At 40.0% G+C, this 288358-nt stretch overlaps 4 protein-coding genes across 14 annotated transcripts; 2 read left to right on the plus strand and 2 right to left on the minus strand.

Annotated features, from left to right (window-relative positions):
- Positions 1-14543: 14543 nt before the first annotated feature.
- Positions 14544-18110, plus strand: LOC148878610 (uncharacterized). Its single transcript, XM_088957349.1, has 2 exons — positions 14544-15378; positions 17800-18110. Exons 1-2 carry the CDS (start codon positions 14940-14942, stop codon positions 18051-18053), a joined length of 693 nt encoding a protein of 230 aa, XP_088813475.1. The 5' UTR covers positions 14544-14939; the 3' UTR covers positions 18054-18110.
- Positions 18111-18671: 561 nt separating this feature from the next.
- Positions 18672-216741, minus strand: LOC148878611 (putative triglyceride lipase). Of its 10 annotated transcripts, XM_088957255.1 has the most exons (22): positions 216038-216741; positions 215879-215937; positions 214106-214187; positions 210631-210698; positions 206132-206201; positions 196074-196155; positions 174129-174193; positions 152441-153487; positions 152219-152281; positions 152090-152136; positions 137799-137844; positions 137595-137674; positions 129830-129943; positions 128816-128897; positions 104372-104497; positions 96377-96457; positions 37794-37919; positions 20804-20999; positions 20528-20697; positions 20292-20387; positions 19971-20106; positions 18672-19045 (listed from the first exon to the last, which is right to left on the minus strand). In XM_088957255.1, exons 1-18 carry the CDS (start codon positions 216362-216364, stop codon positions 20808-20810), a joined length of 2757 nt encoding a protein of 918 aa, XP_088813381.1. In that variant the 5' UTR covers positions 216365-216741; the 3' UTR covers positions 18672-19045; positions 19971-20106; positions 20292-20387; positions 20528-20697; positions 20804-20807. The 10 variants fall into 10 exon arrangements, with proteins under 10 accessions (XP_088813381.1, XP_088813416.1, XP_088813399.1 ...); XM_088957290.1 differs by lacking the exons at positions 174129-174193; positions 196074-196155; XM_088957273.1 differs by lacking the exons at positions 20528-20697; positions 20804-20999.
- Positions 216742-223796: 7055 nt separating this feature from the next.
- LOC148878612 (receptor-like serine/threonine-protein kinase ALE2) lies at positions 223797-243453 on the minus strand. 2 transcript variants are annotated; one of them, XM_088957372.1, is made up of 9 exons: positions 242870-243453; positions 232072-232164; positions 231889-231987; positions 231661-231780; positions 231179-231547; positions 226440-226703; positions 225242-225631; positions 224916-225156; positions 223797-224766 (listed from the first exon to the last, which is right to left on the minus strand). In XM_088957372.1, exons 1-9 carry the CDS (start codon positions 242925-242927, stop codon positions 224052-224054), a joined length of 2349 nt encoding a protein of 782 aa, XP_088813498.1. In that variant the 5' UTR covers positions 242928-243453; the 3' UTR covers positions 223797-224051. The 2 variants fall into 2 exon arrangements, with proteins under 2 accessions (XP_088813498.1, XP_088813487.1); XM_088957361.1 differs by having other exon boundaries at positions 231667-231780; positions 242870-243406.
- Positions 243454-281982: 38529 nt separating this feature from the next.
- On the plus strand, positions 281983-285925 carry LOC148878613 (large ribosomal subunit protein uL18-like). Its single transcript, XM_088957386.1, has 9 exons — positions 281983-282215; positions 282828-282900; positions 282989-283080; positions 283453-283579; positions 283678-283757; positions 283839-283955; positions 284770-284904; positions 285061-285227; positions 285407-285925. The coding sequence occupies exons 1-9, from the start codon at positions 282213-282215 to the stop codon at positions 285513-285515; spliced, it is 903 nt and encodes a 300-aa protein (XP_088813512.1). The 5' UTR covers positions 281983-282212; the 3' UTR covers positions 285516-285925.
- The last annotated feature ends 2433 nt before the right edge of the window (positions 285926-288358 follow it).

A 288358-nucleotide genomic window follows, 5' to 3' on the forward strand; every position in this document is an offset into this window, starting at 1 on the left:
TCAATGGAGTTCTTTTTCTTTTTTTGAACGGTGCATCATTGGACCAGTGTCACTGAGGTAAGATGGAAACATGCCTAACCAGTTCTTTCATGTAAGTTGTTTCCTCCTTCCACTTTAGACCAATCTTCAATTCATACTTATCTTTGTAAGCCTTCCATGCCTATCCAATAGGTGAAGTTAGGCTGCTTAACTAGGTACAGATATTTTCTTCACCAGCACAGATCTTGCCTCCGGAAAATTTTCAAACACTTCAATTTCCTTTTGGTACCTGGTACTTGGTTAGAAGGGGGGGAATCAGTGTGCATTCAGGCCCCATTGGTCATTTCTCACAGGCCTTACTACACATGTTGAAATTTAAATCTATATTTGGAGATGCCTCATGGCAATTGGTATCAATTCTATTTAAAACTCCAATTAAGAAAATACATGTTTCGAAGCCAAAATGTTTACAAATTTGTTAATGTTTCACCATGATTTAATCAGAAAAACTTGTCAATCAAATAAGTCCTAAATAAAAAAATTAATTACTTACAAACATTTTCTACCTTTCTTTGGCTATAATCATCACTTTTCTGAGGCAAAAAATAGAGGGTTAATTTTTTCTATGAAAATTTAATTTTTTTACCATATTTTTGCTTTATTTTGAAAGTTGTGAAGATTTTTATGCCCCAAATTTTACTTCAGAATGGAGGAATGGCCACCTTTTAGTTTTATTAGTAAAACGTGGAAAACACTTAAAAAAGAGGAAACATAAATAATTTACCCCTGAGAGAATCTAAGAACATGTTTGAGAGTGCTTAAGTTAAAAATAAGTGCTTAAAAACAAGTGTTTTCGTAAAAGTACTTTCATACAAGTGCTTTTGCAAAAATGTTTTCCTAAAAGTGTTTTTATAAAAGTGCTTTTGTAAAAATACTTTCTTAAAAGTACTTTTATAAAAGTGCTTCCATAAAAGTATTTTTATAAAATTCAACTAGGGATAATTTTGGAAGAAAAAAATTGAATAAGTGCTTATTGTATAAGCACTTAAAAAAAGTTGGAAATTTGGATTTAAAAAATAAGCCCTTATTTTTAAAACAAGCACTTATTTCTGGCTTATTTCTCAAATACCAATAAGTTCTTAATGTCCCAAATTTTTAAGCACTCCCAAACATGGCCTAAATACAAAATTAAGAATTACAAAAATACCTCAATAGATGTGATCTACTTATTTTTGAGCCAAAATCAAGTTAAATTTGTATTAGTCCCTTGTAAGTATTTTTTTCTTTTCATTCTTTGACTATTCTTTGGGTCCACATTTTTTAATAAAAATGGAATATATCATTTATTTATTTATTTTTTTTGCAATATCACATTTTGCTAACAATGCCCGGAAATTGGCTGCCTCATCTTTATTGGTTTGCTAAGTACATTATTAATAAATATGTACAAGTTCTATGGTATAAAAACATATTTTTGGATATGCTTCGCACACTAACAAGAACTATACAATGGTTTTGAGGTGTAAGATTTACATCTCAAATGTGCAAGGTTTACAGTCTCTAGTGCTTTAATGGTACTACTGCTACTGCAAAACATGTTTCCGGCCTACAGATTAATGGCTCATAAATAATATACAATTTACAAATTTAATTAAATGGATGCATAATACCTAAAAAAGTGCTCATAATTTAACAATGATATGACATTAAATAGAACAAAATGGAAAAATAGGATTCGTGCACCGGGCTTCATATATATAATTGGAACAAACATTAGATGATAATACCTAGCAAAAGATATAAATCTGCAAATTAATATATTGAAATGATAACATGACTCATCAGAAACTCTAGACCCCTGTACATATTAATTTCCTCACTTTGATGATATCCACCCATTGAATGAATCCTACCCAGGATATCAACTGGTCTAAAGCTTAGCTTGGATGGATGATTCAAACTTGGTTATCCATTTTTCCTCTATTAATTTAAATGGTTAAAAATTGATGTACTAAAAAATGCAGAAGAACATTATTCCAAGTATGATTCTCAGTGAAGCTTCGCTTGAAGAGTGATTTTGGTTTTTCTTTCTTTTTTGGATATACAATCTCTTCCAAAGGATCTATACTGGAATCATTTCTAGCATAGAAACATGGAAGTTTCTTCAACTTCCCAAAACTCCAAACCCCAGCCCCCTCCCCCTTCAATGTTGATGATGAAGGTGGGATTCGACCGTAGGTCTTCGCTACGACCACAGACTTTAGCTGGAACATGAAAGTAGTGAGCGTGAAGTTATGTTTGGTTTGAAAGAAAATAAGAGAGAAACACAAAGTTGAGGGAAAATTGTTAAAGACTTTTACAATTTTTTGTTAATAACTTCCCCTCAACTTTCTCAAGTGATTTAACTAATGGTTTATTACTTAGTCTAGATAAAATAATTAAATGATGTATAATCACCCAAATTACAGCTTCAGCTATTAAGGAGCTTACAATCTTCTAACTTTGCTAAAAAAGACAAAGCAATAAGTCATTCGGTTCAGACATTTGAACCGTTATCAAACAGCGCCTTACTCCACTTCTGAACTAGGGTGTTTGATATTGGTTGAATTGATCACTCAATCAAATTGTTTATTGGTTTGTCTTTCATTGAATAAGTAATTAAGTAGAGTAGGAACTGATCCTTCATGGCTGAATCATGTCGGATTAATAACTACTTTCACCCCTAAATATTAAACTATATAACTATCCCATCCAGTCAAAGACGAACCAAGTAGATAATTAAGTGCTCCAGCCAAACTTCTGCAGAGCCTATGCTCTTAACATATTGGGCCATTTTATGAGCTGAAATATTAAACGAGCTGTATATTAACAAAACAAAATTAAATTGTTACACACACACAAACGCACTCTGCAATCAACGACTTAACAATAGAAAGAAGAAGCATGCAGAGATTGCTGCCATGGAAGATTAATTTATTTAAAGCTTGGACCACAACTGAGAGTCCGAGATGCAGATGATGAGCAAATGGTTCCACCCAGGTTGAACAACCCAATTTTTACAAACTACCCAAAAGGCATTCCCAAGGAACTGTTGTCTTCAAGTGGAAACTAAAACCGTGTTTGGATGTGTAGACTACCAAATTTATTCGCTCCGTGAAGGAATGGGTTACGAGCTCACGTGAATCCCTGCAACCTTTGGGACCTTTCCCACCTTCGATGTTCCTTCCTCTTCCCCTCCTCTCCTGTCAACAACTGACGAAGTACCCTCTACTCTGTACCTCAGCCATGGGCGGGGGCCGGCCGGCCTCTGCCAACAAATGAAGCCAACTTGAATGAATGGCAGAGGCCTAGCTAGGATAAGGTTGCTCTTAGCTCTAACTGCTTTGGACCTTTAATTTGACTAGCTCTCATTAATTATAAGAGTCCAGTTAGTGTTTTAATTCCACCACAGCATTTTGTTATTAAGGTCTAAGGCTTAGTTTGTTTGTAATGCAATTGCATTTGCTTTGGCTCAGTTTGGAAAGAGTACAAATTCAGATATGTAGAGTGCAAAATCTTGTATTTTGTATTATTTTCTATGTATTTGTATTATTTCCAAATCGAACCTTTGGTGCAAAATAAGTACGGAAGTGCAAATTAATTGAATGCATATTCTGATTTATTTTTGTTTGTTTATATTGCAAATGAAGTAAAATAAAACTCAAAGCAAAGCAAAACAAAACTGAAAGGGCAAGCAAATCAGAATTTACACTTCTCTAATTTGTACTCTCATTCATGACAAATTTGTACTAATGTAAATGAAATTGCAACGGAAACAAATGGAGCCTAAGTAATACAATGGAACAGTAATCACATCTTTTTTTTCTTAATTTATATATATATATATATTGTGTAAGAAATTATGAACATATTTAGAGTTCAAAATTTATTCTGTTAATATGGTTTTTCTTTACTAGATTACCCATTAGAATAGGCCTTTTTGGTTGTTATTTCCAAGGTAGGATTCACATGAAATAGCCATTCAGAAACCTACATGGAATAATAGGCATCATTAATTTGAGATTATTAGGTACTCAAGAATAATGAAACCATTATCTTTGTTTTTTTTTTTTTGCTAAACTTAATATATAGTTCAATGCATGGATGATCAACATCAACTTACTTTAGGAGTGTCTCTAGTTTTTTTCTTTAATTTAAAATAGATTAAAATGTTCTAATGAAATAAAACTATTTATTCTTTGATTTAAAATAGTGAAACTTCTTAAATATTGATTAAAAAGAAGACCCTTTAAAAGAAAGTAGAATTTGGAATAAGGTTTGCAAGTTGAACTAAATATGATTTGAAATACTTCACAAAGGAAGGGGTTGGGGTTGGATTCTGGTTGAGGGAAGGAAGCCTGTCAGGGGTTCTTTGCAACTTTGGCAGATAACTTGGTTTCTGTATCTTTTTACAGATTAAGGAAATTCTCTTGTTCCTGCTCATTTTTTTTTTTTTTTTACCTTTTTCAAAATTTCTCCATCTATTATCCTGCTCAACAATAAGTCAAATCCTCGCATGACTTGCACAGTTCATGGGTTGTTTTTAGTGGCAAGGTTTTGAGTACACTTTGGTCGGTGTCCCCAACCCTAGTACAGTTCTTTTCTATAGAGCTATCAGCTATAGGTGATGCTGACTAACAGCAGTTTCATAGTAACACCAAAAAGTATGGCAATAAGAGGGCCCATGGTGCAAATCAAAACACTTCTCAAGCCAGTACTAGTGATATCAGTAAGAGTTTGGCAGTACTATTACTTTATACTTGGCTTAACTTGAGCAAGCAATGCTTCTCCAACTCATAGTTCATCTCTTCTACTGCATTTTGTCTGTTTAGGTTAATGGTTTTTGGTTCTTGAATGAATAATCTAGATATTTTGTGGTTCCATGCAAGCTGGAAAGATTCTTCAGGCTCATTCAATATAATTCTTCTATATTGACAATTCTTAGGAACTTTTCATATGACTGTATGGGCATGGCATGCATGTGATTGCGACTGGATAGAAAGACCCCATTTTCTTGCATTTTGGTAGTGATTATTGCTTATATTCGTTAGGGTGTATAGTTAATGTAAGATGGGAGAGAGGTATTTTTTGTACTTATGAGTATATTTATACAAGGTTCAAAATATCGCAATGTATCAATGTATATTAATTGTATGATTTATATATGAATTTTGAATCCATCAAAATGCTATTACAGGGATCTAGGGGTGTAAAAGTAAAAGGGTATATAGTGATTTTATCATGACATTAGCATTATTGTTGACTTCACCATCTACTACGTGCCATCATCATTAGACCTGTTTATGGGCCGGGCCGGGCCGGGCCGGGCCGGGCTCAGGTTGGGCTTTTACTCATATGGAAATACGCTAGGCCCGACCAATGGGCCTATAACTTGGGCCCGAGCCCGGCCTTGGTAAAAATCCCGAAGCCCGACCTAATAAAAAAAATTACAATTTTCCCTATTCAAATTAGAATTAAAAATTTAAATGTTTTTTTTCCTATTTAAATGAACAATGGGCCTACAAGATGGTTTTTTTTCCTTTTCTTTTATGTTTTAAAACACAATTTTACATTCTTAAATCAAAAAATTTATTCAAATGGACATAATCAAATAATTCATTTTAAGTCTAATTTTAGGTTGGACCGGGCCGGGCTCGAGCCGGACTATTTTGATAAAACTCGAGCCCAACTCGAATTTATTACGGACCGGGCTTTTTAAACCCATGGGCCTATAAACATGTTTAAACCCATCTGGGGGCCGAATCAGGCCTGACCGATCCATCGGACCACCCGGCCCATGAACATGTCTAATCATCATTGCAGCAATGAGGTGAATTCGGATTGGCGGGCTGTGGAACCAATTGTAATGCTCTCCCATGTCAGTGAAAAAGTACATAGGTTCACGGTGAAAAATTAAATGATTGTGGGTCCATATATTTTATTATTAATATGAAAAGATATCATCGATTCCACAGCTTGCTGATAGCTATTGTATTCAGCTAACCCTTAATTACCTCTTGAATTGCCATTTGTCTAAAAGAAGATTGATACCCACCATTTCATGGGGTTCCACTTTAAACAATTCTCAGTCAGAAAATAACAGTCAAATTATTAAATACTTGAATTCTATTTGGTGGTGGATGAGCTAAAAGAGGGTTCTAGTTCACAAATTAGATGACTCAAAGCGCTATGATCTTCTTTTTATTTTTGGACATCTTATATATCTTTCAACTTGGACCTAATTGATGATGGTCCAGATCCTCTCTCTATACATGGTTTACACCGTGATTGAGGAGTGGGAGGGAGTGCATGCAATTGGGATGATAGTTGTGATCTGCTGCACTTATTCCTACACTTGCACTAATTAAGCAATCAGTGTGTGATCGTCTATCGTCTAGTCCAGGTCTCTTGCATTTAATGCTACACACTAACCATTGAAAATTTATCAAAATTCATGGGATGGTTTTGGTTGATCAAAATCTCAAAGGTATTAACTATTTCATTTGTTACTCTACACATTAGTAAGGCATTAAGTATAGAAGATCTGGACTGATAATGGTGTTCCACACCTTAGTACAAGGCATTATGTATAGAAGATCTGGACTTGTAGTGATGTTTCATCTGTGGGTTGTGGAACCAATGATAACACTCCACAACAGTCATAAGATCGAATGATGTGAACCCATGTTTAGCGGGATCCTTCAACACACTGATTGTAAGTGCAGTAAGTAGTGCAGCAGACCTAGACTCCCTCGTTGTAGCATAACTCTTGTATATTCTGCCTCTTAACTTATTTATTCATCTGTGGGATGCTGCAAAGGATTGTTATTTCTGTTAGAATTGGAAGATATTGCCCTGGATAGAACTGCATGGAAGTTTATTTTTTGTGTGCTGAAATCCGTTTTTATTCTTTTTATTTTCTTCATGTGCGATGAAATCTAAGATCTGTCAAGTAGTTGAGTGCTATAACATGGTCGGCAAAAAGGAATCTTCTTACAAAGAGAATTTTTTGCAAGAACTGTTAAATACAGGCGCGTTTTATTTTGTCAACAAGCTTCTTCTCATGAAAGAAAATTCTACCTTATAAAAGGAGTTCATTATAATGGGTACTATTTATAAGTTTTAAGACAAAATATATGATGTAAAAGAGATATGATATGGAAAGAGTTTTGACCAATCAAAATTCATCTATTAATTTTAATAAATAATATTTTATTCATCACCACGTTTTAGATTCCAGTTTATTGGTTAATTGTTTTTTGAATATCATATCTTTTCCATATGACAGTAGAACCCAAGTTTTAGAAAGAAATTTGCTTTTGGTGGTGTTCATCGGGTTTGAAAAAGGAAAAGAAGAATAGATGCACGAGATGAGATTGATGCCCCACCGCACCTTCCAACCGTGTATTGGGAATATCTCCTCATGAATAATAGGGGAGACGTTATCAATGCACGCTAAGATGTGCATGTAGAGCGCCGATATAATTTCTAGAGGCATGGTTTAGAATTAGGTTTCAGGATTGTAAACCATAGAGAATCTTTTTTTAATTGGGTGGTCGCGAAAAGTGCTACCACATATGGTTGCAAATTGCAATAGATGTGATCTCCCACCAACCTTAGAGAGTTCACATCTGTTGCAATCATGGTCACATGACTCACAACACTCTCTTGCAACCTCTCAATGAAACTTAAAAACGAGACCGGATGGGCTCTCCACAGAGTACACCCAACATGTGCCCCACAATTCCTCCTCGTTTGGGAACATCTCCCTGTGACAAGCACGGGAGGGAGATGTTCCCAATACAGACAGGATGGGCTATGGGGCACGCTCTGTGGGAAGAGGCTGGATTTCTGCTAGCTCCCAGTCTTGTGGTGAGATGAATGTTTATAGATCATGTTAGAAGCAAGGTTTTAAAAATTAATCCAGAACTAGAATTGTTCTAATCACTGGTTTTTGGATTGATGGTTTGACCATTTAGTTCAAATGGACAGTCGTTTTAATAAAAAAATAATAATTAAAATAAAAGGCCAAAAACCATTAGATGAATCAACAGTTAGACTGATCGGATCAGTGGGTTGCTGACTAATTCAACGGTTTTGGGCCAAAGACTGGGTTTGGGGTAAAACAGAACCAGTTGCCTGAACGGTTTCCAGGCCAAACAGTTTGACCATCCAGGTCAACAATAGTTTGAAAACATTGGTTGAAAGGATGTTGGGATAGTTTTTCTTGAAAGCAAATCCCCCAATTGTTCATGTTTCATTGGGACAAGGGAGCAATGTGATTGTACGTGGTTGAGGTAGATGTGTTCTCTACCCTAGACGAATGACATGGTGGACCCAAAACATTCATCACTTAGGGGGTGTTCTTTTTTTGGATTTGGAGGGGGGAAAGTTGGTCAATGGGATTTTAGTGTTTCCATTGACCAAGAATCCCGTGTTCTTTTTTCAGCTTTATGTGGGGATTAGGGAAAGTTTATTTTCCCGGAGAAAAGTGATACCCATTTCCTAGGTGGGTAAATAACTTTCCCACATAGAAGGAAAGTTGCTAACACTTGAATGGGATAAAAATTTCCCTTTAATAATGGATTTCTATGGCTAAAATGGTCATTGCCTTATTTACCTGAGAAATAAAAGAACATGGGTAAATGCACTTAACCGAACTTTTTATAGAAAATTATTCAACAAATGGACATATTAATTATTAACACATGGCAAACTTTTGGGACTGATATTTGCCACCTAGAGGGCAACAAAACAAGTATGTGGTGCTTTTTTGGGGTCCTGATTAATAAGTTGTCACGAGTTAGACTTTTGGGTGTTAATACCATTCAAGGATGTTCTTCAATGTGAATTAATTGTTTTTTTTTTTTTCATTTGTGTTCCGAAAATAAATTAAAACTATATGGTTTGAAAAGAATTCCTTTTTAAAACAAAAATGTGGAAAACATGTTCTTGATTGTTTCTAAAACTGAAACGAATAACATGTTATTGAATTTATGGTTTGAAAAATATATTTTTATTTAAATTACATACATAATATATCTCATCATTTTTCAAAAATACAAAACACAGTTTAAGAACACGTTTTTGTTTTTTGTTTTTTTTTTTTTAATGTGGCAATTCAAAACAAATAAAAAGCTAAAAGAACTAAATGACCCAACTAGCAGGTTCCAATTTTAATTTATTTTATGTAATTTTTAAAACATTCTATTAATGTCTCTAGCTCAAAAGCTAAGGGGCTGCTTGCTAATATATATGATTTTATTTTTTTAATGAAAAAGAATTGCCACTGTGCCACATCAACAAAAACAAAATCATACATGGTGAACACCTCCTAAATGGCTAAAAATTGTTCATTATGCTAAAGTTATAATAAAAGAAATTGCTTTGCATGTGTCTTATGAGAAGAGAATCTGGACCCACCAACTCATCTAGTTAGTTATCTAGGCACTAGGATATTGATCTTCACCCAAAAAGAACATGATCATGTGATCTCTTACCGTCTTATTTGTGCACAATTTTATAACCCCTTTCTTTAGTTTTACTACAGCCATTTCTCCTCCATTTACCATACATCAATAAATGGTTGTGACCACTAAAATTGTGTTTGGTTTGAAGAAAAAGGTAGAAATAAACCTGTACAAATTTTGTATGATTTTCTTTACCTTTCTCAACCTTTTCATTCCAACCAAACACAGCTTAATTGGAACTTGGTTATGGCTTAACCAAGCATTTATATAATGGCAAATAAAAATGTTACTAACCATTTATTGATGTGTCCTGATGCCTCCTAAAAGGAGACATAATAAATCACGGGGCCTAATGTAATACTTTTTTATGTCTTGTTCACATTACCAATAGTTACCAGAATATTATATTTATTTGGACATTCCGGTGATCAACAAATTGATTCACCTCTCAACAGATTTTCAGTTGAGGAATGCTGGTCTTATACGTCCATGGAGTCTGTAACCCGTACAACACCTCCTAAATCAGGCGACTGCCCTATCTAATACAATAATACTAGGGGTGCAACTTGGGTGTATTCAAGTTGGAAAATTGTTAAAATTTCAATGGACCCAACTCAAAAACCAATACAGTATAAATTCTTCGAATCGGGTACCCGATTTGTGCCTTTATACAATACCAAGGATTCTCATGCTCTTCTACTGCCCACATGACGCTAACGGTTGCATATTTCAAACATGTATGTTGTCATGATGGGGTCCAATGTGAGACGTGGGCTGTAGCATCTTCTGCGTATTTAGGAGGGGTCATTCGGGCCACACACTCTCTGGGAGTATAAGATAGGCTTTCTTTCTCTCTCTCTCTCTCTATATATATATATGATTTTAGAGAAAATAAGAGAGGAACAGAAAATTGAGGGTAAGTTATTTAAAAATTTCCCTCAATTTAGTTTATAATTTTTTAGGGTTCAACTATGATACCAAAAAAATATAATATCGGAAAAAGAACCTGTAATCAATCAACCGGTATCATAATAATGTTAACTAATTAGGTTTTATTTATCAAAATTCACCCAATGAATTTGATTGGTGAAAGCACTTCTGGTATCTTCCGGCAGCATAGATTTTCCCATCATAATGCAGTCTCAGTATTCCAGTTTCAATTAACTGCCTATAAATTCACAATTGGGCCATGGTCAATCATGTTAGACAGTTTTGTATGCCCTTAGCTTCAATCAGAATGATGTACTTTATGAGTTTATTGTAAATGAATAAAAGTGCATATTTGATTCATGTTCCCTTGGTATGCTTCTGTGTAATGCCCTTAAACTGGACACTTAATGAGACTTGTGTTAGTTTAAATGTTCACAACCAGTGGGTCGGTCTGGGGAGACCTATCCTGACAAGGCTGACACTGTGGTGCCACCAAGTCGGTTGGGGTGGCTTGTCTTAGCTGCCAGGGTGAGACCCTAGGCACATACAGTGTAGGATTAATTGAATCTTTGAACTGGACCAGATTTCCAGTATTGCCCTGGACCTTGGAGATTGATGGGCAAAACTAGAAAGTTACACCCGACCCCTAGACTCGATTATGATACTGCACTAGGTGTTGGATCGGGCTGTCTTTGATGTACCAATTAGTGAGATCCTTAGCGGGGGTCAAAACCTGGGTATGTTGGGACAATCCGAGAATTCATCTGAGTGGGTGATCATAGTGACAGGATCAGCCCCTTTGTCGGACAAAGGTAATGATCGGGGATGCACTCTCACTGATGGAAACCAAGACTATTGGCAGCCGATTTCAATCGTTGAGATTTGTTTTGCAAAATATATTTTATATGAGATATAAAAGTATATATATTATGGTTTCTAAAATGTTTGCAAAATGTTTTAATTCATGGGATCCATATAAGTAGAGAGTGCAACACTGTTCCTTACAGTCGAGGGAGATGTCTTCTCTTGTCGGGCAGTGCATGATTATTATGGGTTGAGATGTTAAGTGTAAGACCATTGAGGATAATACTTAATGGGCTAATCTTGCATCTGCCCACAGTCCCTGGGTGTTACAAGGTGGCTTGGCCCATGGACCATTTAGGATAAGTGTTGGGCCCATAGAGCCCATTTGATGGGTTTCAGGGGGTGCACTGTCCATAACAGTGTATTCGGCCAGGCTTTATGACAAAGGCTGGGCTGAACCCATGTGGCTGATGTGTAGATCAATGCTTGGGTCCCATGCCATACAAGGAAGCCCAACTGAGCAGCAGTAAGGAAAGTTAAGTGAGTACATAAGCTTAATGGGCCTAAAGCTCATTTCGAACTAGGCTATTTAATTAGTTAATTATGGGGCGAATTTTGAGATGGATCAACAGATAGGATAGGGTCTTAACCCTATCCACTCAGAGAGTCTAGATCTGAATATGACTCAGATCTAGAAACCTCCTAATGAGATTAGGAGAAAGCTGATCTAATCTGCAGATAAGATAAGGGTTTATCCATATCACCTAAAGAGAGGTCTGATCCAAATATGATTTGGATCAACAACTCCTAATTGGATAAGGAGTTGATCTTTTAGGATTACAAAAGAAGGAGGGGGCAGTAGCCTTTAGGGAGATATTCACATTCTCTTCAGAGCTGAAATCACAGAAGAAAGATTTCTGCAATCCCTGCAAAGATCTTTCTTGCCGCCTCCTTTTTGTAGCCGTCAGACATCCAGTTCGATCTCCAGTTGTGGGAGAAGTCAAGATTCGATCTTGACATCAGTTCTTTGAGAAAGAATTGATAGGAAGCTGTGCTCACGTGCCATTCTGCTGTTTCTTGCGAAGGACATAATTCTTGGAGAAGAATACTGTTGATTCTGCTCCATCTTGCACTACGCCATCTTCAGTGGGAGCAGTCTTTGGATCATTCCTTGGGCGTGAACACATTCGTTGGGAGATACTATTTCTCCGTATTAGGTATAATCCTCTCCTACTCCTTTTGGTTCAGATCTAGTTCAGCTTATGGTTCAAGATTGATCATTGAAAATATGATTTTCTAAATAGGGAATGCGATTCTCAGTTAAAGGGAGAGAAAAATTTTTGAAATTCACCCCTTTATTCTGCAAGATTTGGACATTCATACGATGGATCTCTCATCCCTTCAAACCATATATCTAAAAATATCTAATTTTGATAAATTTAGGTATCAATGAAACATACAATTAAATGATTAATGCCAATCAAGTGAGATCATTAATTACAGTTTGAAATGGAGTATATCTGCTCTTTCATTGTCTCAACCCAACGCAGCTTCTCAACACCCTGATGAGGTTGGCTACGTTAATCATCAAGAGCCATGCATTCTATCAAATATAAGTTCATATTCTGGTTTTTCAGTTTATATGAGGACAATTACAAAATTTTAACATGTAATAAGGAAATTGATTAAAACAATGGATCGTTCCTAATAGCCAAATTAAAAAAACCCTAATTAATAATGTAGGAACCCTGACACCATTTACCAATCCTCATTTCTTTATTTTGAGGTTCGGGAGAGGATCCACCCAAGTGTTATGACATCAATATAATAGTGCTTCACCCATATAGTAGTTGGCTAGCTAGTTGGTAGGCTAAAAGGCTACAAAATTTGCAGCTCGACAAAGAAATACACCCATCGAGGGTTCACCTTATAACTCCTATGATGATAAGGGTATCCCTATTGTAGCACTGCTCTTCTGTTTCTCCATATCTCAGGAGCTAGAACTGAATATTTGGCATGGTACCAAGGGATACTTGAGAATATCTAGCTTTGTAGATGTGGCCAGACTAGGAAAGCGTAACCCACCCATAATTCTCCCTGTCCTATGTTCAAAAGATTCGGGTCCAGCCTCTTGGATAGAGCCTAACCAAAATGTGGATAGATTGGTTAAATAAGGGAATCCTTGATCTGGCTAACCTCTTAGATGGGGCCCAACCCAATTCCCCTATCATGTGACAGGATGTCCTCCGGCCCAAACATAATCTAGTGCCTATAGTTGCATGATTCATGGGCCCTCATATGGTCATGCCCCTTTGTTCCAAGTTCTGGGCTCCATGGATGAACGGCCCAGACTCCTCTCCCTATCTCTTGAGCATCTTAGGATGCAACCAACACCTCTAAATTATTGCAAAACAAAAAAGAATGCAAACAACAAATGCACATCATTCCCCACAGTTGATCATCATGAAATAAGAGAATTATCAAATGGGTCCTAAATTGGTGTAAAATATGCACTCCTTTCCTTCCTGTGCAAAAAAATATTGCAGTCCAAACAATAACTAGATGTCCTTTTCGTGTTAGGAATCCAATGCAATCCACTGAGAGCTACACATGTGAGGCATAACAGAATATACAGGCCACAGGAGCCTATTTAGGGAGTACTGTTCAGCCGGGTCGAGTTGTTTTCCGGTCTGTTCGAAAATGCCAAACTCAGTTTAACTCGTTTGATAAACAGTACGTACTGGTGACAACAGTAAAAAAATGGCCTGTTTGGTAAGTTTTACAAGGACCATTAAATGAAGTGTGTCGATCGAGTTGGAAAAGTACACAATTTTACACGATAGTTTCAACCAGGTTGAGTCTTAGCTTGTACTGGATTTTGTCAGTGGGATGAATAAGATGACGCTTCTAGAGTTTCTACTCATCGTTTCCTGCTTCACAATAATGTAGTGTCATTCTCATCCACGTAATATTAATAATTTAATATATATATATATATATATATATTATTAACTTTTTTTTTTTTCACATAAACACAAAGGAAAATGATTGATTTCCAAATTACACGTAAAATTGCCATGGAAAATGAATATTTTAATTCCAAAAAGTGAGTAGTAATTGGAGGAAAATGGCATTTCCTTCTAATTTAATTTCCATAAGTCATTTTTCTAAACAAGTTGCACCTTGCGACATGCACTTGTATATTTCCGATCAGTCAAATGGGTTTTCCAAGTTAAGCTAAATACCGGAAAAATGATGAATTTTCTTATAAAATATCGTCATATATATATATATATCTTCCAAGGAAATTATTTGTTTTCCATCATTTTACTAACATATGTATTATAATTTGTATTTTAAGTATGTATATAGCTTGCAAATTAAACCATGTCTAAATCTTTTTATATAACTTTAGGCAGCTCTCTTCACGGGCTTGGTTGAAACTGCCTTTAATGATTAAGTCTAGCTCTCAGCAGTAGTAGTACTAGGCCTAAAGAGTGATGAAAATGTAGAAAAATTGGACAAGTATATATATCCATTGATGAAGGTGTAGGTGTAGGAGTTTCTTCGGGGAATAATCTGTGTCTTCAAATCCAGAATGAACCAGCAGTCATGATCATCGCCACCACAGAATCTGAGTATCTTACTCCATGCTCATCTGGTCATTATTATCATCACTAGACTAGAGTGAGCTAGTAAAGAGAAAGAAGAGCTGAGATGGGTTGCATTGCAAGCAAGAGCAACTGTGACTCGTGTGAGATCGATCTGGAGGATTTCAGAGAGAAGATAACACTGCTTCAGGAGGAGATCGACGAGGCAAGGTGCAAGAGAGATAAGGAGAGCAGGACGTACCAGCAGCAAGCGAAGGTGTTCTTGTTCAGGGAAGCGGAGTGGAAGCGGGAGAGGAGGAAGCTGAGAGAGGAGGTGAAGAGGTTGAGAAAGAAGCTGGAGGAGAAGGAAATGATAATTCGAGGGATGAAAGATGAGATGGTAGTTGGGAGAAGCGACAAAGAGTGGGAAATGCTGGGAACCAGTATTTTGGTCGAGCACATGATGGAGGAACAGGCTCGTCGTGACGAGGCCATCGAAAAATGGAAGAGTCTCTACTTAGCTATCAAGACTGAACTTGATGACCTCATTCACAGGACATATCAAGGTGCCATCTCTCTCTCTCTCTCTCTCTCTCTCTCTCTCTCTCTCTAAATGCACATACACAGAGAGAGAGAGACACTGAATTTGCTGATCTGCAACTTCAAGGAATTTTCTGTTTAGGCTCCTGGTTAACTTGCCATCCGATTCATACCCCCTCTAGCTAACTCGGTTTTCATTTAATAGCTTCGCCGATTCAGAAGGCTCAGTTGGCAACTCATTTCTTTGATTATCCACGTAACTGATTCTAAGGTAGTAGCAACTAGCAGTCAACCCATTGAACTAGCTGAGTTGCTTGACTCGCCTTAGATCTCAGGGAATTAAGTTTAATTTTCATTTCTAGAACACTACTCATAGACAGTTGCTCAAGAACATTCAAGTATAGAACAAAAATTCAGTGTAAATCCAACTCCTATTAGTTTCAAATAAGGATGGTTGTTAACCCATCAATTCATGGGAGGGTAATGTGAGATTTCTTAGGTTTAAAACTAAGTAAAATGATCTGAATCATCTGGTCTATTGGTTTTCTTTCTCTTTATACTTTCAGTTGCAATATTCCAAGAGATGTCTGTGAACCCAACTCACTTTTTCTTTTTTTTTTTTTTTGTGGGGCGGGGGCGAAGACGACCGGAAGAGGGAAGACCCACAATTAGGAATTTAGAAGGACGCTAATGCTAATCATACAAGTAGGGTTATAGACCTACTCTCGCCATTGCTTTTATACGTGTCCATTGCTAAAGGTATTTGTGTCTTTTCACATGGAGGTGTACGTGGTTTAACAATTACACCACCTTACATGGACACAATGTACATCTCTAGCTTTAGATCGAGGGTGAGATAAGCAATCCTCATATGAGAAATAGAATCCATGGGCTAGACTCCTGGTTTTAATGGTAAGTTAGCATCCCCTTCTTCTTCTCTCTTTCACACACACACACAAAATCCGTTAAGAGGATGAGTCAGAATTTTTTTTATGGGTTAACATGATTTCTGTCTGACACACACATTAAAGCAAAGGCAGATTACATTTCTTTGCTAGGCATTGAATTGCAAGCCTACAAAATTATAGTTCATTAGAAGATTTTGAAGCCACATGATGTGAATGGATCCCTAGCTGATGAAGGTGTCAGTTAAATAACCAAAAAGACCCTTGTGTTTTGATATTATTAATTTATTATAATGAGGCTCATTGCTTAAGCGTCCATCTCTATTTGATGGGCATTAAGATGTTGTTTTAGACCATTAAAATCAAACCTTTCTCCAGCATTTTCAGAAACAACTCCAGCCATATCTCGTTGGTGACTGCAATCAGAATCGAAATGCCAATGATAACATAATATTGAAGCTACTTCCTTGTGGGTTCTCATTAGATGAGTTGGATGGAGAAGAATATAATAATTTAGGAGCAAGTTCTTTGGGCTCCCTTCTTTTTCATAATTGAGACAGACCCCATTATGAAAAGATGGAAGATGCTTGCTTACGCTCATAAAAAATGATTATAGGAGACTGTTTTGTCTTTCCCTAAGAGTACTCCGTCCTTGTAATATGGGGTGGCCCCCCTTTGCTGAAAAGAAGGGCTGATGATCAAATCCCTTAAACCCTTCTGGGAACCCTATATTTAAATATAGGGATCTTTGGATCTTCCTTGTGTCGATGTTTGCACCATTGCAAAAGTGATAGTAGGTCTGATTTGGTAACAGACTAAGAGATGGTCCATGCGTAAAATGTGCTCAGACATGTTATAGATGGTTCATAATGACTAAAATGCCCTTTTTAATATTACAAAAACTCTAAAAAGCAAAAAAGCAGAATTGCTATTTTAAGATATAAGATCTCTAAAATGAGATTTTCTGCTTTTCAGATGCCAGATTTGCCATTCACCCAAGTGATTAAGCATTTCTTGTAAAGGACAAGTCGGAAATGTGGATTCCATTTACTAATTTAATAAGGCAGTCATGGGCCTACAACCCATTAGATCAACAACCCATGTTGTCGGTCACATTTTTCTTTTTAGTTTGGTCCCCTACAACTTGCAGCCCATTATAATAATATTTCACTTGCAGCCAAGGCTGCTAATCAAATCATTGGTCTGATATGGGAGAACATGGATCAACTTTGGTCCCTCAATACTTATTACTGTACGGATCCACAGTAAATAAACTTCAGATTTGCCCAAATAATTGCTCTCAAAATTACTCTACATAATCATGAGTGTGTGGATTTGTGGTCCTTACAGTGTTGGTTCAACAGATCATACAGAGCAATAGAAATCCTGTTAACATTCTGTCTTATTTGTTGTTGACTTGACCCAATTCACATGCGTAAACTGAAATCTGGTAACCTATATGGCCTGTAAGTTTATTGGTTTAAAAGATGTTTGGCAATGGGTACAAAGTATCAGATCATTGACATGTGCTTATCTTTGTAGGAGAGAGTTTGTGCTCAGGAGCAGAGGCAAACATGATGGAAGAGCTGAAGAGGGAATTGAAAGCCAAGGAAGAAGTAGTCGAAGTCTTAAAGGCTCAAGTGGCTGCAATGGAGGAGGAGAGAATCAAGAAGGAAAGGGAAGTTGACATACTAAGGCAGAGCCTAAGAATCATGAGCAACACCAAAAAGCTGAGCAGCAACGCAAAGAAGGCCATCCATATGACATCCCGGCTCCCTCAAAGCTTGCACTTGTAACATAAATGGATGAATGCATCATCATAATATATATTTAATTCCATGTGTCTAGCAAAACCAAGAGCAGTTTTGAATTGAGAAGATTTCAAACATAAAAAGAATGCATATGGTGAATCAAGAAAGATAAATAGCATACTGAGGTATAATTTCATAAAACTTTAACTAAGTAAACCAAATTCTAAGTGAATCTCTATTGCCTTCTCTACAGACATATTATGTCTCAAAGAGTCTACATTCCAAAACAAGGCTGTTATTCTTACATACCAAAGAGTAATTAGTCACCCTTTCTTGCCATGCAATTACCTCGTAATTTAGAACTATACTTAGATACTCCCTTTCTCATGTTTGCATTTGATCTCCTCAATTATTAAATTACCATCATTAAGATTTTACATTTAAGTTTGTCATTTCTCCTGCATCCTTGAATTTGGTAAACCATTTGAGAAACTGCTATGGGCTTGAGTATTGCTTTTAAAATAGACTTGAATTAGTGAACTGTTCTCCAATCAGCTCAACTCCTCCCCGGAAACACAGACAGAAGGAATGTAACAAACGTAGCAAGAATAACGATTACAACAGCAACAACAAAAACAAGTCAATGACTACAACAACTACAAATTTGGTGGTGAATGTTCTCAAAAAATAACCTACATATTACAAGAATTGGATAAATTTTGGTTTCAACATATTATACATGTATGGTTGGCATCATTTAAACTTTAAAGTACAAGATGCCTGTTTATTAAATTTAAACAGTGATCTGGGTATTTGTAAAGCTATGGAAACTAGGAATTCTGTACATTTGTCAACCACAGACTGTACACCATCTTGAGATTAAGCACACCGTTACCAGAGAACTGCCTACTTCAATGTATCTTCAACTGCAAGTGATGAGCAACAACTGTACAATATTCACCAGGTCACCCAACTGATGAGCTATCTGCTTTTGCAGAATTTGGGCTGTTAACACTCTGATAGTTTGATCTAACATTCTGAAGAAAATGAATAAGCCAATGTTACTTGAATTTGGTATCAAGCAGTAAGATCTGACACAAGATTTTGTACATGCTGACATAGTTCCATGCAGAAACACAGCAAACTATTTATGGTCAGACATCAAACATAGCATATTAGCAAACTCATCTATTAATCAATTAATATTCACCCAATAGACCAATGCCAACTTAGCATAAGTTAATTTCTATCCATATTAATTTTGTTTGTACTGTAATTACCTCTACTAATTTCAGCAGTTTGAGTTCAGGGAAGAACATTGCACTTTTTATGGAGAATGCCTCACAGCATTTTGTACTTTGTAGCCACTATTGAGATAAAAAACCATGGATTGGTGGTACAACTTATACAAGGACAAATAAGTGGCTGCAGTTAGGAGATTGATATAATACTAGGTTTCAAACACCTTATCAAAATATTGTCTCAGTTCATAGGCACTACGACTCCCATAGCAGAGCCCTATCTTATAAACCCCAAGTGCCAATCCAATGGTTTTCGCTCCAGGAAAGCTTACATTTGCCTCACAAGGAGGAAAACATCAAGGTCCTTTCCACAAACCCCTAACTGCACTTAGCTCATCCCCCTTTCTTATACAACCACCCTTGACTTGGAGCACCCTTCAAGTAGCGTAGAACCCTAACTATACCTTCACAATGACTTGTCCTTGGGCTTTAGATAAACTAACTTAGTAATCCCATACTGAAGGAATTGTCTAGCCTCATGATGGTGAAATAGATGAGTTTTCCCACTATTCTTATATGTCTCCTAGGAGGGCTAGGAGCATCTAGGAGCTCCCCTTCACTATTAAACAACTTGGCATCTGGATCAATAGGAGTATCCATTAGTTTTGCTCCTAGTAATCTTGTTTTTTTCTTTTCTTTTTCTAACAAATCAATAACATACCTTCTCTGTGAGAGAGAGATTCCCCACTTTGACCTTTCTATCTCAGTACCCAAAAAATACCTCGAGTGCCCTGAGTTTTTGGTCTGAAACTGCTACAAGAACTGTTTCAACTCCATGATTCCTTGTATATCACTACCTGTAATAATAGTACCATCAACATACATGCTAGGATAATCTTACCAGAAAATGTATCTCTACTAAAAATAGAGTGTCGATACTACACTATTGCAGTCCAAACTACTGTGCCACACTGCTAAACTGATCAAATCAACCTCGAAACAATTGTTTCTGCGCATACATTGCTTTTTTTAACTTACATACCTTCCCTACCTCCCCCTGAGCAACATGCCCAAGAGGTTGCTCCATATACGCTTTCTCTTGAAGATCACCATGGAGGAAAGAATTCTTCACATCCAACTGAAAACAATGGCCAATCAGTGGGTAGCCAAAGAAATAATAACATGCACAAACCCCATTTAGAAATTGGAGAGAAAATATCAATCTAATCAGCACCATGTGTCTAGATATTTCTTTTGCCCACCAATTGTAACTTATACCTCTCCTGCCATTAGGCTGATGTTTAATGGTATAAATCCACCGACAACCTACTACCTTCTTCCTAGGAGAGAGAGGAGTGAGATCCCAAGTATGATTAGACTCAAGAGCATAAAATTCTTTATCCATTGCCTTCTTTTAGTCTTGTGAGACAAGGGCTTCCTGAACAGACCTGGGAACAGGTATAGATGAAAGAAGAGACAAATTTCTGATATACAGGATGCAAATGATCAAAGACACATAACAAGAAATAGGAAGGATGGTACAAGTGTGTTTACCTTTCTAAAGGGCAATAAGCAAGTCCAGATCAGGCAGATCTGCTGACAGTGAAACCAATGATGGCTCAGCAGAAGTTGGAGCTGGAGTAAAGACTCCCCATAGTCCGACTCCCCATAGTCTTTTGGCGTACACTTTGTAAAGTGTGAACTGGTAGTCAAGTAAACACCTTAAAGGTGGGAGCCGATAATGAAACCTCTACAATAGGAAGAGGGAGAGAAAGTGAAGATGAGAGAGACTCAACTACAGAGAAAAAAGGCATATTCTCAAAGTAAAAAACATTAGAAAGAACAAAAGATAGGCAGAAAGTAGGTCAATGGCATTTGTAACCTTTCTGGGTTTGATAATATCCCAGAAACATACACTTGAGAGCACGAGGTTTAAGTTTATCCAACCTAGGACCATGTCTATGAAAGAAAACCATATCCAAAAACACAAGAGTGAAGAGGAAATGGAGGTATGAAGGAAAAAAGAAGAGAATGAAAACTTACCACCAAGGACTAATGAGGGCATAAAATTTATTAGGAAACAAGATGTAGGAGCATCACTCCAATAAATTTTAGGAACTGACATTTGAATTAAGAGAACCCGAGCTATATCAAGTAAACGTCTATTCTTCCATTCAGCTACATCATTTTGTTGTGGTGTATGCAAACAAAAGATTTATGGATAGCATCACTCCAATAAATTTTAGGAACTAACATTTGAATTAAGAGAACCCGAGGTATGTCATGTAAATGTTTATTCTTTCATTCAGCTACACCATTTTGTTGTGGTGCATGCGAACAAAAAGATTTATGGATAATGCCATGAGAATCAAAAAATAACTTGAAGGGTCCTTGAAGGTATTTCTTTGCATTATCATGAAACATTTTAATGGAAACACCAAATTGATTTTGAATTTTAGCATAGAAAGAGAGAAAAATAGCAAACAATTCTGGATGTGCTTTCATTAAATAAAACCAAGTTATTCTTTGTTGACAGTTGTTGTGTGTATTGTTTGGTACCAAGGGTACTGTTGTAATTTCTCTCTTGTTTATATTGTATGACTGGGTCAGTATAAATAATAACTCTTACACTTGCCTCCAGTATTCTAGAGGGTTTTCAGTCCACTCGACTCTCCTCTCTTCTCTCTTCTCCTCTCCTCTCTTCTCTTGCTCTTGCTCAACATGGTATCAGAGCAAGTCGTCCAGGCCTGAAGGGTGGTGCCAAGCAAACCTGCTGTTCAATGTTGTGCAGATGGTCTCTCCATCTCCCAAAGCTGCATCTCTCGAAATGCTAAGCTGTTGCATCCAGTTCGACCCAGAAGTTACAGTGTCTTTTCATCTTCCAACCCAGAAGTTGTACCTCTTGTCTACTTGACTGTAGAGAGGCTATTGTTTGAGGTTCGTAGAGGGAGTTCTGGCTTACAGAGAGGCTATCATCTGAAACTAAAAGAGGTACTGGTCTTTTTTTTTTTCTGTTCGGCTGCCCTACTGATTGTCTGTTCAGCCGATTGAGGACTGTTGATTGACTGTATTTCTTGACAAGAGTAAATGCATTCAGCTGTTTGCTTTTGGTATTATGGACTGTTGATGCCCTGAAGCTGATATTGTATTAATCTCATTGAATGACTGTTCGACTACCCTGTTGATCTCATTGACTGGTTGGCTATCAGGCCTACTGGTTAGGTCATTCAGACCTAGTTATGTACTGCAACTACAGTGTTCAGATTTTTTTTTGTTCTCAGTGAAACCGTAGGTCAGAAGGACCTGTTCTAGTACTGCAACAGCAGTGTTCTGTTTTTGCTCCCAGTGAAATCCGAGGTCAGAAGGACTGTTTCTGCAATAACCTTGTACGGCAGTACTTATTTGGTTGCTGTTTAGTTTTATTCTGATATCATGGGCAGTGAGGATTCAGCCACATCTAGAGTTTCCTCAATGCTGAATGGAATGGGTGGGGGTGACCTATCATTTCCTATGGCTGTTGTCCCTCTTGATGGTTTAAATTACCTAGAGTGGTCAAGAGGGATCAAATTATACATCACTGCAAGGGGGAAGATAGGCTATATAAATGGGAGGATAAAAGAACCATCCTCTTGGAGTGCTGAATATGATAGATGGAATTAGGAGAACAGTATTGTTATGTCTTGGCTCTTGGTTTCCATGCAACCTCAAATAAGGAAGAATTTCATGTGGGCTGAAATGCAAATGAAATTTGGGAACAAGCAAAGTCTATATATTCAGAATTGCGACACTATGCCAAAATTTATCAACTGCAGGCAGCATCATCTACTTGTAGACAGGGGGAGAGATGTTTATCAGTTTATTACTCTGACTTGACCTCTGTCTGGAAGGAGTTGGATCACTACCAGAGTGTGGATTGGAAGTGTGATGAGGATGCCAAAAAGTACAAGCAACTTGTCTCCCAGCAAAGGGTGTTTGCATTCTTACATGGTTTGAATCCTATGTATGCATCTATCAGGGTTCAGATTCTCAGCTCTAAGGATCTCCCATCTGTTCAAGAAGTCTATGCTCTTGTACAGTCTGAAGAAAGCAGAAGAAATTTGATGAACAGCCCTGGTGGGGATGCTATTGTGTTGGTTGCAAAAGGGGGTGTCTCTACTGGTGTGGGATCTTCCTCCAGGAAAGGAAATCTCCAGAAAAAAACAGAAGATAAAGAAAAGTTGTGGTGCACTCATTGCCAGAAACCCTGACACACCAAAGATACCTATTGGGATCTTCATGGGAAACCAAAATGGGCTCAAGATCTGACTAAGAAGCAATATTCAGAGGTAAATAAGAGGTCCGGACAGCAAGGTACAAAGAAACATCACATGGCTAACATGGCTAGTCGGGAGAATCAACCCCCCATTTCTACTGTGACTCAGACACATCTCACTGGACTTGACCCGAGGGAGGATATTATGAAATCCTTCCGTGACCATTTAGAGCTCTATGGTAGAGCAATTCATCAGATGGATGCTCCTCCATCAACCTCTTTTGCATCTACATCAGGTAACCCTGCCACTGCTTTCCATGTTGCTTCTCACACCCCTGACTCTCCATGGATCATTGATTCTGGAGCGTCTAAACACATGACTGGTACGTCCTCTTATTTTCAAACCTATCACCCTCTTTCTGGAAGAGATAAGGTGAGACTAGTCGATGGATCGTACACTTCCATAGCTGGTCAAGGAACTCTCTCTCTTCCTCTTGGTCATACTCTTTCTGATGCCTTCCCATTAATTTGTTCTCTGTTAGTAGTGTTACTAATTCCTTGAATTGCTTAGTGACTTTTTTCCCTTCTCATTGTGTGATTTAGGATCTGGCCTCGGGGAGGACAATTGGTAGGGGATGTATGGCTGATGGACTTTATATGTTGGAGAATAAGGCTGGTCTATATGCTACAGAGTCTCTGAGTCAGTCCTCTAAGAAAAAAGTCTATTTATGGCATTGTCGTCTTGGTCATTTGTCTTTTGAGTCTTTGAAAGTTGTATTCCCAGAACTGTTTAAGTCAATGTCTGTTTCTGATTTTTCTTGTCAAACGTGTCAGTTAAGTAATTATTGTAGAACTCATTTTCTTCAAAGAAATAGTAAATCTGAATCTCCGTTTCACATTGTTCATTCTAATGTATGGGGCCCTGTTACTTTACCATCTGAGAGTGGCTACAAGTATTTCATTACCCTCATTGATGATTATTCTAGATATACTTGGATATACCCGATGCGAACCAGGGAAGAAGTACCAAAAATCATTCAAGATTTCCAGCGGATGGTCTTCACTTAATTTCAAACTGAAATCCAACTTTTTCAATCTGACAATGCAAAAGAATTTTTGCATAGTGACCTCACGGAGTTTTTTGCTTCGCGTGGTTCCCTTCACCGTAGCTCTTGTGCCCACACACCACAACAAAATGGTGTGGCCGAACGGAAGAACACCGACATCTCCTTGAAGTGGCTCGGGGTTTTCAATTAGATATGAATGTTCCCAAACGGTTTTGGCTTGAAGCTGCTCTTTGTTCCACTTACCTTATAAGCCGTATGCCCTCTCGTCAGTTAGCCCCACATCAACTTCTCTTTCCTAAGGCTCCTCTTCTTTCTATTCCTCCTCGTGTCTTTGGTTGCCGATGTTTTGTCCAAAATCTGTCTCCCACCCATGGGAAATTGGATTTTCATGCTATCCCTTGCATATTTCTTGGTTACTCCTTCACTCAAAAGGGATACCGTTGTTTTGATCCTGTTTCTCGTAAATTCTATGTCTCCATGGATGTTTCTTTCTTTGAAGATGAACCTTTCTATCCTGTTTCTCCTCAGGGGGAGTGTAGGCATGAGGAGAAATTGGTTCAGCTTCCCTCTCTCCCTGACCCTCCACCTTTTCGTGTTTTTTCTCGTCGTCGCAAAGGCCAACCAAATTCAAGAGCTGTAGAGAATTCGGAAGCTATACCTCCTGTGTCCATGAATGTTTCTTTCTTTGAAGATGAACCTTTCTATCCTGTTTCTCCTCAGGGGGAGTGTAGGCATGAGGAGAAATTGGTTCAGCTTCCCTCTCTCCCTGACCCTCCACCTTTTCGTGTTTTTTCTCGTCGTCGCAAAGGCCAACCAAATTCAAGAGTTGTAGAGAATCCGGAAGCTATACCTCCTGTGCCACCAGACTCCTCGGGGGAGGATCATACTCACTCAGGTATTTTGGCTCCCAATGATGTCCTTGAATCTTTTGAAAATGATTCCTCTACTGCTAATGATCTTGACCGTCCTATTGCTCACAGGAAGGGTGTTAGATTGTGCACCACTAAACATCCCATTTCCAACTTTGTCTCCTATGAGAACATTTCATCCTCATTCCGTGCCTTTTAGTTCCTGAATGGACAAATGCCATGAGGGAAGAAATTAATGCCCTTCACAAAAATGACACATGGGAACTTGTTAATCTTCCTAAGGGAATGGTTCCAGTTGGATGTAAATGGGTGTTCACAGTCAAGCATAAGGCTGATGGAATAGTGGAAAGGTATAAAGCTCGCTTACTGGCAAAGGGATTTACATAAGTGTATGGAGCTGATTATGCAGAAACTTTTGCCCCCGTTGCCAAGATGAATTCCATTAGAGTCCTTTTCTCTCTTGCGGCTAATCTGGATTAGGTTTTACACCAGCTGGACATCAAGAATGCATTCTTGAATGGTGACCTTGAAGAGGAAGTGTACATGATTCAACCTCCTGGTTTTCTAGCCCAAGGCAATGAACAGAAAGTGTGCAAGTTGAAGAAGTCCTTATACGGGCTGAAACAATCACCAAGAGCTTGGTTTATCAGATTCCATGTGGCAGTTCAGCAGAAAGGATACAGGCAATGTCAATCAGATCACACACTGTTTGTGAAAAAAGGAGAAGGTAAAATTGCTGCTCTAATTGTATATGTGGATGACATAATTGTTACTGGTGATTGGGAGCATGAAATTCAGAAATTGAAACTTTTTCTTGCCACTCAGTTTGAAGTGAAGGATCTAGGACCTGCCAGATACTTCATTGGAAGTGAAGTTGCACGATCAAAGAAGGGTATCTTCATTTCTCAAAGGAAATATGTCCTAGATTTACTTCAGGACATTGGGAAGATGGGGGTGAAGCCAGTGGACTCTCCTATTGACCCCGACCATAAATTAGGTGACAGTCGTGGTGAACCTATCAAGGATGTGAAACAGTTTAAGAGGCTTGTGGGGAGATTGTTATACCTTTCTATGACTCGCCCAGACATTGCATATGCTGTTGGTGTCCTCAGTCAGTTCATGCATGCTCCTAGGTCCTCTCATCTTGAAGCAGCAGAGAGAATCCTCCGATATCTAAAGAAGTATCCGGGTACTGGCTTGTTATTTCAAAAGCACGGACATTTGAAAGTTGAAGTTTATACAGATGCAGATTGGGCTGGATCCCAAAGTGACAGAAAGTCTACCAGTGGCTACTGCACCTTTATAGGAGAGAACCTTGTTACATGGAGGAGTAAAAAGCAAAATGTGGTGGCTAGATCCAGTGCTGAAGCTGAATATCGTGCTATGGCCCATGGGGTTGCTGAAGGTATGTGGATAAAGAATTTGTTGGGTGAATTGGGTTTCCCAGTGGCCAAACCTATAACTCTATTCTGTGATAACAAAGTAGTTATAAGCATTGCTGCCAATCCGGTGCTTCATGATAGAACAAAACACATCAAAGTTGACAAGCATTTTATCAGAGAGAAAGTTATCACAGGCGAAGTGTGTACTCCCTATGTCACTTCTGAGAACCAGCTTGCAGACATCTTTACAAAGGGTTTAAACCTTTCTAGACATCATGATCTTTGTGACAAGTTGGGCATGATTGATGTCTATGCTCCAACTTGAGGGGGAGTGTTGACAGTTGTCGTCTGTATTGTTTAGTACCAAGGGTACTGTTGTAATTTCTCTCTTGTTTATATTGTATGACTGGGCCAGTATAATATTTATATGTTATGCTAATTACATGAAAGGACACATCTGCCCTTGGTGTTTACATCATAACACATAACAATATAAAACTGAAAATAACAACTAGAATAACAGAATAACAGATTGACCATCAGCTATGACTAGATACATTCTACCCTACGGATAGAGTGGGACCACAGATGTGGGGCCCACATCTCTACACTCCCCCTCAAGTTGGGAGTAAATGTTCATCATTCCCAACTTGGATAGATCCGCTTCTAGCTTCTTTCTTGATACGGCTTTAGTGAGGATATCTACTAGTTGCATACTGGATGTGATGTAAGGGAGGCATGCTTCTTGAGATGAGACCCTCTCTCGTACAAAATGGCGGTCAACTTCAATGTGTTTGGTCCTGTCATGCTGCACTGGATTATGTGCTATATTAATAGCTGCTTGATTATCACAATACAGCATCAGGGGCTTCTCATACTCTATACCCAACTCCTCAAGTAGAGATCTCAGCCATAGGATTTCAGCCACTCCATTAGCCATCGACCTGTATTCTGCTTCAGCACTGGATCGTTAGACAACACTTTGTTTCTTACTTCTCCAAGAGACAAGATTACCTCCCAAAAGAGCACAATATCCGGAGGTAGACCTTTTGTCATCAACACTCCCAGCCCAGTTGGCATCCGTATAGACCTCCACCTTCATGTGGTTATTGTTCTTGAACAGCATGCCCCTACCCGGGCATCTCTTCAAGTATGCTAATATTCTTTCTACCGCAAGAAGATGTGTGGTTCGAGGAGAATGCATGTACTGGCTGACAACACTAACAACATAAGTAATATCTGGCCGAGTGAGGCAGAGATATAAAAGCTTCCCTACTAATCACTGGAACATAACCTTGTCTTCAAGAGGCTCCCCACTCTCTGCACTAATCCTGTGGTTCTGTTCAATGGGTGTATCCGCAGACTTGACACCTAACTTTCCAGTTTCTGCCAGCATATCTAGGACATACTTCCTCTGCGAGATAAAGATCCCCTGTTTGGATCTAGCAACCTCAATACCCAAGAAATACCGAAGTGCACCAAGATCTTTTACCTCAAACTATTGATGAAGGAGCTGTTTGAGGGACTCAATTTCATGGCTGTCATTTCCTGTCACCACAATATCATTAACATATACTGCGAGTAGTGTCAGAGAGGACTCCATCGTCTTGATGAATAGTGTGATCCGGCTGGGCCTGCACATAACCGAACTTCCCAAGGGCTAGTCTGAATCTATCGAACCAAACTCTAGGTGACTGTTTCAAACCATACAATGCCTTATTGAGCCGACAGACCTTCTTACCTGTCTCTGTATCATAGAAACCAGGAAGCAACTGCATGTAAACCTCTTCCTGTAGGTCTTCATTCAAAAAAGCATTTTTAACGTCCATTTGGTACAAAGGCCAATTGTGGCTTGCTGCAAGAGATAATAGAACTTGAATGGTGGTCATCTTGGCTACCAGGGCAAATGTCTCCAAGTAATCTATACCATAAGTCTGGGTGAACCCTTTTGCAACTAGCCAAGCTTTGTACCTCCTCAATGGAGCCATCCACATTGTGCTTCACAGTAAATACCCATCTGCATCCAACTGGTTTCTTTCCTTTGGACAAATCAACTAGCTCCCAGGTATTATTTTTCAACAGGGCATCCATTTCAACTTGCATTGCACCTCTCCACTCCGGGACAGATAGGGCTTCTTGCACTGTTCTTGGAATAGGGACATTAGCAATGGAAGTAAGGTAGGATCTGTAGGAGGGAGATAGGCGATCATAGGATAAAAATTGGGAAATGCAACGGGCTGTAGATGTGGTGCAATGCCATTTTCCTTTACGGATGACAATGGGAAGGTCAAGGTCATCTGCAGGGGGTGAAGTGGGAACAATGGAAGATGTCTCTATGGGCCCTGGGACTGTAATACCTGGACTTGGAGCCGCATAAGAGATTGGAGCTGGCCTGGACTGCTGATGACTGGGATCAACCTGCCTGCACCGGCTATGATAGACCCTCAACTCCTGATCCCTCTAACCACCCTCACCATTGCAACTCTCATCACCCAATGGAATAAGGTAAAGGAACTGCCCCACTCACTGCTCTCCCCCTGAAGGCAAGGACTCAAACCCCCACTCTCACTGCTCTCCCCCTGAGGAAAAGGACTTAAACCCCTACTCTCACTACTCTCCCCCTGAGGAGAAACCCGAGGATAATAGGGTGTCTCCTCAAAGAAAGTGATATCCATGGAAACAAATCTTTTCCCTGAGACAAGATCATAGCAGCAATAACCCTTTTGAGTTTGTGCATAACCAAGGAAAATGCATTTGGAGGCTTTTGGTTCAAACTTGGAGTGATGGGGTCCGAGAAGCTGAACAAAACAGGTACAACCAAATGTTTTAAGGGGAACCATGAACAACTCCTCATCTGGGTATAGAAGGGAAAAAGGAGATGACATATCAAGAACCTGGGAAGGAATCCGATTAATAAGATATACCGCCGGTGAGGATAGCATCACCCCAAAAGCGAATAGGGACATTGAAGGTAAACATAATACTTCTAGCCACCTCCAAGATGTGCCTATTCTTCCTTCCGGCAACCCCATTCTGCTGAGGTGTATGAAGGCAAGTGCTCTGGTGAATAACCCCATGATTAAGAAAGTAAGATGCCAATGACTTAGCAAAGTATTCCTTTGCATTATTAGATCTAAGAACTTTGATCTTGGCATCAAACTGGGTTAGGATCATTTGGTGAAAGTTTTGGGTCAGGGCGAGAACCTCATCTCGTGAACACATAAGATAAACCCAAGAAAACTGGGTATGGTCATCAACAAATAACAGAAAATATCTGTACCCACCCATGGAAGGAATGTGATATGGCCCCCAAACATCCGTATGCACAAGATCAAAAGGACGATTGCTCCTTTTATTGCTCAATGAGTAAGAGTGTCTACAATGTTTAGCAAACTCACAACTTTCACATTGCAACTAGGACAACTCAACAGACTCAAACAAATTAGGAAACAGACTCTTTAAGGACCAAAAAGATAAATGACCCAATCGGTTATGCCAAAGCATAACCGAACTCACACTCTAGGAAACAAGTGACTTCTTATCCACTGACTCTTTTCGACGAAAACTCTCCCCGAGCAGATAGATCCCATTCGTCTCATGGCCAGTCCCAATCACTTCGTCTTCAGGTCCTGAAAAACACACCGGTCAGGGAAGGTTACTGAGCAGTTCATGTGTTTGGTAATACTACTGACTGAAAGAAGGTTAGTATCAAGCTTAGGGACATGTAAGACAGAAGACAAGGAGATGGTATCCGATACCTTGATGTCACCCTTGCCAGAAATGGGGACAAGAGAGCCATCAGCAATAGATACTTTATCCCCACCAGAAGATAAATGATAAGTGGTAAACAATGAAGGCAAGCTAGTCATACGGTCAGATGCACCTGAATCTATTACCCAACAGGGTTCAGTGGTACCTGGAGCTGAGGCATGGTAGGCTAAGGCTCGAGTACCTGAATGTGCGAAAGCAAATGTGGCAGGGGCTAATGGTGACTACGGTGGCTGAGCTGAGTTCCCAACTTCCCCTTCCAGCTGTATAAGAGCAGCCCAAACTACGGCTAAGGTCTCTAAGAATGTGCCTCTTGTGCCAGACGAGGATGCTGAATTAGTATTCACTGCCACATGAACGTTACCCTTCTTGCTATTTAACATTGCCGGGACTAAATGATGATGTAGCTTCCAACATGTTTCTTTTGTGTGTTTGGGTTTCTTACAATGCCCACATACCACATAAGTGCTGTTCCCAAAACTGCCTCCGGCCTGATTTTTAAACTCCATTTCGGTCAAGAACCAATAGTCTCAAAATTAGGGTCACTACAACTAAAGAACAGTACTTGGAGTATCAATCACAACCAAAAAATCAGTATAGAACCAATCTATATTCACGGTATATGTGCATGAAACAGGTATAACTGATGATCTGTAACCAACTAGCAACACAACAACAGCAAGCCGTACAGTTCTCACCCCTTAAGAGAGTTCGAAAACCCCAAAAGAATCTGAAGATCAGCTTAGAAGCAGGTCTGATATGCTTGGGAGAGTTAGGGTTTTTAATCAGTCCCAAAAGAAAATATTTCAGTTGCATATTCCAATCAGTACCGTATAGATAGACTTGCAGTAGGGTTAATATGAAACCCAAAAAGCTGGTCAATGCTGAAAGAAAAACAAACTTTGAGGACAGCTCCAGGTAAACTGCAAGGTTCAGCCTGACATTAGGGCTTGCCGCAAGCTTATTAGGGTTTGCCACAAGGTCACTTTCAGACCCTAAAGCAGTTCGGCCCAACAGTAGGATTTGCAGATCACTTTCAGACCCTGAAACAATTCGGCCCAGCAGTAGGGTTTGCTGTAAAACCTAGAGAATAGAAGGGAGAAAACCCTAGAATGGTTCGGCCGCCCTTTCAAGATAGATCCAACCTATCTTCTCTGATAGTATTTCTCTTAGAGAATTGATAACTTACAAGGTAAAAATGTTCGCTGCCTTCCAAGGTTACCCGAACCCTAGTTTGTTAGACAGTTTTGTATGCCCTTAGCTTCAATCAGAATGATGTACTTTATGAGTTTATTGTAAATGAATAAAAGTGCATATTTGATTCATGTTCCCTTGGTATGCTTCTGTGTAATGCCCTTAAACTGGACACTTAATGAGACTTGTGTTAGTTTAAATGTTCACAACCAGTGGGTCGGTCTGGGGAGACCTATCCTGACAAGGCTGACACTGTGGTGCCACCAAGTCGGTTGGGGTGGCCTGTCTTAGCTGCCAGGGTGAGACCCTAGGCACATACAGTGTAGGATTAATTGAATCTTTGAACTGGACCAGATTTCCAGTATTGCCCTGGACCTTGGAGATTGATGGGCAAAACTAGAAAGTTACACCCGACCCCTAGACTCGATTATGATACTGCACTAGGTGTTGGATCGGGCTGTCTTTGATGTACCAATTAGTGAGATCCTTAGCGGGGGTCAAAACCTGGGTATGTTGGGACAATCCGAGAATTCATCTGAGTGGGTGATCATAGTGACAGGATCAGCCCCTTTGTCGGACAAAGGTAATGATCGGGGATGCACTCTCACTGTTGGAAACCAAGACTGCCGGCAGCCGATTTCAACCGTTGAGATTTGTTTTGCAAAGTATATTTTATATGAGATATAAAAGTATATATATTATGGTTTTTAAAATGTTTGCAAAAGGTTTTAATTCCCAGGATCCATATAAGTGGATTGTGCAACACTGTTCCTTGCAGCCGAGGGAGAGGTCCTCTCTTGTCGGGCAGTGTATGATCATTAAGGGCAGAGAGGTTAAGTGTAAGACCATTGAGGATAATACCTGATGGGCTAATCTTGCATCTGCCCACAGTCCCTGGGTGTTACAAGGTGGCTTGGCCTAGGGACCACTTAGGGTAAGTGTTGGGCCCATAGAGCCCATTCGATGGGTTTCAGGGGGTGCACTGTCTTTAACAGTGTATTCGACCAGGCCTTGTAACAAAGGTTGGTTCGAACCCATGTGGCTGATGTGTAGATCAATGCTTGGGTCCCACGCCATACAAGGAAGCCCAACTGGGCAACGGTTAGGAAGGTTAAGTGAGCACATAAGCTTAATGGGCCTAAAGCCCATTTCGAACTGGGCTATTTATTTAGTTAATTAAAAGGGCGAATTCTGAGATGGATTAGCAGATAGGATAGGGTCTTAATCCTATCCACTCAGAGAGTCCAGATCTGAATGTGATTCAGATCTAGAAACCTCCTAATGGGATTAGGAGAAAGCTAATCTAATCTGCAGATAAGATAAGGGTTTATCCTTATCACTAGAAGAGAAGGCTGATCCAAATATGATTTGGATAAGCAGCTCCTAATGGGATTAGGAGCTGATCTTTTAAGTTAACAAAAAGAAGGAGGGGGCGGCAGCCTTTAGGAGACATACATCAGATCCTCTTTAGTGCTGAAATCAAGAAGAGAGAATTCTGCACCCTGCGAGTACTCTCTTGCTGCCTCCCTGTTCTTAACGCCCTGTTTGCCAGTTCGATCTCCAGTTGTGGGAGAAGTCAAGATTGGATCTTGACATCAGTTCTTTGAGAAAGGATTGAAAGGAAGCTGTGCTCATGTACCTTTCTACTGATTCTTGCGAAGGACATAGTTCTTGGGGAAGAACACTGCTGATTCTGCTCCATTCTGCACTGCGCCATCTTCAGTGGGAGCAGTCTTTGGATCCTTCCTTGGGCGTGAACACCTTCGTTGGGAGTTATTACTTCTCCGTATCAGGTATAATTCTCCCTATTCCTTTTGGTTCAGATCTGGTTCAGTTTAAGGTTCAAGAATGGTCCTTGAAAATGTGATTTTCTAAATAGGGAATGTGATTCCCAGTTGAAGGGAGAGAAAAACTTTTGAAATTCGCCCCTTATTCCGCAATCTTTGGGCGTCCATAGGATGGATCTCTCATCCCTTCAGTGGTATCAGAGCCATGGTTCAAATTTTGAACCATTCTGTTTCAGATCTGAACCTGCGCAATTAGGGAGAAGGCGTTCTACCCAATTTGCGCAGATATGGGTTTTGGGAAATTTGTTCCCAAAACAAATGGGCAAATAATCTGAAATTAATTTTAAATAAATCTGATTATTATTTAGAATTGTTCTTTATGATTTTCTTGATTTATGGGCTATTCGTACAAGAGGAGATCGAATTCTTGGTTTGCGCAGGGAACCTGCGATTTTGCAGTTCTTGAATTTATTTTTGGTCTGTAAATAATTTTTTTTTATTTTCTAGACTCTATGTATTGGTATTCGATCTGATGTAATTATTAATAGAAATAGGATTTCTATTTATTTTTATTTTGGATCGAAGATGGCGGCGCAGCAAAGGAGATTTCGCAGATGGGAGAAACGCTATCTGCGATTTGTAGTTTGTCAAACTGCATTCTGTGATCTAACCTCTGTTTTGCAGGATGGATTGTGCGAACAACCCTGATTGATTGATTCTTGTTTTTCTTTTATCAGTATTTAATTTCAGATTATTTTCTTGAATTAAGGATTTAATTAAAAATCAAACCCTAGACCCATTCGAACCACGATTGGTTCAAACTGTTTGGACCAATTCTAGGGTTTAATCAAGGCTGAAAGTTAGCCCTAATTTCCCACTAATGGGCCTAAAGATTGATATTTAATTAAATGGTTAATTCGGCCCAGCCTGTAAAGGCCTAGTTTTAAATAGTTAAAACTGCAAAAGCCCATTTTAAAGGATAAAGCTATATGGGCCGAACTGGGTAACCCTAATTCAGACCATACACCTAGATAATATTAATGGTTAATATTATGGAATTTTAACGGGCTTCCAACAGGCCTTACAGATAATTAATTGATTGGATCAATTTATCCCTGCATGAGATGTATGGATGTGTGATGTGCTCCGTACATGGGCCATAAGTACTTGGCCCATGCTCATTCGATAGTGGCTCTTGCGCACACCATGACTGAATGCACATCATTGCCATGGTGTCCCTTTTGGTCATTGGATGACTTCCCTCAATGGTGGGCCCCACACCTCATCAAGAGGTCACGTGCGGAACCCTAGCCGATTTAAGGCCCACCGAAATCTGGCTTTATGAAAGTCAGTGGGAGCCACTTTGGTTTGACCTAAATCAAACTAGGGCGTAATTTTGTTTCCTCCAGCTAATATGAGTGCATGTGATAGGGAGATTCATATGATGAACTCTCTAAAAGCCTTCCATCATTAGCATGAGGATGGGTCCTTCAGTAATGAGGAAACGCACCAGAAAATGGGCTATCCATTTGTTGTTAGGCTTGTCTGAGTGTTTCATAAGATGATAGGGGCGTCATAGACCGATGTGGAAGGGGCTTCACCAGAAAATGGAAACTCTCTCACGGTACCTTGGCGTTCACGAATATGATGGGTAAGCACTCACTGGACAGAAAGGTTTACCTGAAAATGGCTCTGAACCTTGTCTGACAGAGGCCAAAGGGAAAACTCATATGATGAGTGGATATGATCCTTCACAGAAAGGTGGTGGGGTTATGCAGCTGAAACAGTTGGCTCCATGCACCCTATGTGATTTCCCACATTTCCAGAGACAATCCGTAGTCTCTGTCACTGAGAAGGGAGGGAAATCTCAGAGACGAATAAATGGAAATGGATCGTAGATTAAAATCCATATCTATGAAATGAACATGAATCAAATTAGGTTGTGGACTGATGTTTGCTCTTTTATCAGAAAATGGAAAACGGATCTTTTGCAAAACTACTTGATGACAACAAGTTGAAGGGCCCAAACTATGCTGACTGGTACAGGAACCTTATGCTGGTCCTAGCTTCTGAAAAGCTGGACAAAGTGGCAAAGAATCCTGCCCCGGAGCGTCCGGGTGATAGGGCTTCTGAGGCCCAAAGGAGAGACTATCAAGAATGGGAGGAGAAAAACTCCCTTGCCCGGTGTTACATCATTGCCTCCTTGGACAACCCGATACAGAGGCAGTTCGATCAGATCGAACTTGCCAAAGACATATTGGACAGTCTCAGGACAATGTATTTAGAGCAGAATCGTTCTACTCGACAAAATGTCTTGAAACAGTTCATGACCGCACAAATGTCCAAGGGTCAACAAGTTCACGACCATTGTCTTCGGATAATGGGATACATCAACGAACTGGAGGCTCTTGGATCCGGGCTAGACCTTGCAACCCAGATAGATGCTATCCTTAACTCTTTGCCTCCTTCCTCTAATCCGTTCATCATGAACTATAACATGAACAAGCTGAATGTCAGCTTGCAAGAGCTCAGCAATATGTTGCAAAGAGCTGAAGAACTGATTAGAAAGGATGAGCCTGTAGCCATACTTGTTGAAGTTGGCAAGACATGCAAGAGAAAGAGGAAGGCAAAGAAGCCTCAGAAGAAAGCCACTAAGAGCAAGAAGCAGAAGAAAGACAAAGCATCAGATGCCTGTCACTTCTGCAAGAAGACCGGCCACTGGAAAAGGAATTGTCCTGCCTACCTGGAATCCAAGGAAGGTAACTTCGAAACTTGTGTTATAGAAACCAATTTGTTGGTAGCTTCTGCGTCCTGGTGTATTGACTCCGGGGCTTCAACTCATGCGTGTAACTCACTGCAGGGGTTCAAGGTAAGCAGAAGGCTGAGTGAAGGAGAAGTCATACTCTACTTGGGGACTACTGCAACTGTTGTAGTCGCGGCCATAGGAACCGTGGAGTTAATTTTTAGAGAAAGAACAATTGTACTGAAAGACTGTCTTTACGTGCAAAATTTAAGGAGAAATTTAATTTCTTTCTCAAAACTGTGTGCAGATGGTAATTCTGTCTTCTTTAGTAATATGATTATTATTAAAAGAAACAACAGATTCATCGCATACGGGGAACTGGAGAACGGTCTCTATGTTCTACATCCTTTTCTAGAAACTAACATAACCGAAACTACGTCGGATGGAATCCCCAAGAAGAGAGTCCGTGATACAGTTAATCCCACGTGTCTGTGGCATTACCGACTTGGCCACATTGGTGTTGACCGAATCACAAGGTTGGTAAAGGATGGTCCTTTGGATTTTCTAACTGTAGAAGATCTTCCCACTTGTGAGCCTTGCCTACAAGGCAAGATGACGAAACGGCTCTAAACAGATTAATTTAATGAAGATAACAGTCTAACAACTCAGGTTTCTGTAATAACAAGAGAGAAGAAGAGAAGGGAGTGGAGAAGAAACTAGGGCGGAAAGCAGAAGAGGTTGAACTATATTCTGATCTCAACTGCCACCCAGTTTATTAGAAAAATAATAAAATCTAAAATTACATTCACGACCTTACTTAAATAATAAAAGAAATAAAAGGAGAATGACAAGCATACCTCTGCTGACCAATAATATAATGAATATATATAATTTCTAACACACTATGTTTTTTGGAAATTCATGAACCATAGTAGTCAATGGTTACACTTATTATTATCTCAAATTTGGTTAAATATAGGGCCAGTGATTGGTGCAATTCTAAAATCTCAGGCTGACAAGTGCAAGGATGTTGGTTATAGTCTGAGCAGCCACTTTGTGCAAGAGAATGCCAAAGGTTAGGTCTTTATCTGGTCTACCCCTCCCAAGATGCTGGATAGCTAAGACCATCATTAGGTAATTGCCCATGTTTCCATTTGTAAAATTTTAAGTGCACAAGCACTGCACATATATAAATGTCAAATTGATCATTATTTTATTGGGCCATGCCCGCATTTCTAGATTTTAGGGACTTTCTGTGTCCATTCCATGTCAGTGCCAAAGCATGACATTTGTGTCTGCATCCACAGATCATGGATGAAAGGAAAAATGATATGAGTTTAAACAAAAAAAAAAAAAGACCTTAAGGTCTCTTATTTTTGTAAGCAGCAATTGTTACACCTAAGAGATACTGAATAAGTAGATAAAGTTACCCCTAAACTATAAATATCAATGAGATGTCTCGGATGAAATGTCAAATAATACCTCTAGCAATGTGATGTAATAAAAATCCTCCATATGCTGCATAAGTGCACTCCCATCCCTGATTGAACGGAAAATATTTATCTCTGTTTGCAATATCTTTTCAATAAGTTCCTTCTCTCCTTTCATCTGTATAAATGATAAATGAAATTGACATCAGGGATCAGAAAGGATCATCTGGCATTCTTCCATTGCTCCAATTACCTCCAGCAGCACATGAATCCTCATAAGTAGAGAAGAATGTAATGAGAAGCATCGAGTGTGAAAAAAAAAAAAATCACAGCTACTTTTGCAGAAAGAACATGGAAAAGTAAGACCACAAAGAGAAGATAATGTGGTAGACCTAGAAGGGTTCCCATGCCTTAAATCATCCTTTCCATATTGCAAGTTTCATAACAATAAAACCTTTTCTATGTGTTCAGAATGGTTAGATGATTTCTTGTTCATTCATTCATTGTTCTCCATTAGTTTATTTATAGATAGGGGTACTTATGTCTGTTTACTGTTATTACTGAAGTGAGGGTAGATTACATCTGTCCCTCCCCAGACCCCACATTGGCAGAACCCTCATGCACTGGGCTGCCCTTTTAAGGGCAGATTAGTCAGTCAATTATTATTTACTTAAAGGGGTAATTCTGTAATCTTATCTAATTTTAATAGATAATATAAAAGAGGCCTAACCGATCGGGAGCATCACTTTCTCTCAAGTTTGGCAGGCTCTTGTTTCTCCTCTACAACATCTGGTCCTCTCTTCTATCTTCTGTCCATCTAATACTTGTTCTTAGAAGTTACATGGTATCGTATCCAGGATTGATCTGGTCAGCACTCTTGGACCATATCTTTATTCTTCTCCTCCTCCTTTCTGTTTTTTTTTTTTCTCTGCTTGGATGAGATCAAGAAAAAAAACTGTAGACCTGATTGTTGCTTCCCTATTTCTTCTGCTTGGACTATTCATATTTACTTTTTTTTTTCTTTGCTTGGTCTATTCATATTTAATTTTTACCAGAAATCATAGCACTCACCAAAGATAAAATTGTCCGGAACTATGAACCACAATCTCCATCATCTTCCTGTTAAAATGGTTCTCGAAAATTCTGGCACTATTCATATTTAATTTTTACACCCTCCAAACCTCATTGTTTTCATGCATTGGACTGCTTCATTGGATAAATGCCTTACAAAAGATAACTTGGGCAAAAGGAGATCTAGAATTGCTATACTTAGGCTGTACCTTCTGTAGATTTCCTATTGAATCTAATGATCACCTCTTTAATCATTGCCAAGTGGCATTGAAAAATCGGAGCATTTCTTTGAGCAGCTTGAATGTGTACTGGTGCTTCCCAAAATCAGTAGTGGAGGTTCTTTGTGGGTGGCAACTAAAAGGTCTAAATCACAGGGGTAGACTAATATGGAGAGCAATTCCTGCTGTGATCATTTGGAGAATTTGGTAGGAAATCTCCAGGAAAACTGTAGCTAGAATATACTCCTGATTTGTTAGAAGCAATCTGTTTAACAATGTTTCTCACCCTAACATGTTGACAAATAAGGTGTCAGTGAGCTGAAGGCTGCTTTGTGCTATAGGCCATGAAAACACCAGCCCCAAAAAAGTATACAGTGAGAGACTGTATTTCATCAGTCAGCCTCAAAGAGGGGTAAAAAATAAGATTTCCTTGGAAGCAACCTTCTCCCAAATAGTGTTATGTCAACCTCAATGTATTTGATCTTGTTGTGCTGAAAATGATCATAAGCTATACAAGTTGCAGCTTTTTTGTCACCATACAGGTTTATAGAACTTGTAATAGGACACCCAAACTCCTGTAAAAGTGTTTTTAGATACATCAATTCACAAGTACCAAAATAATTGCGTGATCTCCTTAGAAACAAACCTGTTAGAAAGATAAGAAAATAAAAGATAAAAGGTATAAACCCTGTTCAGTCAGAGAAAGCAAGGAAGATAGAGAGGGAAGAGAAGAGAAAGAAGGGTTTCCATCAGGGAGAGTTCAAATCTTTAATTTTTTGAAGATAAAAGAAAAGAATTTATTGAAACAAAAAGAAGATACGAGGTGATAATCAATCACCCAAAAAGAAAGGCCAACCCAAACAGAACCCCGATAAGACAAAAACAAACCCAAATCAACCAAATTCAGAACCAAACTAAAATAAAAACCAACTAATGAAAGCCCCTTACCCAATAACAATACAATACAAGAAAAAAAAAAAAGACAAGAAACCAGAAAATGAAACCAGCCTGATGCCCAACAAATACCCAAGCAAGACATCATAGTTTTCAAGGAGCCAAGGCGAGGGTAGGCGACAGGGGGGCGCCTTGTCGCCTAGTCGCCTAGGCACCCGCCTAGGCGACGCATAGGCGATGGATTTTTTTTAAGTAAAACCATATATCCTAGGGTAGTTCCCTAGGTTCCATAACCATCTTTGCTTAATAATTATTCATAATTTTCATAAAAGAAGTATAAATTTCATGTTTAAGTCTAGAAAATCAACATTTTATGAGAAGAAAAAGAACGAAGCAAAAAAAATTCAAAAAATATAGGGGCAGAACCCCTACGTTTGTTATAGGAAAGAAGAAAATAAAAGGTGGAAGAAGAAGAAGAAGATGCGGAAGAAGAAAATGTGTTGATTAGACAAAATTTTAAGTTCTTCCCTTGCTTATTGGTTCAGGTTTTGAAAATTTTAAGAGTTCAATCAAGGATCAAAATTTTGATAAGATATGCCCTGTATCGGGTGTGTTGTATTGTATCTTTGGGGTCTTGATACACCTGTTTACAGGTATTTTAGGGGACCATTTTTTTAAACTATATATATATATATTTAAAAATGAAATTGAAAACCAAAGAAATTGTTAGTGGTGTTAGTGAAGGGGTTGAAGGGATGAGAGATCCATCTCATTGACGCCCAAAGATTGCGGAATAAGGGGGCAAATTTCAAAAATTTTTCTCTCCCTTCAACTGGGAATCATATTCCCTATTTAGAAAATCATATTTTCAATGATCATTCTTGAACCTTAAACTGAACCAGATCTGAACCAAAAAGAATAGGAGAGAATTATACCTGATACGGAGAAGTAATATCTCCCAACGAAGGTGTTCACGCCCAATGAAGGATCCAAAGACTGCTCCCACTGAAGATGGCGCAGTGCAGGATGGAGCAGAATCAGTAGTGTTCTTCCCCAAGAACTCTGTCCTTCGCAAGAATCAGTAGAATGGTACGTGAGCACAGCTTCCTTTCAATCATTTCTCAAAGAACTAATGTCAGATCCAATCTTGACTTCTCCCACAACTGGAGATCGAATTGGCAAACAGGGCGGCAAGAACAGGGAGGCGGCAAGAGAGTACTCGCAGGGTGCAGAATTCTCTCTTCTTGATTTCAGCACTAAAGAGGATCTGATGTATGTCTCCTAAAGGCTGCCGCCCCCTCCTTCTTTTTGTTAACTTAAAAGATCAGCTCCTAATCCCATTAGGAGCTGCTTATCCAAATCATATTTGGATCAGCCTTCTCTTCTAGTGATAAGGATAAACCCTTATCTTATCTGCAGATTAGATTAGCTTTCTCCTAATCCCATTAGGAGGTTTCTAGATCTGAATCACATTCAGATCTGGACTCTCTGAGTGGATAGGATTAAAACCCTATCCTATCTGCTAATCCATCTCAGAATTCGCCCCTTTAATTAACTAAATAAATAGCCCAGTTCGAAATGGGCTTTAGGCCCATTAAGCTTATGTGCTCACATAACCTTCCTAACTGCTGCCCAGTTGGGCTTCCTTGTATGGCGTGGGACCCAAGCATTGATCTACACATCAGCCACATGGGTTCGGCCTAGCCTTTGTTACAAGGCCTGGTCGTACACTGCCCGACAAGAGAGGACCTCTCCCTCGGCTGCAAGGAACAGTGTTGCACTCTCTACTTATATGGATCCCGGGAATTAAAACCTTTTTGCAAACATTTTAGAAACCATAATATATATACTTTTATATCTCATATAAAATATACTTTGCAAAACAAATCTCAACGGTTGAAATCGGCTGCCGGCAGTCTTGGTTTCCAATAGTGAGAGTGCATCCCCGATCATTACCTTTGTCCAACAAAGGGGCTGATCCTGTCACTATGATCACCCACTCAGATGAATTCTCGGATTGTCCCAACATACCCAGGTTTTGACCCCCGCTAAGGATCTCACTGATTGGTATATCAAAGACAGCCCAATCCGACACCTAGTGCAGTATCATAATCGAGTCTAGGGGTCGGGTGTAACTTTCCAGTTTTGCCCATCAATCTCCAAGGTCCAGGGCAATACTGGAAATCTGGTCCAGTTCAAAGATTCAATTAATCCCACACTGTATGTGCCTACGGTCTCACCCCGGTAGCTGAGACAAGCTACCCCAACCGACTTGGTAGCACTACAGTGTCAGCCTTGTCAGGATAAGTCTCCCCAGACCGACCCACTGGCTGTGAACATTCTAAACTAACACGAGTCTCAATAAGTGTCCAGTTTAAGGGTATTACACAGAAACATACCAAGGGAACATGAATCAAATATGCACTTTTATTCATTTACAATAAACTCATAAAGTACATCATTTTTTATTGAAGCTAAGGGCATACAAAACTGTCTAACAGCTCCCACTTGCACTTAGGTCCAATCAGGTACTAGCTGGAGTCCCATGCTTTCCACGTGTTTCTCAAACACTTTCTGTGATAGTGGCTTTGTCAACGGGTCTGCTACATTTTCTGCTGACGCTACCTTCTGAATCAGGACGTCCCCTCTACCAACAATCTCCTGCAGTACGTAGTACTTCCTCTCGATGTGCTTCGACTTCGAGTGGGATCGTGGCTCCTTAGCTTGAGCAATGGCTCCATTGTTGTCACACAACAATGGGATGGGTGATGTGTCGGACGGAACTACTCCCAACTCATGAATCAACTTCTTCATCCATACAGCTTCTTTGGCAGCCTCACTTGCGGCAATGTACTTGGCCTCGGTCGTGGAGTCTGTAGTGGACCCCTGTTTGCTGCTTTTCCAGCAAACAGCACACGATCCTATCGTGAAAACATATCCAGATGTAGACTTTCTATCATCTGGGTTTGACTGGAAATCGGCATCTGTATACCCTTAGATCTGTAGTGAGCTACCGTCGAATACTAGACAAAACTCTTTTGTCCTTCGAAGGTACTTAAGTATGTTTTTCACAGCAGTCCAATGCTCCTGCCCTGGGTTGGCCTAAAATCTACTTACTACACTCACTGCCTGAGCTATGTCAGGACGAGTGCACAGCATGGCATACATGATGCTCCCTACGGCAGAGGCATAGGGAACGTCTTTCATGCCATCAATCTCCTCAGAAGTCTTTGGAGACATCTTCTTGGAGAGAGTGACTCCGTGCCTGAAAGGAACATTTCCTTTCTTGGAGTTTTCAATGCTGTATCTTTTGACTATTTTGTCAATATAAGCAGATTGGGATAATCCTATTATCCGCTTCGATCTATCTCTATAGAGTCGAAGACCTAGTATATAGGAGGCTTCTCCAAGATCTTTCATTGAGAATTGTTGTGATAGCCATACTTTCACCATAGTTAACATACCTACATCATTCCCAATGAGTAGAATGTCATCTACATACAGAACCAAGAAGGTAACCTTATCTCCACTGTACTTCCTGTAGACACAGGGTTCATCTGGATTCTGCTCGAAGTCAAACGATTTGACGGCAAAGTCAAAACGGATGTTCCAACTTCTAGAAGTTTGCTTAAGTCCATAAATGGATCTATTAAGTTTACAAACCATGTTTTCCTGACCTGCAGCAATGAAGCCTTGCGGCTGCTGCATATAGATATCTTCAGTAAGATCTCCATTCAGGAATGCAGTTTTGACATCCATTTGCCAAATCTCATAATCATGGTATGCTGCTACAGCTAGCAGGATCCTAATGGATTTAAGCATGGCCACAGGCGAAAAGGTTTCCTCATAATCGATGCCTTCTTTCTGAGTGTACCCTTTCGCCACCAGACGAGCCTTGAAAGTCTCAACCTTACCATCGGGGCCCTTCTTCCTCTTGTAAATCCATTTGCAACTGATTGCTTTTACCCCAGAGGGCGGATCTACTAGAGTCCAGACTCCATTTGTCTCCATCGAGTCCATCTCTGCTCTCATGGCCTCCACCCACTTCTGGGAATCTATGTCCAACATAGCTTCCGTGTAAGTCACGGGATCCTCCTCACTAGTCAAGGTTTATACCAGGTAACTATCCTGGTCATTACCATAACGGACTGGTGGCCTGGATACCCGAGTGGATCTTCTAGGTTGGTCACTACTTGGAACTTGTGGGACATCTCCCACTGCTCCTGAGCTCTCCTCATCAAGAACAACTTCCTGACGATGGGTGACCAGGATATAGTCAGTTTCCAAGAATTGCGCATTACGACTGCAGAACACTTTCTGCTCACTTGGGTCATAGAATAGGTAACTTACAGAGCCTTTTGGGTAGCCTACAAATAGGCAACGGCTGGTCTTGGATTCCAACTTGTTTGCACTCGTTCTTTTAACATGTGCTGGACAACCCCAAATCTTCAAGCGTCTGACACTTGGTTTTTTTCCGGCCCAAAGTTCATATGGAGTATTCGGAACCGATTTGGTTGGAACCCGATTCAGCACATAAATTGCAGTCTCTAATGCGTAACCCCAAAAGGATGTGGGTAACTCTGAGTGTATGAGAAGCGACCGGACCATATCCAATAAGGTCCTATTCCTCCTCTCCGAAACACCGTTAAGTTGTGGTGGAGCAGGAGGAGCTAATTGTGGTACTATCCCATTGTCCTTTAAGTAGTCCCTGAATTCGTCAGAGAGATACTCGCCACCTCGATCTGATCGAAGGGCCTTAATTTCTCTCCCTAACTGTTTCTCGACCTCTTGTCTAAACTCTTTGAACTTTTCAAAGGATTCAAACTTGTGTCTCATTAGGTACACATAACCGTATCGTGAAAAATCATCTGTGAAGGTGATGAAATACACGTGTTGATTTCGTGTCCTAACACTCAGGGGACCACATACATCAGTATTTATTAGGTCAAGTGTGCCTGTACATCTTTCAGGCTTATCGTTAAATGGCCGTTTCGTCATCTTGCCTTGTAGGCAAGGCTCACAAGTGGGAAGATCTTTTACAGTTAGAAAATCCAAAGGACCATCCTTTACCAACCTTGTGATTCGGTCAACACCGATGTGGCCAAGTCGATAATGCCAAAGACACGTGAGATTAATTGTATCATGGGCTCTCTTCTTGGGGATTTCAGCCGACGTAGTTTCGGTTATGTTAGTTTCTAGAGAATGATGTAGAACATAGAGACCGTTCTCCAGTTCCCCGTATGCGATGAATCTGTTGTTTCTTTTAATAATAATCGTATTACTAAAGAAGACAGAATAACCATCTGCACACAGTTTTGAGAAAGAAATCAAATTTCTCCTTAAATTTTGCACGTAAAGACAGTCTTTCAGTACAATTGTTCATTCTTTAAAAATTAACTCCACGGTTCCTATGGCCGCGGCTGCAACAGTTGCAGTAGTCCCCAAGTAGAGTGTGACTTCTCCTTCACTCAGCCTTCTGCTTACCTTGAACCCCTGCAGTGAGTTACAAGCATGAGTTGAAGCCCCGGAGTCAATACACCAGGACGCAAAAGCTACCAACAAATTGGTTTCTATAACACAAGTTTCGAAGTTACCTTTCTTGGATTCCAGGTAGGCAGGACAGTTCCTTTTCCAGTGGCCGGTCTTCTTGCAGAAGTGACAGGCATCCGATGCTTTGTCTTTCTTTTGCTTCTTGCTCTTAGTGGCTTTCTTCTGAGGCTTCTTTGCCTTCCTCCTTCTCTTGCCTGTCTTGACAGTTTCAACAAGCATGGCTACAGGCTCATCCTTTCTAATCAATTATTCAGCTCTTTGCAACATATTGCTGAGCTCTTGCAAGCTGACATTCAGCTTGTTCACGTTGTAATTCATGATGAACGTATTAAAGGAAGGAGGCAAAGAGTTAAAGATATCATCTATCTGGGTTGCAAGGTCCAACCCGGATCCAAGAGCCTCTAGTTCGTTGATGTATCCCATCAGCCGAAGACAATGATCGTGAACTTGTTGACCCTTGGACATTTGTGCGGTGATGAACTGTTTCAAGACCTTTTGTCGAGTAGAACGATTCTGCTCTTCATACATTGTCCTGAGACTGTCCAATATGTCTTTGGCAAGTTCGATCTGATCGAACTGCCTCTGTATCGGGTTGTCCAAGGAGGCAATGATGTAACACCGGGCAAGGGAGTTTTTCTCCTCCCATTCTTGATAGTCTCTCCTTCGGGCCTCAGAAGCCCTATCACCCGGACGCTCCGGGGCAGGATTCTTTGCCACTTTGTCCAGCTTTTCAAAAGCTAGGACCAGCATAAGGTTCCTGTACCAGTTAGTATAGTTTGGGCCCTTCAACTTGTTGTCATCAAGCAGTTTTGCAAAAGATCCGTTTGCCATTTTCTGATAAAAGAGCAAACATCAGTCCACAACCTAATTTGATTCATGTTCATTTCATAGATATGGATTTTAATCTACGATCCATTTCCATTTATTCGTCTCTGAGATTTCCCTCCTTTCTTAGTGACGGAGACTACGAGTTGTCTCTGGAAATGTGGGAAATCACATAGGGTGCATGGAGCCAACTGTTTCAGCTACATAACCCCACCACCTTTCCGTGAAGGATCATATCCACTCATCATATGAGTTTTCCCTTTGGCCTCTGTTAGACAAGGTTCAGAACCGTTTTCAGGTAAACCTTTCTGTCCAGTGAGTGCTTACCCATCATATTCGTGAATGCCAAGGTACCGTGAGAGAGTTCCCATTTTCTGGTGAAGCCCCTCCCACATCGGTCTATGACGCCCCTATCATCTTATGAAACACTTAGACAAGCCCAACAACAAATGGATAGCCCATTTTCTGGTGCGTTTCCTCATTACTGAAGGACCCATCCTCATGCTAATGATGGAAGGCCTTTAGAGAGTTCATCATATGAATCTCCCTATCACATGCACTCATATTAGCTGGAGGGAACAAAATTACGCCCTAGTTTGATTTAGGTCAAACCAAAGTGGCTCCCACTGACTTTCATAAAGCCAGATTTCGGTGGGCCTTAAATCGGCTAGGGTTCCGCACGTGACCTCTTGATGAGGTGTGGGGCCCACCACTGAGGGAAGTCATCCAATGACCAAAAGGGACACCATGGCAATGATGTGCATTCAGCCATGGTGTGCGCAAGAGTCACTGTCGAATGAGCATGGGCCAAGTACTTATGGCCCATGTACGCAGCACATCACACATCCATAAGGCCCGTTGGAAGCCCATTAAAATTCCATAATATTAACCATTAATATTATCTAGGTATATGGTCTGAATTAGGGTTACCCAGTTCGGCCCATATAGCTTTATCCTTTAAAATGGGTTTTTGCAGTTTTAACTATTTAAAACTGGGCCTTTACAGGTTGGGTCGAATTAACCATTTAATTAAATATCAATCCTTAGGCCCATTAGTGGGAAATTAGGGCTGACTTTCAGCCTTGATTAAACCCTAGAATTGGTCCAAACAGTTTGAACCAATCTTGGTTCGAATGGGTCTACGGTTTGATTTTTAATTAAATCCTTAATTCAAGAAAATAATCTGAAATTAAATACTGATAAAAGGAAAAACAAGAATCAGTCAATCAGGGCTGTTCGCACAATCCATCCTGCAAAACAGAGGTTAGATCACAGAATGCAGTTTCACAAACTCCAAATCGCAGATTGCGTTTCTCCCATCTACGAAATCTCCCTTTCTGCGAAATCTCCTTTTCTACGCCACCATCTTCGAACCAAAATAAAAATATATAAAATCCTATTTCTATTATTAATTACATCAGATCGAATACCTATACATTGAGTCTAGAAAATAAAAAAAATTATTTACAGACCCAAAAATAATTCAAGAACTGCAAAATCGTAGGTTCCCTGCGCAAACCAAGAATTCGATCTCCTCTTGTACGAATAGCCCATAAGTCAAAAAAATTATAAAAAACAATTCTAAATAATAATCAGATTTATTTAACTAATTTTAGATTATTTGCCCATCTGTTTTGGGAACAAATTTCCCAAAAACCAGATCTGCGCAAATTGGGTAGAACGCCTTCTCCCTAATTGCACAGGTTCAGATCTGAAACAGAATGGTTCAAGATTTGAACCTGGCTCTGATACCACTGAAGGGATGAGAGATCCATCTCATGGACGCCCAAAGATTGCGAAATAAGGGGGCGAATTTCAAAAATTTTTCTCTCCCTTCAACTGGGAATCATATTCCCTATTTAGAAAATCATATTTTCAATGATCATTCTTGAAACTTAAACTAAACCAGATCTGAACCAAAAAGAATAGGAGAGAATTATACCTGATACGGAGAAGTAATATCTCCCAACGAAGGTGTTCACGCCCAAGGAAGGATCCAAAGACTGCTCCCACTGAAGATGGCATAGTGCAGGATGGAGCAGAATCAGTAGTGTTCTTCCCCAAGAACTCTGTCCTTCGCAAGAATTAGTAGAATGGTACGTGAGCACAGCTTCCTTTCAATCCTTTCTCAAAGAACTGATGTCAAGATCCAATCTTGACTTCTCACACAACTGGAGATTGAACTGGCAAACAGGGCGGCAAGAACAGAGTGGCGGCAAGAGAGTATTCACAGGGTGCAGAAAACTCTCTTCTTGATTTCAGCACTAAAGAGGATCTGATGTGTGTCTCTCAAAGGCTGCCGCCCCCTCCTTTTGTTAACTTAAAAGATCAGCTCCTAATCCCATTAGGAGGTGCTTATCCAAATCATATTTGGATCAGCCTTCTCTTCTAGTGATAAGGATAAATCCTTATCTTATCTGCAGATTAGATTAGCTTTCTCCTAATCCCATTAGGAGGTTTCTAGATCTGAATCACATTCAGATCTGGACTCTCTGAGTGGATAGGATTAAAACCCTATCCTATCTGCTAATCCATCTCAGAATTCGCCCCTTTAATTAACTAAATAAATAGCCCAGTTCGAAATGGGCTTTAGGCCCATTAAGCTTATGTGCTCACATAACCTTCCTAACTGCTGCCCAGTTGGGCTTCTTTGTATGGCATGGGACCGAAGCATTGATCTACACATCAGCCACATGGGTTCGGCCTAGCCTTTGTTACAAGGCTTGGTCGAATACACTGTTAAAGACAGTGCACCCCCTGAAACCCATCGAATGGTCTCTATGGGCCCAACACTTACCCTAAGTGGTCCTTGGGCCAAGCCACCTTGTAACACCCAGGGACTGTGGGCAGATGCAAGATTAGCCCATCAGGTATTATCCTCAATGGTCTTACACTTAACCTCTCAGCCCTTAATGATCATACACTGCCCAATAAGAGAGGACCTCTCCCTCGGCTGCAAGGAACAGTGTTGCACTCTCTACTTATATGGATCCCGGGAATTAAAACCTTTTTGCAAACATTTTAGAAACCATAATATATATATACTTTTATATCTCATATAAAATATACTTTGCAAAACAAATCTCAACGGTTGAAATCGGCTGCTGGCAGTCTTGGTTTCCAACAGTGAGAGTGCATCCCCGATCATTACCAGAGCAAGGTTCAACAAATTAGACTTGCTAGAATTCTGTCTTTTGCGCATTCGAATTAGGGTTTCTCTTAGGTTTCTCAGCTGTGACTTGGAGACTGGGAAAAGGGCTGAAAAGGAGTGATCGCCCTCTTCCCTAGGAGGTTCCTATGCCTCCGATTGTGTCGTTGGTGATTGGTTGTTGTGGTTTCTAAGCCCTAGTTAGGGCTGGTACATGTGGTGCAGTGGTGTCTCAGCCCTTCGTGTGGTTGGCCTTCAGGCGATGAGGTAAAGTGTTTTTTTTATGCATATTTTCTGTTATGGAATACATGAGAGGTGTAGTACAGTTCGCATGATGGGTTTCGATTGCAGTGTGCTAGGGTTTATGCTAGGGTTTATTCTGGTTTGTGTGTGATTCAAAGGGCAATAGTGTGGATTAGGGTTTGTGATGTTACAAGTGTGGTTTTCAGCACTTGATATCGCTGAAATCAGGTTGTAGACTTCGGTGAGTAGGGGCTGTGGTGTTACAGTTTTTCAGCATTTAATACTGTTAAAATTAGTGTGCAGATTTCGGTGATTAGTGTTTGTGGTGTTGCAGTTCTCAGCATTTATTACTGTTGAAATCAGTGTGCAGATTTCGGTGAAGTGTCTGTGTATAGTGTGCAGTGTGTAGTGCTCATAATTCAGTGCTCAAATTTCAGTGATAAGGGAGTTCGGCAATGGCAGATAACAGTGATAGTAAACCTAGTGTCATGATCTCTACTGACTACCTGAATGTCCAAATGACCTCCATTAAACTGAATGGAGAGAATTATGTTCCTTGGGCCAAGTCTGTAGAGGTTTTTCTGAAGGCAAAGAAGAAAGTGAAGCATATAAGAGAGGAGAAACCCCCCACTAATTCTCAAGAGTATGAAGACTGGGAACAGGAAGATGCACAGATCATTACATGGTTGTGGAACAGTATGGAACCCAAAATCAGTGTGAACTTCATGTTTCTTGACACAGCCAAAGACGTGTGGGATCATGCTAAGAAACTGTATTCAGGTCAGGATAATACCACTAGGGTATATCAACTGTATCAGGAATACTTCAATCTGCAACAGGGAAGTTAGAGCCTTGAGGAGTACTATGCCAGTGTGAGGAATATCCGTAATGAGTTAAATGTCTATCATCCTCTCACTTCTGATGTCAAAGTTCAACAGCAACAGCGAGAGCAGCTTGATGTGACACGGTTTCTGGTGGGGCTGAAGTCTGAGTATGAACCAGTACAAGCTCAAATACTAGGGGGATCTGCTCTTCCATCTTTAGAGGAGGTGTTTGCTCGTCTTCGAAGGGCTTCCATTGGATCTATGGATTCTAATGTCTTCGATAAATCAGCATTTGTAGTGTCGAGAGGTCGAGGTGTTAGAAGTGGGGCTTGAGGAGCCTAGCCTGGCAGAAGTGGTAGTGGTGGATCTACACATACCCATGGTGGTGGTCGTACTGGAGGCAGAGATTTAGGGGGAGCTCGTGGTAGAGGACGTGGCTCGGGTTCACGGAAGTGTACTCATTGTGGATTGGATGGACATACCATTAACTACTGCTACGACTTACATGGTCCTCCCTCGACGTGGGCCAACCATGCCATGACTAGTGACACCAGTTTCAGCTCTAGATAGGAGAACCGGTCAGCTGACCCATTGCCTTCTACTCCCTCAGATGGCCCAAGCAAGGAGATGGTGAGTGTTCCTCGGGATGAGTATGAGAGGTTTGTTCAATCCAAGTCACAGCAGAACACAACTTCCTTTGCACACTCAGGTATGGCTTGTTTGGCATCCACACCCAACCCCTAGATTATTGATTCTGGAGCCTCCGATCACATGACGGGAACTCCATATGTGTTTTCATCTCTCACTCATTGCTCAACATCACAATCTGTTACCCTTGCTAATGGCTCCACATCATCTATCTGTGGTGTTGGTAATGTTGACCTAGACCTTGTATCCCTATCCTCTGTTTTATATGTACCTAAGTTTCCATTTAATCTTATGTCTATTAGTAAGCTGACCAAGTCCCTTAAGTGCTCCATCACATTTTACCCTTCTATGTGTGTTTTTCAGGATCTCAAGACGGGGATGAAGATTGGTGGAGGGCATGAAGCCGATGGACTGTATTATCTTGATGGTGGTGGACGAACGTCGATGACCCTTTAGTCATCCATTTCTCCTCTCCAGTGGCATTGTAGATTTGGTCACCTTTTGTTGAAAGCGTTGCAGTCCTTAGTCCTTTCATTGAGTCAACTTTCTGTTTTAGATTGTGAGTCGTGTCAATTTGGGAAATGCCATCGTGTTCCCTTTCGTTCTAGGGTCGATAATCATGTGTCGAGTCTTTTTTCTTTAATTCATTCAGATGTTTGGGGTCCTTATCAAGTGATGTCATATAATGGATACCGATATTTTGTTATTTTTGTTGATGACTGTTCAAGAATGATGTTGCTCTATTTAATGAAAGAAAGAAGTGAATTATTTGCCATCTTCCAGAAATTTTATGCTGAGATCCCAATCAATTTGGCGTTCACATCAAAATTTTCCGTTCTGATAATGGACGTGAATACTTGTCTTCATCTTTTCAAGAATACTTGGACCAACATGGCATTATACACCAAACTTCATGTACTTACACTCCGCAACAAAATGGGGTGGTTGAGAGAAAGAACCGTCATCTTGTAGAAACGGCACGCTCCCTCATGCACCACATGAATGTTCCCAAAACCTTTTGGAGCGATGCAATGCTCACCTCTTGTTTCTTAATTAATCGGATGCCCACGTCTATCCTTGATGGTCGTTCTCCTTTTAGTGTCTTATTCCTCAACATGTCTCCGTTTCCGCTTCCTCCTCGAGTATTTGGGTGTGTCTGCTTCGTTCATAATCTGGGTCTCGGGACTAACAAGTTAGATGCACGTTCCCTGAAATGTATCTTCCTTGGCTATTCCCGAACTCAGAAAGGGTACAAGTGTTATAATCCCAATTCTTGTCGTTCCTTGGTATGTGCTGATGTTACATTCTTCGAGTCTACTCCGTTCTTCGTCGAGTCCGGTGCTGCTGCTTCCTCCTCATCACCACCTCCTCTTCCTCTTCCTGTGGCTGATCCACCTCCTCTGGTTCCAGTCATGCCTACGTCCTTGCCTCCGATGCCACCTTCGGTTGACCGTCCACCCATCCGTCACGTGTACACACATTGCCCGCATGTACCGACTACAACTCCTCCAGCTTCATCACCGTCGACAGATCTAGCTCCAGCTCCGACACCAGCCTCCGACCTAGATCTCCCTATTGCCTTTCGGAAAGGTAAACATACTTGCACCCTTCACCCTATTTCCATTTTTGTTTCACTTACCCACCTCTCCGCCTCCCATTGCCAGTTCATCTCTTTGTTATCCTCCGTGGTTGTTCCTAAGGATGTCCAAGAAGTCCTTACCTCTCCAGAGTGGTGTCGTGCTATGGAAGAAGAGCTCTCTGCTCTGCATCATAATCACACTTGGGATCTCACCGCTCTTCCTCCTAGGAAGCAGGCTGTCGGTTGTAAGTGGGTGTATAGTGTTAAGTACTTGCCAGATGGTCATGTTGAGCGCCTGAAGGCGCGACTGGTTGCCAAAGGGTACTCCCAAACCTATGGCATTGACTACATAGAGACATTCTCCCCGGTTGCTAAGATAGGGTCAGTTCGTGTCGTCATCTCTCTTGCAGCTATGTATGATTGGCCTCTCCATCAGCTAGATATCAAAAATGCCTTTTTGCATAGTGATTTGCTCGAGGAGGTCTACATGGAGCAACCACCAGGGTTTGTTGCTCAGAGGGAGGATGGTAAGGTATGCAGACTTAAGAAGGCTATTTATGGACTTGAACAGTCCCCTCGAGCATGGTTTGGTAGGTTCAGTGAGGTGGTCAAGAAGTTTGGTATGAAACAGTGCCAAGCTGTCTTCAGTTTTGACTCTTCAACAAGCAAAATAATATTGGTGGTGTATGTGGATGATATCGTTGTGACTGGGAATGACAAAATGGGCATTGATAGATTGAAGGCATTCCTACAGGAACACTTTCAGACAAAGGACCTTGGCAAGTTGAAATACTTTTTGGGCATAGAGGTAGCAAGATCTAAGCATGGCATTAATTTGTGTCAGAGGAAATATGTGTTCGATTTATTGGAAGAAACAGGGTTGTTGGGTACTAAACCGGCTGAGACACCTATGGAAACAAATACGAGGCTGAGCAGTGATATAGGTGAAGTATTTGAAGACCCTGACAGATATCGATGACTTGTAGGCAAACTAAACTATCTAACCATTACTCGACCAGATATTTCATTTGCGGTTAGTGTGGTGAGTCAGTTCATGCAGAAACCTTTGGTCCCACATTGGAATGCAATGCTAAGGATTGTGAGGTATCTGAAAGGAGCTCCTGGTCGTGGTTTGCTGTACAGGAGTGGTGGAAAACTGGTAGTAGAAGGATACACTGATGCTGATTAGGCAGGTTCTATGTCTGACAGACGATCCACCACAGGCTATTGCACCTTTTTGGGGGGTAACCTGGAAATGTGGAAAAGTAAGAAGCAAACAGTTGTGGCAAGAAGCAGTGCAGAAGCAGAATATAGGGTCATGGCACATACTGCTTGTGAATTAGTGTGGATGAGGAACCTTCTACAGGAGATAGGATATGACATCAGTACTCCAATGAAGCTCTATTGTGACAATCAGGCAGTAGTTCATATCTCTTCCAATCCAGTGTTTCATGAAAGAACCAAGCACATCGAAGTTGACTGTCATTTTGTGAGAGAGAAGGTGCTGAATGGGGTGATAGAAATTGCATATGTTAGTACGGGAAACCAGTGGGCAAACTTGTTTACAAAAGGTTTGAATCGGGGGAGAGTGGACTACATATGTAACAAGCTGGGATTATATGATATATACTCACCAGCTTGAGGGGGAGTGTTAGTGGTGTTAGCGAAGGGGTATTTCGGTCTTTGTACTTGTTGAGAAGGTTGATGTGTATTGTTATGTTAGTTCGAGTGCTTCTTACTTAAAGAAGGGCACTTAAGTCTTTTCCATTTAGTTAATAATATAATAACAGGTTTGGCCGAATCTAGGGAGATTAATCTTTCTCTAATTCGAACCAGCCTTTCTCTCTTTCCTCATCTTTCTTCTCCTACTTTACTTTACTTTACAGTCAACGAACAAGACAGAATTCTAGGGCAGGTCAAACTTTAACAGAAATAAAAAAAAGGGGGAGTATCGTTACAAGTACTAATACATCTCTACCGATACATACAGGTGTATCGATACTTTGAACCATGGGTTCAATACAACAGTTAGCAATGCTTGCATTGATTAAACCCTAACAAATAAGAAAATAATAAAAAGAAATTAGTGTATAAACACATAAAATGAATATTCTAGTTCAATAATGTCTATTTTATAATTATAATGTCAAAAAAATAAAAAACATAAAAGTATTTTATAAGTGTAGAGGAGATGGGCCGAATTCATGTTATGTTATGTTTCTCTCTGTTATGGGCCTTATTCTGGGCCCATACTCTGTAATGTTTTGTTTTTTGTATTTTCCTGCCCACTCAAGGGCCTCTCTGTAATTTGTCAAAGATTAGCTTCTTAATAAGATGTTTAGAGTGTTAGAGGGAGGTTATGTTCGAACCTCTTACTTTCTAACACTCATTGCTGCCAGCTCTCTCTTCTCTTCCTCTCTTGTTTATTTATTTTCTGGTTTGCATCTAATCTCAAACAGTTCCATACATCAAGTGGACTGTTTTTCAACTTGGTATCAGAGCGGGCCATTGCTTGGCGTGTCCCTCATGTGGTTCTAGTTCAGCCAACTGCATGAGGAGGTTCTAGGGCTGAAAGTTTACAGTCATCCGCCTGGTTCTTGGAGGTCATTGGAGGGTGCCCAAGTTTCTATACACTTGGAAGGGTTCGGTGACCAGGAAGAATCAGAGAGCAAGGTGTTCGGCCTAATTTGAAATCAGAGAAAAAGATTTTGAAGTTATCTCAGAGAACAAAGTGTTCGGCCTGGTTTGAAGTTCAAACTAGAGACTCTCTTACCATAAGTTTTTTCTCAGCCCTTTGCTGGGTTATTTTGTTCTTTGGGAGGACTGTTAAAGCATTCAAAGCCCACCTCCATTCAGCCCACTGTTGCTGGACTGATTCTACTCAGAAATTTCTGGGTTATTTTGGAAGTGTTGTTCGGCTGATTATTGGACTGCCAAGCTACTGAAACTGATCTAAACTAAGTGGTACTAGTCTCATCTTCATCCCAGCCTTTTCTTGGACCTATACTGAACACTTTGAAGTGATTTCTTCTAGTTAACAGTAGGCTGTTAACTACTGCACACTGAGTGTTTGACAAAAGGTCTCTTAAGGACTGTGGCTGTTTTTCTTTCTCTTTGGGACAACGGTTGTTGGGAACCTGAAATACCTTGTGATTGGAGGTTTGCTGAGTGTCCTTTGAAGAATGAAACAGTATAGAAAGAGCTACCACTGAGCTGGACTGTCACAGTTATCAAGATTGAACTGATTCTGTGAGCTGGTTGTTGTTGCCTATTCAACTCAAACTAAGCTCATCAAGACACCCAGTACTTTGGGAAACCTATTAAAATCCTAATTGGAGTCTTTACATGATGGATTTCTCAAACCTTGAAAACAAGAATGCTGCTGAATATGGACAGATTTTGGGAACCCCAGTCGATTCTATGTTGGCTGTAACTACAGTTAAACTTGATGGGACCAGCTACTTGGCTTGGTCAAAATCAGTGAAAATCCATATTTGTAGCAGAGGAAAATGGGGTTTTATTTCTGGGAGCAAGAAAGCTCCTTCAGAGAATGATCCATCTTATGAGAGATGGGTGCAAGAAAACTACACAGGGATTGGGTGGCTTGTGAACTCAATGCAGCCACAGATTAGTTAGCATTATATGTGGATGAACTCGGCTAAAGAAATCTGGGATAGTGTTGTGGAAACTTACTCCCAGAAGTTGAATGTTGCCAGAGCCTACAAACTGAGAAGTGATGTGAAGAATCTAAGGCAGGGGGAGAAGTCACTTGCAACATACTTCTCAGCCCTAAAATCTCTATGGCAAGAGATTGATTTGATAGAAGCTGTGACATGGGATACCTCTAAGGATGCTGAAACATACAGGAAATTGGTTGAAAGGAATAGGGTCTTTGGGTTCTTGACAAGGCTGAGTTCTGAATATGACATTACAAAGCAAAACATCTTGTCCAAGGAAGATGTTTCATTGTCTCAAGCATATGCTTTGGTCAACAGTGAAGAAAGTAGGAGGCAAGTGTAGGTTCAAGGAGTCAGTATCAATGATCATTTTGCAAATATGGGAATTAAACCCAAAGGGGTTACAGGAGCTCCTAGTGGCACAGGAAAGGAGGTGGTGTGTGAATATTGTAAGAAGCCGAAACACACCAAGGACAAGTGCTGGAAATTGCATCCCAGTCTTGTCCCTATCCGATTCAAGAAAAAGAATGATAGTAGAAAGACAAGAAGTGCACATGCAGCCACAAGTACAGATACAGAGGTTGAGTCTGCCAATGCACAATTGGCAGCCATGAAAGCTGAATATGAGAAGTTTGGAAAGATGATCAGCCAGCTTGAAGGTGTAACTTCATCATCCAATCCTTCTGAAAGTCCAACCACCACCGCATTTGCTCACTCAGGTATAAGGGCTTTTGCTAACCATGCATCCACCTCAGGTAATCCCAAGACCCCTTGGATCATAGACTCAGGTGCTTCTGATCACATGACCAATCTTTCCACTTTGTTTGTTTCATATGATTTGCTTCCTAGTCGTAACAAAATCACCTTAGCTGATGGTTCTCTTGCCCCTAATTCTGGCAAGGGAACTGTCAAGCCTACAGACTCCTTACTCTTATCTTCCACTCTTCATGTACCTAAATTAAATACCAACTTATTATCTGTAAGTAGCTTGACCAAGTCATTGAATTGTTGTGTAACATTTTTCCCTTCTCACTATGTGTTTCAGGACCTAAAGTCTCAGAAGGTGATTGGGAGTGGCCATGAAGCGAATGGAATATACTTGTTCGACACCCCTAGCCAATGCTTTGATCATCCCAAGAATGTTGCTTTTGGTTCTACTTCTTCGGAGTCTGTCAGTCAAATTATGTTGAGTCATTGTCGGTTGGGTCATTTACCTTTTTTTGCTTTAAGTCATTTGCTTCCCAAACTGTTTAAGGGAGTCAGTGTGTCCAGTCTCAATTGTGAGTTATGTCAGTTGTCAAAGCATTGTAGAAACAGTTACCCTGTGAGCAATAAAAGATCTTCTTTTCCTTTCCATATTGTACACTCTGATGTGTGGGGGCCTTACCACTTATCCTCTATGGGGGGTTAGAGATATTTTATCATGTTTATTGATGACTTTTCTAGATTCACTTGGATATACTTAATGAAACCCCGAGATGAAGTCCTGAGACTTGTGAGGCAATTTCATGAGCTTGTTTTAACTCAATTTGATACCAAAATTAAGGTTTTCAGATCAGACAATGCAAAAGAGTATTTTGAGAAGGGTTTATCCTTGTATCTCTCTGACATGGGGGTTATTCACCAAAGCTCCTGTGTTAGAACCCCTGAACAAAATGGAGTTGCTGAGAGGAAAAATAGACATATTGTTGAAGTTGCAAGGAGCCTTTTGTTTGCCTAACATGTTCCCACAAGATTTTGGGGTGATGCTGTACTTACTGCTAACTATCTCATAAACTGTATGCCATCCAGGGTTTTAGGGTTTAAATCCCCCTTCAGTCTTCTTCATCCAGACAAGGATCTCTTCCCAACTCCTCTTCGTGTGTTTGGTTGTACTTGTTATGTTCACATTCCAAGTGTGCAGAGACATAAGTTTGAACCAAAAGCCCACAAATGCATCTTCCTTGGTTACTCCCCCACACAAAAGGGTTATTGTTGTTTTAATCCAAAGACTGGCACCCAACATGTCTCTATGGATGTTACCTTTGATGAACTTTTTCCTTTTTATGGTTCCTCTTAGGAAGGACATTGTCAATAGGGGGGGAGTCTATCACAAGTTTTTGCTCTTCCTCTTCCTATCCCAGTTGAGTCTCTTGACAAGCCTGTATCCTCACCAAATGATTCAAAGGAGGATCAACCACTTCATTCCTCTTGTCCTAGTGCCCCTATTTCTTTACCTCCTCGTCCTACCCATAATCCCAAAGTGTATCAAAGTCAGAGATCCAAGAATGAGCAAGTAGTTTCCCTTACAATAGATGAGGCTCATACATTCCCAATCACAGATGAGATAACAGGTACTGCTTCAGCTCCCTTGGAATCATCATTCCCAGATCTTGATGTCCCCATTGTTGTTAGGAAAAGAAAGCGGAAGTGTACTACACACTACATTTCCAAACACCTTTCTTATGACCTACTTTCTCCATACTGTGTCTACCTCTCTTCTAACCCCATTCCTAGGTCTGTATTAGAAGCTCTTGGGATTCCAGAATGGAGAGATGCCATGCAGACTGAAATGGATGCTCTACATGAAAATGGTACTTGGGAGGTAGTGGATTTGCCTGAAGGGTAGGATCCAGTTGGGTGCAAGTGGGTTTTTACCATTAAATACATGCCTGATGGGACTATTGAGAGGTACAAGGCCAAACTTGTTGCAAAAGGCTACACATAGACATATGGGATTGACTACCTGGAGACTTTTGCCCCTGTTGCTAAGATGACATCTGTGAGGGTACTTTTATCTCTGGCAGCTCACTTTGATTGGCCTCTCTATCAGTTAGATGTAAAGAATGCATGGGAAAGATATGCAAGGAAAGGTATGTAAATTGAAGAAATCTCTTTATGGCCTCAAACAATCTCCTAGAGCTTGGTTTGAGAGATTTAGAGCTGCACTTGTTAAATTCGGCTATGTTCAGACACAGTCAGATCATACTCTTTTTGTGAAGAAAAGTGGATCTCTAGTAGTGTATCTCATTGTGTATGTTGATGACATTACAGTGACTGGTGATGATGTCTTAGGCATTCTGGCTCTTAAGTCTTTCCTCCGTACAAAATTTGAGATTAAGGATCTGGGGGAGTTGAGATACTTCCTTGGCATAGAAATTGCCAGATCCAAGGATGGGATTCTTATTTCCTAGAGGAAATATGTCTTTGATTTGTTGTCTGAAACTGGAAAAATGGGTGCAAGACCAGCTGCAACTCCCATTGATATGAGTCACAAACTTTCAGCTTCGGATGGAACTTTGTTGGAAGACAAAGGGGTCTTTCAGAGACTTCTCGGGAAGCTTCTGTACCTGTGCATGACTAGGCCCGATATTGCGTATGCTATCAGTTGCATTAGCCAGTTCATGCATGCTCCTAGAGATACCCATATGGCAGCAGCAGAACGGATTTTGTGCTATCTGAAAGGCTCTCCAGGAAAAGGAATTCTATTTACCAAGCATGGTCATCTGAAACTTGAAGCCTATACTGGTGTTGATTGGGCTGGAAATATTGATGATAGAAGATCTACTTCAGGGTATTGCAGTCTGGTGGCTGGTAATGTTGTCTCTTGGAGGAGTAAGAAACAATCAGTTGTGGCCCGATCCTCCGCACAAGCAGAGTATAGAGCCATGGCACATGGAGTCTCGGAATTGTTGCGGCTAAGGTCCTTAATGGAAGAACTTGGGATTGATCATGACAAACCCATGATGTTGTACTGTGATAATCAGGCTGCCATCAACATTGCTCACAACCCGGTACAACATGATAGAACCAAACATATTGAGGTTGATAGACACTTTATTCGAGAAAGAGTCTCCTCCGGTAAAGTGTGTCTTCCATTCATTACTTCTGAGGGACAATTGGCAGATTTCCTCACCAAGGGCATTTCCAAGGCAAGGCTTCAACATGACACTGGCAAGTTGGGCATGATTAACATCTATGCTCAGCTTGAGGGGGAGTGTAGAGGAGATGGGCCGAATGGCCCATAGACTGTCATTTCATGTTATGTTATGTTTCTCTTTATTATGGGCCTTATTCTGGGCCCATACTCTGTAATGTTTTGTTTTTTGTATTTTCCTACCCACTCAAGGGCCTCTCTGTAATTTGTCAAAGATTAACTTCTTAATAAGATGTTTAGAGTGTTAGAGGGAGGTTATGTTCGAACCTCTTACTCTCTAACACTCATTGCCGCTAGCTCTCTCTTCTCTTCCTCTCTTGTTTGTTTATTTTCTGGTTTGCATCCAATCTCAAACAGTTCCATACATCAAGTAGACTGTTTTTCAATTATAGTTATAATGTCAAAAAAATAAAACATAAAACTATTTTATAACCCAGTGCACAAAACTGCTAGGTGACTAGGCGAGGCAAGCCTCCAAGGGCGCCTTGTCGCCTAGGCGTCGCCTTGACAACTATGCAAGAGACCCAAAACCCAAAATGCAGCTTCAAGCATCTTTCTCAGTTTAATGGGTACAATTTTGTTGTTTTTTGACTATTCCTTTGGGTTTTTTGACGAGCTTGTTAGGTCCCATTCTGAATAGACCACCCTTTAACCTCGTGAAAACCTTAGAGACTAGGATCTGCTATTGTATTCTTTTATTCTTTTGAGTTCTGAATCTTCTAATTGTGTTTAGATTTCCCACCGCTGCTTCAGGATTCCCTGCTGGTTTCTCACCCGTCTTCAACCACCACCCTCTCATCCTCTTCCTTTGGCTTCTCTATGATATTCCTGCAACCTCCAGCAATCACTTCCACCTCTTGCCTTGTTGAGTTATCACAATTAGGATTAACTACTGGATCTATCATACCTTCATTCTTCCCAAATGTTTCCTTGAAAGATCTGAAGGCTTCTTTTGCAAATTCCTCTCCTAGAAAAAAAGACCCAAAATTTTGGAACTTTCACTCCCCTATTCACCATTTTCTCGATGCTAACAGTCTTTTCTACAATATGGGTCTCATCAATCATCAGTTCAGACTCATTTTCCTCCCATGATTCTGCTTCCATCCCCTCCTCTCCAGTCTCCTCTAATGGGAAGTTTTGTACTTTTTCCTTTCATATGTTCTAACCCCCCCCCCCCTTCTACCTTCTTTACCTCCACTTCCCTCTCCCTCAATCCCCAAATCCTTCTTCCCTTCTTCCTCCTCTTCTACACATCTGTCCCCTTCTCCTCCTCCATTCTCCTACATCTCTTCCACAACTCTTTTCCTTTGCCTCTTCAGTCCCAATCCCTGCATCTCCCTTTCTGTTCTCCTCCTCTTCAATGACTTTGCTCACGTTACTTCCCAGCAAGGTTAGAAGAGTCTCTTCCCTGTTCTTTTCTTCCACTACCGCTTCTTGCTCTTCCCTAACCACTCCCTCTATCCTTCCCAAAACTTCTCCCTTACCATCCTTGGTGACCAAAAAGTCTTCCCTATCCTCCTTTTCCCGTTGATGTTGGAAGGGTTAGAAATCATATCAGACATGGCCAAACCAAATCTAGTGGCTGGACAAATTTTTAAAAATTTTCTAACCCAACCTGGGAATCAGTTTCCAGTGATTTTGAAATATAAAATTTCGGGATCGATCTTGCACTGAAGTGGACCAGATTTGAAACCCAAATTAAAACTGATTATACCTGATACTGAGACCACAATGTGCATCTCCCAAAGTGGTAGTTCATGCCAAATATCAAACTCAAAATTGGCCTCCAACTGAAAATGGCATAATTGTGTGTGCGAAGCCGATTCAGCAACACTGTTTTAGCAAAATCGGTTCCCAACTTGCTTGGATCATGTGGCTGTGTGAACCTGGTATCCTCTGATGTTTTCCAAAAACATAGTAGAGAACTAATGGAAATCAGTCCCTAACATAGATGGGTCAAATTAGGGATTTGGGGAAGCAAGGGAGAAGAGATGAGAGCAAGAGAATGAAGAAAAATGAGTGAATCATCCCTCCCCTCTTAGTCCCTTGTATAGAGCACTCTCCTAATCCTATTACGAGCTGATCCAAATCATATTTGGATTAGGACTTTATCTTTAATTGATAAGCATTATCTTCTTAATAGATAATGCTTATCAATCTATACCCATTTTTTACCCAAATCACATGACAGTTTAAGTTGTCATTTGATCTCTTAATTAATGATATTAGTGATGGGCCTTAGGCCCTAAGAAGATAGAGAAGATGATGAGGGATTTCTTGTGGGAGCTGGGGCAAGAGAAGAAGGATCATTTGATTAGGTGGGAGATAGTTAGTTGAAATAAGGAGGAAGGAGGATTAGGATTAGGGAATCTTGCCCATAAGAATGTAGCTCTTCTAGGTAAGTGGTTGTAGAGATGGCTTTTAGAGAGGGAGAGGTTATGGCATGCAGTGGTGGAGAGTATCCATGGATATTCCAAAAATGGTTGGGATTCAGGGGTATCAAGACGGGCAACTCTTGCAACACCTTGGAAGGCAATTCATGGTATCCTCCCCCAGTTCCACTGCTTTGTAAGGTATGGTGCTTGCTTTGGGACTCATGTTCCTTTCTGGGAAGACACTTGGGTGGTAAATTTACCTCTCAAGGATTTGTTCCCCTCTCTCTTCTCTATTTCCCTTTATAAAAAAGAACCTGTGTCTACTTTTCTTTTGTCCCTGCATACCCCTTTGTCTACAAATTGGGACCTTGGCTTCCGTAGAGGGTTGAGGGATGAGGAATCCTTATCAACTTCTGAGCTCTTATTGTTACTTGATTCTGTTTGCTTGGACCCACTCAATTCTGATAGGAGAATTTAGACTTTGACTCCGAAAGGGTCGTTTACTTGTGCATCTTTCTTTAAACCCCTTTGCTTTAGTTCCTCTCCTTGGGCTTTCCCAGTTAAGGAAGTTTGGTCTAGGCCTATTCCCCCCAAAATAGCTGTTTTTTGTTGGGAAGTTTACTACAATAAAATCAATACGATGAATAACCTGCAGAGAAAAGACCTTTCTTGTGTTTATCCCCTAACTGGTGTACTTTGTGCAAAGCACAGAATGAGGACTGTTACCACTTATTGATTTCCTGTCCTTTTGCTGCAGCCATTTGGAATTGGGTATTTGATTTGTTTGAGTGCAGGTGGAACTTGCTAGCTGAGGTAAATTTGTTGTTTTCTCTATCTACCTTTGTGTGGACCACAAGAAGAGGGAGAATTATGTTAAAGTTTATAAGAGCAGTTCTCCTTTGGACTATTTGGAAAGAGAGAAATTCCAGAATTTTTCAGGAGAAGAAAAGAACCATTCTTGAAGTCAAGGAGACTATTTTGTGGCTGAAACCCTTAAAGATCTTTGAAAATTACGCCTTCGATGATTTAATGAGGAACTGGTCTGCAGTTGCCCTCACTTCCTCTAGGAAGCCTAGAGTTCAAGTAACTTGGACTCCGCTGGTGGAGGGTTTTGTTAAGCTGAACTTTGACTGGAGTAGTCAGGGTAATCCAGGACCGTCTGGTATTGGTGGTGTACTAATAAATGAGAACAACAACATCATTGCCCTTTTCTCGGGACCGGTTGGAATAGGAGACTCTATGAGGGCTGAACTCCTAGCCGCGGAATAGGGGATACAGATTTCTTATCAACTTGGAGTGCAAAACTTGATAATTGAAGGAGACTCCAAAGTGGTAGTAGGATGGTTTGCTGACCCAGGTACTGTCACTTGGGACCTTAAGGATATTTTAAATAAAGGTTAAATGGCTATTGAGGGACATGACAGTTAGATTTCAGTGGATGGGTAGATCAGCTAGTGCCTGGCTGATTATCTTGCTAAACAAGGGGCTACTCGGGTCTCCTTGTATTGGGCTTCTCTATAATTTTCTCTGTCCTTAGTTTTGTTTATTAACTAAAGGGTTGATGGTATCCTCTCCCTAAAATGTACTATCTTTTGCTATGAATTAATAAATTTTACAATTCATTGATAAAAAAAATTGGCCTTAGGCCCATTTTCTTTAATGGTTCATGTCCCAAGGTGCTGCATGGCCACTTTGGGCCTGAATATTGTATGGCATGAGACCCACAAGGTTCTCACACAAGTCCATAAGGGTTCGGACCCACCTCTGGAATAGGTTAGGCCGAATTCACTGCTTAGGAGCAATGAACCCTTGACCCAATCAGATTGGGCTCAGTTTGAGCCCAACTTTTACAACTCTCTACTCAGATAGTGTAAAACAAGAGTAAACAGAGGAAGAAGAAGAATTTGTTTTATATGTATTCATCAATCTCGTATGTATATATACAAGTTACAAATTCTATGTTAGGAAAGAAGACTAATTAAATTCCTACAAATCAGTCCTACAATCAAGGTAAATCATATCTCCCTAGTATTTACTTCCTATTCTGTAAAACTCCCCCTCAAGCTGGAGCATAGATATTAAACATGCCCAGCTTGTTACAAAGATGATCAACCCGGACCCCATTAAGAGCCTTCGTGAAGATATCTCCCAGTTGTTCTCCTGTTTTCACATAACCTGTGGAAATCAAACCTTGCTGAATCTTTTCACGAACAAAATGGCAATCAATCTCGATATGCTTAGTTCGTTCATTAAAAACAGGATTAGATGCAATGTGAAGAGTAGCTTGGTTATCACACCATAACTTGGCTGGTACTGAAGTTTTAAGACCTACTTCAGTCAGAAGCTGATATATCCACATTATTTCACACATAGACTTGGCCACAACTCTATATTCCGATTCTGCACTCGAACGTGAGACAACATTCTGCTTCTTGCTTTTCCATGAAACTAGATTCCCTCCAACAAATACACAATAGCCTGAAGTAGACCTTCGATCTTCCTTGGATCCTACTCAGTCAGCATCTGAAAAACATTCAATTCTAGTATGACCATGATTGCCATACAAAATTCCTCGCCCAGGTGCTCCTTTTAAGTAGCACAAAATTTGTTCTACAGTTGTCCAGTGATTAACTGTTGGAGAGGACATGTACTGACTCACCACACTAACTGAATACGCAATATCTAGACGAGTTACAGTAAGATAATTCAACTTTCCAACCAATCTTCTATATTTCTCAGGATCTTCAAATAACTCACCATCTTTTGTGAGCTGCAAGTTAGGAACCATTGGAGTGCTACATGGCTTAGCTCCCAACTTTCCCATCTCAGACAACAAGTCAAGTACATATTTCCTTTGAGATAAGAATATTCCCTTCTTGCTTCTTGTTACCTCAACACCCAAGAAGTATTTCAACATTCCCAAATCTTTGGTATGAAATTGAGTGTGGAGAAAGGATTTAAGGGATGAAATCCTTGCAGTATCACCCTCAGTAATGAAAATATCATCCACATACACAACTAACAAAATGATGCCGGCAGCAGAGTGCTTGAAGAAAACAGAATGATCAGACTTACTTTTCTTCATACCAAAATTCTCGACTGCCTGATTAAACTTTCCAAACCAGGCGCGAGGACTCTTCTTCAACCCATATAGAGACTTATGAAGATAGCAAACTTTCCCATACTCCCCGTGAGCAACAAAGCCAGGCAGTTGCTCCATATAAACTTCCTCCTAAAGATCCCCATGAAGAAAAGCATTCTTGATGTCTAACTGATGAAGCGGCCAATTATAAGTAGCTACCATAGAAATAAACAACCTGACAGAAGTAAGTTTAGCAACAGGAGAAAAGGTATCAGAATAATCCAGTCCATAAGTCTGAGCATATCCTTTAGCAACAAGACGGGCTTTCAATCAGGTAATGGACCCATCAAGATTGACTTTAATTGTAAACACCCATTTACACCCAATAGCTTTCTTATTTGCAGGTAAATTTACCAAGGTCCAAGTATCATTGTCCTCTAAAGCATTCATCTCCTCAATCATAGCATTATGTCATCCAGGGTGAGAAAGGGCTTCTTTAACAGTCTTAGGAACAGAGATAGAATCAAGAGATGCAATAAAAGAACAAGAAGAGGATGACAAATGATTATAAGACACAAATGAAGATACTGGATAAGTACACTTACGCTTACCTTTACGAAGAGCAATACGAAGATCATCATTAGAGACTGTTTCCGATGACGAAGGAACAGGATTAGTTGAGACTGGATCTGCCGACGAAGGAGCTGGTGCAGGACATGATCCGGAGGGGTTGGTCGCCGAGAATAAACCTGTACTATAGGTGGCTTAGGCCTGGCAGAGCAGATTCAATAGGATGTGAAACAGATGATGTGACAGTATAGATTAACAAATCATCATCCTCCCCCTGACTTGAATGAGTAGTAGATGGAAAGAAAGGTGTACCTTCTAGAAAATTAACATCAGCTGACACAAGATATCTATGAAGAGTAGGACAATAACATCTATACCCTTTTTGAACACGAGAATACAAAAAAAAACACACTTCAAAGATTTTGGATCTAGTTTGGTAACCTGAGGACGAACATCCCAAACAAAGCATGTACACCCAAATACCCTAGGTTCAATAGGAAACAATGTTTTATTTGGAAACAGAACATGATAAGGAGTCTTACCCTGAAGGACAAACGAAGACATATGGTTAATCAAAAAACATGCTGTGGAAACTGCATCAGCCCAGAAAGGTTTAGGAACCTTCATTTGAAATAACAAAGCTCTTGCAGTTTCAAGAAGGTGTCTATTTTTCCGTTCAGCAACCCCATTTTGAGATGGTGTATCTACACAAGAAGTTTGATGAAGAATGCCATGCTGAAGCATGTAAGTTTGAAAGGATTCTGACAAGTACTCCTTAGCATTATCACTTCTCAATATTAGTACAGAAACATTAAATTGAGTTTTAACTTCAGCATAAAAATTAGAAAATTGAGAAAACACCTCAGAATGATTTTTCATTAAATATAACCATGTCATACGAGAGTAATCATCAACAAAAGTAACAAGATACTTAAACCCAACTTTGGACTCAATTGGACACGGACCCCAAACATCTGAATGGACTAACTCAAAATGAGCACTAGCTCGTTTATTGACTCTAGAACTCGAACTAAGACGATGGTGTTAAGCAAACTGACAAGACTCACAATTTAATGACGACAAACTCTGAAATTGAGGAAAAATTTGCATTAACACATGGAGAGAGGGGTGACCCAACCGACAATATGCTTCAAAAGGGGTTACAACTCCAGAACAGGCTATGGATCTTGGAACTTGTGTATAAAGGATGTAGAGACCTCCGGAATCATGTCCCTTACCAATATTCTTCTTCGTCGTAAGATCTTGAAATAAACAATAATCAGGAAAAAATGAGACAACAATTAAGGGTACGAGTGAGTTTGCTAACAGAAATTAAATTAAATGATAACTGAGGTAAACTAAGAACATATGACAAAGGAAGTGATGGTGTTGGACTAATTGTGCCAGACCCAATAACACAAGATGTTGACCCATCTGCTAAAGTAACAGGAGAGGAAGATTTATGTGACTGAAAGGTAGAAAACAAACTTGAATTACCTGTCATATGATCTGTAGCTCCAGAATCAATGACCCATTTTGAAGAGGAGGAAACAAGACATGTATTGGGTTTACCTGACTCGACGATGGCAATAACAGGAGTAGATTGAGGTTTCAATGATTCTCGGTACTGAGCAAATTTGGCATATTCTGAAAGAATGGTAGGATCCATCTAATGGACGCCAAGAAAGGTGCGGAATGGGGGGGGCGAATTTCAAAAAAATTTCCTACCTTCTTCCAACTGGGAATCATATTCCCTAAATATAGAATACATTATTCAAGGATCCTACTTGAACCATAAACAAACCAGATCTGAACCAAAAGGAAACAGGAAGGATTATACCTGATCCAGAGAAATAATATCTCCCAAAGTTGGTGTTCACGCCCAAAGAAGTAACCAAGATCCACTCCTGCTAAAGATGACACAGCTGTAGATGGAACAGAACCAGCAGGGTGCGTCCTACACACTTGATTCTTCACAAGAACCCTCTGGAAACCTTGAACACCGAATCCTAGTGTCTTTCTTGCAAGACTATTGTCAAGAACTGTTTTCTTGACTTCCTGTTCATGCAAAGATCCAATCTTCCAACAGGTAGTGGCGGCGGCTGAAGGAGGAGAAGTCCAGGGACGAAAAGGGCAGAATTGTCTCTTCTCTCTAGAGTCTGTGAGAGATCAAATCTTAGATTGCAGGATGTGTTTCTTGCTTACTCAAACCCCCAAGTTCGAAATCTGATATTTCTGCTAGGGTTTTCTCCTCTTTCTTCTTGATTAAGAAACCTCCTAATATTTTGGGAGTTATCCCAATCCAAATCAGTATTTGGATAGAGGTTAATCTTAATCCTATCTGCAGATTAAGTTAGTTAACTTCTTATCTTATCAGAAGGTTACCAGATTCAAATTTAATTTGAATTTGGTCTCTTAGAGTGGATAAGGTCAAAGACCCAATCCTTTTACAAACACTAATCTCAGATTCGCCCTATGAACTGGTGATCATATCAGCCCAGTTCGAAATGGGCTTTTGGCCCATTAAGTGTTCAGTGTTTAACTAGTTTCCAACCTGCTGCCCAGTTGGGCTTCTTTGTATGGCGTGAGACCCAAGCATTGATCTACACACCAGCCACATGGGTTCGGCCCAACCTCTATTACAAGGCCCAGCTGAATTCACTGAAAGACTCAGTGACCCCCTTGAGCCCATCACATGGACCCTATGGGCCCAACACTTACATTAAGTGGTCCCTGGGCCAAGCCATCTTATAAAAACCCAGGGATTGTGGGCAGGTGCAAGATTAGCCCATCAGGTATTATCCTAAATGGTCTTACACTTAACCTCTCAGCCCTTAATGATCAAGCACTGCCCGACAAGAGAAGACCTCTCTCTCGGCTGCAAGGAACAGTGCCGCACTCTCTACTCACATGGATCCCGGGAATTAAAACCTTTTACAAATCTTTTGAAACCGTACATATATATATCTTATTTTGCAAAACAAAATTCCAACGATTGAAATCAACTGCCGACAGTTTGGTTTTCATCAGAGAGAGTGCATTACCGATCATTACCATTGTCCGACAAAGGGGTTGATCCTGTCACTATGACCACTCACTCAGATGAATTCTCAGACTGCCCCAACATGTCCAGGTTTTGACCCCCACTAAGGATCTCACTGATTGACACATCAAAGACAGCCCGATCCGACACCTAGTGATGTGTCATAATCAAGTCTAGGGGTCAGGTGTAACTTTCCAGTTTTGCCCATTTGTCTCCAAGGTCTAGGGCAATACTGGAAATCTGGTCCGGTTCAAGGGTTCAAACAATCCCATACTGCATGTGCCTTGGGTCTTACCCTGATGGCCGAAACAAGCCATCCCAACACTTGGTGGCACACCAGTATCAGCCTTGGCAGGATAAATCTCCCCAGACTTATCCAATGGCTGTGAACAATTAAAACTAACACAAGTTTCTATAAGTGTTCAGTTTTAGGGTCTTACACAGAATTACACCAAACAGCATGAATCAAACATGCACTTTAATTTATTTCCACTAAATAACAAAAGTACATCAAATCCGATTGAAGCTAAGGGCATACAAGACTGTCTAACATATTCATCCACAGATATCATAACAGACTTCTCAAAAGTATCCGTGGTGGATGCAATATGGGCAGATTGAGTTTTCTTATTCTGCAACTTCCTGTAATCCCGCTTCATATGTCCTGGCTTATGACAGTAATGACACACTATCTCTCCTGACTCCTGCCCACGAGTATTAGTATTCCTGTCATAGTTCCTTGACTTGTCATAATTGCTGGATCCTCTACCACTACCACTCCTGTATTGTTGTCTCCCTGATTCAGATGTATTATTGCGACTGACAAGGGCACTACTAGGTTGAACAGGTGGAGAACTTTCTGTACGAAGGACCCTACTGAAAGCATCTTGTAGAGAAGAGATCTCTGAACTGGAAAGAATCTGAGATTTAGCTGTCTCAAATTCAGAAGGTAGGCCAGCTAAAAAACTCATAACAACCATCTTTTCTCGCTGAGCTTGTTGAACAGTCACATCAGTACTAAACGGAAGCAACATATTAAGTTCATATGTTTTCTTGAAATCCATGAAATAGCCTGTAAGAGATCTATCGCCTTTGTCCGCCCTGTAAAAGGCTTTGCACACATCATAAATGTGGGAAATATTCCCCTTTCCGAAGTACAAGAACTCTAGATAGTTCATTAATTCCTTAACAAATCCACAGTGAGTGACTAAACCAACCACCTCACTTTCAATGAAGTTGCGTATCTGCAAGAACAAACGAGCACCCTCCCTCAACCAAGACTTTCTCGAGTCATCATTAGGAGGGTCATCGGTCAAATGGTTATCCATAGCAATACTCAGCAAATATAGTTGAACAGTTTTACTCCAATCCAGATAATTAGAGCAATTAAGCTTATGCTCAGTTATTTTTGACATCACTGGAACAACATCCGACATAACTACTGATTTCTTGTCTGCCATAATCTCAAAATTCAAATAAACATAATATTTTGAACACCAAAAATCAACAGAGCATACCTGTTGAAAACACCAGAATGGATATGCACGTAACAAAGCACAAATATGTGCTATACAGGATGAGGCGAGCCAAAAGACAACGGCCGAAAAATTTTCCGGCGACAAACGTGCCTCCACGCGCTGGCGCGTGACTATGGCAGAATCTTTAGGTGTTAACTGCCGAACTTTGCAGAACCTCCGATCGGTGGGCAACGCTTCTTCCTGGATGGGCGATGAGAGTAAAAAAAAAAAACTGCTCCAAGGAGGTGACCCGAAACACCTAAAAATTTTCCTCTACCTATTGTTTACTTAGGAAAAAAAAAAACGAAAGGATAGGCAGAGACTAGATGCTCTGATACCATGTAAAACAAGAGTAACAGAGGAAGAAGAAAAAATTGTTTTATATGTATTCATCAATCTCGTATGTATATATACAAGTTACAAATTCTATGTTAGGAAAGAAGACTAATTAAATTCCTACAAATCAGTCCTACAATCAAGGTAAATCATATCTCCTACAAATCAGTCCTATAATCAAGGTAAATCATATCTCCTACAAATCAGTCCTACAATCAAGGTAAATCATATCTCCCTAGTATTTACTTCCTATTCTGTAACAGATTGACCCCAGGATTAAAACCTTTTAAACTTTTTCATAAAATAGTATTATCACATATAAATATATTTTGCAAATCAGATTTCAAATACAATTGAAATCTACTGCCAACAATTCAGGTTTCCATCAGAGAGTGTAAACCCTAATATTCACTTTGTCTGATAAAGGGGCCGATATTATCACTATGATCACCCACTCGCGTAATTTCCTAAACTGCCCCAACATACCCAGATATTTGACCCTTGATGGATCTCACTGGTTGGCATATCAAAGGCAGTTCAGTCCAAAACCTAGTGCAGTATCATAATCAAGTCGGGGGTTAAGTGCAACTTTCTAGTTTTTCTTCCAAACACCCAGAGCATAACTAGAAATTGGTCCAGGTTCAGTCTTTCTTCCAAACACCCACTAGCTATGCTTGGGGTCCAACCCTAGTAGCTGAGACAGGCTGCTCCACCAATTCATCAATACACCAGTGTCAACCTTGTTAGGACAAAGCTGTTCTGTGAATCCAATTGAAGGAAGCATTCAGTTCCCCTCTCAAGATGTCCATCTCCCTTAAGGCATGTTTGCAAACCCAGGGAACATTGTGACTTGAAGTGATCCAAGAAATAACCACTTTTGAGTCGCCTTCAACTTCCAGGTTTCTGAAATTAGATTGCTTAGCAAATTTTAGGCCTTGTAACAGTGCCATCAGTTCAGCCTTCAGAGGATCCCCTTCTCCTGTGGGTCCTGAATACATAGACAACACTTTACTTGATGAGTCTCTAAACACACCACCAATGCCTGCCATGGGCTCTTCTTACTTTTCCAAGTGTAAGGTTCACACACAGAAAAGTATAATAACCTACAATGGATTTTCTATCCATTGAGGACCTTGCCCAATCTGCATCTTCCAAGGACAATTCTCCCCCTTCTTATATAGTAAACTATGGCCTAGAGCACCCTTTAGGTACCTCGGCACTCTCACTACACCTTCCCAATGAACAGTTGTGGGACTCTCCATAAACTGACTTAGCACTTCTACACTGAAGGAAATACCAGGACGAGTGATAATGAGGTAAATTAATTTGCCTACTAGCTTCTTGTACCTTCTAGGATCAGTCAATGGCTCCCCTGACTATCAGTCGTCTTCACATTAAGATCCATAGGAGTCTCAATTGGCTTGGCTCCTAACAACCATGTCTCACCCAACAAATCTAAAACATATTTTATCTATGACAAGGAAATCCTCCATTTGAATGAGCTACTTCAATAGCTAAGAAATACTTTAAGGATCCTAGGCCTTGGTTTGAAAATGTTGCTACAAAAACTATTCTAGTTCATTAATCCCGCAAGGATCACTACTAATAAGGACAATATCATCAACATAAGCTGCCAAAATGATCTTCCCAGAAGATGTATCCTTGTTGAACACTGAGTGATCAACAATACATCATTTCAAGCCAAACTCCTACACCACACTTCTACCAGAAGACAAGGAGACAGTTGGATGCAGATGGGTTTACACGGTAAAATATAAGGAAAATGGAAGTATAGAAAGGTACAAGGCAAGACTTGTTGCAAAAGGGTACACACAGACCTATGGTGTTGATTTATAGAGACCTTTGCACCGGTTGCAAAGATGACCTCTGTTCGGATACTTCTTTCTCTTGCTGCCTCATACTCTTGGCCCTTGTTTCAACTTGATGTGAAGAATGCTTTCCTAAATGGGGATCTGCAAGAGGAAGTGTATATGAATCTTCCTGCTGGCTTTTACAGTGATACTGAAAAGGGAAAGGTATGCAGGCTTAAGAAGTCACTCAGACTCAATCCGATCATACCTTGTTTGTGAAGTGCAGGGGATCTTTGGTGTCAGTCCTAATTGTTTATGTGGATGATATTGTTGTCATGGGGAATGACCTAAATGAGATTGATTGTCTGAAAAGGAATCTACATAAAGAATTTGAAATTAAGGATCTTGGAGAACTGAGATACTTCATAAGCATTGAAGTTGCAAGATCAAAACATGGAATTTTTATCTCTCAAAGGAAGTATGTCTTGGATCTTCTTCAAGAGATAGGGAAGCCTGGAACGAAGGCGATCAGTACCCCTATTGATCAAAACCATAGAATCAATGCATCAGAAGGTGAACCAGTAAAGGACCTTGGGAGATATCAGAGACTTGTGGGTCGGCTGCTATACTTGTGTATGACAAGACCAGACATTTCCTATGCAGTAAGTGTAGTAAGTCAATACATGCATGCTCCACGAGTCCAGCATTGGGAGGCAATTGACAGGATTCTTGATTATCTGAAGGGACCCCCGGGTAAAGGCATATTGTTTACTGATCATGGACAATTGAAACTAGAGGCTTATACAGATGCAGATTGGGCAGGATGCCTTGATGATAGGAGATCAACTTCAGGAGTGTCCACCCTTGTTGGGGGTAACCTTGTCTCGTGGAAGAGTAAGAAACAAACAGTGGTGGCAAGATCAAGTGCTGAAGCTGAATACAAGGCCATGGCACATGGAATTTCAAAACTTCTTTGGATCCGTTCCCTATTAGAAGAAATTGGTGTACAGGAAGAAGAACCTATGATGTTATACTATGATAACAAGGCAGCAATTAACATTGCCCATAACCCAGTCCAGAACTAAGCACATTGAAGTGGATAGACATTTTATCAGAGAAAGAGTAACTTCTGGAGAAGTTTGTCTTCCATACATTGCTTCTGATCCGTAGCTCGCGGATGTTCTCACAAAAGGTGTTGCAAAGAACAAGTTGGAGCATGATCTACGCAAGTTGGGAAAAGTTGGGAATGTGTGACATTTACTCCCAACTTGAGGGGGAGTGTTGAGTTGGGCCTAGTTGTTTTTTATTCTTATTTTAATCTATTTAGTTAGGAAGTTGTTGGGCTTTAGGCCCATTAGTTTATGTTTTTAAGTTGCGACTGTTCAGCTACATTAGTAGCCGCCCTACTAAGGGCATCCTTGTAATATCTCATCCTTTAAGTTAAGTATAAAAATAATGAGGGGTTGGCGGTTAGGGTTAATTCAAGAATCCTGATTGACTTCCTACTCTTTTCTCCCTCTCTTTTCTTCTCTACTACTGAAATCTTTATCTTCCTCCCATTTTCCTTTCACAAGAAATTCAACTAAATCTACAATCAATGATTTCTACTCACTAGCAAGAATAGCCAAGGAAAACACATTGGACAACACAAGAGTTAAGTTTGTCATGGCCAAAACCCAACTTGTGAGCAATACAAACACTCAGGGAAGAAGAGAAAGAAATCAACAAAAACAAGATTGAGAAGGGAGACTCCCCATCCCGAATAGGAGGAAGAAATCAACAAAAACAAGATTGAGAAGGGAGACTCCCCATCCCGAATAGGAGGCATGCAATTTATTAGAAAGCAAGAGGTGAGTACTATGTCACTCTAGTAGATCTTAGGCATAGATATCAAAATCAACAAGGCACGAGCAATTTTAATCCCATGACAACTTTTTTGTTCAACCACACGAATTTGTTGAGGTGTGTGAAAATAGGAATATTGTTGTATAATACCATGAGAATCAAGGTATGACCAAAACCCAACTTGTGAAAGTACTCTTTGACATTATTAGAACAAAACACTTTAATGCACATACCAAATTGATTCCTTATTTAAACATGGAAAGAGGGGAAAATAGAGAATACTTTATAATGCTTTTTCATTAAGTAAATCAATGTCATTCTTGAACAATTATAATTGAAAGTTACAAAATATTTGAACCCATTATATGAATACACAACTTGAACGCCAAACATCTAAATGAACAAGTGCAAAAGGATTCATGACTCTCTTATCTTCCCTTAGAACAAAAGAAACTCTATGATGTTTACTAAAATAACACAACTCACTTCAATTGTGTAACTGACTCTAAGTTGGGAAGTAGGAACCAACTTCTTTAAACACAGATAAATGTATGACCCAAACAACAATGCCACTAATGAGTGAGAGATGTTGAATGGACCGATTTGTGTTTAGTTTATTTTCTTTTAAATTAAGAAGTTGTTGGGCCTTGGGCCCATTAGTTTTTATTTTTAAAAGAGTAGCAACTATTTAGTTTGAGTTGCCGCCCTACTAAGGGCATCTTTGTAATATCTCATATTTAAGTTAAATATAAATAGAATGAGGGGCTGGCGGCTAGGGTCATGATACACAATCCTAGTTGACCTTCTCCTTCTCTTCCTCTTTCTCTTCCTATTGCTGAAATCTTCAACTTTCCCCTCTTCCTTTCACAAGAAGCTTGACCGAATCAGCAGATAGTGGTTTCTACTTGGTATCAGAGCAGGTTGAAGGTTTTGGAGGTGATTCTCTCATGCAGCCCTAGATCAGCCGACTGCATGGAGATTTAAGAGGCTGATCAAAGCTCTCAGGTAAGCCCAATTTTTGGATTTTCTTGATGGATATGTATACCCTGTAGTTGGTCTAGGGTTTCTCATCAGAATCAGGAAAAACTAGAGAAAGGGGAAGAGTTTTGTTTTTGTTGGACTCTTCAATTTTGACCTAGGTAGTGGTGCCCTAAATTTTTTAGGATTCCTTGGAGTTTTTTATAAGGGGCGATTCAAGTCCCACATCGTTTGGAGGCTTCTAGAGATTCAAGGGCAGTTGCTTTTTCTCTCTCTTCTCCCATCCCATAGAAAAGGAATCTTTTGTGGGAAGAAAGTCCAGGACAGCAAAGGAGTGTTATTAGTTCTAGAAGGTGTTTTGTTTGTTCTTGCTACATTTTTTATTTGTTTCTATACCCTTTTGAAGAAGCATGGAGGGACACAGAGTTGAATATAAGCCCGGGAATGAAATGGGACCTGTGGGAGGAGGTGCTGGAAACCCCTTCGGAGCTGGGACCATTCTTACAGTTAGGTTGGATGGTACAAACTACTTGGAATGGTCCCAATCTGCAAAGATGGCCATTGGGGCTCATGGAAAATCGGGGTATATTACTAGTGAAGAGATGAAACCTGAAACTAGCAACTCCCGGTGGGTGCAGGAAAATTATATGGTAATGACATGGTTGTGTAATTCCATGTAGCCACATATAAGTAAAATTTTTTTATGGGCAAATACTGCTAAGGAGATATGGGATGGGGTTGCAGAAACCTATTCACAAAGGGAGAATGTTGCTAGGGCTTATCAGCTGAGGAATCAGATTATTGCTACAAGGCAGGGAGATAGATCTGTTGTAGCCTATTTTTCAGTCCTTAAGACCCTGTGGCAGGAGATCGACCATCTAGAGAATTTTGCTTGGGAAACCACCAAGGATGCAACTACCTATCAAAGACACTTAGAGAAGTATAGGGTGTTCGAGTTCCTTGCTGGCCTTAACCCTGAGTATGACATTGCACGACAACATCTTCTTTCCAGGGACAGTGTCACTCTCTCCCAAGCATATGCCTTTGTGTCAAGAGAGGAATGCAGGAGGGATGTGATGATGAAGAATCTCATTTCTGATCAGTCCGCTATGGTAAGTGCTATGAAATCTAAACGGAATGGCAATGAAAACAAGAAGGAAGACAAAAGGGACTTGGTCTGTGACTACTGTAAGAAGCCTAAGCATACAAGAGATACTTGTTGGAAGCTTCACCCACATCTTGTGCCGACCAGATTGAAGAATAAGGAAATGCGCACATGGCAATTACTAGTGACACTCCGCCCCCCCCCCCCTACTACAGCTGCTTTGGAGTCCGTTGCAGCTGCTGCAGTAAGGGCTGAGCTTGAGAGGTTTGGGTTACTTATGAATCAGAGGAATATAGCTAGTTCCAGTTTAGCCGCAAGCGGACAACAAGGTACAGGTAGCACAAGTGGAGCTCACTCTACCTCCTTTGCCCACACAGGTAGTTCACATGTCACTGCAAACTATGTTTCTGCTTCAGGTAATGAGAGATCTCCTTGGATTATAGACTCTGGAGCCTTTGAGCACATGACCCATTGCTCCACTATTTTCTCCTCTTACCAGCTCTGTTCTAGCAGAGATAGGGTCTCCACAGCTGATGGATCCCATGTTCCTATTGCTGGGAAGGGATCTGTCAAGATTAATGATTCCATTTGTTTACCCTTTGTCCTCCATGTTCCTAGATTGAGCACCAATTTATTATCTGTTAGTAGTTTGACTAAGAACTTGAACTGCTCAGTAATTTTTTTCTCCTAGGCGTTGTATTTTGCAGGATCTGGATTCAAAGGGGACGATTGGGAGTGGTCGTGAAGTGAATGGAATCTACCTCCTAGATGCTCTCCCTCTTCACCAAAGCAATCATATTTGCAAGGACAGTGAGTCAAAATCTGTGGATCAGATTATGCTTTGGCATAATCGTCTGGGTCATTTATCTTTTTCTTCTTTGAGTTGTTTGTTTCCAAAACTGTTTGAGTTTGTGAATCTGTCAAGTTTGAAGTGTGAAGGTTGTGAACTTAGAAAGCATTGTAGACACTCTTTTAAACCTAGTAATAAGAGATGTTCTTCTCCTTTTGATGTTATTCATTCAGATGTATGGGGCCCTTATCATGTTCCCTCTATGGGCGGCTATCGCTATTTTCTCCTATTTGTGGATGATTTCTCTCGACATTCCTGGATTTACCTGATGAAATACCGCGATGAAGTACCATCATTGGTGAGGCAATTCCACCAGATGGTACTAACATAGTTTGGAACGAGAATAAAGATGTTCAAATCTAACAATGCTAGGGAATACTTTAAGAGACATCTTGCCTCATATCTGTTGGAGTATGGTGTTGTCCATCAGAGTAGTTGCTCCTACGGTCCACAATAGAATGGTGTTGCAGAGAGGAAGAACAAACACATTGTTGAGACGGCAAGAAGCATGATGATCACAGCTACAATTCCGGATCATTTTTTGGGTGATGCAGTACTCACGGTATTATATCTGATTAAAAGGGTGCCTTCTCATATACTTGGATTCAGCACTCCGTTCTGCCTTCTTTTTCCTCAGGGGGAGATGTTTCATATTCCTCTAGGAGTGTTTGGGTGTGTCTGCTTTGCGCATATCCTTGGTCCTTACCGTTCGAAGCTTGATCCCAAGGAAAAACATGTGTCTTCCTTGGATATGCAGAGAATCAAAAAGGGTACCGTTGCTATGATCCAGTCTCTGGGAACCGGTATGTTACTATGGACATTACCATTTTTGAATCCACGTGCTTCTTCTCAAGGAATCCTTCTTAGGGGGAGTGTTTTGGGGAAGTAAGTCAGCAATCTATCCCTCTCCCAGTTCCAGTCCCCATGTCTACTCCTGTGCTTGACGACCACCCGATATCACCTACCTTGCCACCTCCTTTGTGTTCCGTCTCACAGCATTGCTCACGGCAGAGACTTCATAAGGCGGTTGATTCCACTACAGTAGAACTCACACCACTTTCTGTCGATCCCTTGGAGACTCCAGATTCGGCTGATATGGATTCAGGTATTCCTCTTGATCCCACTACTATTTCAGTTCCCATTGGTCCTACTAACACTGTTATAGATAACCTTGATCTCCCTATTGCTCTTAAAAAAGGGAAGAGAAAGTGCACAACTCATTGTATTTCACAGTACTTATCCTACAGTCGACTTTCTCCTTCCTACCGTGCTTTTCTCTCTTCTCTTGATTCAGTGTCTATACCCAAGGGTGTTAGTGAGGCTCTCTCCAAACTTGAGTGCAAGACAGCTATGTAGGAAGAGATGGAGGCTTTGATTAAGAATCAGACATGGGAGATTGTGGACCTACCAGAAGGCAAGGAGACAATTGGATGCAGATGGGTTTACACAATAAAGTATAAGGCAGATGGAAGTATAGAGACATTTGCGCCAGTTGCAAAGATGACCTCTGTTCGGATACTCCTTTCTCTTGCTGCCTCATACTCTTGGCCCATGTTTCAACTGGATGTGAAGAATGCTTTCCTAAATGGGGATCTGCAAGAAGAGGTGTATATGGATCTTCCAGCTGGTTTTTATGATAATGCTGAAAAGGGAAAGGTATGTGTAGAGAAGATGGGCCGAATGGCCCATAGACTGTCATTTCATGTTATGTTATGTTTCTCTCTGTTGTGGGCCTTATTCTGGGCCCATACTCTGTAATATTCTGTTTTTTGTATTTTCCTGCTCACTCAAGAGCCTCTCTCTAACACTCATTGCCGCCAGCTCTCTCTTCTCTTCTTCTCCTGTTTGTTCATTTTCTGGTTTGCATCTAATCTCAAACAGTTCCATACATCAAGTGGGCTGTTTTTCAACTTGGTATCAAAGCGGGCCATTGCTTGGCGTGTCCCTCATGTGGTTCTAGTTCAGCCAACTACATGAGGAGGTTCTAGGGCTGAAAGTTTACAGTCATCCGCCTGGTTCTAGGAGGTCATTGGAGGGTGCCCAAGTTTCTATACACTTGGAGAAGGGTTCGGTGACCAGGAAGAACCAGAGAGCAAGTTGTTTGGCCTGATTTGAAATCAGAGAAAAGGACTTTCGAAGTTATCTTAGAGAACAAGTGTTCGGCCTGGTTTATAGTTCAAACCAGAGACTCTCTTGCTGTAAGTCTTTTCTCAGTTCTTTGCTGAGTTATTTTTTTTGTTATTTGGGAGGACTGTTAAAGCATTCAAAACACCTCCATTCGGCGCACTGTTGCTGGACTGATTTCTGGGTTATTCTGGAAGTGTGGTTTGGCTGTTATTGGGCTTCCAAACTGCCAAAAAAACTGATCTAAATTGAGTGGTACAAGCCTCTACTTTAGTTCAGCTGCTTCTTGGACTTAGACAAAGTGTTCTTGAAGTGATTTCTGCTTGTTAACAGTGAAGTGTTGACTGTTGCATACATAGTGTTTGTAAAAAGTCCTCTTAGGTACTGTGGACTGTTTTCTTTGTTCTCCTTGGAAAATTATTGTTGGGAACCAAGAATACATATTGTTTGGAGGCCTACTGATTGTTACTTGAAGGCTGAATCAGAGTTTCTCCTCTTTGAAAGTGCTGCCACCGAACATGGTTCTCACGGCTGTCAGTTCTGAACTGAGTTTGTGTGTTGTTGTGTTTGCTATTGTTTCAACTCAATCTAAGTTCTTTGAAATCAGATCACTTTTAAAGGCCTGCCGAAACCCTAATTGAAGTTGTTACATAATGGACTTCTCAGAAATTGAGAACAAGAGCACTGCTGAATATGGACATAATTTGGGAACTACAACTAATTCCTTGTTGGCTGTAACTACAGTTAAATTGGATGGAACCAATTATTTGGCCTGGTCACAATCCGTAAAAATTCATATTTGTAGTAGAGGAAAGTGGGGGTTTATCTCTGGAAGCAAGAAAGCTCCCCCAGAGGAGGATCCCTCTTATGAGAAATGGGTGCAGGAGAATTACACAGTGATTGGGTGGCTTGTGAACTCAATGCAGCCACAGATTAGCCAACATTACTTGTGGATGAACTCGGCTAAAGAAATCTGGGATAGTGTTGCAGAAACTTACTCCCAGAAGTTGAATGTTGCCAGAGCTTACAAACTGAGAAGTGATGTGAAGAATCTAAGACAGGGGGAGAAGTCACTTGCAGTATACTTCTCAGCCCTAAAATCTATATGGCAAGAGATTGATTTGATAGAGGCCGTGACATGGGATACCCCTAAGGATGCGGAAACATATAGGAAATTGGTTGAAAGGAACAGGGTCTTTGAGTTCTTGACAGGGCTGAATTCTGAAAATATCTCAGTTCTTGGGAGATAAGAATCCCATCCTTGGATCGAGCCACTTCTATGCCAAGAAAATATCTCAATTCCCCCAAATCTTTAATCTCAAACTCTGTATGGAGAAAAGATTTTAGATCTTGAATTCCTGAGGCATCATTACCCGTCACTACAATATCATCTACATACACAATGAGGTATACTGCTAGAGGTCCACTCTTCTTCACAAAAAGGGTATGATCGGACTGTGTCTGCACATAACCAAAGTTAACAAGTGCTGTTCTAAATCTCTCAAACCATGCTCTAGGGGACTGTTTTAGTCCATAAAGAGATTTCTTCAGCCTGCATACCTTCCCTTTTATATTAGTTCCATACATCCCTAGAGGAAGAGACATGTAAACCTCCTCACGTAATTCATCATTCAGAAATGCATTCTTCACATCCAATTGATAAAGGGGCTAGTCAAAGTGAGCAGCTAAAGATAGAAGAACCCTCACAGATGTCATCTTGGCAACAGGTGCAAAAGTCTCTAAATAATCAATCCCATATGTCTGTGTATAGCCTTTTGCAACCAGCCTGGCCTTGTACCTTTCAATGGTACCATCAGCTTTGTATTTGATAGTAAAGACCCACTTGCAACCAACAGGATCCTTCCCTTCAGGCAAATCCATCACTTCCCATGTGTCATTCTTGTGTAGGGCATCTATTTCAGATTTCATAGCATCCTTCCATTCTGGAATCTTAAGAGCTTCTGACACAGACCTGGGAATAGGATGAGAAGCAACAGAAGAGAGATAGGCAAAATATGAAGGTGAAAGCAAACTGTAAGAAAGGTGCTTGGAAATGCAATGTGCAATGCACTTCCGTTTTCCTTTTCTAGCAGCAATGGGAATATCAAGGTCAGGGAATGATGAATCCAAAGGTGCAGAACCAGTACCTGTTGTCTCTTCTATGACTGGAGGTGTAGGAGGCTCATGTGTTGTAGGAGAAACAACCTGCACATTTCTGGATCTTTGGCTTTGATACACCTTGGGATTGAGGACAGGACGAGGAGGTAGGGTACCAGGACAAGGAGAATGGAACGACTGATCCAACCTTGATTCATTTGAGGGAGAGGCAAACACATCAAGGGACTCAACAGGGACAGGAAGAGGAAGAGCAAACACCTGTATCAAATTCTCCCCCTGTGGACAATGTCTTTCTGGAGAGGAACCATAAAAAGGGGAAGACTCATCAAAGGTGACATCCATTGAGACATACCGATTGCCAGACTTTGGATCAAAATAGCAATAACCCTTCTGTTTGGGGGAATAATCAAGGAAGATACACTTTTGGGCTTTGGGTTGAAATTTATGCCTTTGGACATTTGGAACATATTCATAACAGGTGCAGCCAAAGACACGAATAGGAATAGGAAAAAGATCTTTGTCCGGATGAAGAAGAGTGAAGGGAGATTTAAAACCCAAAACCCTGGATGGTATGCGGTTTATGATATAGGTAGCAGTAAGAACAACATCACCCCAAAACCTGGTAGGAACATGTGAGGCAAATAAGATACTTCTTGCAACCTCAACAATATGCCTGTTTTTCCTCTCAGCAACCCCATTCTGTTCTGGGTCCTAGCACATGAGCTTTGATGAATAACCCCCATGTCAGAAAGATAGCAGGATAGGTTTTTCTCAAAGTATTCTTTTGCATTGTCTGATCTGAAGATTTTAATCCTAGTATCAAATTGGGTTAGAACAAATTCATGGAATTGTTTTACAAGTCTTGGGACTTCATCACGGGATTTCATCAGGAATATCCAAGTGAATCGTGAAAAGTCATCAATCGGTATTGCTGAATAGGCCTTTTCACAAACACAGTGTGGGCAATAGAGACAACCCCACTGTCAAAGAAGAGAAAAGACCCCAAAAACTGTTCATACAACCCTCTAAAAACAGCCGAACAAGAGTAACAATACACAGCCTTGTTACAAGGATGTTTCGGCAGATTTTAACAGTCCAAGAAGAAGAGAAAAACAGCCTAGAAATTTCTGGGTTAAACCAGATTTAATGGAGTTGAAGGTAGTACAAAACAGCTAGGATTTTCGAACACTTCAACAGTCCAAACACAGTCGAAGGTAATGCAAAACAGAACTAGAAAACTGAGCACAACTTACAGTTCGAGCTTCAGCAGTCCAAACACAGTCGAGCTTCAAAAACAGAACCGAGCTGTTCCCCTTTCCCTTTTTTTCTTCTTCTCTGATTCTTCTTGGTCACTGTACCCCTTCTCCAAGAAATTCTAGTCTTGGGCTTGTCCAATGACCTCCAAGAATCAGGCAATACGTGACTAAGCCTCCAGCCCTAGGACGTTCAAGTTCAGATATGCTCTGATACCCGGAAGGAAAGTACAGCTCTATTGGTTTCAAATCTGGTCCAGTTTCGATGCAAGAACGATCTTGGAAAATACAGTTTTTCTAAAACTGGGAATATGATACCCGGAAGGAAAAAGAAAATTTTTGAAATTTCGCCTAACCATCTAGCATGGTCCGGCCATCCATATGATGGATTCCCCTTCCTTCAATAAAGGCACACAAAGCCACTTGTGTAGTTAACTTTGTGCATTCAGGAGGTGGAAGGTGAACAAAACAAGCACAACCAAAAACCTTGATCATAGATAGATCTGGAGGTTTGTGGAAGAGAGATTGAAAAGGAGAATGAAAAAAACTGAAGAGAGGAGAGCTTGAGAGTTCGACAATGATGGTCTAAAAATGAGTGTTTCGAACCTAACCTCTCTCAGCACCCTAACACTATTTTATTAAGATAGGTTTGAATAATTACAAGGAGGCCCTCAGTTGGACAAGAATTTACAAAGAACTTAATATAGACAGGATGGGCCCAGAATAAGGCCCATTACAGAAAAACATAAATAACAAGAAAGAATAAACAGCCTATGGGCCATCCGGCCCATCTTCTCTACACTCCCCCTCAAGTTGAGCATAGATTTCAATCATGCCAAGCTTGCTGGTATCATGCTGAAGTTTTGCCTTGGGAATGCCTTTGGTGAGAAAATCTGCCAACTGTCCTTCAGATGTGATGAAAGGAAAACACACTTCACCCAAAGAAACCTTTTCCCTAATGAAGTGTCGATCAACTTCAATATGCTTGGTTCTATCATGTTGCACTAGGTTGTGAGCAATGTTGATGGCAGCCTGATTATCACAGTACAACATCATTGGCTTGTCATATTCAACCCCAAGTTCTCCCATCAATGATTTCAGACATAATGATTCAAAAACTCCATGTGCCAAGGCCCTGTATTCAGCTTCAGCAAAAGACCAAACAACAACCAATTGTTTCTTGCTTCTCCGAGAAACAACATTACCAGCCACCAAGCTGCAATACCCAGAAGTAGATCTTCTGTCATCAATGTTTCCGGCCTAGTCAGCATTGGTGTAAGCTTCAAATTTCATATGACCATGCTTGGCAAACAGAATACCCTTTCCTGAGGAGCCCTTCAAAAAACATAGGATTCTCTCTGCTGCTGCCATATGAGTGTCTCGGGGAGCATGCATGAATTGGCTAATGCAACTGACTGCATATGCAATATCTGGCCGAGTCATGCATAGATACAAAGGTTTCCCAAGAAGTCTTCGAAAGATTCCTTTGTCTTCTAACAATGTCCCTTCTGAGGCTGAGAGTTTATGACTAATATCAATAGGAGTAGCAACTGGTCTAGCACCCATCTTCCCTGTTTCAAAGAGCAAGTCAAGAACATACTTCCTTTGGGAGATAAGAATCCCATCCTTGGATCGAGCCACTTCTATGCCAAGAAAGTATCTCAATTCCCCCAAAGCTTTAATCTCAAACTCTGTATGGTGAAAATATTTTAGCTCATGAATTCCTGAAACATCATTACCAGTCACTACAATATCATCTACATACACAATGAGGTATACTACCAAAGGTCCACTCCTCTTCACAAAAAGAGTATGATCGGACTGTGTCTGCACATAACCAAAGTTAACAAGTGTTGTTCTAAATCTCTCAAACCATGCTCTAGGGGACTGTTTTAGTTCATAAAGAGATTTCTTTAGCCTACATACCTTCTCTTTCATATCAGTTCCATACATCCATGGAGGAAGAAACATATAAACCTCCTCATGTAATTCACCATTCAGAAATGAATTCTTCACATCCAATTGATAAAGGGGCCAGTCAAAGTGAGCAGCGAAAGATAGAAGAACCCATACAGATGTCATCTTGGCAACAGGTGCAAAGGTCTCCAAATAATCAATCCCATATGTCTGTGTATAGCTTTTTGCAACCAGCCTGGCCTTGTACCTTTCAATGGTGCCATCAGCTCGGTATTTGATAGTAAAGACCCACTTGCAACCGACTAGATCCTTCCCTTCAGGCAAATCCACCACTTCCCATGTGTCATTCTTGTTTAGGGCATCGATTTCAGATCTCATAGCATCCCTCCATTCTGGAATCTTAAGAGCTTCTAACACAGACCTGGGAATAGGGTTAGAAGCAACAGAAGAGAGACAGGCAAAGTATGAAGGTGAAAGCAAGCTGTAAGAAAGGTGCTTGGAAATGTAGTGTGCAGTGCACTTCCGTTTTCCTTTCCTAACAGCAATGGGAATATCAAGGTCAGGGAAGGATGACTCCAAAGGTGCTAAAATAGTACCTCTTGTCTCTTCTGTGACTGGAAGTGTATGAGGCTCATGTACTGTAGGAGAAACAACCTGTACATTTCTGGATCTTTGCCTTTGATACACCTTGGGATTGAGGATAGGACGAGGAGGTAAAGAGGGAAGAACACTGGGACTGGGAGAATGGAATGACTGATCCACCCTTGAAACATTTGAAGGAGAAGCAGACACATCCAGAGACTCAACAGGGATAGGAAGAGGAAGAGCAAACACCTGTGACAGATCCTCCCCCTGTGGACAATGTCCTTCTGGAGAGGAACCATAAAAGGGGGAAAACTCATCAAAGGTGACATCCATTGAGACATACCGAGTGCTAGTCTTTGGATCAAAACAACGATAACCCTTCTGTGTGGGGGAATAATCAAGGAAGATACACTTTTGGGCTTTGGGTTCAAATTTATGCCTTTGGACACTTGGAACATGTACATAACAGGTGCAGCCAAAGACACGAATAGGAACAAGAAAAAAGGTCCTTGTCCGGATGAAGGAGATTGAAGGGAGACTTAAACCCCAAAACCCTGGATGGCATACAGTTTATAAGGTAGGTAGCAATAAGAACAGCATCACCCTAAAACCTTGTAGGAACATGTGAGGCAAATAAGATACTTCTTGCAACTTCAACAATATGCCTATTTTTCCTCTCAGCAACCCCATTCTATTATGGGGTCCTAGCATATGAGCTTTGATGAATAACCCCCATGTCAGAGAGATAGCAAGATAGGTTCTTCTCAAAATATTCTTTTTCATTGTCAGATCTGAAGATTTTAATCCTGGAATCAAATTGGGTTAGAACAAATTCATGGAATTGTCTTACAAGTCTTGGAACTTCATCACAGGATTTCATCAGAAATATCTAAGTGAACCGAGAAAAGTCATCAATAAACAGGATAAAATATTTGTAGCCACCCATTGAGGGTAAGTGGTAAGGCCCCCACACATCAGAGTGCACAATATTAAAAAGAGAATATCTTTTATTGCTTAAAGGATAATTGTTTCTACAATGCTTTGACAATTCACAAAACTCACAATGAAGATTGGACAAACTAATTCCCTTAAATAGTTCAGGGAATAGATGATTCAAGGCTGAAAAAGACAGATGACCAAAACGACGATGACACAACATAATCCGACCAACAGACTCTGAAGAAACAGATCCGAGAGCAACATTCCCAAGATGATCAGTGCATTGTCCCGGAGTATCAAGTAGGTATATTCCGTTCGCCTCATGGCCACTCCCAATCACCTTCTGAGACTCCAAATCCTAAAAAACACAGTAGGAAGGAAAAAATGTTACACAACAGTCTAGTGACTTGGTTAAACTATTTACAGACAACAAATTTGTATTTAGTTTAGGTACATGAAGGACAAAAGGTAGGAACAAGGAATCCATAGCCTTGATGGTTCCCTTACCAGAGATAGGGGCAAGCAAGTCATATGAAACAAACAAGGTAGAAAGATTGGTCATATGGTCAGAACCACCTGAGTCAATAATCCAAGGGATCTTGAGATTACCTGAAGTGCTAGCATGATTGGCAGAAGCCCTTATACCTGAATGAGAAAATGCAGAAGAAGGATTTCCTAAAGGGTTGGAAAGAGAAGTCACATCACCCAGCTGACTGATCATCTTCCCAAACTTTTCATATTCTGCTCTCATGGCTGCCAACTGTGCAGAAGCAGACATCTCTTCACTATCTGGCCCGGCAGCTACATTTGCACTTCCTGATCTTTTACTATCATGTTTTTTCTGAAACCGAATGGGAACAAGATTAGGATGTAGTTTCCAGCACTTGTCTTTGGTGTGCTTCGACTTCTTGCAGTACTCACATATAACTTCTTTCTTTCCTGTGCCACCAGAAGTTCCAACATTCCCTTTAGATTTAATCCCAATATTGGCAAAGTGATCACTAATATCAGCCCCTTGAACTTGGACAGCCCTTCTGCTCTCTTCATTACTAACCAATGCATAAGCTTGTGACAATGAGACACGCTCCTTGGAAAGAATATTCTGTTTTGTGATATCATATTCTGGGTTTAGTCCAGTTAAGAAATCAAAAACCTTGTTCCTTTCAACCAATTTTCTGTAGGTTTCAGCATCATTGGTGGTGTCCCAAGTTACAGCTTCTATTAGGTCAATCTCTTGCCATAGGGACTTCAGGGTTGAGAAATATACAGCAAGAGGCTTCTCTCCTTGCCTTAAATTCTTTACATCACTTCTCAATTTATATGCTCGGGCCACATTAAGTTTTTGGGAATAGGTTTCTGCAACACTATCCCAAATTTCCTTTGCTGAATTCATCCATAGGTAGTGTTGGCTAATTTGTAGCTGCATTGAGTTCACAAGCCACCAAATGACAGTGTAATTTTCTTACATCCACTTCTCGTAGAATGGATCATCTGCTGGGGAAGCCTTCTTACTCCCGGAAATGAACCCCCACTTTCCTCTACTACATACATAAATCTTTACTGATTGTGACAATGCCAGATAATTAGTTCCATCTAGTTTCACTGTGGTCACAGTCAATAAGAAATCACTTGGAGTCCCCTGAACCAGTCCATATTCAGCACCACTTTTGTTTTCAAACTCTGAGGAGTACATCATGTAAACACTTCAAATATGATTTCAGATGACTTCTACAAGTATACTGAACTGAGTTTAACCGACCAAAAGAAGGCAATACATTGAGTTCAGCCGACCACAAGATGGCAATACACCGAGTTCAGCCTTCAAGAAGTAATCAGAAACTTCTAGGCACTGAGCACTCAGCCGAAGTACCTTTACAAATCTGGACTTCAAGGTAACCACCAAAAAAATAACCAAGAAGAGTAAATACCAATTAGTATTGCTGAAAAAGCCTTTCTACAAACACAGTGTGGGCAATAGAGACAACCCCACTGTCAAAAAAGAAAAAAGGCCTCAAAAACAGTTCGTACAGCCCCCCAAAAACAGCCAAATATAAGTAACAATCCACAGCCTTGTTACAAGGATGTTTCGGCAGTTTTGACAGTCCAAGGAGTCCAAACACAGCCCAGAAATCTCTGGGTTAGACCAGATTCAATGGCAGCCGAAGATAGTACAGAACAACCAGAAATCTTTGGACACTTTAACAGTCAAAACACAGCCGAAAGTAGTACAGAACAACCAGATTTTTCGAACACTTTAACAGTCCAAACACAGCAGAAAGTAGTACAGAACAACCAGAAATTTTCGGACACTTCAACAGTCCAAACACATCAGAAAATAACCCAAAAATCTGAGCACAACTTACAGTTTAGAGCTTCAAACCAGAATCGAGTTGTTCCCCTTCCTTTTTTTTTTCTCTGATTCTTCCTGGTCACCGAACCACTTCTCCAAGAGATTCTAGTCTTGGGCACTTCCAATGACCTCCAAGAATCAGGTAACACGAGCCTAAGCTTCCAGCCCTAAAATATTGAAGTTCAGGCCTGCTCTGATACCATGAAGAAAACTAAAGAGAGGAGAGCTTGAGAGTTCGGCAATGAGGGTCTGAGAATGAGGGTTTCAAACCTAACCTCTCTCAGCACCCTAACACTATTTTATTAAGATAGGTTTGAATAATTACAAGGAGGCCTTTAGTTGGGCAAGAATTTACAAAGAACTTAATATAGACAGGATGGGCCCAGAATAAGGCCCATTACAAAAAAACATAAATAACAAGAAAGAATAAACAGCCTATGGGCCATTCGGCCCATCTTCTCTACAGAGAAGAATTGTTTAAAATAGAAAAAGAAAGACGATTTATGAGATACACAGCAGTGTTGGCCGCCTCCACCCAAAATGAAGAGGGTACATGAGAATCTTGTAGAAGTGTATTGACTACACTCAAAATATGCCCATTCTTTCTTTCTGCAACCCCATTTTGTTGTAGGGTGCCTAAATAGGATTTCTGGGATTGAGTTCCATATTGTTTCAAGTAAGTTTGGAAATCCCCATCAAAATACTCTCCCCCTGAATCCGATCGTAGCACACATATCCGAGCATCAAATTGGGTAGTAACCACGGTTTAAAATGTCGATGTCGATGGAAATATTGCTTACCAAAATATAGGACATATGTCGAAAATGTCAGAAATGTCGAGGGGAAATATTGTAAAAATTAGAGACATTGTGGAAATATGCAATGATATTTTGTAAAATGATAAAAAAAAGCATTAATACATATTTCAAGACTATTATCTTATTCCCAACAATTATATAAAGCTAAGAAACTAAGATCAATAACAAATTAGTAAATGACAATTTACTCATTTATTATGCATTTTGATGTTTTTACAAGGTTATCCGATATTTTTTTTTCTTATTTTTATTTCTGATTTATTAAAAATTCTAATATATTTATTTCACATTATTAAATAGAAATACATTTATTCTGATTTTTTAAATATTAAAGCTATAATACATTATGTTTTATTATAAATTTAATAAACTGATTCTCCATTTTGTTGCATTAAGATTATGATGAATTCTGATTTCTTATAAAACTTAATGAATTTATTATGAATTTTAATACTAAATTTATAATAAATTATGATTTAGTATAAAATTTAAAAATTTTATTCTGATCTTTTATATTAAATGTAGAATATGACTTATTATAAAATTTAATAAACATTTTCTGGTTTTAATAAATATTTTAAAAATACTAACTAGTTAATATTTTATTACTTGAAAAATATTTTATGTTTTATATTATAAAGTAATTAATTTATCCTTTTGTTTTTATTTTTTGTTAATTCTTTTTTATAAATGTTTTATAAAAATACTAACTAGTTAACATTTTCTGATTTTTATTTTTGTTTTCTAATGAACATTGTAATTTTATCTCAAATATTAATTTTCTTATTATTTATTCATTTTAGTGACTTTTGTAGTGAGAGTCTACATTATTGTTGTAGACCTTCATGTACTGTAATAAGAGTGAAATAAAGATTCTATTTATGAGTTTTCATTTATGAGGCCTATAATATTACAATAGACCCTCTTGCATTGTAACACGTTTATATAATGGTGTTTTAAAGATTCCATTTTAGGGCTTGCTATTGTGATGGTCTATAGGCTTCCATAGATCATCAGGGACTATACCAAGTCTTTAAAGTTTAAATAAACGTAAGTTAAGGCTGAGGTTTCAATTTCATTCGAATGAACTTCAGCTTCCTCAAATGTCGAAGAGACGCAGAGTGTATCTACAACCAGTGGAGCAGCAAACCAGCACTCAATGAAGCCATTCAAGAAAAAAATAGAAGATGATGAAGAGTATTCTCTTTCTCGACCTTGAGTTCACACCTTCTGCTGCCCTCTCTCTCTTTCTTCTTTTTTCCTAGGTTTTTCATGGTTATTCACCGTGAGAGAGAAATAGGGTTATTGCATATATGAATCAAGATGAGAGAAATTTCTTCAAAGTTTCATAGGCTGAACGTCCTACTTCCAAGAAAAAGATATTTCAGCGCATGACCACTCTTGTGCTTGGTTAGATCCTGAAGTTGTACTCCAGCTTTAGGTACACAAGCTAAAACGTAAAACCCTCTTCTTTTTTTTATGAAAAAACCCTCGTCTTTTTCCCCTTTAATGTCTCTTTTTGTTTAATATGAGATGTTTGTAGTTCAAATATATGCTAAGTTGTCGACATATACTTGGAAATATTTCGATATATTATATATTTTTTTGTTTTTTGGAATGATATTGTCGACATTTACTGAAATGGTCGAAATATTGACCGACATATTGTATTTTTTTTTAATTCATGTAAAATTTATGTCACTAGGTCTTGACACCGACATATGTTGGGTGACATTTCCGACATTTCACGACATTTTAAACCATAGTAGTAACATAACCATGAAAGTACTAAAATACAGAGTAAACTTCAGATTTCTTTCGAAGAAAATAAAGCCAAGTGAAACAAGTGCAGTCATCAATAAAGGTTAGAAAGTACTTATAACCCAGCTGTGAAACAACAGGAGACGACCAAACATCATTATGTATTAAGTAAAAAGGGACTTGTAGCATGCTTAGAGAGAAATGAAAAAGGTAAAATATGAGTCTTACATAAACCACATGTAATGCAATCTTTATTAACATTCTTAAAAGAAATAGCAGAAATAGGTAAACTACCAGAAACACATAACTTATCAAGTTTCTTAGAAAACGGATGGCCAAGGCATTTATGCCACAAATGCGAATTATTATTACAATTAAAGGACTCAAAACTAGAAGTAGTAGAAATCAAACAAGAAGTAGAAACGAGTGCAGCCTTATTCTTCTCAAACTCCAAAGCAAATAGTTGTCCTAGTCTATGCCCCTTCCCCTTCACCTCCCCAATTTGTCGATCCTATCTCAAATAGCCATCAAAAGTGAATGAGACAATGTTACCTTCCTCTACAAGTTGGCCAACTACAATCAAATTGGTAGTGAGCTTGGGTACAAATAAAGTTTTAGATAAATGAAATGGAGATGACCTAGAAGTAGATAAATACAAATCATCACATCCAAGTATATCTAATTTCTCACCATTAGCAATGACAATGTGTTAATTGGGAAGATGGAGTTTGGGATACAGACCAAGTGTGGCCCCTGTCATATGGTTAGAGGCTCCTAGGTCAATATGAAAGAATGGTAGGATCCATCTAATGGACGCCAAGAAGGGTGCGGAATGGGTGGGCGAATTTCAAAAAAATTTCCTACCTTCTTCCAACTGGGAATCATATTCCCTAAATTTAGAATACATTATTCAAGGATTCTACTTGAACCATAATCAAACCAGATCTGAACCAAAAGGAAACAGGAAAGATTATACCTGATCCGGAGAAACAATATCTCCCAAAGTTGGTGTTCACACCCAAAGAAGAAACCAAGATCCGCTCCTGCTGAAGATGACACAGTTGTGGATGGAACGGAACCAGCAGGGTGCGTCCTACACACTGGATTCTTCGCAAGAATCCTCTGGAAACCTTGAACACCGAATCTTTTGGTCTTTCTTGCAAGACTGTTGTCAAGAATTGATTTCTTGACTTCCTATTGCTGCAAAGATCCAATCTTCCAATAGGGAGTGGCGGTAACTGGACGAGGAGAAATCCAGGGACGAAGAGGGTAGAACTGTCTCTTCCCACTGGAGGTGTCTCTTGCATACAAAACCCTTAGTTCGAAATCTGATATTTCTCTTAGGGTTTTTCTCCTTTTTCTTCTTGATTAAGAAACCTCCCAATATTTTTTGGAGTTATCCCAATCCAAATCAGTATTTGGATAGGGGATAATCTTAATCCTATCTGCAGATTAAGTTAGTTAACTCCTGATCTTATCAGGAAGTTACCAGATTCAAATCTAATTTGAATTTGGTCTCTTAGAGTGGATAAGGTTAAAGGCCCAATCCTTTTACTAACATTAATCTCAGATTCGCCCCGTGAACAGGTGATCATATCAGCCCAGTTCGAAATGGGCTTTTGGCCCATTAAGTGTTCAGTGTTTAACCAGTTTCCAATCTGCTGCCCAGTTGGGCTTCTTTGTATGGCGTGGGACCCAAGCATTGATCTACACACCAGCCACATGGGTTCGGCCCAACCTTTATTACAAGGCCCAGCCGAATTCACTGAAAGACTCAGTGACCCCCTTGAGCCCATCACATGGACCCTATGGGCCCAACACTTACATTAAGTGGTCCCTGGGCCAAGCCATCTTATAAAAACCCAGGGACTGTGGGCAGGTGCAAGATTAGCCCATCAGGTATTATCCTAAATGGTCTTACACTTAACCTCTCAGCCCTTAATAATCAAGCATTGCCCGACATGAGAAGACCTCTCTCTCGGCTGCAAGGAACAGTGCTGCACCCTCCACTCACATGGATCCCGGGAATTAAAACCTTTTGCAAATTTTTTGAAACCGTACATATACAATATATATATATATATATATATATATATATATATATATATATATATATATATTAATTTTGCAAAACGAAATTTCAACGATTGAAATCAACTGCCGGCAGTTTGGTTTCCATCAGAGAGAGTGCATTCCCGATCATTACCATTATCCGACAAAGGGGCTGATCCTGTCACTATGACCACTCACTCAGATGAATTCTCAGACTGCCCCAACATGTCCAGGTTTTGACCCCCACTAAGGATCTCACTGATTGACACATCAAAGACAGCCCGATACGACACCTAGTGATGTGTCATAATCAAGTCTAGGGGTTAGGTGTAACTTTCCAATTTTGCCCATCTGTCTCCAAGGTCTAGGGCAATACTGAAAATCTGGTCTGGTTCAAGGGTTCAAGCAATCCCATACTGCATGTGCCTTGGGTCTTACCCTGATGGCCGAAACAAGCCATCCCAACACTTGGCGGCACATCAGTATTAGCCTTGGCAAGATAAATCTCCCCAGACTTATCCAATGGCTGTGAACATTTAAAACTAACACAAGTTTCTATAAGTGTCCAGTTTTAGGGTCTTACACAGAATTATACCAAACAACAAGAATCAAACATGCACTTTAATTTATTTCCACTAAATAACAAAAGTACATCAAATCCGATTGAAGCTAAGGGCATACAAGACTGTCTAACACAATATACCAAAGGTGATTTGGTGAGGGACAATAGGTCGGTGACTTACCAGACAGACCAATAGCAGAGAAGGTTGAGGAGATGACCGAGGACATGAGCTGTCGAATTCGTTCTTCAGACATGCCACCAAAAGTGTCATTTTGACCAGCCATTGAAGTAATGGAGGATGCAGCATCTGATCCATCTATGGCAGTCTAATAGGCCTTGTAGCTTCCTTTCTTCTAATTTGATCCACCAATTTTCTAAGGCCAAGTAGGACATTCAGTAATGATATGGCCAAACTGCTTACAATAACTGCATGTATTCCTTTTCTTGCAATGGGAAACAATGTGCCCAAACTCCTTACACTCATAGCACTGTACTTTAGAGAAGTCCTTCCCCTTCAGTTTTGTTGCCAAGAAGACAGTATTAATGTTGGAACCTTTTCTCCCATCTAGAGTAGTCTGTTTAGCAAATCTAGTTTCATCTCTCAGAATTTCCCCAAGAATAGTATCCAAGTCAGGAGTGTTCCTCGGCTTAGGATATTATATCTGACAACTTCAAATTCAAGCCCGAAATGCATAATCTTCTATCAAAGTGTTCCTTCATATACTTCACACAACATTTTGACGGATCCTTTCCCATGTATACTAACTCATACTCTGCCCAAAGATTAATAAACCCTGCTTAATATTCTTGGACCTTCCTTTCTCCTTGATAGTATGAGAAGATGTCAACCTCTATCTGATACTGTCTAGAGGTGTTTGATTGCTGATATACTTTCTCAAGATACTCATACATCTCATAGGCAGTCATGTATCCTCTCATAGGGGTTGCAATGCCTGTTTCAACTGATCCTAGGATCCATGATGCGATTTTCGCGTTATCAATTTTCCACTGATTAAGACCCTTAATATCTGAATCATCAGGTTGAGCTACTAATCCATCCAGATATCCCCAAAGACCTTTTGCCTCAACACGAAATTGAAAATTAAACTTCCATAGTGCATAGTTCGTACCATTAACCTTAATAGGGAGAACCTCCATCCTTTCTAATGCTATTGAATCACAAGAGACAGAAAACCACACTTCTAAGCAAAGGATAGGGCTCAAATCAAAAGAAAGAAAGAGGCCCCTTTCAACTGATGTCCAGAAAAGGAAACCGTAAAGGTCTGCCGAACTCAGAAGTGGATCAAAACCCTCCTAAATCAAATCCGCTCCCATCCAAACCAATTAGAATCAGTAGATCTGCTCTAGGCGACACTAGATCTAAAATTTCAGCCTCATCTAATGTCTCTACAAAGAGATCCAACAAAAAAGAGAAATCTGATGGCGCAACAGTCCAGAAAAGTTGTCTGTAGAGTTCTGATCAAAGGCTGCCTCAGAGGAGGGATTCAAGGGCACTCGAGAGCCTCCCAAATACTGTTAGGGAGTACTCTAGATAGCATAAAAGAAAAGGGTTGAAAAAGGGTTAAATGCAGATCAGATCGTGACCTGCTCTAATACCATGTCAAAGTCAGATCGGAAAGATAGAGAGAGAGAGAGAGAGAGAGAGAGAACGCTGCAGATTGGTAGGTGTCTCACATAGTGACTGTCGACACCCTAAAAGAGATTTATATTAAAAAAAGTAAAAGGACAAATCTGCCCTAAGTGTACAAAGAAAGAGTGCATAAAATAGATATACAACAAAAGTAAAAGTACAAAAATAGCCCTGCTGCTAGATCTTCTCATTGTCTCTACATTTCCAGCAGGGAGAATTCAAATCATCTCTACCGTTGACTGAAAGTTTCAACTCTCTCTCTCTCTCCTATCTATCTATCTATCTCTCTATCTACTTAAGTTTTTAGCAATACAATTAAGCTCAAAATTTGCCAAGTGGTAATGTTGTCTTCTATTATTGTTGAAAGTTTCAGGAAGAAAGAAAAGTTAAGAGCACGTACAAATTCACTAACGAGTACATCAGGTGTAGACTCCCCAATCACATCACCTTGGTATCCATCTGCTGAAAGTTCTATGTTTGCCTGAAATTAACAATGTCATCTAGTAAGTAATTTCTATTTATCTGTTAATTTTCAGCATTATGACAAATAGCTTAACTTTGCATTCTCCATATCTATATCTATATATAGAATGGCAGAACAGGACTCATCTAGCTGACCCCATATAGTTGGGATGTATAATTGGTAAACCAGTAAAAGACCATTGGACAAAGAAAATAATACAGAGAACAAGGGAAAATGAAGAAGAGAACTATAAAATAGAAGTTAATACAAACATGTCAGTCAACAACCTTTTAACTCAAGTTTTCAGCTGTACAATGAAGCCCAAAATTTGTCCAGTGATGTTCTCTATCACTATTGGAAGTTTTAAGTGTAGAGAACACTGATGTGGGTCCCACTGCAGTGGTTCCCACTGTGTTTGTAGGACAGCATGTGTAGTTATTTGTTTCAGTTATAGTAGTGTCAGTTTGAGTCAGTTTGTTAATTCAGTTGTTATTTATTTCAGCTTTTATTTACTTTATTTATTATATAAGTACTAAGGGCAGATGTGTCCTTTCCATTGTGTACTAAACATAACCTATAAATAATAAGAAAGTGGCGGCGGCAGAGAGTTGGTAATCAGAGCCTATCTAGGGCTTCTCATGTGTGTCTAGTCCAGCCGACCACATGAGGACTAGCCAGGGCTGAAAGCTTTGAAGAAGTATTCGGTGGCTGAATCTTGGAGATTACCAGGAGAGGTTCGCAGTAGTTGAAGACTTGCCGCGGCTTGCAGAGAGTTGGTAATCAGGAAGAAGCAGCGAAGGTTAGGGTTCAGGTAACCCTAGAAGATAGTAAACCGAAGTACATAGGTTTTTTTTTTTTTATTATTGAGTTTCAGAGACTGCAATCAGTCGAGATGGGTTGGATTTGTCTAGAAGGAGGGACCAAACTGTGTTCAAGTTTGTTTCTAGGGTTTGACTTGCCGAACTGTGTTTAAGTTTGTTTCTAGGGTTTGACTGTTGGGCCGAACCCACCCCCCCTCTCAGAGGTGATTAGTTTTAGGGTTTCATATTGCCCTACGACAAGTCTCACTTGTGCGGACTGCTTGGAGAGTGCAGCTGCACACTTATTTCAGACCTACAGTTGAAACCCTAATTTTGCTCTCGCAGCAGTGGACCCCACAGTAGTGATTTCAGAAAAATAGCATCTTAGATTGACAGGCTGCCTGGTACTGTGCATGCCGATTGATTTCAGATCAGATTTGAGTTGATTTCTTGCATATACTGTGATAGGCGATTGATTTCAGATCAGATTTGGGTTGTTTTCATATCAGATTTCGGATCAGATCAGATCAGATTTCAAATCAGTTTTGTGTTGGTTTCAGATCAGATTTCAGACCTGCTTGTTTTACTCTATCTTCTGGTACAGTGGCTCTAACAGTTTGTAGCCATTGATTCTTGATCAAAGATGGAGTTTAAGGGTCAGGGAGAAAGTAGTTTTGGAAACAACAATTTTGGTGGTGTATTTGAAACCGGGTTTCAGATTACAACTATGAGATTTGATGGGTCAAATTACTTGGAGTGGGCTCAATCAGCCATGATGGCTATTGGAGGAAGGGGTAAACCGGGTTACCTCTTGGGAGATGTGAAAAAACCTTCCAAGGAGGACCCAACATAAACCAAGTGGGTTCAAGAGAACTATTTGGTTATGGCATGGCTGTGTAATTCTATGCAGCTACATATCAGCCGAAATTTCTTGTGGGCAAAGACAGCCACATGTTCCTAAGCTTGATACTAACCTGCTTTCAATTAGTAGTATTACCAAACACATGAACTGTTCAGTAACATTTTTCCCTGACCGATGTGTTTTTCAGGATTGGGAGATGAGGAAGGTGATTGGGACTGGCCGTGAAACGAACGGGATTTATTTGCTTGGAGAGAGTTCTCATCGGGAGGAGTCAGTGGATAAGAAGTCTTTTGTTTCCCAGTCTGTGAGTTTGGTTATGCTTTGGCATAACCGATTAGGTCATTTGTCTTTTAAGTCTTTGAAAAGTCTGTTTCCTGCTTTATTAGAATCTGTTGAGTTATCAAAGTTGAGGTGTGAGAGTAGTGAGTTTGCCAAACATTGTAGAACCTCTTATTTTTTAAGTAATAAAAGGAGTAATTCCTCTTTTGATATTGTGCATACTGATGTTTGGGGGCCATATCATATCTCTTCGATGGGTGGGTACAGATATTTTCTACTATTTGTTGATGACCATACCCGCTTTTCTTCAGTCTATCTTATGAGTTCTCGGGATGAGGTTCCTGCTCTGACCCAAAACTTCCATCAAATGGTCCTCACTCAGTTTGGGACCAAAATCAAAGTCCTTAGATCTGATAATGCAAAGGAATACTTTGCTCAGCCATTGACCTCCTACCTTCTTAGCCATGGAGTTATTCACCAAAGCAATTGCCCTTATACACCACAGCAGAACGATGTTGCTGAAAGGAAGAATAGGCATATCTTGGAGGTAGCTAGAAGCATTATGTTTACCTCCAATGTACCTATTCGCTTCTGGGGTGATGCTATCCTCACGGCAGTTTATCTCATTAATCAAGTTCCTTCCCGGGTTCTTGATATGAAAACCCCCTTTTCTCTTCTATACCCAAACGAGGAGTTGTTCATTGTTCCCCTTAAAACCTTTGGTTGTACCTATTTCGTTCAGCTTCTCGGGCCTCATCATTCCAAGTTTGAACCTAAGGCCTCCAAATGCATTTTCCTTGGTCATGCACAAACTCAAAAGGGTTATTGCTGCTATGATCCGGTTTCAGGGAAATGGTTTGTCTCCATGGATGTCACCTTCTTTGAGGAGACACCCTATTATCCTAGGGTTTCTCCTCAGGGGGAGAGCAGTGAGAGTGGAGCTGTTTTGAGTTTCTTTCCTCAGGGGGAGAGCAGTGAGAGTGGAAGTGGGGCTGTTTTGAGTGGGGCTATTCCTTTACCTATTCCACTGGATGATGAAGGCTGTAGTGGTGAGGGTGGTCAAAGGGAGCCGGAGTTGAGAGTCTATCACAGGCAATGCAGACAGGTTGATCCTAGTCATCGGCAGTCCCGGCCAACTCTAGTTCCTTCTACGGCTCCAAATCCAAAGCCTACTGAGATACCTCTCACTGTTTCCACTTCCTCTCTTGTGAATGACCTTGATCTCCCTATTGTCATTCGCAAAGGGAAACGACATTGCACCACTTCTACAACTCACAGCATCTCACAGTTCTTATCCTATGATTGTCTGTCTCCATCTTATCGGTCCTATCTCACTTCCATTGCCGATGTCCCTATTCCAAGAACAGTGCAAGAAGCCTTATCAGTTCCAGAATGGAAAGATGCAATGCAAGTTGAAATGGATGCCCTGTTGAAGAATAATACTTGGGCACTGGTTGACCCACCAAAAGGAAAGAAACCGGTGGGATGCAGATGGGTGTTCACCGTGAAGCATAATGCTGATGGCTCTATTGAAAGGTACAAAGCCCGGCTGGTTGCAAAGGGGTTCACTTAGACTTATGGTATAGACTACTTGAAGACCTTTGCCCTAGTAGCCAAGATGACCACCATCCGAGTTCTATTATCCCTTGCAGCAAATCATTCTTGGCCCTTGTTTCAGATGGATGTTAAAAATGCCTTTCTGAATGGAGACTTACAGGAAGAGGTTTACATGCAGTTGCCTCCTGGATTCTATGATACAAAGATAGGTAAGAAAGTTTGCCGACTAAACAGGCATTGTATGGTTTGAAGCAATCACCTAGAGCCTGGTTTGATAGGTTCAGATTAGCCCTTGGAAAGTTTGGTTATGTACAGGCCCAGTTAGATCATACACTATTCATCAAGAGGGTGGAATCCTCTCTGACACTACTTGCTGAAAGAAGGGTAGGATCCAACTAATGGACGCCATAAAGATTGCGGAATGGGTGGGCGAATTTCAAAAAATTTCCTACCTTCTCCCAACTGGGAATCATATTCCCTATGTTTAGAAAACAATATTCAAGGATCCTACTTGAACCATAATAAAACCAGATCTGTACCAAAAGATAAATGGGAGGAATATACCTGATCCGGAGAAGCAATATCTCCCAAAGTTGGTGTTCACGCCCAAAGAATGCTCCAAGATCCGTTCCTGCTGAAGATGACACAGCTGTGGATGGAACAGAACCAGCAGGGTGCGTCCTACACACTGGATCCTTCAAAAGAATCCTCTGGAAACACTAAACACTGAATTCTTTTCAGTCTTTCTTGCAAGACTGATGTCAAGAACAGATTTCTTGACTTTCTTTTCTGCAAAGATCTAATCTTGCAATGGCAGATGGCGGCGGCAGGAGGAGATCACCAAAACGAAAAAGGCTGAACTGCTTTTTTTTTCTTTTTCTGGAGAGTATGAGATCTGATCTGAATTCGCAAGAACCTTTCTTGCGATTTTTCTTGGTTCGAAATCTCCTCCTTTCTTCTTGATTAAGAAACCGCCTTATTAGGAGTTATCCCAATCCAAATCAGTATTTGGATAGGGGATAATCTTAATCCTTTCTGCAGATAGAGTTAGCTTACTCCTGATCTTATCAGGAGGTTACCAGATTCAAATCTAATTTGAATTTGGTCTCTAAGAGTGGATAAGGCTAAAGGCCCAATCCCTTTACTAACTTTAATCTCAAATTCGCACCAAGGATGGGTGATCATATCAGCCCACCTCGAAATGGGCTTCTGGCACATTAAGTGTTCAGTGTCTAATTACTTTCCAATCTGCTGCCCAGTTGGGCTTCTTTGTATGGCGTGGGACCCAAGCATTGATCTACACACCAGCCACATGGGTTCGGCCCAGCCTCTAAAACAAGGCCCAGCTGAATTCACTGAAAAACTCAATGAACCCCTTGAGTCCATCATATGGACCCTATGGGCCCAACACTTACATTAAGTGGTCCCTGGGCCAAGCCATCTTATAAAAACCCAGGGACTGTGGGCAGGTGCAAGATTAGCCCATCAGGTATTATCCTCAATGGTCTTACACTTAACCTCTCAGCCCTTAATGATCAAGCACTGCCCGACAAGAGAGGACCTCTCCCTCGGCTGCAAGGAACAGTGCCGCACTCTCCTCTCACATGGATCCCGGGAATTAAAACCATTTGCAAACAATTCGAAACCGTACATATATATATAAATATATTAATTTTGCAAAACAAAATTCCAACGATTGAAATCAACTGCCGGCAATTTGGTTTCCATCAGAGAGAGTGCATTCCCGATCATTACCCTTTGTCCGACAAAGTGGCTGATTCTGTCACTATGATCACCCACTCAGATGAATTTTCAAACTGCCCCAACATACCCAGTTTTTGATCCCCGCTAAGGATCTCACTGATTGGCATATCAAAGGCAGCCTGATCCAACACCTAGTGAAATGTCATAATCGAGTCTAGGGGTCAGGTGTAACTTTCCAGTTTTGCCCATCTATCTCCAAGGTCCAGGGCAATACTGGAAATCTGGTCCGGTCCAAGGATTCAAGTAATCCCATACTGCATGTGCCTCGGGTCTTACCCTGGTGGCTGAGACAGGCCATCCCAACACTTGGTGGCACACCAGCATGAGCCTTGGCAGGATAAATCTCCCCAGACTTATCCAACGGCTGTGAACATTTAAAACTAACACGAGTCTCTATAAATGTCCAGTTTTAGGGTTTTACACAGAATTAAACCAAACAACATGAATCAAACATGCACTTTATTTATTTCCACTAAATAACAAAAGTACATCAAATCAGATTGAAGCTAAGGGCATACAAAACTGTCTAACACTTGCAGTATATGTTGATGATATTGTGGTGACAGGAAATGACAATCATGAGATTGAGTCCCTCAAACAGCTTCTTCATCAAGAGTTTGAGGTGAAAGATCTTGGTGCACTACGGTACTTTTTGGGTATTAAGGTTGCTAGATCCAAACAGGGGATTTTTATATCTTAGAGAAAATATGTTCTAGATCTGTTGGCGGAAACTGGAAAGTTGGGGGTTAAGCCGGCTGACACACCCATCGAACAAAATCACAAGATTAGTGCAGAGGGCGGGAAGCCTCTTGAAGACAAAGCTATGTTCCAACGGTTGGTTGGAAAGCTCCTATATCTCTGCCTCACTCGGCCGGATATCAACTATGCAGTTAGTGTTGTTAGCCAGTACATGCACTCCCCTAGAACTTCTCATCTTCTTGCTACAGAGAGAATATTAGCATACTTGAAGAAATGTCCGGGTAGAGGTATATTGCTCAAGAACAATAATCACATGAGGGTGGAAGTCTATACAGATGCCGATTGGGCTGGGAGTGTTGATGACAGAAGGTCTACCTCTGGATATTGTGCCCTTGTGGGAGGTAACCTTGTTTCTTGGAGGAGTAAGAAGCAGAGTGTTGTTTCCCGCTCCAGTGCTGAAGCGGAATACAGGTCAATGGCTAATGGAGTAGCTGAAATCTAATGGCTGAGGTCACTACTTGAAGAGTTGGGTATTGACTATGAAAAGCCCTTAATGTTGTATTGTGATAATCAGGCAGCAGCCCACAACCCAGTGCAGCATGACAGAACTAAACATATCAAAGTTGATCAACATTTTGTGCGAAAAAGGGTCACATCACAAGAAGTGTGTCTTCCGTACATCACATCTAATATGCAGCTCGCGGATATCCTCACCAAGGCTGTACCAAGGAAGAAGTTAGAGACAGACCTATCCAAGTTAGGAATGATAGATATCTACTCCCAACTTGAGGGGGAGTGTAGAGAACACTGATGTGGGCCCCACTGCAGTGGTCCCCACTGTGTTCGTAGGACAGCATGTGTAGTTATTTGTTTCAGTTATAGTAGTGTCAATATAAGTCAGTTTGTTAATTCAGTTGTTATTTATTTCAGCTTTATTTACTTTATTTATTATGTAAGTACTAAGGGCAGATGTGTCCTTTCTATTGTGTACTAAACATAACCTATAAATAATAAGAAAGTGGCGGCGACAGATCTGTTATAATCTGTTCCTCCTTTCAACCACTTGTATTCTCCTGTTTCTCTTCTATTCTCTCTTCTTTCTCTCACTTTTCTTCTATTTTGTAAACCTAAAACCTATTAGGATTCAAGACTGATTACAGTCTTGATCTTCTACTGTAAGAAAAGACAGAAAAATCTCATTATAAGGATAGTTTTATGAGCTTATTTTGGAAATCCATGAAGATTGTCTAATACATGTCAAGAGAAAACAAGATATTTATCATGCAAGGAAAGATAACACTAATCAAAAGTGCCTTGTCAAATCTCCCTACTTATTTCATGTTATTGAAGCAGCTCCAATGTCAATGTGAGAAAAATAGAGGAAATACAAAAATCTTTTCTAGCAGGACAAGGGGATAAAAAGAAGTTTCATGTAGTCAAACCATGGTGGATAGAGGGTATTGAAAGGCTGGCTGTTCCAAGTCTAATGAACTAGAAGCTTCTCAGGAAATGGTTATGAAGGTTTGGGAAGGAAGGAGCCTTACAGCAGAAGCAACTAGTAGATAAATACAATCCTTGTAACAGCAGTTGGGACAAAGAAAGTTTCTTGCTTATTAGGTTTACATGTTGAAAGGGATTACAAAATGCGGAAAGGCCATGGAAACCTTATCTGAGCCTCACATATTTCAGCAATGGTTCTCCATTATCCCAAATTTTGAAGACTTTGATAGCTGCTTTTTAATTTGAGCTCCCTTCTTGATCTTGTGGATAATACTGTCTAGACACTTTCTTCTTTTTGGGTATTTTCTCAATACATATTTATTTTTTGTATTCTTTACTTAGTATTATTGTTCAAAGTTTATTTTTCTTTTGATAAAGCAATTATTTGGTAGCCAATAAATAAATAGAGGGCAAGCTCGACAACTAGAGGAAAAAGTCAATAACACACAGAGTTCAGAACCAATTACCCACCAAAGCATCCTTTAAATCTCCAGCTGCAAAATAAATAGGTTGAGCTACGTGGCAATAGCCCATAAGCCGAGGAACTGTTGGGATAATATCTCTATGATTGACAATTCTCCAGCTATCTTTAACTTTCTGCAAGTAGCAGTTCTAAGAGATTGGTAAGGATAAACCAGACTGAAGATAAATGGCTGACATGAAGATAATTGCACTCAAATTCGAATTACACAGAATCATAATAATAAATCGATAGTAAATTGCTTCAAAGTTCAAATGTATAATGCATCTATAATAAATTGATATGTGCATCATTTGGAAGTAGAATCAATATAGGGTTTTTCTTAATATTTCTTATTTTTTCTATTATAGGGCTACTGTGGTTATTTTTCTTAGTGTTAGTGGGGTCAGGCCAGGAATTTATGTTGATCTAGTTATAGTGAATTATGTCTTAAGTTTTTATGGTCATAAGTAGAAAAGGAGTTAATATATCATCTTCAGATTGAAAATTACCAATGGCAATTCCATAATTTTTCTGATTCTATTCTATTAAAGAGTTGGCCAACCCATAAGAACCTTAAAATATGTTTTCGAATACACATTTATATCAATGGCAATCCCTAGTTCTCTCTCTTCTCTCTACTTTCTCTCTTCTAGTTTGTTATCCTCCTGCAAGTCTGAAGTCTTCCAGCATTCCAGAAACTTTATCTTCATTTATAGTACATCACTTAACCTGAATCACCCATTCCTATATCCCAAGTAAACTCCTCGCTCTTTTTTTCCAAAAAAAGGTAAAACAAACTCTTCACTCTTGTTAGAGTTGGTCAAGTAAGGGTAGATTAGTCTTTTCATTATGTTTTAAGTTATGTGATGATGTGGCAATTCTGTTTTAACTTTTTTATTTCACTTGTCCCATACTTAAGTAGGGGCATATTTGATCTTGTACTCTAATTATATTATAATAGAGATTATGGTCAACTAGTACGGTTAATCTCTCTAGTCCGACAGCTTCTTCTTCTTCTTTTTCTTCTTCTTCTCTCTCTCTCTCTTTCTCAGAACAGGACTAGTCTGAACCATTACAACAACTCCTTACCATTTTTTTGAAAAAAAAATGTAACTTCTCTATTTTTATTAATTTCTTTGAATTCCACATATGCCCAAAGAGAGAGAATCTCTCTCTGAAACATCTCACTCTACACTGGGTAAAAACCACCTCTTATCAGTTTTACCCCTTTAGGGGGTGTTTGTCAATGTGAATTGTTTTTCTTGTTGCACATTTCAAAAGCAAATCAAAACCATCTGGTTTAACAACCAGTTCGGTCTTAATACATAAGCACAGAAAACATGTTCTTGGTCATATGTGTTTTTGTTTCCAAAACTGAAACCCAAAACATTTTTCTGAATTGCTGGTTTAAAGAACATGTTTTCATCTGGATAGTTAATAATCACATTTCATAAATCATATAATATCTTATTAAAAATTTGTTTTGTTTACCATTATTTTGATGGTTTCAAAAACATGAATTGTTTTTTGAGACAAATCATCTTCTTTCGGCTTCTCAAAACAGAAAAACAGTTCAAGAACATGTTTTTTGTTTTTTTTTACTGATGTGGCGGTTTCAGAAACAAATTAAAAAAAAAAAACAAAAAAAAACCATGTCATAGAACACCCCCTTAGTTTTTCATTTTAAACATACCTACAAAACCTTTTTAAGAGATTCGTTCCCAACCATAAGATTTTTTTTTGAGTGCAACAGTTCTGAATTTTATTGAAATGAAAAATTGAAGAGTACAAAATGTTTATCTACATCCCCTTCAAGGTTGCTAGCCTTGGTTAACCACCTATTCTGAATTCATTATACTCACCCCAAGAGCATCTGATTTCTTAATTCCCCTTCTTTTACCAAATTATCAGCCAACCCATTAGTGCAATGTTGTACCCAAGTAGCAAAGGCTGTTAACTCTGGTTACCTTAATGCATGCCTGTACTTTCAAGGACCCTCCTTATTTTCCTTCAGCCACCCAACTACAACACAAATCTCCTTCAATTATGAGATTTCCATAAGTCAGCACTCTTGCCCATCTTAATTCTTCTAATACCACCCAAGTAGCAAAGCCCTAGTTGAGTTTCCAATTAAAACTGTCCCAGAGTATAGAGTTAATATGTTTCCTTCCCAATTTCAAAACATTCCCCCCACTCCAGCAGGGCCTGGATTTTCAAGACTGCAGCCAACCAAGTTAACCTCTGTGTTGTAATTCTATTAGTTTGTGCCACAAGGGCACTCTTGTAATTTTATGTTTTTATTTCTGCTTTTGAACCCCTCAAACTTTCCTCTCTTCTCAGTTCTCTGTACTCTCTACCCTTCTCTTCTCCTTCTTCTACCTTGATTTCTCTTGCTTAATACTTCATAAATGCTTTAGGTGGTGAGCTCCATCTAACTAACACATCACCTCTAGCCAAGGACATTACCTCCTTCCAATTTCTTAGGATATCTTCAGTTGTAAATGGCTTAAATTTTTCCAAGGTCTTGACCCAATGTGCCACCTTGATAGATATGTTTTCAATGGTATCTTCAATGCCCACCTTATCTTTGAATATTCTTACGTTTTTTTTCCTCCTAAACACACCAATTCACCGCAGCTCTCATGCATCTCCACATAATCTTGCCTCTATTTCTTGTTTGGAAGAAGAACGAAGAACCAAACAAGCTGCTAAAGTCACTGGGAGGAGACCACTTGCATCCGAAAAGAACAAAAAGAATCCCCATATAGCAGACTATAGCAGACACATAATTAGAAGAGATTAGTACACCATTTTCTTTGCACAGGAATACACACAAGGAGAGATACACAAGTAAGCTTCCTCCTTTGAAGGTTGCCACAGGTATTGATCTTATTATGGAAGACCTCTGTTGGAATAATGTTAGAATAACTTAGTTGCAGTTGTTAGGGCCTGTTTGTCCAAATTAAAGTGTTTTTTATTTCGTTTTTTATTTCTGTTATGTCTGTTATTGTACTCAGGGGCACAAGGGTCTTTTCCCTTGTTATTTTCTGTCACCCTATATATATTAAAAAAACACTGGCGCCGCCAGTACTGTTGCATTGCAAACCCTCTCTTTTCTCCTCTCTTCTCTTCTCTTCTCTTCTCTTCTCTCCTCTTCCACCTATCTCTGGCCGGCTACACTGTCAAGATGGTATCAGAGCAAGAATACTGATTAAAAGAGAGCAGACCAATCAACCCTACTGTCAAGAGAAGATCGATCAACCAAAGAATAGGTCGAACAGACTAGCAGAAAGGAAATCTGATTCTGGACTACAGAATAGCTACGACTGGTATAGTTCTCCCTCTAATTTTCTCCTCTTTACTCTCCTTGATCATGGGCCGAGTGAAAACCCTATGAATCTGGGGCGGCTGAATGCTATCGAACCTGTGTAACCCTAGTTGTCTTGGATCATGTGATCCTGTTGGTGTGTTAAGACACCTGTAGGTCAATGCTGACCTGTCTTCTCAATGGTTTGAGTTGACCATAAGCAAGAAGGATCTCTCCTGCTGATTAGTGGCTGTTAGCCATTCTAGAATTCTGATAGGCAGATCTGAAACTGCCGAATATTACCTCAGTTTTGTCCAGAATTTGGTACGGTTTGTGCGCAATCTGGTTGGTAAATCATAGTGTGTGGGTGTGAACTGAGTGGAGCATTGCTTGTGGAGTAAGGAGGGGTCCTAAATCCGGTGTGTGGGACTGAGTAACTGCTTGACCATGTCGACTGAGAATTCTGCTACTTCAGAAATCTCAGGAAGCCACAATGGAGTGAGTGGGGGAATGGATATGAGCTTTCCCATGGCTGTCATTCCCTTTGATGGTCTGAATTACCTTGAGTGGTCTAGGGGGATAAAACTCTACATCATTGCTAGGGGGCGAATAGGATACATCAATGGGAGAGTAAAGGAACCGAAATATAGAAGTGCTGAGCATGATAGGAGGGACCAAGAGAACAGTATGGTGATGTCTTGGCTCTTGGTTTCAATGCTGCCACAAGTAAGGAAGACCTTTATGTGGGCTGAAACTGCTTGTGAGATATGGGGACAAGCGAAGTCCACTTATTCAGAACAGAGACACTATGCCAAGATATATCAACTACAAGCTGAATCTTCTACTTGCAAGCAGGGGGAGAGGAGTCTCTCGATGTACTATTCTGATTTGACATCAATATGGAAAGAACTTGATCACTATCAGAACGTGAATTGGAAGTGTGATGAAGATGCAAAAGCCTATAAGTCACTTGTATCACAGCAACGCGTGTTTGCCTTTCTCCTAGGGCTGAATCAGTCATATGAGTCCATCAGGGTACAGATCTTGGGTAGTAAAGACTTGCCATCAGTTTAGGAGGTGTATGCCTTGGTGCAGTCAGAAGAAAGCAGAAGAAGTGTGATGAATGGTGTAGAAAGGGAGTCAGTTGCCCTAGCAGTCCGGGGAAATTCAGATACAAATGTCGGAGGTGGTTTTAAAAGGGGTGACACTCAGAAAAAAACAGAAGATAAAAGCAAGCTTTGGTGCACTCACTGCCAGAAGACACGACACACTAAAGATACATGCTGGGATCTCCATGGAAAACCTAAATGGGCACAGGATTTGGGCAAGAAGTCAACACCAGATCAGGGCAAGAAACTAGGCCAGCAGAATCAAAGAAGGTATAACTCAGCTAATCTGGCATCGACAGAGACTAGTCCTTCCGTAACTCAGGAGAGACATCCCGGTTCTGACCCTAAGGAAGATATTATCAATTCCTTCCGTGAACATTTGGAATTGTATGGTAGGACTCTCCGCCAGGTGGATTCTGGACCTACTCCTACCTCATTTGCGTTTACATCAGGTAATGCCACAACCTTCCATGTGTCATCTCATACTACTGTTCACCTTGGATTATTGACTCCGGAACCTCAAATCACATGATCGGTAAGACAAATTTGTTCCAGACATATAACCTTCTCTCTGGGAGAGATAAGGTAAGACTGGCTGATGGTTCTTTTTCTACCATAGCTGGCCGAGGCACCATATCTCTCCCACTTGGCCTAACTCTTCCAAATGTCCTGCATGTTCCGAAATTACCTATTAATTTGTTGTCCATCAGTAGTATTGCTCACTCTTTGAACTGCTCAGTCACCTTTTTTCCGTCTTCATGTGTGTTTCAGGATTTGACTTCGGGGAAGACGATTGGTAGAGGAAGCATGGTGGATGGTCTCTACGTGTTGGAGAATAATGCTGGTCTAGTGGCGATTGAGTCCACAAGTTCGTCGAGTGAGAGTCAGGCCTATATATGGCATAGTCGTTTAGGTCATCTTTCTTTTGAGTCGTTAAAAGTTATGTTCCCAAAGTTGTCTGAGTCCTTGTCAGAAAGTCAGTTACAGTGTCAAACTTGTCAGTTGAATAAGCATTGTAGAAGCTCTTTACCTTTAAGAAATAAAAGATATGAATTTCCCTTTCATACTGTTTATTCTAATGTTTGGGGCCCTGTTACCCTAACTACTGCGGCTGGCTATAAGTATTTTGTTACGCTGATTGATGATTATTCTCGATACATTTGGGTTTATCCTATGCGATCTCGAGATGAAGTGCCACAAATTGTGAAAGATTTCCAACGCATGGTGTTCACTCAGTTCCATACGGAAATTCAAATTTTCCAGTCGGACAATGCAAAGGAATATTTCCATAGTGATCTCACAAAGTTCTTTAATTCGAGAGGGTCGTGTGCCAGGACACTGAAAGAATGATAGGATCCATCTAATGGACGCCATAAAGGTTGCGGAATGGGTGGGCGAATTTCAAAAATTTTCCTACCTTCTTCCAACTGGGAATCATATTCCCTAAATTTAGAATACAATATTCAAGGATCCTACTTGAACCATAACCAAACCAGATCTGTACCAAAAGACAAATGGGAGGAATATACCTGATCCGGAGAAGCACTATCTCCCAAAGTTGGTGTTCACGCCCAAAGAATGCTCCAAGATCCGTTCCTGCTGAAGATGACACAGCTGTGGATGGAACAGAACCAGCAGGGTGCGTCCTACACACTGGATCCTTCACAAAAATCCTCTGGAAGTACTAAACACTGAATCTTTTTCAGTCTTACTTGCAAGACTGATGTCAAGAACAGATTTCTTGACTTTCTTTTTCTGCAAAGATCTAATCTTGCAAAAACAGATGGCGGCGACAGGAGAACTCCAAAGGCGAAAAAGCTGAACTGCTTCTTCTTTCTTTTTCTGGAGTATGAGATCTTATCTCAATTCGCAGGAACCTTTATTGCGATTTTTCTTGGTTCGAAATCTGTTGTATTTCTCCCCTTTTTTTTTTGTTAGGGTTTCTCCTCCTTTCTTCTTGATTAAGAAACCTCCTAATAAAGAATTATCCCAATCCAAATCAGTATTTGGATAGGGGATAATCTCAATCCTATTTGCAGATAAAGTTAGCTTACTCCTGATCTTATCAGGAGGTTACCAGATTCAAATCTAATTTGAATTTGGTCTCCAAGAGTGGATAAGGCTAAAGACCCAATCCTTTTATTAACATTAATCTCAGATTCGCCCCAAGGATGGGTGATCATATCAGCCCACCTCGAAATGGGCTTCTGGCCCATTAAGTGTTCAGTGTCTAATTACTTTCCAATGTTAGACAGTTTTGTATGCCCTTAGCTTCAATCTGATTTGATGTACTTTTGTTATTTAGTGGAAATAAATAAAGTGCTTGTTTGATTCATGTTGTTTGGTTTAATTCTGTGTAAAACCCTAAAACTGGACATTTATAGAGACTCATGTTAGTTTTAAATGTTCACAACCGTTGGATAAGTCTGGGGAGATTTATCCTGCCAAGGCTGATACTGGTGTGCCACCAAGTGTTGGGATGGCCTATCTCAGCCATCAGAGTAGGACCCGAGGCATATGCAGTATGGGATTACTTGAATCCTTGAACCGGACCAGATTTCCAGTATTGCCCTGGACCTTGGAGATAGATGGGCAAAACTGGAAAGTTACACCTGACCCCTAGACTCGATTATGACATTTCACTAGGTGTTGGATCAGGCTGCCTTTGATATGCCAATCAGTGAGATCCTTGGCGGGGATCAAAACCTGGGTATGTTGGGGCAGTTTGAAAATTCATCTGAGTGGGTGATCATAGTGACAGAATCAGCCACTTTGTCGGACAAAGGGTAATGATCGGGAATGCACTCTCTCTGATGGAAACCAAATTGCCGGCAGTTGATTTCAATCGTTGGAATTTTGTTTTGCAAAATTGATATATTTATATAAATATGTACGGTTTCGAATTGTTTGCAAATGGTTGTAATTCCCAGGATCCATGTGAGAGGAGAGTGCGGCACTGTTCCTTGCAGCCGAGGGAGAGGTCCTCTCTTGTCGGGCAGTGCTTGATCATTAAGGGCTGAGAGGTTAAGTGTAAGACCATTGAGGATAATACCTGATGGGCTAATCTTGCACCTGCCCACAGTCCCTGGGTTTTTATAAGATGGCTTGGCCCAGGGACCACTTAATGTAAGTGTTGGGCCCATAGGGTCCATATGATGGACTCAAGGGGTTCATTGAGTTTTTCAGTGAATTCAGCTGGGCCTTGTATTAGAGGCTGGGCCGAACCCATGTGGCTGGTGTGTAGATCAATGCTTGGGTCCCACGCCATACAAAGAAGCCCAACTGGGCAGCAGATTGGAAAGTAATTAGACACTGAACACTTAATGGGCCAAAAGCCCATTTCGAGGTGGGCTGATATGATCACCCATCCATGGGGCGAATTTGAGATTAAAGTTAGTAAAAGGATTGGGCCTTTAGCCTTATCCACTCTTAGAGACCAAATTCAAATTAGATTTGAATCTGGTAACCTCCTGATAAGATCAGGAGTAATCTAACTCTATCTGCAGAAAAGGATTAAGATTATCCCCTATCCAAATACTGATTTGGATTGGGATAACTCCTAAAAAGGAGGTTTCTTAATCAAGAAGAAAGGAGGAGATTTCGAACCACCTTGAAGAGGTATAGGATATCTCCTGCGATTTCAGATCAGATCTGATTCATACTCTCCAGAAAAACAGAAAAAGCAGTTCAGCCTTTTTCGTTTTGGAAATCTCCTCCTGCCGCCGCCATCTGCCATTGCAAGATTAGATCTTTGCAGAAAAGAAAGTCAAGAAATCTGTTCTTGACATCAGTCTTGCAAGAAAGACTGAAAAAGATTCAGTGTTTAGTACTTCCAGAGGATTCTTGAGAAGGATCCAGTGTGTAGGACGCACCCTGCTGGTTCTGTTCCATTCACAGCTGTGTCATCTTCAGCAGGAACGGATCTTGGAGCATTCTTTGGGCGTGAACACCAACTTTGGGAGATACTGCTTCTCCGGATCAGGTATATTCCTCCCAGTTATCTTTTCGTACAGATCTGGTTTGATTATGGTTCAAGTAGGATCCTTGAATATTGTATTCTGAATTTAGGGAATATGATTCCCAGTTGGGAGAAGGTAGGAAATTTTTGAAATTCGCCCACCCATTCCGCAACCTTTATGGCGTCCATTAGATGGATCCTACCATTCTTTCAGTGGTATCAGAGCCACAGGTTCGAATCTTGAACCAAAAGAAAACCAGATCTGACCCTGCGCAGATGGATAGAAGGTGTTCTTTCAGGATTTGTGCAGATTGTTTTTTTTATTTCAAGAAACTGTTTCTTGTTAAGGGCGATTGATCTGAAATTAATTTTATTAAATTCAAAATTTATTTAGAATTGTTCTTTATTTATTTTGATTTAATGGACTGTTCGAACCTGGAGATCACAGTGCAGATTTGGCGCAGATAGTCTGCGCACCCTTTTTCTTTCTATTTATTTATATTCAGTTTGTAAATAATTTTTTTTTATTTTAGACTGAATGTATAGGATTTGATCAAGAATGTAATTAATAGAAATAGGATTTCTGTTATTTTTTCTTGATTAAAGAAGAAGGAAGAAGAAGGCGGCGCTGGAGATTTGCAGTTGGAGAAATCGCTTTCTGCGATTTGCAGTTTGTGAAACTGCAACCCATGTGATTAACCTTTGTTTTGCAGGTGGTGCGAACAGTCCATAGTTTGATTTGTGATTGTTTGAAATCAAAATTATTAATTTCAGATCTTTCATGAATTAATTCTTGAATTGAAAATCAGTTTTGGATCCTCTCGGACTAGATTGGACCAAAACTGTTTGGACCGAATCTGGGATTCGATAGGGACTGTTTTTCAGTCTGCATTTCTCACACTTGTTGTTCCAAATCTAATGTTCAATTACAAAAATTAAGTCGGCCCACCTGTAAAGCCCAGTTTTAAAGGGTTAAAACTGCAAAAGGCCCATTACTGTGAGATAAGCTGTATGGGCCAAACTGCTATCTGCGATTCAGCCCATACACCTAGTAGTCATTAATTGTTAATGACTTAGTTTTTAAATGGGCTATTCAATGGGCTTTACAGCAGTTAATTGATTGGATCAATTCCTCCTTTACATGTGATGTTTGGATGTTTGATGTGCTGCGACCATGGGCCATAAGTACTTGGCCCATGAAGACTCGTTAGTGGCTCTTGCGCACACCATGGCTGAATGCACATCATTGCCATGGTGTCCTTCAAGGTCATTGGATGACCCCTCTTTGTTTGGTGGGCCCCACAACCCTGAAAAGGGATGCGTACGGAACCCCTAGCCGATTAAGGCCCACCAGAAATCTGACTTTATGAAAGTCAGTGGGAGCCACTCTGGTTTGACCTAAATTAAAACTAGGGTGTAATTTTGTTCCCTCCAGCAAATATGAATGCATGTGATAGGGAGACCCATATGATGGACTCTCTAAAGGCCTTCCGTCATTAGCACAATGATGGGTCCTTCAGTAATGAGGAAACGCACCATAAAATTGGGCTATCCATTTGCTGTTGGATCTATTAGAGTGTTTCATAAGATGATAGGGGCGTCATAGACCGATGTGGGAGGGGCTTCACCAGAAAATGGGAACTCTCTCACGGTACCTTGGCGTAACCTGAATATGATGGGTAAGCACTCACTGGACAGAAAGGTTTACCTGAAAACGGCTCTGAACCTTGTCTGACAGAGGCCAAAGGGAAACTCAATTGATGAGTGGATATGATCCGTCACAGAAAGGTGGTGAGGTTATGCAGCTGAAACAGTTGGCTTCACGCACCCCATGTGATTTCCCACATTTCCAGAGACATTTCGTCGTCTCCGTCACTGAGAAAGGAGGGAAATCTCAGAGATGAACAAATGGGAATGGAACATAGATTAAAAGCCATATCTATGTAGGTAACATGAATCAAACTAAGGTTGTGGACTAATGATTTTGCTATTTTATCAGAAAATGGCAAACGGTCAATTTGCAAAGCTTCTAGACGATAACAAGCTAAAGGGCCCAAACTATGCCGACTGGTACAGAAATCTTATGCTGGTCCTAACTTCCGAAAAGTTAGACAAGGTGGTGAAAAATCCTGCACCGGAACGTCCGGGTGATAGGGCTTCTGAGGCCCGTAGGAGGGACTACCAAGAGTGGGAGGATAAGAACTCCCTAGCCCGCTGCTTTGTCGTTGCCTCATTAGACAACTCAATACAGAGGCAGTTCGATCAGATCGAACTAGCCAAGGACATATTGAACAGTCTAAGAACAATGTATGAAGAGCAGAACCGTTCTACTCGACAGAAGGTCCTGAAATTGTTCATGACCGCGCAGATGACCAAAGGGCAGAAAGTTCATGATCATTGTCTTCGGATGATGGGTTACATTAACGAACTTGAAGCTCTTGGATCCGGGCTAGATCTTGGCACGCAAGTGGATGCCATCCTCAATTCTTTGCCCTCTTCCTTCAATGCGTTCACAATGAACTACAATATGAATAAGCTGAATGTCAGCGTCCAGGAACTCAGCAATATGTTGCAGAGAGCCGAGGATCTACTCAAGAAGGATGAGCCTGTGGTTATGCTTGCTGAAGCTAACAAATCGGGCAAGAAAAAGAGAAAGGCAAAGAAGCCTCAGAAGAAGGCTACCAATCCTAAGAAGCAGAAGAAGAACAAGGCATCTGATGTCTGTCACTTCTGCAAGCAGACCGGCCACTGGAAGAGGAATTGTCCTGCCTACCTGGAATCTAAGAAAGGTAACATCGAAACTTGTGTCATAGAAACTAACTTGTTAGTTACTTCTGTGTCCTGGTGTGTTGACTCCGGGGCTTCAACTCATGCGTGTAACTCACTGCAGGGGTTCAAAGTTAGCAGAAGGTTGAGTGAAGGTGAAGTGACATTATTCTTGGGAACAACTGCAAGTGTTGCTGCAGCGGCAATAGGAACCGTAGAATTAGTTTTTAAAGAAGGAATGCTTGTACTTAAAGATTGTCTTTATGTACAGAACTTGAGAAGAAATTTAATTTCTGTTTCAAAACTGTGTGCTGATGGATATACTGTTTATTTTAGTAATGTGATTACTGTTAAACGGAATAATAAATTCATCGCATGCGGGGAACAAGAGAACGGTCTCTATGTTCTACATCCTTCTCTGGAAACTAACTTAACCGAAACTACGTCGGTCGAAAATCCCAAGAAAAGGAATCGTGATACAGTAAGTCCCACGTGCCTCTGGCATTACCGACTTGACCATATCGGTATTGACCGAATCACAAGGTTGGTAAAGGATGGTCCTTTGGATTTTCTAACTGTAGAAAATCTTCCCACTTGTGAACCTTGCCGTCAAGGTAAGATGTCTAAGCGGCCATTTGACGGTAAGCCTGAAAGATCTAAAGGCACACTTGACCTAATACATACTGATGTATGTGGTCCCCCGAGTGTTAGGACACAGAATCAACACGTGTACTTCACCTTTACAGATGATTTTTCACGATATGGTTACGTGTACCTAATGAGACATAAGTCTGAATCATTTGAAAAGTTCAAAGAGTTCAGACAGGAAGTCGAGAAACAGTTAGGGAGAGAAATTAAGGCCCTTCGATCAGATCGAGGTGGCGAGTATCTCGCTGACGAATTCAGGGACGACTTAAAGGCCAATGGGATAGTGTCACAATTAGCTCCTCCTGCTACACCTCAACTCAATGGTGTTTCAGAGAGGAGGAATAGGACCTTGTTAGACATGGTCCGGTCACTTCTCGTACGCTCACAATTACCCACATCCTTTTGGGGATGCGCATTAGAGACTGCTATTTACGTGCTAAATCGGGTTCCAACCAAATCAGTTCCTAAAACTCCATATGAACTTTGGACCGGAAGGAAGCCAAGTGTAAGACACTTGAAGATTTGGGGTTGTCCTGCACACGTTAAAAGAACAAGTGCGGACAAGTTGGAATCTAAAACCAGTCGTTGCCTGTTTATAGGCTACCCAAAGGATTCGGTGGGTTATCTATTCTATGACCCGAGTGAGCAGAAAGTGTTCTGCAGTCGAAATGCCCAGTTCTTAGAATCCGATTACATCCTGGACACCCATCGTCAGGAAATAGTTCTTGATGAGGAAAGCTCAGGAGCAGTGGGAGATGTCCCACAAATTCCAGGTAATGACCAACCTAGAAGAACCACCCGGGTATCCAAGCCACCAGTCCGATATGGTTATGACCAGGATAGTTACCTGGTGGAAACCTTGACTAGTGAAGAGGATCCCGTGACTTACGCGGAAGCTATGTTAGACATAGACTCCCAGAAGTGGGTGGAGGCCATGAGAGCTGAAATGGACTCAATGGAGACCAATGGAGTCTGGACTCTAGTGGATCCGCCCCCCGGGGTAAAAGCAATTGGTTGCAAATGGATCTACAAGAGGAAGAAGGGCCCCGATGGCAGGATTGAGACCTTTAAAGCTCGCTTGGTGGCGAAAGGGTATACTCAGAAAGAAGGCATCGACTATAAGGAAACCTTTTCGCCCGTGGCCATGCTTAAATCCATTAGGATCCTGCTAGCTGTAGCAGCGTACCATGACTATGAGATTTGGCAAATGGATGTCAAAACCGCGTTCCTGAATGGAGATCTTAGTGAAGATATCTACATGCAGCAGCCGCAAGGCTTCATTGCTGCTGGTCAGGAACATATGGTATGTAAACTTAATAGATCCATATATGGACTTAAGCAGGCTTCTAGGAGTTGGAACATCCGTTTTGATTCTGCAGTCAAAACGTTTGACTTTGAGCAGAATCCGGATGAGCCCTGTGTTTACAGGAAGTCCAGTGGGGATAAGATCACCTTTTTGGTGTTGTACGTGGACGATATCCTACTCATTGGGAATGATGTAGGAATGTTGACTTCGGTCAAGGTATGGCTATCACAGCAGTTCTCCATGAAAGATCTTGGAGAAGCTTCATACATACTGGGTCTTCGACTCTATATAGATAGATCGAAGCGGATAATTGGATTATCCCAGGCTGCTTATATTGACAAATTTGTCAAGAGGTACAGCATGGAGAACTCCAAGAAAGGAAACGTTCCTTTCAGGCACGGAATCACTCTCTCCAAGAAGATGTCTCCCAAGACTTCTGAGGAGATTGAGAGCATGAGAGACATTCCCTATGCCTCAGCCGTAGGGAGCATCATGTATGCCATGCTGTGCACTCGCCCTGACATTGCTCAGGCGGTGAGTGTGGTAAGCAGATTCCAGGCAAACCTAGGGCAGGAGCATTGGACTGCTGTGAAGAACATACTCAAATACCTTCGAAGGACAAAAGAGTTTTGTCTGGTATTCGATGGTAGTTCACTGCAAGTTCTAGGGTATACCGATGCCGATTTCCAGTCGGATCCAGATGATAGAAAGTCTACATCTGGGTATGTTTTCACGATAGGATCGTGTGCTGTTTGCTGGAAAAACAGCAAACAGGGGTCCACTGCAGACTCCACAACCGAGGCCGAGTACATTGCCGCAAGTGAAGCTGCCAAGGAAGCCGTGTGGACGAAAAAGTTCATACACGAATTGGGAGCGATTCCATCCAGCACATCTCCCATCCCGTTGTTGTGTGACAACAATGGAGCGATCGCCCAGGCTAAAGAGCCTCGGGCTCACTCGAAGTCGAAGCACATCGAGAGAAAGTACCATGTACTGCGGGAGATCGTTGGTAGAGGGGACGTCCTGATTCAGAAGGTAGCATCAGCGGATAATGTGGCAGACCCATTGACTAAGCCACTGACACAGAAGGTGTTTGAGAAACACGTGGAAAGTATGGGACTCCGGCTTGTACAAGATTGGGCCTAAGTGCAAGTGGGAGCTGTTAGACAGTTTTGTATGCCCTTAGCTTCAATCTGATTTGATGTACTTTTGTTATTTAGTGGAAATAAATAAATTGCTTGTTTGATTCATGTTGTTTGGTTTAATTCTGTGTAAAACCCTAAAACTGGACATTTATAGAGACTCATGTTAGTTTTAAATGTTCACAGCCGTTGGATAAGTCTGGGGAGATTTATCCTGCCAAGGCTGATACTAGTGTGCCACCAAGTGTTGGGATGGCCTGTCTCAGCCATCAGGGTAAGACCCGAGGCATATGCAGTATGGGATTACTTGAATCCTTGAACAGGAACAGATTTCCAGTATTGCCCTGGACCTTGGAGATAGATGGGCAAAACTGGAAAGTTACACCTGACCCCTAGACTCGATTATGACATTTCACTAGGTGTTGGATCAGGCTGCCTTTGATATGCCAATCAGTGAGATCCTTGGCGGGGATCAAAACCTGGGTATGTTGGGGCAGTTTGAAAATTCATCTGAGTGGGTGATCATAGTGACAGAATCAGCCACTTTGTCGGACAAAGGGTAATGATCGGGAATGCACTCTCTCTGATGGAAACCAAACTGCCGACAGTTGATTTCAATCGTTGGAATTTTGTTTTGCAAAATTAATATATTTATATAGATATGTACGGTTTCGAATTGTTTGCAAATGGTTTTAATTCCCGGGATCCATGTGAGAGGAGAGTGCGGCACTGTTCCTTGCAGCCGAGGGAGAGGTCCTCTCTTGTCGGGCAGTGCTTGATCATTAAGGGCTGAGAGGTTAAGTGTAAGACCATTGAGGATAATACCTGATGGGCTAATCTTGCACCTGCCCACAGTCCCTGGGTTTTTATAAGATGGCTTGGCCCAGGGACCACTTAATGTAAGTGTTGGGCCCATAGGGTCCATATGATGGACTCAAGGGGTTCATTGAGTTTTTCAGTGAATTCAGCTGGAACTTGTATTAGAGGCTGGGCCGAACCCATGTGGCTGGTGTGTAGATCAATGCTTGGGTCCCACGCCATACAAAGAAGCCCAACTGGGCAGCAGATTGGAAAGTAATTAGACACTGAACACTTAATGGGCCAAAAGCCCATTTCGAGGTGGGCTGATATGATCACCCATCCATGGGGCGAATTTGAGATTAAAGTTAGTAAAAGGATTGGGCCTTTAGCCTTATCCACTCTTAGAGACCAAATTCAAATTAGATTTGAATCTGGTAACCTCTTGATAAGATCAGGAGTAAGCTAACTCTATCTGCAGAAAAGGATTAAGATTATCCCCTATCCAAATACTGATTTGGATTGGGATAACTCCTAACAAGGAGGTTTCTTAATCAAGAAGAAAGGAGGAGATTTCGAACCACCTTGAAGAGGTATAGGATATCTCCTGCGATTTCAGATCAGATCTGATTCATACTCTCCAGAAAAACAGAAAAAGTAGTTCAGCCTTTTTCGTTTTGGAAATCTCCTCCTGCCGCCGCCATCTGCCATTGCAAGAATAGATCTTTGCAGAAAAGAAAGTCAAGAAATCTGTTCTTGACATCAGTCTTGCAAGAAAGACTGAAAAAGATTCAGTGTTTAGGACTTCCAGAGGATTCTTGAGAAGGATCCAGTGTGTAGGACGCACCCTGCCGGTTCTGTTCCATTCACAGCTGTGTCATATTCAGCAGGAACGGATCTTGGAGCATTCGTTGGGCGTGAACACCAACTTTGGGAGATACTGCTTCTCCGGATCAGGTATATTCCTCCCAGTTATCTTTTAGTACAGATCTGGTTTGATTATGGTTCAAATAGGATCCTTGAATATTGTATTCTGAATTTAGGGAATATGATTCCCAGTTGGGAGAAGGTAGGAAATTTTTGAAATTCGCCCACCCATTCCGCAACCTTTATGGCGTCCATTAGATGGATCCTACCATTCTTTCAACCAATCTGCTGCCCAGTTGGGCTTCTTTGTATGGCGTGGGACCGAAGCATTGATCTACACACCAGCCACATGGGTTCGGCCCAGCCTTTAATACAAGGCCCAGCCAAATTCACTGAAAAACTCAATGAACCCCTTGAGTCCATCATATGGACCCTATGGGCCCAACACTTACATTAAATGGTCCCTGGGCCAAGCCATCTTCTAAAAACCCAGGGACTGTGGGCAGGTGCAAGATTAGCCCATCAGGTATTATCCTCAATGGTCTTACACTTAACCTCTCAGCCCTTAATGATCAAGCACTGCCCGACAAGAGAGGACCTCTCCCTCGGCTGCAAGGAACAGTGCCGCACTCTCCTCTCACATGGATCCTGGGAATTAAAACCATTTGCAAACAATTTGAAACCGTACATATATATATAAATATATTAATTTTGCAAAACAAAATTCCAACGAATGAAATCAACTGCCGGTAGTTTGGTTTCCATCAGAGAGAGTGCATTCCCGATCATTACCCTTTGTCCGACAAAGTGGCTGATTCTGTCACTATGATCACCCACTTAGATGAATTCTCAAACTGCCCCAACATACCCAGGTTTTGATCCCCGCTAAGGATCTCACTGATTGGCATATCAAAGGCAGCCTGATCCAACACCTAGTGAAATGTCATAATCGAGTCTAGGGGTCAGGTGTAACTTTCAAGTTTTGCCCATCTATCTCCAAGGTCCAGGACAATACTGGAAATCTGGTCCGGTTCAAGGATTCACGTAATCCCACACTGCATGTGCCTCGGGTCTTACCCTGGTGGCTGAGACAGGCCATCCCAACACTTGGTGGCACACCAGTATCAGCCTTGGCAGGATAAATCTCCCCAGACTTATCCAACGGCTGTGAACATTTAAAACTAACACGAGTCTCTATAAATGTCCAGTTTTAGGGTTTTACACAGAATTAAACCAAACAACATGAATCAAACATGCACTTTATTTATTTCCACTAAATAACAAAAGTACATCAAATCAGATTGAAGCTAAGGGCATACAAAAACTGTCTAACAGACACCCCAACAAAATGGTGTGGCTGAACGAAAAAATCGTCATCTACTCGAAGTTGCTCGTGGCTTGCTGATTCATATGAATGTGCCAAAACAGTTCTGGATGGATACAGTATTGTGTGCGACATATATCATCAATCGCATGCTTTCTCGGCTACTAGAGTATAAGGCCCCACATCAGCTCCTGTTCCCTACAGCCCCGCTGTCCACCATTCCGATGCGCGTTTTTGGGTGTCGTTGTTTTGTCCACAACCACTCACCTAATCGTGGTAAACTTGACCCTCGGGCTATTCCTTGTGTTTTTCTTGGTTACCCCTCATCTCAAAAGGGGTATTGTTGCTATGATCCCATTGCCCGCAAGTACTATGTTTCATTGATGTCTCATTCTTTGAGAGTCAACCGTTCTTCTCGGTTTCTCCTCAGGGGTAGAGTAGGGTTGAGGAGAAATAGGCGACGACTCAAATTCAACTACCTCCTTTACCCGATCCTCCTCCGTTCCGGGTTTTCCATCGTCGTCGTAAGAGCCAGCAGAGTTCAAGAGCCGTGGAGCCGGACACTATGCAACCAACATCATCGAATTCACCCGAGGCAGATCCGTCTCATCAGCCATGTACACTTGCTCCCATTGCTCCTTTAAAAGTTGATTCACATGTCCCCAATGATCTTAATATTCCTATTAAAGTGTTTTTTATTTCGTTTTTTATTTCTGTTATGTCTGTTATTGTACTCAGGGGCACAAGGGTCTTTTCCCTTGTTATTTTCTATCGCCCTATATATATTAAAAAAACATTGGTCAATCAAAAAACCAAAATTAGGTCGTGAGCTCAGGTCACTATAAGACAAGCCTAAGATTACTAGGCAGCATGCTAAACGATTAGACAAGAAATTAAAAATCATTAGCTCTAATAGCTCCACTCATCTTTCCCCAATGTAAAGAGTCTAAAGCCTAACTAACAAGAGCAGTTTCAAGCAAGAGCTTATGAAATTACTAAAATTCCTACCATCAGAATCTTTTCCGAAGATTTTTCATTTTTGTTGGTTCAAGTTTTCATTGTTCTCTTGATATTTTAAACACTTGAAAATATCTTACCAGTTCTTGTTCTTGACTATTATATATGACTTCAATAACACAACCTCAAGTAAAGTTAAGAGAGGCTCTATGATATTGTGTAACAGTAATTGTTGAATTAGCAATGGAAGGTTTATATTAGAACTAGCAATCTGGCATGGCAATGCATAAGAGATGGGGTTTGGAGAAGAAAGGAAAATGCATGTTCAAAGAATATGAAGAATACCTTAAAGATGGAAAGGAAAAGAAATAAAGAAATTTAAAAGTGATTTAAACGGAAGAGTAGAAGAACCAAATAAAAGGTCTATGTCTGCGTATGCGTGTGAGACAACGCAGAGAGAGAGAGAGAGAGAGAGAGAGAGGGAATAGAATAAAAATTCAAAAGGGTTTAGAAGTGTAGAGAAGATGGGCCGAATCGCCCATAGGTTGTTTATTCTTCTTGTTATTTTGGACCCATCTTGTCAATATTAAGTTATTTTTAAGTTCTTTGTAAATTCTTGCCCAACTAAGGGCCTCCTTGTAATTACTCAAATATATCTAATAAAACAGTGTTAGAGGGCTGAGATAGAGACTGTTCGAAAACTCTTCTCAGATCTCTCATTGCCGAAACACACAAGTCTCCTCTCCACTCTTCAGTTTCAACATGGTATCTGAGCATATCTGAACTTGAGCGACCTAGGTCTGGAGGCTTAGTCACGTACTGCCTAATTCTTGGAGGTCATTGGACGAGCCCAAGACTAGAATCTCTTGGAGAAGGGGTTCGGTGACAAGGAAGAATCAGAGAAGAAGAAGAAGAAAAGGGAAGGGGAACAACTCGGTTCTGTTTTTGAAGCTCGATTGTGTTTAGACTGTTGAAGCTCGAATTGTAAGTTGTGCTTAGTTTTCTGGTTCTGTTTTGCATTACCTTCGACTATGTTTGGACTGTTGAAGTGTCCGAAAATCCTAGCTGTTTTGTACTACCTTCAACTGCATTAAATCTGGTTTAACCCAGAAATTTCTGGGCTGTTTTTTCTCTTCTTCTTGGACTGTTAAAACCTGCCGAAACATCCTTGTAACAAAGCTGTGTATTGTTACTCTTGTTCGGTTGTTTTAGAGGGCTGTACGAACTGTTTTTGGGGTCTTTTCTCTTCCTTGACAGTGGGGTTGTCTCTATTGCCCACACTGTGTTTGTGAAAAGGCCTATTCAGCAATACCGATTGGTACTTACTCTTCTTGGCTGAGTGTACAACCTTGAAAAGGTACTTCGGTTGTGTGCACAGTGCCTAGGAGTTTCTGATTACTTCTTGAAGCCTGAACTCAGTGTGTTGCCTCCTTGTGGTCGGCTGAACTCAGCGTGTTGTCGCCTTCTGGTCGGTTGAACTTAGTTATTGCTTGTTCTTATCCAGCATACTTGTAGAAGTCATCTGAAATCATATTTGGAGTGTTTACATGATGTACTCCTCAGAGTTTGAAAACAAAAGTGGTGTTGAATATGGACTGGGTCAGGGGACTCCAAGTGATTCCTTATTGACAGTGACCACAGTTAAACTAGAGGGAATTAATTATCTGGCATGGTCACAATCAGTAAATAATCATGTTTGCAGTAGAGGAAAGTGGGGGTTCATTTCTGGGAGTAAGAAGGCTCCCCCAGAAAATGATCCATCCTACGAGAAGTGGATACAAGAAAATTACACTGTCATTGGGTGGCTTGTGAACTCAATGCAGCCACAAATCAGTCAACACTACCTATGGGCCAAGGCTACGGATTCCTTGTACCTCCCTTCTGCCCTTCATGTACCTAAATTGAATACAAATTTGTTGTCTGTGAGCAGTTTAACCAAGTCACTAAACTGTTGTGTAACATTTTTTCCTTCCAACTGTGTTTTTCAGGATCTGAAGTCTCAGAAGGTGATTGGGAGTGGCCATGAGGCGAACGGAATATACCTGCTTGATACTCCGGGACAATGCACTGATCATCTTGGGAATGTTTCTCTTGGATCTGTCTCTTCAGAGTCTGTTAGTCAGATTATGTTGTGTCATTGTCGTTTTGGTCATCTGTCTTTTTTGGCTTTGAGTCATCTATTCCCTAAACTGTTTAAGGGAATTAGTCTGCCCAGTCTTCATTGTGAGTCTTGTGAATTGTCAAAGCACTGTAGAAGCAAGTATCCTTTGAGAAATAAAAGATCTTCTGTTCCTTTTAATATTGTGCATTCTGATGTGTGGGGGCCTTACCACTTACCCTCCATGGGTGGCTACAAATATTTTATCTTGTTTATTGATGACTTTACACGATTCACTTGGATATTCCTGATGAAATCCCATGATGAAGTTCCAAGGCTTGTAAAACAATTCCATGAATTTGTTCTAAACCAATTTGATACCAGGATTAAAATCTTCAAATCGGACAATGCAAAAGAATACTTTGAGAAAAACCTATCCTGCTATCTTTCTGACATGAGGGTTATTCATCAAAGCTCATGTGCTAGGACCCCAGAACAGAATGGGGTTGCTGAGAGGAAAAACAGGCATATTGTTGAGGTTGCAAAAAATATCTTATTTGCCTTACATGTTCCTACAAGGTTTTGGGGTGATGCTGTACTTACTGCTACCTATCTTATAAACCGCATGCCATCCAGGGTTTTGGGGCTTAAGTCTCCCTTCACTCTTCTACATCCGGACAAAGACCTTTTTCCTGTTCCTATTCGTGTCTTTGGCTGCACCTGTTATGAATATGCTCCAAGTGTCCAAAGGCATAAATTTGAACCCAAAGCCCAAAAGTGTATCTTCCTTGGTTATTCCCCCAAACAGAAGGGTTATTGCTGTTTTGATCCAAAGTCTGGCAATCGGTATGTCTCAATGGATGTCACCTTTGATGAGTCTTCCCCTTTTTATGGTTCCTCTCCAGAAGGACATTGTCCACAGGGGGAGAATTTGACACAGGTGTTTGCTCTTCCTCTTCCTGTCCCTGTTGAGTCCCTTTATGTGTCTGCCTCTCCCTCAAATGAATCAAGGTTGGATCAGTCGTTCCATTCTCCTTGTCCCAGTACCCTACCTCCTCGTCCTGCCCTCAATCCCAAGGTGTATCAAAGGAAAAGATCCAGAAATGTGCAGGTTGTTTCTCCTACAACACATGAGCCTCCTACACTTCCAGTCACAGAAGAGACAACAGGTACTGGTTCAGCACCTTCGGATTCATCCTTCCCTGACCTTGATATTCCCATTGCTGTTAGAAAAGGAAAACGGAAGTGCACTGCACACTGCATTTCCAAGCAACTTTCTTACAGTTTGCTTTCACCTTCATATTTTGCCTATCTCTCTTCTGTTGCTTCTCATCCTATTCCCAGGTTTGTGTCAGAAACTCTTAAAATTCCAGAATGGAGGGATGCTATGAAATCTGAAATAGATGCCCTACACAAGAATGACACATGGGAAGTGGTGGATTTGCCTGAAGGAAGGATCCTGTTGGTTGCAAGTGGGTCTTTACTATCAAATACAGAGCTGATGGCACCATTGAAAGGTATAAGGCCAGGCTGGTTGCAAAAGGCTATACACAAACATATGGGATTGATTATTTAGAGACTTTTGCACCTGTTGCCAAGATGACATCTGTGAGGGTTCTTCTATCTTTCGCTGCTCACTTTGACTGGCCCCTTTATCAATTGGATGTGAAGAATGCATTTCTGAATGGTGAATTACATGAGGAGGTTTACATGTCTCTTCCTCCAGGGATGTATGGAACTGATATAAAAGGTAAGGTATGCAGGCTGAAGAAATCTCTTTATGGACTAAAACAGTCCCCTAGAGCATGGTTTGAGAGATTTAGAACAGCACTTGTTAACTTTGGTTATGTGCAGACACAGTCCGATCATACTCTTTTTGTGAAGAGGAGTGGACCTCTGGCAGTATACCTCATTGTGTATGTAGATGATATTGTAGTGACAAGTAATGATGCCTCAGGAATTCAAGATCTAAAATCTTTTCTCATACAGAGTTTGAGATTAAAGATTTAGGGGAATTGAGATACTTTCTTGGCATAGAAGTGGCTCGATCCAAGGATGGGATTCTTATCTCCCAAAGAAAGTATGTTCTTGACTTGCTCTCTGAAACTGGAAAGATGGGTGCTAGACCAGCTGCTACTCCTATTGATATGAGTCATAAACTCTCAGCCTCAGAAGGGACATTGTAAGAAGACAAAGGAATCTTTCAGAGACTTCTTGGGAAACTTTTGTATCTATGCATGACTCGGCCAGATATTGCATATGCAGTCAGTTGCATTAGCCAATTCATGCATGCTCCTCGAGACACTCATTTGGCAGCTGCAGAGAGAATCCTATGTTTTTTGAAGGGCTCCCCAGGAAAGGGTATTCTGTTTGCCAAGCATGGTCATATGAAACTTGAAGCTTACACCAATGCTGACTGGGCCGGGAACATTGATGACAGAAGATCTACCTCTGGGTATTGCAGCTTAGTAGCTGGTAATGTTGTTTCTTGGAGAAGCAAGAAACAATCGGTTGTTGCTCGGTCTTCTGTTGAATCTGAATACAGGGCCATGGCACATGGGGTTTCTGAATTATTATGGCTAAAATCTTTGATGGAAGAACTTGGAGTTGAATATGACAAGCCAATGATGTTGTACTGTGATAATCAGGCTGCCATCAACATTGCTCACAACCCAGTGCAACATGATAGAACCAAGCATATTGAAGTTGATCGACACTTCATTAGGGAAAGGGTCTCTTCGGGTGAAGTGTGTCTTCCTTTCATCACATTTGAAGGACAGTTGGCAGATTTTCTTACCAAAGGCATTCCCAAGGCAAAACTTCAACATGATACCAGCAAGCTTGGCATGATTGACATCTATGCTCAGCTTGAGGGGGAGTGTAGAGAAGATGGGCCGAATGGCCCATAGGTTGTTTATTCTTCTTGTTATTTTGGGCCCATCCTGTCAATATTAAGTTATTTTTAAGTTCTTTGTAAGTTCTTGCCCAACTAAGGGCCTCCTTGTAATTAGTCAAATATATCTAATAAAACAGTGTTAGAGGGCTGAGATAGAGACTATTCGAAAACTCTTCTCAGAACTCTCATTGCCGAAACACACGTCTCCTCTCCTCTCTTCAGTTTCAACAAGGAATAAAAAGTTTGTCAAATTCCCCCTTCTATATTTAGGCAACAAATGATTTCTGCAGCATATTCTATATATCTTCTGACTGATAATAACACTTTAACACGAGGAATTCGAGCAAAGAGATAGAACAATAAAACAGTAAAAAAAATCCTTTTAACACATAATAATAATAATAATGTCAAGTGCACTCTAGCTTCAATTCATAAAAATCCTTGAATTGACTGAAGTGTTGACACATTTCAATTCATAAATATTTATTTATATGTTAAAATGAAACTTAAAATTTGTATATTTAATATAAAATAATATACATTTATATATATAATCACTAAAATTATCAAAAAAAAGTGCACTCCAGCTTCCTCTTGAAGCATCAAGCATAGTTGCCAAGGTGACGCTTAGGCGACAAGGCGCTCTTGGAGGCTCGCCTCGCTTAGTCACCAAGCAGTTTTGCATACTATCTAATAAAATACTTTTATATTGTTATTTTTTGAGATTATAATTATAAAATATACATTATTAAAGAAAAAAAATCATTTTTTGGGTTTATAAACTAATTTCTTTATATTATTTTCTTATTTGTTAGGGTTTAATCAACACAAACATTGCTAACTGCTGTAGTGAACCCTCAATGACTTCAAAATCTGAACCAACAAGTAAGGGAAGAACTTAAAATTTTGTCTAATCAACACATTTCTTCTTCCACATCTTCTTCTTCCACCTTGGATATGTGATTTTTATTTAAAAAAAAATACATCGCCTAGGCAACTAGGCAACAAGGCACCCCATGTCGCCTAGCCTCACCTTGGTGCCTTGAAAACGAAGGCATCAAGGAGTAATAAAGTGCACTTTGCACACATCTAAGAATGGATAAAAAACATAAAGTTCAGACAATTTTCCAAACAAATAATCATTTGCAGTTGGATTGCATAAAAAGTATTCTAGTTTATCTAATCAAGGCTGCCAACATGGGTGAGAAAGAAAGCCCTGCCATATGCATCATCTTAGTAATACAACTTGTGAAGTATGAGTGCATTTATCAATTACCTCATTATAAACTTCTGCAAATCTTCTGTTCCCAACTCTAGGAGATCCAAAGTTATACATAGTAACAGAAACTGCTCCACGCCTAATACAGTCCAAAGAAACATAAAACTTTATTGACACCCTAAGAAAAATATAAACCATATGTATGGCCATTGCTTTCTAATTTCCATGATAAATCATAAAATTGTGTTATGCAACACGAACATACTTATTACATAAGCATATCAACAATAGGATTTTGGTTAAGTTATATAAGAAATATGTAATTGAGAATTTAGATTAACATTATCCATCCAATTGTATGACCACCTGATTCTTGTCTAAGAACTGAATCTTCAATCAGCATATGATAGGATCATCTATTAAGGTGCACAAACACTTCATTAGAGAATGAGAATCTTCTCAAGAATCATGTTTACCATTCTTGAAAAACAAATGCCAACAGAAAATGCTCTAACAAAGGGAATCCTGAAGTCAAAGCTAGAACCTTAGCAAAGTTGAGCATGACATCTATGCTCTAATTGACAGGGAGCATATATATAATAAACAACTCTACTCAGTTTTGTCTTTCGATACATGCAAATGACAATCTGTCCTCTTGCCCTCTTAAAGATTTGGCCTCTCAAGGAAAAAAATAGTCATTGCGGTGGGTTTCAGTTTCTTTAAGGGAATTCTGTGTTGTGGATTTATTTTCTCTGATTGTAACTCTTCTTTCAAACGTGATATCTTATTACCTGATCTTTTAATCTGCCATTCTGCTCTATCCAGAAGCATGTCCATTGACTATAACAATTGAAATATTATTTGAAAAAAAAATGGAAAGATTTTTATTAAGATAGGAGAGAGCACAGATGGGATGAAATTATAATCAAATATCTGATATATATCTATCAGCAAATAGCCAGCATGAAAAACTTATAATAACCAGCCATAGGAAAAAATAGTTGAATCATATCTTTACTTGATCACTGAGAATGCATATACTGTATGCAGTAATAAATAGATAAAACTCACTTTGCTAGTTGACTTGATGAAAGCTCAAGAGCAAGGAGGGTAGCTAATGCACCACCTAAACTATGACCAGTTACAAAGATATGCCATTTGGACACCACTTCTGAATCATCATCCCTGCCATCATACATATTTATTTGAGAATCATCAACAAAATAAATTGGTACATTTCAGGATTTGAAAAGACACTGATTTTGATACCAGTTTCTGATGCAACATTTACAAATCAAACAAATTTTTATATGCTTTTATTTTGTTAGAATTTTAAACAAAGACATTGATTATGTTCTGCTTTCATATTTAGAGTATTTTATTAGTAGTAAATACATTAATACTTTAAATGAACAACTTTTAGACATAATATATTATGCAAAAATGTTATAACCAGTACTGGACGCCTACTTGATTCTATAACATGCATCAGGCTTCAGATAGAAAAAAAAAAAAAAAAAAAAGCAAACAAACAAGTTGAAATTTTAGGGAGCAAAATAAGAAGAATATGAAAGAAGACCACCAAGTTCGGAATAAAAAATTCAACAAATTTGTAATATGAAAATGAAGAGATTCTATATTGAATAGTAGAAACAATTTAAAAGAAAAATAAAAGAAAAACCCAACTCAGATAGTCTAACTTGAATGCCAACTACCTTCTTTCAGTACTACAAACTTTAGTGGCTTTGTAGACTGTAGTGTAGTGGGGTTTGGCATGAGGTATTTCCCTCTTGGGATTTTCAGTTATTCATAAAAATAAAGTAAAACCCTACCAAAAATATTTTACTGAATGCCTCTAAACTCTGTAGGAACATTTAAAATTGAAACAAAAGCCTCCAATGCCCAAACAAGTTGAGGAAAGGCACTCTTCTTGAAAGATACACTTGTTATGGTTAATCATTGCCATCTCCTTGGAATCTGTGTTCAAGAGATCAATCCATAATGGATAACTTGATATTCTTTCACATTCCTGTTGAAGGCTTATAAGTATTTCTGAAGATTTGTCAATTCCTTCCATTCCAAATTCCTCATAAGGTCTCAAAAGGTGTAATCCTCCATAAGATTGCTTCCTTTTAATTTGAGGAGAATTGATGACATGACCATCATTGAAGGTGTTTGTGGACAAAGACCGGTGTGTTAAGTTTTCTAATACAATAGTAAGTATGAACAACTAGAAAAAAAAAATCCTAAACAAGCAACAAACTCATTGAAGAACTAAATATATATGAATCCTCTTACTATAAACATTTAATATCAAAGTAGGTGTAAAAGAACTTTTAATGGTATCAATGTAGCGAAAGGGTACACTCAGAAAGAAGGAGTCGATTATGAGGAAACCTTTTCGCCTGTGGCCATGCTTAAATCCATTCGGATTCTGTCAGCTATAGCAACTCACTACGATTATGAGATTTGGCATATGGATGTCAAAGCCACGCTCCTGAATGGAGATCTTATTGAAGATATCTATATGCAGCAGCCGCAAGGCTTCATTGCATCTGGTCAGGAACATATGGTGTGCAAACTAAACAGATCAATTTATGAATTGAAGCAAGCTTTCAGAAGTTGAAACATCCGATTTGACTCTACGGTCAAACAGTTTAACTTTGAGCAGAATCCAGATGAACCTTGTGTTTACAGGAAAACAGTGGGAGAAAAGGTTACGTTCCTGATTATGCATGTAGACGACATTCTACTCATTGGGAATGAGTAGGAATGTTGACTACGGTGAAGGTATGGCTTTCGCAGCAATTCTCCATGAAAGATCTTGGAGAAGCCTCCTACATCTTGGGACTTTGGCTCTATAGAGATAGATCGAAACAGATAATAAGATTATCCCAATCTACTTATATTGACAAGATTGTCAACAGGTACAACATGGAGAACTCCAAGAAGGGATTTGTCCCTTTCAAACACAGAGTCACTCTCTCCAAGGGTATGTCTCCCAAGACCCCTAAGGATATTGAAGGCATGAGAGGGGTTCCCTATGCCTCAACCATAGGGAGTATCATGTATGCCATGTTGTGCACTTGGCCAGACATTGCTCAGGCTGTGAGTGTGGTAAGTAGATACCAATCAAACCCAAGACAGGAGCATTGAACCGTTGTCTTGTCTTTGATGGTAGTTCACTACAGATGGTCAGGTATATTGATGTTGATTTCCAATCAGACCCAAATGATAGAAAGTCAACATCTGGCTACATCTTGCAATCAGGTATATTGTCTTGTCTTTGATGGTAGTTCACTATAGATGGTCGGGCATATTGATGTCGATTTCCAATCAGACCCAAATGATAGAAAGTCTACATCTGGCTACATCTTTACGATGGATCCTGTGCAGTTAGTTGGATAAACAGCAAACAAGGGTTCACAGCAGATTCCACGACCAAGGTCGAGTACATTGCCGCAAGTGAAACTACCAAGGAAGCAATGTGGACGAAGAAGTTCATTCACAAATTAGGATTTGTTCCATCCAGCACATCACCCATTCCACTGTTGTGCGACAACAATGGAACCATTGCTCAGGCTAAGGAGTCAAGAGCCCACTCGAAATCAAAGCACATCAAGAGGAAGTATCACGTACTTCGGGAGATTGTTGGTAGAGGGGGCATCCAGATTCAAAAGGTAGCATCAACGGAGAATGTGGCAGACCCATTGACCAAGCCACTGACACAAAAAGTGTTTGAGAAACACGTGGACAGTATGAGACTGGGGCTTGTACTAGATTGGACCTAAGTGCATGTGGGAGTTGTTAGACAGTGTATGCCCTTAGCTCCATTCAGATTGATGTATAGATACATTTATTATAAATGAATAAAAGTACATAATTATTCCATGTTATGATTGGTGTGTTTCTGTGTAGTTACCCCTTAAACTAGACACTTATGAGACTCGTGTTCATTTAGAATGTTCTCAGCTGTTAGATAGACTTGGGGAGTTTATCCTACCAAGGCTGACACTAATGTACTACTAAAGAAGTTGGGATAGTTTGTCTCAGCTGCTACGGTTGGACCCGAAGCACATGTAGTGAGTGCTTGTTTGAAACATTGAACCCATACCAATTTCCAATTATGCCCTAGACCTTGGAGACTGATGGGCAAAACTAGAAACTTACACATAACCCTTGGACTTGATTATGGTACTGCGCTGGGTGTCAGATTGGGCTATCTTTGATATGCCAATCAGTGAGATTCTTTAGGGGTCAAAACCTGGGTATATTGGGGCAATCTAAGAATTCACTCGAGTGGGTGATCATAATGATAGAATCAGCCCATTTGTCAGACAAAGTGAATGGTCGAGACTGCACTCTCTCGGAAGGAAACCAAAACTGTCGGTAGTCGATTTCAACAGTGTTTGAGACTTGTTTTTAAAAATATATTTATATGATAATATATATTATGTTTTAAGAAAATGGTTTGCAAAAGGTTTTAATTCCTAGGACCCATCTGAGCAAAGAGTGCAACATTGCACCTTGCAATCAGGGGAGAGGTCCTTCCCTGTCGGGCAGTGTTTGGTCATTATGAACTGAGAGGTTAAGTGTAAGAGACCATTGAGGTTGTTTACCAGATGGGCTATAACTTACTTAAGCTCATTATCTTTGGACCTTCATAGGATGGCTAGACTTAAGGATCATTTAATTGTAAATGTTGGGCCCATTAAGAGCCCATACTGATGGACTCAAGGGTTCACTGTACTTGACAGTGAATTCGGCTAGGCCTTTTCTCAAAGGCTGGGCCAAACCCATGTGGGCTTATGTAAGGTCATTGTTGGGATCCCACGCCATACAAATTGAACCTAAATGGGCCAGCAACTATCTTGGGACGTGAGCCACTTGCTTAATGGGCCTAAGGCCCATGATTAATGTGATTAATCAGGATGTCACATTTAAGCTTAAGTAGTCATGTGACATGGGCGAACATGGGTTTGAATATGGGTTTGGTGCACCCATTGTCATAAGAGGATAACTCCTATCCACTAATAGAGTCCAGATCCAAATAAAGATTTGGATTAGGAACCTCCTAATTTGATTAGGAGCGGTGCTCCTTAAGGCTTAAGAGAAGAGGAGATCGAACTGCTCCAGATCATTCTGCTTTGAGTTCTCTCTCTCTACTCTTGCTGGCCCAGAAACCCTAATTCGATCTCCCCTTTTTGTGACTGATCTTGATCAGTTTAGTCTCTGTTTTTTGCAAGAAAATATCAAAGATAATTCGTGCTCACCTCACTTGTTCGATCCAAAGAGTTGGATTGCAGTTTTGTTGAAAACTGCATTGTTTAACTGGCTTCATTCCAAGCTGCGCCATCTTCAATGGAGGCTGGTTTTGGGATTCAATTTGGGTGTGAACTACCACTTTGGGAGCTACATTTGTGGAATCCGTATCAGGTATACTTCTCCCTTTACTTTGGTTTAAATCTGGTTTGGTTTCGGTGCAAGAACGATCCTTGAAAAATGCAATTTTTCTAAATCTTGGGAATGCGATTCCCGGAAGGCTGAAAGAAATTTTTGAAATTTCGCCCAACCATCTGGCATGGTTCGACCATCCATAAGATGGATCTCACCTTCCTACATTGATGTGTAACACCCCTCTCCTTTAGGTATAATGTGAACTTCTGCTCAAAATATTCTTCAGCACTATCTGCTTCTTTTCAAAATTTGTTTCAACCATGCTATAAAAATCTTTGATAAGTTGAGGAACCTTATCTTTATTACAAACAATTATAGACATGTGCATCTCAAGAAATCATCCACAAATAAAATGAAATAACAATTGCCTCCCATAATGGGTAAATGGTAAAGTAACCAAACACCAATACCAAGTCTTATGTACCCAACCAATACACCAAAAGCCCTAGGACTGTTGGAATGCATCAAGCCAAACCATTTAACCATTAGGACCATAATATACTACCACACTCCACAGCCAATGTCTCAACAGCTCTCACTCTTAGAAACTGACAGTCTCACTCTAGCAACAAGTAGCCCTTTTCATGGCAGCTCTAACTCCAGAGGTAGGTACCCTTTTCCATGGAGGCTTTTACTCTGGTAGTAGGTAGCCCTTTCTATGATTCAAACATGAGACATAGGGGTAGGATCTGATAACAATGTGTGAACTTTCTCTGAGAAATTCTAAAGGATGAGTAGTAAATAAAAGAGCATAGTTGTCAAGGCACCCTAGGCAAGCACTTGAAGGCATGCCGGGCCTAACCGCCAAGCAGTTTTGTATGCTGTGTTATAAAATACTTTTATATTCTTAATTTTTTTAGATTATTAAAATAGATATTATTAAACTAAAATATTGATTTTGTGTGTTTTCTTTTTATTATTTTCTTATTTGTTAGGGTTTAATCAACATAGGCATTTCTAATTGCTGTATTGAACCCTCAAAAACTTCAAATCCTGAATCAATAAGGAAGAACTTAAAGTTTTTTTAAATCAACACATTTTCTTCTTTCACCTTTTCTTTTCTTCTTTTCCTATAACAAAAGTAGGGGCTCACCCTCTATATTTTTTGAATTTTCTTTTCTTTCTTCCTTTCCTTCTCATGAATATGTTGATTTTCCATACTTCAACATGAAGTTTATACTTTTCTTATGAAAATTAAGGATAACTATTAAGGAAATATGGTTATGGAACCTACAGAACTACCCTAGGATATATGTTTTTTACTAAAAATCCATCACCTAGATGACACCTAGGTAACTAGGTGAGAAGGCGCCCCCTTCACCTAGCCACACCTTGAAAAATATGTAAAAGAGAGAAGAGAATAAGAGAAGAAAGGAAGAAATTTTTGAGGAGGAAAAAAAGCACTCAGCCATCATCCTGTTCTATTCAATATATACCTTGACTTACAGTCTTGTAAAATGACTACTATGCCCTTCATAAGTAAATAATAACTAACCAACAAAAAATTAATAAAAGTCTTATTTGCTGATAAAAAAAAAAAGAAAAAACTCCATTTAGCTGGAAGCAAATTATGCAAATATTTCCATCTGAGAACCAAAAATCTTCCCAAAATCTGATTTCAATTCCCCACATCCATTTAAGAATATCCAGAAACTAAGTCTGATGCATGTCATTCTTTAATTGTTTCTAATACATGCACTAACACCATATGAGAAAGTCGCTAGCGTAAGGGTCCCATCCAAAATTGCATGAGGCACATTTCTCTACCACCACTCCCCCTAAGAGTTTGGTCCTTGGTGTTCTATTCCCAAAATCCATAACTACTTCTCTAGGATTGCCTCATGGATTAGTCTTGGTTCAGAATATCAACAATATTTGGCAAAATATCCCCAAAACCTTCATATTTCGCTAGGGGTGATACAAAATATTCCAAGAATTCTTTCCTAACATCTCCAATACACTAACAATATATTGGCATTTCAGATTTCATTAATAAACTATATTTAAGATTTAAAATTTTAGAAACCTTTAAAACTTTCTAATATTCTGTTAAAATCATCGAATTTGTGAAATTTTTTTCCTAAAAGAGCAAACAGGATTTGGTTATTGGATGATTGGCTTACGATTCTGATTTGATCAACTTACTAAATAACCATAATACAAAAGAAAATGAAAAAAAAATACATTCAACTACAAAAGAGTAATTCTCAATTTAATCAAAACATAGAGTAGCAAAAGAGACAAAAGTCAAGATGGAAAATGAGTTACATATGTAGAGAAGAGGAGATGGCTAAAAGACTACAAGGGAGAAGTAGAGAGATACTGTTTTAGTCTTTTAATAATATCTTTTTTGATATATACAGTTGTTTCCTATGGCTTTCTAAGCCTTAAATGCGAAATCACAATTTTCCTGACAATTCCATTAAGTTTTAACAAATTCCATGTTCTTAGAAAATTTCCTTGATTTCTTTAGGTTTTCTAAATATCTTATCAAAATTGGTGAAATATCCCCCAAATTTCCCCATCTATACAATTTTCCTGACAATTCCATCAAGTTTTAACAAATTCCATGTTCATAGAAAATTTCCTTGATTTCTTTAGGTTTTCTAAATATCTTATCAAAATTGGTGAAATATCCCCCAAATTTCCCCATCTATACATCCTGATAGTCTATAAATATCAAAATTTCAAACCATGGTCTTACACTCCAAAAGCCTAATCTAATAATTTTTCTATCCATAAACCTAGTAATCAGCACCTCTAGGTTCCCCTAAAGGGAGAAAATTAAACATTCAACATATATGGGATGCCTAATGTAACTAATATGCAATTAGGAGAACATCCTAAAAAGGGACAAATAGAGAAACAAACAAAAGAAATAAAAGAATGATCTTTGGATACAGTACTAGAGTATTTAAGTACACTTGAAACATATAGATATTTTTTTGAGGAAAAAAATGCTTCTTTCATCTGTTTCTCATCCAAGAAGTAAGGCATTAAAGCAATTTCAAATATGTAAATAATGTGTTAAAGTTGGAAGTTGGAAGAGTTTTTTTTTTTTTTTTTTTTTTTTTTGGGGGGGGGGGGGGGGGGGAGGGGGGTAGAAAGGGTACTCATTAAGAAAAGAGGAAGAGGCCAAAGCCATACAAGCAAACCCAGAACAAATAACACAGCAGAAAAGCTAACAGAAACTGAAGAAAAAAAAAACAAAACCACACACAAAGTCGGAAGAGTTTAGGTAGTGGAAACCAAATACAGTAGATAACTCAAATCCCTTCCACAATATCCAAAACTGGGTGCATATGCATCATTCCTTGCATTCAATACTAGAATCTAAGGTTTATGCTTAAGATGAATTTAACATGGAAGCATGACTTACGGAAATCCAATTGACAGCTTTATAAGTGACATAATCCTATTCCTCACTGAATCATATGCACTTAAGAAACCACTGTGCACCTGAAACAAGCAGCACAATCCACTATATCATGAAAATGAAATGAACAGTATTCAATATTAAGCATTCACAAGATCCAGAAATAGTATTTAATGTGAACATTGAACTTAATGTTGTTGGGCTTGCCTGAACTTCTTGCTTGAAGTCACCACCTATCCTCTCGGGATTTAACCTATTAAAGCAATGAGTTCCTATCAGCCAGTGACTAGGAAATATAGATGCCGACACTTTAATTTCACAATTCTGAATTGCACACCAACAGGCATATATAAAACTTCCTATGTAAATATAACTTACAAGAATGATATCTACATAAACCACAACAGGATAAAGCACTAAAACTTTGATGTGATTATTATTGACTTGAAAAGCCATCCCTTTTATGCAATCAATGTTAGACAGCTTTTGTATGCCCTTAGCTTCAATCTGATTTGATGTACTTTTGTTATTTAGTGGAAATAAATAAAGTGCATGTTTGATTCATGTTGTTTGGTTTAATTCTGTGTAAAACTCTAAAACTAGACATTTATAGAGACTCGTGTTAGTTTTAAATGTTCACAGTCGTTGGATAAGTCTGGGGAGATTTATCCTGCCAAGGTTGATGCTGGTGTGCCACCAAGTGTTGGGATGGCCTGTCTCAGCCATCAGATTAAGACCCGAGGCACATGCAGTATGGGATTACTTGAATCCTTGAACCGGACCAGATTTCCAGTATTGCCCTGGACCTTGGAGATAGATGGGCAAAACTTGAAAGTTACACCTAACCCCTAGACTCGATTATGACACTTCACTAGGTGTTGGATCAGGCTGCCTTTGATATGCCAATCAGTGAGATCCTTAGCGGGGATCAAAACCTGGGTATGTTGGGGCAGTTTGAGAATTCATCTGAGTGGGTGATCATAGTGACAGAATCAGCCACTTTGTCGGACAAAGGGTAATGATCAGGAATGCACTCTCTCTGATGGAAACCAAACTACCGGCAGTTGATTTCAATCGTTGGAATTTTGTTTTGCAAAATTAATATATTTATATATATATGTACGGTTTCAAATTATTTGCAAATGGTTTTAATTCCCGGGATCCATGTGAGAGGAGAGTGCGGCACTGTTCCTTGCAGCCGAGGGAGAGGTCCTCTCTTGTCGGGTAGTGCTTGATCATTAAGGGCTGAGAGGTTAAGTGTAAGACCATTGAGGATAATACCTGATGGACTAATCTTGCACCTACCCACAGTCCCTGGGTTTTTATAAGATGGCTTGGCCCAGGGACCACTTAATGTAAGTGTTGGGCCCATAGGGTCCATATGATGGACTCAAGGGGTTCATTGAGTTTTTCAGTGAATTCGGCTGGGCCTTGTATCAAAGGCAGGGCCGAACCCATGTGGCTGGTGTGTAGATCAATGCTTGGGTCCCACGCCGTACAAAGAAGCCCAACTGGGCAGCAGATTGGAAAGTAATTAGACACTGAACACTTAATGGGCCAGAAGCCCATTTCGAGGTGGGCTGATATGATCACCCATCCTTGGGGCGAATCTGAGATTAATGTTAGTAAAAGGATTGGGCCTTTAGCCTTATCCACTCTTGGAGACCAAATTCAAATTAGATTTGAATCTGGTAACCTCCTAATAAGATCAGGAGTAAGCTAACTTTATCTGCAGATAGGATTAAGATCATCCCCTATCCAAATACTGATTTGGATTGGGATAACTCCTAATTAGGAGGTTTCTTAATCAAGAAGAAAGGAGGAGAAACCCTAACCAAGAAAGAGAAATATCAGATTTCGAAGCACCTTGAAGAGATATAGGATATCTCCTGCGAATTGAGATAGGATCTCATTCATACTCCAGAAAAAGAAAAAAAAAGGCAGTTCAGCCTTTTCGCCTTTAGAGTTCTCCTCCTGCCGCAGCCATCTGTTTTTGCAAGATTAGATCTTTGCAGAAAAAGAAAGTCAAGAAATCTGTTCTTGACATTATTCTTGCAACAAAGACTAAAAGGATTCAGTGTTTAGTGTTTCCAGAGGATTCTTGTGAAGGATCCAGTGTGTAGGACGCACCCTGCTGGTTCTGTTCCATCCACAGCTGTGTCATCTTTAGTAGGAACGGATCTTGGAGCATTCTTTGGGCGTGAACACCAACTTTGGGAGATATTGCTTCTCTGGATCAGTTATATTCCTCCCATTTATCTTTTGGTACAGATCTGGTTTGATTATGGTTCAAGTAGGATCCTTGAATATTGTATTCTAAATTTAGGGAATATGATTCCCAGTTGGGAGAAGGTAGGAAAATTTTTGAAATTCGCCCACCCATTCCGCAACCTTTATGGCGTCCATTAGATGGATCCTACCATTCTTTCAATCAAAATGTAGGGCTGCAACTATATTAAAAGGATCACTTACAAGCCTTCCCAAATTTTGTTTATCTTTAATTTCGATATAGCCATGTTTCTCATTTTCAAACTCACAACACCAAGTAAAAGAATTTGCTACACATTTGGAATTAAAATATCTTTGAATTGCCCATTAAAACACAGGTATCTTTCAGATACGGGCAAAAAACCTCTTGACTAGTAAGAACTCATCCACTTACCGCACTAGACAACAAATAAAAAATTATGCAACAGCTTTAGAGAATATTTCTACAAATGTGACATATTTAATACACACACATAAGGAGAGAGAGAAGTTAAGGACAGTAGAAATCTGCTGAAATAAAAAATATGAAAGAAAAGTAGTTTCTTGAAGAGAAAAGGAGAAGAAGAGAAGTTGAAAAGAAAAGAGAGCAATAATCTGGCTGCCCCCCTTCATTTATTATTTATACTAAAAATAATAGAGCAATACAAAGACAACTATGCCCTTATAAGGCGGAAAAAACATAAAACAGCAAATATAACACTCAAAAACATAATAAAATTTGGACTCACATAACTACTGTGGTCCCCACCTCCTATCTAACAACTAACATAAAACATCTACTCAGAAAACCACCATAAAACAGATTAATCTTCAACACTCTCCCTCAAGTTGGGAGTAAATATCACACATTCCCAACTTGTGTAGATCATGTTCAAGCTTGTTCTTTGCCACCCTTTAGTGAGAACATCAGCTAGCTGCAACTCTGAAGAGACATAAGGCAGACAGACTTCTCCGGTTGTTATCCTTTCTCTTATAAAGCATCCATCAACTTCAATATGTTTTGTCCTGTCATGCTGAATTGGATTATGGGCAATATTGATTGCAGCCTGATTGTCACAGTACAGCATCATAAGTTCCTCTGCTTTCACCCCAATCTCACTCAAAAGAAATCTAACCAAAGAAGTTCTAAGACACCATGAGCCATGGATCTATACTCAGCCTCTGCACTTGACCTTGCCACAACCGCTTGCTTCTTACTCTTCCAAGAGATCAAGTTTCCACCTACAAAGGTGCAAACTCCTAATGTAGACCTCCTGTCATCTAAGCATCCTGCCCAGTCTGCATCTGTATAGGATTCTAGCTTCAGATTCTCATGATTTGAGAAAATGATACGAATTGAACTCATCTTAGCTACTGGTGCAAAGGTTTCCAATAATATCATGTATAATCATCCACAAACAAAAGAAAGTAACGGTATCCTCCCATTGAAGGGATATGATATGGCCGCCATACATTAGTGTGAACAATATTAAAAGCAAAAGTACTTCTTTTATTACTTGGTTTAAAAGACTGTTCATAACTCTGCATTTTGATGCCTTGAGGGCATCATTTCAGGGGTATTTTCGGCCTTAGAATAGTCAAAGTATGCCCTTTTCCGAGTTAAATTCAATGTTCTAAACTCTGAGGGTCTCCATGCAAATTCTCTAGAAAACTGGGGAAGTTACATGGCTGAAATGTAGTTTTTGGGAAGCTGGTGTGAAGTCCAACTGAGAGAGGGGGTGTTTTTGTGAAAAACTAAGAACAGGAGGGCGCCTCCTATTTGCTAAACCCAGAATGGCGCCCCTCCTATTGTATTAGCATGCTTCCCTCTCCTTAACAAACCCAAGGGCGCCTTTTAACCTATTCTTTTCCCCCTTAGCAAACCCTAGCCGCCCCCAGCTGTTTAATCTCCGGACCACTCCTTCTAATTTCCGCCACTCATTCTAAGTCACTCTTTTTGTAGCTTTTAAACCATAGGGCGCCACCTAACTGCTAATCCTCATCATTCAGCCCCTAACCACTAGATCTCAGCCCTTCGTTCCATCTTCTATCTCAGCCATCCACTCTAGGGCGCCACCCACCTCTTTTAATCTCCACCTTTCAGCCCTAGGCGCCTCAATCTCCACCATCTATTTCTAGGTGCCCAAATCTCAGCCCTACATAATATTGGGCGCCCTCTCCTTCTATTCTCAGCCTTAGGAACACCCCAAAACCATTCTAACCCTCCATTAGAAACCCTAGGGCGCCCATATCTTTGCTAAAACCCAGTTGCCGCCCTCTTCTTTCTCTCTAATCCCAATTGTATCCACCCTTTTCTATAAAAATGACCCAAGAGCTCTGGAGAAAGGGTTGGATTCTACCCCCATGTAAGACGGAAGGCTGATCTTGAGAAGTTCAAGGGTAGAGGAAGAGGAGGATGCCCAGGCAAGAGGAGGGGTTCCTACTTGTAGTTCGCCAACACCACTACTGCCACCTCAGGAATAGGATCCCAACCACTTTTACATTATTTAGTTTTAATTTCTATTCTTTCAATTCCCGTTTTGTTATTTACTTTCTGCAATTTATTTTCATTCCGTTTGATCTTCGTTTTATTTTCTGTAGATCTGCAATTCGGCCAGGTAGGACGGAAGGCCTAGCTCGAGAAGTTCGAGGGTCAAAGGAGAGATCCAGAGATTGCAACCTCTGATCGGATTACAGATTTTTATTTCGTTTCTTTTGTTAATTTATTTCTGTTCGAATTCTATATCTTTTTCAATTTAATTAATTAATTCTTATATTTCTGCACATCCATCCTGTGTTCTCTTGTCCGGATTTGAGTACGTATTAATTTTTCTCTCGCCTCCCTATGGATACGACCCATTCTTATCATTTTACTGTGTTTGTCATTGTTTGACAACTGAAAAAATTTTATAAATATTACATTAGTGTTCGGAAGTGCTTAACAATACGCTTCCGAACACACCAACTGTCTACAATGCTTTCCTAACTGACAACTCTCACACTCCAAAGTAGATAACTGAACAGACAAACAAATTTGGGAAAAGGCATTTCAAAGAAATAAAAGAAAGATGTCCAAAGCGATTGTGCCAAAGCATAATCTGGTTCACTGAATTTGATCCACTACTATTGTTGCTACTAACACGATGGCCCTGATGCCTCGGAATCTCATCCAGAAGGTAGACTCCATTCACCTCATGACCACTCCCAATCATCTTCTTAGACTCCAGATCCTACAAAATACAATTACCAGGAAGAAAGGTCATAGAACAATTCAAATTATTTGTCAAAGAACTAACAGACAGTAGGTTGTTATGAACTAACAGACAGTAGGTTGTTATGAAGTCTAGGGACTTCATAACAGTAGGTTGTTATGAAGTCCAGATCCTACAGTAGGTTGTTAATAGCTTATCAGATTAGGATTAGCTTAGCTTATCTTATCTTGTTAGTAGCTTATCATATTAGGATTAGCTTATCTTATCCTTAGCAAGATAAAACAGGAAGTCCCCCTATTCAATAAGGAGACTCCCTTTGATTAGGACTCTTGTAATCTCCTATTTAAGGAGACCCCATTATTGAATGAGATATCAAATTATTCAGTCAAGAGTGAGTTAGGAGAGTTGGTGATCTCTTGGACAAATCACCGAAGGTGCCAAGATAGATTCATCACGAGCAGGAAGGAACAAGGGAAAACAAGAGGTTTTCCCCGTGGACCGACCCGTGACGAGGTCCTATTCTGGGCCCTCAACAACTTGGTATCAGAGCAAGGCGTCATGGGAGATCTGGAGCAGCTACCTTCCAGGGTCGACGACCTCGAGCACCAACTCGTGGAGACCAGCTCCGAAGTTCATGAGATCAAAGGTGAAGTGCGAGAACTGCGACGACTAATGGAGATGTTTCTTTCCAGGAAGGAAAGGAACTCTGAAGGAGGGACAACAGCTAACGACCGCCGGCCAGATCTGCCAGAGTCTTCCGGCGAACAGTAGTCCGTCGGCCATGGAGCAACCATCATCCCCAAGTACAGCAGGCTGGAGTTCCCATCGTACAACGGCAACGGAGACCCCCTAGGCTGGCTGTATCGCTGCGAGCAGTTCTTCCGAAATCAACGGAGAAATGACCAGGACAAGGTAAGCCTAGCCGCCTTTCATTTAACAGAAGAAGCACAACTTTGGTTTTATCGGTTAGAGCAAGAAGAACCCGGGCTCAGTTGGCCCTAGTTTAAATCCTATTGCCTTCTTCGGTTCGGACCCCCATTGACCAGCAACCCACTGAGCGAGCTAATTAACCTTAAACAGACCGAAATAGTTGCTGAATACCAGCGACAGTTCCAAACCCTCCTCGCGAGAGCATCCTCCGTGCGACCTGACCAGCAAGTCGATATGTTCACAGCAGGGTTAGCAGAACCCCTGCGAGTGAATGTCGAGATGCAGAATCCCCCAAATTTGGTCACAGCCATGAACTTAGCCCGCGCATTTGAGCGCAAGCTGCAGCTCAGCCGCGGAATTTTTAATGTGGGTCGTCCACCGAACTCGTGGGTGCCCCCAAGACCAGCAGAAATGACCCCCTCTTCTGCACCCAGCCGGGAAATGAAGCCTCCCACGACCACCACCTCTAGAGCAGTGACAAATACAGGCAGTAACATGGTCACTCCTCCCATCAAGCGCTTGACCAGGGCAGAAATGGCAGAGCGCCGAGCGAGAGGTCAATGTTTCAACTATGATGACCTCTACTCGGCAGGACATAGATGCAAGAGGCTTTTTGGCCTTCTCGAAGATGAGCAAGAGGAGGAGGAAGGGGAACCCGTCACATTCGAACCAGAGATCTCTCTCCATGCGATCACCGGAATTAAAACCTCTCAGACCATGCAGTTACAGGCACAGATCGCAGGTCAGCCGGTGCGCATTCTCGTCGATTCAGGGAGCACACACAACTTCATAAGTGAACATGCAGCCCTGCAGTTAAAACTACCAATGGAACTCCGACCGCGACTACAGGTAGCCGTGGCTAATGGTGAAAAAGTTCACAGTCCAGGGATTTGTAAGGACGTCCCAGTACAGGTCAAGTCTGAACTAATTCTTGTTGATTTATTTGTACTCTCATTGGATGGGTTCGATATTGTTCTTGGGGTCAAATGGTTAATTACCCTAGGCCCGATTTTGTGGGACTTCAGCGCACTCACCATGACCTTCCACCCGAATGGCAAGCAAGTTTCATGGCACGATTGCAGGGTTAAAGAAAAGACACCGCAGGTTCATGCACTCCAGACAGAACCGGTAGCCATGCAAAAACATCTCGCCGAGTTTTCAGATCTGTTCCAAGAACCGAAGGGCCTTCCCCCTTCCCGAGCTTGCGACCATCGTATTCCTTTGGTGGCAGGTTCAACACCAGTCGTTGTCAGGCCTTATCGCTACCCTCACTTACAGAAGGATGAGATAGAAAAACAATGTACAGCGATGCCGAACCAAGGGATCATACGCAAAAGTCACTCCCCCTTCTCTTCGCCGGTTCTGTTGGTGGCGAAGCAGGATGGAACGTGGAGGTTATGTGTTGACTATAGAGAACTCAATGACTGGACGATCAAAGATAAGTTCCCTATTCCCGTTGTTGACGAATTGCTGGACGAGTTGCATGGTGCCCAGTATTTCTCTAAGTTAGACCTCAGGTCCGGATATTTCCAAGTTCGCATGGCTCCCGGTCACGTGAAGAAAACTGCTTTTCGCACCCACCATGGCCACTTCGAATTTTTAGTCATGCCATTCGGACTCTCCAATGCACCATCTACATTTCAGTCACTAATGAACGAGGTATTCCAGCCCCATCGGTGCAAATTTGTTTTAGTTTTCTTTGATGATATCCTTGTTTACAGCAAATCATGAGTAGAGCATGTCCACCATCTGAGGACCGTTTTCGTACTCCTACGCCAACACAGCTTATTCCTAAAACGGTCCAAGTGCTGGGAGCGACAGGTTCTTTACCTCGGCCACATCATCCATGGGCAGGGTGTAACAGTTGATAGTTCCAAGATTCAGGCTATAACAGAATGGCCCAAACCTCAATCCGCCAAGGCCTTACGCGGGTTCCTCGGTTTAACGGGTTACTACCGCAAATTTGTACAGAACTATGGAGTGTTGGCAGCCTCGTTAACCAACCTGTTGAAGAGAAACTCTTTCCGGTGGGACGACGCAGCTAATGAAGCTTTTCTGTCACAGCGAAATGCACTATCTTCAACCCCTGTCCTACAATTACCTAATTTCGCCCTCGAATTTACAGTCGAGTGCGATGCTTCCGGAGTGGGTATCGGGGTCGTACTACAGCAACAAGGGCACCCGATCGCTTTCTTCAGCCGCAGATTGGCTGACCGGCATCTGAAGCTTCCGGCCTATGAGCGCGAACTAATCGGCCTTGCCCGAGCCATCCAGCACTAGAGGTCGTATTTGTGGGGGCGGTCGTTCATCGTCAACACTGATCATTACAGCCTCAAATACCTGTTAGAGCAGCATCTCACCATTTCCCCTCAGCAGCATTGGGTTAGCAAACTGCTCGGATTTGACTTCCGGGTGGAATATAAGGCAGGATCCTCTAATCGCGCAGCTGATGCCTTGTCTAGGCGAGAAGAAGACGTGATGGTTCTATGTAGCATTTCCCAACCTCGGATCTCTCTCTTTGACGACATTAAGAAGGCAGCAACACAGTCCCCAGAATGGTCGCTCTTACTGCAGAAGATCCAGACCGGCACGACCGACCCCGATTGGTCACTTCACGACGGGTTGGTACTATATAAGGGACGAGTCCATCTTCCAGCAGATTGCCCGTTGATTCCCACCATCATCACCAGCATCCATAACTCCACCCACGAGGGCATTCAAAAAACACTACACCGCGTCCGGACTGATTTCCATTGGCGAGGTATGAAGACTTCTATTCGAGATTTTGTCCAGAATTGTTCCACATGCCAACAACACAAATGGGAAAACCTACACCCGACAGGCCTCCTTCAGCCCCTTTCCATCCCATCGCAGATCTGGGCCGACATCTCCATGGACTTCATTGAGGGACTTCCCAAGGTAGGGGGCAAATCAGTTCTCTTTGTGGTAGTCGACCGCTTCTCTAAATACGCGCACTTCATTCCTCTATCACACCCGTACAGTGCCACTTCGGTTTCCCTCGCCTTCTTTACACATATCTTTCGCTTACATGGGTTGCCGAAATCCATCGTCAGCGATAGAGACCCGGTCTTCACTAGTGCCTTCTGGAAAGAGTTATTTCGACTACACGGCACCACCCTGGCCTACTCATCAGCATACCGGCCACAAACCGACGGTCAGACGGAAGTGGTTAACCGCACTATCGAGATGTATCTCCACTGTTTCGTAGGCAATCAACCTCGACGGTGGTTGGAATGGCTTCCTTGGGCCGAGTACTGCTACAACACAGCCTACCATTCCTCCCTCAGCATGACTCCCTTTCGCGTCGTTTACGGCAGGGATCCTCCCCGCTTATTGTCCTACGAGCCTGGATCTACTCGCTTGGACGCAATCGATCACTCCTTACAGGACCGCAACGTCCTCGCCGACGTCCGCATTCGCTTACAGCAGGCCCAGCTCCGCATGAAGCTCCACTATGATAAGCACCACCAGGAACTGTCGTTCGATCCAGGACAATTTGTTTGGTAGAAGCTCCAGCCCTACCGGCAACGCTTCTTACGCCACAAGGCTGCCCCGAAGCTAGCCCCTAAGTACTATAGGCCCTACAAGGTTCTGCGACGGATTGGCAGTGTGGCCTACCAGCTGGAATTGCCAGAGACTAGCCGAATTCATGATGTCACCACATCTCCTTGCTGAAACCATTTACGGGCCCCCGGACCAAGTTCCCTCCCTGCCACCCTTGAAAGATGGCAAACTGGTCCCCCAGCCTAAAACTGTCACCCGCTCTCGTTTTAATCGTGGAATCCTTGAAGTCTTGGTGGAATGGTGTGATCTACCACCAACAGAAGCCACATGGATCCCATTGGCAGAGTTCCAAGCCACATATCCAGCTTTCGAGCTTGAGGACAAGCTCGTAGTCCAGGAGGGGAGTAATGTTATGGACGCCTTCCTTGGGAAGACGTACCATCGCCGCTGGCAGCAACAGGCCCCGGGCCCACCGCCAGCAGCAGCAAGGATTCAGTGATGCTCATCCTACCCAGTTCGGCAACAGCAGCCTTATCTAGATTAGATTAGCTCATTTTGCTTGTTCTTATCTTGTTAATAGCTTATCAGATTAGGATTAGCTTAGCTTATCTTATCTTGTTAGTAGCTTATCAGATTAGGATTAGCTTATCTTATCCTTAGCAAAATAAAACTGGAAGTCTCCCTATTCAATAAGGAGACTCCCTTTGATTAGGACTCTTGTAATCTCCTATTTAAGGAGACCCCATTATTGAATGAGATATCAAATTATTCAGTCAAGAGTGAGTTAGGAGAGTTGGTGATCTCTTGGACAAATCACCGAAGGTGCCAAGATAGGTTCATCACGAGCAGGAAGGAACAAGGGAAAACAGGAGGTTTTCCCCGTGGGCCGACACGTGACGAGGTCCTATTCCCGGGCCCTCAACAAAGAGCCATGTGAATCTTTCTTACTCATAAGCTGTCCAAACCTTTCCAATTCTGTTCTCACTGCTGCTACTGCAATGGATTCCCAATCAGTTTGGGAAAGAGGGGTTGAAGAGTCTCCTACAGTGGCTAAATTTGCATTTCCCTTCTTGTTTCTTATCCGAGCAGGCATAAGATTTGGGTGAAGCTTCCAACAATTATCCTTAGTATGCATAGGCTTCTTGCAATAATTACACACCAAGTTCTTCTTATCTTCCTTTCTAGTCTCACTACTCCCCCTATCTCCATTCAGCTTAGGTTTTGTTGTACCAACCATAGCCGACTGGTCAATCACAAACAATCTCAGCATAACATTCCTCCTACTCTCCTCTCCAAAGACAAACGCATAGGCCTGAGAGAATGTCACACCCTCCCTACAAAGAATATACTGCCTAGCAATGTCAAATTCAGGGTTCAGCCCTGCCAAGAACTCAAAAACCCTATTCCTCTCTACCACTTTGTGAGAAGTTGTTGCATCATTTACGCTTTCCCATACCACAGTTTCTAAGTGATCTATTTCCTGCCATAGGGTTTTCAGCATGGAGAAATACACAGCAAGAGATTTTTCTCCCTGTTTCATACTTATCACATGATTTCTTAACTGATAGGCTCTGGTTTCATTTTGCTTCTAAGAGTAGGTTCCAGTCACTCCATCCCAAATCTCCTTAGCAATATTAGCCCATAGGAATTTTTTTGCAATACGAGGTAACATAGAATTACACAGCCAGGACATTGCCATGTAATTCTCCTGCACCCATCGGGAAGAGTCTGTATCAGGTTTCTTCTCCTCCCAGTGAGATACCCTAATTTTCCACGGGCACTAACCATCTTAGATGATTGTGCCCACTCCAAATAATTTGTACCATCAAGTATTACTGTAATAAAGATCCCAAACCGAAAAATATCACAACTACCTCCAACACCCAATCCCACAGTACCGGTAGATTTCATCTCGATATTCCAAACCACCCTCTTCAGAAAAGTGGATCGATCACTCCGGGAGGCTTAGAAAATTCCAGAAACCAAACCGCCCTCTTTAGAAAATCAAAAGAAAACTAACAATATTTGGGCGCCCAAGATCAGATAAAAAACAAAGAGTTCAACTTTTCTAGGACTCTTCCTCGTACTCCAGTTCTTCCTGATTTTGATGCCGAACAAAAGATCACCTTCTCGATGACTAGATCGCACCAAAAAATCCAAGAACTGGGCAATCTATAGCAGATCGATCAACCCTTTACTACTTCATGCAGTCGGTTGATCTAGGCTGCATGAGAAAACTTCAAGAAACCCTAGCCGAAGCTCTGATACCAAGTAGAAATCTGTTGAATTAAAAAATATGAAAGAAAAGTAGTTTCTTGAAGAGAGAAGGAAGAGAGAAGGAGAAGAAGAGAAGTTGAAAAGAAAAGAGAGCAATATTCTGGCCGCCCCCTTCACTTATTATTTATACTAAAAATAATAGAACAGTACAATGACGACTATGCCCTTATGAAGGGAATGAGAGATCCATCGTATGTACGCCCAAAGATTGCAGAATAAGGGGCGAATTTCAAAAAAAATTTCTCTCCCTTCAATTGGGAATCGCATTCCCTATTTAGAAAATCATATTTTCAATGATCATTCTTGAACCATAAATTGAACCAGATCTGAACCAAAAAGGAGTAGGAGAGGATTATACCTGATACGGAGAAATAATATTCCCCAACGAATGTGTTCACGCCCAAAGAAGGATCAAAAGACTACTCCCACTGAAGATGGCGCAGTGCAGGATGGAGCAGAATCAACAATATTCTTCTCCAAGAATTTTGTCCTTCGCATGAAACAACAGGATGGCACGTGAGCACGGCTTCCTATCAATTCTTTCTCAAAGAACTGATATCAAGATCGAATCTTGACTTCTCCCACAACTAGAGATCGAACTGGCAAACTAGGCGGAAAGAAAGGATTCTACAGGGATGCTGAATTCTTCCTTCTTGATTTCAGCACTGAAGAGGATATGAATGTGTCTCCTAAAGGTTGCCGCCCCCTCCTTTTGTTAACCTAAAAGATCAGCTCCTAATCCAATTAGGAGCTGCTTATCCAAATCCTATTTGGATCAGCTTTCTCTTTAGGTGATAAGGATAAACCTTTATCTTATCTGAAGATTATATCAGCTTTCTCCAAATCTCATTAGGAGGTTTCTAGATCTGAATCACATTCAGATCTGGACTCTCTGAGTGGATAGGATCAACACCCTATCCTATCAGCTAATCCATCTCAAAATTCCCCCCATAATTAACTAATTAAATAGCCCAATTCGAAATGGGCTTTAGGCCCATTATGCTTATATACTCACTTAACCTTCCTTACTGCTGCCCAGTTGGGCTTCCTTGTATGACGTGGAACCCAAGCATTGATCTACACATTAGTCAAATGGGTTCGGCCCAGCCTTTGTCATAAGACCTGGCCGAATACACTGTTATGGACAGTGCACCCCCTGAAACCCATCAAATGGGCTCTATGGGCCCAACACATACCCTAAGTGGTCCTTGGGCCAAGCCACCTTGTAACACCCAGGGACTGTGGGTAGATGCAAGATTAGCCCATCAGGTATTATCCTCAATAGTCTTACACTTAATCTCTCAGTCCATAATGATCATACACTGCCCAACAAGAGAGGACCTCTCCCTCGGCTGCAAGGAACAGTGTTGCACTCTCCACTTATATGGATCCCGAGAATTAAAACCTCCTTGCAAACATTTTAAAACCATTATATATATATATATATATATATACTTTTATATCTCATATAAAATATATTTTGCAAAACAAATCTCAACGATTGAAATCGGCTACCGGCAGTCTTGGTTTTCATCAGTGAGAGTGCATCCCCGATCATTACCTTTGTCCGACAAAGGGACTGATCCTATCACTATGATCACCCACTCAGATGACTTCTCAAACTGTCCCAACATACCCAGGTTTTGACCCCCGCTAAGGATCTCATTGATTGGTACATCAAAGACAGTCCAATCCTACACCTAGTGCCGTATCATAATTGAGTCTAGGGGTCGGGTGTAACTTTCCAGTTTTGCCCATCAATCTCCAAGATCCGGGGCAATACTGAAAATCTGGTCCAATTCATAGATTCAATTAATCATACACTGTATGTGCCTAGGGTCTCACCCTGGCAGCTAAGACGAGCCACCCCAACCGACTTGGTAGCACCACAATGTCAGCCTTATCAGGATAAGTCTCCCCAGACCGACCCACTGCCTGTGAACATTCTAAACTAACACGAGTCTCATTAAGTATCCAGTTTAAGGGTATTACACAGAAACATACCAAGGGAACATGAATCAAATATGCACTTTTATTCATTTACAATAAACTCATAAAGTACATCATTCTGATTGAAGCTAAGGGCATAGAAAACTGTCTAACACCTTATAGGGCGGCAAAACATAAAACAGCATATATAACATTCAAAAACATAATAAAATTTGGACTCACATAACTATTGTGGTCCCCACATCCTATCTAACAACTAACATAAAACATCTACTCAGAAAAGCATCATAAAACTGATTAATCTTCAACAAGGACATCTTAAAGAACCCATAAATAAATAAATAAATAAGATAGTACCCTGCAGGAACTAGCATCAGATCAGTTCGCAAATCCTTCCATCTTGACTGGACAAAACAAAACAGACTTGTATTAAAACACTACCTAGGTCAACCAATGCTTCTTTCACGCATAATAAAAATAACCTACTTGTTCAGTTCCCCTAAAAGCAATGACTAATCGTTTCCGTGGTGAGTCACGCCAAATTGCTACCTGCATCTCTTTGAAATGAGAAGTTTATAAAACAAAAAATTTTTCACATATTAGAGAATATCTCAACAAAAACGTTCTTCAAAGAACTGTTTTTCCATAATTAAATCCTGTAAATTTTGGCAAAAAATCAAAAACCTTCTTGTGAAGATATAACCTAACCTGTGTATCAGTGGATATGTTATCAAGAAAACATATCTTCTCAAACTCAGACTTAATGAAACTCGGTTGGCCCAATGAAGTGGCAAGCATAGCCCATGCTTCCATGGCACTTTCTGCAGTTGAAAATAGTTCCTTCATCTCCTCTGCTTTTCTTGGGTCCAATGTCAATCCATCCAGAGCATTGTCTACCTTCTCATTTACAGAAAACCCTGAAACACCATCTTTCACTGTGGTAGAAGAACTGTCTACATTATCATTCTTTCCCACAGATTGTACTTGCTTGTTCTGTTGGGAAAATGATGTTGTCAGAACCATCAATGCTCCTAAAATCAAATCAGTTTGTCTTAACACATTCAAAGATGCCTTTTTAATATCGGGAAGGGAATATTGAATTGTTTCAATGGCAGGAGGACCAATTTCAGCATCATTTGAATCCTCACTTTTTGGAGCTGCAAGCCCAGATTCAATATAACCTTCTTCAGCAATACTCCGGGACTGTAGGCCAATTCTGTACAACAGCTCAATTCCATCCCACTTTATTTTCTCAGGAACAAGAAAACCAAGTTTCTGAACAACACTTTGATTGATAATATCAGCAAAGTTCTTCCAGAAATGCTTGTCTGACGGCACAGATTCATTAACTTCTGACTCCAGTGGAAAGTTACTTCCGTTATCACTAGCAGCATCAGCTGTGTGAGACACCATTAAATTGTTGTTGTGCTTGATGCGGGTTTCATTCAAAGAGTCTTCTCTACCATTCCCTTGCTGTGGTAGGATGTCGGAAACACCAATTTGATTTGTGGATCCAGAGCCTTCCATTTCAGAACTACCATTCTTAGAAAACTGGTTTTTCTGAACATATGCATCGCTGAATAATTTTAATTGTCCAAATGCATACTGCACAAACTGACGTGGTTGTACTGTCTCAGAGCCAACAACCATTTCCAAAGCAGATGTAAAATTGTTTTTTCCAAGAAAATCTGATACAAAAGGAATCCTCCACCAGTGTTTCTCTTCATCAATTTCATCAAAGCTTTTAAACTTAACCTGAAAGCCCATCATTACCAATAACATAAATGATTTTTGGCTATGAAAATATATATTAAAAAAAGAAAATACGGGCCCAAGTGTGAAAAACCAAATATGAAGAATGATATGTTGTATCATATTAGTATAGGATGTCACATACAGTAACACAAGTATGCATACATGTATTATTTTCTTTTTCTGCTTTCTGCTAAACCCCTTTCAGAACCTAAATCTTGTACAAGCATTTCTGGAAGTTAGTATAATATGTATATGTATAGTTACTATATAATATGTATTAGTATGATATGTATATGAAGTTACAAACCAATTTGATCATTGATTGATGATAAATTGATACCTATCCTTTATTCACAAAATATTTTAATATTGTACAAGATTTAGCTTACTAGCATTCAAATTTGTACTGAAACTAATACCAAGAATAGAATTAAATTTGCAGGGGAAGTAATGTCGTGACATAGCTTTTAGTGCTAAACATAACACATATTAAACCAGGAACCAAACCTCAATTTAATTGAAATTTTGAATAAAAATTATCTGGCTTTTGTTAGAGTCGGCAGTCAGGGGTGTTTTAATCTTTAAATCTGGTTTTATTAAAGGGTGCTTTGTCCAATTTGTCTTAAGTAATGTGTCACATACTTAATTAGGGGCATAAGTGCCTTTCTACTTTGATACAAACATATAAATAAGAGCTGGTCGGCTGGGAGATGAGATAAAATTCTCTCTAGCTACTTCCTTCTATTTCCTTTTTCTTCTCTTCCTCTCCTTCCTCTTTTCTCCCTTTTGCCCTGGGACTGAACCAGTGCAAACTGAACCATTACCATGGTATCAGAGCATTGATAATCAGCCCAGATTTTTTTCTTTTCACTGCCTCTTAGCCTATTGCTTTGAAGAGATCTCATTGCCCACTTGGAGGATTGGGGACACACCAAAAAGGGCTGATCATTTTTTCTGTTTTGGAGATAATAGTAGGAATCTGCTGAATTCAAAAATATGAATAGAAAAGGTAGTTTCTTGAAGAGAAGAGGAAGAGAGAAGGAGAAGAAGAGATCTTGAAAAGAAAAGAGATCAATAATCTGGCTGCCCCCCTTCATTTATTATTTGTACTAAAAATAATAGAGCAGTACAAAGACAACTATGCCCTTATAAGCGGCAAAACATAAAACAGCATATATAACACTCAAAAACATAATAAAATTTGGACACATAACTACGGTGGTCCCCACCTTCTATCTAACAACTAACATAAAACATCTATTCAGAAAACCACCATAAAATGGATTAATCAACACTCCCCCTCAAGTTTGGAGTAAATATCACACATTCCCAACTTACGTAGATCATGTTCAAGCTTGTTCTTTGCCACCCTTTAGTGAGAACATCAGCTAGCTGCAACTCTGAAGAGACATAAGGCAAACAGACTTCTCCGGTTGTTACCCTTTCTCTTATAAAGCGTCTATCAACTTCAATGTGTTTTTCCTGTCATGTTGAATTGGATTATAGGCAATATTAATTGCAGCCTGATTGTCAAAGTACAGCATCATAGGTTCCTCTGCTTTCACCCCAATCTCAATCAAAAGAAATCTAACCAAAGAAGTTCTGAGACACCATGAGCCATGGATCTATACTCGGTCTCTACACTTGACCCTATCACAACCGCTTGCTTCTTATTCTTCCAGGAGATCAAGTTTCCACCTACAAAGGTACACACTCCTGATGTAGACCTCCTGTCATCTAAGCATCCTTCCTAGTCTGCATCTGTGATTCTAGCTTCGAATTCTCATGATTTGAGAAAATAAGGCCTCTGCCAGGGTGCTTTTTCAAATATGCAAGTATTCTCTCAATAGCTTCCCAGTGTTGAACTCGAGGTGCACGCATGTACTGACTCACAATACTAACAGCATAAGAAATATCTGGTCGTGTCATACACAAATACAGCAGTCGGTCCACCATTCTTTCACATCTCCCCACGTCCTTTACCAACTCATCATCCACACCATTAATTCTGTGATTTGGATCAATAGGAGTATCTGCTGGTTTGGTCCCCAACTTCTAGGTCTCCCGCAGTAGGTTAAGTACATACTTTCTCTGTGATATGAAGATCCCATGCTTGGATCTTGCAACTTCAATCCCCAAGAAGTATTTGAGCTCGCCAAGATCTTTGATCTCAAATTCATGCTGCAATGATTTTTTGAGATCATCAATCTCCTCCAGATCATTTCCTGTCACCACAATATCATCCACATACACAATCAGAATTGACACCAAAGCATCTCTCCTCTTCACAAAGAGGGTGTGATCAGACTGTGTCTGTGTGTATCCAAAACGGATGAGTGCCCCTCTGAACCTGTCAAACCAAGTACTAGGTGACTGTTTCAGTCCATACTGAGATTTTCTAAGTTTGCACACCTTTCCTTTACCAACATTTTCATAAAAGCCTGAAACAAACTCATCTTAGTTACCGGTGCAAAGTGTTACATAGAGTATGCCCTTATCTCCAATCAAATTGATGTACAAATCCATTTATTCTAAATGAGTGAAAGTACATAATTGATTCCAAAGATTGAAATCAACTGCCGGCAGTTTGGTTTCCATCAGAGAAAGTGCATTCCCGATCATTACCATTGTCCGACAAAGGGGCTGATCCTGTCACTATGACAACTCACTCAGATGAATTCTCAGACTGCCCCAACATGTCCAGGTTTCGACCCCCACTAAGGATCTCACTGATTGACACATCAAAGACAGCCCGATCTGACACCTAGTGATGTGTCATAATCGAGTCTAGGGGTCAGGTGTAACTTTCCAGTTTTGCCCATCTGTCTCCAAGGTCTAGGGCAATACTGGAAATCTGGTCCGGTTCAAGGGTTCAAGCAATCCCATACTGCATGTGCCTTGGGTCTTACCCTGATGGCCGAAACAAACCATCCCAACACATGGTGGCACATCAGTATCAGCCTTGGTGGATAAATCTCCCCAGACTTATCCAATGGCTGTGAACATTTAAAACTAACACAAGTTTCTATAAGTGTCCAATTTTAGGGTCTTACACAGAATTACACCAAACAATATGAATCAAACATGCACTTTAATTTATTTCCACTAAATAACAAAAGTACATCAAATCCGATTGAAGCTAAGTGCATACAAGACTGTCTAACACCATTTATTGTAAATGTTGGGCCCATTAAGAGCCCATACTGATGGACTCAAGGGTTCACTCTATTCAACAGTAAATTTGGCCAGGCCTTGTAACAAAGGCTAGGCTAAACCCGTGTCGCTTATGCAGAGATCAATGATAGGGTCCCATGCCATACAAAGAGTGCCAAGCTAGCAGCATTAAAGGAAGTGAGCCTGAAAGCTTAATGAACCTAACACCCATTTTGAACTGGGTTAATTTGATTAATTAAATAGGGGGGCAAATTGAAGGGATGGGATATCCATCACATGGACGCCCAAGTCTTGCGGAATGGACTAGGCGAATTTCAAAAAAAATTTCTCCCATCTTTGCAGGAAATTGAATTCCCTATTTTAGAAAACCATATTTTTCAAGGATCAATCTTGAACCATGAACCAAACCAAATCTGAACCAAAAGGAGTAAAAGGGAGGATGTACCTGATACGGAGAATTAGTATCTCCCAATGGAGGTTTTCACGACCAAGGAAGGATCCAAAGACTACTCCCACTGAAAATGGCGCAGTGCAGGATGGAGCAGAATCAACAATGTTCTTCAAAAGAACTTGACCCTTCACAAGAATCAACTGGATGGCTTGTGAGTACAGCTCCAATCAATCTTTTCCCAAAAGATTGGTATCAATATCAGATCTTGATTTCTCCCAAGAACTGGAGACCGAACTGAAGGTAATGGCGGCGGCAGGAAGGAGGCGGCAAGAGAGATTTTGCAGAGGTTGCAGAAATCTCTCTTCTGTGATTTCAACTTTGAAGACAAGAGTCTTAGGTTGCAAGTCCAAAGGATGCCGCCCCCTCCTTTTATAAATTTAAAGGGATCAGCTCCTAATCCTATTAGGAGCTGCTGATCCAAATTATATTTGGATTATAAATCCCTTTAAGTGATAAGGGAGAACCCTTATCTTATCTGCAGATCAGATCAGCCATCTCCAAATCTAATTAGGAGGCTTCCAAATCTAAATCTTATTTAGATCTTGGACTCTCTAAGTGGATAGGGTCTACGCCCAATCCAATTAGCTGATCCATCTCAGAATTCGCCCCCTTTAATTGACTGATCAAATCAGCCCAGTTCGAAATGGGCTTAAGGCCCATTTATGGTTACGTACTCACTTAGCCTTCCAAACTACTACCCAGTTGGGATTCCTTGTATGGTGTGGGATCCAAACATTGATCTACACATCAGCCACATGGGTTCAACCCAGCCTTTGTTACAAGGCCTGGCCAAATACACTGTTATGGACAGTGCACCCCCTGAAACCCATCTTATGGGCTCTATGGGCCCAACACTTACCCTAACTGGTCCCTAGGCCAAGCCACCTGGTAACACCCAGGGATTGTGGGCAGATGCAAGATTAGCCCATCAGGTATTATCCTCAATGGTCTTACACTTAACCACTCAGCCCATAATGATCAAACACTACCCGACAAGGGAGGACCTCTCCCTCGACTGCAAGGAACAGTGTTGCACTCTCTGCTTACATGGATCCCGGGAGTTAAAACCTTTTGCAAATCATTTCGAAACCATAACATATATATATTTTAATATAAATATATTTTGCAAAACAAAATCTCAACAATTGAAATTGGCTTCCGACAGTGTTGGTTTCCATCAGAGAGAGTGCATCCCTGATCATTAACTTTGTCCGACAAAGGGGTTGATCCTGTCACTATGATCACCCACTCAGATGAATTCTCGGACTATCCCAACATACTCAAGTTTTGACCCCCGCTAAGGATCTCACTGATTGGTACATCAAAGACAGCCCAATCCGACACCTACTGTAGTATCATAATCGAGTCTAGGGGTCAGGTGTAACTTTACAGTTTTACCCATCTATCTCAAAGGTCCAAGGCAATACTAGAAATCTGGTCCCCTTATACATACTGATGTATGTGGTCCCCTTAGTGTTAGGACTCGTAATCAGCACGTGTATTTCATCACATTTACCAATAATTATTCTCGGTATGGTTATGTGTACCTAATGAGACATAAGTCCAAATCCTTTGAAAAGTTAAAAAGGTTCAGACAAGAGGTCAAGAAACAGTTTGTGAGAGAAATTAAGGCCCCTCGATCGGATCGAGGTGGCGAGTATCTCTCTGACGAATTCAGGGACTACTTGAAGGTCAACGGGATAGTATCACAGTTGGATCCTCCTCCTACACCACAACTTAATGGTGTTTCAGAGAGGAGGAATAGGACCTTATTGGATATGGTCCGGTCATTTCTCGTCCATTTAAAGTTACACATCCTTTAGGGGATACGCATTAGAGACAGCGATATACGTGTTGAACCGGGTTCCAACCAAATCAGTTCTGAAGACTCTTTGGACCGGAAAGAAACCAAGTGTACGACACTTGAAGGTTTGGGGTTGTCCGACACACATTAAAAGAACAAGTCCGGACAAATTGGAATCCAAGACCAACCGTTGCCTATTTGTAGGCTACCCAAAAGGCTTTGTAGGTTACCTATTCTATGACACAAGTGAGCAGAAAGTGTTTTGTAGTCGAAATGCACAATTCTTGGAAAGTGATTACATCCTAGACAATCATCGTCAGGAAATTGTTCTTGATGAGGAGAGCTCGAATGTAGTGGGAGGTGTCCCACAAGTTCCAGGTAGCGACCAACCTAGAAGATCTACCTGGGTATCCAGGCCACCAGTCCGTTTTGGTTATGACCATGATAGTTACCTGGTGGAAGCCTTGACTAGTGAGGAGGATCCCGTGACTTATGCAGAAGCTATGTTGGACATAGACTCCCTTAAGTGGGTAGATGCCATGAGAGTTGAGATGGACTCAATGGAGACCAATGGAGTCTGGACTCTAGTAGATCCGCCCCCTGGGGTAAAAGCAATTGGTTGCAAATGGATCTACAAGAGGAAGAAGGGCCCCGATGGTAGGGTTGAGACCTACGAAGCTCGTCTGGTGGCGAAAGGGTACACTCAGAAAGAGGGCATCGATTATGAGGAAACCCTTTGGCCTGTGGCCATGCTTAAATCCATTAGGATCCTACTAGCTGTAGTAGCATACCATGACTACGAGATTTGGCAAATGGATGTCAAAACTACGTTCCTAAATGGAGATCTTACTGAAAATATCTATATGTAGTAGCCGCAAGGCTTCATAGCTGCAGGTCAGGAACACATGGTATGTAAATTAAATAGATCCATATATGGACTTAAGCAAGCTTCTAGGAGTTGGAACATCCGGTTTGACTCTACTGTCAAAAAGTTTGATTTTGAGCAGAATCCGAAAGAGCCCTGTGTTTAGAAGAAGTCCAGTGGGAATAAGGTTACATTCCTGTTTTTGTATGTAGACGACATTCTACTCATTGGGAATGACGTAGGAATGTTGACTACGGAGAAAGTATGGCTTTCACAGCAATTCTCCATGAAAGATCTTGGAGAAGCCTCCTATATACTAGGTCTTCGACTCTATAGAGATAGATCGAAGCGGATAATAAGATTATCCCAATCTGCTTACAATGACAAAATTGTCAAGAGATACAGCATGGAGAACTCCAAGAAAGGAAATGTTCCTTTCAGGCACGGAGTCACTCTCTCCAAGAAAATGTCTCCCAAGACTTTTGAGGAGATTGAGGGCATGAAGAACGTTCCCTATGCCTCAGCCGTAGAAGCATCATGTATGCCATGCTGTGCACTCGTCCTAACATTGCTTAGGCAGTGAGTGTGGTAAGCAGATTCCAGGCCAACCCAAGGCAGGAGCACTGGACTGCTGTGAAAAATATACTTAAGTACCTTCGAAAGACAAAAGAGTTTTGTCTGGTATTCGATGGTAGTTCACTACAAATCCAGGGGTATACTGATACTGACTACCAGTCAAATCCAGATAATAGAATGTCTACATCTGGTATATATCTTCACGATAGGATAATGTGTTGTTTGCTTAAAGTCAGCAAACAGGGGTCCTAAGTAGCAAAAATAACAGTCCACTAGCCAAGCCGAACACATTGTCGAAGTGAGGCTGCCTTATGAATGAAGGTGTTTGTTCTGGAATTTGGAATTCCGCACATCACCCATTCCTGTGTTCTGAGACAACACTGGATCTACGGGAGATTGATGTTAAAAGGTAGCATCAGCAGAGAATGTGGCAGACCCATTGACTAAGCCACTGACACAGAAAGTGTTTATGAAACACGTGGAAAGTCTGGGTCTCCGGCTTATACCAGATTGGACCTAAGGGCAAGTGGGAGCTGTTAGACAGTGTATGCCCTTAGCTCCAATCAAATTGATGTACATTATGACATTTATTGTAAATGAATAAAGTACATATTTGATTCAGGTTATTGTGGTGTGTTTCTATGTAATACCCTTAAACTGGACACTTAATGAGACTCGTGTAAGTTTAGAACGGTCACAGCCGTTGGATGAGTCTGGGGAGATTTATCTTGCTAAGGCTGACACTGATGTACCACCAAGTGTTGGGGTGGCTTGCCTCTACTGCCAGGGTGAGACCCGAGGTACATGCAGAGTAGGTTCACTTGAAACCCTGAACTGGACCAGATTTCCAGTATTTGAAGGGAATGAGAGATCTATCATATGGATGCCCAAAGATTGCGGAATAAGAGGCGAATTTCAAAAACTTTTCTCTGCCTTCAACTGGGAATCGCATTCCCTATTTAGAAAATCATATTTTCAATGATCATTCTTAAACCATAAACTGAACCAGATCTGAACCAAAAAGGAGTAGGAGAGAATTATACCTGATACGGAGAAATAGTATCCCTCAATAAAGGTGTTCACGCCCAAGGAAGGATCCAAAGACTGCTCCCACTGAAGATGGCGCAGTGCAAGATGCAGCAGAATCAGCAGTGTTCTCCAAGAACTCTGTCCTTCGCAAGAATCAACAGGATGGCACATGAACACAGCTTCCTATCAATTCTATCTCAAAGAACTGATATCAAGATCGAATCTTGACTTCTCCCACAACGGGAGATCGAACTGGCAAACAAGGCGGCAAGAAAGGATTCTACAGGGATGCTGAATTCTTCCTTCTTGATTTCAGCACTGAAGAGGATCCGAATGTGTGTCTCCTAAAGGCTGTCGCCCCTTCCTTTTGTTAACCTAAAAGATCAGCTCCTAATCCAATTAGGAGTTGCTTATCCAAATCCTATTTGGATCAGCTTTCTCTTTAGGTGATAAGGATAAACCCTTATCTTATCTGAAACATACCAAGGGAACATGAATCAAATATGCACTTTTATTCATTTACAATAAACTCATAAAGTACATCATTCTGATTGAAGCTAAGGGCATACAAAACTGTCTAACAGTATTGCACTAGACCTTGGAGTATGTGGGCAAAACTGGAAAGTTACACCTGACCCCTAGACTCGATTATGATACTGCACTAGGTGTCGGATTGGGCTGTCTTTGATATGCCAATCAATGAGATCCTTAGCGGGGGTCAAAACCTAGGTATTGAGACAGTCCGAGAATTCATCTAAGTGGGTGATCATAATGACAGGATCAGCCCCTTTGTCGGACAAACGTAATGGTCAAGGATGCACTCCCTCTGATGGAAACCAAGACTATCGGCAGCCGATTTCAATCGTAGAGATTTGTTTTGCAAAATATATTCTATATGAGATATAAAAGTATATATATTATGGCTTCTAATTGTTTGCAAAAGGGTTTTAATTCCTGGGATCCATGTGAGTAGAGAGTGTAGCACTGTTCCTTGCAACCGAGGGAGAGGTCCTCTCTTGTCGGGCAATGTATAATCATTATGGGTTGAGAGGTTAAGTGTAAGGCCATTAAGGGTTATACCTGATGGGCTAATCTTGCATCTGCCCACAGTCCCTGGGTGTTACAAGATAGCTTGGCCCAGGGACCACTTAGTGTAAATGTTGGGTCCATAGAGTCCATGTGATGGGCTCAAGGGGTTCACTGGGCTTTCCAGTGAATTCGGCTAGGCCTTGTAACAAAGGTTGGGCCGAACCCTTGTGGCTGATGTGTAGATCAATGCTTGGGTCCCATGCCATACAAGGAGGTCCAACTGGGCAGCAGTTTGGAAGGCTAAGTGAGCACATATACTTACTGGGCCTAAAGCCCATTTCGAACTGGGCTGATTTGATCAGTTAAAGAAGGGGACGGATCTGAGATTAGATTAGCAGATAGGATAAGGTCTTATCCCTATCCACTCAAAGAGTCCAGATCCAAACAAATATATGAATCTGGAAAACTCCTGATAAGATCAGGAAGGGTTGATCAAATCTGCAAATAAGATAAGGACTCATCCTTACCACTTAAAGGGGATTTAGATCCAAATAAGATTTGGATCAGCAACTCCAAATAGGATTAGGAGCTCATCCCTTTAAGGTTATAAAAGGAGGAGGGGGCAACAGCCTTTAAGAAGATCACATTCTCACCTACAGAGAAAAGATTACAGAAGAGAGAAAACAACTTCCAGTAAGACTGCACTGATTTCTCCCTGCCACCTCCTTCCTACAGCCGCCGCCATTGCCAGTGCATCTCCACGATAGTAGAAGTAATCAATAACGGTTCTTCATATCAGTCCTTTGTTAAAGGGCTGATTGGAAGTCATGCTCATGTGTTGTCCAGCTGATTCTTGCGAATGATCTGTTTCTTTGGAAGAACACTCTGCTCCATCCTACACTGCGCCATTTTTAGTGGGAGCAGTCTTTGGTTCATTCCTTGGGCGTGAATACCTCCATTGGGAGATATTGTTTCTCCGTATCAGGTATATCCCTCTCCTGCTTCTGGTTTCAGATATGGTTCGATTTAGGGTTCAAGATTGATCCTTGAAAATGCAGATTTTCTAAAACAGGGAATGTGATTCCCAGATGAGGGGAGAGGAAATTTTTGAAATTTCGCCCAACCTTCCTGCAGGGTTCGGCCATCCATATGATGGATCTCTCATTCCTTCACTCCTTTTATTACTTGGTTTAAAAGACGGTCTACGATGCTTTCCTAACTGACAACTCTTACACTCCAAGGTAGATAACTGAACAAACTCAAGCAACTTTGGGAAAAGAAATTTCAAAGAACTAAAAGAAAGATGTCCCAAGCGATTGTGCCAAAACATAATCTGGTTCACTGACTCTGACCAACTACTACTGTTGTTGTTAACATGATGGCCCTGATGTCTCGGAATCTCATCCAGAAGGTCAACTCCATTCACCTCACGACCACTACCAATCATCTTCCTTAACTCCAGATCCTGCAAAACAAAATTGCCAAGAAGAAAGGTAACGGAACCATTCAAATCTTTTGTCAAAGAACTAACATAAAGTAGGTTGGTATGAAGTCTAGGGACATGTAAAACGGAAAACAGAGTTATATCATTGGTCACTCTAACTGTCCCCTTCCTAGCAATGGGCATACGTGAACCACCTGCTGTAGAGACTCTGTCTCTACCAGAGCACAACTGATAGGAACTAAAAAGGGTAGGGGCATTAGTCATGTGCTCAAATGCTCCTGAGTTTATAATCTCGGGAGGTCCCTCCTTACTTGAAGTAGATGCAAGATTTGTAGTTGCATATGAACTACTTGTATGTGCACAGAAAGTGGTGTAGTTGGCTCCTGCATATTCCTATCCATCTGGAAGGCAAGAGCCATGTGAATCTTTCTTACTCATAAGCTGTCCAAACCTTTCCAATTCTGTTCTCACTGCTGCTACTGCAATGGATTCCCAATCAGTTTGGGAAAGAGGGGTTGAAAAGTCTCCTGTAGTGGCTAAATTTGCATTTCCCTTCTTGTTTCTTATTCGAGCAGGCATAAGATTTGGGTGAAGCTTCCAACAATTATCCCTAGTATGCTTAGGCTTCTTGCAATAACCACATACCAAGTTCTTCTTATCTTCCTTTCTTGTCTCACTACTCCACCTGTCTCCATTCGACTTACGTTTGGTTGTACTAACCATAGCCGACTGGTCAATCCCAGGCTGTCTCAACATTACATTCCTCCTACTCTCCTCTCCAGAGACAAAAGCATAGGCTTGAAAGAGTGCCACACTCTCCCTAGAAAGAATATACTGCCTAGCAATGTCAAATTCAAGGTTCAGCCCTGCCAAGAACTCAGAAACCCTATTCCTCTACCAGTCTGTGATAGGTTGTTGCATCATTTACACTTTTCCATACCACAGTTTCTAAGTGATCTATTTCGTGCCAAAGGGATTTTAGCATGGAGAAATACACAACAAGGGATTTTTCTCCCTGTTTCATACTTATCACCTGATTCCTTAACTGATAGGCTCTAGCTTCATTTTGCGTATGAGAGTAGGTTTCAATCACTCCATCCCAAATCTCCTTAGTAGTATTAGCCCATAGGAAATTTTTTGCAATATGAGGTAACCTAGAATTACACAACCAATGTAATTCTCCTACACCCATCACGAAGAGTCTGTATTAGGTTTCTTCTCCTCCCCAATGATGTACCCTAATTTTCCACGGCCACCAATAGCCATCTTAGCTTATTGTGCCCACTCTAAATAATTTGTGCCATCAAGCTTTACTGTAGTAATAATCCCAGACCCAAAATTATCACTATTACCTCCAACACCCAGTCCCACAGTACCGGTGTATTTCATCTCGTATTCCAACTCTCCATCTTACTTCAAACAACTCACCAGTAAGAAAAGATTGGAGACCTTCCAAAAAAAATTTAATATCACACACAGAAACCAACCATTCCGGAAGAAGAAAACCTTATCCGGAGAGAAAATTTTCTCCTCCCCACACCTCCCAACAGAGAGAAGAGTGAATCGATCACTCCAAGAGGCTCAAAAAAATCCAGAAACTTAACTGCCCTCTTTAGAAAATCAAAAGAAAACTAGCAATACCTAGGCGCCCAAGATCAGATCAAAAACAAAGAGTCCAACTTTTCCGGGACTCTTCCCGGTTCTTCAGTTCTTCCTGATTTTGATGCCGAACAATAGATCACCTTTCTGATGACTAGATCCCACCAAAAAATCCAAGAACTGGGCAATTTATAGCAGATCAATCAGCCCTTTATTACTTCATGCAATCGGCCGATCTAGGGCTGCATGAGAATGGTTCAAGAACCCTAACCTTGCTTTGATACCAAATAGAAATCTGCTGAATTCAATAATATGAATAGAAAATGTAGTTTCTTGAAGAGAGAAGGAAGAGAGAAGGAGAAGAAGAGATCTTGAAAAGAAGAGAGCAATAATCTGGCCGCCCCCTTCATTTATTATTTATACTAAAAATAATAGAGCAGTACAAAGATGATTATGCCCTTATAGGGCGGAAAAACATAAAATAGCATATACAAGACTCAAAAACATAATAAAATTTGGATTCATATAACTATTGTGGTCTCCACCTCTTATGTAACAACTAACATAAAACATTTACTCAGAAAACCACCATAAAACTGATTAGTCTTCAACAGTAATCATGTCTCCAATGGTTGCTGAAGTGGTTTTTTCAGTGGGTTTCTAGAAACTGGTTAGTGGACAGTTCAGTTTTAGTGTGGTGATTTGCTGGTTTGTTAGTTATGCAGTGGAATTTAACCCTATTAGTAGTGTCAATGAACAGGTATGTGTAAAAGTGATTTCCCTCTTTCTTTTTGGTGCTGAATGTGTGTGAAAACTGTGAATCTTGCTGCTGAAACCTGTGACAGTAGGTGTTCCAGAAACAACTGACCTCTAGTAGTGTAGTATGGCATGGTATTGGTGATTGAAGGATTTTATTTTCTCAAACCCATGGCAACGGTAGAAGAGAGTAGTGAACATAAATCAAGTGTAATCATTCCCCCTAACCACCTGAATGTACAAATGACATCTATCAAACTAAATGATGAGAATTATGTGCCATGGGCCAAGTCGGTGGAAGTTTTTCTTAGAGCCAAGAAGAAAGTAAAACATGTGAAAGATGAAAACCCTCAACTGAATCTCAAGGGTATAGTTGGTGGAAACAAGAGGATGCACAGATTATGGCATGGTTGTGGAATGGCATGGAGCATGTTAGAGGGTATTTCAGTCTTTTCATCATAAGTTAAGATGTGTTGTCTGTTTGGTACTGTGTTAAGTCACATGTCCCATACTTTAGTGGGGGCATATTTGACATTGTACCTTGTTTTGACATATATATATATATATATGGTCAGCTGGGAGGGTCTCTTTGACTTCTCAGTTCGGCACTTCTTCCTTCTCTCTTTTTCTCTCTTCTCTACCTCTGAAACTGGTTCAACTGAACTATTATCACATGGTATCAGAGCATCGCTAAACAGGAGAGAAGAAGACTACAGCTTCATTCGATCAGATCTTTTTCCCCCTTTCTTTTATTTTTTTTCTGGTCTGCGCAACCTGGAGTAAGGGCGTGAGAAGGCTGCGGCAATCCACAGAGGACTGTGGTAACCTATTCAGGAGTTCCTAAGGTTATGGTGGCCTAGTTACAGGTGAAAGAGGAGTGTGGTAGCCCTAGTAGGAGGTTTCTGGATTGCTGTCACCATGTGTCACAGCCTAAGTGGTCGTGTGGTTGTGGTTGTGGTGGTTTGAACCCTCTGTTGAGCAGTTTCAAGAGGGATGTTTTTTTTAGATGGTGGTTATGGTTTTATTAGAAATCACTTTTTTATGTTAACAGAAGTGGCCGAATGTGTGATTGGGTAGTATAGTGGTGATTGGATGGGGAGGTGCTGTACGGTGGTGAGTGCGTTAGTGTAGTACTCAAAGAACAACAGTTGGCCTGTTTGGACCGATAACCTTTTTTTCTGGAAGGGCAGAACCAGTTTCGTAGATTGAAATCTTGATGGCATCAATGGGAGATGTCAGTGGTGACAAGAAATCAAGTGTGATGATTTCCTCTAATTTTTTAAGTGTGCAGAAGACATCCATCAAACTCAACGGTGAAAATTATGTGCCATGGGCTAAGTCGGTGGAAGTGTTTCTTAAGGCTAAGAAGAAAGTAAAACATACAAGGGAGGAGAAACCAACAGCTGAATCTCCAGGTTTTATAGATTGAGAGCAAGAGAATGCTCAAATCATGACGTGGTTGTGGAACAGTATGGAACCTAAAAACAGTGTTAACTTCATGTTCTTAAACACAACAAAGAAAATATGGGAGCATGCTAAGAAACTCTATTCTGGACAAGATACTACTACGAGAGTTTATCAACTTTATCAGGAGTACTTCAATTTGCAGCATCAGAGTATTATGCCAATATGAGAAATCTTCGAAATGAACTTAATGTCTACCACCCCTTAACTCCGCATGTCAAAATTCAACAACAACAAAGGGAGCAACTTGATGTTACCCAATTTTTAGTGGGGCTGAAATAAGAGTATGAACCTGTTAGAGCATAGGCATAGATATTGGGTGGATCTACCCTACCCACTCTAGAGGAAGTGTTTGCCCGTCTCCGTAGGATTTCTCTTGGACCCATAGAGAGTACCATACCTTCTGACAAATCAGCATTTGTTGGAACACGAGCAAAAGCTTATGGAAACAGAGGAGGGCATGCAGTTCGAGGGGGTTGTGGTAACCCTATGTTTGGTCGTAGTCATGGTATTGGTAGAGGTCGTGATTCAGGGGGAGGCCGTGGCAGAGGAAGAGGAAGCACTACTAGGAAATGTACATTGTGGAAAAGACGTACACACGATAAACTTTTGTTATGATCTACATGGGCCATCCTCCACATGGACTAATCATGCAGTTGTTGATGGCAGTGAAGTCAGTGATAATCAGCTAGTTGATCCAACACCTTCTACATCCACAACTACTTCTGGGAAGGAGATGATGAGTATCCCAAGAGATGAGTATGAGAGATTCCTTCAGGCTACTTCACATCAGAATACTGCCACCCTTGCTTATTCAGGTATAGCTTGTCTGGCATCAAACCTTTGTTAGAAAGTGTATGCCCTTAGTTCCAATCAGATTGATGTACTTATTACCATTTATTGTAAATGAATAAAGTGCATAATTGATTCATGTTATTTTGGTGTATTTCTGTGTAATACCCTTAAACTGGACACTTATGAGACTCGTGTTAGTTTAGAATCTTCACAGCCGTTGGATAGATCTAGGGAGACGTATCCTGCCAAGGCTGACACTAATGTGCCGCCAAGTTGGTTGGGGTGGCGTGTTTCAGCTGTCGAGGTGAGACCTGAGTTACATGCAATGTCGGTTTTCTTGAAACCCTAAACCGGACCATTTTCCAGTATTGCCCTGGACCTTGGAGATAGATGAGCAAAACCGGAATGTTACACCTGACCCCTAGACTCGATTATGGTACTGCACTAGATGTTGGATTGGACCGTCTTTGATATGCCAATCAGTGAGATCCTTAGAGGGGGTCAAAACCTTGGTATGTTGTGACAATCCGAGAATTCACCTGAGTGGGTGATCATAGTGACAGGATCAGCCCCTTTGTCGGACAAAGTGAATGATCGGGGAATGCACTCTCTCTAATGGAAACCTAAAATGCCGGCAGTTGATTTCAAACTTGTTGAAATTTGTTTTGCAAAATATATTTATATAGAGATATACTTATATATTATGGTTTCACAAATTGTTTGCAAAAGGTTTTAATTCCCTGGATCCATGTGAGTAGAGAATGCAACACTGCTTGTCGGGCAGTGTTTGATCATTATGGGCTGAGAGGTTAAGTGTAAGACCATTGAGGTTATACCTGATGGGCTAATCTTGCATCTGCCCACAAATCTACACATCTGCCCACAGGTATACCATTTAGTGTAAATGTTGGGCCCATTGAGAGTCCATATTAATGGACTCAGGGGTTCACTGTGTTTTGCAATGAATTCGGCTAAGCCTTGTAGCAGAGGTTAGGCTGAACTCATGTGGCTGATGTGTAGATCAATGCTAGGGTCCAACGCCATACAAAGAGAGCCAAACTAGCCAGCATTTAAAGGGTAAAGTGAGTAGTGTGAATTAATGGGCCTAAGGCCCATTTCGAATTGGGCTTAAGTGATTTAATTAAATGGGCGAATTTGGGTTTATAATCTTATTAGGATTAACAGTTGGATAAGATAAGTCTTATCCATTTGAGAGTCCAGATCCAAATATCAGATTTGGATCAAGAAATTCATTCCTAATTGGATTAGGAAGCTGATCAAGGGAAGGTTATAAATAAGGGGGCGAATTCTACAGAAACTTCACTTCTTTTCTGCAATCATTTTCTCCCTCTGCTCTTGCTGCCCTGCCTAGTTCGATCTCCACCTATTATTTCTTGGTGAAGAAACAATCTGAATTTGTGCTCACACAACCTTACACAATTCTTGGTGAAGAATCGTAGGTTCTTGCTGAAAAACCCTTCTTGCTGATCCTGCCTCAACATTCGCTATGTCATCTTCAATGGAGGCGGATTTGGTAACCTCTTTGGGCGTGAACACCTACGTCTGAAATTACTACTATTCCGTATCAGGTACTTTCCCACTTGCTTCCTTTTGGTTTCAAATTTGGTCCGGTTTGTTTCAAGAACGAACCTTCAAAAATGTAGTTTTTCTAAATTAGGGAATATGATTCCCGCATGGGAGAAAGAAATTTTTGAAATTTCGCCCAACCACCCTGCATGTTTTGGCCATCCATATGATGGATCTCCCATCCCTTCAGCTTTCCCCATGGATAATTGATTTTGGAGCCTCTGATCACATGACTGGGACTCCATATGTGTTTTCCTCCCTTTCTCAAACCTCCACATCACATAATGTTACCCTAACCAATGGTTCTACATCCCCTATTTGTGGTGTTGGTAATGTTGACACAGAAAGAATGGTAGGATCCATCTAATGGACACCAAGAAAGGTGCGGAATGGGGGGCGAATTTCAAAAAAATTTCCTACCTTCTTCCAACTGGGAATCATATTCCCTAAATTTAGAATACATTATTCAAGGATCCTACTTGAACCATAAACAAACCAGATCTGAACCAAAAGGAAACATGAAGGATTATACCTGATCCGGAGAAATAATATCTCCCAAAGTTGGTGTTCACGCCCAAAGAAGTAACCAAGATCCGCTCCTGCTAAAGATGACACAGCTGTGGATGGAACAGAACCAGCAGGGTGCGTCCTACACACTGGATTCTTCACAAGAACCCTCTGGAAACCTTGAACACCGAATCTTTTTGTCTTTCTTGCAAGACTATTGTCAAGAACTGATTTCTTGACTTCCTGTTGCTGCAAAGATCCAATCTTCTAACAGGGAGTGGCGATGGCTGGAGGAGGAGAAATCCAGGGACGAAGAGAGCAGAACTGTCTCTTCTCTCTGGAGTCTGTGAGAGATCTGATCTCAGATTGTAGGATGTGTTTCTTGCTTCCTCAAACCCCTTAGTTCGAAATCCGATATTTCTGCTAGGGCTTTCTCCTCTTTCTTCTTGATTAAGAAACCTCCCAATATTTTGGGAGTTATCCCAATCCAAATCAGTATTTGGATAGAGGTTAATCGTAATCCTATCTGCAAATTAAGTTAATTAACTCCCAATCTTATCAGGAGGTCACCAGATTCAAATCTAATTTGAATTTGGTCTCTTAGAGGGGATAAGGTCAAAGACCCAATCCTTTTACTAACACTAATCTCAGATTCACCCTATGAACTGGTGATCATATCAGCCCAGTTCGAAATGGGCTTTTAGCCCATTAAGTGTTCAGTGTTTAACTAGTTTCCAACCTGCTGCCCAGTTGGGCTTCTTTGTATGGCGTGGGACCCAAGCATTGATCTGCACACCAGCCACATGGGTTCGGCCCAGCCTTTATTACAAGGCCCAGCCGAATTCACTAAAAGACTGAGTGACCCCCTTGAGCCCATCACATGGACCCTATGGGCCCAACACTTACATTAAGTGGTCCCTGGGCCAAGCTATCTTATAAAAACCCAGGGACTGTGGGCAAGTGCAAGATTAGCCCATCAGGTATTATCCTAAATGGTCTTACACTTAACCTCTCAGCCCTTAATGATCAAGCACTGCCCGACAAGAGAAGACCTCTCTCTCGGCTGCAAGGAACAATGCCGCACTCTCTACTCACATGGATCCCGGGAATTAAAACCTTTTGCAAATCTTTTGAAACCGTACATATACAATATATAAATATATATATATATATATATATATATATATATATATCTTATTTTGCAAAACAAAATTCCAACGATTGAAATCAACTGCCGGCAGTTTGGTTTCCACCAGAGAGAGTGCATTACCGATCATTACCATTGTCCGACAAAGGGGCTGATCCTGTCACTATGAACACTCACTCAGATGAATTCTCAGACTGCCCCAACATGTCCAGGTTTTGACCCCCACTAAGGATCTCACTGATTGACACATCAAAGACAGCCCGATCCGACACCTAGTGCAGTATCATAATCGAGTCTAGGGGTCGGGTGTAACTTTCCAATTTTGCCCATCAATCTCCAAGGTCCAGGGCAATACTGGAAATCTGGTCCAGTTCATAGATTCAATTAATCCCACACTGTATGTGCCTGGGGTCTCACCCCGGTAGCTGAGAAAAGCCACCTCAACCGACTTGATGGCACCACAGTGTCAGCCTTGTCAGGATAGGTCTCCCCAGACCGACCAACTGGCTGTGAACATTCTAAACTAACACGAGTCTCAATAAGTGTCTAGTTTAAGGGTATTACATAGAAACATACCAAGGGAACATGAATCAAATATGCACTTTTATTCATTTACAATAAACTCATAAAGTACATCAATTTTGATTGAAGCTAAGGGCATACAAAACTGTCTAACAATATCAAGTTTGATGCCTTTGGACCATTCCAGATAGTTCAGGCCATCAAAGGGGGTAATAGACAGAGAGAAATCCATGTTGTCCATTCCCCCATTTAGGTTTCCTTGCTGTGAAGTAATGCCAAAGGTTGCTGAATCCTCAATAGCCATTTCCACAGAAATATTACTACTGTTTTTCAAAAAAACAATCAGATATAGAGGGTTTTCTGCTCGGAAAAATAAGTAGGCTCCAAAAACACAGGTTTAACAGCACTGTAGATCAATAATTCTTAGCTGAAACACTTTGGTTTGGAAGAGGAGGAGACAACCAGTCCCTATAACCTCAGAACTGTGACATTCACAATGATCAAAATTTACTTATGAATGTAACAGTACATACCTGGCTTCCACAACCCACAGCACATAGAAAAACCTCAGAAAAAGACAAGTTTTAATGCATTCAGCTGCCACCACAAACCCAGAAAAACACTTTACTGCATTCGGTTGCCACCACAGATCTAGATATATCTTTTACTGCATTCGGCTGCCACCACACCCTTCTTCTTGGTATAGCGACCAAGAGAGAAGAAAGAAAAAAAGAGGGCTGAAAGTTGCACCCAGAAGAAGCACATGATGGAGTCTTCAATCAGAATAGCTTTTTTCAGAAAAGGAAAGAAAACCAGATCTGAGAAGGTTGCGCCCAGATCAGTGCTCTGATACCATGTAGTTCGATAGAACTAGAAGAGAGAAGAGAGAAAAGAGAAATCTATTCAAAGTATTGTAGCTGGCAACGCCTAAGTTAGTAATTATACTTAGGGCGACAGCTCATAACTAGACCTGTTCCATGGGCCGGGCTGGCCGGGCTTTGTATATGTATCAACAAAATACACTCAGGCCCGAGCCCGGCCAGAAATTTGAAAACGGAATTTTTTTTCTTTTTTTATTCAACAAAAATGTGTTTTATTTATATTAAAAACCTTCAAAACTCAAAAATAATAAACATCTCACTATTGCTTGGAAAAAAAGAGAACAATATATTTTTGCATAAATAAAATATATTTTTATTATTTAATATATAGTACCAAGTCGGGCTTGGGATCGGATTGGGCTTTTTGAGAAAGCCCGAGCCCGGCCCAAAAACAAGTCAGGCCCGATCCTTTAGGCCCAAGCCCAAGCCCGCGGGCCTAAAATTATGATGAAGCCTGACTTAATAACAGGCTGGGCCAGGCCAGGCCATCGGGCTTCCCGGCCCATGAACAGGTCTACTCATAACTAATACAATGAGAAAAGACAGAAAAAACCCTTACTAGGCCGCAGGCCTCTACACATTACAACAGTTTACAAACATCTAAACAAGAGCTGGTCGACTAGGAGATGAGATAGAATTCTCTCGTCATTTCTTTCTATTTCCTTCTTCTCTTCCTCTTTTTTCTCTTTTGCCCTAGGACTAAACCATTATCAGCTTTAAAAAGCAAAAAAAGGGAACAAGTATAGAAGGGATTCAGGAAGTGTAAGATTTCCTTTTTCAAATATATATTGAATCAGTGACTGATCAAAAAAGAAAGTTTTATTTCTGCAAAAGGCAATAACAAAATAGTATTTTCATCTATACACAAATAACGAGTTATTGTAACTTGTAAGTTTATCAACAAATATAATTTGAAATAAGGTGCACCACGGTAACAGTACGGAGGCTAATAAAATACATGTCCCTCACAAATTCTGAAACAACCAGAGTTACCATGTTAGAACCATATACCTCAAGATGTATCTTTCCACCACCACCCATGCCTTCTAATTCTACCAGCACCTCATGCAAATTTCCTGGCAAGTACATGTTATCATCAGTTAATCATTCTAAGATGAAAGTGTCAAGCTTTGCAGAAAAAGCTTTTAATCTGTACACTAGTAATATAGAAAGAAAAATGTCATCTTTAGTCTTGAATATACAACTCAACTTCTTCAAAATCTGTTGGAATTTCCCCACAAAATCTTCTATTTAAGGGAACCCAAAATATCTGGAAAAGAAATTCTAAAAGTTACATAAACACAGAATCTTGGCTACAAGGTGCAGGCTGAATCCTAAACTACCTCTAGATCTTCCAAGTGGGATTCCTAACCTTAGCTTTACCACTTTAAGTCCATCTATGAAGGCTATTGTGTCATCTTGATTAGTTATGGTATAAAAACGAGGTAGTTACAGGCACCATTGGTCCTACTCTAGATCCAACATTCATGATTTTCATAACAACCTAATGATACCATGGAAAGGATTTTATCCATATGTTTAGGAAGAAGCTTAGTATACTCAAGGGCATTTATGTCCCGTGGCCCGATGGTTGTCTCTCCAAAACCCTTTTGTTGTGTTTCTCTTCTATCTCTACCCTCGTGTTCCCTTCATCTTCTTCTATCCAATACGAGAGCTCCAAACAGCAAGATCAATGCAGAAATCATTTCTTGGGATTAAAGTAGGTTCAAGAACAGCTTGAAGTAATCGACCATGCTAGAAGACCCCAGTACCCCACTAACATCATCAGCCATCAATATGACTGATGGAGATCACTCTAGACCTTTGAAGACCTATTTTAGGCCGAAGAAAGCCAATTGGCAAGTTCTCATTTGCAAGATGACAATTCTTGGGGTTTAGGTTGATTTGGCCTCCTAGGGTATTTTTGTCTTACTATTGTATGTGGGGTCCAGCTTATTAGTTTGATTTGTCTAGTCATAGTTTAGTCATGTTTAAATTTTCAGTGTCATTGGTTAAGTAGTTTAAGAGCTATATTTAGTTTTCTTTAAGTTGATTTATGAGTGGCACAATTGTAATTTTGAGTCTTAGAATCAGTGTCATTAGTTAAGTAGTTTAAGAGCTATATTTAGTTTTCTTTAAGTTGATTTATGTGTGTGTGTGTGTAAAGTTGCAAAACATGGGCAATGAATATTGGAGTTTATTTTCTGCATGTGTGACTTGTGAGTCATTCCCAAGTCTCTAGAGTCTAGAGAGATTCTAAGAACCCTAGGAGTGATTGTTAAGCCTTTTTTTTTCTCTTGTTTTCTGTTTCAAGGGTTTGAGCTCAGCCACCCACATCCATCAAAGACCTAAGAAAATACAAACAAAAGCAAACATCATCAACTAAATGACTGAGTTTGATCCCAGGTAAGTATCCTCTGTATTACCTTCAAGTCTCAACATCCATACACCTTTTATAAAGAGAGAAACTTGTCTCCCTAAAGCTTTCCTACCAAACCTTGTGAAAACTAGACCTGGTTCAATCCCCTGCTTTGGTTCACTTCCCTGACCCTTCCTTAAAAACGGTTTGAAGAAATTCCATCCCAATCTTGAGATATTCATGAAGGGATTAGAGATCCATCATATGGATGGCCGAACCCTGTAGGCAGGTTGGGCAAAATTTCAAAAATTTCCTCTCCCCTCATATGGGAATCACATTCCCTATTTTAGAAAATCTGCATTTTCAAAGATCAGTCTTGAACCATAAATCAAACCAGATCTGAAACCAGAAGCAAGAGAGGGATATAGCTGATACGGAGAAACAATATCTCCCAATGGAGGTGTTCACGCCCCAAGGAAGGATCCAAAAACTGCTCCCACTAAAGATGGCGCAGTGTAGGATGGAGTAGAATCATCAATGTTCGTCCTACGAACCGAACCCTTCACAAGAATTCGCTGGAAGCTATGAGCACAACTTTAGATCAACCTTTCCCCAAAGGCTGATATCAAGATCCAATCTTGACTGTTCCTACTAGAAAGAGGAAATCGAACTGGTAGTAATGGCGGCGGCAAGGAGAAAACAACTCAGTCTCACTGGGTGTTGTGATCTCTCTCTAATTTGAATGTGATTTTCTATAGTTGCCGCCCACTTCTCCTATTATAACCATAAAGGGATCAGCTCCTAATCCCATTAGGAGTTGCTGATCCAAATCATATTTGGATCTGAATTCCCTTTAAGAGATAAGGACCCTTATCTTATCTACAGATTACATCAGCCCTCTCCTAATCTGATTAGGAGGTTTCCATATCTGAATCCGTATTTAGATTTGGACTCTCTGAGTGGATAGGGTAAGACCCTATCCTATCTGTTAATCTAATCTCAGATTCGCCCCTTCTTTAACTGATCAAATCAGCCCAATTCGAAATGGGCTTTGGCCCATTAATAGTACGTGCTCACTTAGCCTTCCAAACTGCTGCCCAGTTGGGCTTCCTTGTATGGTGTGGGACCCAAGCATTGATCTACACATCAGCCACATGGGTTCAGCCCAGCCTTTGTTACAGTTGAAAAACAGTCCTAGAAGTATGGGACTGTTTGTGAGAGAGAGCTGCGGCAAGGAGAGTTAGAGGATGAGGAGTTCGAACTTAACCTCCCTCTAACACTCTAATACTCTTTTATTAAGTTAATCTTTTAGTAATTACAAGAGAGGTCTTTAGTTGGACAAGAAATTACAAAAAATGAACATAGAAGAGTATGGACCCAGAATAAGGCCCATTACAGAGAAGAACATAAAGATAATATACAGTAACAACCTATGGGCCATTCGGCCCATCTTCTCTACACTCCCCCTCAAGCTGAGCATAGATGTCAATCATGCCCAGCTTGCCAGTGTCATGATGAAGCATTGCCTTGGGAAGTCCTTTGGTGAGGAAATCTGCCAATTGTCCTTCAGAGGTAATGAATGGAAGACACACTTCCCCTGAAGAGACTCTTTCTCGAATAAAGTGTCTATCAACCTCAATATGTTTAGTTATATCATGTTGTACGGGGTTGTGGGCAATGTTGATGGCAGCCTGATTATCACAGTACAACATCATTGGCTTGTCATAATCAATCCCAAGTTCTTCCATCAATGACCTTAGCCACAACAGTTCAGAGACTCCATGTGCCATGGCCCTGTATTCTGCTTCTGCTGAGGATCGGGCCACAACCGATTGTTTCTTGCTCCTCCAAGAGACAACATTACCAGCCACCAGACTGCAATACCCTGAAGTGGATCTTCTGTCATCAATATTTCCAGCCTAGTCAGCATCAGTATAGGCTTCGAGTTTCAGATGTCCATGCTTGGTAAACAGAATCCCTTTTCCCAGAGAGCCTTTCAAATAACACAGAACTCATTCTGCAGCTGCCATATGAGTATTTCCAGGTGCATGCATGTAATGGCTAATATAGCTAACAGCATATGCAATATCTAGCCGAGTCATGCACAGGTACAGAAGCTTCCCAAGAAGTCTCTGAAAAACCCTTTTGTCTTCTAACAATGTCCCATCTGAAGCAGACAGTTTGTGACTCATATCAATAGGAGTAACAGCTGGTCTAGCACCCATCTTCCCAGTTTTAGAAAGCAAGTCAAGGACATACTTCCTTTGGGAGATAAAAATCCCATTCTTGGATCTAGCAACTTCTATGCTAAGGAAGTATCTCAATTCCCCTAGATCCTTAATCTCAAATTATGTACGAAGGAAAGACTTAAGAGCACGAATTCCTGAGGCATCATTACCAGTCACAACAATGTCATCAACATACACAATGAGATAGATTGCTAGGGAATCACTTCTCTTCACAAAGAGAGTATGATCTGACTGTGTCTGAGTGTCGCCAAATTTAACAAGTGTTGTTCTAAAATTTTCAAACCATGCTCTACGAGACTGTTTGAGGCCATAAAGAGATTTCTTCAATTTGCATACCTTTCCTTGCATCTCATTTCCATACATTCATGGAGAGAGAGACATATAGACTTCCTCATGTAAGTCACCATTCAGAAATGCATTCTTTACATCCAACTGATAAAGGGGCCAATCAAAGTGAGCTGCTAGAGATAAGAGAACTCTCACAGATGTCATCTTCGCAACTGGAGCAAAGGTCTCCAAGTAATCAACCCCATACATCTGTGTGTACCCGTTGGCAACCAGTTTGGCCTTATACCTCTCAATAGTCCCATCAGCCCGGTATTTAATGGTAAAGACCCACTTGTAACCAACCAGATCCTTCCCTTCAGGCAACTCCACCACTTCCCAAGTATCATTTTTGTGTAGGGCATCCATCTCAGATTGCATGGCATCTCTCCATTCTGGAATCTCAAGAGCTTCTAACACAGATCTAGGAATAGGTCATAAGAAAGGTGTTTGGAAATGCAGTGGGCAGTGCACTTCCGTTTTCCTTTCCTAACAACAATAGGAACATCAAGATCCAGGAAAGATGGTTCCAAAGAGGTTAAAACAGCACATGTTGTCTCATCTACAATTGGAAGTGTATGAGAATCATCTGCAGCAAGAGAAACAACCTGCTCATTCATGGACCTTGGCCTTTGATACACCTTGGGATTGTGAGTAGGACGAGGAGGTAAAGAAATAGAAGTACTAGGACAAGAAAAATGAAGTGATTGGTCCCCCCTGATTCATTTTGTGAGGACACGGGCCCATCAAGAAACTCAACTGGGACAGGGAGAGGAAGACCAAACACTTATGACAAACTCTCCCCCTATTGACAATGTCCTTCCTGAGAGTACCCATAAAAAGGAGAAAGTTCATCAAAGGTAACATCCATGGAGACATATCGAATGCCAGTCTTTGGATCAAAACAGCAGTAACCCTTTTGTGTGGGGGAATAACCAAGAAAAATGCATTTGTGGGCTTCTGGTTCAAACTTATGTCTCTGAACACTTGGAATGTGAACATAACAGGTGCAGCCAAACACACGGAGAGGAATAGTGAAGAGATCCTTGTCTAGATGAAGAAGACTGAAAGGGGATTTAAACCCTAGAGCCCTGGATGGCATACGGTTTATGAGATAGGTAGCAGTGAGAACAGCATCACCCCAAAATCTTGTGGGAACATGTGAGGAAAATAAAAGGCTCCTTGCAACTTCAATAATATGCCTATTTTTTCTTTCAGCAATTCCATTCTGTTCAGGGGTTCTAACACAGGAACTTTGATGAACAACTCCCATGTCAAAGAGATACAAGGATAAACTCTTCTCAAAATACTCTTTGGCATTGTCAGATCTGAAAATCATGATTCTGGTATCAAACTGAATTAAAAAAAATTCATGAAATTGCCTCACAAATCTTGGAACTTCTTCACGATATTTCATTAGGTATATCCAAGTGAATCTAGAAAAGTCATCAATGAACAAGATGAAATATCTGTAGCCCCCATAGTAGATAAGTGGTAAGTCCCCCACACATCAGAGTGCACAATATTAAAAAGAGAAGAGGATCATTAATTGCCCAAAGGGTAATTGTTTCTACCGTGCTTTCATAACTGACAAGACTCACAATTAAGATTGGACACACTGACTCCCTTAAACATTTCAGGAAATAGATGACTTAAAGCAGAAAAAGACAAATGACCCAAACAACAATGACTCAGCATGATTCGACTGACAGACTCTGACAAGGTAGATCCAAAGGCAACATTGTCCAGGAGTGTCAAGCAAGTATATTCCATTCGCTTCATGGCCACTCCCAATCACCTTCCGAGACTCCAAGTCCTGAAAAACACAATGAGAAGAAAAGAAGGTTACACAACAATTCAATGATTTGGTTAAGCTACTTACAGATAACAAATTAGTATTCAATCTAGGTACATGAAGGGTGGAGGATAGGAGTAAGGAGTCCGTAGCCTTGACAGTTCCCTTGCCAGAAATAGGGGCAAGAGAGCCATCAGCTAAGGTGACTTTGTCACGGCCAGGAAGCAAATCATATGAAACAAACAAAGTAGAAAGATTGGTCATGTGATCAGAAGCACCTGAGTCTATGATCCAAGGGATCATAGGATTACCTGAGGTGGTTGCATGGTTAGCAAAAGCCCTTATACCTGAGTGAGCAAATGCAGTGGTGACTGAATTTTCTAAAGGGTTGGATGATGAGGTCACTCCTTCAATATGGCTGATCATCTTTCCAAACTTTTCATACTCAGCCTTCATGGTTGCCAATTGTGCACAGGCAAACTCAATTTCAACATTTTTACCCATGGCTGCATTTAAACTCCCTCTCTTCCTACCATCATTTTTCTTCTGAAATCGAGCAAGAACAAGTCCGGGATGTAATTTCCAGCACTTGTCCTTGGTGTGCTTTGGCTTCATGCAATACTCACAGACAACCTCTTTTTTTCCAGTTCCATTGGGAGCCCCTATAACTCCTTTGGGTTTAACCCCCATATTTGCAAATGCATTAGTGCCAACTCCTTGTACTTGTACCTGTCTTCTGCTTTCTTCACTACTGACTAAAACATATGCTTGTGATAGTGAGACACTTTCCTTGGACAGAATATTTTGTTTTGTGATGTCATATTCAGGGTTTAGCCCAGTTATGAACTCAAAAACCTAGTTCCTTTCAACTAATTTTCGGTAGGTCTCTGCATCATTGGGAGAATCCCATGTCACTGCCTCTATTAGATCAATTTCTTGCCACAGAGATTTCAAGGTGGAGAAATATGCTGCAAGGGATTTCTCACCCTGTCTCAAATTCTTCACATAACTCCTTAGTTGATAGGCTCTGGCTACATTTAGTTTCTGGGAGTACGTTTCCACAACACTATCCCAGATTTCCTTAGCCGAATTCATCCAGAGATAATGTTGACTAATTTGTGGCTGAATTGAATTCATAAGCCACCCAATCACTGTGTAATTCTCTTGCACCCATTTCTCATAAGAGGGATCATCCACTGGGGGAGCTTTCTTGCTCCCAGAGATAAACCCCCACTTCCCTCTGCTGCAAATATGAATTTTTACGGATTGTGACCAAGCCAAATAATTGGTTTTATCCAGTTTAACTGTAGTTACAGCCAACAAGGAATAAGTTGTAGTTCCCGAAGTAAGTCCATATTCAATAGTACTCCTCAATTTCTGAGAAGTCCATTATGTAACAACTCCAATTAGGGTTTCGGCAAGCTACCAATAGTATACTGATTTAAAGAACTCAGATTGAGTTGAATCAACAACAAACACAGCAACTCACAAACTCAATTTAGGCCTAACAACCGTGAGAACCAAGTTCGGTGGCAGCACTTTTAAGAAGAAGGAAGCCTGATTCAGCCTTCAAGGAACAATCAGCCGACCTCCAAACACTATGTATTCTTGGTTCCCAACAATATTTTCCCAAAGAGAAAAAAATATATAATCCACAGTACTTAAGAGGCCTTTTTACAAATGTTGAGCAAGAGCAAGTGAAGAGAGGAGAGTAGAAGAGAGAAGAGAGGTGAGTCAAGAGACTGAAAGCCCTCCAGAACATAGGGGGCGAGATAATGATTTTATTATTTATACTAGTACAGCCGAACAATATAAATAGAGGAGAAATTACAACAGTACCCATATGGTACTAAACCTGAATACATAAACAACTGTCAACACTCCCCCTCAAATTGGAGCATAGATATCAATCATGCCCAACTTGTCACAAAAATCATGATGTCTAGAAAGGTTTAAACCCTTTGTAAAAATGTCTGCAAACTGGTTCTCAGAAGTGACATAGGGGGTACACACTTCGCCTGTAATAACTTTCTCTCTGATAAAATGCTTGTCAACTTCGATGTGCTTTGTTCTATCATGTAGCACCGGATTGGCAGCAATGCTTATAACTGCTTTGTTATCACAAAATAGAGTTACAAGTTTGGTCACTAGGAAACCCAACTCCCCCAACAAATTCTTTAACCACATGCCTTCAGCAACCCCGTGGGTCATAGCACGATATTCAGCTTCAGCACTAGATCTAGCCACCACATTATGCATTTCACTCCTCCATGTAACAAGGTTCCCTCCTATAAAGATGCAGTAGCCACTGGTAGACTTTTTGTCACTTTGGGATCCAGCCCAATCTACATCTGTATAAACTTCAACTTTCAAATGTCCGTGCATTTGAAATAACAAACCAGTACCCGGATACTTCTTTAGATATCGGAGGATTCTCTCTACTGCTTCAAAATGAGAAGACCTAGGAGCTTGCATGAACTGACTGAGGACACCAACGGCATATGCAATGTATGGGCGAGTCATAGAAAGGTATAACAATCTCCCTACAAGCCTATAAAACTGTTTCACATCTTTGAACGATTCACCAGAGTTGTCACCTAATTTATGGTTGGGGTCAATGGGAGAGTCAACTAGCTTCACCCCCATCTTTCCAGTGTCCTGAAGTAAATCTAGTACATATTTCCTTTGAGAAATGAAGATACCCTTCTTTGGTCGGGCAACTTCACTTCCAAGGAAGTATGTAGCAGGTCCTAGATCCTTCACTTCAAACTGAGTGACAAGAAAAAGTTTCAATTTCTGAATCTCATGCTCCCAATCACCAGTAACAATTATGTCATCCACATATACAATTAGAGCAGCAATTTTACCTTCTCCTTTTTTCACAAACAGTGTGTGATCTGATTGACATTGCTTGTATCCTTTCTGCTGAACTGCCACATGCAATCTGCTGAACCAAGCTCTTGGTGATTGTTTCAGCCTGTATAAGGACTTCTTCAACTTGCACACTTTCTGTTCATTGCCTTGGGCTAAAAATAGAAAACCAGGAGGTTGAATCATGTATACTTCCTCTTCAAGGTCACCATTCAAGAATGCATTCTTGATGTCCAGTTGCTGTAAAACCCAATCCAGATTAGCCGCAAAAGAGAAAATGACTCTAATGGAATTCGTCTTGGCAACGGGGGCAAAAGTTTCTGCATAATCAACTCCATACACTAAAGTAAATCCCTTTGCCACTAAGCGAGCTTTGTACCTTTCCATTGTTCCATCAGCCTTATGCTTGACTGTGAACACCCATTTACATCCAATTGGAACATTTCCCTTAGGAAGATCAACAAGTTCCCATGTGTCATTTTTGTGAAGGGCATTAATTTCTTCCCTCATGGCATTTGTCCATTTAGGAACTGAAAGAGCTTCTGCCACATTCTTAGGGATAGAGATACTGTCAATAGAGGTAAGGAAGGCACGGAATGAGAATGAAATGTTCTCATAGGAGACAAAGTTGGAAATGGGATGTTTAGTGGTGCACAATCTAACATTCTTCATGTGAGCAATAGGACGGTCAAGATCATTAGCAGTAGAGGAATCATTTTCAATAGATTCAAGGACATCATTGGGAGCCAAAATACCTGAGTGCGTATGATCATCCCCCGAGGAGTCCGGTGGCACAGGAGGTACAGCTTCCGGATTCTCTACAGCACTTGAATTTGGTTGGCCTTTGCGACGACGAGAAAAAACACAAAAAGGTGGAGGGTCAAGGAGAGAGGGAAGTTGAACCAGTTTCTCCTCATACCTACACTCCCCCTGAGGAGAAACAGGATAAAATGCTCATCTTCAAAGAAAGAAAAATCCATGGAGACATAGAATTTACGAGAAACAGGATCAAAACAACGGTATCCCTTTTGAGTGAAGGAGTAACTAAGAAATATGCAAAGGATAGCACGAAAATCCAATTTCCCACGGGTGGGAGACAGATTTTGGACAAAACACGGACAGCCAAACACACGAGGAGGAATAGAAAGAATGGGAGCCTTAGGAAAGAGAAGTTGATGTGGGGCTTTGTACTCTAACCGACAAAAGGGCATACGGTTTAAAAGGTAAGTGGAACAAAAAACAGCTTCAAGTCAAAACCGTTTGGGAACATTCATATGAAATAGTAAACCTCGAGCCACTTCAAGGAGATGTCGGTTCTTCCGTTCAGCCACACCATTTTGTTGTGGTGTGCGGGCACAAGAGCTATAGTGAAGGGAACCATGCGAAGCAAAAAATTCCGTGAAGTCACTATGAAAAAATTCTTTTGCATTGTCTAATTGGAAAATTTGGATTTCAGTTTGAAATTGAGTGAAGACCATCCGCTGGAAATCTTGAATGATTTTTGGTACTTCTTCCCTGTTTCGCATCGGGAATACCCAAATATATCTAGAATAATCATCAATGAGGGTAATGAAATACTTGTAGCCACTCTTAGATGGTAAAGAAACAGGGCCCCACACATCAAAATGAACAATGTGAAACGAAGATTCAGATTTACTATTTCTTTGAAGAAAATGAATTCTACAATGCTTACTCAACAGACACGTTTGACAAAAAAAATCAAAAACAGACATTGACTTAAACAGTTCTGGGAATACAACTTTCAAAGGCTCAAAAGACAAATGACCAAGACGACAATGCCATAAATAGACTTTTTTCTTACAGGACTGACTCATAGACTATGTAACATGAATACCAACCTTATTCTCCAGCATGTAAAGTCCATCAGCCATACGACCCCTACCAATCGTCCTCCCCGAGGCCAAATCCTGAATCACACAATGAGAAGGGAAAAAAGTCATTGAACAATTCAAGGAATTAATAACACTACTAACAGAGAACAAATTAATGGGAAAATTTGAAACATGAAGAACATCAGAAAGGGTAAGGCCAAGAGGAAGAGAGAGAGTTCCTTAACCAGCTATGGAAGAGTATTATCCATCGGCTAGTCTCACCTTGTCTCTTCCAGAAAGAGGGTGATAGGTTTGAAAGTAAGAGGACGTACCAGTCATATGTTTTGAAGCTCTAGAATCAATGATCCATGGAGAGTCAGGGGTGTGAGAAGCAACATGGAAAGCAGTGGCAGGGTTACTTGACGTATATGCAAATGAGGTTGAGGGAGGAGTATCCATCTGACGAATTGCTCTACCATAGAGCTCTAAATGGTCACGGAAGGAATTCATAATGTCCTCCCTCGGGTCAGGTCCAGTGAGATGTGTCTAAGTCACAGTAGAAATGGGGGGTTGATTCTCCCGACTAGCCATGTTGACCATGTGATGTTTTTTTGTACTTTGCTGTCAGTACTTCTTATTCACCTCTGAACCTTGCTTCTTAGTCAGATCTTGAGCCCACATTGGTTTCCCATGAAGATCCCAACAGTTATCTTTGGTGTGTCGGGCTTTTTGGCAATGAGTGCACCACAATTTTTCCTTATCTTCTGTTTTTTTCTATACATCTCCTTTCCGGGAAGAAAATCCCATACCAGTAGATACACCCCCTTTTGCAACTAACACAACAGCATCCCCACCAGGGTTGTTCATCAAATTTCTCATGCTTTCTTCAGATTGTACAAGAGCATAGACTTTTTGAACAGAAGGGAGATCCTTAGAGCTGAGAATCTAAACCCTGATAGATTCATACATAGGATTCAGACCATGTAAGAATGCAAACACCCTTTGCTGGGAGACAAGTTGTTTGTACTTCTTAGCATCCTCATCACAATTCCAATCCACACTCTGGTAGTGATCCAACTCCTTCCAGACATACGTTAGGTCAGATTGTAGACCGATAAACACCTCTCCCCATGTCTACAAGTAGAAGATGTTGCCTGCAGTTGATAAATTTTGGCATAGTGTCGCAATTCTGAATATGTAGACTTTGCTTGTTCCCAGATTTCATTCGCAGTTTCAGCCCACATGAAATTCTTCCTAATTTGAAGTTGAAGGGATAGGAAATCCATCACATGGACGCCCAAAGATTGCAGAATAAGGGGCGAATTTCAAAAATTTTTCTCTCCCTTCAACTAGGAATCGAATTCCCTATTTAAAAAATCATATTTTCAAGGATCATACTTGAACCATAAACTGAACCAGATCTGAACCAAAAGGAGTAGGGAGGGATAATACCTGATACAGAGAAACAGTATCTCCCAATGGAGGTGTTCACGCCCAAGGAAGTATCCAAAATCTGCTCCCACTGAAGATGGCGCAGTGCAGGGTGAAGCAGAATCAGCAGTGTTCTTCCAAAAGAACTTGACCCTTCGCAAAAATCAACTAAGTGGCTTGTGAATACAGCTCCAACCAATCTTTTCTCCAAAAGATTGGTATCAAGATCAAATCTTGATTTCTCCCAAGAATTGGAGATCGAACTGCTGGAGGCGGCGGATGCAGGAAGGAGGCGGCAAGAGAGTATTTGCAGGGTGCAGAATTCTCTCTTCTAGTAATCTCAGCTCTGAAGACAAGGATCTGTGGATTGCTTGTCTAAAGTCTGCCGCCCCCTCCTCGTTTTATAATCTCAAAGGGATCAGCTCCTAATCCCATTAGGAGTTGCTAACCCAAATCATATCTGGATTAGAAGTCCCTTTAAGTGATAAGGGATAATCCTTATCTTATCTGCAGATTAGATCAGCCATCTCCTAATCTAATTAGGAGGCTTCAAGATCTAAATATTAGATCTTGGACTATCTAAGTGGATAGGGTCTGGGCCCAATCCTATCAGCTGATCCATCTTAGATTTGCCCCTTAAGTGACTAATCAAATTAGCCCAGTTCGAAATGGGCTTAAGGCCCATTTAAGGTTATGTATTCACTTAGTCTTCCAAACTGCTACCCAGTTGGGCATCCTTGTATGGCGTGGGACCCTAACATTGATCTACACATCATCCACATGGTTCGGCCCAGCCTTTGTTACAAGGCCTGGCCGAATACACTGTTATGGACAGTGCACCCCCTGAAAACCATCTCATGGTCTCTATGGGCCCAACACTTACCCTAAGTGGTCCCTGGGCCAAACCACCTTGTAACACCCAGAGACTGTGGGCAGATGCAAGATTAGCCCATCAGGTATTATCCTCAATGGTCTTACACTTAACCTCTCAGCCCATAATGATCATACACTGCCCGACAAGATAGACCTCTCCCTCGACTACAAGGAACAGTGTTGCACTCTCCACTTATATGGATCCCGGGAATTAAAACCTTTTGCAAATCATTTCAAAACCATAATATATACTTTTATATCTCATATAAAATATATTTTGCAAAACAAATCTCAACGATTGAAATCGGCTGCCGGCAGTCTTGGTTTCCATCAGTGAGAGTGCATCCCCAATCATTACCTTTGTCCGACAAAGGGGCTGATCCTGTCACTATGATCACCCACTCAGATGAATTCTCAGACTGTCCCAACATACCCAGGTTTTGACCCCCGCTAAGGATCTCACTGATTGGTACATCAAAGACAGCCCAATCCTACACCTAGTGCAATATCATAATCGAGTCTAGGGTCGAGTATAACTTTCCAATTTTGCCCATCAATCTCCAAGGTCCAGGGCAATAATGGAAATCTGGTCCTGTTCAAAGATTCAATTAATCCTACACTGTATGTGCCTAGGGTCTCAACCCGGCAGCTGAGACAAGCCACCCCAACCAACTTGGTGGCACCACAGTGTCAGCCTTGTCAGGATAGGTCTCCCCAGACCGACCCACTAGCTGTGAACATTCTAAACTAACATGAGTCTCAATAAGTGTCCAGTTTAAGGGTATTACACAGAAACATACCAAGGGAACATGAATCAAATATGCACTTTTATTCATTTACAATAAACTCATAAAGTACATCATTTTGATTGAAACTAAGGGCATACAAAACTGTCTAACAGAGGTTGCATGGAAACCGAGAGCCAGGACATAACAATACTGTTCTCCTGATTCCATCTATCATATTCAACACTCCCGGAGGATGGTTCTTTTATCCTCCCATTAATATAGCCTATATTCCCCTTGCAGTGATGCATAATTTGATCCCTCTTGACCACTCCAGGTAATTTATACCATCAAGAGGGACAACAGCCATAGGAAAGGATAGGTCACCCCCACCCATTTCATTCAGCATTGAGGAAACTCCAGATGTGGCTGAATTTTCACTGCCCATGATATCTAAATAAAAAGTTGAAACAGCAACCAAAAAGGTACAGCCGTACAAGACTATTTCAGAGATAGGTCCTTCTGACCACCGGTTTCACTGAGAACAAAAGAAAAAGCACCGCTATTGCAGTACAAGAACAGGTCCTTCTGACCTACAGTTTCACTGAAACAAGTCTACACACTGCTATTGCAGTACAAGAACATGTTTGAATGACCTACTTAGTAGGGCTGATAGCTAACCAGTCAAGGAGATCAATAGGGTAGCCAAACCGTCAATTAATAAGATCAATGTTGAGCAGACAATTAGTTGGCTAAAACAGACCATCAACAGTCCACAATACCAACAAAAAAGGTTTGAATACAGTTACTGTTATAAGGAATACAGTCGCTTAACAGTAGAGCAGCCGAACAGTTCATCAGTCGAACAGACAACAGTAGGGTAGCCGAACAGTCATCAAACAGTTCATCAAACAATAGGCATCCGAACAGAAAAAGATGATAGTACCTCTTTTAGTTTCAGATGATAGTCTCCCTTATAGTAAACTAGAACTCCTTGACTGTAAACCAGAGCTCCTTCTACGAATCCTCAAACAATAGGCAACCGAACAGAAGATGAGCAATACTTCTTTTGGTTTCAAATGCTAGCCTTTCTGAAGACAGAACACCCTCTACGAACTGCAAACAATAGTCTTTCTACAATTGAGCAGACAGGAGGAGCAATTTTTGGGCTGGAAGATGAAAAGACTATAACTTCTGGGTCGAACTGACTTCACCAGATTAGGAGTTTGATTGGAGACAGCACTGGATGCAACAGTAGTTAGCTTAACACCACCCTTCAGGCCTGGACGACTTGCTAAGATACCATGTTGATCAAGAGCAAATGAAGAGAGGAGAGTAGAAGAGAGAAGAGAGGTGAGTCGAGTGACTGAAAGCCCTCGAGAACATAGGGGGCAAAAGAATGATTTTATTATTTATACTAGTACAGTCGAACAATATAAACAGAGAAGAAATTACAACAGTACCCTTATGGTACTAAACCTGAATACATAAACAACTGTCAACAACAAACACTATGTATACAACAGTCAACACTCCACTGTTAACAAGTAGGAATCACTTCAAGAACACTCCGTATAGGTCCAAGAAGTAGCTGAACTAAAGTAGAGGCTTGTACCACTTAATTTAGATCAGTTTTCAGCAGTTTGGAAGTCCAATAACAGCCGAACCACACTTCCAAAATAACCCCGAAATTTCTGAGTAGAATCAGTCCAGCAACAGTGGGCCGAATGGTGGTGTGCTTTGAATGCTTTAACAATCCTCCCAAATAACAAAATAACTCAGCAAAGAACTGAGAAAACAACATACAGTATCTCTGGTTTGAACTTCAAACCAAGCCGAACACTTTGCTCTCTGAGCTAACTTCGAAATCCCTTTCTCTGATTTCAAATCAGGCTAAAAAGCTTGCTCTCTGATTCTTCCCGGTCACCGAACCCTTCTCCAAGTGTATAGAAACTTGGGCACCCTCCAATGACCTCCAAGAACCAGGCGAATGACTGTAAACATTCAACCCTAGAACCTCCTCATTTAGTTGGCTGAACTAGAACCACATGTGGGACATGCCAAGCAATGACCCGCTCTGATACCAAATTGAAAAACAGTCCTACAAGTATGGAAGTGTGCTAGAAAACCAAAAAAACTAACAAGAGAATATTAGAGAAAATTAGAAAGGAGAGAGAGAGAGAGTTGCGACAAGGAGAGTTAGAGGATGAGGAGTTCGAACTTAACCTCCATCTAACACTCTAATACTCTTTTATTAAGTTAATCTTTTAGTAATTACAAGAGAAGTCCTTATTTGGACAAGAAATTACAAAAAATGAACATAGAAAAGTATGGGCCCAGAATAAGGCCAATTACAGAGAAAACATAAAGATAATATACAATAACAGCTTATGGGCCATTCGACCCATCTTCTCTACAATTACAAGGCCTGGCCGAATACATTGTTATGGACAATGCACCCCCTAAAACCCATCAAATGGGCTCTATGGGCCCAACACTTACCCTAAGTGGTCCCTCGGCCAAACCACCTTGTAACACCCAGGGACTGTGGGCAAATGCAAGATTAGCCCATCAAGTATTACCCTCAATGGTTTTACACTTAACCTCTCAGCCCATAAAGATCATACACTGCCCGACAATAGAGGACTTCTCTCTTGGCTGCAAGGAACAGTGTTGCACTCTTTACTCACATGGATCCCGGGAATTAAAACCTTTTGCAAACAATTTGAAACCATAAGATATATATACTTTTATATCCGTATATAAAATACATTTTGCAAATCAAATCTCAACAATTGAAATCGGTTGCCGGCAATCTTGGTTCCCATCAGAGAGAGTGCACCCCCAATCAGAGAGAGTGCATCCCCATCAGAGAAAGTGCTCCCCTCATCAAGAACAACTTCGTGACGATGGGTGTCCAAGATGTAATTGGTTTCCAAGAATTGTGCATTTCCACTGCAGAACATTTTCTGCTGACTTGGGTCATAAAATAGGTAACCTATAGAGCCTTTTGGGTAACCTACAAATAGGAAATGACTGGTCTTGGATGATAACTTGTCTACACTTGCTCTTTTAACGTGTGTAGGACAACCCCAAATCTTCAAGTGTCTGACAGTTGGTTTCTTTCCGGTCCAAAGTTCATATGGAGTATTCGGAATCGATTTGGTTGGAACCCGATTCAGCATGTAAATCGCAGTCTCTAATGCATAACTCCAAAAGGATGTGGGTAACTCTGAGTGTATGAGAAGCGACCAGACCATATCCAATAAGGTCCTATTCCTCCTCTCTGAAACATCGTTAAATTGTGGTGTAGCAGGATGAGCTAATTCTGATACTATCCCATTTTCCTTTAAGTAGTCCCTGAATTTGTCAGAGAGATACTCGCCACCTCAAGTGTGCCTGTACTTTTATCAGACTTACCATTAAATGGCCATTTCGTCATCTTGCCTTGTAGGTAAGGCTCACAGGTGGGAAGATCTTCTACAGTTAGAAAATCCAAAGAACCATTATTTACCAACCTTGTGATTCGGTCAACACCGATGTGGCCAAGTCAGTAATGCCACAGACACGTGGGATTAACTGTATCACGGGCCCTCTTCTTGGGGATTTCAGCCGACGTAGTTTCGGTTATGTTAGTTTCTAGAGAAGGATGAAAACATAGAGACCGTTCTTCAATTCCCCATATGCGATGAGTCTGTTATTTCTTTTAATAATAATCGTATTACTAAATAAAACAGAATAACCATCTACACACAGTTTTGAGACAGAAATCAAATTTCTCCTTGAATTTTGTACATAAAAACAACCTTTCAATACAATAGTTCATTCTCTATAAAGTTACTCCACGGTTCCTATGGCCGCGGCTGCAATAATTGCAGTAGTCCCTAAGTAGAGTGTGACTTCTCCTTCACTCAGCCTTCTACTTACCTTGAACCCCTACAGTGAGTTACACGCATGAGTTGAAGCCCGGAGTCAATACACCAGGACGCAAAAACTACCAATAAATTGGTTTCTATAACACAAGTTTCGAAAATACCTTTCTTGGATTCCAGGTAGGCAGGACAGTTCCTTTTCCAGTGGCCGGTCTTCTTGCAGAAGTGGCAGGCATCCGATATTGTCTTTCTTCTGCTTCTTTCCCTTAGTGGCTTTCTTCTGAAGCTTCTTTGCTTCCTCTTTCTCTTGCCAGTCTTGCTAGCTTCAACAAGCATAGTTACAGGCTCATCCTTTCTAATCAGTTTTCAGCTCTTTGCAACATATTGTTGAGCTTTACAAACTGACATTCAACTTGTTCATGTTATAATTCATCAAGTAGTTTTGCAAATGATCCGTTTGTCATTTTCTGATAAAAGAGCAAACATCAGTCCATAACCATATTTGATTCATGTTCATTTCATAGACATGGATTTTAATCTACGTTCCATTTCCATTTATTCATCTCTGAGATTTTCCTCCTTTCTCAGTGATAGAGACTACGGGTTGTCTCTGAAAATGTGGGAAATCACATAGGATGCATGGAGCCAACTGTTTCAACTGCATAACCCCACCACCTTTCTGTGAAGGATCATATCCACTCATCATATGAGTTTTCCCTTTGGCCTCTGTCAGACAATGTTTAGAATCGTTTTCAGGTAAACCTTTCAGTCCAGTGAGTGCTTACCCATCATATTCGTGAACGCCAAGGTACCGTGAGAGAGTTCCCATTTTCTGGTGAAGTCCCTCCCACATCAGTCTACGACGCCCCTATAATCTTATGAAACACTCAGACAAGCCCATTTCCTAGTGCGTTTCCTCATTACTGAACGACCCATCTTCATGCTAATGATGGAAGGCCTTTAGAGAGTTCATCATATGAATCTCCCTATCACATGCACTCATATTAGCTAGAGGGAACAGTTAATTACGCCTTAGTTTGATATAGGTCAAACCAAAGTGGCTCCCACTAACTTTCATATAGTCAGATTTCGGTGGGCCTAAATCGGCTAGGGTTCCGCATGTAACCTCTTGATGAGGTGTGTGGGGGGCCCAATAGTGAGAAAATTAGGGCTGACTTTCAGCCTTGATTAAACCATAGATTCGGTCCAAACAGTTTGAGCCAATCTTGGTTCGAATGAGTCTAGGGTTTAATCTTTAATTAAATCTTTAATTCAATAAAATAATCTGAAATTAAATACTGACAAAAGAAAATCAAGAATCAGTCAAACAGGGTTATTCGCACAATCCATCCTGCAAAACAGAGGTTAGATCACAGTTTGCAGTTTCATAAACTACAAATCGCAGATTGTAATTCTCCCATCTGCGAAATCTCCTTCTCTGAGAAATCTCATTTTCTGCGCCGCCATCTTCGATCCAAAATTAAAATAAATAGAAATCCTAATTTCTATTAATAATTACATCATAATTACATCAGATCGAATACTTATACATTCAGTCTAAAAATAAAAATAAAAAAAAAATTATTTTACAGACCAAATGTAATAAAGCAATCCATAATCTGCAAAATCGCAGGTTCCCTGCGCAAATCAAGATTTCGATCTCCTCTTGTACGAACAACCCATAAATCAAGAAAATCATAAAGAACAGTTCTAAATAATAATCAGATTTATATAAAATTAATTTCAGATTATTCGCCCATTAATTTTGGGAACAAATTTCCCAAAACCCATATTTGCGCAAATCGGGTAGAACGCCTTCTGCCCATTTGCGCAGGTTCAGATCTGAAACAAATTGATCCAAGATTTGAACCTGGCTCTGATACCACTGAAGGGATGAGAGATCCATCGTATGGACGCCGAAAGATTGCAGAATAAGGGGCAAATTTCAAAAAATTCTCTCCCTTCAACTGGGAATCGCATTCCCTATTTAAAAAATCATATTTTCAATGATCATTCTTGAACCATAAACTGAACCAGATCTAAACCAAAAGGAGTAGGAGAGAATTATACCTGATACAGAGAAATAGTATCCCCCAACGAAGGCGTTCACGCCCAAGGAAAGATCCAAAGACTGCTCCCACTGAAGATGGCACAGTGTAGGATGGAGCAGAATCAGTAGTGTTCTTCTCCAAGAACTCTGTCCTTCGCAATAATCAGCAGGATGGCACATGAACACTGCTTCCTATCAATTCTTTCTCAAAGAACAGATGTCAAGATCAAATCTTGACTTCTTCCACAACTGGAGATCGAACTGGCAAACAGGGGCAGCAAGAACAAGGAGATGGCAAAAATAATTCTACAGGGATGCTTATTTCTTTCTTCTGTGATTTCAGCACTCAAGAGGATGTGAATATCTCATACCTCTAAAGGCTATCGCCCCCTCCTTCCTTTGTTAACCTAAAAGATCGGCTCCTCATCCAATTAGGAGCTACTTATCCAAATCATATTTGGATCAGCCCTCTCTTTAGGTGATAAGGATAAACCCTTATCTTATCTGCAGATTAGGTTAGCTTTCTCCTAATCACATTAGAAGGTTTCTAGATCTGAATCATATCTAGAATTAGAGGAGTACAGAGGAATGAGAATGGCAATATCATATCCTTATTCTAAGGCCTGGTAGGGATAGGGGACTCTACAAGAGATGAGTTGTTAATTGCAGTACAAGGAATTCAAATTGCTAATCAACTAGGAGGGGAGAATCTATAATTTAAGGGGATTCTAAGGTGATTGTGGGGTGGCTGTCAAATCCAGACTCAGTTGTTTGGAGTTATAGGGATCACATCAAAAAAGTCAAATGATTAACAAGGCACATAACTTGTAGATATCAGTGGGTGGGTGGAGGGAGGCAAATGCCTTCACTGAATATCTTGCTAAACAGGGATCTATTAGGGATCGTTTATTTTGGGCAGCCTTGTAATCTTTATTTCTGATCACTTGTAATGTTTAGGGGAGGCTACATCTCGTGCCTCACCAAGGGATCCTTGTAAAGTTTTATTGCACTTGATCAATGAAAAAATCATTTTCAATTATCAAAAAAATATTCTGTTCATATCTCTAGATTGATTGAATAATAATCTTGAATTGGGATCAGAAATCAATGGTGGGTATGATATCTTTGAATATATCGGTGGTGGTCTTGTATTTTTCTGGTGCTTTTTTCTTTCCTATACATTAGTAGGTGTGCGAGTCAGGCCAGATTAGATCAGGTTGAGGCCAACCCCAACCTGAGGTTGTGAACCCTCAATCCTAACACTTACCCAACCTGACATACTCAACCCTAAGAAATATATTTACCATATTTTTTATTAGTATTTGTTTGTCTGATGTTTTACTGGCTCATTTAGTGCAAAAGTGAGAGAATAAATGTTTCAAATGATTGGAGCCTATAAGTTAATAGGGCGGTCACAACCTAACGATAATAAACTTGTGGGCTAAGGACCAACAACTAATAAAAGAAAGAACATAACTAAGAAAAATAACACAAAATTAAGGCCCAAAAAGCCCACAGCCCATTAATTACACTGTCAACAGATATATTGAAAATTTTTTAATAGCAGAAATACATTAGGAGAAATTTATATCAAGTAGAATTTCATTTCCCCAAGGGAAGTGAAAATTTGATATTTTTTGCTAAATTTGGGGAAATGCAAACCATTGGCATAATCTGGAAGCCAAGAGTTTTTGCGACAATAAATTGGTTATGGATGTAGTTATGAAATACACCGTGGAAGAATTGGGAGAATGCATACAATCTTCTCTGATAGAGCATCTATACATAAGAGAATTATATAGAGGTAAACACAAGAGAACTAGGGGGAAAATGGATCCAATCCGATCCGATCCTATTTTTGTCAGATTCGGATATCCCCATTTCAGTTTTTCGGATTGGATCAGATCGCATAATAGGATCCGATTAAAAATCGGATCAAATTTGGATCCCCCCATCTGATCTGAAAGGATTCTATCAAATATAACGTATATATATATTGTATTTATTTATTTATAAATATGTTATTTATATTGCATTTTTGTAAATTTTATATTATCTATTTTTTATAAAAAACATGTATTTATATGATGAATCATGAAAATAGTTGAAAAAATACTTGTATTTTTTGTTTTTCTTTATTTAAACTGTTATATCTTCTTTTCTTTTCAATAATTTACTAATTTTTTAAAAATCAAATCAGATCGGATCTGATTCGGATATCCGACATCCTTGTTGGATTTGAATTTGAATCAATATTAGATTCAGATATACCCTAATTTGAATCCGATCCGATCTGTTTGCATACCTAAAGAGAACAACCACAAGCATGAGTAGTTGTTCCTCAAGGAGATGGTCATTCTTAAGGTGTCCTCAAGCAAGAACCAACCTTGAATCAATAAATAAATGATTAACATGAAAAATAGTTGTGCAATTTGTAACTTCTCTTGTCTAGAGTCAGCAACTCATATTCCTCACAAATTATAACTAGCCATGCATGTTGGTTGATGGGAAGGTGCCCGAATTTATGCTCTTTTATGGTTTTCAATCAACAAAATAAAATAGAATAGAATATTACCATCACAAAGGGACTCCAAGCTAATGCCAGCATTACCCATGCGTTTATGTGGGGTTACAAGGTTTGCATCCCAAGCTGCAACCTGAGTTGAAAGAACAATCAGAAATAAGCTTTGCAATAAACAATAAAGTTGGCTCACATATGTCACAGCTGCACCAATTCACCCATTTATTAGTGTTGTAATATGTGTTACTAGTGACATAAGGCTACTCTAGTCCTTTCACCTCTTGTTATGTTCAATATTATAAAATAAGGAGAGGGAGCCAGAACGCTCACTTTTTGCCTTCCATTTGTTTGTCTTTTCCCTCTTCTTTCTCTCTTACACTTCTCCCTAGGTTGCTTTCATGGTATTAGAGCAGGAGATCTGATCAACTCCTTTTTTTAACTTCTTTTCCTGCTCATATGATCTAAAAGAGGAGACAAATCTTAATCCCCCCGGACTGACCAAAGGTAGAAGGTCCTTCTCTTCCTTATTTTTTTCCTCAGTTGTAACACCAAGGATATTCTTTATAGATATGAATAGAGAATTGGTATTTGTAGAAAGGCTGTTTTTATAAAGTTTTTAAATCTGTTTCAGTCGATGGTCTATACCAAGGCTTGTTGCGAGTGACAGATCGTAGCAGTAGTAGTCCTGTGGTGCTGTTTGTGAATCAGCAGGGGATATGTTGTCTCTGTATTTCGTTTGTTTGTGGGCCTGTATACAGATTGTAGGTGATCAGTCTTGATCACTGAGAAACTTCAGGTTCGAAGAGAAGAGAAAGTGAAGAAGAAAGAGGAGAAAGAGTGGTGAGAGAGCAGTAGAACACAGGTTTTGAGAAGAACAGAATCTCAATGTTCTGCCGCCGCCACTTCAATTTAATGTTTATATGTTATGCTAGTTACGTGAAATGACACATCTGCCCTTGGTGTTTACATCATAGCACATAACAATATAAAACTGAAAAGTAAATAACAGAATAACAGAATAACAGAATAATAAATTGACCATCAGCTATGACTAGATACATTCTACCTTACGGACAGAGTGGGACCACAGCTGTGGGGCCCACATCAATGTTCTCTACACTCCCCCTCAAGTTGGGAGTAAATGTTCATCATTCCCAACTTGGATAGATCCGCTTCTAGCTTCTTTCTTGATACGGCTTTAGTGAGGATGTCTACTAGTTGCATACTGGATGTGATGTAAGGGAGGCATACTTCTTGAGATGAGACCCTCTCTCGTACAAAATGGTGGTCGATTTCAATGCGTTTGGTTCTGTCATGCTGCACCGGATTATGTGCTATATTAATGGCTGTTTGATTATCACAATACAGCATCAGGGGTTTCTCATCCTCAATACCCAACTCCTCAAGAAGAAATCTTAGCCATAGGATTTCAGCCACTCCGTTGGCCATGGACTTGTATTCTGCTTTAGCACTTGACCGGGAGACCACTTTGTTTCTTACTTCTCCAGGAGACAAGGTTTCCTCCCACAAGGGCACAATATCCTAAAGTAGACCTTCTGTCATCAACACTCCCAGGCCAATCAACATCCGTATAGACCTCCACCTTCACGTGGTTGTTGTTCTTGAACAATATACCCCTACCCGAGCATCTCTTCAAGTAAGCTAAGATTCTTTCTGCCGCAAGAAGATGTGTGGTTCTAGGAGAATGCATGTACTGACTGACAACACTAACAGCATAAGTAATATTTGGCCGAGTGCGGCAGAGATATAGGAGCTTTCCTACCAATTGCTGGAACATAACTTTGTCTTCAAGAAGCTCCCCACTCTCTCCACTAATCTTGTGGTTCTGTTCAATTTGTGTATCTGCAAGCTTGACACCTAACTTTCCAATTTCTTGATGGAGTTGTTTAAGGGACTCAATCTCATGGCTATCATTCCCTCTGACCACAATATCATCAACATATACTGCTGGTAGTGTCAAGGAGGACTCCACCCTCTTGATGAATAGAGTATGATCTGACTGGACCTGTACATAACCAAACTTCACAATGGCTAGTCTGAATCTATCGAACCAAGCCCTAGGTGACTGTTTCAAACCATACAAAGCCTTGTTGAGCCGGCAGACCTTCTTACCTATTTCTGAATCATAGAATCCAGGAGGCAAACGCATGTAAACTTCTTCCTGCAGATCTCCATTCAGAAAAGCATTTTCACGTCCATTTGGTATAAAGGCCAAGTGTGACTTGCTGCAAGGGATAATAGGACTCGAATAGTGGTCATCTTGGCTACCGGGGCAAAGGTCTCCAAGTAATCTATGCCATAAGTCTTGTGTAAACCCTCTTGCAACTTGCCGAGCTTTATACCTCTCAATAGATCCATCTGCATTATGCTTCACCATAAATACCCATCTACATCCAGCTGGTTTCTTTCTTTTGGGCAGATCAACTACCTCTCAGGTGTTGTTGTTTTTCAACAGGGCATCCATCTCAACTTGCAATGCATCTTTCCATTCCGGGACGGATAGAGCTTCTTGCACTGTTCTTGGAATAGGGACATTGGAAGTGGAACTAAGGTAGGACCTGTAGGTAGGAGATAGGCGATCATAGGATAAAAAATGAGAAATACAGTGGGTTGTAGATGTGGTACAATGTCGTTTCCCTTTAGGGACTGCAATCGGAAGGTCAAAATCATCTGTAGGAGGTGAAATGGCAACAATAGAGGAAGTCCCTGTGGGCCCTGGGACTGTAGTACCTGAACCTGGAGCTGCAGATGAGATTGGAGCTGGCATGGACTGCTAATGATCAGGATCAACCTGCCTACACCGCCTGTGATAGACCATCAACTCCTGATCCCTCTGACCACCCTCACCATTGCAGCTCTCCCTCAACTCCGGATCCCTCTGAACACCCTCACCATTGCAGCTCTCATCTCCCAATGGAATAGGTAAAGGAACAGCCCCACTCTCACTGCTCTCCCCGTGAAGACAAGGACTCAAACCCCCACTCTCACTGCTATCCCGCTGAGGGGAAACCCGAGGATAATAGGGTGTCCCCTCAAAGAAAGTGACATCCATGGAGACAAACTTCCTCCCTAAGACAGGATCATAGCAGCAATAACCCTTTTGAATTTGTGCATAACCAAGGAAGATGCATTTGGAGACTTTGGGTTCGAATTTGGAGTGATGGGGTCCGAGAAGCGGAACAAAGCAGGTACAACTGAATGTCTTAAGAGGAATAGAAAGCAAGTCCTCACGAGGGTGTAGAAGGGAAAAAGGAGATCTCATATCAAGGACCCGGGAAGGAACCCGATTAATAAGATATACCGCCATGAGGATAGCATCACCCCAGAAGCGGATAGGAACATTGAAAGTAAACATGAGACTTCTAGCCACTTCCAAAATGTGTCTATTCTTCCTTTCGGCAACTCCATTCTACTGAGGTGTATGAGGGCAAGAGCTCTGGTGGATAACCCCATGATGAAAAAGATAAGATGTCAATGATTTAGTAAAGTATTCATTTGCGTTATCAGATCTGAGAACTTTGATCTTGGTATCAAACTGGGTTAGGATCATTTGGTGAAAGTTTTGGATCAGGGAAGGTACCTCATCTCGTGAACGCATAAGATAAACCCAAGAAAAACAGGTATGGTCATCAACAAATAACAAGAAATATCTGTACCCACCCACGGAAGGGATATGATAAGGCCCCCAAACGTCAATATGCACAATATCAAAAAAATTATCACTCCTTTTATTATTCAATAAATAAGGCTTTCTACAATGCTTAGCAAACTCACAACTTTCACACTATAACTGAGACAACTCAATAGACTCAAATAAAACTGGAAACAAACTCTTCAAAGACCAAAAAGACAAATGACCTAATCGGTTATGCCAAAGCATAACCGGACTCACACTCTGAGAAACAAAAGACATCTTCTCTATTGACTCTTCCTGACGGAACCTCTCCCCGAGCAGATAGATCCCATTCGTCTCACGGCCAGTCCAAATCACCTTCTTCGTCTCCAAGTCCTGAAAAACACATCAGTCAGGGAAGAAGGTTACTGAGCAGTTCATATGCTTGGTAATACTACTGACTGAAAGAAGGTTAGTATCAAACTTAGGAACATGCAAGACAGATGACAGGGAGATAGTATCTGATAACTTGATGTCACCCTCCCAGAAATAGGAACCAGGGAGTCATCAGCAATAGATACTTTATCCCTACCAGAAGACAAATGGTAAGTAGTAAACAGTGAAGGCAAGCTAGTCATGTGATCGGATGCACCTGAATCTATTACCCAACAAGGTTCAGTAGTACCTGGAGCTGAGGCATGATAGGCTAAAGCTCGAGTACCTGAATGTGTGAAGGCAGAAATGGCAGGGGTTGATGGTGACTGCAGTGGCTGAGCTAAATTTCCAACTTCCTTTTCTAACTGTATTAGGGCAGCCCGAACTGCAGTTATGGTCTCTAAAGATGTTCCTTTTGTGCCAGATGAAGATGTTGAATCAGTGTTCACGGCTACAAGAGTAGTGCCCTTCTTGCTTCTCAACTTCGCAGGAACCAAGTGAGGATGCAGTTTCCAACATGTTTATTTTGTATGTTTGGGCTTCTTACAATGTTCACATACCACATCCCTCTTGTCTTCCTCCCGTCCTTCTCTAAATCACCCCCTGATTTTGGTGTGACCGCTACAAAGGCTGGTGTCGGGGGCTGAGGTTGCATCATAACTTTCCTTCTGGTCTCTTCATTGTGTACAAATGAGTATGCCTGAGAGAGAGTCACACTGTCTCTAGTCAAAATCTGTTGCCGTACAATATCATACTCTGAATTTAGGCCTACCAGAAACTCAAATACCCAGTTTGTCTCAACCTGCTTTCTATATATCTATGCATCTTTGGGACTCCCCACTCAAAAGTCTCTAAGTGATCAATCTCACGCCACAGGGACTGCAAGGTAGAGAAATATACTGAAACTGGTCTCTCTCCTTGTTTAAGATTTTTCACTTCACATTTCAATTCATATGCTCTGGCAACATTAAGGGGTTGGGAATAAGTTTCTTTCATAGCATCCCATATCTCCTTACCTGTCTTTGCCCACAAGTAATTCCGGCTAATATGAGGCTGCATAGAATTACACAGCCATGTCATAACCAAGTAGTTTTCTTGGATCCACTTGGTATATGCCGGGTCTCCCTTGGGAGGTTCTTTCATATCTCCCAAGAGGTACCCTAATTTACCTCTTCCACAAATAGCCATCATGGCTGATTGGGCCCATTCCAAATAGTTTGATCCATCAAACTTTACGATTGTAATCTGACAACCCATCTCAGAAACACTACCATAACTGATTTTCCCAAGGCTGCCTTCTGCCTGATTTTTAAACTCCATTTCTGTCAAGTCTTAAAACAGCACTTAGACTACCAATCACAATCAAAAACAATATAGGCCTGATCTGTATTCACAGTGTATGTGGACAAAACTGGGATAATTCTAATCTGAAACCAACTAACCAACACAACAGTAGCTATCCGTAGAGCTCTAACCCCTTAGGACTCTGAAAAACAGCTTAAAAATAGGTCTGATATGCTTGGCAGAGTTAGGGTTTTAATCAGTCCTTAAAGTGAACAATTCAGTTGCACAATCCAATCAGTACCGTATAGATAGACTTGCAGTAGGGTTAATAAGAAACCATAGAATCTGATCAATGCTAACAATAAACTTGAGGGCAGCTCTAGGTAAATCACAAGGTTCAATCTAACACTAGGGCTTGCCGCAAGATCACTTTCAAACCCTAGAGCAGGTTGAGACAGTTCGGCCTAACAGTAGGGTTTGCTGTAAAACCCTAGTGAATCGAAGAGAGAAAACCCTAGAATGGTTCTACCTCCCCCTTCAGATAGGTCCAACCTATCTTCTCTGATAGAACTTCTCTTAGAAAGTAAATAACTTACAAAGAAAAATTGTTCGCTACCTTCTAGGGTTACCCGGACCCTAGTCTTCTCTGATCCTTCCTGACCACCAACACTCTGCAACCCTAACAAGCTTCCAATAGTTGCTAGCACTTCTGGCGATCTCCAAGAATCAGTCTGCGAACTCCTCCTTTTCAGCTTCCAGTCCTAGGAGATTCTCATGCGGTCGGCTGGTATTAGGCTCACATGAGAAACCCTAACTTGGCTCTGATACCATGTAGGTGAGGAACTTCAGGTTCGAAGAGAAGAGAAAGTGAAGAAAGAGGAGAAAGAGTGGTGAGAGAGCAGTAGAACACAGGTGTTGAGTAGAAGAACAGAATCTCAATGTTCTTCCGCCGCCACTTCAATTTAATATTTATATGTTATGCTAGTTACATGAAAGGACACATCTGCCCTTGGTGTTTACATCATAACACATAACAATATAAAACTGAAAAGTAAATAACAGAATAACAAAATAATAAATTGACCACTTCTATTCCAAGAAAACATCTCATGGGACTCAAATCCTTGATCTCAAACTCTAAAGCCAAAGAAGTTCTCCAGCCTTTTGATTACCTCTGGATCATTTCTAGTGATTGCCTATCAACATATACAATCAATGCAGTAAGTTTCTCTCCCTTCTTGTAAAACAAGGCATGACCCGCACTACTTTGAGTATATTCCAACCTTTCATTGCTTTGCACAGCCTTTCAAATCATGCCCTAGGAGACTAGGAGATTGTTTCTAACCATTCAAGGCTCTCTTCCGCTTGCAAACTTTACCTTTGATGGCATATCCCAAAAGTGGATCCATAAAGGCTTCTTGCAAATCTCCATTGAGAAAAGCATTTTTCACATCAAGTTGATATAATTCCATGAGAAATTTGCAGCCAAGAATTATAGCACTCTTATAGAATTGAGTTCTGCAATTGGGGCAACGATCTCTTTATAACCTATGCCCTCATTCTGTGTATACCTTTTTGCAACCAACTACAATCCCATCAGTTCTATGTTCCATAGTGTATACCCACTTACACCCTACAGTATTCTTCTCATTAGGTAAATCCACAAGCCCCACCTCTTCGCTTTCAATAAATCCTCCATTTCCTCATCCATTCCTTTCCTCCATTTAGGATCAGCCACAAGGCCCACAACCTTTGGGCATCTAGGAGTAGCAACAAAAGACAAAGCAAAAAAGGAGTAATAACTAACAAGTAACCAAAAATTTTATTAACATATGTGTAAGGATGTACGAAAGACCCTTTACATATTACTCAACATTGCTTTACAATGCAAAACAATCTACACCCAGTATTTTAAAAGCGCAAGGCACAAAAAAAAAGCACAAGGGGCAATTTGTGCCCAAGGCGCAATGTGCAAGGCAAGGCATGCACCTTTTCGAAGCAAGATGCAAAAATACAAAAAATCAAAAAATGCAAAAAAAATTAAAATACATATATATTAAACATAATATTAATAAAAATATAAACTTAAATTTTAAAATAAATATTTCAAAGAAAACTATTATCTAAAATAAAAATACATAAACATAACATGTAAAGCGTATTGAAATAATTAAAAATAAAATCAAATATATAGAACATTTTCAAGGGGCTTGCCTTGAGGGGCTTAGTTGGGGGGTCCAAGGCAAAGCCTGTTAGACAGTTTTTGTATGCCCTTAGCTTCAATCTGATTTGATGTACTTTTGTTATTTAGTGGAAATAAATAAAGTGCATGTTTGATTCATGTTGTTTGGTTTAATTCTGTGTAAAACCCTAAAACTGGACATTTATAGAGACTCATGTTAGTTTTAAATGTTCACAGCCGTTGGATAAGTCTGGGGAGATTTATCCTGCCAAGGCTGATACTGGTGTGCCACCAAGTGTTGGGATGGCCTGCCTCAGCCATCAGGGTAAGACCCGAGGCATGTGCAGTATGGGATTACTTGAATCCTTGAACCGGACCAGATTTCCAGTATTGCCCTGGACCTTGGAGATAGATGGGCAAAACTGGAAAGTTGCACCTGACCCCTAGACTCGATTATGACATTTCACTAGGTGTTGGATCAAGCTGCCTTTGATATGCCATTCAGTGAGATCCTTAGCAGGGATCAAAACCTAGGTATGTTGGGGCAGTTTGAGAATTCATCTGAGTGGGTGATCATAGTGACAGAATCAGCCGCTTTGTCGGACAAAGGGTAATGATCGGGAATGCACTCTCTCTGATGGAAACCAAACTGCCGGCAGTTGATTTCAATCGTTGGAATTTTGTTTTGCAAAATTAATATATTTATATATATATATATGTACGGTTTCGAATTGTTTGCAAATGGTTTTAATTCCCGGGATCCATGTGAGAGGAGAGTGCGGCACTGTTCCTTGCAGCCGAGGGAGAGGTCCTCTCTTGTCGGACAGTGCTTGATCATTAAGGGCTGAGAGGTTAAGTGTAAGACCATTGAGGATAATACCTGATGGGATAATCTTGCACCTGCCCACAGTCCCTGGGTTTTTATAAGATGGCTTGGCCCTGGGACCACTTAATGTAAGTGTTGGGCCCATAGGGTCCATATGATGGACTCAAGGGGTTCATTGAGTTTTTCAATGAATTCGGCTGGGCCTTGTTTTAGAGGCTGGGCCGAACCCATGTGGCTGGTGTGTAGATCAATGCTTGGGTCCCACGCCATACAAAGAAGCCCAACTGGGCAGCAGATTGGAAAGTAATTAGACACTGAACACTTAATGGGCCAAAAGCCCATTTCGAGGTGGGCTGATATGATCACCCATCCATGGGGCGAATTTGAGATTAAAGTTAGTAAAAGGATTGGGCCTTTAGCCTTATCCACTCTTAGAGACCAAATTCAAATTAGATTTGAATCTGGTAACCTCCTGATAAGATCAGGAGTAATCTAACTCTATCTGCAGAAAAGGATTAAGATTATCCCCTATCCAAATACTGATTTGGATTGGGATAACTCCTAAAAAGGAGGTTTCTTAATCAAGAAAGGAGGAGATTTCGAACCACCTTGAAGAGGTATAGGATATCTCCTGCGATTTCAGATCAGATCTGATTCATACTCTCCAGAAAAACAGAAAAAGCAGTTCAGCCTTTTTCGTTTTGGAAATCTCCTCCTGCCGCCGCCATCTGCCATTGCAAGATTAGATCTTTGCAGAAAAGAAAGTCAAAAAATCTGTTCTTGACATCAGTCTTGCAAGAAAGACTGAAAAAGATTCAGTGTTTAGTACTTCCAGAGGATTCTTGAGAAGGATCCAGTGTGTAGGACGCACCCTGCCGGTTCTGTTCCATTCACAGCTGTGTCATATTCAGCAGAAACGGATCTTGGAGCATTCTTTGGGCGTGAACACCAACTTTGGGAGATACTGCTTCTCCGGATCAGGTATATTCCTCCCAGTTATCTTTTAGTACAGATCTGGTTTGATTATGGTTCAAGTAGGATCCTTGAATATTGTATTCTGAATTTAGGGAATATGATTCCCAGTTGGGAGAAGGTAGGAAATTTTTGAAATTCGCCCACCCATTCCGCAACCTTTATGGCGTCCATTAGATGGATCCTACCATTCTTTCAAAGCCCCTAGCCTAGCCACTAGGTTCAAAAAACAACAAAGTGCAAAAAATAAAAAAAGGCACACACCTGGGCTGAAGCACAAGGCACACCAAGTGCACGCCTTTTGGAAGTGTTGTGCCTAGGGCCTAGGCGAGGCGGATACCTTAAAATGTGCCTCACCTGAGCACCTAGGCATGCCTTAGTCATCTTTTTCTATAAAAAAAGGGCCATTGCCTAATATTGGTCCCAGCTATCTAGGGTCCTGAGAGGGATGATCTGAATATGGACCTAACTTTTTATTTATTTATTTATTGCACAAAGGGATCAGAGAAACTAATTGTCCTTTTTATGAATGACAAATTATTAAATATTAGATGAAAGAAATTCACAAATACAGCAAACCAAGAAAAAAAACAGGTAGAAGAATTACACCCTAAAGTGAAAATCAACTATAAGTTATGTAATTTCCCTCCAACACTTAATCCAAACTGAATGAAAATTTTCTGATGGATAAAAATGAATTATAAGAAATTCAAAACAGGAAATTCAGAAACTAGATTCCAGATAGGAAAAATCAAAGTTCATTAATGATGGATTAAAACCTGAAGAATTTTGGTAGGGGGTTTCTTAATATTTAAAGTGAAATCTTCATTCCATGTAGGGTCTTTGGTCCTGTCAACATTGAATTGTTAACACAAAAATCAAAAGTAGAGTAGCACAAAACATAATGATTCTTCAACATAAATGCTTTTAAATTTGTTGGACATGTTTGAACCCATGAAAATACTTTTCCAATGGCAGTGCCAACTACCAAATCAACCATGACCATAAATGATAAACAGTATGTTTCCTCATGGGAGCATCTCAAGGATATGTATCATTGCTGAGTTGTTTTCAGGATGCTATAAATAGTTAATTTAAACAGGTAGCCTCCAGTGGTTGAGCCAATTATAATATATTCATAGATCCCACACACATACACACACACACATACAACAGATGATAATGTCCACAAAAAGGAATAATGAAAAAAAAAATTAAGATAAAACATCTTCAAATTCTAGGAGCATCTAAATGTAACATACTAGATGCTCTAGGTCATTTTTTATGGTTAAACTTGAGAGCAGAAAGACCAAAATAGTTGAAAACAGTCTACTTGATGTATGGAACTGTTTGAGATTAGATGCAAACCAGAAAATAAACAAACAAGAGAGGAAGAGAAGAGAGAGCTGGTGGCAATGAGTGTTAGAGAGTAAGAGGTTCGAACTTAACCTCTCTCTAACACTCTAAAACATCTTATTAATAAGTTAATCTTTCACAAATTACAGAGAGGCCCTTGAGTGGGCAGGAAAATACAAAAAAAACTGAACATTACAGAGTATGGGCCCAGAATAAGGCCCACAGCATCGGCCCATCTTCTCTACAAAAAGGAATAATTATGCTCAGTGGTATCATGACATGAAAAAACCCGTACATTGAGTTCTTTATCAGCAAACTAAAATAAAGAACAAACTATTATCAATCTTCTTTCTTTCAGGTCATACTTTCCAAACATTTTCTCCTGTATAAGTAAAGATATGCCTAATAATTCCATTCAGTTCCTTCCATTTTATATTCAATGATAACAAGATATCCTTCAGACATCAAGATTTAGTTGAACCTTGAATTTAGTTTGAAAATGTACTATGTTACAGTTATCAGGCTTATCCATTAAAACCAATACTGGAATTGTACTACTTGCTGTTGAGATTAAATAAGTTTATACATAAATGTTACTGGGAATTTTTTTAATAAATAAAAGCTCATTAAGAATTCATTATCAACAAAAAGATAAAGACTGTTACAAGCATCCCAAGGGGAGGCGTGAGGTGCAGCCTCACTCTTTAAAAGGAAAAAAAAAAAAACAGCACAAAGATTACAATTGGCCCAATACAACAGATCCCTAGTTACTCCTTGCTTGGCTAGAAAGTCAGCAAACGCATTAGCCTCCCCTCCCACCCATTGTATAGTCAAATTCATACGTTGTGCTGCCCATTTGAATTTCTCCATTTCATTTCTATAGCACCATATCATTGAATCTAGATCTCTAAGGCCTAAACCAACCCACCACCACCCTGGAGTCCCCTTCTATCACCAAACACTCCAAACCTATCTCTCTTGCAATCTGTACACCTTGTAGAACTGCATACAGTTCAGCCCTTAAAGAGTCTTCATTCCCCACCAGTCCTGAGTAGAGTGCTCTCAGATTCCCATCCTTGTCTCTTATTATTATTTTTTTTACAGGAAACGGTAACGTTCATTAAAGAATTAAAAAGATTACAGAATTACCACCCACAAAATCGATGGAATTTCAAAACAAAAACTTACAAACAAGCCCAAAACAAAGCCTCCCTAGTAGCTCCTTGCTTAGCTAAAGTGTCAGCCATTCCATTTGCTGACCTTCTTATCCATTCAAAATGCACCCCAATCTCTTAATTTTCTATCTATATGTGCTATTACCTAGGCTTTGACTTGCAGTGTAACCTTCTTCCCTCATTCTTATGTGTTCCAGGATCTAATCTCCGAGAAGACGATTGACAGAGGAAGCATGGTAGATGGACTTCACATCATTGAGAATAAAGTTGGTTGCATCAAAGTCAAGTAGTCAGTTGAGTTGGTCTAATAAGAGTCAAGTCTTTTATGGCATAATTGTCTTGGTCGCATATCTTTTGAGTTGTTGAAGTATTTATTTCCTGCCTTGTTTAAGTCTCTTTTAGTGTCCAACTTTCAATGTCAAACATGTCAACTGAACAAACATTGTAGAACATCATTTTTTTCAAGTAATAAAAGATCCAGTTTTCCTTTTCATATTCTATATTCTGATGTCAAGGGACTACTATTATATTGTCTAGGGGTGCCTAAAGATATTTTTATCATTTTAATTGACAAATATTATCACTAGGACTTTTTCTATTTTCACTAGTGAAATAGAGTGTTGTTGCAAGGTCAAGTGCAGAAGCAAAATATAGGGCAATGGATCATGGTGTTGCAGAGTTGTTGTAGCTCAAAATACTCTTGACTAAACTAGGCATAAAAGTAACTTTTCCTCTCAAACTGTTTTGTGACAACAAGGTTGCAATCAATATTGCAATTTTTTTTATCAGTAACTCATAAAGAATCAATATTACAAATAATCCAGTACAGCGTGACAAAACTAAACACAGCTGGATAGACACTTCATATGGGAGGATTATCTCTGGTTAACTTTGTATTCCTTACATGCCATCAGAAATGCAACTGGCTGATGTACTTACCAAAGGTTTATACCTTCGATGAAGTTCCATGGTCTTCTTGGCAAGCTGGGCATGATAGATATCTATGCTCAACCTAACGGAGAGTGATGTGATAGGTGATCAAATGCGTGGTCCCATTGGGCTGTTTATGTTTTAAGTTAAGGGTGTTAGTGGGCCTTAAGTTATTGGGCCTTAGTCAGTCATGCTATTTGCTTTCTTTGGTCATTACTAATCACGGGCATTTTTATACAATTATGTAATTCTATTAAGCTAATATAAATATCTCGTTAGGGCCAACTAGAAGTTATTGCTGCCCATTCACTCTCTTTCTTTCTTCTCTCTGTTTTCTTCTTCCTGCAACTTACGAAAATATGCCACAGGGGCACTATTGTAACTTTCTTCTTTTTTATGTCACTTGAGTATAAATAGTTAAGGGGCGCTGATAGCCCGATATTTTTGCCTCTCAAATTTCTTTCTTCTCTTTGGTTCTCTTCTCCTCTCTTCCTCTTCTTCTCCCCTCCCTCCTTTATTATTTTTCTAGTGCAGAATAGTGCCAAGCACCCCTCTAGAAGGATAGCTCCTGCTACCTATCCCACTTGTCCATCCCCCTAATGTGTATATTGAAACCCACTCCCTGGAGGTGTAATTCCTCAACATAACTGATATTTGTTTTACCCCTTCCCTTGCCAAGGCATCAATCCTCTAATTAGTTGATCTTGAATCCAGCTAAATGTTGTTCTTATCTTCCTAGCTAAGAATTTTACTGCCCTCATAAATATGTCTATATTTGGGAACCATCTCACCACCACCTTTGATTCCCCATCCACCAAAAAGTCATTGAAATTCAAGGGTGAATTGGTCAATTTGTTAAGGTTTTAACCCAACATATAAATTGAGAAAGTGGCAGAAGATAGGAGTTAGAATTTTTCACCTTCTCATCTCTCTCTCTTTTTCTACTTTCACCATTCTGCTTTTCGTTTTATTAGTTTGAAGATGAAATGGTATCAAGACTTTCCAAAAAGATGGAGCATAATAAATTATAAGTTTGATTTAGGGTGAAACTTAAGTACAAATTCTAATAAGTAACCTCTGACAACTTGTTTGAAATGGTAGAAAACTGATCTGCTTCATTCCATTGCCAATTGGCATATTTATACAGTAAGTTGCTGCAATAAATAGAAAAAAAAAACTTTCAAAGTCAATCCCTATAATTAAGGGAATCAATCCCTATAATTAAGGGACTAATCGATCCCTATAATTAAGGGACTAACCCTTTTAATCCCCATATTTAAGGGATTATATTTTTCCACAATCCTAGGAATACATATTCACATAATTCTATTTTTACACAATTACCAAATATAAATGCTAACTACCAAATATACATCTACACCAATAATCCCACATTTTCCAACACTCCCCCTCAAGCTGGTGAATAGAGATCCTCCATTCCCAGCTTGGCTATAATTCTTCTAAAGTCTGTACTATTGAGCCCTTTAGTAAGTACATCGGCCAGTTGTCCTTTTGTAGAAACATAGGGAGTGCAAATCAACTTGCTGTCCAGTTTCTCTTTTATAAAGTGTCGGTCAATTTCTATGTGCTTCGTCCTGTCATGTTGAACAGGATTGTGAGCAATATTGATGGCTGACTTGCTGTCACAATATAGTTTCATAATTCTATTTTTACACAATTACCAAATATACATCTACACCAGTAATCCCACGTTTTCCAACACAACTACACTACAATATGTTCAGATAAAACCTTCATTTTGAATCTTCAAGAATGGCATTCCATTTCTAACACATATAAGAACATAAATAACTTACGCCCATTTAATCTTGCTTTTCACAATTTGACCATCCAATTGCATAACCACATAGGGATCACTTGTTCCCTAGAAAATGCACATTTTTGTCAGAATTTGTACCACTGTAGCAGCAATAGAAAATATAAAATGTGAGTGTCTATGCAGTGTGTTACATCTTTCGAGTCATAAAATATCAAAAAACCTTTGGGTAATGAGATCTTTTATACAACAATGATTAACCACCAATAATGATTAACAAAATAAAAAGACTAACTCTTTGTACAAAACATATAGTCATGACCTGTGAGACAGCACATGGAACCAAGAAGAAGAAGAAATGATTATACTGATGTAATAAGAATAAAAACCTAAAAACTCCATGAGGACGAACTCAAGAAGTTTAAGTTGGAAAACCATGCAATGCATCAAAGAACATTTGGGCCAAAATAATATAAACAAACAAACAAAGGAGAACATCATAAATTAAAAAAAGAAAAAAATGAAGAGGGAATTGCACTCAAGCTTTTTGATGAATAATAATGAAATTTTATTAATTAAGAAACTGATTTAGATTTTTAATCTCATACAACAGCCCTTGGGGAGGCGCAAGCTACAGCCTCTCCCAAAGAGAGAGAGAGAGAACTTGCTCTCAAGCTTCACAAGGGGAAATATCTAATTTGGTTTCCAACATAAGGAAAACCACAGAAAATCCAAAGACATGGTAGTAGCAGTTACGATTGAACAAAGAGAAAGAAGCGAGAAAATTAAATATTACAGTAGACAATAGGCTTGTTATGGTTAGGCAAACCACACAAGAGGAGATAACAAGTTACTCTTCAAGGAGAAAATAAACTACAATTCCAAAGTCACTGCTCACATCACTTTATACAAAACCCTCAAAACCTTTCTAAAATGCAAAAGACACATGTAAAACCCCTACTGGACCTTTAGACAACTTAAAAGCTAGTAGACCCCAGTGTTATCAATGCAGTGAAACAATGACTAGTTATTTGGCCCCTTTAGACAATGCAATGACTAGTTAATGCCTAGGTTCCGACTAGTCAAGCAGAAAAAAGATATGTTCTAGATTTAAGATGTTGATGCTAGGCCCATAAATAAATAGGATATGAACACTGTACAAGAGCTGAATTTTTTACCGTGTTACAAGGAATGAGATTCATGGTGGAAGGGGATTCATGGTCAGTACTGGGCTGAATTATAGCAAGATAGGACTTTGGATGTATAACCTTATGGTTGGAGAAGCATTACAACTAACAACAAAGCTACTAACTACATTGTCCTCATGGTTGAATGTTTCTTATTCCTTTGAGGGTGTTCGGTTGCACTAGTGTTGCTCATATACTTGGACCTCATCATTCAAAAGTTTGACCCTAAAGTCAATAAGTGTGTTTTTTTGAGTTAGGAACAACATCAAAAAGGTTACTGTTACTTCGATCCATTGTCTGGGAGTTGGTATGTAACCATGGATGTCACTTTCTTTGGTCTACTCCTTTCTTTTCAAAAGTTCCTATTTCCTACCTAGGGGGTATGTTTTGGAAAGGAAAGAGATTCATTTTCTATTTCTTTGCAGTGTCCTGTTCCTGGTATTCCATTTTCTGCTCCACAATTACAGGTCTATGAAAGGTGACACAGGAAGGTTGATTCTGATATTACAAGACAACCCATGCCACTCCTGGTCACACTTTCTGAGATTTCAGATCCAGGTATGCCTAATGCTACTCATTATGCTATTCTTCTAGCTTATGATTGATACTAACCCTGTTATTGTAGTTGATGATTTTTTTTGGATGAGTCATTGATGATTCTGATCATGTACCTCAATCTAGTGATCTTGATCTTCCTATTGCACTTCACAAGAGGAAGAGACATTGCATTTCTACTAAGCATTACATCTCACATTATCTTTCTTATTAGTCACTCTCTCAATCATACCATGCATTCCTGTCCTTTATTGCTTCTATGTCTCCTTCCAGGAACATCATCACTTAGGCCCTCTCAAGACCAAGTAGGAGGCTATGCAGATGGAAATAAATTTACTGCTAAAGAACCAAACTTGGGAGGTTGCTGATTTGCCATTAATAAGGAGACTAGGGGATGTAGATCAGTGTTCACAATGAAGTACAGGGCTGATGGCAATATAAAAAGGTACAAGGTGAGATTGGTAGCAAAGAGGTATATACAAACATGTGGCATTAATTATCCAGAGATGTTTTCCCCCATAACAAAGATGAATTCAACTCAGGTACTCTCTCTTAATCAAACCATACCCTCTTCTTGAAGAGGAAAGCTTCGTTGTTGACAACCCTTGTTGCTAATGTTGAAGATATAGTTGTCATGAGTAATGGTCTAGCAGAGATTGATGCATTGAAGAAGTCTTTTCACTGGGAGTTTGAGATAAAGGCCTTGTGAGCTGCAGTTTTTCTTGTGGATAGAAGTAGCAAGGTCAAAACATGGGATTTTGATTTCCCAACGTGAATATGTTCTTGACCTATTGAAGGAGATTGGTAGCTTAGTATAAATTACAGAAAAGACTACCACGAGATTCCCCTAGCTTAGGCAAAGGACCATAGTGGGTGGATGATAAGAATACAACTTACTAAACAGACCCAAAAATCTGAAACTGATTATTATTGAAACAAAATCAGTTTTCCACTTTCTTTCTGTTACATTTTTTTTATTGGTCACTTTTCAATTTATTAATAGATGACAAAAAATGTGGTTATATACAACGGTTAAGTGCCTAGCACTCCAATAGCCCTTAGGCAGCCTTGCTTCCTTGCCCTATGTTTGCATTAACTTTACAATCACGAGAGTGGATCACCAATATTTCTTCAAAATGTAATCTATCTCTTGTTACCCCTTGTTTGGCCAAGGCATCTACCAAACAGTTTGCTGATCTTGTTATCAGTTGTATTCTCTCTCTTGTATATTTTTCCTTTTTCTCTAGTTTTGATTCTCTGATATACTTCTCTCCCAAGTCAGAACTAGCTAAAATAACAGATTTGATAGTGCTTCTTGGTATAAAATTAATGGCAATATTTTGTCAAGATGAATTACTTATTCCAGCAATATAAGTATTCGTTCTTTTGCAATATGATAATTTTCACCTTAAAGTTGAAAAAAACATTAAAGAACTAAGTCCACAGTAGGGAAAAAAACAATAAAGGGGAGTAACCATAAGCACGCAATAAAAAAAGATCTTCATGCCAAAGAATCAAGAAAATAGTTGTGTTTTCTTTTGTTCAATTCTGAAAGAAAAACAATAAAGAAGAAAAAAGAATATGCGAGAGGAATGGGTGATCAGCCCTTTTCATTCTAATTTATACTTTGTCAAATAAGAGAGGAAAATTACATAAATATTCCTGGACGTCCAGCACAGAAAATAGTCATAAATAGCCTATTTTAACAATGTAAAGAACAACATAAATCCCAATTAAATAGATGTCAATAAAAATCAAGAAAATTTACCATACCCAAGGATCCATGATAGGCAAAGAAACACCAGTTTTGAGCTTTATAAACAGCTGCCCATCATAGACCTCCCGCAAAAATGAACTGAAGAGATGAAATTTTAAAAAGATTAAACAGAGAAATTATGTATTGCAAGAAGAATAACTTCAACTTGTTACCTAAAATAAAGCTATGTAAATGATTTTAGACTCTAAAAGCATATACATGGTCAGATATTTAATTATTCAATTATAGTTATCAGACATAATTCCAATGAAACCTTCGTAAAATCATTTTATTATTTCATAACTTAGAGATCCTTAGGAACCAATTTTTTTAAAACTGACCCGGAGGCCAAACCGTTGTTGTCACCAGTTCGACCATCCAGGTCAAATGGGTCAGACCATGCCATGTTAGCACTCTATATATTTAAGTATATAGAGTATATGTATATATAAATATATGTATATATGTGTGTACATGCATATTTTATTAATAAATAATGTAAAATTATATTCTACATGTAATATATGTATTATTTTATATTTGATTTATATTTTAAATTCAATTTTTTATTTTTTATTTTTTTATTTTTTTATTTTTTTATTTTTTTTATTTTTTTATTTTTTTCTAAAAAAATATATTAAAAATTGTGATTTGAGGGCAAAAAAGGGTTTTTTCACGAAATTAGCGGGGCAAGGCGCCTAAAGAAGTTTGGTCTCCGAACATCGGACATTGGAGCGTAGAGTTATGGCCTTCGAAATAAATGAGTTTTTCTTTTTTATTTTTGTTTTTTACTTTTTTTAGTGGGTGAGTGTGTCTATGTGTATAGAGGAAAAAATTATAGGTGGAAAAAGAACAGAGATAAAAATTACCCGTCCAACAAACTTTACACTAAACATCCTCTACCCCAAAAGCTCACTTCATTTTTTTCTTTTGCAAAATCCAGCCTATTCCACCCATTTGAGGTGATGTTTGGTACCATAGCTGTTTCTACTTGAAATACTGCCACATCATTGCCACCTAGGCATTTTGACTTTTGAGTTTAAATGTGAATTTTCTGTTTGATTGAGACTGTTTTGAGTTAAAACAGACATAAAACTTTTCTTCAAGAAACATAAACCTGGGGGTGTTGAGGGAACATCAAATCTATCAGCTGCCCATTTGAAGAAACCATCCAATTAGTTGTTATCCTACATGGCAGTGTAAAGATATATTCTGGTGCATCACATACTAGCAAAGATGGATATACACCATTGAATACCCATAAATCCTACATCCAAAACAAAGGTTCTTTTTGGTTCTATATTTTAGAACCACTAGATCTGCTTCTAGGTGTTGATCTATATGTAATAACAAGCCATCATCAGAAAACATTTATTTTTTAAGGTGGTGTCACATTGAATACACAAATTTCCATTAAACGCTTCAGGTAGCATTAACAATGCCAATACCAAACACAATACTGTTCAAAACATTTGTTCACCGCATAATCAGCATAAGTACCAACCAAACAAGGTTACAGGAAATGCCATTGCCTCTCTAAATGTTTGAACCTTTCTGAAGTGGCAATGGTACCAAAAACAACCTGAGTTACAGTTTGATTTCATCACCTGCCGGACTCACAACTGCTGCTCCAATAACAAAGACTCCCTGGATGCCTCTAAAACGCACATTTTAAGAAGTTCATAGAAACAAAGCAAATGCATGTTTATGAAGAAAAACGTGGAAAAAGAATTTGTAACTAAATCCATCATACACCACATAATCTATCACCAATTTGATTATTTGCCTACTTGGAGAGAAACACCGTCTGGCAATTTGCCGCATCAACTTCACGCTTTCCTACATTTTCCTGTATTAAATAATTAAATAACAGTCAAAATCTTAAAATTTGCTTCTAATGAATCGCAAAGTTTCACAAGAAAAAAGGACCCGGAGCATTAAAAACTTACAGGCGGAGTCGTGTATGCTTCAAAGGCGAAACCAGCAAGTACAACAGCAAGATTGATATCAAAAGGAGGTCGTTCAGTCTCCTGCTCAATGGGTACCGTTTCAATCTCAGAACTCGGCTTGCAGAGGCAACAAACTGAGTTCTTCCCATTTCTGCTACTAAGACTCGATTTTAGTACACTAAATTTCCCTGGAAACTCCGTGAAGAAAAACATCTTGGTGCGCAAACCGAAAGCAGGGTTTTGAAGTTTCCTAAGGAGCTTAGGTGAAGAAGAGCAAAAACAGTGAAAGACTTGAACTGGGTTCCGATAATTTCTCAGAGCAGCCATAGCTGAGGACCACTGAACCAGCTGGCCGTAGCTACTCACTCTGTGCTTCAGGTGGAAGCTACGCAATTCTCAAGAATATCCGAGATAATTTTCTGTAACCCGATGGCTTTCTCCTTCGTTCTTTCACGAACGGAGGAGAAATTCCCAGAAAGCAAGACGTTGATGCTTACGGCGTTACATTACGTGACAAAGGACCAACAAAGCACCCCTCTTCCAATCCTACGGCTGATCCGTTGAAGCCAGTACCATCAAATCATCAACTGACATATTGGGTTTCCAAATCGATTCATCAATTCCAATCCGATGGTTGTGCTGTGCGTCAAGGACCCGGTGAGCCCAGCTTCATCAACTCATGATCATTCCTGACCACATGTTCTACAAATTGAACAAAAGAAAAGGCGTTATATATATTAGCATGTCGGAGCACTGCGCACATGCGCATGATTACAAAAGAAAATATCAATAGTGCATAGATGCGCACGATTACAATTTCCAATTTCCAATTTACAGGAAAAATCTTTTTTTATCGTTATAACGCAAGTGAATGGACCAAAATACCCCTTTAAGGAACACAACCGAGAGAGGACACGTACATTCAATTTAAAATCCTGTATCATGAAAAGACTTATTGGGCTCAAAGAGTGGGGGATAAAAACAATAATTTATTCTACATTACCGTCACAAGTGACCACTTTGCCATGCCATCAAGTATTATCATCATGCCCACAACATACTATCTGAGTGTCCAAGTGTGGCTTGGGTGGAGCATTGCATTTATTTTGTATGGGGGATTATCAATGGTATTATTGTAATTTTATAGTATGATTTTTTACTATTTTGATATTTCTTTATGTCATTCCTCCAAAAGTTAAGCACGAAATACCCTCGACACTAAATTGTGTGCTTGTGTTTGCCATCTATTAATGCAATATCAATAGCCTTTTGACTAATTTGTGTGTCATCTTGTTGACTTTTCTTGTGTTTTTGCTTGTTTTCTAGGCTTAAACGTCACACTCGAGTGCCGCACAGGGCCCGAATGACTAGCCCCATGACAGTTGGTATCAGAGCCAGTTAGCCCAACTATTATCGCAGTTGGTATCAAAGCAGAAGCTCCTGCACGCACATTGGACTCTGTCCACTACCCCTTATTTAGCACAATGAGGAGCAACCCCGACATCGCCGATGACATATTACACGGGCTACACCAAGCCCATGACACCGATGAGGCTCCACTCGACGAACCCACCAAGACACAAGTCCCGAAGGGCCACACAACTAAAGCTAGCAAGTGTGACAAATCAGTCAACCAACTAGCTAGCATGGGCATGTGCATCCTATGTTGCGAGGCGACAATAGGTGAACCTAGAGATCAGGTCGATGAACTACACCACAACCTGGAAACTGTTGAGAATGTGGTGGTTGAACTAGAAGGGCAATTCAATGGTGCCTTTAGAGAGATGCATGCCACCTTACAATGCTCGGGAGCGGGGCCTTCCTAGAGTAGCCTACAGGGCATGCTAGACAGATTTCAAGCACAACTAAACGAGATGTGAGACAAGATGACTCTCCTAAAGAGGGTGGTGGCCAACTCTACCAACACTTCAGCCACCCTAGCTCCCATACACAACAAGATACGTGAGCCAACACCCTACTCGGGCACTCGAGATGCTAGGGAGCTTGACAATTTCTTGTTGCAATTAAAACAATATTTCTCGGTCGCTGGCATTATTGACAACCAAACTCAGGTACATGGGACTAGCTATAGGTTTTTCCACCATCGAGATCACCCAAAAACTATGTTCGTGGACCCATGTTGGGCCTTGGAAGAAACCATGTTCGTGGAGTAGTTGAAGATCCTTCCTTCACCAACAAGAAGTTCAAGCCACAAGCTAAAGCTGGTCTTCGAGGACGAAGACTGAATTGAGTGGGGGAGAATGCTACAAGTGACCACTTTGTCACACCATCAAGTACCATTACCACGCCCACAACATGCCATCTGAATGTCCAAGTGTGTGTCTTGTGTGGGGCATTGCATGTATTTTGTATGGGGGGATTGCCAATGGCATTATTGCAATTCCATAGTATGATTTTCACTATTTTGACGTTTCTTTATGTCACTCCCCCAAAAGCACGAGATCCCCTCGACACTAAATTGTGTGCTTGCGCTTGCCATCTATTAATGCAATACAAATAGCCTTTTGACAAATTCGTGTGACATCTTGTTGTCTTTTCTTGTATTGTTGCTTGTTTCCTAAGCTTACTCATCACATTCGAGTGCCGCAGAGGGCCCGAACGACTAGCCCCGTGACACGACAACAACCATCATGAAGTACCATAATAAAATTGTGAATGTTAAAGATGATATGGGAAATTGGGTTTGTAATAGCTCTGGCATTGCAAATGTTTTTAGACTAGTGGTACTAGAAATGTATCACCGAGGAGTGGTACTAGAGACATTGATGAATTCATTGATGGTATTGAGATATGTATCACTGAGGAGAAAAATACTCAATTAATTTGCCCAATAACAAATATTGAAATAAGAGAAGCGCTTGAAACCATCAAAGATTTGAAAGCTCTGGGTCCGGATGGTCTAAATGCCCTTTTCTTTAAAAAAAAATTGGCACATCATTGGAGATTCAGTTTGTAATGTTAAAACATCTTTCTTTCACAATGGGAAATTGTGCAGTATATTGAATCAAACTTTTATTACTCTCATCCCAAAGAAGAAGAATCCAAAGATGGTAAATGACTATAGACCAATTAGTTTATGTAATGTCATTTATAAAATTATTTCTAAAATCCTAGTAAGTAGGATTAAAGGGTTTCTAGATAATATCATCTCTCCGTATCAAAGTGCTTTTATTCCTAATAGGCAAATAAATGATAATATTCTTATTGCTCATGGGATGATTCACTCCATGAGAAAGAAGAAAGGGGCTTTCGGAACCATGGCTTGTAAAATTGATATGGAAGAAGCCTACGACAAGCTTGAGTGGGAATTCGTAGAGAAGGTACTTCGGAAATTTGGTTTTCGTGAGAAATGGATAGCATGGGTGATGGAATGTATTAAAACAGTATCATATCGAATATTAATTAATGAAAGTCCTACTGCTGAGTTCAAACTCAATAGAGGTATTAGACAAGGAGATCCCCTTTCTCCTTACATTTTTGTGCTTTGTGCAAAAACACTAGCAAAAAAAAAATTGGAAATGGAAGCTGCTACAAACAATAAGCACATTAGAATCAAGGCTTCAAGTGGTGGGCCAAAAATTCCTATCCTATGGTTTGCAGATGATTGTACAATTTTTGCTTATACCACCATTCTAGCATGTGTGAAAATTAAAGAAATCTTGGCAAAATATGCTAATGCTTCCGGACAAAGCCCAATTTTTTTGAAATTGCCTATCATGTTTTCAAAGAATATTCCGTAGAGATTTCAAAAAATGCTCTTCAAAATGCTTAGGATTCCTGTAGATGTTAACCCAAAAAACTATTTGGGGGCTCCCATAATCAATAGTAGAGTTAAAAAGAATACTTTTGAAGATATCAAAGAGAAAAATGATGCAAAGATTAGAAAATTGGAAAAAGAATTCTCTCTCCTTGGCTGGAAGGTTAACTTTAGTAAATTGTTTATAATGAGATCCTTCCAGATTCCAAAAAATACCATTAATGACCTTGTTAAAATTCAGCAAAATTTTCTTTGGTCAGATTCAAATGGTTGGCGACCTTTGCACCTAATGAAATGGGAAAGAGTTTGCAAACCCAAAAGATGTGGGGGAATGGGTATTAGGAATCTTCTTTGGGTCAATGAGGCACAATTAGAAAAGCTTGGGTAGAAATTATTAAAAGAGGAAAATAACCTTTGGGTTCGTGGTTAGAAATAAATATTTAAAAAGAGAGGACTTTTGGAATGCCAAGCTCAAAAAAAGGCGTTTCATGGGCTTGGAGAGGGATTCTTCAAGAGTCCTTGTATCAAAAGGGATAAGATGGAATGTGGGGAATGGGGAATCCATTAAATTTTGGCAAGACAATTGGGTGCTTCAAAAGCCACTTTTAGAAACGGTTAATAGAAACAACATTGAGGAGATCAATTGTTTGGTTTCAAACGTGATAAATCAAGAAAGATGGTGTTAGAAAGAACAAAAGATTCTTTCAATGGTACATAATCAAATTTGGCAGCAAATTAAACCAATATTTGTGTCTATGGTGGAGGATAATGTTATTGGTAGCAATCCTAAAGGCAATTTCACCATAAAGTCAGCCTATATGTTGAAGTGTGCTTTGTTGAATAATAAAGAGAACTCAACAAAATGGCTCTCAAACATTTGGAACATAAAGTGCCCCCCAAAATTGAAAACCTCTTTATACCTTCTTATAAACAATAGACTTCCCACTAGAAGCCTCCTTAGGAAAAGGGGAGCAAACATTGATGGTGATTGCGAATTTTATGGAGAGGAAGAGGATACACCTCATGTTTTTAGGGAGTGTTCCTTTACTAAGCAAATATGGCAAGTGATTAATCCATTCCTTGAGGACTCAGAGGTGTGTGATTTAAGTATGATGGATTGGTAGATTAAAATAAGCAAAGGGAAAGAAGGAACATTTGAACAAGAGAAAGAAAAAATCATTTGTATTCTATGGGAAATATGGAAAAAGAAAAATCAGAAAGTGTTCAAGAAAGTGGATGCCCCACCTCAATTAGTTATTGAAAAGGCTCTTAGTCTATTTGGGCCTTTAGGGAAATCAATGAAAGGAATATTGAGACCAATATTGACACTGTGGATAAATCTTGGAACACAATTATTTGGAAAACTCCCAATATAGATCAAGATTAACTTTGATGCATCCAGGAATGGGCAGGGTTTTTGCTCAGTTGCGAGCATTGCTAGAGATCAATTCGGAAAATCTAGATATCAAGGCTTATAAGCTTGGCGTTGCTTCAATCAACATTGCAGAAACTTGGGTAGCGTGGGAAGCCCATAATTTGGCCTTGAATTTTAGAGATTATCCTATCTTTATCGAAGGTGATTTGCCATTTCTGAAAGAATGGTGGGATCAATCTAATGGATGCCAAGAAGGGTGCGGAATGGGGGGCGAAGTTCAAAAAAATTTCCTACCTTCTTCCAACTGGGAATCATATTCCCTAAATTTAGAATACATTATTCAAGGATCCTACTTGAACCATAAACAAACCAGATCTGAACCAAAAAGGAAACATGATCCGGAGAAATAATATCTCCCAAAGTTGGTGTTCACGCCCAAAGAAGTAACCAAGATCCGCTCCTGCTAAAGATGACACAGCTGTGGATGGAACAGAACCAGCAAGGTGCGTCCTACACACTGGATTCTTCACAAGAACCCTCTGGAAACCTTGAACACCGAATCTTTTTGTCTTTCTTGCAAGACTATTGTCAAGAACTGATTTCTTGACTTCCTGTTGCTGCAAAGATCCAATCTTCTAACAAGGAGTGGCGGCGGCTGGAGGAGGAGAAATCCAGGGACGAAGAGAGCAGAACTGTCTCTTCTCTCTGGAGTCTGTGAGAGATCTGATCTCAGATTGTAGGATGTGTTTCTTGCTTCCTCAAACCCCTTAGTTCGAAATCCGATATTTCTGCTAGGGCTTTCTCCTCTTTCTTCTTGATTAAGAAACCTCCCAATATTTTGGGAGTTATCCCAATCCAAATAAGTATTTGGATAGGGTTTAATCTTAATCATATCTGCAGATTAAGTTAGTTAACTCTTGATCTTATCAGGAGGTTACCATATTCAAATCTAATTTGAATTAGGTCTCTTGGAGTGGATAAGGTCAAAGACTCGATCCTTTTACTAACATTAATCTCAAATTCGCCCTATGAACTGGTGACCATATCAGCCCAGTTCGAAATGGGCTTTTGGCCCATTAAGTGTTCAGTGTTTAACTAGTTTCCAATCTACTGCCCAGTTGGGCTTCTTTGTATGGCGTGAGACCCAATCATTGATCTACACATCAGCCACATGGGTTCGGCCCAGCCTTTGTTACAAGGCCCAGCCGAATTCACTAAAAGACTCAGTGACACCCTTGAGCCCATCACATGGACCCTATGAGCCCAACACTTACATTAAGTGGTTCTTGGGCCAAGTCATCTTATAAAAACCCAGGGACTATGGGCAGGTGCAAGATTAGCCCATCAGGTATTATCCTAAATGGTCTTACATTTAACCTCTCAGCCCTTAATGATCAAGCACTGCCCGACAAGAGAAGACCTATATCTCGGCTGCAAGGAACAATGTCGCACTCTCTACTCACATGGATCATGGGATTTAAAACTTTTTGCAGATCTTTTGAAACCGTACATATATATATCTTATTTTTGCAAAACAAAATTCCAACGATTAAAATCAACTGCTAGCAATTTGATTTCCATCAGAGAGAGTGCATTCCCGATTATTATCATTGTCCGACAAAGGGGTTGATCCTGTCACTATGGCCACTCACTCAGATGAATTCTCAGACTGCCCCAACATGTCCAGGTTTTGACCCCCACTAAGGATATCACTGATTGACACATCAAAGACAGTCCGATCCGACACCTAGTGATGTATCATAATCGAGTCTACGGGTCAGGTGTAACTTTCCAGTTTTGCCCATTTGTCTCCAAGGTCTAGGGCAATACTGGAAATCTGGTCCGGTTCAAGGGTTCAAGGGTTCAAGCAATCCCATACTACATGTACCTTGTGTCTTACCCTGATGGCCGAAACAAGCAATCCCAACACTTTGTGGCACATCAGTATCAGCCTTAGCAGGATAAATCTCCCCAAACTTATCCAATGGCTGTAAACATTTAAAACTAACACAAGTTTCTATAAGTGTCCAGTTTTAGGGTTTTACACAGAATTATACCAAACAATATGAACCAAACATGCACTTTAATTTATTTCTACTAAATAACAAAAGTACATCAAATCCAATTGAAGTTAAGGGCATACAAGACTGTCTAACAATTTCTTGTCTCAAACAGTTAATCCCAACTCCTTGGAAGATAAGACACATCATCAATAACTGCATCAAGCTAAAGGACGAGTTTCAAAGAGGTCTGATGTAAAAGCATATCTATCCGGAGGCAAACCAGGCAGCTGATTGGCTAACGCATGAAGCTCTACCTACTCCTTCAGAGTCCATTAATCTTAGTTTAGCTTCTCTTCCTTCCCCTCTTTTTTCTATTTGTATTGCTGATGTTTGGGGACGTGCCACCCCGTGTCTTGTGTACCCCCTTTTGGTTATATCAAAAAATTAAAAAAAAAAAAAACTCCATTGCACCTTGTCTATCATGAGTTTCTTCTCAAGTATATGTAAATCAGCTCTAATGAGGAACTCAAAGCCCAAGCGTCCCATTGGGTAACACAGAAAACTCAGCAACAGCAAGCAAATAGAATCAACTACTCTCAATACTGAACACAAGAAAATAAACTAAAGAAGCAAAATATAATACAAGAGTTCCAAATTACATTTCCAGCAAATAAGAAATTAATCAAGATTTTCAAAATTAGAAGCCGTGCTCCACCCTCTCCACATCGCATCAATGACCAAATATCGCCATGAATGGATAAAACTGACAGCAACAACAACCACAACAAACCATTTAAGCACAGCTGGAAACACGTGCTCCTTTGAACTGTACATTTCAAATTAGCTTACAAAGAAGACTCAAATCCAGTACCCATCACCCCACATACGCCTTGGAATGAAGCCCCCATGTTCGCTCATACTTCCCCTTAATTTGTAGAAGGCAGATTTGCTGCGAACTGTTCGTAGAGGACCTGATCTATTCCCATGCCTGATTGGTAATGATCCTCCTTCCCCAATAAAGCTCGATGCTGAATGCAGTCTATGATTATCCATGTCATCGAGTGGACCTGAACTGTACTCCATTGTTATGAAAGAAGAGGCACACCCGTAAGTCAAGTGGGGAGAGAGCCCACCTGCATCCCAGCAACTGCCATCTGAAGGGCCGAGATCATACTTGAAGTCACAATCTGGACCAGATGATTCTCTCTGACTATAGCAATCCCCGCAGGTCTCATCCATATCATTATAAATGAGCTTCAGAGCTTGCACAACTTCGCCCATGAATGGCCTCTGAGCCACCTCTGGATGAACACACATGGAAGCAATGGCTGCCACCTTTGCCATGTTGTCAAAGTCATAGCTTCCAACCAAGGTAGGATCCACTAATTGCTCCAGACCTTCTCTACTAGTAAGTAGTGGTCGTGCCCATGTCACGAGGTTCTCTTGTCCCGGAGGTTGAGACATGTCTACAGGCTTCCTTCCAGACAAAAGCTCCAGTAGTACAACCCCGTAGCTGTAGACATCACTCTTGACAAGTAGATGCCCAGTCATTGCATATTCAGGGGCGACATACCTGCAAATGCACAGAGAGAGGCTTTCTTATTATGGGGGAAGGATAAATTAGTAGAAGATGCATCATTGCAAATCGTTAAAATGCACCACAACAGGAAAGAATACAACATCCAAAAAAAACAGGCAGTGGACATAAAAGTAGGCCCTTACCCAAAAGTTCCCATGACCCGAGTTGAAATATGATGACTTCCTTCGGTTGCCTCTCGTGCCAGACCAAAATCCGATACCTTAGGTGTGAAGTCATCTTCCAATAGAACATTACTAGCCTTAAAGTCACGGTGAATGACACGAGGATTAGAATCCTCATGAAGATATGCCAGTCCTCTAGCAGCACCAAGGGCAATCTTCATTCGAGCATCCCAGTCAAGAGGTCCCTTTCTCCTGTCAACACCTGAAAGAATTCATACATGGCAATTCATTTACAAGATCACACAACAGATTGGATGCATCAACAGAAGGTAGTGATGAAAATGTACCATGCAAGTGGGACTCAACACTTCCATTATGAATAAGTTCATATACCAAGCAGCGTATGTGTTCTTCAATGCATATGCCAATAAGTTTGACAAGATTACGGTGATGCAACCGACTTAACATCCCAACTTCTGCAATAAACTCACGGTCTCCATTCTGATCATCCCTAGTGAGCAACTTAACTGCAACTTCAGTTCCGTCTTCCATGATCCCATGATAAACTCGTCCAAATCCTCCTTCACCCAAAATCTTCTTAGAACTAAACTTCTCAGTGGCCTTCTCAAGCTCAGCAAGAGTAAATGTTTTGGCGGAGAGAACACAAGGACCAATGGTGGAAACAAGGGACACCGATGCTGAGCTGGCCATACTGCTCGACAAAATGGATCTCATGCCTGCATTATAGATGCTAACTCAGTCATGTTAATCTGGTTTGTAGTCAAAATGGCCATATTTATTCTGTTAATTCAGTTAGGTTCGGTTACTTCAGTTTTCAGTTAATTTGATTTTACAAAATTTCAGTTTCGGTTTTGGTTTTCATGTTAGAAAATTCAGTTAATTAAAAAAAAAACGAATTAAGTCACCAAACTTCATTATTTATATAACATACATACATATATATTAGGGAAAATTCCCGATTAGTACCCTATACTTTGGCTCTGGTGTCATTTTGGTCCCGAACTTCAAAATACAACAATTCAGTATCCAAACTTTCAAAACATGACAATCCAGTACCTGCCATTAATCAGCAGTTAACCTGCCGTTAAGTGACATTAGAAAAGGACACAAATGCCCTTTGAGTGTCATTTAATTTTCCTTATCAACCATCTAAACGTTGACAAAAAATTAACAGTCCCAAATCCTTGCTTCTTCCATTCAAGAAAGTTGGGGTTACGTTTGAGTGGGCATTCTGGTGACCCCAACTTTCTTGAATAGAAGAGGCATGGATTTAGGACTATTAATTTTTTTGTCAATGTTTGGATAGTTGATAAAGAAAATTAGATGACACTCGAAGGGCATTTGTGTCTTTTTTAAATGTCACTTAACATCTGATTAACAGCTAGTTAGCGGTAGTTACTGGATTGTCCCATTTTGAAAGCTCGGGTACTGAATTGTCGCATTTTAAAGCCAGCAAATCATACATTTCCCTGCAGCAGAAACTCCACAATTATCAAAAGGCTTAAATAAACTTTGCAATCTTACCAGATCTTTTAGTGATAGACAACGCAGTTGTACAACCAGCATCAGTTGGCGGTCTGAATTTCTTGCATTTTAAGAGGATAAGCATCACTAGAATGCATATCAAGAAGAGAACAAATGCAGATAAAGCAATGATAGCAATAATTCTACCATTCATCCTCTGATTCTTGTTAAGAAAATTAGCCACAATAGGGTATTCATGACTCCCAATGCTTCCACTAGGACCACTCCCCATGTAACCCCCAAATTGCCGCGAGGAGGGAAGTCCTGTTAAAGAAATCTCAGATGCTCAAACAGCATGAACACAGAACAGGAAATAACAACAACTCAAGGTTCAAAGTATCAGTATCACAATGAGTTACGCAAAGCCAATTTTAAGAGAATACCCAAACGTGCTTGGGAAATGGTGGACAAAGAAAGAGACACGTTGATACACCAGAGAAACCTAAATAAAATCTTATGAATACATCAACCAAACTAATTCTAAGGCAAATGGATATATATCAAGTATGAAAGGTTGAAAACATAACAAAACAAAAAGGTATGATAACATAATAACACAAAACTTTATGGTTTATATGAAGCAATAGCAAAAAGGACACTGGATATATAGATGTTACATGATAACTTCACAAATAACCACTATAAATTTTAAATAATACACTATAGTTTACATGTGAATCAACTGCTACAAATTAATATGCATAAATAATACATTACACACCACAAACAATGAATCACTTATAATTAAATATGCATAAATAATAAATTATGCATCATTTATGCACATGAACAATAAGCTCATTGGTCATTACAAATATACATAAATAGTAAATAAGACATTACAATTATCAAATGAGAACACACAAGCCAAGTTAAATCTAAGGAATATGATGAGCTCTATCATAAATTAGGCACTACAAAGGGAGAAAAAAGAATTTACAAAGTAGCAAAGATGAGAGAAAGAAAAGGTAGAGGCTTAAAAGGTATTAGGTGCATTAAAGAGGAAGATCAAAGATTTTAGGTAAAAGATGAGGAAATCAAGGAAATATGGAACATTTTAAAAAATTATTAAATGAACATGTAGAGGGTGTTAATGGAGGAGAAATTAGTAATCTATACTACTATAAGAAAAGGGAATAGTTCTCCAAGGCTTCTGAACTTTTTTTGAATTTGGTCCCTCTCTGTTATGAGGGAAAATACTGTAATTTGAATACTACTTCTCACCTCATTCTATTCCATCTCATTAATACCTATATTTAAGGTATTAACTCCCATTATCTATCACTGAATCCTATATTTAAGGTATCTTTGTTTCCCTTCCCATCATTAAATTTCACTAATTAACATTTAATGCAAAAGATACAAAAAAGTACAGAAATTTTGAACAAAAAACACTTAGGCACATTTCTAATATTATGTATTCATCATATCAAAACAAATATGAAAAATAAAAACTATATTTAGTAATTATGGAAATGGAATACAAAATTTAAAAATAACCCCAAGGCAAAACGTTTTTTCCATCCAGGTGGCGGGTCAATAGTCAACAAATTAGGTCAAATGGCTCAATCGATGATGTCATATTTAAATAACAAAACTTTAAAAATGCATAGAAATACAATAAGTTGTAAATATATAAACATTTTGTAGAAAAATATGGGTATATCTCTAATATTATATATTTATCATCTTACAAAATAAATGACAAATAAAACTATTTATGTTAATGATAAAAATAGAATACAAATTTAAGGGAAAAAAGAGATTTAACTCTAACCCATGACCCCACTAACTAGGTCAAATGGTTCAGTAATTCAATTAGCTGGATTATCATGCTGTTGACCAAGTCAATGGTTTTTACAGGCAAGCAATTTGGTGGTAAATGGACCCAAAATCTTGGTAGGGTAAAACACTAATAAAAACCAATGTTTTAAAAATCAGTTTAAAACCTTGTAAGCAGGGGAATTCAGATTTTGGACCAGTCTTGCAGCTTATGTGGGTGCAGTGCTGAATCGACTGATCATCTGTGTTTACACTGCCCGTTCTCAGCTCAGTTCTGGAACCACCTCCTCAAGTCCTTGAAGGTTTGTTGGGTGATGCCGAGGTCAGTAAAAGAGCTGTTATGTTGCTGGCATATTGTGGGCTGGAGCAAGAAAAAGAAGACTTTATGGAAAATGATTCCAAGTGCCATAACGCGGTGTATCTGGACAGAGAGGAATAGAAGGGTGTTCAGCAACAAGTTTCTAAGTCTGGAGGACCTGACCCAGAAGTTAGTGGGCAAACTGATTTCTTGGTTGTCTGGCGGCAGATTTTAGAAACTGTAATGTATCAGATGTATTTTTTTCCTTGTCTTGATGGCTTGTGTAATCGCTGTTTAGATCAGTCAGCCTGTTTTAGGGACTGATCTCAGCCTCCAGTGCGTCTTTCATTCTCAATAAATATTACTTTACCTTTTCCAAAAAAAAAAATCAGTTGGAATTGCATTTCCCTAGGCCAAACAAGTTAAGTTGTGATGTCACAAATTAAATAATAAAATAGAAAATAGAAAATATTATAAATTTTATAAAGCATTTGGGCATTTTTTAATATTATATATTCATCAAATTAAACAAAAAAGTGTGAAAATGAGAATTTTTGTTGATAATGATGAAAAATGGCTAAAATGCAGAAAAAAAGTTAAAAAGAAAAAGAAAATTAATGTTTTACCCATGGCCCATTGACCTGATCAAATAGCTCAGCAGTTTAACCAATAAGGCCATCTGATCATTGACTAAGGCAATGATTTTTTGCAATAAAATGGCTTCAATTAAAACATATTCAAAAATTTGTCCCAATTCAAGTCAATCAATACTATCCAATTCAATTGCAAGTTGAAAACATTGATATAAACTAGAAGAAGAATTGAAGCTAGGTCTTTAGGTTGAAAGGATATAAACCCACCAATGCACCATGCTTCAATTACTTATTTTTGTTACATGGGTTTTATAAGAACACATAAAATAACAGCAACAACAACAATAATAATATACAGTGCATTGTACACTATCTGCAGTGTATAATGTTTTCAATAATCTTTTTTATTATACATTTTAGTAAACCCCTAGTTTAACTAATAAAATCAGTGACCCTTATTATTACACATCATCATCATTTGAAATTGCCACATACAATGCACGTGCACATTTACTAGTACTAATAATGTTAAAAATAGCATTTACCTTCATAAAATTAGAACTATTAAAGTTAAAGAAACAATAAATAAGATGATAAAGAGAAAAGTGTCAAGACTCGGTGGTATTCCAATATAAGTGTAGAAAGGTATGAGATAGATAAGATTATTGTAGCTAACTAAGCTATTTAATTAGATAATGAAACAAAAGAAGATGTTGAATGAGGGGAGAAAGAGCCGATATTGAAGAACAAATGAGATATACAAAGTTGTAATAACTATTAAGGGATTAAACTCAAGAGCCACACTATGAAACAAGTATATTAGAGAACCAATTTGGATTTATGCCAAGGAGATCAACCATGGAAGTTATCTTTCTTTTGAGACAACTGATAGATATGTTTAGAGAGAAGAGGAGAACACTAGGCTTCAAAGTGTGGTGGAGTGGCTCTCACCATCGGTTGTGGGTGCTGTCTTGGTAACCCAGGGGAGTCTGGAGAAGGGGGGCTGTTAGGGACCACCATGGTAATATAATCCTTAACTATTCAGGTCAATCTACTTTCCAAAACTCCTTAAGGGCAGAAGTGGTGGCCCTAATCCAAGGATTAAAACTAATGGTGTTGCAAGGCTTAAGGAATGTGGAAATGGAGGGTGATTACCAAACAGTTATATGCTAGTTGAAGACCCAAGATCAGATTCCATAGAAATTCAGGCCTATAGTGAGAATGGCTCAATCCCTAGGTGCCAATTTGAACATCTCATTCAAATGGGTTCCAAGGAGCACCGATATGTTAGTAGATTCTTTGAAAAGAATAGCAGTTGGGAGAGAGTCTTGAATGGGATTGCCTGGGGCTAGGCTCTAACTTGTAACAGATCCTTTTCTTTTCCTAATTCTTGTTGTGTGTTAGGCTTCTGTTGATGGAAGCAGGTGTACATGTTTTCCAACTACCAATTTGTATGAGCAGCTTGATGTTTTCTCCTGCTTAATGAATTTTTTTCTTTTTGATAAATTGTTCAATGAAATATTTTCTGTTACTTATCAAAAGGAGGAGGAGGAGGAAAATAACAAGAGGAGAGATCTTCATATGGTTTTATTGATCTAGAGAAAACATATGATAGAGTCCTGGTGGATCTTGGAAAAAGGGGGTTCCAAATAGGGGAGGGGGTAGTGTGTGTGTTCAGATTTTATAGTTACAATGGGTCTTCGGAAAGGTTCAACACTTAGACTGTGTTTTCCCTTGGGTGGTTTCCTAGTTCCTACCACATTTTAAGGCCAATAAAGGTTGTTTGCAGGGGTTAGAAGTTTCCTTTAGAGTTACAGCTGCAGTAACCTAGCAGCTCAAAGAATTTTAATCCAGAAATTTAACAATTTGAAGATGTTATGTTCCAAGAGGACTCTGAAGTCTGAGTCGTTTTTCTTTTGGGCCGTTCCAATCAAGTTTCAAGGCCAAAAGAGATTGTTCAACTGATACTATTCTCCTTCCTTGAAAAAACAATATATCTTATATTGGACAATATGTATCAATACTTTTAACCTTGCATAAAATAAGAACGTGATCGAAAGTATCACCTGGATAACGGATGTATATCACTTCATAATCACCAAAGAGAGTTGTATTAATTGGCACCTTCTTGTGCAAAAATCTCTCGTAAGTCAGTGTGGCCGTGGTATTATCAAATTTTTCTCCTAGTGGGACGAGGTTAATATCCACCATTGTTCCCTGACCCTGATTATCTGCACTGGCACCCATGATCCTTACTTGACTTTGCTTGAGATATGTCCCTGCTGCAACCTCAATCTCAAGCTCTTGAATAAGAGGAAAGACTGCATATGAAGCAACATCTAGATGGAGCTCAACTTGCATAGGAAATACACAGCCACAAGGTGAACCAATAGGAGTGGAAGTAAATGGCTCAAAACAAGTGATTTGTTTACAACCTGCCAAAGTTACTAATATCATCACATATCATTATACCTCAATCACCAATAAAAAAACGCAAACAAATGAAACTAAACTAAGGTAGCAAAAATATTTAAAAGTAAAACTCGACCTGGACCTTCACTAACTGATGAAGTAGATGGGACTGGGGAAAGAACACGTCTCTTCTGATGATGATGATGGTGGTGGTGATGATGGCGTTTAGGATTACTATTAGGACTAGAAGCAAACCCTGAAAGAAATACATCGAAAACATAACAAAAAAAAAAAAATGAAGTTAGCAAATATGGTCAATAAAGGCATAAGAGCATGATCTTGAGGTTAAAAACAAATCAAATACCTCGGTTTGTTACATAAGGAGTGGGAACAGGTGAAGATCCAAAAGACAATTGGGGTGGTTTGGATGGAGCAAATGCAGGCCTCATTGGCATTTGCTTTCCTGCAAAGAGAAGTCTAGTAACCTGAGTTATACATACGATAGCCGATATTCATTAACCAATATAAAATGAAGTGGAAAAAACACCTCGAGTAGATGGTATTATAGGCGGTGGATATAAGGAAGGTAGTAGGTGGTCAAATGAGATTGAAACTGACTTATCATAGGAATCTTCTCTCCCTGCAACAAAAGTTGGCAAACAATGACAAAGGTAACTTGAAAACAGATTAATGACAACAGCTAATCAAGAGTCAGTATCTGAGAAGCTCATATAAATGTCAGGGAAAAAATCTACGTTTGCATAGATGCATCCACCTCATAGACTGCTATAAAATCCATGAATGGATTAACAAATGAGTTCAGTGTTTACCTAGGTTCAACCTTCAACAATGAATATAGTATGGCATTCTATAATGAATGTAGAATAGAAAGTGAAAAATAACTACATATCAGATGTTGGTAAACTCTTTTGTTCATTTAGAATCAACAGGAAATTTTCATTAAAAGAAAAGGAAAGTAAACCAAACACCATTCACACATAGGCACCAAAAACATACCAAACCCAAACTAAAATATATCTCAAACAGAACTTGTAACCCCAGCAACACACAAAATCATCCCAAATCCCCCTCCCCCACTAATTCCAAGTTTCCAACTCAAAACCCCAACTTCAAATCATTTAGAATTCACTCCTCTTGCACTGCATCATCAGGCTCAAAATGAAGATTATCAGACACAACTTCAGCCCTCAATTCCATTAAAACTTTTTCTTGCAAACTCACCACCTACAAGTAAAAAAAGGTCCAACAACTTACTTGAACTTATGAACTACCTCATCCAAATCAATCTTCTTGTCTACCTGCCTAACTTGGTCAAGCATCATCTTGTCAAATTTTTTATCTAGGGAGCTTCTTCATAGTCTGCCAAGTCTTTCTTCAATCCCAACTGTAGAGAGACTAGGCCAAATGGGGCCTAGCCCATTATTTTCTTATTATTGTTCTTCCTAGTTGCTTTGTTTGTTAATGAGCTTTTCCTTTATGGGCCTGTTAATGTTTTTTTATGTTTTTTTAAGTAGACTAATGAGCTGGCCACCCTCTTAAGGGCAGACTTGTAATTTGATTAGTTTTAGAAAGACTAATAAAAGTTAAGAGAGGTAGAAGAGGAGACAATCGAACTCTTCTTCTTTCTCCCTTCTTCTCCATCTTCTTCTTCCTCTTCCTTGCAGTCTTCCTCTTTTCTTTCTTTCCTTGCTTAAATCTGAAATTATGTTGCAGAACCTTATTGGATTAAATCACATCTTGGTATCAAAGCAAGTCTCCCATCCTTCTCTTTGTTTCTTTTTTCTTTCTTTTCCCATACACCCTTTGATTAGAAGAGTGTATGGAGAGATAAGTTGCTGACTGTTCAAAGAACTTTTATGCCTAGTTGGTGGAGGGTTTGGAGAGTTAGAATATGACTGTAGACTGCCAAGAAAGTGAGGCTGCAGTTTTTTGCCCAAAACCCTAGCCGACTAGAGAGTTTCCAGTTACAACTTACAAGTTAAAGAGACAGTTCGGCTGTGGCGCTCAAGGCCTTTGGGGTTCATTTTGACCTACAGAAGAGGGCGGTTGCAGTTGGAAGAAGTTCAGGAAGCTCTAGTAGGAGAGATTGCTTCTTCTCTCTTTCTCCCTAGAAGTCGGGTGCAATGAAACCCTAGATTTGGAACCTTCAGGCAATGTTCAAATTTTCGATACGTATCGGGCCGTATCATATCAGGGGCTTCCTAATACGCCCCTATAGTGGGTGTTTCAAAGTTTAAACAGATTTAGGGGGTATACAAGCCTTAAACCGGCTCCTATGAACCAGGTTAAAAAATAAAATAAAATAAAGAGCGAGCCCCAATATAGTCCAATACGGCCCTACTGGTGTATCAGGCTGTATCGAAATTTTGAACCTTGCCTTCAGGTACTGGACTAACCTCAATTAGGTCCATAAAGACTTAAAAATCTTGTTCTTGGATATTCATTGGTCAATGGAGCATCTAGAAGTGAGATGAAGCAAACTTCGATGTCTAGGAGTGATTCTGTGAATTCCACTTTGACTAGACTAACTACAATCAAACTTGAGGGAACAAATTATCTGGCCTAAGCACAATCTATAAGGATTTATGTTTGTAGTATAGGTAAACTAGGTTATCTCATAAGCAATAAGGAGAAACCAGCAGAGACCGATCCTACATATGAAAAATGGATGCAAGAAAACTACACAATGATTGGGTGGTTAGTCAACTCTATGCAGCCGCACATAAGTCACCATTACCTCTGGATGACTTCGCCCAAAGAGATTTGGGATAATGTCACTAAAACATATTCTTAGAAATTGAATGTTGCAAGAGCATATAAGTTGAAGAATGATGTGAACAATCTGAGACAGGGGGAGAAGAGTGACGTTGTCTACTATTCTATATTGAAGTCACTGTGGCATGAGATTGATGTTATGGAAATTGTTGTATGGAAGAGCACCAAGGGTGCAATGACATCCAGGAAACTGGTGGAAAGAAATAGTGTCTTTGAGTTTCTTATAGGACTCAACCATGAGTTTGACATTACGTGACAAAATATTCTAGCCAAAGATGAAGTAACCCTTGCTCAACCATATTCTATGGTGAGTAGTGAAGAGAATATGTGACAAGTACAGTTATAGGGACCACCTTCAGAGAATTTTGCACATGCTAGAATAAAGCCAAAGAAATCAGCTAAGAAAAAGGAGGTAATATGTGAATATTGCAACAAACCGAGTCTAGGCAAGGGATATAAACATGAACAATGAAATGTAACATACAAAAATCCTAATCGAAAATCAGATCTAAAGTTCTAAACAATACATCGATTTTCTTAAGGACCTTTTCAAGGAAATGAAACATGAAACTAAGCCCCCAAGGCATCATCAAGGCTCCAAGTCGAGTCTAGGCAATAGGGGTATGCCTTGTCAACTAGGCATCTAGACACCTACCTTGGGTTTCTTGACCAAGGTTTAAAATGTTGATATCGGTGGAAATACTGGTCATCCAAATAAACAAAACATGTCAGAAATGACAGAAATGTTGTAAAGAAATATTGGAAAAATTATAGACATGGTCAAAACATTGTGAAATATGCAAAAATCTAGAATTTTATTTCATGTAATGATAAAAGATACATAGGTAGACCCTTTTAAATTATTATTTTGTTCCAAACCATTGAAACTATATGATAGAATGGGTTCAAGAAAAACTTCAATTCATAGAAAGTGTAAATAATTCTAATAGATCAACCAAATAATTTATTATTATACATTACATTTATCAAAAAATAATTTATTGTACAATAAAAACTAATATTTAACTTCATGTTTGGAAAGAATTTCAAGCCATCTCAAAATGATAACTTTTCTGATAAATGAAAGATTTTATTAGGGAAGAGGACAAAAACAGATAACAATTACAAAGGATACTTAGAGAGGCATGATCTGCGACCTCTCCAACCCATTAAAAACTAAAATAGATTACAATTGTTCCCTGGCTGCCACTTGCTTGGCTAAGCATTCAACCATAGCATTAGCAGATCTCCCCACCCATTGTATTCTAACATTCAAATTCCTTGTCAAACACTTAAAATTTTTAAGTTCATTCTTGAAATGCCATATGATCTTGATCAAGAGGAGAGAGGAGAAGAAGAAAGAGAGAAGAGAGAGAAGAGGCAAGAAGAATTTTGACCAAAAAACTCAAATTAGCAGTGCCAGTAATTTTGTATTTATATGATAGGGCGACAATATAAAAAATAGAAGATAAAAAGACAAGAGTGCCCCTATGGCACATAACTATAGAGTTACATCACTCCCCCTCGAGTTGGGGCGTAGATATCAATCATCCCCAACTTGTCACAAAGATTATAGTGCCGCATGGAGTTTAATCCTTTAGTAAGGACGTCTGCAAGTTGTTCCTCAGAACTGATGTAGGGAGTGCAAACTTCTCATTTCTCCAATTTTTCCCTGATGAAGTGTTTGTCAACCTCTATATGTTTGGTTCTATCATGGAGAACAGGATTGGCTGCAATGTTGATGGCAGCCTTATTGTCACAATAGAAAGACATAGGATCACTGAGAGGAAAGCCTAATTCACCCAAGAGATTCTTTATCCATAGAAGTTCTGCAACACCATGAGACATGGCATTGTATTCAGCTTCTACACTCGATCTGGCCACCACACTCAGTTTCTTACTCCTCCAAGTAACAAGATTTCCCCCAACAAAGGCACAATAACCACTAGTAGATTTTATGTCATCCACAGAACCAGCCCAATCTGCATCAGTGTAAACCTCAACTCTCATATGCCCATGTTTTCCAAACAGGAGTCCTATCCCAGGAATTTCTTCAAATATCTAAGAACTCTGTATGTTGCCTCCAAGTGTGTGGCCTTAGGAGCATGCATAAACCGACTAAGAACTCCCACTGCAAATGCAATGTTAGGTCTTGTCATAGACCTGACATGGGCTCATCACTGCAATCCCCGAGCCTGTGGTTTACATCTATAGGAGTGCGAACTGTCAACAAGTTTTGCTCCAAACTTCCCCATGTCCTTCAATAGATCTAGAACATATTTCCTCTGGGAGATGAAGATACCCTGATTAGAGCGAGCAACTTCAATTCCAAGAAAAAAACGTAAAGGCCCCAAATCCTTCACTTCAAACCAAGTGGCCAAAAATCTCTTCAATCTCTATATCTCTGAGTCCCAATCACCGGTGATAATAATGTCATCGACATACATAATTAAAGTTTCCATTCTCCCTCTTCACAAAGAATGTGTGATCAGACTGGCACTGCTTAAAACCCATCTGTTGAACTGCCTTGTGGAACCTACTGAACCAGGCCCTTGGAGACTGTTTTAAGCCATATAGAGATTTCTTCAATCTACATACTTTATGCTCATTTCCTTTAGCACAAAAACCTGGAGGTTTAGTCATATACACTTCTTCTTCTAAGTCACCATTCAAAAAGGCATTTTTAATGTCTAGTTAATGAAGCTCCCAATCTAGATTTGCTGCTAAAGAGAGGAGAACTCGAATAGAATTCATTTTTGCTACAAGTGCAAAGTTTTCCGCATAATCAACTCCATACACTTGTGAAAAACCTTTTGCAACTAGCCGGGCCTTGTACCTCTCCACTGTGCCATCTGCCTTATGTTTTTTTTTAGAATACCCATTTGCACCCCCCAGGTTCCTTTCCCTCAGGAAGATCTACCAACGCCCACGTGCCATTTTTGTGAAGGGCATTGGTCACCTCCTTCATTGCATCTATCCATTCAGGAACAAGTAAAGCTTCTACAACACTCTTAAGAAGGGAAACACTGTCAATAGCAGAGAAGAAAACACGGAAAGAGGGTGAAACATTCTCATAGGATAAGGAAAGAGCCATTGGGTGGTGAGTGGTGCATGATCTGACACCTTTCCTCTTAGCAATAGGAAGATCCATATCACAATTAGAAGTATCAATATCAATGGGCTCAAGGTCATTAACTGGAACAATAGTACCTGGATGCGGTGATGGATTCAACCCCTAAGGGTTTGATGGTGTAGGTTGCACAGCTTCAGAAGGCAACAAAACATGTCTCTGTTTCTCCTCACTTGGACTCTCCCCCTGAGGAGAAGCAAAGAATAAAGGCACATCTTCAAAGAAAGAAACATCCATGGATACAAAATACATTTTGGAAATAAGATCAAAGCAACAATAACCTTTTTGGGAAAGGGGATAGCCAAGGAAAACACAAACAATGGCTTTGGGATCTAGCTTACCACGGGTAGGAGATAAGTCATGGACAAAACACTTACACCCAAATACACGCATAGGGATAGGAAACAATGGAGCTGTAGGGAAGATGAGCTGATGAGGGGACTTGTACTCCAAGAGACGAGATGGCATCCGATTGATAAGATAAGTCGCAGTCATAACAGCATCCACCCAGAACCTTTTCGGAACATTCATGTGTATCAGCAACCCTCGAGCAACCTCTAGGAGATGACGATTTTTTCTCTCTGCAACCCCATTCTATTGAGGGGTTCTAGCACAAGAACTATGATGAATAGAGACACAATTTTCAAAAAATTCTATGAGGTTACCATGAAAATACTCTTTGGCATTGTCTTATTGGAAAGTTTGAATTTCTATTTGAAATTGTGTATACCATATGTTGGAAGTCCTTTACAAGTTTAGGAACTTCATCTAGAGAGTGCATAGGATACACCCACGTATATCGAGAGAAGTCATCAATGAAAGATATGAAGTATCTGTAGCCATTCTCCGTTGGAATATTTACAGGTCCCCAAACATCAGAATACACAATGGAAAAAGAAACATATGATCTTTTATTACGTAAAGAAAATGAAGTTCTAGAGTACTTGCTTAGCTGACACACTTGACACTGAAAATCATGAACTAACACATACTTAAACAATTCTGGAAACAAGTACTCCAAAGACTCAAAAGACAGATGACCTAAACGATTGTGCCACAAATAACTTGACTCTTATTTGACTGACTCAAAAACTCTGAGGCCGCAACACCAACTTTATTCTCCAGCACATAGAGACCATTCACCATGTTCCCTTTATCAATCGTCCTCCCGGAGGCCAAATCCTAAAAGACACAAGATTGAGGAAAAAAGGTTATTGAGCAGTTCAAAGAGTGTGTAATGCTGCTAATAGATAGTAAATTAATAGGCAGTTTTGGAACATGTAAAATATTTGATAAAGGTAAGCCAAATGGCAAAGATATAGATCTTCGACCAGCAATGGAGGAGAAGGATCCATCAGCTAACCTCACTTTATCCTTGCCAGAAAGGAGGGTGTATGATTGGGAAAAGGTGGACTTACCAGTCATGTGATTGGAAGCACCATAATCGATAATCCATGGAGATTCAGAGGTATCAGTAGACACATGGAATGCAGAAGCTAAGTTACCTGAGGAAGAAGCAAAGGAGGTTAAAGTAGTGGGTCCAGAATCTATTTGTGTGAGAGCCCTACCATATTGCTCCAAATGGTCACGAAAGGCAGTGATAATATCTTCCTTAAGATCAGACCTAGGGGGGCAACCCTGAGAGTTCACAATAGGTCCTCCACTCTACAACTCATGAGAGGCCAAGTTGGCCGATGTGAACCTCTTATGATTTGGTTTCTTGTTCTGTTCTTGTGCTGAATTCTTATTTAGGTCCTGTGCCCACTTCGGCTTACCATGCAATTCTCAACATGTTTCCCGTGTGTGTCGAGATTTCTGACAATGAGTGCACCACAATTTATCCTTATCATCAACCATTTTCTGACCATCTCCCTTTCTTGCTGAATTGGTGTTGACTCTTACATCTAAAGCAATGGTCTCCCCCTCAGGAGGATTCATGGCAAATTTTCTACTTTCCTCAAATTAAACCAATGCATACACCTCTTGGACAGAAGAAAAATCCTTGCTGCCCAAAATTTGAACCCGGATGGGTTTATATATGGGATTAAGCCCTAACAAAAAAGCAAACACCCGCTGCTGTGACACTAACTGTTTGTAGGCTTTGGCATCCTTTTCACTTTCCCAGTTAATATTCTGATAGTAATCTAACTCTTTCCAGATAGATGTGAGGGCAGAATAGTAGGTGGATAAGCTTCTTTCCCCTTATTTACATGTTGCAGACTCAGCTTACAATTAATAGATTCTAGCATAGTGTTTCTGCTCGGAGTAAGTTGACCTTGCTTGTTCTCATATTTCCTTAGCTGTTTTGGCCTACATAAAGTTCCGTTTAACTGATGGTAGCATAGTAGTCAAAAGCCATGACAAAATCATGCAGTTTTCCTAGTCCCACTTACCATATTCAGCAGTACCAGTCCTAGGTTCCTTCACTTTTCCATTGATATACCCTGCCTTACCTCGGGCTGTGGTGTACAGCCGCATCTCCTTAGACCATGTCAAATAATTTCTGCCATCGAAGGGAGTAATGGTCGTTGGAAAGCTCATAGAGTCAAGATTGCTGTCCATTCCCCCTTGGTTGAAAGAAGTTCCATTGATTGCAGAGTCTTCAGAGGCCATAACAAAGGCTGTTATCAGAAGATTCAGACCTACAACCCTTCTCCCGCAGTCCACACACTCACAAACACACACAACCCTTACTGTAGGGTTTAAAAACAACTGCAGTCACAGCAACACAGCACTTGCTGTCACAAATCAACAGGTCTACCTGACCTTAAAGGGCTGGTTTAAGTCACACACAACTTCTACGGTTCTGCTGATGTATTTCTCCATCTGAATGAGGTCACACATGACCTACACAGGTTCTTCACCCACACAGTTTTAGGTCACAGACCCACAAGAAGTATTAAACAAGTCTACACCATTCGGCTAGAGCAAATTTCAGGGTGTTCTTGGTAACAATACCAAGAACCAATGAAAACAATCACTTCAGTATAGGTTCCTGATCAGTTCGATGAATTCTGAGAAACAGTCCGCAGACAAATGGGAGAGAAGAGAAAAAACAACTACCGACCTCAATAGAACTAAGTCAATCATCTGTCGAACTTGTTTTCTTTTCCGTTTCTGTTAAAAAAAGAGAGAACAGGGTCCACCAACGAATCTCAATGCAGGGTCAAACTTGTTTTCTCCACTTTCAGTTCAGATATGTGTTTTGCAAAACCTTCAATCAGATAAGATGCCTCTTACAGAGCAGTGTCCTGCTCTGATACCATGATCTCGATCAAGAGGAGAGAGAGAGGAGGCGAGAAAAATTTTGACCAAAAAACTCAAGCTGGCGGCGCCAGTAATTGTGTATTTATATGATAGGGCGACAATATAAAAAATAGAAGTTAAAAAGACAAGAGTGCCCCTGCAGCACATAATTATAGAGTTACATCACCATACTACTGAATCTGGATTCAGTAACCACCCCACAACCACCTTGGAGTTTCCTATTACTATCTGTTCCACTCCTAGCTGTACAGCAAACTCTACCCCTTAAAGGGCAGCTAGCAGTTCTGCCCTAGTGGAGTCCCCCTCACCTAATGAGCCTGAATATAACAAAGTTACAAAGCCACTTTCATTCCTTATAACTCCTCCCATCCCAGAATAACCCAGAATGCGCTGACTGCTACCATCAAAATTTAACCTTCTCTTGGAATACTCTGGCATTCCTTTCTTCCCACACTGTCCAAAGCAATGCTGCTCTTGCAACCCTCCACATTATTCTTCCTCTTTGTTGGCGCCAAGCAAAGATAGAAGGGTCAAAAAGCAAGCTTACTTCTAATTAATAGCATATTTTTCATGGTAGAATTGTTGTCTCTCCCACTCATCCCCTTCATGTTTGCACTTTGCACTAAGAATTAGTATTACATGTTTAAACTGTTTATATTATATTTACAATATTTATCATACTCATCAAAAAAAATACAAAACTTATCATACTTGTTGATTAATCATAATGAAATGAAGATCAACCAGCATTTAAAGTTTTAAACCATAGACATGTCGCTTTTACAGGTCAACACAAACAGATGAAATCTTTTCAAATGCTATTAACATTGTTTAGTTATTAGTATTTCATTCATATAAGGAACATGATTAAAATTTAGGTTGTGTTTGGTAGGAGTGCAAAAAGCATATGTATCAACGTAAATGCAAATTTGGTCAAAAAGTGAGAAAGCAAACTTGGCTCAGCTTTGCATTGATCAATTTTGTACTGTGTTTGGTTGTGACAGGTGCAAACACAAATTTCAAGAGTGGAATCTACCTTTTTTTTATATTGGCCAACTTTGTTTTTGGTAAGAGTGCAAAAAGCATATGTATCAAAGTAAATGCAAATTCGGTCAAAAAGTGAGAATGCAAACTTGGTTCAGTTTTGCATTGATCAATTTTGTACTGTGTTTGGTTGTGACGGGTACAATCACAAATTTCAAGAGTGGAATCTACCTTTTCGTTTTACATTGGCCAACTTTGAGTGCAAAATTTGGAAGCATAATTTGCCCTCATTTTGAATGCAAAAATGTCAGGAAAAAAAAATACTTTCATTTTCAGCACAAAAGCATATTCTTATCAAGCACCTGCAAACCCGAATCAGAGTACAAATTGCCCAACAGACCCTAAAATAGCAAAAGAGGGACATAGTATTGAACTTGTAGAAGCTAATCCAGATAGAACTCACAACATCACTTATTCGAAATGGAACTACGGCACTACAAACGCCACAGGCACAACGGCACATGGTGATACATTTTTTTATCAGTGGCACGAGCAGATGAATCACAAAAATGTTTCATTTATTTCGGCACACAAGGTGCACATTCGTTTTCGACTTGTCCACTGTGCTTAGTCCTCTTGCTGTTTCAGACCTTGTGATTGAGCTAAACCAGGCAAAGAAGCTTCGCATAAATGTGATGCCGAAGAATTACGTGTTACAACTCAAGCTTACTAAGGGGAATTTGAAGTGTTTGTATAAAGTACTGCAATGATTTTGTGCATATGGACAATTTTCGGGGCTCAATCCCCCTTACATTGTGCTTTCTGCAAAAACACTGATAACTCCATCTCAGGGAAGTTGTTTCCCACGCGGGAAACACCTTTGCATTGAAACAAAAGAACAAAATGGTTGGAAATCAAAATCAATGCCATTCGCAATGAAAAGGAAAAATTAAAAAAAAAAAAAACAAAAGACAAAAAAGGCAGTTACCATTTTACAGGAACTACATAGAGCTACTTCCCTACAACTGTATCGATTGCTCTACTGTAATGAATATACATATAACATCAATATCACAAGACTTCCAGCAGCTAGACTACATTTAAGTCAAGTGCCAATAGCATCAGATAAAGACCAGCTTTAGCCAAAAAAGAACGGAAACGACAGTACCAGAACTAGGGAAAGCCGAATTGAGCAGCGGAAGAAGAAACACCATCAATGTCAGCATCTTCCCTTTCCACCATGAAATTCATAACCATCGTCAGAAGAAGAAATCCAGGAGCTGAAACGCCAAAATGCAGCAGCCACGACGAGTATCGAGGGGGGTCCCGAGAAGGCCATGCCACAGGCAAAATTCTTCATCCCTCTTTGTTTTAGAAGCAAACCACAGCATGACGCCAAGGACGGCGAAGATACCAAAGCGCATGTGATCATAAAACCCTAGTTCGGAGAGTACAATGCAGGTGGGTTTGCAGATCCATGAAATGTGGCAGAAACTTGAGAGAGACGAAACCACGGATCCAACAAGACTGATAGATAAAGGAGCAGTAGGAGAGAAGAAGAGAAGTGGATATTCTGAGAGAGAGAGAGAGAGAGAGAGAGAGAAAGAGAAGGAACAAAAAACAAGAGCAAAAACAAGCAGCAGATCCTTGAGAAAGGGAGCGCAGCAAAAGAGAAAGAGGATTTCCTTTACGCTGCGTTTGGTTTGGCGGAAAACATAGGGAAGGAATGATTTGTACAGGTTTTCCAACTTTTCCATCTAACCAAACACAGCCTTAATTTTATTGTCTGGTAGATGGAAAATGATTTCCCATTTGGCGCATCTTTTCACGCGGTCTTTCGACTGGTTACAAGCTGGGAAGACCGAAAACCAGTCTATTCCTGTTTGGCATGCGGAAGATCTTGTCGCCAAAAGATGGGGCACCGGAAAGATGCGAGAAGCCCATTTTGGACTAATTTCGGGAAGCTTCAAACGAAGCTTCTCGTGTCTTTTGCATTTTAATCTCGCGCAAAAAAAACCCCAAAACGATGAACAAAAAGATGTGCATATGCCAAACGCTCTTCGAACTGCCAGATCTTATGTCAAAAGCTCAATGCGTCTATTGAATGTCAGAGTTACGAGAAGATCTTCTCAAAATGACTTGCCAAGCGGGCCCGAAAAATATTGGGTAAAGTTAAAGATACAAGTGATAAATATTTATTACCCAAACAGATGGCTCATGGAAGGAGACAAATGGACCCTTTGCAAATAAAATAACACAAATGCGTGGGGTTGAGAGCGTGTTGGCAAAATAAGATATCGAATTTCAGAGACCCGATATGCTCCTCACACATGGTGCCTAGACCTGTTCATGGCCCAGGTAGCCCGATAGGCTGGCTCGTCCCCCAGATGGGCTTGAACACACATTTGAGCCCGTGGACTTCACCTCGGGCCTAAAAGCATGAGCCCAACTTTGTTGCGGGCCGGGCTTGAGATTTATCAAAAAAGCCCGACCTATAGGTTAAACCAAAAACCCTAGCCATAAATATCCTAACCCCTCTCTTCTCATTCATCTCTTTCTCTTAGTCTTAGCTGCCGAACCTCAGTTCTCTCTTCTCAGTTTTCACAGTCACAACCTCACACTCACAAGCAGACAGAATCGGCAAACACTCATCGGCACAACCAATGAACTCCGACGGACCAGCGGTGAGTCCTCTCTCTCTCTCTCTCTCTCTCTCTCTCTCTCTCTCTTTCACCCTCTCTCTCTCTCTCTCTCTCTCTCTCTCTCTCTCTCTCTCTCTCTCTCTCCTCTTCTCAATTCTCCTCTCTTGGAATCTGATATGTGAACTTAGGCACTAGTGAGGCAACGAACACAGGCACTGCTAGCGGCAACGAACAGTCATCGTTTTAAACTCTCAAAACCCTACCCGAGTGTTCTCTTCTCAAGTGTTTTATTCTCTGACAAACGAACCAGTAGTTCTCACTCCTCATTCTTAGTTTCTTGTTCCCTCTCAATCGTTTTATTCTTTGGCAATCTCCAACGAACATAGGCTATCAGCTCAACCCTTCTTTTTCTTGTTATTTTCTCTAGTGAACTTAGGCTAACACCTCAACGCAAACTCAGCACCGATGACCATCTTTCTGTTAGGTTGTCCAGTTCTTGGGTTGAATGCAACGGAAGGCCTACCCTAACAAAAATATTAAAAAAATAAAAACAAAAAAACAATCAATAACCATTTTTGGGTTGAACAATTCAACGGTTCGACGCCCCAATTCAGTGGTTCGTTGACCAAATCAATGATTTTTAGCTAAATATCAATTTTGGGGTAAAATAGAAGTGACCGGTTCCCGGTTTTTTCGATCCGGTGCGGTTTCGAAAACATTGGAACAGACAAAAATGGCTGATGTTGTGAGCTTTGGTTTTGTGACCTCTTCTCATCTTCTAACCTAGCCCCTTGGAAGCTTTGGTTTTGATTGTCTCAAGTCCGGGAGCTTAGAAATATATTGGATTTCTTTTGTGTTCATATTTACAGAGAGGCTAATCAATTAGCGGATGCTCTTGCAAAGCTTGGTTTGCTTAGCTTATCAAAAAACTGTTTATGATTGCGCAGATACCCTTCCTTCACACGTACAGAATTTGATTACATTAGATGGTCCATGTCTTCTTTTCTTGAGAATTCATTGATTTTAGGTTGCCCGGACACTTATATCAGTCAGGCTTCCTCTGTATAGTGCGATGGGTAAGAATTCACGTCCCCCCCCCCAAAGGTTTTTTGCATATTAATAAAGTTTCAGTGGCTACCCCTCCACCGGGAGTAAATTTTAGGGATAAAAAAAGAAATCTTCAATGAGGAAAATGATATGCTTCTACTCCAACAGAAGAGGAAACTAAGGTGGTGGTGTTGAGCATAGGCCCACTTAAAGCTCTAGGTCCAAGCGGTGTTCTTGTAATTTTCTCCCAACAATGTCGGAATGTAGTGGTGTTTAATATGCTAGGAAAATGAAACCATCACTACATTAATCCAAAAGAATGAAAAACATTGATAGTATGCCAAGATTTTCATCCAATCTGACTCATGAACGTCCCATAGAAAGTGATTGACAAGATTATTGTCAATTAGCTAAAACCTCTCCTACATCGATTATTAACAAATAGACTTGTTCATGAGCCGAGCCGGGCCAAGCTTTGCATATGTATCAATAAAATACACTTAGGCCCGAGCCCGAGCCTGGCTCGACCATCGGGCCTAGGTCTTGAGCTCGAGCCCGACCAAAATTTTGGAAACATAATTTTTCCCTTTTTTATTAAATAAAAAAGTATTTTATTTATACTAAAAACCTTCAAAACTCAAAAATAATTAGCATCACACTATTACTTGGAGAAAAAAGAGAAGAAGAACAAAGAAAAATATTGCATGTATGTTTTTATTAAATATATTTTTTTATTATTTAATAGATAGTATTACGTCAGCCCAATGCAGATTTCTGATTTCCACTTTAGAGCTATAAAACATTCAAAATGCCAACGCCCACCCATGAATTGACATCAATTCCAAGTTGGCACCTACCCGAATAGTACTTTGGGCCTACAAATTTTGACATTGGCTGAATCGCCATTCTCCCTTTACTATTTGTTGATGACATCTTAATATTTGCATGGAACTTTATATATAATAGATCGAGTTGACAACGGTTCACAAATCATAACTATATATATTGCTCATGGTCTGGTCAAGAGGCTAATTTTAACAAACCCTTAATTTACTTCACCACAAATAATGTTCATCGGTGGATTCGATCATTGTTTGCAAGATCTATTGGTGTCCATCTAATGAGGAAATCTGAGAAATATCTAGGCACCCCACTCTTGATAAGTTATAAATAGCGAAAATCTTAGCAATTTTTAATTGACAAAGTGAAGTCCAAGATCAATTGTTTATCCCATGTCGTGAGAGATGTGTTTATAAAATCAACCATCTTTGCATCCCTTCCTTTTACATGACTACTCATGAGCTTCCTATGGAGACCTAAATGCTATGATGGCTCGCCATGGATTTTGGGTGGGGTTATAGTGCTAATGGCTAAAACATTTTTCTCAAAGGCATGGGAGGATTTATTGATAACAAAGGAGTTTGGAGGACTTAATTGCTATACAAAATCTAAATTGAAAAAAAAATGCAACAATGATTATGCGACTCAATGATTATGGTCCAGAATATGCATCCTAAATACCAATGTTTTCGAACCGTCCTTAACTCAGATGGTCAAACCGATCAGACTGAAAACCATTTAGGCGCCCGGTTCCATTTTACCCCAAACCCGGACTTAGGTAAAAAATCGTTGAATTAGTCAATGAATCATTGAACCAGATGGTTTGGCCGTTAAACCGTTTGACCCATAGAATGGTTTGTGACAAGGTTTTAAAAACTGGGAAATCTCATATCTAATACTGAGAAATCTCAGACCAGCATTAATCTATCTCTCTCTCGCGAGACAATGAGAGAGATCTGAGATGTGTGGGACAGTGAGAGAGTGTGAGATTTGAGACTGAGAAATCTCATATTTGAGACTGTTGTCATTGTAGTTCGCCATCATCATCGTTGTCGTCATCACTGTTGCTGCTGTAAGTTCTCGTCATCGTCACTGCTGTAATCTGCAAGTCCTCCTCCTCCTCCTCCTCCTCTTCTTCTTCTTCTTCTTCTTCTTCTTCTTCTTCTTCTTCTAAACTCTTTCAACCGATAGTTTTCTCAAATCTTTATCATTCAAACCTTATTTTCTCTTATATAGTTATATTTATATGCATCTTAACCTAATATTTCAATATGTTCAAAATGTTCAAACCGTTTGACCCGAATGGTCGAACCACTAACCCAGAAACCAGTGGCCATAACGGTTCTATTTCTGGGTTAATTTTTAAAACCTTGCTAAATACCTCCAAAATGGTCAACCTTTTTGGGCCACTATAAAATAAGATAAAAGAAAGCACTAGCTCCGCTATTGTTAGGAGTACCACAGTGTTGAATGTGGGCAATAAATTCAATGGGGAATTAAAATTATTATTGGCAGTGGATGTTTAATTTGATCATTGGCTACCTCACTCTTCATCTCTTTTATCATCTATACACACACAAGAGGTCAAAATAAAAGTTGCCTCCCTAATAGGTCACACATATGGGACTTAGGATGTCAACAAATTGAGTTCATATGTGAACTTGATTCCATTGATCTTACCACCACCTACGGAACCTAACAATGTAGAAGATAGACTAGTATGGACATAATACACTCCTTGTGATATGCTTACAAGTGTCTCAACTTATAAACTTCTTGGTGAAAATATAGCTAAGTCATCTAATTGCATTTGGGAATTTGCAGGAGTCATTTCAAAGATGTTGTGGAATTACAAGCAACTTCCTCCTCGGGTCAAAGTCTTCTATTGCCCATGTATATATGCAAACCTTGTGGTTTGGTTTCATGATTTCAACTCATGTTGATAACTATATATCCAACAAGGTCCTTCACGATTTGGTTGCATTTTTGGTCCATAAACAATAGAGATTCATTTCTTCAAGTTGTTTTCTGTTAGAATGAAACTGCGGATAACATAATATGTATGTGCACAGAAAGAAACAAATGCAAATAGCAATAAAGCGAGAGAAAGAAAGAAGAGAGAAAGAGAGGGAGAGAACAACAAATTTAATGTGGTCGATGAAATTTACGCCCACAGGCAGTAGCTCGAGTTTTACTTCTTCACTATAAACAAGAGAAAATACAATACTAAAATAATCTCACCAGAACCTCACCCGTACCCAACACCACACTCCTCTCAACACACTATGTACAATGTATAACATGAAATGAAAAATGAGATGAAATTAATGGTGTAGGGGACCCCTATTTATACTTGTAGAAAGGGGTATAAAGGAAACTCTGAAGACATAATTATAGCCACATGCTCAAGTGATGAAAATAGTCTTCACCCCTAAGTAATTAAATAGGTGGGCTCTGACTGGTGGGCCACTAATTGTGATATGGTGGGCTCATCCGATGAGCCACCATCTATAATTTGGTGGGCACAGTCAATATGCTATATTGGCCCACCAAATCTAATTTAACTTTCTCATACTTAAAGACTATTTTCATAGTGAAACACCCTCTCAAGAATAGCTATCGATCATCTTTTATTAAGTGGCTTCAAGTCTTAGAGAAGTTATGCAACAAATAAACTTCTATCTCATTACAGGCTTTGTTAGCATATCAACAATGTTATCGTTGGTGTGAATCTTTTGTAATTAGATATGCCTATACTCAATTACTTCGCAAATAGATGGTATTGTACATCAATGTGTTTGGTTCAAGAATGAAAGACAATATTTTGTGCTAAGTGTAATGCGCTTTGACTATCATAATGAATAGTCACCACTTCTTGCTTGATGTCAAATTCTTTAAACAACTTCTTTAGCCAAATACCTTATTTGCATGCTTGTGTAGCTGACGTATATTCTACTTCTGTTCTAGATAATGCCACTATATATTCCAATTTTGATGCCCAACTCACTATGCCATTAGCTAAAGAAAGCACATAACCAATAGTTGATTTTCTATTATCACAATCTCCTATATAATCTACATATACATAACTTACTATTTTCAAAATTTGGCCACTATAATAAATGGTGACTTCAGAAGTACCCTTCAAATAATGAATGATTATTTTCACCACAGTCCAATGATCTCTTCCAGGATTTTCCATGAATTTATTGACTGCTCCCACTGCTTGTGCATTGTCCGCTCTGATGCACAACATGGCAAACAAAAGGCTCCCTACTATTGATGAGTATGGTATGTGGGACATCAATGTCTTCTCAACTTCAGCACTAAGGGATTGTTCTAATGACAACTTGAAAGTAATAGGAAATGGGATATAGACTGGTTTGCATTATTGCATGTTGAAGCGGCACAAGATCATTTAAACATAACTCTTTTGAGTTATTCAAACTTTCCTGCTCTTTCTGTCCCAAGCTAGATGAGCTTTCAGTGTTGAGATACTTCTTTTGTGAGTACCTACAACTAGTATGTCATCAACATATAATAGGAAAATGATGAAATGATCATTACCAAAGTATGTGTCGGCACAATGATCTATTTCACATTTGCCAATGTCTAAGCTCACAATGATGGAATCAAACTGCTTATATCAACACCTTGGGTTGCTTTGGACCATAAAGTGATTTGGCCAGCCAACAAACCAGATCCTTTTTTGTCATTATCGACAAATCCTTCAGGTTGAGTCATATAAATCTCTTCTTCAAGATTACCATGCAAAAATGCAGTCTTAACATCTAACTGCTCCAACTCCAAGTCAAGTATTGTGACCATACTCAATAAAACACGAATAGTACTTAATTGAACAACATGAGAAAATATTTCATTAAAATCGATACCTAATTTCTGAGCATATCCTTATACAATTAGTCGGGCTTTGTATCTTTCGACATTCCTGCTAATGTCCTTTTTTAGTTTGTACACCCATCTACAACCAATGGCCTTTCAACCCTTAGGTAGTTTGACTAGCTCTCAAGTTTTGTTTTTCTTCAAAACTTCCATTTCCTCTTCCATAATCACTTGCCAATGACAAACACTTAGACATTTACATGCTTCCTCGTATTGACAAGGCTTATGATCTTTTATAATACAAACATAAGTTGTTACATAATACTGAAGCCAAACAAGAGGTCTTGTAGCTCTCTTCAATCGACATTGATCATTGTGACTCTCTCCAAAATTTTCAATGTGCTCTTCATCAGTGTCATTAACAATTGCATCAATTTGTTGATCTTGAGTCTTTTGAAAATATTTCATTTCAACTTTCTCTATTGTCTTAGAGCTTGATTGTGTATTTTCTTTCTACATTGAATCTTCATTGAAAACAACATCTCGGCTAATAATTGTCAGCATCCGATTTTTGGTTGGTTCGCTGCCTGAACCCCAATTCACCTCATATTCTTGATCATACCCATTTGACCTCTCCGAAACACCTAAAAACCCAAGAAACCTGAATTTCACCCCAAGAGCCCTTACATCCACCGTTAAACCTGCTCGATACCTATATGATAGCCTCGATAAACCCCCGCTTGCACCTTAAGATTCCTCCATTTACCCTTCCATCAAACCAAGATTTCATTCTACATCATCCTATTGACCCAAATTCTTATAATCTTGACCCCTCTGAACTACTCGGACATTACCACCAGTCCCCGAATACCCTAAAATACCTACCTGAAAATGTTCACCCAAAGATACCCTCGTTTGCCCTTCCTCTAAAAAAGATTATGTTTCAATGTTCTAGATTGACCGAGTTCAAAATCTACCTGATCTGATCCTAGTTGGCTCAATTTAACATCACCAATCACCTCATACTATCCAAAAACACTACCTTATGAATTTTCATCCAAAGAAGACCAAGTTTGCCCCTCGATCACACAAAGATTTTATTTTGATGCCCTAAATTAACCAAATCAAACCCTTTCTAGATCTTAACAACACGGTCCTAATAAAGCAAAAAATGGTCCCACCAATAGATGATGCGCAATCTGGACGCTCCCTCGTGTGTTGTGACTCGGATTCTGATTGGCAACAATCTGGCTGGGCAGAGCTGTGTGGATATTACGACAAACAGTCCACTACGTGATAGTAGACAAGCAGCTCTACAGAAGATATTACTACAAACAGTTCTCTCTACGTGATAGTACACGGACAACTTACAAAAGATATTTCATAGAGCCGAGTTGGATAAATCCAACTTTTGGCAGAGCGTATCGCTAAGAGAATGAAACGCAGCTCGGTTCATAGAACGACAAGTAGTGTGCTACGTGATAGTAGGTGAGCAAATCTTACACTACCATATCTACAATGCTTGCGCCGAACTAATAAAGCAAGCGACCTATGAACCAACTGGACCAATTACCCTTTTTGATACTTATTCTCCTTGTCGAGCTAACATTGGCTTAAGAGTGGAGGGTAATTTGGCTATCTATAACAACATATGGCTTCCGGATGACACCTCAGCGCCAAGTCAGCGAACTAGCTTAGTGAAATTAGCTCGGAGCATCTCAACTAGGCCAAACCGGACAAGCCGAACTGTTTACGAGAGTAGACCAAGTTGAATTAATGATCGAAGCAAGGCAACCCAAAATGCCATAAAGAGCTTATACTCTCTTCATCTACTAGGCAGTGACTTGAGAGTGGGGGACAATTGATGAGGGGCATTTTGGTCACTTCAAACAATTTTTGATACATGGACGCTGGTGATAACACAACGTCCAGCATAGCAGAGCTGCTAGCCAAAGTGACACGTGACAGTTAGCATTAGGTATGCGGCCGAGCTAAAGCGAGCTTGGCCCACAACGTCCAACATAGTTGATCAGCTCACCAAAGTGACATGTGGCAGTCAACATCAAGTACGCGGCCGAGATGGAGCGAGCTCAGCCCACAACGTCCAATATAGTTGAGCAGCTCACCAAAATGGCATGTGGCAGTCAGCAATAGGTAGACGACTAAGCTGGAGTGAGCTCGCCAGAAACCGTTCCGCGTGCCATGGTCGCTCGAACACTGTTACCGTGACTACAGGAACAACTCACAGAACCGTACGCTGTAGGACTTGCGGGCGACCTGTAATTGCCGCGTAAATCTATCAACCGACACCTTAATGTGCCTAAAAATAAGTAAACAACTCCACAAAGAGCTCAATACAATTACCTATGTCTAGGAGCCTATATAAGACGTCTAGATCCATCCGGAAAGGTATGCACACTGATACTCTAAAGGCCGCTTACATTCTCAAAGATTACTCCTACACATTTGTAGACTTAAAGCATCGGAGTGCCCTCCCCGGGTAAAAGCTACCCGGGCACTCTCACCTTTTTCTCTTTTTATAGCTCAGATACCCAGTTCGCAGCTCGTCCACACAGCTCAGCCCAGCCGGATTGCCGCTAGTCGGAATCCGAGTCACAACACATGAGGGAGCATCCAGATTGTGCATCATCTATTGGTGGGACCATTTTTGGCTTCACTAGGGCCCAATTGTGCCAATCTAACCCAATAATCAACTCAGAATGTCCGAAAACCCCACCTATGAAATTTTAACCAATAATACCCTTATTTACCCTTTTATCTAAAAAAATTCCATTTCAGTCAATCTCATTGGCGCACATGCATAACCCCACTCCCGAACCCATCTCAATCACCCTTTTTTTTGCCCAAAAATCCCCACCATTTAACCAGAATCCTTGGTTTGACCCCCTAAACCTAGTTTGACCCAAATATTTCCAAATTACAAAAATCTCCCTTAGAACTCCCAAAATTATGAAAATGCCATTACCTCTATTATAAATATAGAACTAACTTTTCAATTTAGAAAAAATGGACTATTCACCTCCTCCCTCATTCAAACGCATGTGTGAACATCACATTAAAATTGTGTGTCACTTGATGGCTATGAGAGGAGCTGCCACCCATCAACAACTTGAACAAGGGTGTGTGCCTCCCTTGTTTAAGAAACATAAAAGAAGAAAAGACTCCCAATCCAAGACAAGACATGATTCTAGGCACCAAAGGGTGGGGGAGGGAAGGTGTAAGGCTGTTCATGGGTCGGTTTACTGAGGTTTTTCCAATCGACTTGACCTGGTCGGGTTACCTGAGATGGAAACCGAAACTGACATTAAAATTGTGTGTCACTTCATGGCTATGAGAGGAGCTGCCACCCATCAACAACTTGAACAAGGGTGTGTGCCTCCCTTGTTTAAGAAACATAAAAGAAGAAAAAACTCCCAATCCAAGACAAGACATGATTCTAGGCACCAAAGGGTGGGGGAGGGAAGGTGTAGGGCTGTTCATGGGTCAGTTTACTGAGGTTTTTCCAACCGACTTGACCTGGTCGGATTACTTGAGATGGAAACCGAAACTGATCCAGTGTTAAGCAAAACCGACCTAGTCGGTTTGAGTCGGGTTGGATCGGTTTGGGTCGATTTCGACTCTAAGTTCATCCATGCCCCCATGGCCACCTAATTTTCTGGAAATATATTTAAAACTGAAATATGTATTTTAGAAATATATATATTTGGTTGTCTTCGTTAGATTCTTTATTTGGTCGATGTACTCCCCTCCATAGACGCAATAACGGATCAACCCTCAGAGGCAGCGGTAAAACTCGGTTGAGCCGCCTCTGAATATCTCAGGTTGATGGTGAATGCGTGACAAGGGGTATTACTCTGTTTTATCTGTTTTTTTTTTTTTTTTTGCTTATTGTCATCTAACCGAGTACTTCTCTGCATGAGATATTTAAAAGGGTTTTTGCTCTGTTATTCTTTCTTATTTCTGTAATCTCCAGTCGATTTATGTTTTTCTATACTCTAATCTGGGGGAATGGTCAAGGTCGGTGATGAGATAATCACCGAACCAATCTCTGTAGATTTTCCCAAATTTCCGTTCCTGTTCTTTTATTTTATTTTATGCTTTTTTCCTGATATAGTGGTCGGTACTAATGATCGACAACCAGCTTACTTCTCGAGCTGATGATTAATAACCAATGCCAATAAGGATTAATAACTCGTTCTGTTATTTCCAGAACTTCAGTATTTTTTTTTTTTGTTTTCTTTTTATCTTCGTCTGTTCATTGTATCAGCTTACATTCATTGAGAACTACCTAGGATTGTCGACCGGTGTTAGTAACGATGTCGTTCCTTATAATGAGAGATAAACGAAGTTGGTGATGAGGTGGTCACCGAACTAACTTCCGCAAATCATCGGTGATTAACGACCAAGCACATCTCCTAAACTGATGATTATCAATACTGAAAAGTTTGACAAATCGTTCTGTTGTTGCCTGAATTTCAGTTCCTTTTTTTTTTTTATATATTTCATTATCCATTGCATCAGCTTACTTTACATAATGGAGACTATCTGAGTTTAATGACTAGCACTGATGATAGCGTCGTTTCTTCTTGTTTATGTCTTTCCGTATTGGTGAAGCAGGGAATTCTTGAATATAATGTTTTAGCAAATGCTGAACCCTCGTACCCTCATGTGTGTTTATCTGACGTTTTGTTTGTTGTGAGTGAATCTGGCGCTACTGTATTCTTCCTCTGGGTTTAACAGTTCGAGAGTGATTCAGGTTTTCTAGTCGTTTCTATGAATACTGGTTAAAGCCTAAAAGTCTTGTGGCTATCTCTTTCAAGGTTCTTAAGATCTCTTTCAACCGGTAGTGCCATTCGGCTGACCTCGTTTACATCTACCTCTGCTCTAAAGATTTAATTCCGTTTGATGAAAGATTGGTTGTATTATTGTTTAGTTTCGTTTTTAACCAGTAATATATCCTTTTTTTCTTTGATCAGAAGTTCTTTGTATTTGCATTAAGAGGTGTGGTTGTCTTAATTGGTAGATAGATGCCTGAACATCATAGGAGTTGGAGAAGGCAACCGATCCGAAGTCTTCGTTGGATAGAGGTCTATCTATTACCGGGTAGAGTGAAAAAGAAAGCAATACATCGGTAAAAAAATAAAAAATAAAAATAAAATAAAATAAAACTATTGTAAGATAGAATTAATAAAAGGAGAAGGGAAGAAACTGACGTAAAGACAGATGCAGGGACAGATAGCAGGTACATCCATTGATTAGGCTTGATATATTTCCATTACATAGAAGGAATAAATTGTTGAAAGAAAAATGGTCAAGAAAATAAAAAAATAGAAAATTAAAGAAAAATAACAATAATGATAAAAAATGGAAAATAAGTTTCCAAAAAAATAATAATAAATAAAATATATAACAATAAAAAACGTAATAATTCGTTAAAGTATTATAATAAAGTTAGAAATAAAAAAGTAAAAATAAATAGAAATAAAAATAATATCAAAATAAAAAAATATAATAAATATAAGATAAAGATAAAAGAAATAGGAGAGTTTGTCTTTTGAGTCGTCTTGTTCTTGAGGTTGGTTCTTTTATTTTGCTTGTTTAAGTATTTGCTCTCTTGTAGTTTTGCTTGTTGGTATATCATGTGGGCCCCACCTTTGGATTCGGGAGAGGGGTGCCTGAGCCCTTCCCTTTCCCATCCAAGCCTTACCTGGATTGATTTGGACCGGTGCCTTGGGCTTTGGAGTCACTAATGAACCAAAATGCTTTCTGATATAAATCCCAAAGGTCCCGTCACCTCCCATTCATTTGCTTGATGGGTGGTGATTCCATTTCCATCTGAAGTGACAAAGCGAGCCAGTTTTTTCGATGCTCACATACTGGCGACTCCAATAGGGAGGTTCTTGGACCATAGGTGGGGCCCAAATGGGGTACTCAACTTGTTTACTTCTTTTTTATTAAAATATGCTTTCTTTTGCTAGTCTTTTATTTACATATTGTTTGCTTATCTTTTCTCATTGCAAATAGGATACTTCTCTTGTTTCATTGTTTTCTCTATTTTGCTAAAATGCTTCGCTTTAGGTTAGAAATTTTTGGATTGATATTTGGCTTTTTTTTGCATCTTCTATTTTGAGCATGTTTGTCTCCTTGTTTGCAATTAATTAGTTGTTGGGAATCGTGGGCTTTTGGGAAAATTGCTAGAATTAATGCATGCTAATAATGATTTCTTGAGAGAGATCTTACTTAGCATAATTTAAAAGAGCAAAATAAAGGATGGAGATGTTGCTATTTCAAGCATTCTTTTTATGTGAATCAAAGGAGTTTCCATATATATTCTCAAACCGTCATGATTACAATGTTAATGGGCGAGGAGGGGGCTAAAATGCATCTTGGAGACTTTATATCAGTTGGGTATTCTTGGATTTCTTTATCTAACGCTTGTTGGGGGTTACCAAAAGAGGTAAGTTTCTTCCCACACCCTATTTCCTTTGAATATTATGAATGGGTAATGATGGTGTGCAATCCTACCGGTCCTACTTGTCAACGACTTTGCCTCTGACTGGAGCAACGGGGAGCTTGAAACAGAGAAGATGAGGGAACTCCGGGAGGAACCCGGTGAGATTGCTCTGAAGCTTAAATTAGTATTCTCTCAAAGGCAAGATAAAATCAGATGGCGCAAAGTTCACATACCTTGTTGTTGGGGGTAGGGGGCCTTTTATAACCACTTTGCGCACTCACTCCGAGGCTTCTGTCAGGTCGGGTATGATTACTTCTGTGCTTCTGCCAGTTCGGGTGTCATCCCTTATGCTGGGATAGAACCGCCACTGCTCTTTATCGAAGCCGTCTCTGTAACTGGAGATGGCGGTGGCAGGTGGCGGTGGCAGGCGGCTGTTTGAAGTGCGGCTGTCAAGCGTCAGATCCCAAGTCAGTCAGGTGCACCGTCCCTAGATACGAGCTTCCTCGGTGTCAGGCATGGTACGGTTGTTCAGTTCGGCATCCTGAAGGCGAAGTGCTGGAGTGGTGAGCGAGGTGAAGTCTTGAGTTCGGATAGAGGTGTGTCTCAAATTGCCATGGGGCAGGCCTGTTCGGGTTATTGCCCTTTGTGTTTGGCTCGGGGCCTAAGGGAGAGTTTGAGCTCCTTGTAAAGAGTTCGAGCTCCTAGTAGGGAGTTCGGACCGTTGGTTCCTCCCTTTGGTGCTCGCGCCTTGGGCGCACTGTTGTGCTGAGTTGTTGCCCTTGCCACGTGTTGCGTAATTGCGTAATTACGATGTCGTGTTGCTACTCATGCTATGGTGGTGAGTCAGATTTCTAGTCAGGCTTCTTTGTTTTTATCCCTCTTGCTGTCGTTCTCTTAATCACTTGTTTTTTCCTTTTGGTAGGTGAACTCTTCTATTTATGCCTTGGCAGCCCAGGTGGAGAAGAGCTCGAGGTAGGAGCGAGCTGTCGAAAAGGCTTTCCGTGCCGCCGAGGTGACTACCAGAGTTGCTGAGGCGGCTACTCGTGCTGCTGAGGAGGCTGCTCGCGCTACTATGGCCAGGCACGCAAGGTCTCAGAGGGATGCCGAGGCCATAGGGGTTGTTGTGAAGCACATGGCGGACTTGAGGTTGGATCTGCAACATCAGGTTGAATACCTTCAGGAGGACATTAGGGAGAGGACACAAATCTTTTCTCAATGCATCGAAGATGCCAAGAAGAAGGTCGTTGATGAGTACATCGCCTTGCCGCGCTTTGATGACCTAATGGTGGACTCTTATAGAAGAGGATTTAAATTGAGACAGTGGATGATCCGGAACATGTACCCCAAGCTCGATATCAGTGCCATATCCACTTCACACTTAACTTAGGAGATGGTCAGCGCTGCTGATGGTGAGCCAGATTCCGAGGGTGAGGCAGGACCTTCGGGTATCGTTGAAGTGCCTTATAATAATGAAGAAGTAGATCCGGGCCTGTGAAAATGCAATTTTTTTTTTCAAATGTATGCTTCCTTATCTTGTAATGGAATGACTTTTCTTTTGGTTAAGTGTTGGTTGTTCTTTCTCTCGAACTGACCGTATTTTCCGAACTGACCATATGCCCGATCTGTTTCTTGCCAGGGTTAATGCACTTGCGCGACCTATTTTGATGTTTAATACTTCTCCGCTTTGCCTAAGTCTTTGGCTGACTTTTCTTTGCTTGCCTATGCCGAGGTTCCTTCGTTAGTTCGGCATCCTGGCCCTTAGGCTCCGGTAGCGATTTCGTCCACTTCGCTTGGCGGTCTATAGGTAGTATCGCCTTAAGTTGATGATGTTCCACGCTCGGGGTACTTGTTTGCCTTCTAAGGTTTCGAGCTTGTATACCCCATCGAGCGCTCTCTTTACTCTGTAGGGCCCTTCCCAATTTGGTCTAAGTTTGCCCACGCCAGGTTCGGGCACCATAATCTTACGGAGAACCAGGTCGTTGACTCAAAAGTTCCGCTTACCGAGCTACTTTCTACTGGTAGGCCATTGTCCAGATGTGCGCGAGGTCTCTTACCTCATCCAGTAGGTTGAGGTTGGTACGTAAGTCATCTCCGTTTGTTTGATCATCATATGCTTCTAGTCGTAGTGTAGGTATTTTGATTTCCGCTGGGATTACCGCTTCAGTGCCGTAGGTGAGGTTAAAGGGGTCTATCCCGTGGCAGTTTTTTCTGTAGTTCGGTGAGCCCATAGAACACTTGGTAGCTCGTCCGCCCACAACCCTTTAGCTTAGTCTAGTCGTGTTTTCAGTCCGCGGAGGATGGTTTTGTTCATTACTTGTGTCTGACAGTTTGCTTGCAGGTGTGCGACCGATGTGAAGTTCTGACGAATTCCCATATTTTGGCACCATTCTTGGAACTTGATATCCTCGAACTGTTTGCCGTTGTCAGAGATCAGTACCCGAGGTAGCCCAAAGCGACATATTATGCTCTTCCAAAAGAAGTTCTATATGTTTCGGGCTGTAACTGTTGCCAGAGGTTCAACTTCTATCCATTTTGTGAAGTAATATACTGCCACCACTAGGAACTTTATCCCACCTGTTGCTGGCGGGAATAGCCCCAGGAGGTCGATGCCCCATTGCGCAAAGGGCCATGAGCTGGTGAGGTATTTGAGGTCGGAAGCAGGTTGATGGTGGATATTGACGTGCTTCTCACACTTGTCGCATTTTCTGACGAGCTTAACGGTTTCTGCCTTCACCGTTGGCCAATAGTATCCTTGTCGAAGTGCCTTTTGGGCAAGGGCTCTGCCTCCCAGGTGTCCGTCGCACAATCCTTCATGAGTGTCGCTAAGTACGAGCTCGGCTTCGGCAGGTTGCAAGCAACGCAGGTAGGGGAGCGTGTAGGGCTGTCGGTACAACCGTTCGTCTATTATGACATATTTGGCTGCCTGGCGCTGCACCCTCTTGGCTGCATTGCGGTCCTAGCTGTCAATGACCTTGCCTCTGATTGGAGCAACGGGGAGCCTGAAACGGAGAAGATGAGGGAACTTCGGGGGGAACCTGGTGAGATTGCTCCGAAGCTCAAGTTAGTATTCTCTCAAAGGCAAGATAAAACCAGATGGCGCAAAGTTCACATACCTTGTTGTTGGGGGTAGGGGGTCTTTTATAACCATTTCGCGCACTCACTCTGAGGCTTCTGTCAAGTTGGGTATGATTCCTTCTATGCTTCTGCCAGTTCGGGTGTCATCCCTTCTAGGCGATGTACTCATCAACGGCTTTCTTCTTGGCATCTTCGATGCCTTGAGAAAAGGTCTGCGTCCTCTCCCTAATGTCCTTCTGAAGGTATTCAACCTGATGCTGCAGATCCAGCCTCAGGTCCGCCATGTGCTTCACAACAACCCCCACGGCTTCGGCATCCCTCTGCGACCTCACCTTCCTGGCCATAGTAGCGCGAGCAGCCTCCTCAGCAACACGATCAGCCTCCTTAGCAGCTCGGGTAGTCGCCTCGGCAGCACGGAAAGCCTCTTCGGAAACTCGCACATGCCTTGAGCTTTTCTCCACCCGAGCCGCCAAGACATGAATAGAAGAGTTCACCTACCAAAAGGAAAGAACAAGTGATTAAGAGAACGACATCAAGAGGGATAAAAACAAAGAAGCCCGATAAGAAATCTAACTCACCACCATAGCATGAGTAGCAGGAGCACTAGAGCGTAGTTCGACAACGGGGAAGGTGGATTCCCTACTCTTATGAAGAGCGTAGTTCGGCGACGGCACGCTCCTGAATTCCCCTTTGGCTCCCGAGCCCAAGGGCCCAGCTCGCATATAAGCGGACGTAGAGTAGGCAAGAGCACTAGAGTAGGCGGGAGCTCCCGTGTGAGTAGTCTTGGCATAAGGGGCCCCTGTCGCTTCTTGCATTGGAGGAGCCACCTCGGGCTCCCTGGGTGGAGGATCCTGTGACGGGTAGTTTGGTACCTAAGGCTCTGCATCCTGTGGCAGCTCGACACGAGTTCGCTTGGCGACTCGCTTCCTCCTCTTCATGCCTTAGAACAGGTACCCACCGTGAGTCCTTTCTGAGTCCATCACACTTGCAAAAACGCCTGCAAAAAAAAGTTCGGCATCAGAAAAAATGAAAGAACAAAGCAAAACAAGAAACCTCTGAGCAAGGAACCTACTCGAACTCAGGCCGGCCGCAATGAGCTTGGCCTCCGTCAGGTACTGATAGCATTTTAGCCCTAGCCGTGCCCATTGCCGGAGGCCCTTCACCGTCTCTTTATCAAGCGTAACACCGGAGTCAGGGGCGGTCATCCCCCACCCAGTCTGAAAAGGCCACCCTAGTACACTTCGCACCCTGAAGTAGTCCCGCTTCCACGCTGGGACCTTGTTGGGAAATTCGTGCAAGAGCTTAAAACCCGGGCGAGGAGACAGGTAATATACCCGCCTACGCCCTGTTCGCAAAATAAGGAGATTGTCCCCACCAAGTTCGTGGAAGGTGACCCGTTTGTTTCTTAAGCATTAAGATAGAAGAAAATATCTCCAAGTCTAAAGGAAAGCCCTGTTCGCAAAATAGGGAGATTGTCCCCACCAAGTTACGGATGGAGTTCGTGTGAAGCTGGCCGACAGTAATGCCGAAGTGATTCATGACCTCGACAAGAAGGGGGTGGAAAGGTAGTCGCAGCCCCGTAGCGAGCTGCTCCCGGAATATCACGATCTCCTCAGGACCGTGTTCCCAAGGAAAGCTACCCGAAGGAATGAAATAGGCATACTCCCCAGGCAAGTTGTAATAGGTAATAAGGGATTGGAGCCCCTCTGACGTCATGGTCGTAGGACCAAACCTATCTAACATCCGACCTCGACGAGAGGTAGACGCCAAACTGCACGAAGCGGCTCGGCCTACAGGCTCAATCTCTTCCTCAAGTTCTACCTCAGGTTCACTAAGGCCATCGGGGGATGCAACTCGGTTCATAGAACCTGCATCATACCCACTTGAAGAACTGCTTGAGCTATCCAAACTAGACATCAAGGAGAAAAGTGGATTCCAGAAAAGTACTCACCCGAAAAAAGGTTTGTACAGACTTCAGAAACTAGAACAAGCAAAAAACCTTGAAGGTGAACTAAAAGCCTAGACGCGAGCTCAAAAAGCAAAACGCAGAAGTGATAAAGTGACTGGAGTCCCCCACTATTTATACCCACATTAATCGAGAACCAATAGTGCAGATCAAAGCCAATCTGACGGCCCGCATTGCACTGACCGCACGTCCCTTGAGACCGAGGCGTGATTGACGCACGTCTTTTTGAAACTGACAAAACGCCGACGCACGTCTTTCTGAAACTGATAGGACGACAACGCACGTCTTTCTGAAACTGACAGAATGCCAGCGCACGTCTCCTCGCCTTACAAATGGCAACGGCGCATTTTTTCAAAATTCGAGAAGACCCGCTGTCATGTCTCCTAGTGACGCGCTTTTTTGAAATTTGAAATAAGTGCGCGCTGCCACGTCTATCAGCATTTGTAGGCAGGTCGACGCGTCTCCCGCCTTTTGGGCGCTCGAGGAACCCAAAGAACCCTGACAGCGCATCTCGCGCTACCAAAATTCGAAGTACAGGACAAATCCACCTGCCACCTCGCGAACTCCCCGCGCTAGTGCAAGACCCATAGCACGAGGAGTGGGGGGCAATTGATGAAGGAAGATTTGGCCCAACATCGTAATTACGCAACACGTGGCATAGGCAACAGCTCGACACAACAATGCACCCAAGGCGAGAGCACCAAAGGGAGGAACCAGCGGTCCGAACTCCCTACCAGCAGTCTGAATTCCCTACTAGGAGCCCAAACTCTCTACAAGGAGCTTGAACTCTCCCTTAGGCCCCGAGCCAAACACAAAGGGCAATAACTCGAACTGGCCTACCCCATGGTAGTTCGGGACACACCTTTATCCGAACTCAAGACTTCTCCTCGCTCACCACTCCAGCACTTCGCCTCCAGGACGCCGAACTAAACAACCGTACCATGCCTGACACCGAGGAAGTTCGTATCCAGGGGCGGCGCACCTGGCTGACTTGGGATCTGACGCTTGGCAGCCGCACTTCAAACGGCCGCCTGCCACCGCCACCTGCCACCGCCATCTCCAGTTACAGAGACGGCTCCGACAAGGAGCAGTGGCGGTTCTATCCCAGCAGAAGGGATGACACCCGAATTGGCAGAAGCACAGAAGAAATCATACCCGACCTGACAGAAGCCTCGAAATGAGTGCGCAAAGTGGTTATAAAAGGCCTCCTACCCCCAACAACAAGGTATGTGAACTTTGCGCCATTTGGTTTTATCTTGCCTTTGAGAGAGTATTAATTTGAGCTTTGGAGCAATCTCACCGGGTTCCCCCTGGAATTCCCTCATCTTCTTCATTTCAGGCTCCCCGCTGCTCCAGTTAGAGGCAAGGTCGTTGACAGATAGGACCGGCCGGATTGCGCACCATCAAGTAACATGTTAAAATACTTTAAATTTTGATTTAGCATAATTGTATGAAGTTTTAGGTGGTTTTAACATGATGAGGTGATAATGGAGTACTTTTACATGCTAAAAAATTCAGGTTGCTCACTGTTTTGGGAATCTAATATTGGATGAGTTTGAATGGCTATAGTAATGGGTCCATATGAAAATGCCATTTGCTTTGTGTGGATTGAAGACTCAACATATTTGATCATTTTTGGAAGTACACCCTTGCTACATTATCTGATTTTGGGGGGTTTTCTTTGGGTCCACATGTGAAAAGATTGGTTTTAAAAGCTTTTATAATGCTGAAGTTCTATTTCTGATTTTGGGATTTCCTTTGGACCCTAACATGTGAAAATGTTTGACTTTAAAAGGGCTTTCATAGTGCTGAAATTTCTAATTTTGGATTTCCTTTGGGTCCCAATATGTGAAAAGATTGATTTTTAATGTTTTCGTAGTGTTGAAATTTCTGATTTTGGAACTTCCCTTTAGACTCCAACAAGTGAAAAGATTGATTTTGAAAGTATCCTCATTGCTGAAATCTTTAGGTTTTGGAGACTCTTTGGTTTCAAGAAAATGATAATTTGGAAATCCTCTTCTTTATGGAGATTTCTGGCTTCTTTTAGTCCCAAGTGCATGAAACATGTTGATTAAAAAAAAAGTCCCCATTGCAGAAATTCTTTGAGTTTTGGGTTCTCTTTGATCTAAACGTTTGAAGTCTGTTTAGTTTAAAGGTGTGCACATTGCTGAAATTTCTGGGTTTAGGGGTTTTTCTTTGATACAAATGTGTGAAGAATGCATACTTCGCTGAAATTTTTGTCTTTTTGGGTTCATTTGGATTCAAATGTTTGGAAAATTTTGAGTTTGGAAATGTGTTCTATGCTGAAATGTCTAGTTTTTGGGGTACTCATTGGGCTCCAAATGTTTGAAGTCTGTTTAGTTTAAAGGTGTGCACATTGCTGAAATTTCTGGGTTTAGGGGTTTTTCTTTGATACAAGTGTGTGAAGAATGCATACTTTGCTGAAATTTCTGTCTTTTGGGGTTCATTTGGATTCAAATGTTTGGAAAATTTTGAGTTTGGAAATGTGTTCTATGCTGAAATGTCTAGTTTTTGGGGTACTCTTTGGGCTCCAATGTTTTAAGCAATGCATGATTTTATGAGCATTTTCATTCTAAAATGGTAGGTTCTATATGATTTTTGTTTGAACTTATAGATGTGGTAAATGCTGAAATGTTATGTTTCATGAGGAGTTTTGGAAGACTGATGTTTAGGATAAGCATGGTGATGTTTGTGGTGAGAAATTACTGTTCATGATGATAAAATTCTTACCTTAGGAAATTTGCCTATGCTGAAATGGATATTCTGATGTGCTTTTGTTGGAATTAATTCTTGAAGGAAATAGACTTTGGGGATGGATTATTTTTGGGATGGAATAAGTAACACACGTTAAATGTGTTGAATAATGCATACAAAAGTTGGGATGAGAGTGTAGGGCCTTTTAGCTTTAGGTTGGTAGGTGAGGAACCGAGGATTCAATAGGGTGTTCCTAGGATAATCATGGATAAAATAACAAATAAGATTAATGGGGTTTTGTGTTGTGAGTTAAAAAAGTAAATATATCAGCTTTAGAATAGAAGTATAATCTCTCTTTTCCTAAAAAATAAGAAATAGAAGAAAAAATATACTTAGTCTAGTTCAGTTTTGGTGAGCGTCTTGATTCTTGAACTTGTTTTTGGTGACATGGGAGAAGATTTCAGCGTTGTTCTTTTGAGGTTTATTGATTTGGGAGGTTAAAATGTGAGTGAATTTTCAGCTTCTTGGGTAGGTTTGACCCGTTTGAAACTTAATTGAGTCATTAACCTTCTCATTGTTCGTATGTTTGGGAGACATTTCAGCCTTATTTCTTTGAGGACAAACATGATGAATTATTGAAAATGGGGTGATAGGTTAAAATCATTTAAGAGTGATTTTTAAGAAATCATGAAAGCTCACTTGGATTAAATAGCTTAGGATTGTAAGAGGATTTTCACAGTATGAAATTCAAAACAGCAAAAAAAAAATCCAAAAAAAAAGAGAGACAGCAAACGTTAATGATAGGGAAATAAAAGGGATTTCTTCGAATTCCAAATGAATTAGATTGAAAGCCCAATACATGTGGATTCCTTTCTTGTATGGTTTGGTGAGTGTATTACTTGGTGCTGAAATTTGTTCATTATGGTTTTTATTTAGTTGTTTTCCATGATTTACTTTTTTCATATTTGATGCCACCCACATTTTGCACACCATTTGCATTAGATTGTAGAATCCCATGTTCTATTAGGAGAGACTAGTAGGCTATGCCTTGGGATTGAAGTATCCGTACGTTATGCTGAAAGTTCTCAAACCAGCCACCAACCAGAGAAGCCCACTTGTCTAATGGGTGGAGGTTTGAAGGCTGAAGACCTTGTTGGAGCCTTTAGTCTAGGTGTCAAACCCTTCCCTCATGCATTATTGTCCATGTGTCGGTCTAGTCAGTTGGGGTTATTAGCCACCTTTGCTTTGTTTGCTTGCATGCATCTTGTGGGACCCACATCAAATAATAACATAAAATCAAAAGAAAAATAAAATAAAATAATAAAGAGGAGAAAAGGTGATTGATTGAACAAAACAAACCTTGTAGAAAAAATTAACTAAATAAAATTAAAAATAGAATAACCATAATAGTCAACAAAATAGTAGTAAACAATGAATAAAAAACAAAAAAATGGGGGTGAGCATTTGGTTTATTTGGTTAAAGAATAAACGAATAAACCGGATTTTTTAATACTGAATTAAAAAACTGAACTAAAACCAAATTATTGAAAAAACGAAATAATCAAAACCAAAATTTTTGGCTTGAGAAGGCAAGAAATGAAATCTAATAGTAAATTTTGCTTTTATTTTTTCCCTTTCAAATTATAAGAATGCCACTCTCTACCAACTCTCTCTTTTGTTTGTTTGTTTTTTTTTTTAATCTTTCAAATTACAAGAATGTCACTCTCTCCTATAAACTCTCTCTCTCACTCACTCATTCACTCTCTCTTGTTTTTTCTTTCAAATTACAAAAATACCATTCTCTCTCCTACCAACTCTCTCTCTTACAAATTACAAGAATGACACACTCTCTCTCACTTTTTTTGCTTACAAATTATAATAATGCCACTCTCCTACCAATTCTATGTCTCTCTTTTTCCTTGCAAATTACAAGAATGCCATTCTCTCTCTCTCCTGCCATATTTCTCTCTCCTTATAAATTACAAGAATGCCACTCTCTCTCCAAATGAGGGAAATCTCAGTTGCTAGGGAACCTGTAATCAAAGATAGTCAAGCTCAAGCTAAGTCTCTAATTCGAATTGAGCTCGAGCTTGATAGTTTGAGTGAGCCCCTGCAACATAGGGCCCCCTCCTCTAGTATTATGAAAGCATATTTAATTATAATATATATTAATACATAAGTAATATAATATATTATACATTATATGTTACACATTATATACCAAAGATTGGTTTATTCGGTTAGCCAAACTTCTAATTCTAAAATCCGAAACAAAAAATTGAATTATTCAAAACTGAATTGACCAAAACCTAAAAAGCCGAAGCCGAAATTTCTGGTTTGGTTTTTCAGTTTTAACAGAATTATGCTCACCCCTAAAAAAACTACAAATATAATTCATGAACAAAGAAGAACCACAACAAAACCTTATTTAAGAGAGCGTACTAAGGCCCTATTAATCCGAACTCTTTATTGGATAAAGGCAATATCTAAAACACTATTTAAGAGGATTTAAGCTTTATTTACCAAATCATCCATATGATATTAGGAAATTGAGTTTATGTTCCTCAAGTGATGAATTAATATGTAATTATCCAAAGTGTTTATCTATTTTAATACACTTAGAGTCTTCTTGGGCGTATCAAACTTATTAGCATTTAGAGTTACAAAATTATAATAATTATAGATAACAAGAAGCTTTTCCCTTTGATTCATCACAATAAAAAAAGTACACAATATTTGCTCATATTTTAACAAATAAATGAACAGTGTTGCACTCTCTACTTGTATGGATCCCGGGAATTAAAACATTTTGCAAACATTTTAGAAACCATGATATATATACTTTTATATCTCATATAAAATATATTTTGCAAAACAAATCTCAACGATTGAAATCGGCTGCCGGCAGTCTTGGTTTCCATCAGTGAGAGTGCATCCCCGATCATTACCTTTGTTTGACAAAGGGGCTGACCTTGTCACTATGATCACCCACTCAGATGAATTCTCAAACTGTCCCAACATACCCAGGTTTTGACCTCCGCTAAGGATCTCTCTGATTGGTATATCAAAGACAGCCCAATCCAACACCTAGTGCAGTATCATAATCGAGTCTAGGAGTTGGGTGTAACTTTCCAGTTTTGCCCATCAATCTCCAAGGTCCAGGGCAATATTGGAAATCTGGTCCAGCTCATAGATTCAATTAATCGTACACTATATGTGCCTAGGGTCTCTCCCTAGACTGACCCACTAGCTGTGAACATTCTAAACTAACACAAGTCTCATTAAGTGTCCAGTTTAAGGGGATTACATAGAAACATACCAAGGGAACATGAATCAAATATGCACTTTTATTCATTTACAATAAACTCATAAAGTACATCATTGTTATTGAAGCTAAGGGCATACAAAACTGTCTAACAGAGACATGAGGTGTCAAATTAAGGTCTTCCTTGAGCTTGAGCTCGGCTCAATTCGAACTCGACTACCTTTGATTGCATGTCCCCTAGTAGTTGAGATGCCAAGGTGAGGCCTCCCTTAGTTGGAAAGAGTGACATTTTTGTAATTTATAAGGAGAGAGAGATGGCACTCTTGTAATTTATAAGGAGAGAGATATGGTATTCTTATAATTTATAAAAAGAGAGAGAGGGAATTCTTGTAATTTGTAAGAAAAAGAGAAGGAGAGAGTGGCAATTTTGTAATTTTCAAGAAAATGGAGAGAGAGTTGGTAGGAGAGAGTGACATTCTTGTAATTTCTATGAAAAAAGGCAAAAAAATACTATTAGATTCTATTTCCCTCATCCTTAGGCCTTCTTTTGTACACATTTCAACTTAATATATTTATATAAATAACTTCCTAGGTTGTTCTTCGACAAATAAATGCGTTTCTATGAAAACACTCAATAATAAAATTTAAAAATGTATTAAAAACCCCAAGTTGACCAGTAATATTGAAGTGAGGCATAGCTCTAAATTTTCCATTCACCACCAATTTAATATAAAAGCGATATCGAAATGTATATAAGGAAAAACTATATTTTTACTTCTCGAGACCTTGCAATGTCTATGGGTTGCTTTATTTGCTTATAACTAGCAATAACCTATGCAATGCATGCATTGTTTTTCTTAGTTTATTTTTAAGGGGAAAATGAAGTAATAGTGATTCACTAGTGTTTTATATGTTTATAGTTATTTACATATAAAATAATAGAAAAAATAATTGTCTTTTTCTGTATATACATACATAGACATATACATATATACATATACATACATACATATAATGAGAAATCCATACATCAATTGCTTAGCATAAAAACCAACTAACCGTGACTTAGTTGATAGATCCATTAGGTAGTTGTAGTAGATATCTGGGATCAAATCCCATCGCCACTAAGGTTGTGGGGTTAAGGGTTTGGGGGATGGACTACCCCCCACTATAGCCCTATAACCCAACCTTCCCCCCACCCCACCCCCCCCCCCAAAAAAAAAAAAGTGCTTAACATGAGATCACTAACCAAGTTAAAAAAAAAAAGAACAATTTCAAAACTAGATTGATGAAGATAACAAAAGGCCCATGTTAAGTGTTTTCTTACTACATTTTATTGTTGAACTAGAAGAATCCATGAAACAAATATACATTAAATTAAAAGAAATTGGGAAAAAACTTGATAATCACTGGAAAGGAGAAAATGGTTTCTTTAAACTTTTATATAAGAAGAAAATTAGTTTATCCCATGTATTAGTGGGCAATTTTGGGTTTTCACATTGGTTTAGGTCCAAGCCAAGGTTTGTATTTAGGTCGGCCTTTAACCTAACCCAATCCATTAGGGGTGCAAGTCGGGTTGGCCCGAGTTAACAATTTACACTATTTCGGGCTCGAGGCAATTGGAATTTTGACAAAATCCTAATGCTAACCCACAAAAATTGCACCCCTAAAATCCATCTATTTAGCACCTCTAGTTTATCAAATAGAACTACAAGGGATTAGAGATTTAAGAGGAAATAAGGGATTGAATGGTGAGGGGATATGTTATAAACATTGAATGTTAAAGTGAGTGAGAGATGAGAAGAAAAAGAATAGTCTTAATAAAGAGTAAAATATGGATTTTATGGGAGAGAATGAAGATCTACGAGGGGCAGGCAAGCAGGCAAGTAAGCAAATTCTAGCTCTCATACTTTGTGATTTGCAGCTCGCAGTCTATTGTGAGAGTACTGACTTAAGCATTGGAGTGACCTTGCCGGGTTAGCCACCCTGGGTCCTCTGACATTTGGTTCCTCCTAGGTCTCTAAAGAGCAATGAAGCTCATCAATTCAGCTCGGTACCTCCTAGGCAGCTCGACACCTGGTCAGCTAGCCGCCTAGCCTGCCCAGCTTGACTTAGCTCAGCAGCCCCAGTTCTCCACTTCGGCCTGAGTCATCAGCCACTTGGAAGCATACCAAATGACGAGGTACTTAGCCAAAAAATTCTCACTCCACCAAAAATAGATTCATCAATTGGCGCACCGTCTGTGGGAAACGCTACAAAAAGCTAAGTTCTCATCATCTAAAAAGCTCAGTCCTCTTCTTCTAGAAATCTAAGTCCTCACTTTTTAGAAACTAAAGCTCTCGCTTTATAGTTTTCATTTTTATGAACTCAAAGACTATGTAGGAAGTTGATAGCTAACAGACTAAGCAGCTCTACCAATTTTATTTCAACTCGGATAAAGCCTCATCAGTCCTCTTCGCGAGGTCCCCTCTACAAAGATGAGCTTTTTGTGGCTTCCATGGGAGTAGACGGTCAACAGACTGCATTGACGCCCCTGCCGGTCGAGCCTTCCAAGGCGCTCGTGCGAGTTGGTGACCTAAAAGTCAGTAGTGCTACCCCCGTAGGTCGAGCTCCTAGTAGCTTCTTGTAGGAGTTGGTAACCGATGTCACTAACGGGGTTGATGCAGCTCAGTCGTAGCTCTAAGGCGCGGCCTGGTGGCCTGGCGCAGGCACCGACCTAGCGACCTGGCCTAGGCGCGACCTTGCGTTCTGGCATAGGCACTAACCTGGCGGCCTGGCTTAGGTCTGACCTAGCGAGCTGATAAAAGACTTCGGCTCCACAAAAGACCTAGTCGCCTCTTCGGCATGGACAAAATAAAAAATCAAGGAGAGTGGACTATGAGTTGCTCCCAAAGCCTTAGGGCTAAAATACCACATAAGACCCAATCGCTTTTTCGGCATGGGCAAAGATCAAGGAGAGTGGACTACGAGTCGCTCCCAGAGCCTAAGGGCTAAAATACCACAAAAGACCCAGTCGCCTCTTCGGCATGGGCAAAATCAAGGAGCAGAGTAAGAGTCGCTCCCAGAGCCTAAGGAATTGAATCGATGCTTACGAGCTCATCAAATTATTCACTCCGAGCCAAAAGGAGAAATCTACTACCTTCGCCGAGTTACTTTCAGCTCGGGAGTGGGAGGCAAATGATGAGAGCGGATTTGGCCCTCCAATCACATTGTGACACATGGCACCTCAGAACAACTAGGTGATACCTAGAACGACTCAGGCAACAACTGGCAAAATTGATGGTGTCCAACCTGGCGGCCTGGCACAGGCTTCAACCTGGCGACATGCGAGACATGCTCGCCGACGAATACGGCATGCGTATCCTAACACTATCACGATCCTTGGAAGTTGACCCATGTGCTGAATGATCCGGAGGGTGGTCAACGTGCATGACGGATACCTCTCGGAATCTCGAACCAGTTAGATGACCTCACATAAATCTCGGATATGGTGCGTGAAGCCCACGCCAAACAATGCCTATATAAAAGCACCAACCCCAATGGCAAGGGGGGGGGGGGCAGGCAAGCAGGCAAGTAAGCAAATTCTAGCTCTCATACTTTGTGATTTGCAGCTCACAGTCTACTATGAGAGTACTGACTTAAGCATCGGAGTGACCTCGTCAGGTTAGCCACCCCAGGTCCTCTGACATTTGGTTCCTCACATGTCTCTAAAGGGCAATGAAGATCATCAATCCAGCTCGACACTTGATCAGCTCGGCAACTCCCAGGCAGCTCGGCACCTGGTCAGCCCGACACCTCCCAGGCAGCTCGGCACCTAGTCAGTGCGGCACCTCACAGGCAGCTCGACACCTGGTCAGCCATTCACCTAGCCTGCCCAGCTCGTCTCAGCTTAGTAGCCCAAGTTCTCCACTTCGGCCTGAGTCATCAGCCACTTGGAAGCAGATCAAATGGCGAGGTACTTAGCCAAAAAATTCACACTCCACTAAAAATAGATTCATCAGAAACCTTTTAGCTTTCTCATTTAATGTGGAAGACCGCACTATAACCCAATATATTACTTGAACATTGTAGTTTTTTTTTAATTCATTAACATTGGTTCGGATGAGGGCAGATTTGGCCCTCCAATGATCTTGTGACACCTGACACCTCAAAACAACTAGGTGACACCCGTGACCACTTTGGCAACAAGTTGCCTTTGCTAAGTTGGTGTCCCACCAGGCATAGCCTGGCACAGGCACAACCTGGCCTTGGCACGAGCTGGCAGACTGGCCCTGGCGCGACTTGACGACCTAGCACATGCGCCAACCTGACAACCCCGAGGAGCTCACCACCATACCCCACATTTTACGGGATTGTGACTTGTAACGGCTATATTAGATCACCCACTCCCCGATTCAGATGGGAATGGGCAACCTTACTAGTTGGTGGCTTTATGCCCACCTAACACGGAAATAGGACCCATCACAGTGGGAATCCAGGAACTGCTCTACCAAACCCACAAGGACTCAAGTATATAAAGGCCTCACCCCCCAGGGGCGAAAAGATGATGAGATAGAGGTGTAGGCTCAGCTTTCTAACTCTCTAATATCATCTTCAAGCTCTCTACTACTAAGTGCTAACTTAGCCATCGAAGGGTCCCCACTGGGTTAGCCACCTTGGGTCCTCTGACATTTGGTTCCTTGCAGGTCTCTAAAAGAGCAACAAAGCTCATCAAGGTAGCTCTCCACCAGGCAGCTCGGTACTAGGTAACTCACCACCAGGCAGCTCGGTACTAGGTAACTCACCACCAGGCAGCTCGGCACTAGGTAGCTCACCACCAGGCAGCTCGGCACTAGGTAGCGACACTAGGTAGCTCACCACAAGGCAGCTCGGCACTAGGCAGTTTGCCATCAGGCAGCTCCACTTTGGCCTGAGTCTTCGACCATCTGGAAGCAAACCAAACGACAAGGTACTTAGCCAAAAGAAATGATATGTGACTAGAAATTGTTACACCAATTGGTGCCGTTTGTGGGAACGCTACAAAAAGCTAAGTTCTCATCATACAAAATGCTAAGTTCTCATCCTACAAAAAGCTAAGTCCTCTTCTCCCAGAAAGCTAATCCCTCAATTGGCGTGACCTGCATGCGGCCTGGCATCCTGGCACATGCGCTGACCTGGCGGCCTAGCCCAGGCACGAATTGACGAACTGATAAAAGACTTCCTCATCACTTAAGACCTAGTCGCCTCTTCGGCATGGGCGAGCTAGTCCTAGTCGCCTCCTTGGCATGGACACTTAAGATTCAGTCACCTCCTCGGCATGGGCAAGCAAGTCTAGTCGCCTCCTTGGCATGGGCACTTAAGACCCAGTCACCTCTTCGGCATGGGCAAGTAAGTCCCAGTCGCCTCTTTGGCATGGGCACTTAAGACCCAGTTGCCTCTTCGGCATGGGCAATCAAGTCCCAGTCGCCTCTTTGGCATGGGCACTTAAGACCTAGTCGCCTCTTCAGCATGGGCAAGCAAGTCCCAATTGCCTCCTTGGCATGGGCACTTAAGACCCAGTCGCCTCTTCGACATGGGCAAGCAAGTCCCAGTCGCCTCTTTGGCATGGGCGAGCTAGTCTCAGTCGCCTCCTTGGCATGGGCACTTAAGACACAATCGCCTCTTTGGCATAGACAAAATTAATAAAAGGGGACTATAAGTTGCCCCTAGAGCCTAAGAGATACAGTACTGAATTGGCAAAAACCTCAGCACCTTACAGACAACTCTCCACTTATAGGCAGCTCGCCACTTATAGGCAGTTCGCCATAGGCATCTCGCCACTTACAAGCAACTCGCCATAGACAGCTCACCATCATGTAGCCTGGCAACGTAGACAACTCGGCACTGCCTAAGCAGCTCCCAGAGCCTAAGAAACTGAATCAGCACTTACGAGCTCATCGACTTATAGACCAAAAAGAGAAATCTGCTCCCTTCGTCGAGTTACTTTCAGCTCAGGAGTGGGGGGCAAATGATGAGGGTGAATTTGGCCCTCCAATGATCTTGTGACACCTGGCACCTCAGAACAACTGTGACATCCGGGACCACTTTGGCAACAACTTGCCTTTGCTAAGTTGGTGTCCCACCAGGCATAGCCTGGCACAGGCGCGACCTGGCCCTGGTGCAAGTTGGCTGCCTGGCCCAGGCGTGACTTGGCGGCCTGGCACATGCACCAATCTATCTCGAGGAGCTCACCACCGTACTCCGCATTTTACGGGATTGTAACGGCTATATTAGTTCACCCACTTCCCGATTCGGACGGAAATGGGCAACCTTTCCAGTTGGTGGCTTTATCCCCACCTAACACAAAAACAGGTCCCATCACAGCGGGAATCCAGGAATTGCTCCACCAAACCCACAAGGACTCCAGTATATAAAGGCCTCACCCCCTAGGGGCGAAAAGATGAGGAGAAAGAGGTGTAATCTCAACTCTCTAACTCGCTGATATCATCTTCAAGCTCTGTACTACTAAGTGCTAACCTAGCCATCGAAGTGTCCCTATCGAGTTAGCCACCCCGGGTCCTCTGACATTTGGTTCCTTGCAAGCCTCTAAAAGAGTAACAAAGCTCATCAAAGTAGCTCACCACCAGGCAGCTCGGCACTAGGTAGCTCACCACCAGGCAACTCAACACTAGGCAGTTCGCCACCAGGCAGCTCCACTTCGGCCTGAGTCATCGGCCACCTGGAAGCAAACCAAACGGCAAAGTACTTAGCCAAAAAAAAAACCAGAAATCATTATATTAGGTTCTATGCATTCTGAAAGTATTTGGCTATACTCTTTCAAAGACTATGTAGCATGTTGGTTTGAGGGCCCTCTTTTTTAGGATGACGTGGAAATGCATGCATCTTTGCTAGCCATTGTGGCGTAGCTCATTTGGAAGGAAAGTAACTCTGAACAATTTAATGATGTAACTACAAATCCATCGAGCACCATTACCAATAGCTTAAATCTTTTCCTGGAACAGTTTTCTAAACCAATCAACTCTCCAAACTCGGTGCCCCTTCTTATTGGAAGTGATTCTCTCCCCTCCGGACCCTTGCTTCAGTGGTGGATTAAAGTGAATTGTGATAGCAACGGGTTAGGGATGCCAATTTCTACCCTATCCGCCCATTAGGGTGTTTTTTTTTTGAATGGCATGTTTTAGAGTGGGATGAGTTTTGGGATTCTAAAAACCTGATTCTTCTCAACCCGTATATTGCTTGATAGCATTAAACTTTATGTATTAGGTGTTGAATTTAATAATATTTTGAAGATAATTGATAGTTATTGTGTTTCTTACAAGTCTTAATCCAATAATTGGAAATTTTGTTATTTATTTGTATTATTTTACTTATTTATTAATTATATATAACAAGAAATAATGAAAAATTAGATGTGGGTTCTAAACCCAACCCGCATATTATTTGATAGCATATATACTTTATGTATTAGGTGTTGAATTTAATAATATTTTGAATTTTATGTGAAGGATAATTGATAGTTTATGTGTTTCTTACATGTCTTAATCGGTTAATCCAATAATTGGAAAATTTGTTGTTTATTTGTGTTATTTTACTTATTTATTAATTATATATTACAAGAAATAATGGAAAATTAGATGTGTATTCTAAACCCAATCCACCTCTACCCTTGAATGTGGGGAGGGTTTTGCGTTTTCATATATGGGGAGGGTTTGGATTCTCAAAGTCCAACTCACTATGGGTTTTGGGGCGGGTACAAGTTGAGAGGTTTATGGAGGCAAATAGGATTTAGAATTTACAAAACCATCCTTGAACCCACCCCATTGCCATCCCTACAATGTGTACTTATTGTCGGTATGCAAGGAAAAAGCCCTTTGTAATTCAGCTACCACTATAGAACTGATGGAAATCAAAGAAAAAAAAGTACACCAAGAATAAGGAGACAAAATAGGCCCCGGACACTTAGGCCATGTTTGGTTTGAAGGAAAAAGGTAGGGAAAGGTAGTGAAACCCATACAAGGTTTGTAAAGGTTTCCCTCCCTTTCCCTTTTCTTTCCTTAATTTTCCTTCAAACCAAACAAAGCCTTAAGAAACTAAATCATGTAAATTTCTTATTTGAAATATTGCATTATTAAACTGTAGACCTATCACTTGAGATTTGAATATCTCTATTTGATGAGATTTCATGAAGATTATCATCAGGAAAATGTGAGTTGTATCCTAATACTATGTAGTAAATGGAAATCTGCAAGTGTATATAAAGATGATTATCATAAAATGTAAGCGACAACTAGTAAATGAAAAGCTATATCATAGATTGGTCGCTGAAAAAAAACGGAGAAATCTACAAATCTCTAGTGAATACCAGAGATTTTTTGGGTCACGATTGAGCTTTCTCAAAAAATCTTTGTCCAAGCGAAATGACCATATTTGAATTCGATACGATTAGATATATTGTTATTCGAATTTGATTCGATAATCGATGGTGCTTTAAAATGATAAATCGAATTAATTCGTATTAACTGTCAAATATCAGATTTCGATTCAAAGTCGACAAATTATGATACAATATAGGGTTTCAAGGTTTGGGATTCAAACCAGAATAAAATTTACCTATATATCATCAATATTCAATGGATTCTTTAATAAATAAAGCACTGCAAGCAAGATTTGTTGCGGAAGAGAGAAAAAAAAACATAGACCAGTGTTTCACATCGTGGCATCATCAACTCATCAAGGATGAAAGGCAAGGAAATTGCATTCGTAAACTCACTCCTTTCCATTATGGCTTGTTTGGTTTCTAAGAAAATTGTTCTGGGAAAGTAAAGGATGGGAAGGAATGGGATGAGAAACATAAAATGTTATTTTCTCATTGGGGTTTCTTATGCTTGGTTTGTTAGATACACCTAGAAGGTTCTGATGATGTTTGTTCAAAAACTCTTTCAAGGTTTCAAGATCAAGAACTCAATATTAGCGACAAAGAACTCAGAATTTGTCTTTGATCTATAGAATATGGTGGAGAAAACATTTAGAGCTACAAGAAACCAAGTATATTAGTAGATGTAGAAGGAAACCCCATCTACATGCAATAGACTACCAGAACCAATGGTGTCCAAAAAAAGGGCAACCTGATATCATCAGTGTCCTAAAACCGCAACAAAAAGCAAAGAAAAAAAAGAAGGATTGAAACACCAAGGCCACCATTTTCATCATTTGCCCATTTCCTCTTAGTGGCATAAAGAGACCGATGACACATACAAATAGTTGCCAAACGTCAATGGTCATGGATTTGATATTGCCTTGGCCGGATATTGTCAAGAATTTCGTCGGAGACTTGACCATTATAGGTACAGGAGGTAGTGAGAGTCAGCTAGGGAGCTTTAGTAGAAAGGCTCGATATTTATTCCCATGGTTTTCTCTTTCTCACCGGGGTCGAACCATTTCAGCGTGATCCCACATCCTTGATTTTGGGAATTGGCATCACACGATTTTCCATCCAATCTCGGCAAACAAACACACGAAAACAGGAACCTTCCCATCCAAGCCACATAAACCAAACATACCATTAGAGATAGTGGATGCAGTTGATGTTAAGAGAGCGAAAATTTCATGGAAGATGATGACTTCACGCGAGAATATGAGAAAATGGTAGAATGAGAATAAAGAATAACAATGGACTAGTGGTATTACATGCAAGGTTCAATATTTTGTCACGTATCAGCTTGTATCGGCTGATACGTATCGTTCTGGCAGGTTTTCGACATGGTACATAGTACCAAATTGAATGTGCCATATCTATTCATCATACCAAACACATATTGTGGCCGTATCGGCCCGTATCGATGCGTTTCAGCATCATATATTGGCTGATACAATACGAATTTACTGTGGTGGAAACTCAAATAAAACCCCCTTGGAAGGAGGGCTTTTAAACCCATTTTAGAAGCCCTCTTTCTTCCCCAAACTTTCCAGAAACATTCATACCATTACTAGAGACTCAGATCTACTGAAAATTCGCCAAAAAATCTACAAGTTTGCAAGATCCAAAAAAAATTTCAAGGCTGTTAAAAAAACAACGAAAATAGATATGTTTTCTCTTTTTTGTTTTTGTTTTTGTTTTAGCCTATCCTTTGTGTGTGTGTGTGTGTGTGTGTGTGTGTGTGTGTGTGTGTGTTTTAATTTGGATGCTTGAAAACATATTTATGTGTGTTGATCTACTATTTTTGTGCAAAAAATTTCATGTATTTTGATGCTATAAGTAAATCTTTGCCAATATTTGAAGAAATTCCAAAATGGTAAAAAATCCAAAAAAAAAAAGTTTTTTCTTGTGATCTACTTCTAGAAATTGACTATGTTGTAGATCTATGGATGATCTACCATGCCCATAGATCAATTGAATTTTGCTTAAATAATTGAAAATGTTTGAAGGGGCCTACAACTTATGAGGTGATGGAAAAGTTTTTAGATAAAGAAGTGGTTGAGTTACAAAATCATTTCAAGGCATTCCATCAGAAGGGTAACACTTATGGGCTTATCATCATGTGTGATGGTTGGACCGGGCCAACCAGATTGCCCAACATAAATTTTTATGATGTATTATAACGAACAATCAATATTTCACAAATCTATTGATGCATCAAGTGAGCGCAAAATTCACAATATTTGTATAAACGAATGAATTCAATGATTGGTGAAATTGGTCATGAAAATGTTGTCCAAATCATAACTATCCATAGAAGTGCTTACGAAGTAGTTGGGAAAATGTTAAAAGGAAATAAAAAACACATATATTGGACACCATGTATAGTCCATTGTATTGATTTGATGTTAAAAGATATCTCAAAATTACCTAAGGTGTCCAAGTCTTATTTCAAAAGGGCAAAAAATTACAATTTTCATATATAATCATTCCATAGTTCTCAACTTGATGAGGAAATTTATAAAAGGCATAGAACTAATATGTCCCGGACCCACCAAATTTGTCACTCATTACATTGCACTGCAAAATCTTGTTTCTCAAAAAACAACATTGAGAACCATGATTGATTCAGATGGCTAGAGATCGTTGCAACAAAGTAAAACATCAATTAGGCAAAAGTTGAGAAAATAATCAATAATCTCAATTTTTGGAGAATGGCTTCTGTATATTGTAATATTGAGCATGTCGCTAAAGCACTTTGCATAGTTGCTAGTGAAAAATTGGCAACAATGAGAATTATATATGAAGGAATGCTAAGAACTATTTTAGCAATCAAAGAAACTGGCCTAAGTTCCCATAAAAATATCATAAACATCTTAGAGAAGAGATGGAATTCACAACTCGTTCATCAAATTCACAAAGTAGATATTTTTTTCTTAAATTTATATTATTTACATTCAATCATTTATGTTGACTAAATATTTAAAATAATCATTAACATTATTATATTTTTTGAATTTCAGCATATTATTTAAATCCAACATTTAAATATTTTATGGATCTCAGTGTTGATGAAGATTTATTAAGTTCTTTGAAAAAGGTGGTTGCAAAGTTGGAGCCTGATGAAAATAATGTTGCTATTGCAATGCAAGAGGTAAATGTAAATTTCTATATAATTATTAGTTATTATTTGTTTATTTATTGTTCATTAGTTTTTACAAATTTATAAATTATATAATATATTTTGGTGATGATTTGATCATATAATATTAATACTTGTTATTTCAAATAACAATAAAGCCAAATTATTCTGTGAGGCATTAGGAGGATTTGGAAAAAGCTTGGTACAAAGAGCAAGAGATAAAATTGACATAAGTATGATGAACTTTTAAATTTCTAATATATTTTATAATTATTAATATTTTATTAAGTAATTTTTTATTTTAATGATATATGATACTGAAATATTTTTATTTTATATTTTTGAATTGAATGGTGGTTGATGTATGGTCAACATGCCCCGCATTTTCGAAAGATTGCAATAAATGTCTTATCGCGAATTGCTTCATCTAGTGGTTGTGAACACAATTGGAGTACCTTTGGCCTCATTGATACAAAACAGAGGAATCATTTATCCTATGAGACTCTTGGAAATTTGGTATATGTGCATTATAATATGGGACTAAGGGTTAGACATCTTATTAGAGATAGGAGTCATGCATAAGGTTATTTTGTCCCAATTAACCTTGATGATATATATGATGAACATGATCTAGTATTGTCATGATTAGCAAATAAATAAGATACATCAAAGGTGTTAGATGAATCATATGATCTACCAAGACCTAATATGCCTTTATTGCTAGTCAAATGGGGGTAAATGTTGATCGATGGGTCAGAGAACAAGAGAAATAGAAAAAAAAATACAACTACGTGATGATGATGATGATGATGATGATGATGATGATGATGATGATGATGATGATGGTGATGGTGATGATGATGGTGATATTGGAAATAGTCAAGGTATTGATTATAGAGGTGGTTAACATCAAGGTGATCAAAGTGGTAAATATCTTAAATATATTCCACCTATATATGACTCAATGCCTTTTAATGAATAACAAAACCGTCGTAGGCAATGGGCAATTATGGTTATGAAAGACAAAATGAATGGAGTTAAGCTTATGGTAACCCTATGAATGAAATGATGCAAGGCATGGATAGCATGAATCTAGATTATGATTATAAGCAAACATGGCCACTGCTCAATCTGTTCCTAGGTCTAGTTTATCTGGTATGAGTTATTGGCTTTTTGGTGGAGGATATGATGATAGGAAAATTGCCGATTCATCTTCATATAACATATAGAGTATACAACAATGTGATTCACATGATAATAGATCAAGTTATCATTCTCAAACTCATTATCAGCAATGCACTTTGGAGCAATATAAATATTTTAGACAAGCATATGTGAATTCTTACTCCACCAGGATGACTTGTAATGAATATTGTTGTTACGTCAGAGATCAGTTTAATGCTGATATAAGTAACTTTCAACTTGCATGTAACACCCTATGGTATTGATGGTCGTCACTTCTGATTCTAGGTACGATAATAAATTGCCAAGTCATGACAATTTTTATATTTTTTATGATTTTTGTTTATTTATTAATTATCTAATTTTAATAATGTTTTATTTAGGTTGAGAATAAACTTCATTACTTTGTTACCATTCATCAGTCTAATGAAAGTATGAATATAATGAAAGTGATCAATATATGCTATAACTTCTAACTTCATCATATGATTCACATGTTCAATTTGTAAATTATAGTAGATTGAAAATTTAAAGTTGAAACTTGGAAGATTGAAACTGAATTAAGTACTTTATTAGATAGTATGTTTTGTTTCCGTATATTGATTATAATATGTGTTTTTTCATAAAAACTATTAAAACATGTTATTTTTATGCATAAATAATCCATTTATATCTTATATTTAATGATATTAACGTTTATTTATGATTTATTGAAATATTTATAGCACTCCATACGTATCTTAATTTTTCGTCCGCATCCATGTGTATTCAAAGTATATTTCAATACATTTCTTAAATTTATCTTCCCGATATACATACCATTTCCGATATTTTGAACCTTGATTACATGCATGGCAAAGTTGGAAAAGATGAAATCCCTGCATTTAAAGAGCATAAGATTAGAAATACCGACCGAAGGGAACAAGAAGAAGAGGAATCTTTGAGAGGGAGAATGGTCATTAATCGATGGAAGAAAATAATGGACAGAAGTCCTCTTTTGTCGAAAAGGTATAGGGGCCAATATTGTGTTAAGTGCGAATGGTAATCGTCACAAACCAGTATAACCGACCGCTGACAACTTTTTGTGATATGATATATTTGTATAATTTTATTTATTATACATATATAATTAGTAGTAGAATATTTAAAATCAATTAATATTCGAATTTGATTCGATTAAATAAATGGTATGTTTTTAATATTTGAATTGGATTAAGTGAAATGTTCGAGTTAAAATTCAATTTGATAATGCTGAATTTCGAATCTTGAATTCAAATTTGGGTGTTCTTATATCATTTACACCCCCTACTTAAGTCCCATCCAAGCCCAATAATATTATATATAATAAAAATATATAATATAATATAATAATGTTAATAGTAAATAATATTATATATTATAATATATAAAATATTATATAATACATAAAAAATTATTAATAATATATAATTAATATAGGAAGAATGACTGTTCAACCATCTCAAAATTCTTAGCCCCTAGAATGAATCATGATTGTGGATGATGCCAAATCCACGATCAGAATGCGATTTATAAGAGGCTACTAATAGACTACGAGGAGCTATAATATATCAATCAGAATTCTCCAATTAATATATTATAATATTTCTGTTCAGGCATCGGCTTGGGCCCAAATTTCGGGCTTTATATATGGGCCGGGCTCGCGCGCCTGGTCATTATTTATTTATTGATAAAAGGCAATGCCCGGGTCCGTAAACAGTTCTTTTGTGTCACCTGTATAGGCTGTATTATCATCTAACCCCGAGAACTTTGACAAACTAATCGTAGCCGTCGATTATCCTCTCCGAAGTCCTTCTAGGGTTTATATTCGTGGCTCGCTCAAAAGCCCTTTTTTCTCTGATCTCTACCGTCGTCACCGCCGGGAGCCGAATCAAGCCTAGCAGCAATGGTAAGAAGCTGGGAACTACAGAACTAGATATCCTTAACCCATTCAACTAGGTAGCTTGTGCCTTTCGAAATGCATTGCTTGTTCTCTCAAATTTTCTCGATCTCATCTACGTTGAATCTCACAATGTTCTAGTGCTATTCTGAATGATACCCCTTTCATGGTATCTGGTTTTTTCAGATCATAGCTTTGGTCATCGGCTTGTTTGATCATATGTAGGATATAAAAGTTTTTAGACGACTAATATATTGGAATTTCTTTTTTAGCTATATAGCTTTGTAACTTTAGGGTTTCCGAATCTCGTCGCTTCTGTTGTATTAAGGCCAAAAATTGTTCATATTTCTGAACCTCAATTGTGTGAGTATTGGCATACTATCCCTCAAAATATTTCTGTGTGTAACTACATTTGCATAATTCATTTGTTTGGAGGGAGGTTGTTTTCCATAGCATCCTCTATAGTCACACGCTTGCTTGTAGAGTTGAACTTAAGGAATCGGCTCTTTCTTTTACTTGTTTTTTGCTTAGTTGCTTTGTTGGTCTCATTTGTGGTTATGGTGGGATAAATTTAATCATTTCTGACTTTTTAGACTTAAAGAATTTATCTGTGCATTATAGGCGGGCTTTGTCAAAGCTCATAAGACAAAGGCGTACTTCAAGCGTTTTCAAGTTAAATACAAAAGAAGGAGAGGTAGGGTGTTTCGATCCCGTGGTTCACTTCATGTCATTTAGAGTTTGTCTAGTTTCTCTCTCATGCATTTGATATCCTTGATATGCAGAGGGAAAGACTGACTACAGGGCGAGGATTCGCCTGATCAACCAGGACAAGAACAAGTACAACACGCCAAAATATCGATTTGTTGTACGATTTGTATCCTTAAAGTTCTTTCTTTTATTATGCATAAGTCACTTTTTTTAGATCTTTTTGGTTATTAAGTCAAGAATGACTCTTATGATGGAATGCCTAATCAAGAAGCTGGATGGTGTGATATATTCTTCCCTTTTGGAGGGATGCAGTTTCCTTGTATGGCTCATCAATTTCACATGGCAATGACAATTGAGAAGCTTTACCACCTTAGTTGGTTTTGATCTCATTGAGATATGGGATTTATGGTAGGTTATTTGTTGTTGATAAGTCATGAGCTTGTATGCCATGTAGAAGGTGTGTCTATAGAGACTATGTGGGTCTATGGTAAACATGGTATCTTGTTATCTATGTTTTCAATCTTAACGCTGCTACTAGACTAACAAAGATATTACTGCACAAGTAATATATGCAAGTATTGCTGGTGATATGGTCCTTGCAGCAGCATATTCTCATGAGTTGCCGCGCTATGGTCTTGAAGTAGGTCTGACTAACTATGCAGCAGGTATGAGGTTCTCTGTGATTGAAAGTATTTCCCCCATTAATTTCTTTATTTAACTTTAGTATGATGTTGGTATTCTAACAATTAATATGATCCCCCAGCCTACTCTACTGGACTTCTCTTGGCTCGCCGAGTACTGAAGATGCTTGAAATGGAAGATGAATATCAAGGCAATGTGGAGGTATTTAACATAATTTATACTCTTGCCTTCCATCTCTTTTCACTGAAGTGATATACTGTGATCTCACATGCTTTCTGTTAGGCAACTGGGGAGGATTACTCTGTAGAACCCACAGAGAGCAGGAGGCCTTTCCGCGCTCTTCTTGATGTTGGCCTTGTTAGAACAACCACTGGAAACCGTGTTTTTGGTGCCCTTAAGGTAAAAAAAGATAGCCAGTTATTGTGTATTAGTATTCTGTTCTTATTTCTTCATTTAGTTGTACATCATGTTCTCAAAAGGACTAGTAGCTACCATATATGTGGTGTGCATTTCAGTTTTTATGTGGGAGGTTTTCTGTCAATCATCGGTTTTATTCAATGCACAAAGGATACTTGTGGAAACTATGAAGAACTTTTCAAAGAATGTATGACCAATGCCTCTAAATATATGAACCTCTAGACTGCCTTTATTATCTAAAGAAAGGGAACATTTGAATTTTTTTTGGGGTTCTTGACCATAGTCTGTCATTTCTGAATAGAATAGTTTTAAGTTTGCAGGCACGGCGGGATGCCAGCAGTGTCTGTGATCATATCAGAATGGCTTATGAAGTTCTCATCCTGTTATCTAAGACTGAAGGTGTCCCCAGCTTCTGCACACTATGTGCTCATATTGTTTTGTAGAATTGGCTTTGTCAAGGGGATTAGGCCATATTTGTGCCATAGTTCCTTTTTTCTTGATAGATTTTTTGCATGTTTTCATTGGGGTGCCTCTGCTAACCATAAATGAAGCTCCATGTGCTTTGAAGCTTTCACGAGAACATTGTCATGGGTAGAGACAAAAATTGTTGTTTGATCGCTTTGTCCTGCCAGCTGAAGTAATTTTAATGTGCCTTGTTTTTATTTCAGAGGGCAATTAATTGCCTTCATTTTCATTTATCTTGGTAGGAAATTGGAACTGAAACCATGTTTAGTGTTTTGATGAATTGATAAACAAATGAAGGATCAATCGATTTCATTTATCTCATTGGTTTCAGGGAGCATTGGATGGTGGACTAGACATTCCGCATAGTGACAAAAGGTTTGCAGGCTTCAAAAAGGAGGACAAGCAGCTGGATCCTGAAGTTCACCACAAATACATATATGGCGGACATGTTGCTTCATACATGATGGTGAGCCCCAGGAACAAAATTTTAGATTTAAAAAGATTACGTGGCACGTCACATCTAGGATTTTTAACTACAGTATTAGGATAAAAAGAATATGATTGAACCCCGGTGTTTGGTAGTTCTGAAGGTATATCTCTGATTTTGCTAATTGATTGACAGACATTGATGGAAGATGAGCCAGAAAAATACCAGTCTCACTTCGGTGAGTACATCAAGAAAGGGGTCGAGCCTGATAACATAGAAGCGTTGTACAGGAAGGTCCATGCAGCTATTCGTGCTGACCCCACCATGAAGTCTGAGAAGCAACCTCCCAAGGAACACAAGAGGTAGGAGAGTCCTCACTTTTGTCTCCCCTTTCCCCCTTATGCCTGATGCATATACTCACACGCACTTGGATTTTCTGTCATACTTTAGAATCAATAGAGCTTAGAGGTTGCTGAAAACAAGGTGATTGAAGTTTCTAATCATATTATTCAGCTTGATAAAGTATTGCTTTGTGTTACAGGTATAATTTGAAGAAACTGACCTACGAGGAAAGGAAGTCTAAGTTGATTGAGAGATTGAATGCTCTCAATTCGACGGCTGGAGCAGATGATGATGAAGACGACGAGTGAAAGTACCCTGAAAAATATAAGAAAAAATTTTGGGTGTTCCTACTACCTTATTGCCATTTCCCCATCAGTTCATTTTGGAACAACATTATTATTTTTTGCACTCTAACAGTATGGAAAAGTTTTAGTTTTTTGAATGCTGGCCCTTTTTGAAACATTGTTATTCACCTGCGTCTTCCTTTGGCTGTTTCCGAAAACGGTGCAATCATTAGGAAAGATCACTCAGTTCCAAAAACAAGACTTTTAACCGTAGTTCGCTTCTCTAACTGGTTTTGCCAAGGAGAATGCAATGTCTGGTTTAAGCAATTTTTTTTTAATAGAATTCGGTTTTATTACTTCAAAGAATTAATGAAGAGCCATCCTTGTACCAGTCTATTTTTCTTTTAATAAATTTTATTTTATTATCAAAGAAATGTTTGCAATTTTTAGTTCTTGCATTTTTATTTTCTGGACTTGGTTTTTAACTTTTTATTTAGAGGTAGAATGTTGTATTTAGGGGGTGTTCTATTTTTTGGATTTTGAGATGGGAAGGTCAATGGGATTTTGTTGCTCTTGATTAGGGAAGTTTATTTTTTTAGGTATTATTTATCGGGGCAAGTGATGTCTATTTCGTAAGTGGGTAAATAATATATTCACTTTGGGGAAAGTTACTAACATTTGAATGGAATAAAAATATTTTTTTTAATAATGAATTTTTATGGCTAAAATGATCATTATTTTATTTCTTTAAAACAAAAGAGCACATACTAAGTAAAAAACTCACCAAGGTAGTGCCCGGTGAAAAAGAATAAGGGAAATAAAGGGTGTCTATTTTCGTTTGGGGCCTTCGGCACGTCACGAGCAGTGACTACTTTCTTTGGGTGGTTTGAAATGGTAAAAGGCTTGGGCCCAATGTTTTTGAACCGTTGTTGACTTGGACGGTTGGACCGTTCGGCCTGGTAATTGTTTAGGCAATTGGTTTTATTTTACCTAAAACCTGAAATCTAGTAAAAAAATGCTGAAAAAGTCAACAAGCCATTGACCCAGGCGATCGAGCCGTTGACCCATTCAACGGTTTTGACCTTTTCTATTTTTTAATTTTTAATTTTGCTGTTAGAGCGAGCCGTCCATTCAAATTGGACGGTCAGATCGTTGACCCAGAAACCAGTGCCTAGAACGGTTCCGTTTTCGGGTCATTTTTTAAAATGTTGCTTGGGCCTATTTGGGTTTTTTTTTTTTTTTTTGAATTTTGAGAGGAGGGAAAGTTGGCCAATGGGAGCCAATTACCCAAAATATCATTTTTTTTTTCAGATTTATGTGGAATTTATGGAAAATTTATTTTTCCTAGGTATCATTTACTTGAGTTAGTAATGCCCATCTCCCAACCGGAGGGAAACTTGTCAACACTTGGATGGGACAAAATTGACTTTTTTAATAATGGATTTTTATGGCTAGAATGGTCATTTTCTTATTTACCTAAGAAATAAAAGAGCATGGATAAATGCACTTACCCAATCAAGTAACTTCTTGAAAATCGAATGGGGCCTTAAACGTACCTTAAAGCGAGGTTTAAAGTATAAAAAAACGTAAGGTGTATTGGAAAGATAACTTTAAGAGACGTATCAGGATACGCTTTGGATATGTATGGATATGGACGAAAAATCAAGATATGCATAAATATGCTAAAAAACTCAAATAAATCCTAAAAATATATATTAATAACAATATTATAAGTTTTATATGATTGTAAGTAAGTTATTCAAAAGTAAAAAAAAAAACTATAATTTACTGGTTTATATAAAATTTGAGATATCGGGATACACTTAGTAATTATTGAAAAATGATAGAATAACTAAAATGTGACAAAAAAAACTAAAATGTATATTGACATACATTAGTTTTAAAATAATCAATATAATTTATCCTAATATTTACAAATATATAAATTTTAATAATTAATTCTAACATTTATTGATAAGCATAAACTAAGAAAAAGAGAATTTACTTAACAATAAAAATTCAGAAACCTATAGCAAGCAAATGGGCGTGGCTTAGTGGTGAACCTCTAGTTGTTAAAGCCTAATGGCTAGGTTTTGAATCTTGTTATTGCTAAGTTTGTAGTTTTATACTAACAAAACGAATTTAATGAGAAAAAGGGTTATTAATTAACGAAATTAATGAGAAGAGAATTCCAATTAGACACTAAAATTGAAATTCAAATTTAAAATCATGCATTAATTTCTCTGTGTTCCGTGTATCGAACTTGTACCGAAACGATACGTATCGGGCCGATATAGTCCGATACGTTGCGAAATTTGGAACCTTGCCTTAAAGTTTTCAAATTAACTTAAACATACCCTATGGCCCTTTTTGTTTGGGGCGAGAGGGGGGGAGCTTTGTTCATTTTCGGTATGTCATTTATTTGGGTAAATGCACTTATCCGGGATACATATTTAGATAAGTGTTCTTTCATTTCTCTAGTAAAGTTATATAGTGACCATTTTATCCGTAAAATGGGCATTATTGAAAGGACAATATTGTCCTATCACATTTTAACAATTTTCTGCATCGATAGGGAAATTAATTTAACCAAGTGTGAGGAGGGTATTATTTACCAAGATAACTGAGCCACCGGAGAATTATTCTTTTTCATAGGACCCACTAATACTCAAACATGGACATGGGTCTCTTTCTTTTCCATAAGACCCACCAACTTACTCTCCCCCATTTATTGGAAAACGAACAGCCCCTACTAGTGAAGTGTGAATTCCACGAAAACAAAACTTTTCCCTAGATAAGTTTTTGGCAACTTACTATTTACCTCATGGGTAAATGTATTTAACTAGGTAACAGTTTCCTAGGTAACA

The sequence above is a fragment of the Nelumbo lutea genome, chromosome 1, assembly GCF_056320005.1.
Source record: "Nelumbo lutea isolate HS-2025 chromosome 1, American lotus-T2T, whole genome shotgun sequence".
Taxonomy (NCBI): domain Eukaryota; kingdom Viridiplantae; phylum Streptophyta; class Magnoliopsida; order Proteales; family Nelumbonaceae; genus Nelumbo; species Nelumbo lutea.

Bases quoted from the DNA above. Each gene is read 5' to 3' on its own strand.
- LOC148878610 (XM_088957349.1), top strand. From the start codon at position 14,940: ATGGGTTGCATTGCAAGCAAGAGCAACTGTGACTCGTGTGAGATCGAT. The intron at 15,379-17,799 runs GTGCCATCTCTC...TTATCTTTGTAG, and splicing joins CATTCACAGGACATATCAAG to GAGAGAGTTTGTGCTCAGGA.
- LOC148878611 (XM_088957263.1), bottom strand. From the start codon at position 216,364: ATGGCTGCTCTGAGAAATTATCGGAACCCAGTTCAAGTCTTTCACTGT. The intron at 137,845-152,089 runs GTACTATCTTAT...TTGCTTTAATAG, and splicing joins CTGATGCTAGTTCCTGCAGG to GTTAAATCCCGAGAGGATAG. The intron at 128,898-129,829 runs GTGAGTTTTATC...GGACTGTATTAG, and splicing joins TCATCAAGTCAACTAGCAAA to GCGTGGAGCAGTTTCTGTTA.
- LOC148878612 (XM_088957372.1), bottom strand. From the start codon at position 242,927: ATGCTGACATTGATGGTGTTTCTTCTTCCGCTGCTCAATTCGGCTTTC. The intron at 231,781-231,888 runs GTATTTGATTTG...TATTTCTTTCAG, and splicing joins TCCTTATGTAACAAACCGAG to GGTTTGCTTCTAGTCCTAAT. The intron at 231,548-231,660 runs GTCGAGTTTTAC...TAACTTTGGCAG, and splicing joins ATCAGTTAGTGAAGGTCCAG to GTTGTAAACAAATCACTTGT.
- LOC148878613 (XM_088957386.1), top strand. The intron at 283,758-283,838 runs GTATTTAACATA...GCTTTCTGTTAG, and splicing joins AATATCAAGGCAATGTGGAG to GCAACTGGGGAGGATTACTC. The intron at 283,956-284,769 runs GTAAAAAAAGAT...CATTGGTTTCAG, and splicing joins GTGTTTTTGGTGCCCTTAAG to GGAGCATTGGATGGTGGACT.